Here is a 288,358-nt window from a genome sequence, read left to right on the forward strand (position 1 = left end):
AAAAATAATTTAAATAAAATGTTGTAGGTTTATGAGCATATTTTGGCATAAAATAAAACTAAAATACAAAAGTGCAAATTGGTTTTTCTTTTTGACTAAATCACAAGCAATCAGTCAGATGGAACCACTGAGTTAAAATAATCCTGCCAATCCTACTCTTGCCATGTATCCAGATTTTAACAAGCAATTTGGAAAACAATTTTGAGCAGTATATAAACTTCATGGGGCTATGCTAAGAGAATTCTATTGAAGGTGATAAATACCCTTTAAAACTCTTAAGCTCTTTTTAAAACACAAATATTATTTTATCAGAGTTGGAATGGATTCTGGATAGTCACTCACCCTTCTAAAACATGATTTATTCTTATGTTTTTATGATATCTAGAAAAAGTATTAACTTTGCAAAGTATATTAAATAGAAACAATCTGGTCTAGTGGAAGACCATGTATTAATTTATTTCATCATTCAAATATCCAGAAAACATATACTGAAGAGATACCAGTTAAAAAAAGAGACAGTGCTTAGCAATACTCTTCTTCATTTTGTACGGCATCCCTAGCTTCCCCATTTGTTTACACTGTATACTCAGCTAATTGCCAGCTGTCTCCCCCCTCTCCTGGGACAAAATTGGGTTACTTGCTAGCTTTCAGTCTCTCCTTCTCTTCTCCCTTCCTACCTACCCCCATCCTAGTCTGGGTCCCTTCTGCCCAGACCTGATAGGTATCCTGTGTTTTTCTGTCCCAGATCCATAAGACATACAGAAAGTAGGGCAAATGTCAAATAAATTCTCTGCATGTAGTGAGGCAGCTGTGTGTTTTGGGAGGAGTTTTAAAGAGGTAAGTGATGCCATGGGAAGTTGAAGCTTGGTGGCCATATGCATGGCCTAACCACTAATCAGAACATGTGCACTGACAAGTAAGTGAAAGTTTATAGAAAAAAATTAGGCAGAATATTTGAAATCATAATTGTCCTTGTAAATGCATAAATGTCCTTGTAAATTGTCCTTGTAAATGCAGCATTGTCACCATACTCCTATAGTATTTGCTACTTCTCATTTATTGGGGAAAACGGTGGTGGTAATGGGATTGCAGGAATTCTTTAAATGAAGAGGGCTGGACACATTCAGTATGAAAGAGCAGGGATGAAACAGGCCTTATTCCAGGTACGGAGTTAGGCTTGGGAAAAGCCAAGAGAATAAGAGAAGTGTACATTTAGTAAAGTGCCTGACCAAATGTTTGCACAAGTACCTAATTCTAAGGCTAAGAGATTTTCCATCTTTTTTCATTGCTTTTGATCGGAGACACAGGATTACTATTAGTAAGGATTACTATTTAGCCATCCCATATTATGTCTAAACACTACACATATTACTTTAATTATTGCAAACCCCTCCAAGGTAGGAATCATCCCCATTTCCTATGAGGAAACCAAGGAGTAACTTCCATAAAGTTACATTGCTATCAACAGCAAATCCCCAACTGTCTGACTCCAGTGTATTTGTTGTTTCAGCTAATAGGATATAATCTGAGTTTCCTAAAACAATGAGATTGAGGGATTCTCAAGCTTTCAAGAGAAAGCTTAGTGGGGTTGAGAGCAGTAGAGATCATGCCTGAAATCACTTCACATACAGTCTTCAAAAATGGAGAGAAAATAATTTTCAAATATTTCCAAATATTTTTTTTAATGTCTAAGGTAAAAGGAGGGTATGGAGTGAAAGCCAAGCTGTCAGTGTAGTGGAAAGGGCCTCAAGAAGACTGGAATTACATTGCAATCCGGATTCTACCACCTTGGACACAGCACTCACCTTCTTTAGGCCTCATTTCTTTATAAGTAATTTAGATTTTCAAGGTCCTTTTAAGTTATTAAAACTTTACTTGAATACTTATGAACTCCTAACACCAACTTCAAAAAAGAACCTTTTCAACTTTTTAACTGTCAAGGACGTTAAGGAAGGAGGTATTTTAGATAACAAACATGGCAGGAAATAGAACCGTTAATAAGAAGAGTATCATCGGGGCTTCCCTGGTGGCGCAGTGGTTGAGAATCTGCCTGCTAATGCAGGGGACACGGGTTCCAGCCCTGGCCTGGGAAGATCCCACATGCCGCGGAGCGGCTAGGCCCGTGAGCCACAACTACTGAGCCTGCGCATCTGGAGCCTGTGCTCCGCAACAAGTGAGGCCGCGACAGTGAGAGGCCCGCGCACCGCGATGAAGAGTGGCCCCCGCTCGCCGCAACTGGAGAAAGCCCTCGCACAGAAACTAAGACCCAACACAGCCATAAATAAATAAATAAATAAATTAAAAAAAAAAAAAAAAAAAAGATCGAATTGTTTAAAAAAAAAAAAAAAAAAAAAAAGAAGAGTATCATCACTCATAGAGTGCCCGGAAATTCAAGGAGGATGATATTCAACCGGTGCCCTTCACTAATTCTTATGTGCATGATTAACATTTAAAGAACATTCTAGTCTTCATTCCTGCCATTATTAAGGTAACTAACCTGTAAGTACTCTACCGATGCGTCCCTAAGGGGTTATGAGTTGGCCTTCCAGGTTATAGTTGAGGGCGAGGCTCTGGAGGCGATTGAAACCGCCTGGGTTCAAATGCAGTCCTGTCGCCTGCCGGCGGCTGTAAGGAAATTCATCTATTACGTGGGTACATTTTCAAATGGAAGGAATCTGGTTCCCACACCACAGAATGTGTGGATGGATAATCCACGAAAAGCCCAGGGCAGGGCACATAGTAAACTTCAATAAATGTTAAGTCTAAAATTTTAAAACTTTTCAAAGGGATTGATGGACATTCTATTAGAACTGTGGTCACTTACTTTTCAGGGGAATCCCTTTTCAAAGCAAAAAGCATTTCTACTTAAGTTTTCGCAAGTTTAGATTTTCATACATGGGATTTTAGTGAAGCATGACCATGAATAGCTTGTGCTATTTACTTAGTAACATGTTTATCATATCACTTGTGAGGTGGTTTTGATTTTATAAAGCCCTAAATTGTTAAGAAATAAACGGATCGGGGACCGCCCATCAGCACTGGCTGTTCTGTGGTCTTTATCCATCCGCTTCTAGACACGCGTGCGTCAATTTGATGGGAGGAGGTGTTTTGCCACACCGTTTTCCACCTGAGAGAAAAATAAAGGCTTGCATTTGGAACCCGCACGCAGTTGGTCTTGAACCTCGGACACCAGCGCTCATTACGTAACTCCACAGTGGCCGGGCCTCCAGGCTGTTTTCCGAACCCTCACCGCGGGGCGGGGATAAGATTACAACGCCCGCGGTCGTCCCGGGCTCTACGAGTTTTGCGTGTGTCAGTTAGAGACGTTTACATTTGAATTTCCCTGAACCGCCGGGTGTGGGCGGCGGCGCGGACCCGCCCCGGAAACCTCTGGGCCCCTTCCCGCCATCCGCCGACCGGACCCGACAAGCGGTCCCCGCGGGCTGGTGGGAAGGCCCGCCCGGCGCGGGGCCCAAAGCCGCCGCGCGAGCACTCCCCGGCACCCCTCCCCACAGCCCTCAGTCCTTACCGCCCCCCCCCGCCACGCCCAGCCGGGCGCGCCGAGCCGACGGTTGCCTGCGGGCCAGATTTTGAATTTACAGGCCCGGCCCCCGCGTTGCCGGCCCCCATTGGCCAGCGACGGTCACGTGGAGACGCCGGAGCGCGCCGGCCATCTTGGGGAGCGCGGCGCCGCGGCCCGCGCCACCTCCGCCCCCAGCGGCTCGCAGCCAGCCCGCCCCTCCGCCCTCCTCCCCCCGCCCGCGGCTCAGCGCCGCCTGAGAGGAAACAAAGTGCTGCGGGCGGGAGACTCGGCGGCGGCGGCGGCGGCGGCGGCGGCGCGCGGACTCTGCTCGGCTCTCCCGGCCACCCTCACCCCGTATTTCCCGAGCGTGTGTGCGCGCGTGTGTGAGTGTGTGCATGTTTTCTTACAAAGGGCGTTTTACATTTAATTGATTCGTAGTCCTACCCCTTTGCCCTTTGTGCTGTAACCCCTCTCCCGCCATCCCAGGTGCTTCGTCCTTCCCCCCGACGTCGGCCTTTCAGCGAGCGCGGATCGTCGGTTCGTGCCTTCCCTCAGGCTTCTCCGCCTGCCGCCCCCTCCGTGTTCCGGCGCTGCCCGCGGCCTCCGCGCTCAGCTCTCCTCGCCGATCGCCATGGCGACAGCGACCCCCGTGCCGCCGCGGACGGGCAGCCGCGCCGGCGGCCCCGCCACGCCACTGAGCCCCACGCGGCTGTCGCGGCTGCAAGAGAAGGAGGAGCTGCGCGAGCTCAACGACCGGCTGGCCGTGTACATCGACAAGGTGCGCAGCCTGGAGACGGAGAACAGCGCGCTGCAGCTGCAGGTGACGGAGCGTGAGGAGGTGCGCGGCCGCGAGCTCACCGGCCTCAAGGCACTCTACGAGACCGAGCTGGCCGACGCGCGACGCGCGCTCGACGACACGGCCCGCGAGCGCGCCAAGCTGCAGATCGAGCTAGGCAAGTTCAAGGCCGAGCACGACCAGCTGCTCCTCAAGTGAGTGCCGGGGGCGCAGCTCGGGCGGGAGGGCGAGGGCCGGGGTGCTCACGTCCTTCGGAAGGGGCAGGGTCTCGGTCTCCAAGAAGGAGAAAGAATCTAGTGTTTTTCAGCGAGGGCGGAGGTCGCGCGGGAGTCTCAAGCTGTAGTGATGGTGGGACCGGGATGCACATTTCCCGATCCTGGATACCCAGTGGGACTCGGCGAAGTGCGCGCCTGGGGTCGCCAACGACAGGCGACCGGCTTCGGGCCTCGGACCCCGGGATCCAGAAGGCTTTAAACGCGCGGAGATCGGGCGGGCGCCAGGTGCGGGGAAGTGGCGTCTGGGCGCGCGCTCGAATGCGCGCCCGGGTTTCCGGCCAGGCCCCAGACAAAGCGTCTGGTGGGTTTGCGGTGCAGGAATGGCCGGCCGGGGAGGACCGGCTGCCCGCCTGGAGAATGAATGAGCTCTGCGCGGGCTGAGAGAGGAAGGGGAGGGACCTGCCTCCGGCGTCCCGGTCTCCCGGGGGTGGGTCCCGCTTTGGCGCGCTCAGTCTTGGCCCTGTGACATTTTGCGATCTTTCTGCGCCTGCCTTGGGCGAAGAGGGAGGGGCGGAGCCTGAACTGCGCGCCACTGTCGGCTCTGGGCAAGTTGGGTTTTCAAGCTGGTTAGCTTTCTCTGGGGAAAGGTGTCCTTTCTTTCTGCGGAGACAGGCGTGGGTCTTTGGGTATTTCTCTGCACCGGACTCCGCAAGCTGGGTTTTTTCACGTCTTGGCCACCGTTCTCGGATCGGCGAACCGCCTGCCCTCCCGCAGCAGTCCTCTCCCCTAGCTTTTGTACCGCCAAGACATAGTCACTTGGTTTTTCGGGTGTAGGGGAGACCCAGCTCAGTCCCCGCATCTGTCATTGTGTTGACAGGCCAGGGCAGGTGAAAGGGTGTTGTGTAAATGTGGAGAGTTGTGGCGAGGGAGAGCTTGTAAGTTTTTCACATAAGAGGGTCTGAATTTTTCAGTCCAGGGCACACGGATAAACTAGAAAACCTTTGTGGATCCTACCTTGACTTTCTGATGAGCAAAATGGCATAGTTATTCTCAGTAGGCAGCTAGTGTTGATGTCACGCTTTAGAATATTGCTCGGTTTGCCTCCAGAATTCCGGTGGTCTTCATCCTCTCTTGCCAGTTGAGATCTCTGGAGATACCTGATTCTGACTTTGACTTTGTGTTCCCTTGAATGTCTTTCTGTCTCCGTGTAAATGTTCCTGTCTCGGTCTCCGTGATTTTCAGTATGTGAATCTCAACTTCCCCATCTTGTTAAATACTTGAAAAACGGTTCATAAAGAATATGTGCACTTGGTAAAAAAAAAAAAAAAAAAGGTATAGAGGGGCTTATAGTGAAAAACGATGTCTCTTGCCTCTTTACAGGAGACAATTACATTTAGCCCTTTTTGTTTTTATTTCTTTGAGTATTTAGTTCCACAAAATAAAAATAATAATAAGCTTATGTTTCTTTTTCCTGGATTTTCTAATGTTTGGAGTCGTCTTTTGAAATGGGTCAGTTCGCTCACTACTGTCTCCATCTTCCTCCAAATTTTTCATTACTGAATTTCTTCATATCTTGGATGCCATTGCTTATATGATTCACCATTATCACGTGTACCCCTAAGAAGAAAAACTTCAGGGCCAACTATGTAGGATCCATCCTGTTGGACCCACCCTGTTTTCAGAGATGTTAAAGTGTGACACAGATTAAGTATCTATCTGTTACCTGCCAGTCGCTGTTTTATGTGGAGGATATAGAGATTTGAAAAAAATAAGTTACTTCCCTTACGTTGATGATAGGGGAGATACCCAGCAAGCAAGTAAAAATTGTATTTTATCTAATCTGAAACATTTTGATGCTGGTGCTTTTATAATCTTTTCAGAAGGTATCCACTGAAGGTTTTTCACACAGTAACAAGACTGCCACCTGGCTGACTGTAGTTGTAAAATGCTCTGCATGGATTGTAAAATGCATGCTGGTTTCATCAAGATTAAAAAGTGAAGAATATATGTGTTAGAATCAATGAAATCAGTGTATGTGATATAATGTTAGGATAACAGATACTAGGGGAATAAAAATAGAGCAGGGTGAAGGGATGGTGTAGTTAAGGAAGGCCTGTCTGAGGGCTTGACAATTGAAAACAATTTCTTTGAGATGTCAGGTAGTATACTGGGATTTTATAGATAGATAGATAGATATCTGTATCTATCTATATAGTGAGAGTCTGAACATCTATATCTATTATTAGGATTGGATGTATTTTCTTTTCTGATGTGCCATCAATTCCTCAAAACACACCACATTTTACTTTCATATTTCAATCCTGACGTTCTTTGTACAATTTTGTTCCTAAATAGCCTTCCGTTTTTCTTGCTGATTAAAGAAAAATTTGCCTTTAGCATACCTTTAAACTTTTAAAAGATATCTAATTATAATATCTATTATATTAGGCTACTCTCTTCCCTTAAGCTCTCTGCTCTTAAGACATGATGTGCAGTTGACGTCCTAGGAATTTACCTGATTTAGACCCAGTTTCCTCCTGTATCACATATTTTCGGTTCCTTGGTTTCTTCCTTCATTTTATTGGAGAACATCCTTAAGTTACTTATTCAGAAAAGATGGCAGGAGGTAGACTTTCCAAGTCTCGTGTGTCTGAAAGTAATTTTGATTTTTGTCTCATGCTTGATTAATAGTTGGGCTAGGTATAGAATACTGGTTCAACATTTTTCCTCACAGCTTGGAAAGTATCATATTGCCCCATTGTCTTCTAGTAGCCAGTTGTTGTTCATGTCTACCTAATGCCAGTCACAGTTACTTTCTTTTGGTAATTGCTTTGCCTCTCAGGAAGCTTTGGAATTTTCTTTTCTCCTGGTTTTCTGGGATTGCATGGTGATAGGTCTAGGTATGGATATTCTCTTATGCATCGTAGTTGTTATAAGCAGGTCCTTTCCATTTAAAGGCTTGGTCTTTGTTTAGCTCTGGGAAATTTACTTTATTCCGTACATTTTCTGTGCTCCATTTTCTCTGTTCTCTCTTGTTGGAATGTTGAACTCTTGGGTTTCTTGTTTTCTTATAATTCTTTTTTTTCATCCTGGGAAATTACTTTGCTCTTCTCCAGCTCAATAGTGACATTTTAAAGGCACAAGTCGTACTTTTAATTCTAAGAAATCTTTTTGTACAGGTATTTCTCTTTTTTTCCGCTTGTGTTTATTTTTAAGGATGCATTATTTTCTTTAATTTGTCTGAGGGTAATATTTAGGGTTTTCTTTTTAAATTCTCTTCTGTTAATTGGATTATCTCTTTTCCCTCCCTGGTCACTTGTTCTTTTTGTTTGGTTTGCTTTGTACCTTCCTACTCATTTTTGTCAATTGCTGATCCTTGGTTGTCTACATTTTCAAATGAAGGACTAGTTAATGCTTGAATATTACTGCCGGGTTATTTAGGTAGCTCCTTCCCACTTTTCTGAGTGTAAGAGCAAATTAGGATCTCTTTATGTAGGAATGGGATGTATTCTTGGCCAACTTGTTGGAAAACCTGCAGTTATGTTAAGGGGTGCCCAGGAGGGCGAGGTGCAAAGCTATTTCATGAGTTAATCCCTCATTTTAAGTCTGCCTCACTTTCTCCTGTAACCCCTGTGTGCACGTTCTGTGATAGGTACTTTTATCTACATTTTTTTTTTAAAACATGTTTATTGAAGTATAATTGCTTTACAACGGTGTGTTAGTTTCTGCTTTATAACAAAGTGAATCAGTTATACATATACGTATGTTCCCATATCTCTTCCCTCTTGCATCTATCTACATTTTTTTTAAGGCACTAAGTTTTTATTTTATTTTTTAAAAATTTGTTTATTTATTTATCTTTGGCTGCGTTGGGTCTTCATTGCTGCATGCGGGCTTTCTCTAGTTGCGGCGAGTGGGGGCTACTCTTCCTTGCGGTGCGCCGGCTTCTCGTTGCAGTGGCTTCTCTTGTTGCAGAGCGTGGGCCCTAGGCGCGCGGGCTTCAGTAGTTGTGGCATACGGGCTTAGTTGCTCTGCGGAATGTGGGATCTTCCTGGACCGGGGCTCAAACCCATGTCCCCTGCATCGGCAAGCAGATTCTTAACCACTGTGTCACCAGGGACATCCTCTACATTTTATCTACTAGAAATGTGTTGAAATGTTTGCTAATGATCCTTTTTCTGTTCACTTTCTTGCTATGGGTTTATTCGTTGTTTACTGCTTTTTTTTCTTAATATTTATTTGTTTATTTTTGGCTGTGTCTCCGTTCCTGCATGTGGGCTTTCTCTAGTTGCGGCGAGCAGGGGCTACTCTTGATTGCGGTGCGTGGGCTTCTCATTTGTGGTGGCTTCTCTTGTTGCGGAGCACGGGCTCTAGGCACACAGGCTTCAGCAGTTGCGGCATGTGGGCTCAGTAGTTGTGCCTCACGGGGTCTAGAGGGCAGGCTCAGTAATTGTGGCCCACAGGCTTAGTTGCTCTGTGGCATGTGGGATCTTCTCAGACCAAGGATCGAACCCGTGTCCCCTGTGTTGGCAGGCGGATTCTTAACCAGTGTGCCACCAGGGAAGTCCATACTGCTTTTTTATTAGGGTCTAGTGGGGAGGTCAGTGCCTGTGCATAGTAATCCTTGGAAATCTTGGAAATAATTTAATTTTGAACAATAATTGAAGTATAATTTGTAAGATGAAGAAATGTTTTATTATCTGTTTGGGTCCATTGAGCTCTTTTCGTTTAAGAATAATTTTCTGTAACTTATTTGGAGTTAGAGTCTTTGTAATTAGTCTGTTATTTAGGTGGATTTAGATTAAGAAAGCAAGTCTTGAGAGAATTATAGGTTCCAAAATTACTTAGTCCCTTTTTGGTTCTTTAGCATACAACATACCTCAAAGACAGAAGAATTCTAGGAGGCACTTGTCCTGCTAGAAGGAATTTGACAACGGCTTCTGTGCAGGTGGTCTCTTACAGGGAAACTGATCTCAGATCTAAGATATAGCTACTCCAGTTCATTCCAAGCCTAATTATATTTCATTGGAAGCTTTTTTGGGGAATACTTGCCAAGAATGAGGATGAATACCATCAGTCAACACTTTAAACGAAAAAGCAACGAAAAATTGACTTAATTGAGAATTTCAGTATTAACTAATTCTGCAGGAAAACTAAATGTAAGAGAAAGTTATGTTGAACAGTTGTTCAGTAACTAATTTTGTGGATGCATACATTTTTTTTTTTTCTTTAGTGGTACAGGTCCATAGTCTTTTATGTAAAACCCTTATAGCCACAAGTGTTTGGAATTAAAAGCAGTTCCAACTTTAAGAAGGTAGTATGATGCGTATACTGTATATGACACCCCAGTGGGGTCTGGGGTAGCACTCTATGTGAAACAGGGATTTCTGCAGGGAAAGATTAATAGTCACAGTAAATGGAGAAAGACAACTAAAAATAGCCTCATGTCCATTCAGGTGCAGTTTTGTCACCAAATGAATTAATGAAAATTTAAGTTTTAGAGCTCTGGGATTACATATAAGAGAGTAATGATTCATGTTTTTTAATTGACTGCTTCTTAGTAACTTCGCTTGACTCATCAGGTTCTAGAAGTTGTGCTTTATTCCTCAAACACAAATAAATTTGATTGATTGATTGGTTCACAGTAGATATTCAAGCTTGAAAGGATGCAAAATTAACTCTAAAGCCATTTTCTCTTTTTTGAGAAGTATGAATTAATTAGGAAACTGGAGATGGGGGCTCACTGGAATATAACTAATATAATGGAGGCTGTAGGATTGTTTGAGATGCTGAGCAAGTCAATTTACTGTCCCTTCATTAAAAAAATTTTTTTTAAAAGGATGTCCCGGGACTTCCCTGGTGGCATAGTGGATAAGAATCCACCTGCCAATGCAGGGGACACAGGTTTGATCCCTGGGCTGGGAGGATCCCATATGCCATGGAGCGGCTAAGCCTGTGCGCCACAACTACTGAACCCACATGCTGCAACTACTGGAGCCTGTGCTCCACAACAGGAGAAGCCACCACAATCCAATGAGAAGCCCGTGCACGTCAACAAAGAGTAGCCCCCGCTCGCCACTAGAGAAAGCCTGCGCGCAGCAACAAAGACCCAGTGCAGCCAAAAAAATAAAACTAAAATTAAATCTTAAAAAAAAATAAAAGGATGTCCCAAGAAACACAGTTTAGTGTATTATAGGTATTAGGCCTCAAAGCCAGTGTTTTCAAATTAATCTTTGATATACTGGACAAAAAATTTGTTATTTAAAGCAGAATTTCATATATTTTCAAAACAGATGGTGCTTCTTTTTAAATATAATTTTATGAAAAGTTTTTCTCGAAATAGAATAAAGTGTAATGTTGCTTGTATTTTTTTCACAGTATATATGCACCTGGAGATTTGTAGGCTTCCTACCTCCATCCTCAAGCAAGTTTTGAATAGGATAGGTTTGAGGTTGAGGGGATCAAGCCTACATAGTATATTCCTTTGGGAAAACGACATTCTTCTGATTTTACTTTGTCAGTACGTTAGTAAGGAAACTTCTTTTGGGAAATTTGTATTTGTGTGTTTTCGTTAAAAAATGTGTACAGATGTTCACGTGCTACTCGCATGTATAATTGGGACACTTGTCAGTCACAGTAGCCTGAGGTACAGTAGTGTTAAGCAAGAGCACTACATGAAGTTGCACCTTCCTACATTTTGTGACTTGGGGCACGTATTAATACTTTAATTCTTTGAGCTTTCATGCCTCATCTGTGTAATTGGGATAAGGCATAACTAGTAGTTTTCTGAATCTCAGGAAGAATTAAGAAACCCAGATCTTTTTCTAGCCTGTCATTTACTTGTCTCATAGTAACGGATGGATTTTTATCAGAATTGGCTATTTGAAGAAATTAGGAAGTATATGGAAATGAAAGTAAATCAGATAAACTATATTTTTTTTCTCATTCTTTGGGGAGAAGGGAGTGCTGGGGATTTACTGTATATTTGGACTTATTGTATATGTTTACTCTGTTGACTTTCTACATATTTTGGTCACACAGAATGAAATTTAGGTGCAGGGCTAAACAGTATCTGCAGGGTTGTTTTAACATTCATATTTTTCAGTTTTCAAATCTAAAGTAATAAATGCTAATCTGCGCTAGGGACTTTGCTTTGTAGGTAGGATAATTAATTGAAAAACAAAAATTTGGATCCCATGTATTACTTGGTCTTTTGTTTATGTCCTTATTTTGCCCTGGTAGAAGCAAGTTGCCAGTAACACCCTTGCCTTAATATGAGAGGTATAAAACTCCATGGTAAATATTACTTTAATTTTCAAGGGAAGAACAGGAAGGATAGACCCCTAGAATTGGTGTTAAAGTCTAGGAGACAGGTCCTAAGTAATGAAACCATCATGATGCTTCCTTCCCATGCTTTCAAAGGATGTTTGGTAGAGCATGATGTCTTTTGGAGTTGTTTATTTAAGCTAGGAGGTTAGACTAGGTAATCTTTTGGTGTACCCAGACTCAAGGAAGTAAACGCACAGAATGAAAGCTAAAGCACTATAAAAATATGCTACTGAATGTTTTTTTTTTCTCCATATACTCCATTATGCTTGTTCTTTTCATTTGTCCAGATGACATCACCTCAGATATTTCTGAGCTAGAGATCTTTAGACTTTTATATCATCACTGTGGGTCTATTTCATGCACAAACAGTGAGAATGAGCCTGAAGTGTTAATTGGGTGACGAGACCCTGTCTAACTGAAGTTCCCAATTATTTCTGGGATCCAGGGAAGTTTCCTAATTAGAGTTTTTAAATTCTTTTTTTTTTTTTCCAGTATATCTCTCTGATAAAAGGGATTGTGTTTTGGCTGTTATACTTGAGAAATTTTAAAAAACTAATTTTTTTGTCACACAAAAATTATATATTCATTATGGAAAATTAGAAAATACAAATAAACACCAAGAAGAAAGTAAAAGTCACCCTTAGTTCCATAAATAAGAGCTCTGAAGTTTTTCTTTTTATATCCACATTATTAACGAAAAATGGGTTCATGATAAATATTGATGCGTAACCTTCTTTCATGCTACACTGCTTTGTGAACTTCTTTACATGTCAGTAAATGTGCTATATCATCATTTTGAAGATACGTCAACAGCTTTTAATGGGTAGGATTAGTTTACCGTGACCAGAGATGTCGGCTTTGCAGTGACTACCTGATTTCTCAGAGGCCATAGAGGGCCATGATTATCCTCTTCCCACTTTCTGACAATATCAAATTTTTTCTCCTGGTTAACATTATTGATAAAAATGGTTAAATGTTAAACTAATTTACTGGTGAAATGTTAACCATTGGATAAAGTAATTACAACTTTGCCAATTTTTGATGCCAGTAACAGCATATGGGTGTCCATTTGGGGGAATTTATTTTTAATTTCTGCAGGTTCTTTTTAGTTCTCGATCATTTTTATTGTTATGCTCATGTTGCGAACATAAAGGAGTAAAAAGATCCACATTTGGGTCATAATCTTAGGTTTCTGCTGATATCTTTGCTGTAGACCTAGATGATAAGTGAGACTTTCCCTAGCTAATATGTTTGCTTGGTCCTTTTTAAATTTAATTTTTTGCCTTTATTGCATTTGTGTTTATTGATCATAGGATTATAGCACTTTTACAGCTAGGAGAGGACTTGGATCATCTGATCTATCCAGCCCACTGTGTAGGTTCAGAAATTGAGACCTAGAGAGATTAGAATACTGGTGCAAGATGCGGGACAAAAAGAGCTAACATTTATCTTCTGCTTATTGTGTTTGCCAGGTACTATACTAGATGCTTTACAGACACTGTCTTTTAAGTGTTATGATAACCCTGTTTGATGGGTGAGGAAACTTGAGGCTCAGAGAGGTTAGGTATTTTGCCTGGGATAACTTAGCAGATAAATGGCAGAGCTAGAATAGATCCTAGCTCTGTCTTCTAGCATTGTTACAGGGTTTTTACATGGATCACGCCATTTAATACCGACCTGAAGCAGGCTCATGGAGCACTGTCATCTGTCCTTGGACTTGAAGTCTTACGTAAGACAGTTGACTTTCAGGTTTGGGTGCTACTTTTGGAAATGGTACTAGATGTGAGTTTTTCACAGTGATATTTGAGATAATTTTGGATTTGTCAGGAGGGTGCAATAACTGAGGCAGCTGTTTGAAATACTGAGGGCTTCATTTGCTAATAAGGAAAGGGTAAAAATGAATGACTGAAAGAGACCTCTTTTGTCTTTTCTTCCTTGTTGAAAAACTCCTACTTTACTCCATGCCTTACTAATAACTTCAAAATAAACTAAAATCTCTAAATAAGTCTTGAATACTCATGGCAGAAATATTCTTTTCATTTTTTATTCAGCACACATTTGTGGAACAGGTACTGTTACGAAGTCCAAGCTTGTACTGCTCCCCACACAGAAGGCCAGTAAATTGAGAAACAAGTTGTTGGGGCAAGGAATAGTGACTTTATTTGGAAGGTCAGCACACCAAGAAGATGGTGGACTAGTGTCCCAAAGAACCATCTTGCCTGGGTTTGGGTGCTAGTTTCTTTCAGAACAAAGAGGGGGAGGTGAGGGGTAAAGTAAAAAAGGTGATACGTTGTTGCTAATATTTCCTGGTTCAGGCCAGAATGGGAGGGGATGTGTTAATTTCTTCTTTCCTGCATCCATTCCCAGGTGGGCCTGGTTAGGGTATTCCTAGTGAACTAAACCAAGGTATTTTAGCTTAACTGGGAGACAGGGTTCCTGGAGATGGCTCATTATGTATACTTTAAGCTGTAGGCAACATCCCTTTAATGATTAACTTACAGCAAAAGTAATAGAATGCAAAGGTTAAAGTAGAAGGAACAGATCCAATATGGAGTCAGATTTGTTCTTCCCTATTACAAGTACTACATTGCCAGGCCTTGAATCAGATGCTGGTAACAGGGAGATGGGACACTTAGTGCCTGTTAACAGGTTGCTTACAATGTAGTGAGGAAGACATAAAAAGCACTACAGTATTGTGATACTGTAACTGCAATATGCTAGTACAATGTAATAAGTGCTATGATAGCAGTATCCACATCTTGCTATGGAGAGAGGGGCTTCATACCACATAAGGCAGAGTAGGAGCTTTGTAAAGTTTTGAGAGACATCCCAGAGGAATTGGGGAGGCAGTGAAATCTGAGTGTTGAGAGATAAGTAGGGTTGGCTTCTAAATGGAAAACATTAGTAGAGGTGTTGTCCTGAAAGGCAAATAGTGCATCTAACTAGAGCTGTATATATCTATATAAATACTTGGTGTGAGGGATGGTTAGATTTTGGGTACTCAGGAGCCTCAAGGATTTCAGGCAGAAGAGTGGCATGGTCAGTCTGGCTTTTGCATGGAGGAAATGAAGAGTAGAGGTAAAAACACTAGTACGGACATGTGGGGAGTAATGAGATGGCTCCTGAACTGAGGTAGGAAGTGGGAAAGGGCAGAAGGTGGATTTAAGAGATACTGAGCATGGGAGATTAGGGAGAATGGAGTCTAGGGTGACTGCTTCCATGCATGGGCACCTGGGGAGATAGTGTTGCTCTTAACAGAGACTGGTAGGGCAGGAACAGATTTGGAGGACCCTACTCAGAGTTAGTGGTGTTAGTGAGTTAGTGAGTTGCTGGATTTCTAGATGGGGATGTCAGGTGGCAATTTGGAGTACTTCTCTGGAGCTCCGAGAAGATACTTGATTGGAGATACAGTTTTTGGAGCATGGTGATATTTGGGGGTAGAGAGAGAAAAGAAGAGGGGCGAAGTCAGAGACATGGAAAAAATCTACGTGTGAGGACTAGGTAGGGGATAGAAAACCCACAATGAAGATGATAAGTAATGGCCAGAGAGGAAGGACAAGAATTGAGTTATGGAACAAGGAGATTTACAAAGGAATGGTAGTACGGTTTTGGTGTGATAAGGCCTAAAAAGTATCCATTGACTTTGGTTCGTGAGAACTTATTGTTGACTGTGAGGAGCGTCTAATGCTAGAGAAGAACAGTAGGGTCAAAGCCACTGACCATAATTAAGGAAGAAATGGGACTAAAGGTCATGAGTTTAGGTCATAAAGAGTGTTTGATGTGAAAGAAAGAAGACATTCTTAAAGGTCGATTTAAAGTAGATTCTTACTCAATGTTTATATAACACAACATTGGATAGGGTACCAGAACACTTACCCCTCTAACATTCTGCACTAAAAAAAAGATTGCTTCACCGCCTTTGCTTAAAACACTTTAAGTGGCTTCCAGGATAGTAGCTTCTAGGATAAAGAGTAAAAGCCTCAGTATTACCTAATACTAGGGTGACCATATAATTTAGCATTCAAACAGGGTTACTTCCTTCTTGGTGTGAGAGAGGGAGCTATTGATAATTATTCTGGGACACTGGCATCAATGGAAATTGCCCTAGACAAACTTGGACATACCTAAAAGTTCTTCTCTTCATGAGCTGGCTCCTGAATGACTGTGGCTTCAACTCACACCATACTTGGTCTTGCTCTCTCCTCTCCAACCATGATATTTTTTATTCAGTCCTGTTTACCATGCTCTCTCTTAATAGGGCCTTTGCATATGCAGTTTCCTTTGTCTGGACTTCTCTCATCATTGGGTTAACTCCTCCTTAAACCTCAGATCTCTGTTTAATTCATTTCTTAGGGAAATCTTCCCTATCCGGTTTTTTAAATGTGAGCTTTGAAAAAAACAAAACAAAACCTGTGACTATCCAACAAACATGTATGTGTGTACATAATTTAAGGATTCAGAGATCTCCAAGACTTCTTATGAAAAAATTACCTTCAACTATTTTAACTGCTCCTTTGATATTTTTCTCGATATCTAAATGGCATTGTTGACTTTTTGCCATGGAAGATGAGGAATTGAGTTTTTCATTTTGTTCTTCATAACAAATTTTTCTTCCTCTTATCCTCCCAATAGTCATACATTACATTTTAGTTGAGATTAGTTTAGATCAGTTTTGGTATATAAAATATTATTTCACTGTGTTCTGTAAATGCTTCTGTAGCACCAATTGGCTCATATGTGACTGGTAAATAGAGAAATGATATTATTGTAATTAGAGATTGTATTGACTTATATATGACTTTTCCTAGTAAAGGAGAGTCAGAATATCAAGAGTAGAGTTCAGAGGGAAAGAAAGCTCTGATTTCAACTCTATTTTAAGAAAGTTAAAGGAGTGCCTGCACCCAGGATTCCCTCCCCCAGAGAGGTATGCACCACCTTTGTTCTTATAGCCGGGGTTGTGTTCAGAGTCTATTTCTATCTCTAATGTCTCAGTTCCTGCAAGCCAGCATGGCCACTCTGATGTTGTGCATCTCTGAGCATCTCTTGAGGCAGCTCTAGCCACACTAAACTGACTGCTTGCATTGTCCAAGTCATCTCCTGGAGTACTAATTATCATCATTATTATTTTTTAAAGTTTATTTATTTTTATTTTTTAAATTTGTTTTTGGCTGCGTTGGGTCTTTGTTGCAGCACGCGGGCTCTCTAGTTGTGGCGTGCAGGCTTAGTAGTTGCGGAGTGTGGGCTTAGTTGCCCTGCGGCATGTGGGATCTTAGTTCCTCAACCAGGAATCAAACCTGCGTCCCCTGCTTTGGAAGGAGCATTCTTAACCACGGGACCACCAGGGAAGTCCCAGTTTTATCTTATTAAAGAAGTATCATTTGGAGTCTGTGCTCTTTTCTAGTCTAGTTGTATTTCATATAAGCATTGATAGTTTTGGTATAGAATTCTAAGTTGTAAAGAATATTACCTCAGGATTTTGAAGGCATGCTCTACAATTTTCTAGCTTTTGTTGTTGCTAAGAAGTACTAATGAGTGAAAAATTAAAAAGCTTGTATTATCTTTGTGGTCTAGTTCTTAAATTTCACAAGGATGTTCCTTGGTGTGGATCTTTTTTCATCCATTGTGCTGGTCATTTGGTGAGAATTCTTCAGTCTGGAAATTCATGTCTTCAGTTCTTGGAAACATTCTTGAATTATTTTATTGATGATTTCTTCCTTTTATTACTTTTGGAGACTCCTGTTATTCAAATGTTGGACCTCTTAAATTGATCCTTTAGTTTTCTTATCTTAAAAAATCTTTTTTTCTCTGCTAGATGTTCTTAATTTTATCTTCCAATTTTTGCTGTCATATTCTAAATTTCCAATAGCTTCTTTTTATTCTCAGTGGTTCTTTATAGCATACTGATCTCATTTCAGTTTCATGGATGCAGTGGTTTCTCTTTTCAGAAGTCTCTGTTTTCCTTCATAGTTCCTGTTTGTTCCAAGTTAATTTCTTTTTCTAGTTGTTTAGGTCTTTGTGTCTGTCAGGAAACAAATAGATATCTTAATCAGAAAGGAAAACAATATGGAAGGTAGATGCTTATAAAAAATTATTAGAAGGGTCAGAGAAGCAGGAACAATACCTCAAACACTGTAGAACGGATCTTCTTTGGGAGCTTTTATGTCTGAGGTCACCACTGAAACCAGTGAATTGAAAAAACAGTGTATAGCTATACTTCAGTACCAGGAAGCTGTCACTGCTGTTGCTGTAAGAACAACTGCCTCATGACACCAAGCAAACTGGAGAATGGACTTAGAATGGACGTTATTTCAGAAAAACTTTACAGACCGATATCCCTTATGAATATATGTGCAAAAATACTGGCAAACCAAACCCACCAACGTGTAAAAGGATTATACACCATCACCAAGTGGGATTTATCCTGGGAATGCAAGGTTGGTTCAGTCTGTGAAAGTAAACAGTGTAATATACCATATTAATAGAACGAAGGACCAAAACTATATGATCATCTCAGTAGAGGAAGAAAAAGCATTTGACAAAATGTACCAGTCTTTCATGATAAAAATATTCAAATGAGGGATAAAAGGGAACTTCTTAACTTGGTAAAAGGTATCTGTGAAAAACCTATAGCTAACATCATATTTAATGGTAAAGACTGACTGCTTTCTCCCTAAGGTCAGGAATAAGACAGGGTTGCCCACTCTTACCACTTATATACAACATTGTATTGGAGGTTCTAGCCAGGGCAGTTAAGGAAGAAAAAGAAATAAAAGGCATTCAGATCAGAAAAGAAGTAGTAAAACAACTACACAGTTGACGCTTGAACAGCATGGGGGTGGGGGGGGTGACTTTTGCAAGGCAAAAATCCATGTATAACTTATAGGCAGCCCTCTGTAGCCAAACAACTGCAGATCATGTAGTACTATAGTTTTTACTACTGAAAAAAATCTGCACGTAAGTGGACCCTTGTAGTTAAAACCTTTGATGTTCAAGGGTCACCTGTGTCTCTATTTGCAGATGAAATGATTCTAAGAAAATCCTAAGGAATCTGTAAAAAACAAAAACTAAAAACTCTTGAAAGCTAATAAACAAGTTCAGCAAGATTTCAGGGTATGAAAGCAATGTACAAAACTCAGCTGTATTTCTGTAAACTAGCAGTGAACACTCCAAAAATGGAATTAAGAAAACTTCATTTTCCGTAGCATCAAAGAGATGAAGTACTTATGAATAAATTGAACAGAGGAAGTACAAGACTTGTACACTGAGAATCACAAAACATTGTTGAAAGAAATTAAAGAAGACCTAAATAAGTGGAAGGACATCCTATATTGATGGATTAGAAGACTTAATATTGGTATATATATATATATATTTTTTGGCAGGGGGTTGTCAAGAAGCAAAAACGTCTACTGAATATAAAACTAAAAAAGACAGAGTCCTCCTGGGCCCAAGAGACCCATGGCAGGGAGCCAGGAGTTCTGCATCCGGGCCACTCTGGGGAGCCCTGGAAGACGCCATTGCACACGGTAGTGATGAGGGGTAGAAAAGCAGTGTACTCCTGGAAGCCCACCTGCTGGTTGCTGTCCTCATCCAGATCACCCATCAGCTTCAGGCCCTCCTCATCCACTTTCTCCCCCACAAAGTTGGGCAGCTCCTTGTGCAGAATTCCTTCATCTCCCCCTTAGTCAGCTTGAACTTGTTGCCCTCTTGGTTGGAGTACTTGTGGAAGGTGGTGACCATCACAGCCAGAACCTGCTTCAAGGGACTGGACATCTTGGATCTGGGGCTGCTGGTCTTGGAGGGTCTCCTGGGGAGGTGGGGGTTGGCTGTGGTTCTTCTGGGGCCATGAAAGCTTGTGGCGGACATTTTGGGGAGTATCCATCTGCATGAACTCTCCTCGAGGCGGACATCTTGCCCAGGTAACCAGCACTGAGACCTGGCCCCACCCAACAGTCTGTAGGCTCCAGTGCTGGGACGCCTCAGGCCAAGCCGCCAACCAGGTGGGAACACAGCCCCACCCATCAGCAGAGAGGCTGCCCTAAGACTTCCTGAGCCCACAGCCATGTCTAGACACCTTAATATTGTTAAGATGGCAATTCTCCCCATATTGACCCACAGATTCAGTGCAGTTTCTATCAGAATCACAGCTGCCTCGTTTGTAAATTGACAAGCTGAGCTAAAATTTAAATGGAAATGCATGGTATCCAGAATAGCCAACCAATCTCAAAAATTGGAGGAGTCAGTTCCTGATTTCAAAGTTTACTACAGTAATGTGTGTGGTATTGATATAGGACAAAAGAACTTCAGGTTTTAATGACCCTGCTTGTCAGCAACAAAATTGCCACAAAGACCAGGACGGTGGCCCCATGATACTTCTTTCTTTCATATCGCTTATGGATGTATTAGAGTACATAATTTGCATCCAGAAGCCTAGCTGCAAGAGATTCTGGCAAATGTAGTTTTTAGTTTTCTAGTTTAAGAAAGCACAACTGGGAGGGTAGAATGGCCATTGGGTGAGTCCATTCACAGAGTTTTTCTCAGAGGTCTGATGACTGTTGTATGTCCTCTGTATTTAGAAGTAGGGCTCTAAAAATCTGATGGGAAGCTCTACGCATGAGTGGGGCTTCTTAACTAAGCTTCATTGTGTAACAGTGGAATCATTTCATTGGGAACACCCAGTATCAGTGTCTTCAGGTCTTCTTCTCTCTTGGGCTTTGGCTGCACAGCGTGCTTTAAGCTGAGGGAGATTGAGAGGCGACATCAGCATCTGTAAAAGTCCACTGGAATTCTCCTGCCTTTTCAGTATGGTAGTGCTGCCTTTGGCTGTACCAGGTGACGCCAGGTCTGAGATTCTGTTTTACTCCTTAGAGAATAAACCTTCCCTCTTTTATCCTGGTGAATGAGGGGCCATTGGCCCAGGAACTTGGAGTGCGATCTGCTTTGCTTCTTAAATAGATTTTCATCTAGTCCTACTTCAGAGTACCAGGATATCTCTTGCTATCAGCAGTATCTGCAGTATAAATTAGGTTACTTCTCACATAGCCCTGTGTCTGGCTTTGGGATTCAGCACTCTTGGGTGGACTAAGCTCGTTTTCACTCATCTAATTTCAGCTTCTAAAATTTTGTTCTTTCCTCGTCAGTTGTTTTCATTGTGAATTTGTTCCTCAGTTGTTTAGTTGTGTTTCTGGAAGGGGTAATAGTGGAGTAATGTCTAATGTGCCATCTTTACCCAGAAGTTACATCAGGTGTTCTTGCAGCACTGTGTACTTTTTTGTCTTTCTTAGACAAGAAAGTTGCTGACAAGTTTGATTTGTTAAGACAATTTTGTGTGATTGATTGATTCCCTTACTAGAGTGGAACTCTCTGTGGACAGGGCTAGTGTCTGATTTTGCTTCTTCTTGTATCAGCACATTTCCTGCACTCTCTAGGCCCCCCCAAAATAATTATTGACTTAGTAATAACCATTTTTGTAGGAGACTATTTTCCTATAAGATTGGGTTGCATATAACCCATAGAGGAGCAGTGAAATAACTAATGATATTAGTAACTGTATTGTTGGATAAAATCTGGGTTTGAAAAGTGATTTTCTGATGTGAAAAATGGCTATTGGCATAAAATCAGTCTCTTTCTGACCACACTATATAAAATGATCACCCTCCCCTCTTCTCTCTCTCTCTCTCTTTTAAAAATAAATTTATTTATTTTATTTATTTATTTTTGGCTGTGTTGGGTCTTTGTTGCTGTGCGTGGGCTTTCTCTAGTTGCGGCAAGCAGGGCTACTCTTCATTGCAGTGCGCGGGCTTCTCATTGCGGTGGCCTCTCCTGTTGCAGAGCACAGGCTCTAGGTGCGTGGGCTTCAGTAGTTGTGGCACACGGGCTCAGTAGTTGTAGCTTGCGGGCTCTAGAGTGCAGGCTCGATAGTTGTGGCTCACAGGCTTAATTGCTCCGCAGCCTGTGGGATCTCCGTGGACCAGGGGTTGAACCCGTGTCCCCTGCATTGGCAGGTGGATTCTTAACCACTGCGCCACCAGGGAAGTCCCTCTCTAACTCTCTTTATTCTGATTTATTTTTCTTCAAAATACTGTTTACCCCTACTGTATAGGTATTTGTTTATTGTTTGCTTCTCCCCAGTATAAGGTACCTTCCATAAGATCAGATGGTATATTTTGTTCGTTGCTGATTTCACTTACCCAGATCAGTGGCCTGGCATATATAACAAAGTTGCGATTGTTGGTTGTGTTTTTCCCCAATAAGTCATTTTTTGTTAGGACTTAAACTGTATGTGTCCACTCCCCACTCTTTTGTCTGTTATGTCAGTGGATTTCTTTTGTTCAGAGAAATGGTCTGTGGTCCAGTGTTGGTCTTATTTAATATTTTTCCTAATTTTAATCTGATTGCAATTAGGGTTTGCCTGATTTTGATTGGGTTGTTGCTAATGTGTTGACTGCTCAGTTTATTGAATGAGTAGTAGAATTTTATTACCACCAGAAATTATCCATTGCACCTTTTGAGTTTGTTCAGAAGCATCTTAGTCTTTTGCTTGTGTCAGAGGAGACCCTTGTTAATGGAATTGTGATAACACTACTTTCTGGAGATTTTGTGTATTAAATTACATTTATCTTAATTGTAGAGAAGTTCATTAATTTTCCATAGTAGAAATATTGTGGCTCACATCCCTTCTCCCTTTGGAAGGGAAGATACTTTGAGGACAGTATTGAAGCTGATAAATGAATGTTAGGGCAAACACATTTAATATGCAGCTTGAGTCTATTATTTTGAGATAGATTACTTAGTTTCAGGACAGAAGGTTTTTGTTTGGGCATATTAATAACCTTTACCTTGAGCCCAAATAAAGTTTATTTTTCCTCTAAAAGTCTGGACCATGGCTAGATAATAAAAATGGCATGTTGATTCTGAACTCTAGGTATGAAGAGAGCCTCAGAAATGGGATTATTTGATAGTCACTTGAATAACTGCACTAGTGTTGAGTGGTGTTCAACTGCCACCAGACAGCTGTTCAGAAGAACCTTGCTGTATATTAACACAGAGCTCAAACAGCTGGGCCTAACTGGCCTGGCTCTCCATGTAGAGTGGATCTGTTTTGAAGGATTTAAAAATCTTTGTTTTGTGGATATGATTAGAAATAATTTTATTAAGAATGGTTCCTGTTATCTGATTGCAGGTAAAAAACTAAATGGCTTTTCCCTTTCATTCCCTGTAATTTGTTTGTTTTTCTAAATAAGAATGGTCCTGAGGTGAATGTCAGAGATGAGTGCTGAGTTAAGAAAGGTAGCTGGACACAGGCCTTGAAATCATTGGCATGAGTTCTTCTTGTTGGTCTTTCATCTTCCTTTGTAGTCTCATTTCCATCTAGGAGATTATAAATTAGGAAAAATTATCAGTCTGAATTTATTGAGTAGCTACGTAAGATGAACCTGACAATCTATAATAGCTTCTCAAAATTGCTAAGAAGTTATCTAAGCAACCAGAGAGTTGCCTAGTATTTTGCTATAGAATATTATGAATGGGATTTAAAACTGACCTCAGAGTCAGTTTTGGTTTCCGTAAGCTGTTGTTTTGTCTGACATGTGAAGGCAGTCATTTAAAAAATCCAGATATTTGAATTTCTATTTTTTATCTTTAGAAACATGAATGTTTCTTGTCTGTTTTTTTCAGATGTGTAGCTTTTAAAAGTCTGCATTCCTAAGTCTATCAATATTATACTTTGGGTGAATTTTTCCATAAGAATACACATCTCCAACAGAATTTATTCATTTAGCAAGCATTTGGTGAACACAAATTCTTGCCCTTATCTATTCTTGTATATATGCAGTGTAATAATCTTTGGTGGGTTTCATGGAAATGCCATTTAATATCCAAAAACTAATTTTGTATACCTTTTTCTAGGTATGTAATTATTCTATCTCTAAGAGACCATCTAATAATTTAGGTCTCATTTTGAATTGCTTAATGTAACACTTTGTTCTTATATTTCTGTATGTGAGAATCAATGAACAAGGACAAAAGTACTTGAGAAAAAAGTGAAAATTAATGGCACTTGTAAAAGAAGGAAGCCAAACCCAAGCATGTGTATAGATCCCATACTGAAAATGAACATGGATTCTTTGTTCATGGGTACATAATAGGTGATTTAGAGAAGCTGAGTTCAGGGTCTTCTGTGGCTGTGTTACTAGTCAAACTAGAGAATTCATTCAGCTGAGCGTCTGTGATATATACTGACTTGTATGGTATAAACTGACCAGTGAAATATTAACAGGAAGGCAATAATTTGCCAATACCTGATTAATTAAAACTGTTCTGTAATGAGTTTCAGATTATGTCCTAAGTATGTGTTTGTCCCTCCAGTTCTGCTTCTTAATTTTTGTTTCACACTAATTCTTCCCTGTTTAAGTGGTCAGTCTGATTTTTCAAGTGTTAAAATTACAGTATGATTGAAGTAGTTATTATATACTTACTAGGTCTTAAGTTATTTTCTGTGTCTTATATATATGTGGTATGACTTTATTTAAGTGCTCTACAATTACTACCTAACAATGATGCATTTACCCTCATTCATTTTCCAGCAATTCTGTAATTGGTTGCATTTTCTTTCTTTCTTTTTTAAAAAAATATTTATTTATTTTGGCTGTGCTGGGTCTTCGTTGCAGCACGTGGGATCTTCATTCTGGCATGCAGGATCTTTAGTTGTGGCACGTGGACTTCTTAGTTGCAGCATGCGGGCTTCTTAGTTATGGCATGCATGTGGGATCTAGTTCCTCAACCAGGGATTGAACCCGGGCCCCCTGCATTGGGAGTGCGAAGTCGTACCCACTGGACCACCAGGGAAGTCCCGGTTGCATTTTCTAATCTCCACTTCCTTATTGGTGGGAGTAGTCTGGAATGGGGTGCCCTTAGACAAATAAAGGATACCCCTGAGGGAGTGGGAGACTTGAGTCATCCAAACAGAAAGGGTAGTACAGAGTCCTAAGCGAGCAGACACTGAGTTCCAGAGCCAGGTAGTTCAGTGCAGAAGCCAGGGTTGAAATGCTGATCCTAAAACAAGTCAAGTTCAAAGAGTTGGTAAGTTGAAAAACCAAGATGATTAAAGCAGTGAAGTACAGTGGTATTGCTGGTAGTCAGAGGTGGTCAGGAGTAATTCAGAAAGTAGCAAGTAACGACTTGCATTTAGGTTAATCCTACAGGCCTCAGGAGATTATAAAGACAGGTCTCAGATTGTTAATTAGAACCAGGTTCTGTTGGGGAAGTACATCACTGAGGCTATGTCTGTTACTCTTGACTCACTGCTATAGAATGTTAACAGGAATGTAAATGTATCCTTTCCAGCTGATTATTTTTTTTAATGGTCAGATATTTGATTAGACCTGGTTGCTTGCTATGACTGACAGTCAAGCTTACTTGAAATGAAAGCTAATTTTATTTATTTTTATTTATAGATAAGATTTTTAATATATTTTATTATCATTTATTTTTGGCTGCGTTGGGTCTTCGTTGCTGCACGCGGGCTTTCTCTATTTGTGGTGAGCGGGGGCTACTCTTCATTGGGGTGTGCGGGCTTCTCATTGCAGTGGCTTCTCTTGTTGCGGAGTATGGGCTCTAGGCACGTGGGCTTCAGTAGTTGTGGCTCACGGGCTCTAGAGTGCAGGCTCAGTAGTTGTGGCGCACAGGCTTAATTGCTCCGTGGCATGTGGGATCTTCCCGGACCAGGGCTTGAACCTGTGTCCCCTGCATTGGCAGGCAGATTCTTAACCACTGCGCCACCAGGGAAGCCCTAATTTTGTTTATTAAGGAAGGAAATTCTTAATTAGAATAGAGTGTTAACTACATTTTTAAAAACTATTTTCCTAGCTGCAATTAAAGTTTTGGTTCTCATGTAAACATCTACAGTAAATCGGTATGTTTTCTGACTTACACTCAGCAGTGTGCATACGTGAGAACGTCTCCTTATCTGGAGGTAGGAATAGGCAAGTCAGTAAGTGAACAAATCCAGTTAGGAAATATAGTCAAAGAAAAATGCCAGTCTTTTCAGTAATACTTTCTGATAACTTTGGATTCCTGTCTAAATTACTCTTTGTTCCAGAGCATTGTCAGATGTTACTCTTTGCTTAGGTGATGTGTATTTTTCTATTCATGTGCGAATGTTTTATGATGTCAGTTTTGCAAGTTTCTGCACTTTGACCGTGTGCTGGTAATTAGCTCAAGACTTCCTGCATCATTTTTTAAAAAATAAATTTATTTTATTTATTCATTTTTGGCTGCATTGGGACTTCATTGCTCCATGTGGGCTTTCTCTAGTTGCGGCGAGCGGGGGCTACTCTTCGTTGCAGTGCGCGGGCTTCTCATTGCAGTGGCTTCTCTTCTTGCGGAGCACGGGCTCTAGGCACGTGGGCTTCAGTAGTTGTAGTACGTGGGCTCAGTAGTTGTGGCTCGTGGGCTCTAGAGCGCAGCCTCAGTAGTTGTGGCGCATGGGCTTTGTTGCTCCGTGGCATGTGGGATCTTCCCGGACCAGGGCTCGAACCCGTGTCCCTGGCATTGGCAGGCGGATTCTTAACCACTGCACCACCAGCGAAGCCCTCCTGCATCTTTTTTTTTTTTTATGATAATAAGGGTTTATTTCTCACTCCTATGTCCCATAAAGGCTCAGCTGCCACTCCGTTCCATATCTCCATACTGAAGCCACGCTGATGGAGTAGCCTCTCCTGGGAACATTTCCTGTCATTGAGACAGAGGGAAAGAAAGATGTGAAACTATGTTCTTAGTGTCACTTGTGCCCACTTTTCATTGGCCAAGTGAGCCCGTAGCTACTCTGGAGTTCAGCAGGGCAGGCTTTTATTTATTTATTTTTGTGTAAGTATATTTATTTATTTTTGAATTTTATTTTATTTATTTTTTTATGCCACAGGTTCTTGTTAGTTATGCATTTTACACATATTAGTGTATATATGGCAATCCCAATCTCCCAATTCATCACACCACCACCACCACCACCACCCTGCCACTTTCCCCCCTTGGTGTCCATACGTTTGTTCTCTACATCTGTGTCTCAGTTTCTGCCCTGCAAACTAGTTCACCTGTACCATTTTTCTAGGTTCCACATATATGCATTAATATATGATATTTGTTTTTCTCTTTCTGACTTACTTCACTCTGTATGACAGTCTCTAGATCCATCCACGTCTCTACAAATGACCCAATTTCGTTCCTTTTTATGGCTGAGTAATATTCCATTGTATATATGTGCCACATCTTCTTTATTCATTTGTCTGTCAGTGGGCATTTAGGTTGCTTCTGTGTCCTGGCTATTGTAAATAGTGCTGCAGTGAACATTGGGGTGCATGTGTCTTTTTGAATTATGGTTTTCTCTGGGTATATGCCCAGCAGTGGGATTGCTGGGTCATATGGTAATTCTATTTTTAGTTTTTTAAGGAACCTCTATACTGTTCTCTATAGTGGCTGTATCAGTTTACATTCCCACCAACAGTGCAAGAGGGTTCCCTTTTCTCCACACCCTCTCCAGCATTTGTTGTTTGTAGATTTTCTAATGATGCCCATTCTAACTAGTGTGAGGTGATACCTCATTGTAGTTTTGATTTGCATTTCTCTAATGATTAGTGATGTTGAGCAGCTTTTCATGTGCCTCTTGGCCATCTGTATGTCTTCTTTGGAGAAATGTCTATCTAGGTCTTCTGCCTATTTTTGGATTGGGTTGTTTGTTTTTTTAATATTGAGCTGCATGAGCTGTTTATATATTTTGGAGATTAATCGTTTGTCCGTTGATTCATTTGCAAATATTTTCTCCCATTCTGAGGGTTGTCTTTTCGTTGTAGTTGCCTTTGCTGTGCAAAAGCTTTTAAGTTTCATTAGGTCCCCTTTGTTTATTTTTGTTTTTATTTCCATTACTCTAGGAGATGGATCAAAAAAGATCTTGCTGTGATTTATGTCAGAGTGTTCTTCCTATGTTTTTCTCTAAGAGTTTTATAGTGTCCAGTCTTACATTTAGGTCTCTAATCCATTTTGAGTTTATTTTTGTGTATGGTGTTAGGGAGTGTTCTAATTTCATTCTTTTACATGTAGCTGTCCAGTTTTCCCAGCACCACTTATTGAAGAGGCTGTCTTTTCTCCATTGTATATTCTTGCCTCCTTTATCAAAAATAAGGTGACCATATGTGCGTGGGTTTATCTCTGGGCTTTCTATCCTGTTCCATTGATCTATATTTCTGTTTTTGTCCAGTACCATACTGTCTTGATTACTGTAACTTTGTAGTATAGTCTGAAGTCAGGGAGCCTGATTCCTCCAGCTCCGTTTTTTCCCCTCAAGACTGCTTTGGCTATTCAGGGTCTTTTGTGTCTCCATACAAATTTTAAGATTTTTTTGTTCTAGTTCCGTAAAAAATGCCATTGGTAATTTGATAGGGATTGCATTGAATCTGTAGATTGCTTTGGGTAGTAGAGTCATTTTCACAATATTGATTCTTCCAATCCAAGAACATGGTATATCTCTCCATCTGTTTGTATCATCTGTGATTTCTTTCATCAGTGTCTTATAGTTTTCTGCATACAGGTCTTTTGTCTCCTTAGGTAGGTTTTTTCCTAGGTATTTTATTCTTTTTGTTGCAGTGGTAAATGGGAGTGTTTCCTTAATTTCTCTTTCAGATTTTTCATCATTAGTGAATAGGAATGCAAGAGATTTCTGTGCATTAATTTTGTATCCTGCTACTTTACCAAATTCATTGATTAGCTCTAGTAGTTTTCTGGTGGCATCTTTAGGATTCTCTATGTATAGTATCATGTCATCTGCAAACAGTGACAGTTTTACTTCTTCTTTTCCAATTTGTATTCCTTTTATTTCTTTTTCTTCTCTGATTGCCGTGGCTAGGACTTCCAGAACTATGTTGAATAATAGTGGTGAGAGTGGACATCCTTGTCTTGTTCCTGGTCTTAGAGGAAATGGTTTCAGTTTTTCACCATTGCGAATGATGTTTGCTGTGGGTTTGTTGTATACGGCCTTTATTATGTTGAGGTGGGTTCCCCCAATGCCCACTTTCTGGAGAGTTTTTATCATAAATGGGTGTTGAATTTTGTCAGAAGCTTATTCTGCATCTATTGAGATGATCATATGGTTTTTATTCTTCAGTTTGTTAGTATGGTGTATCACATTGATTGATTTGCATATATTGAAGAATCCTTGCATCCCTGTGATAAATCCCACTTGATCATGGTGTATGATCCTTTTAATGTGCTGTTGGATTCTATTTGCTAGTAATTTCTTGAGGACTTTTGCATGTATGTTCATCAGTGACATTGGTCTGTAGTTTTCTTTTCTTGTAGTATCTTTGTCTGGTTTTGGTATCAGGGTGATGGTGGCCTTATAGAATGAGTTTGGGAGTGTTTCTTTCTCTGTAATTTTTTGGAAGAGTTTGAGAGGAATGGGTGTTAGCTCTTCTCTAAATGTTTGGTAGAATTCACCTGTGAAGCCATCTGGTCCTGGACTTTTGTTTGTTGGAAGATTTTTAATCACAGTTTCAATTTCATTACTTGTGATTGGTCTGTTCATATTTTCTATTTCTTCCTGGTTCAGTCTTGGAAGGTTATACCTTTCTAAGAATTTGTCCATTTCTTCCAGGTTGTCCATTTTATTGGCATAGAGTTGCTTGTAGTAGTCTCTTAGGATGCTTTGTATTTCTGTGGTGTCTGTTGTAACTTCTCCTTTTTCATTTCTAATTTTATTGATTTGAGTCCTCTCCCTCTTTTTCTTGATGAGTCTGGCTAATGGTTTATCAATTTTCTTTATCTTCTCAAGGAACCAGCTTTTAGTTTTATTGATCTTTGCTATTGTTTCTTTGTTTCTATTTCATTTATTTCTGCTCTGATCTTTATTACTTCTTTCCTTCTACTAACTTTGGGTTTTGTTTGTTCTTCTTTCTCTAGTTCCTTTAGGTGTAAGGTTAGGTTGTTTATTTGAGATGTTTGTTGTTTCTTGAGGTAGGATTGTATTGCTATAAGCTTCCTTCTTAGAACTGCTTTTGCTGCATCCCGTAGGTTTTGGATCATCGTGTTTTCATTGTCATTTGTCTCTAGGTATTTTTTGATTTCCTCTTTGATTTCTTCAGTGATCTCTTGGTTATTTAGTAACGTATTGTTTAGCCTCCATGTTTTTGTGTTTTTTACGTTTTTTTTCCCTGTAATTGATTTCTAATGTCATAGCATTGTGGTCAGAAAAGATGCTTGATAAGATTTCAATTTTCTTAAATTTACTGAGGCTTGATTTGTGACCCAAGATGTGATCTATCCTGGAGAATGTTCTGTGCGCACTTGAGAAGAAAGTGTAATCTGTTTTTGGATGGAATGTCCTATAAATCTCAATTAAATCTATCTTGTCTATTGTGTCATTTAAAGCTTGTGTTTCCTTATTACTTTTCTGTTTGGATGTTCTGTCCATTGGTGTAAGTGAGGTGTTAAAGTCCCCCACTATTAATTGTGTTACTGTCGATTTCTTCTTTTATAGCTGTTGGCAGTTGCCTTATGTATTGAGGTGCTCCTGTGTTGGATGCATATATATTTATAATTGTTATATCTTCTTGGATTGATCCCTTGATCATTATGTAGTGTCCTTCCTTGTCTCTTGTAACATTCTTTATTTTAAAGTATTTTATCTGATATGAATATTGCTACTCCAGCTTTCTTTTGATTTCCATTTGCATGGAATATCCTTTTCCATCCCCTCACTTTCAGTCTGTATGTGTCCCTAGGTCTGAAGTGGGTCTCTTGTAGACAGCATATATATGGGTCTTGTTTTTGTATCCATTCAGCAACCCTGTGTCTTTTGGTTGGAGCATTTAATCAATTCACGTTTAAGATAATTATCCATATGTATGTTCCTATTATTTTCTTAATTGTTTTGGGTTTGTTTTTGTAGGTCCTTTTCTTCTCTTGTGTTTCCCACTTAGAGAAGTTCCTTTAGCATTTGTTGTAGAGCTGGTTTGGTGGTGCTGAATTCTCTTAGCTTTTGCTTGTCTGTATAGCTTTTGATTTCTCCATCGAATCTGAATGAGATCCTTGCCGGGTAGAGTAATCTTGGTTGTAGATTCTTCCCTTTCATCACTTTAAATATGTCATGCCACTCCTTTCTGGCTTGTAGAGTTTCTGTTGAGAAATCAGCTGTTTACCTTATGGGAGTTCCCTTGTATGTTATTTGTTGTTTTCCCGTTGCTGCTTTCAGTGATTTTTCTTTGTCTTTAATTTTTGCCAGCTTGATTACTATGTGTCTCAGTGTGTTTCTCCTTGGGTTTATCCTGTATGGGACTCTGTGCCTTCTGGACTTGGGTGGCTATTTCCTTTCCCATGTTAGGGAAGTTTTCAACTATAATCTCCAAATATTTTCTCGGGTCCTTTCTCTCTCTCTTCTCCTTCTGGGACCCTATAATGTGAATGTTGTTGTGTTTAATGTTGTCCCAGAGGTCTCTTAGGCTGACTTCATTTCTTTTCATTCTTTTTTCTTTATTCTGTTCTGTAGCAGTGAATTCCACCATTCTGTCGTCCAGGTCACTTATCTGTTCTTCTGCCTCAGTTATTCTGCTATTGATTCCTTCTAATGTAGTTTTCATTTCAGTTATTGTATTGTTCATCTCTGTTTGTTTGTTCTTTAATTCTTCTAGGTCTTTGTTAAACATTTCTTGCATCTTCTCAATCTTTGCCTCCATTCTTTTTCCGAGGGCCTGGATCATCTTCACTATCATTATTCTGAATTCTTTTTCTGGAAGGTTGCCTATCTCCACTTCATTTAGTTGTTTTTCTGGGGTTTATCTTGTTCCTTCATCTGGTACATAGCCCTCTGCCTTTTCACCTTGTCTGTCTTTCTGTGAATGTTTTTTGTTCCACAGGCTGCAGGATTGTAATTCTTCTTGCTTTTGCTGTCTGCCCTCTGGTGGATGAGGCTATCTAAGAGGCTTATGCAAGTTTCCTGATGGGAGCGACTGGTGGTGGGTAGAGCTGGCTGTTGCTCTGGTGGCCAGAGCTCAATAAAACTTTAATCCTCTTGTCTGCTGATGGGTGAGGCTGGGTTCCCTCCCTGTTGGTTGGTTGGCCTGAGGCGACGCAACACTGGAGCCTACCCGCAGTCTTTGGTGGGGCTAGTGGCAGACCCTGGGGGGGCTCACACCAAGGAGTACTTCCCAAAACTTCTGCTGCCAGTGTCCTTGTCCCCACGGTGAAACAGGGCCACTCCCCGCCTCTGTGGGAGACCCTCCAACACTAGCAAGTAAGTCTGGTTCAGTCTCCTATGGGGGTCACTGCTCCTTCCCCTGGGTCCCGATGAGCACACTACTTTGTGTGTGTCCTCCAAGAGTGGAGTCTCTGTTTCCACCCATCCTGTCAAAGTCCTGCAATCAAATCCCACTAGCCTTCGAAGTCTGATTCTCTAGGAATTCCTCCTCCCGTTGCCTGACCCCCAGGTTGGGAAGCCTGACATGGGGCTCAGAACCTTCACTCCAGTGGGTGGACTTCTGTGGTATAAGTGTTCTCCAGTTTGTGAGTCACACACCCAGCAGTTGTAGGATTTTATTTTATTGTGATTGCGCCCCTCCTACTTTCTCATTGTGGCGTCTCCTTTGTCTTTGGATGTAGGGTATCTTTTTTTGTGAGTTCCAGTGTCTTCCTGTCGATGATTTTTCAGCAGTTAGTTGTGATTCTGGTGCTCTTGCAAGAGAGAGTGAGAGCACGTCCTTCTACTCCGCTATTTTGAACCAATCTACCTGCATCATTTTTAATGAATGAAAAATAATAATACAACTAGAAAACTATGACAACAGTTATGTTCAAGATGTTAACTTGCTGCTTGGCCCATGTTTGTCCTTGTTGTGCTTATATGGCATATGAAACTTACTGATTTTTGGCTTCTTAGCAGATGGAGACTTGAGTGTAAGAAAAAATTTTTTTCATGACCCATCTAGCTTTGGAAATTGGCAAGGTAATAGGACATTCTAGGAATGTGAATTTTAGAGATTATAGAAGTGTCACAGTTATTTTTTCTTGTGGGAAAAGACGTGATATTTTACATCGCATAAAAAAAGCAGAGTGAGTTTTTGGGGGGAGTGTATGGGGGATTTTCATTTAACAATTACCAAAACACTCATTGTCTACAGGTTGTCTATACAGAAGACAGAGGAATAATATGTCATGGCCATTGCCCTCAAAGAGTTCTCAGTCTCTCAAGGTAGCTAAGTATATCCACAAATAGATAGGATCAGTATGGTAAGTGTAATATAAGTATGTGCAAGGTGCAGAAGTAGTTTTCGACTCTTCCCTCAAGCCAGGGCATATAAGGGGTTAGCTTTTATTTGTAATTTTAAGCACATTTCCAACTTCTGATGTATATCTGCTTAATTTGTTCAGTAATGTAAAAGTTACAACTTTAAGAAAGAATTTATAATGGAACAATTTATATTTTTACAGAGTAACAGCGGTATAAGTGACTAAGAACTTGACATTAGATTTCAGCTGGTACCATTGCAGGGCTGGAGGGTACCTTTCACAATAGGATAATAGCATATCCTACTCATCCCCTTAGTCCACCACTCCTTGTCTTACCTGGTCTTGATTTTTGTTGAAGAAATTACCATATTCTAGCCATTTAGGTGTACTGTCCTAATTTTTGGCTTCTTAAATTTCCTACACTCCACAAGACCATTGCACAGTAATTTCACTTGTGCTACGACATTCTGAATTTGGAATCATGACATGTATTATTATCTATTAAGCCAATGAAATCAAACAGACAGAACATGCAGTAGCCAGTAAAATTGGTGTGAATTTTTTTTTTTTTTTTAATTCAGTATCCTTGGTGGGCCATTTTGGTTTCTGGGAAGCACAGGTTCACTCTCCTGCCTTGAGGCACCGTGTTGAGAAGCACCACATTATGGTCTGAGACTTAAATATTAGACAGTGGTGCAGTAGGAGTTTTGTAACTGTTAAGTAAGTAATTTTGAATAAGTAGCTATTGTAAATATTGTGTAATTCTCTATAAAATATGATTTTGTTTTAAAACAGAATGTATTATGGTATTTTTCCCTGCCAGCTCTGGTCATTTATATAGTGAGGTAAAGTAATAGCTCCTCCACAAGCACTGATTCTTTTCTATGGTGTTCCTAGCTTTCAGACCCAGCACTTGTATGAACTAGGCATTTTTGTTACAAAGTAATGACTGTATGGAATTTTTTTTTCCCCAACAGTTGATATCCCCACCCCCCCATCCCCCGCCTTCCTACACAAAGTCTTCAGGGAAAGGCTGCCATCTTGTGGTTTTTAAAAATACAGGATCTAAGAAAAAAATTATTGTGATATGACTGCTGAGATTTTATGTGTGTACGTAGTTGTTGTATAATACCAAAATGAGTACTATTAAATCTTCTCTTCAACTGCCTTTGCTTATCCTTTGGATAGTTCTTTTCTTCATTTTATTATATTACAATATTTTTAAAAAGTTCTGTTAACTAAAGATTCCTCTGTTAAGCCCACTCTCAAACATCAGTAGTAGAAATACTTGTCTATAATATGTTTTAATTAAGAACAGCTATCAAGAATTTTTATGTTATTAAGGCTTTTCCCATATGACTAATTAATGATAATGGACTTATTTGGATTAAAAAAATACTGATCTTTAAAATATAATTATTTGACAAAATATATCCTAAGGAACCTTTATTTTATAATGTAGAATTCCACTGAATAAAAAGTGATATTTAGAAGTAAAAGAAACCTTAATTTGAGTTTCATTCTTGGGGAGTTAATGGTATAAACAGAAAAAATTAACTTTTCTTCAAAATACTAGGAAGCCCCTTATTTGTAGTTAAGGAAATTTTAAAATCACCTCTTATGTAAGAAATGGAAACTACTTGCAAGCTTGGGGTCAGTTAATTCTTAGGTAATGTCAAAGGAGTTTCTATATATCATCAAGTCATAAAATTATTTTTTAAAGTAACTTTTCATTTTCACTTATTTAATCTCATCGTTTATCTTGATTTATATCTCCTGTATATCTTGTTTTATAATATTCATTTTATTTAAAAATAGTAAATTTCCATTTCTTCAAAAATGTTTTAGTGAAGCATATAGATGCCTCTTTATAGAAAAAGGAAGACTTGTGTTCTCTGTCAGAGACAACCAGGATTCTGGTATGTTGGGCCTATGGACATTTTAGACCTAGAGTCATTCCTAATCAGGGAAGGGAAATCATTGAAAGAGAAAGTTATCATTCACCAAAAACTCTAGATATAGTGCTCCTGAATTGCTCCTGTAATTTTAGTAGGTTATGGCAGCCTTTATTTAAATTGCCTCTTCTTTTATTTCCCCCTTAAGCAGGGAGGGAGAAGGCTTCAAGTCAGAGGTATAATTTGATTTCTTGCACTTTTTCAAATGTCTTGCAGTTATGCTAAGAAAGAATCTGATCTCAGTGGAGCCCAGATCAAGCTTCGAGAATACGAAGCAGCGCTGAATTCGAAAGATGCAGCTCTGGCTACTGCACTTGGTGATAAAAAAAGTTTAGAGAGCGATTTGGAGGATCTGAAGGATCAGATTGCCCAGGTAAGGTAAACTCTGCTCTTGAGCCGTATTTGGCAGGTTAATTGCCCCATCTGTCTTGATTGATTGATTGTAAAATTTATTTTATGCTTTTTATTTTTAAAAATTTATTAAGTTATTTTGGTGGGTGGTTCACCTGCAAGGATAGCCTTGAACTAGCTAGCATGTAAAGCACCCTCACCTCTCAGTCCTTGTGTCTGGATTATGCAGATCTTGTTGCTGCTCTTCTCTTGTGCTTATGCTCATTCTGTTTCTTGCTCTCACAGCCTATTTCATTATTGTACCAAAATGCGAGGTAAGAAGAGAGAAGGTGTCATAATGGTGCTCTGCACACAGGAAAAAATGAAAGTGGTAGCTAAAAGCGTTGGTTTGAGTTTTGAAATATAAGTCATAGGTTTCTGTTCATTCCCTGTTGCCGTTTACCAAATTTGAGAGGTGTTTTGATGTGACACTCTGTGGGTGGGACCAGCAGTTGAACCCACAGTTCTGTGATAAATGTTATCATGAGGGACTCTCATACATTAACAAATATATAGAAATTGTAATACTTGATTTGATTCAATCTGTAGGTATCTATTAAATTCATTGCTAAATGGTTGCTGTATAATTTTCATTAATTCTTTTTCCTTACATTAGTTGGAAGCCTCTTTAGCTGCTGCGAAAAAACAGTTAGCAGATGAAACTTTACTTAAAGTGGATTTGGAGAATCGCTGTCAGAGCCTTACTGAGGACTTGGAGTTTCGTAAAAACATGTATGAGGAGGTAATTATATATAATTTTATTTTTTTAAGGAATGGAGGGATCCCAAAAGGCTTTGTTATAAGCTATACGTATGAAAAATGGGAAGAGTTTTGTAGGCAAATTATTTAAGGCACTGCTGCTAAAAGACTATGAGGAAGAACTCAGGGTGCTATGGTAAACTTAAAAGCTTTTACTTCCATCTAACTTAAAAAGGCTTGGCCACAGCTGTTAATTACTATCAACCTCTGCATTTGTATTAGTTATATATTTTGCCTAACAAATTACTTCAAAACTTAGTAACTTAAACCACAGACTTTTATTATCTCACGGTTTCTGAAGGTCAGGGATCTGAGAGCTGCTTAACTGGATGGTTGTTTCAGGGTCTCTCATGAGGTTGTAGTCAGGCTTTCAGCCTGGGCTGCGGGAACCGCTTTGGAGTTCATTCATAGGTTGTTGGCCAGAGGTATCAGTTCAGCATGGGCTTCTCTATAGGGCTGCTCATGATAGGACTCTTCAAGAGTGAGTGATGAGAGAGAGAGAGCAAGACAGGCCACATTAACTTCTATAAAATAATCCCAAAGTGATATACCCTCGCTCCCCATCACACAGACCAACCAAGATGCACTATGGAAGGGGGAATCACACAGCCGGTGAATACCGGGAGGCAGCAACCACTGGGGGCTGGTTACCCAGAGCATTTATAGTTATATATGTATATCTAACAGTTTCATTTATAAGCTGTAACTTCTCTGGTTAAGCCTTGAGGGGTGAAGGTAGCAACTTTTGCCAAAAAAGAAGTATACTGTAATACAGTTGAAGACAGGGGAATATATATTTTCTCAAAATTGAAGAGGGTTGGAATTCACCCAGGTTAGAGAACATGCAGTTAAATACATAATGTTTTTAAAAGTAATGTAATTTTGAAAATGGTGACTAACAATGCTTTTAAAATAGAAATTTATTGCAGAAGTTAAATAATTTTTTTTATTTGGAGAAAAAATAATATAATAAAAATCTGACCATTTTTATGACAATACAGTATTAAACTAGGTATTGTGGGGGCAAAGTGCACTCACTGGATAAGCAGCCAGACTTTGGACAGTTCTTGAGTCAGTTTCCTATTTAAAAATGAAATATCAGTACCTGCTATTTTTTCTTCAAGGTGTGATGAGGATCAAAGTGGAATATTGTGTGTGAAAGCTTCTTGTAAACTATAGTGAATGCTGTCGTATAATTATTATTATTATCATTATTATTATTTTAAATAAATCTATTTATTTATTGTTTATTTTTGGCTGCATTGGGTCTTCGTTGCCGCACGCGGGCTTTCTCTAGTTGCGGCGAGCGGGGGCTACTCTTCGTTGTGGTGTGCGGGCTTCTCATTGCAGTGGCTTCTCTTGTTGCCAGGCATGGGCTCTAGGCACTCAGGCTTCAGTAGTTGTGGTGCACGGGCTTAGTTGCTCCGCGGCATGTGGGATCTTCCTGGACCAGGGCTCGAACCTGTGTCCCCCTGCATTGGCACGTGGATTCTTAACCACAGCACCACCAGGGAAGTCCCTGTCATATAATTATTAACTACAGTTTTGCTTATAAATTGAAGTATCTTTATATTAAGTTGACCTACATTTTTGTTTCGTTTTGTTAAAATTGTCCATGATCTATTATTTCTTACTTTTGACGCTGTGTGGACTCCTGCATCTTTAAACCAGGAGTTGAGTATTTTTTTCTTTGTAAGTCACTGATTCTACATAAAATATTAAGTAAAAAATGGCGTCAGTAAAAAGTAATTTAGTATTTTTAGAATGTTTGGGTAGCAGCTTTGAATTTTGGGGTTTTGCCTTTTTGAGAATGAATTTTAAATATTCCTCATTTCTTTTTTTTGCATGGAGAATAAAATTCTATGCAATAAATATACCTAAATTCCTTATTATGAACAGTTTAGGGGTAAGAAAGAGGAAGGAGAAAAACAGGAAGAAGAGGAAAGGAGGCAGACAAAGGGTGAAATGATTAGTAGGTACTCAATATTTGTTGAACTAAACCTTTCATTTGCATATTTTCATGATTTAAGTATCATTCACGTCATCAAATAGATGTGAGCCTTGGGAGATTAATGGCAGAACTGGAATTTGAACCCTGGTTTTCTGATTCTATCAAGTGCATCTTCCTCTGGTTAAGAGAAAAATGAGGAAATGCAAAGAAAAACTGCATGCTGTAAGATGATACAGAAACATGTTCTTCTTATATCCCCCTCTTGTGGCCTCTTTAATTATTGCCATTAAAGACAGATCTGTTGTATTTTTAGAGCTAGAAGCTAGAATGAAAATTTTATTCTTGGACTTGTGTTCCTAGCCATTCTAGTTTGGATAGCTCCTTAAAACATAATGTGAAGGATTATGCCTGTTATTTCTATTCTTTAATAGTGAATTGTCGTATGTACTTGATATAGCAACGTAATATTGTCAATAAGATTCTGTATCAATGTTGATACCTTAGCACTACCAGCTGTTAGGATAAGTCATGTAAATTAGCTTGCTCTGTCTATTGCATCTTAGTATTCCTAAGAAAAGTTTTATTATGTATAAATCTTCTAGTTGAAGTTTTGCTGATAAGTTTCTAACTTATCGTGTAGATTTTTTCCAGAGTTGTCCTTAGTATCATCAGTACAATTTAGAAAAATAATTACGTGCTATTCAGTGTACCTAGTTATCCACGATTGCATGGTACTTTAGTAAGTCTTCCAGCCATTCCTTGCCTTTAGAGAAATAAATAGGTATGCTACTGAAAAGAAACATAAAATTCCTAGGGCTTGAGATGCTACCATTTCTGTCATTAGTTCCAGCTCAAAAATCTTCTCACTTGAAAATGAAGGCAAAAAGGTATCTATTCACATACCTGCCCTTGGACAAAACATGAGGAGCTTGGTGTGTAATACCTCAGATGGCCTTGATGTCACTCAGACTTGTACCAGTGCAGCCATGGTAAGTAACTTGGTTTTATGTCATTTTTTCCCCCCTAGGAGATTAATGAGACCAGAAGGAAGCATGAAACTCGCTTGGTAGAGGTGGATTCTGGGCGTCAGATTGAGTATGAGTACAAGCTGGCTCAAGCCCTTCATGAGATGAGAGAGCAACACGATGCCCAAGTCAAGCTGTACAAGGAAGAGCTGGAGCAGACTTACCACACCAAAGTGAGCAGACTTCCGGGGACAGCTTTACACACCTGAAGCCTTTGTTTCATAGTCTCCCTGAGAACATGACTTGATGTTTGGTTTGTTCTAGTTTTCTTAAATGAATTCCCTTAGTCTCCATGAATATAAAAAATGGATTTTTTTTTTAAGAAAGCAGTTTTTTATAAAGTAAATGTTATTAGAGATTATTCAAAGAAAGTAGGGTTATTCCACTTTTATCAAAGGTAAGGTTTTTCTCTTTGTCCAATTGATCATTCATGTCAAGTCATATTAGTTAAACTCCAGCCATCTGAAAATAGCTTTTCCTTCAGTAACAAGTACTAATCTTGTTGGACTGCATCTAGTTCTGACTTCCATGTCATCATTGTACATAGGTTGTGACCACCACACTTTGGGCTTTTTTGAACAAAGGCCAAATGGACAGTGTCTGCAGTTTCCTCTGGCACTAATTATTCATTAAAAAAAGACTATAGAAACTTCTGTCTTGTATTAGGAGGCCATGCAAAAATTTATTAAATCACTGAGTACGGGCTTTCATAGTAAATAATTTTACCCCAATGTGTTAAATGTTACATGATTTGATTAAAAAGAGTTATTAGTGGAGGACTTAGAAAATTAGGGTCATAGAGGTGTTGAAAATAATTTCCATTGCATGGCCTCAAATTGTTCATGTTGCTTTTAATCCACGTTATGAAGTAGTAATTGCCTGGTGAGAGGGAGAGATCTTTTAATCCCTACATTTAGTTGTTCTGCACTTACTCAGTGCTGGCATTGTGCTGGGCAGTGACGGAGCTAAAGTAAGGATCAGTCGGTCAAAGAGACTCTGGCCTCAAAGGGAGCCAGGGAGGAGACACACATGAAAAACGTGCCTGAGACACATGCAGAACAGAATGCTGTGGGCATTTGGAGGAGCGGGATATTGTTTCTACCAGAGGAGCTGTTTTTTGCTTCTGAAAGGAAGTTTGTCTATTTGGTTTGAAATAATCTCTAAATTAGTACTTTCTGCTTATTGCTTTATATTCTGTATCAGATTTGGTGGGTTAGGGGTATATGATGCTTATTTTCCTACAAATGCCACCACAGTTAAATTGCTCCTGTCCAGTCTCCTTATTAGCAGTGTTATCTGAGACATTAGAGATATAATGGATGAAATATTGAAGCACTAAATTTTGGGTAAAGACCCAGGTATATCAGCATTGTTAAGCTCCTATATTGGGAATTGAGCCGAAAAGGTAGAAAGACTTTTAAGGTAATTCATAGCACATCAGCAAACTTCATGATGCTTTTCCTGTTTCATCAACTAGTTACTGGCAGGGTTTAGGTTTGAAATGAGATGCTTTGAGATGAATCATCGTTCCTCATTTGTTTGTTCTAATTCACTAGATAAAACTGACAATGGTCTGCTTCTTTTTTAGCTTGAGAATGCCAGACTGTCGTCAGAGATGAATACATCTACTGTCAATAGTGCCAGGGAAGAACTGATGGAGAGTCGTATGAGAATTGAGAGCCTCTCATCTCAGCTTTCTAATCTACAGAAAGAGGTAAGTAAGCATGGGAGTTGTACTTGAAGGCCACCTCCACCACGGTAGTCTACCTGCTCAGCTCTGCCTGAAATCACTTTTCAGAGAGGATAGTATTTTCCTGAATTGTGGTTTCACAGTGCTGTCCAGATTTTTTTCTATTCGTCATTTCATAAGCATCCTCTGAGCAGAGACTGTTGTTCCTGACCTAATTAATAGATTACTCAGAGCTGCCCTTGAGGGTGCAACCTGCTGGCTTATTCCTTGGGTTTACCCCAGGGCCCAGGTTTTCTGACCCATCCAGCAGCCTGATCTCCACATAGTGCTCTTTCCAACGTACTCTTTTTCATCACATTTAGAAACCATAATGAAGAAAAACCTGCAGAAATTCTGTGTGGGTGGTAAATGCTTTGTGTTTCTAGACAAATTCTTTCAGTGCTTAGAGTACCCAATAGTTAGTGTCTTGGGAAGTAGCATCAATTTGCGTCTTAGTTAAGAATTCAGTGACTCATTGATTCCTTGGCACGCCTAACTGTTGAATGACTGTTACTAGTTGTGGTGATGGGTGCCTGTCAGTATGTGATGGTGCACTCTGGGTGCAGCGTAAGCAGGTGTGGACACTGCCTGAAATCTGGTTTTTAGTCTAAGGGTGATGTCGATGTGCACACAAAGTACATATACAACCATATAAGTACGCAGAATGTTTTGATAATCTACTCACCTTAATTACTTGGGAAGTAACTTCAGCTTCTGTTTTCCTTAAGGGAGGAAATTCTGTTGTTTTAAATTTTCCACGAGTAAACTTTTTTATTCTTGATTAAGCTTTCTTTTTCTTTTGTTTTTAGTAATGTCCTTTTCTGATTGTAAAACTGAAGACATTTATTGTAGGAATTTAGAAAGCAATGAGTTATGTAAAACAGGGTGATGTAAAAAAAGTTATTAAAAAACAGAAGTTCTTATAATGCCTGTCATGTGTACTTACTTTATTACTCACAACATAAATTTAAAAATTATTTTGGACCTATTTTGTCCTGATAGTATTTTGAAGTTTTCATGTAACCGTAGAGCTGGAAGGACAAGGACCTTTGAGTTCATTCAGTCTGACCACAGACCTGGGTGAGTTTAATGACCAGCCCAGAGAATGTAGGCTGATAAATGGGTTTCTTTCATAGTTCCCAGTTTTTCCCTTTACACCTCACTCTCTTCAAAGATTTTCTTTTAAAAATTTAACAATCTCACCACCTAGAGGGGTGGGATAGGGAGGGTGGGAGGGAAACGCAAGAGGGAGGAGATATGGGGATATATGTATATGTATAGCTGATTCACTTTGTTATAAAGCAGAAACTAACACACCATTGTAAAGCAATTATACTCCAATAAAGATGTTGAAAAAAAAAAAGAATTTGGCCTTTCAGAGAATGCCTGTGAGAATAATTGCATTCTAGAAAAAAAGAATTTAACAATCTCTTTTCCATTGCACCATTTAATAGGTACCTTTCCAAAAATAGGCCTGTCTGTTTTTATTCTGAGTTGACATTTACTACTTTTATCCATCTAATAAATCATATTCTAATTATCTCCTCTTCTTCAATTTTACAATTCCCTGTCTTTTGCGGGGTGGTGGGATGTGGCTGGTGCTTAATCCACTTGATTATGCTAGGTATGGATGTTTTACAGTTGAAGAGACTAAGACTTGCCTGTGGTTAAATAGTGGTAGGCTCTGAAATTGGGTAGCTACGTCTTCTGACTCAGGTCCAGGGCTGTTTCCCTCTTTGCCTGGTAGTTATGTTCCCATCTTTGCAAGTTTTTTGGTTAACTTCGGGTTAGTGGTTTTAAAAAAATGTTAGGCAGGGCCCTGGGGGTTTTGAGGAGCTCACTCCTTAGGAAATAGGAGAGAAGCACTTCCTTCAGCCAGAATAGTTTTAAATTTCTCTCTAAATTTCAGGGGGATGGGGAATGATCCTTTCATCTATTCATTACTGGTATCAGATTTTATGATAAATAATATACCTTGAGGGATATCTTCTTTGGTTGATAAATTTTAACCTTAAAAACATCACCAAAAAGAAAAAAGCCATATATTTTTTGTACTGTGTATCTTAATTGTATTTGTTGTGGAGTCTTAGTTTCGTCATGCTGCATGTTAGGCCATAGAACTTCCTTTTTGGTTAAGTGACTCATGTTAGTGAAGTACTTCTTTAGTTTTACTTAAAATTGACATAGCCTTTATTTTTTATTTAAAAAAATTTTTTTAACATTTTTATTGGAGTATAATTGCTTTACAATGGTGTGTTAGTTTCTGCTTTATAACAAAGTGAATAAGCTATACATATACATATATCCCCATATCTCCTCCCTCTTGCGTCTCCCTCCCACCCTCCCTATCCCACCCCTCTAGGTGGTCAGAGAGCACCGAGCTGATCTCCCTGTGCTATGCTGCTGCTTCCCACTAGCTATCTATTTTACCTTTGGTAGTGTATATAAGTTCATGCCACTCTCTCACTTCATCCCAGCTTACCCTTCCCCCTCCCCGTGTCCTCAAGTCCATTCGCTATGTCTGCGTCTTTGTTCCTGTCCTGTCCCTAGGTTCTTGAGAACTATTTTTTCTTTTCAGATTACATTTATGTATTAGCATACGGTATTTGTTTTTCTCTTTCTGACTTACTTCACTCTGTATGGCAGACTCTAGGTCCATCCACCTCACTACAAATAACTCAGTTTTGTTTCTTTTTATGGCTGAATAATATTCCATTGTATATATGTGCCACATCTCCTTTATCCATTCATCTGTCGATGGACACTTAGGTTGCTTCCATGTCCTGGCTATTGTAAATAGAGCTGCAATGAATATTGTGGTACATGACTCTTTTTGAATTATGGTTTTCTCAGGATATATGCCCAGTAGTGGGATTGCTGGGTCGTATGGTAGTTCTATTTTTAGTTTTTTAAGGAACCTCCATACTGTTCTCCATAGTGGCTGTATCAATTTACATTCCCACCAACAGTGCAAGAGGGTTCCCTTTTCTCCACACCCTTTCCAGCATTTGTTGTTTGTAGATTTTCTGATGATGCCCATTCTAACTGGTGTGAGGTGATACCTCACTGTAGTTTTGATTTGCATTTCTCTAATGATGAGTGATGTCGAGCATCCTTTCATGTGTTTGTTGCCAATCTTTATATCTTCTTTGGAGAAATGTCTATTTCGGTCTTCTGCCCATTTTTGGATTGGGTTGTTTGTTATTTAATATTGAGCTGCATGAGCTGCTTGTAAGTTTTGGAGATTAATCCTTTGTCAGTTGCTTCATTTGCAAATATTTTCTCCCATTCTGAGGGTTGTCTTTTCATCTTGTTTATGGTTTCCTTTGCTGTGCAAAAGCTTTTAAGTTTCATTAGGTCCCATTTGTTTATTTTTGTTTTTATTTCCATTTCTCTAGGAGGTGGGTCAAAAAGGATCTTGCTGTGATTGATGTCATAGAGAGTTCTGCCTATGTTTTCCTCTAAGAGTTTTATAGTGTCTGGCCTTACATTTAGGTCTTTAATCCATTTTGAGTTTATTTTTGTGTATGGTGTTAGGGAGTGTTCTAATTTCATTCTTTTACATGTAGCTGTCGAGTTTTCCCAGCACCACTTATTGAACAGGTTGTCTTTTCTCCATTGTATATTCTTGCCTCCTTTATCAAAAATAAGGTGACCATATGTGCGTGGGTTTATCTCTGGGCTTTCTATCCTGTTCCATTGATCTATATTTCTGTTTTTGTGCCCGTACCATACTGTCTTGATTACTGTAGCTTTGTAGTATAGTCTGAAGTCTGGGAGCCTGATTCCTCCACCTCCGTTTTTCTTTCTCAAGATTGCTTTGGCTATTTGGGGTCTTTAGTGTTTCCAAACAAATTGTGAAATTTTTTGTCCTAGTTCTGTGAAAAATGCCATTGGTAGCTTGATAGGGATTGCATTGAATCTGTAGATTGCTTTGGGTAGTAGAGTCATTTTCACAATGTTGATTCTTCCAATCCAAGAACATGGTATATCTCTCCATCTATTTGTATCATCGTTAATGTCTTTCATCAGTTTCTTATAATTTTCTGCATATAGGTCTTTTGTCTCCTTAGGTAGGTTAATTCCTAGGTATTTTATTCTTTTTGTTGCAGTGGTAAATGGGAGTGTTTCCTTAATTTCTCTTTCAGATTTTTCATCATTAGTGAATAGGAATGCAAGAGATTTCTGTGCATTAATTTTGTGTCCTGCTACTTTACCAAATTCATTGATTAGCTCTAGTAGTTTTCTGGTAGCGTCTTTAGGATTCTTCTGTATGTATAGTATCATGTCATCTGCAAACAGTGACAGCTTTAGTTCTTTTCCGATTTGGATTCCTTTTATTTCTTTTTCTTCTCTGATTGCTGTGGGTAAAACTTCCAAAACTATGTTGAATAATAGTGGTGAGACTGGACAACCTTGTCTTGTTCCTGATCTTAGAGGAAATGCTTTCAGTTTTTCACCATTGAGAACGATGTTGGCTGTGGGTTTGTCGTATATGGCCTTTATTATGTTGAGGTAAGTTCCCTCTGTGCCTACTTTTTGGAGGGTTTTTATCATAAATGGGTGTTGAATTTTGTCGAAAGCTTTTTCTGCATCTATTGAGATGATCATATGGTTTTTCTCCTTCAGTTTGTTAATATGGTTTATCACATTGATTGATTTGCGTATATTGAGGAATCCTTGCATTCCTGGGATAAACCCCACTTGATCATGCTGTATGATCTTTTTAATGTGCTGTTGGATTCCGTTTGCTGGTATTTTGTTGAGGATTTTTGCATCTATGTTCATCAGTGATATTGGCCTGTAGTTTTCTTTCTTTGTGACATCTTTGTCTGGTTTTGGTATCAGGGTAATGGTGGCCTCATAGAATGAACTTGGGAGTGTTCCTCCCTCTGCAATATTTTGGAAGAGTTTGAGAAGGCTAGATGTTAGCTCTTCTCTAAATGTTTGGTAGAATTCGCCTGTGAAGCCATCTGGTCCTGGGCTTTTGTTTGTTGGAAGATTTTTAATCACAGTCTCAATTTCAGTGCTTGTGATTGGTCTGTTCATATTTTCTATTTCTTCCTGGTTCAGTCTCGGAAGGTTGTGCTTTTCTAAGAATTCGTCCATTTCTTCCAGGTTGTCCATTTTATTGGCATATAGTTGCTTGTAGTAATCTCTCATGATCATTTGTATTTCTGCAGTGTCAGTGGTTACTTCTCCTTTTTCATTTCTAATTCTATTGATTTGAGTCTTCTCCCTTTTTTTCTTGATGACTCTGGCTAATGGTTTATCAATTTTGTTTATCTTCTCAGAGAACCAGCGTATAGTTTTATTGATCTTTGCTATCGTTTCCTTCATTTCTTTTTCATTTATTTCTGATCTGATCTTTATGATTTCTTTCCTTCTGCTAACTTTGGGGTTTTTTTGTTCTTCTTTCTCTAATTGCTTTAGGTGTAAGGTTAGGTTGTGTATTTGAGATGTTTGTTGTTTCTTGAGGTAGGATTGTATTGCTATAAACCTCCCTCTTAGAACTGCTTTTGCTGCATCCCATAGGTTTTGGATTGTTGTGTTTTCATTGTCATTTGTTTCTAGGTATTTTTTGATTTCCTCTTCGAATTCATCAGTGATCTCTTGGTTAGGTAGTAGTGTATTGTTTAGCCTCCATGTGTTTGTAGTTTTTACAGATTTTTTTCCTGTGATTGATGTCTAGTCTCATAGCGTTGTGGTCGGAGAAGATACTTGATACAATTTCAATTTTCTTAATTTACCAACGCTTGATTTGTGACCCAAGATATGATCTATCCTGGAGAATGTTCCATGAGCACTTGAGAAAAAAGTGTTTTCTGTTGTTTTTGGATGGCATGTCCTATAAATATCAGTTAAGTCCATCTTGTTTAATGTATCATTTAAAGCTTGTGTTTCCTTATTTATTTTCATTTTGGCTGATCTGTCCATTGGTGAAAGTGGGGTGTTGAAGTCCCCTACTATGATGGTGTTACTGTCGATTTCCCCTTTTATGGCTGTTAGCATTTGCCTTATGTACTGAGGTGCTCCTATGTTGAGTGCATAAATATTTACAATTGTTATATCTTCTTGGATCCATCCCTTGATCATTATGTAGTGTCCTTCTTTGTCTCTTGTAATAGTCTTTATTTTAAAGTCTAATTTGTCTGATATGAGAATTGCTACTCCAGCTTTCTTTTGATTTCCATTTGCATGGAATATCTTTTTCCATCCCCTCCCTTTCAGTCTGTATGTGTCACTAGGTCTGAAGTGGGTCTCTTGTAGACAGCTTATATATGGGTCTTGTTTTTGTATCCATTCAGCCTGTCTATGTCTTTTAGTTGGAGCATTTAATCCATTTACATTTAAGGTAATTATCAATATGTATGTTCCTATTACCATTTTCTTAACTGTTTTGGGTTTGTTATTGTAGGTCTTTTCCTTCTCTTGTATTTCCTGCCTAGAGAAGTTCCTTTAGCATTTGTTGTAAAGCTGGTTTGGTGGTGCTGAATTCTCTTAGCTTTTGCTTGTCTGTAAAGATTTTAATTTCTCTGTCAAATCTGAATGAGATCCTTGCTGGGTAGAGTAATCTTGGTTGTAGGTTTTTCCCTTTCATCTCTTTAAATATGTGCTGCCACTCCCTTCTGGGTTGCAGAGTTTCTGCTGAAAGATCAGCTGTTAACCTTATGGGGATTCCCTTGTATGCTATTTGTTGCTTTCCCCTTGCTGCTTTTAATATTTTTTCTTTGTATTTAATTTTTGATAATTTGATTAATATGTGTCTTGACGTGTTTCTCCTTGGATTTATCCTGTATGGGACTCTCTGTGCTTCCTGGACTTGATTCACCATTTCCTTTCCCATGTTAGGGAAGTTTTCAACTGTAATCTCTTCAAATATTTTCTCAGTCCCTTTCTTTTTCTCTTCTTCTTCTGGGACCCCTGTAATTCGAATGTTGGTGCGTTTAATGTTGTCTCAGAGGTCTCTAAGACCGTCCTCAATTCTTTCCATTCTTTTTTCTTTATTCTGCTCTGCGATAGTTATTTCCACTATTTTATCTTCCAGGTCCCTTATCCGTTCTTCTCCCTCAGTTATTCTGCTATTGATTCCTTCTAGAGAATTTTTAATTTCATTTATTGTGTTGTTCATCATTGTTTGTTTTGCTCTTTAGTTTTTCTAGGTCTTTGTTAAACATTTTTTGTATTTTCTCCATTCCGTTTCTAAGATTTTGGATCATCTTTACTATCATTCCTCTGAATTCGTTTTCAGGTAGACTGCCTATTTCCTCTTCATTTGTTTGGTCTGGTGGGTTTTCACCTTGCTCCTTCATCTGCTGTGTATTTCTGTCTTCTCATTTTGCTTAACTTACTGCGTTTGGGGTCTCCTTTTCACAGGCTGCAGGCTCGTAGTACCCGTTGTTTTTGGTGTCTGCTCCCGGTGGCTAAGGTTGGTTCAGTGGGTTGTGCAGGCTTCCTGGTGGAGGGGATTAGTGCCTGTGTTCTGGTGGATGAGGCTGGATTTTGTCTTTCTGGTGGGCAGGACCGCATCTGGTGGTGTGTTTTGGGGTGTCTGTGAACTTATTATGATTTTAGGCAGCCTCTCTGCTAATGGGTGGGGTTGTGTTCCTGTCTTGCTAGTTGTTTGGCATAGGGTGTCCATCACTGGAGCTTGCTGGTCGTTGAGTGGAGCTGGGTCTTAGCGTTGAGATGGTGATCTCTGGGAGAGCTTTTGCTGTTTGATAATACGTGGAGCTGGGAGGTCTCTGGTGGACCAATGTGCTGAACTTGGCTCTCCCACCTCAGAGGCAAAGGCCTGACACCCGGCTGGAGCACCAAGACCCTGTTAGCCACACGGCTCAGAGGAAAAGGGAGAAGAAAGAGAAAGTGGTGGGGGGTGGTGGTGGTGGTGTGATGAATTGGGAGATTGGGATTGACATATATACACTAATATGTATAAAATGGATAACTAAGACGAACCTGCTGTATAAAAAAATAAATAAAATAAAATTCAAAAATTCAAAAAAAAGGAAAAAAATAAAGTTATTAAAATGAAAAATAAAGAAATTATTAAAAATAACATAAAATTTTAAAAAAAGAAAGAAAGAAGAGAGCAACCAAACCAAAAAACAAATCCACCAATGATAACACACGTTAAAAACTATACTAGTAAAAAAAACAAAAAAAAGAAAAAACAGACAGACAGAATCCTAGGACAAATGGTAAAAGCAAAGCTGTACAGACAAAATCTCACGAAGAAGCATACACATACACAGAAAAAGATAAAAAGGAAAATATTGTATATATCTATATACTAAAAAAAAAGGAAGAGAGCAACCAAATCAATAAACAAATCTACCAATGATAATAAACTCTAAATAGTAAACTAAGATAAATGTAAAACCAGAAAAAAAATTAGATGTAGAAAGCATACCCCAAGTCTACAGTTGCTCCTGATGTCCACCGCCTCAATTTTGGGATGATTCGTCGTCTATTCAGGTATTCCACAGATGCAGGGTACAACAAGTTGATTGTAGAGATTTAATCTGCTGCTCATGACGCTTCTGGGGGAAATTTCGCTTTCTCTTCTTTGTTTGCACAGCTCCTGGGGTTCAGCTTTGGAGTTGGCCCTGCCTCTGCGTGTAGGTCGCCTGAAGGTGTCTGTTCTTTGCTGAGACAGGACAGGGTTAAAGTAGCAGCTGATTTGGGGGCTCTGGGTCACTCAGGCCGGGGGAGGGAGGGGTACGGATGCGGGGCGAGCCTGCGGCGGCAGAGGCCAGCATGACATTGCAACAGCCTGAGACGTGCCGTGTGTTCTCCCGGGGAAGTTGTCCCTGGATCTCGGGACCCTGGCAGTGGCAGGCTGCACAGGCTCCCGGGAGGGGCGGTGTGGATAGTGTCCTGTGCTTGCACACAGGATTCTTGGTGGCTGCAGCAGCAGCCTTAGCGTCTCATGCCCGTCTCTGGTGTCCGCGCTGATAGCCGCGGCTCGCGCCCGTCTCTGGAGCTCGTTTAGGTGGTGCCCTGAATCCCCTCTCCTCACGCACTCTGAAACAGTGGTCCCTTGCCTCTTAGGCAGGTCCAGACTTTTTCCCGGACTCCCTCCCAGCTAGCTGTGGTGCACTAGCCCCCTTCAGGCTGTGTTCACGCAGCCAACCCCAGTCCTCTCCCTGGGGTCTGACCTCTGAAGCCCTGTCCTCAGCTCCCAGACCCCACCTGCCCCGGGGGGTGAGCAGACAAGCCTCTCGGGCTGGTGAGTGCTGGTCGGCACCGATTCTCTGTGCAGGAATCTCTCTGCTTTGCCCTCTGCACCCCTGTTGCCGCGCTCTTCTCTGTGGCTGCAAAGCTTCCCCCCTGACCCACCTCCCCGACTCCCCCAGTGAAGGGGCTTCCTAGTGTGTGGAAACTTTTCCTCCTTCACAGCTCCCTCCCACTGGTGCAGGTCCCGTCCCTATTCTTTTGTCTCTGTTTTTTCTTTTTTCTTTTGCCCTACCCAGGTACGTGGGGATTTTCTTGCCTTTTCGGAAGTCTGAGGTCTTCTGCCAGTGTTCAGTAGGTGTTCTGTAGGAGTTGTTCCACATGTAGATGTATTTCTGATGTATTTGTGGGGAGGAAGGTGATCTCCATGTCTTACTCCTCTGCCATCTTGAAGATCTTCCTGACATAGCCTTTAAAATGCTGACTTAGAAAATATTTTTTAAGATATATTTATGATAGTGGTATTATGTTTTGGAATTAGGAGTTTCATACATTGCTTATAGCATTTCTTTCATTTCTATCTAGATGTTTGACTTTGGCCAAATTAATTGATTGGTCAGAGACTGAGTGGCCAAAGAGTCTCCAGTGGCACTTGAAAGCACCTCTACTTTTTGTTTTTCTAACACCCGAACTCTGGAAACTTCTGTTGCAGCTAGATCATAATAAACTGGTACAAGTATGTTACATACTTTAAAACAAAGAAAACCCAAGACCATTAGAAACCAGTTAGTAAAATATTAACTGTATCTGCCTGTAGAGTTACAGGCAGAATCTTAACAGATAGTTTAGTTAGACCTCTTCATTTTCCTAACGTGGATACCAGTTTAGTGAGGTATGTTACAGTTAATGGCAGAATCAGGAAGAAGAATCTAGGTCTATCTCTCATGTTGTGTTCTTTGTATTTCACTACAAAGCAGGTGTAGAGCAGCTATTTAAACTACATTTAACTATTTCTATTTAAAATACAAAACGACTCAGAGTAACTTTAAAACTTATTTATACCTAGATTGTGATTTTTTTCCCTCTTAAAGAACTCTATAACATCAAAGGCGGACAAATAGAGACATTTTGGTGTTTACAAATTGAGGCTCAGAAGTTAAGTCTGAATCTTGGGTGGTTTATGTCCCTTTAGATTCCACCTTGTTGCCCATCTGTCTTTCTCCCACATGGGAGATAAAAGTGAAGAGATTGATTGAAGAGGAGACGTTTTATTTATGTTTTTGGCCACACCACGTGGCCTGCGGGATGTTAGTTCCCCGACCAGGGATCGAACCCATGCCCCCTGCAGTGGAAGTGAGGAATCCTAACCACTGGACCGCCAGGGAGTTCCCAAAGAGGACACATTTTACACTTCTTATATTTTCTTCCTCCAAAAAAATAATAAGCCTGAGAGGGAGAAAAAATGGATTTCTCAGTTTATAGCCTGTTTTTTTGCAAATGCAGTTAAATGCAAGTTCTCTGAGGCAGGATTTTGTTTAGTATCACTCTTGAGATGAATGCCTGCTTCTGATATAGAATGTCTCTGGATTTTAATAAATTGATTGGTTGATTTTTTTTTTTTAATTAAAAAAAAGTTTTTGGCTGTGTTGGGTCTTCGTTGCTGCGTGGGCTTTCTCTAGTTGCAGTGACCGGCGGCTACTCTTCGTTGCAGTGTGCAGGCTTGCCAATGTGGTGGCTTCTCTTGTTGCAGAGCATGGTTTCTAGGCACATGGGCTTCAGTAGTTGCAGCATGCTGACCCTAGAGCGTGCTGTCTTCAGTAGTTGCGGCACGTGGGCTCAGTAGTTGCGGCGTGCGGGTTCTAGGGTGCACCGGCTTCAGTAGTTGTGGTGCGCGGGCTCTAGAGCACAGGCTCAGTAGTTGTGGTGCACGGGCTTAGTTGCTCCGTGGCATGTGGGATCTTCCCCGACCAGGGATTGAAGCCCCCTGCATTGGCAGGCGGATTTTTAACCACTGCGCCACCAGGGAAGTCCCTGGTTGATTATTTTTTAAATAACCTTTTTATTTTGGCATAATTGTAGATTTACAGAAAAGTTAGAAAGCTGGTACAGACAGTTCCCCTATCTCCCTCCCTGAGTTTTCCCCCATTGTTAGCATCTTAGGTGACTGTGGTTCATTTGTCAAAACTAAGACACTGACATTGGTATGTTACTATCAACTAGACTCTAGGCTGTTTGGATTTTACCAGATTTTCTATTACTGTAGTTTTTGTGTTTTAGGATACCACAGGTCTCTGTAAGTCTCCTGTGGTCTGTGACAGTTTCTTAGGCTTTCTTTGTTTTTCATGACCTTGACAGTCTTGAGAAGAACTGGCCAGGTGTCCTGTAGACTGTCCCCCAACCTAAGTTTGTCTGGTGCTTTTCTCATGATCAGCCTGGGGTTACGGATTTTAAGTGCCCTTCTTGTTACATCATATCAGGGATTACGTGACGTACACACAACGTCACTGGTGATGTTAACCCTCATCATTGATTAGGACGGTGTTTGCCAGGTTTCTCCACTGTTAAGTTACTATTTTTGCCTTTCCATACTCTGTTCTTGGGAAGCAAGTCACTAAGTCCATCCCACTCTCAAGGGTAAAGGGCAGGAATTTAGCTCCACATCCTGAAGAAAGTATTTACCTCTGTTAAATGGAATTCTTTTGTAAAGATTCATCTTTTTTTCCCCCTATTTGTATATTTATTTATTCATTCATTTGTTTATATCAGTATGGACTCATGGAAATGTTTTTATAATATGGGCTGTAATCAAATACTACATTGTTTTATTGGCTCAGATTGTTCTAGCTTTGGCTATAAGGAGTTCTGTCAGATTGGCTACCATGTTCCCCCTTTTTTTGAGCACTTCTTTACTTTCTGGTTCTATAAGATGCTCTAGGCTCATCTTGTATTTTCCCTGCCCCAGCACTAGAATCAGCTATTTCTGCAAGTGGCCCTCGTTCTTTTTATTGGAGAGTGGCATCTAGAAATTAAGATCTGGGCACTGAATATGCTCATTGGTATTGGGGTGTCATTGCTTCTAGGCCTGCTTGTGGGCAGAGCTAGGTAATAAATGTGTATATGCTAACCCATGTTTACACATTTATCTGTAATTGTATCTCTGTCCACTTGTGTTTATATTAAGGTAACCAAGAGTTTATACATATGTCTCTGACTCTAACCCTGTACCACTGGGTTCACTTTAGGCTTCCTTCCTTGCTTACCTGTAACTGCTCTCTGAGAGTAAGAAACCTGGTTTCTGCCATCCCGTTTACCTATTTGTCCAGCCCCAGTATACATGCAAAGCAGTTTCAAATTTTTTAATCTGTACCCCTGTGAGAAATAAATTCACTAACCTGGAGTGTAGTGTTTCTGCATAACATAGAGCTCCTTTTTATCTTTAGCCTTCTCGATTTAACTTTTGCTCAGTATGTGCCCTTTCTCTCCTGCTTTGATGCGCAGGTACTTGTGATTTAAGGGCCTAAGCTATACATCAGTCTTTCTGAGTTGATTACCTTTGTAATTTTCTGAGGTTATGGAGATGAATTCTGTCTGGGAGAAATACAGATGAATAATACCTAGTGAACCACAGCGTTTCTAAGATGAACCTTCTGGTATAGGATGTGTGATTTTTCATTTTTTTAATACCAAATATGAAGTTTCTATGTTTACAATAATATTTCCAGACTACTGTATATCATATAGTCTTTGCATGCTGATTGAGTGTGGGAAAGAACAACAGTTCTGAAGTGGTAACCGGAATCGCTTTTCTTCAGTTTCTGAATAGTTGCAGCAATTCTCCATAAGATACTAGGTTTCTTTTGTCAATGAGTTTTCTATCTTTTAATTCTTTACTTTTGTTACTTTATACTTTTGAGCTAAACGGTTTGTAGGGGAGCCAGACTTGACTTTTACTAAAACCACAGCTTACAATTTTGTTTTATTTGGTCAAGTAAAGAAAAATTATATGTACATTTATGACACATTTGATGAATATATCTTTTTCTAGCCTTTTTATAAGATAAAACTTTCCTGAGGGCTGTATTTTGTATTGGAGAAATTTTGGTTTTTAATTTCTTAAAATAAAAATTTTCTTGGATTCTGGTGTCAGAGATTGGATTTGTTCCAGTCCAGGAAATAGTTTAGAATAGCTGCCTTGTGCTAATGTTGGAATGTTCCTAGAAAGTAAATGTGTTCCCTTGAATCTTAAGTCTAGAGCATGTTTGGAGAGGATTCAAGAGTTGGAGGACTTGCTTGCTAAAGAAAGAGACAACTCTCGCCGCATGCTGTCTGACAAAGAGAGAGAGATGGCGGAAATCCGGGATCAGATGCAGCAACAGCTGAATGATTATGAACAACTTCTTGATGTAAAGTTGGCCCTGGACATGGAAATCAGTGCGTACAGGAAGCTCTTAGAAGGCGAAGAAGAGAGGTGAGTAACTTAGTTGTCACCCTACCTCATAGTCTGCTTTTTGCCCCCACCCTTTCTATTTAAAGAAAAGTAAATAGGTTTTTTGGGTTTTTTTAACAATTAAGGCAACTTTAAATATTTTCTTGTTTCTTTTAATACCTAGCTGTAGAGATAGGTAGTAATAGATCATACTTTTACCTCAACAATAGAAGATGTTCAAACAGTCTTATTATTTTAAATGCTGAACTCTGTCAGGATAGAGTTGAACTGTGTCAGGATAGAGTCTTTCCTTTGAGATTTAAAATGTTTTGATAATTTAATATGTTGCAAAATATCAGATTTGCTGAAAGAGACTTTATACTTATTTTTCAAAATCTGGTTAGTGTATTAATCCTTTTATACCTTTTCTGAGAAAAAAGTTCCAAAGGGAAAGTGTCTGATTTAGAATAAAAGCCATTTAATTTCAGTATTGTATACATTGTGATTGTAATTTTGTAAAAAGAAAATGCAGGTATGAAAAACTTAAGGAAAGTATACTGAATGTAACAGGGGTTGTGGTAGGGTGGTGGTAGATGACATGTTCACCCCAATGTCCTCCCCTCATCTCCCCACCCCCTGGTTTTCCAAACTTCCTGCATTATGGTTATAGTCTATTCCTACCTCAAACATTCAAATAATACTTTTTTAAAAAGAAAAAAAAGTATTACGACAGTAGGCATTGTAGCACAAATAAGTTTCTCTTCGTTAAGATGTGTATGTTGGCTTTGTCTAACAGATTGTCATTAATGTTTTGCTTTAGTAATGCATGTGCAGGATATTAATATCCTCTTTTTTAAGGTAGGAAGGGCATATGCGTTTCATAATTGGAGTGTTTTATTCCTCCATGTAGATTGAAGCTCTCTCCGAGCCCTTCTTCCCGTGTGACAGTATCACGCGCATCCTCGAGTCGCAGCGTGCGTACAACCAGAGGGAAGCGGAAGAGAGTGGACGTGGAAGAATCCGAGGCCAGCAGTAGTGTCAGCATCTCTCATTCTGCCTCAGCCACTGGGAATGTCTGCATTGAAGAGATAGATGTTGATGGGAAATTTATCCGCTTGAAGAACACTTCCGAACAGGTGGAAACACAGACCCCTTTTTGTCCAGCGTGGCTTTGCTGATTGGTGGCTTGCAATTGTAATAACTCCTCAGCCTTTATTTGGATTCAGTCTTCGTGGAATAAGAGTTTCCCTCTCCTTTTTAACCTAAATTCATGAAGTGTAGTATAAATTTAAATAGGAGGAGGAAGAGGGATGGTGTGCTTAGTAGTTTAAAGATTTTATTCTTTAGCTCTTCTTTAGAGAGCGAGGGCTTTTTTTCACATCTGGTCATTTTGTCACCGTGGCCTTCCTAAGGATGAATTATTAATATTCCCTGTCCTAGCCAGATTTGTGAAGAAGTTAGATTATGGGTATAGATGGTAGATATTCTTTCCCAGCTGTTAATTTTATGGAAGGAAGGAAACATGAGCCCAGAGTCGGACACGTGTAGGGAGTGTTTTTCTCTCTAAACAAACGAATGAATAGTACTGATTTAATTTATATCAAGACTAGTATGAAGCCCTATATTGAAATTATTTGTTTAAAAGTAAACATAAAATATTCATAGCAGGGAATCCTGAACTTTTGCGCTGGGGCTTTCGAGAGCTCAGTAGTGGAGGTCTTGGGAAGACCCTGGCTAGGCATCATTGAGCTGGGGTCGTGAAGGGGTATCAGGTGATGCCAGAGGAAGGCAGGTCTGGGATGTAGTGGGGATGCAGTGGGGTGGATGTCACTTCCAGAAGCATGTTCAGGATTTGTAAAATGTTTGTAAAATCACTCCTTTTCTCACCAGAGCTATTGAAACTATCTTGCATGTGGATGAATAAGTACTTTGGATGGGCAAAGGAGCTTTAGCAGTTCTGATATGGAAGACAATAGGTTCTAAGCCCTCTTAATCACGACTTTAGAAACTAAAGAACAGAGTAGCCTCTGCTACTCCATTGCAGTAGTTTGGCTGTTTTTCAAAAGGCATTGCTGTGCTTTGTGGAGCTATTCTGGAGCTGGCTCTCAGCCTTGTTTACTCCTGTCTTTGAGTTAGAGATGGATATAAATAAATTAATTCAGCTAATTGCTTTAATACCCTGCACGGTTCCTCAGGAGGGTCAGGCAGCTCTGGGCAGCCTGCGGGCTAGCGTTGAGAGCCAGCACTTGGGACTGGCTCATTATGTCACTGACCATTTTTGAGCCCCTTATGCTTTAAGGTAGGAGTTAAATATGGGCAGAAGTGGTACAGATGGAGAAGAAAAAAGGCATATTTTCTTCCTTCTCTTTCCAAGCTTTATGTGTGTATATTTTAAAAGCTTAAAGCAATCAAAAATTAGATGTTTATAATGGTGGTTATGAAGCTAGATTATATTGTAAATTTAAATTATATACCTGTTCTAGCATTGAATATCACCATTTAATTTGGTTCACATCCCTTTTCTTGCAGTTTTGTCCTCTTTAAAATTAAACACCTTAATAATTAAAACTGCAGCATTGTCAAAGTTTCTGTTTTGCTGAATGACAATACCATGTTTTCTTTTCATAGTAGGAAAATATGAACCATGGGAAGACAGTCGTAAAGTTGTCTTAGTTTAACTGCCTATGGATTGATTTATTTGATTACTCCATAACTTTTTGCGTATTTGAAGTGACCTTGTTTTATTTTGTTCTTTCAATAGGATCAACCAATGGGAGGCTGGGAGATGATCAGAAAAATTGGGGACACATCAGTCAGTTACAAATATACCTCAAGATATGTGCTGAAGGCAGGCCAGACTGTTACAGTAAGTTAATTTAGTCATCATTTAATTTAACTTCATTGTCTTAACCAATAGTTAAAGTAATTAAAACCATTTTGGCTTAAAGAGAAGCATTTTAAAAATGTGCATTAAAATGTTTTTGACATTATTAGGGAATTAAAGTGCTCTTAAAGATTTTAAAAATTCTTTGTTATTGAGAGTGGTAATTGACTATTAAAAGTGAAAGAATTGACCTTTGAATTATTTTTATTTTATCTACTCCAGTAGAAATTAACAGCTGACACCCCCCCATCCCTAAAGAAGTTGAGGTGACTATCTCCTTTTGTCAATTCCTTTTTAAAAATATTAAATACATGTTTAAGATTTTATGATTGATACAGACCTTACTAAGTGTTTAAGATCAAAGGCTCAAACAGGTTAGAACTTCTCTTTTAAAAAGTGTATTCATAGAACTTGCCACCACATTGTGAAAATATCAGATGCTAATTTTGTAGTAACGGGTAAAAATTGGAACAGATATCCTAACCATGCTATCTTTTCTTCTCTTTAGTAATTATTGTAGTGAGAGAAAATTGCTCAGTCCTATTATGTGTCTTACAGAAGCTGCATAATGTGATGGAAAGAATCTGACATTTTTAATTCAGAAGATTCAGATTTGAGTGTGCCCTTTATCTCTTTAAAAGTATAAAACCACTATGCCAATCATCTGCTTTTTCCACTGGATACAGTTCCTCAGTGACTAAATAGATACATATATTCTATAGGTCTAGTGGAGAACTCAATTTTCACATAAAAAAATGTAAGGCATTTTTTTTTCCTTTGGTAGCTGGCATAAATGTGTTAAGAAGCTCTTTGGAATGTGGTAATCATAAGTGATATTTCTGTAAAATTGTACAAGGCAGGGCAATAGCAAAGATCAGTTTAAAACTCCAGAACAGAAGTAAGGGAACTACTATGTAATTTTAAATTTTCTTGTAGCCACATTAAAAACAAGTGAAAAAGAAAAATGTGAAATTAACTTTAGAACTATGTTTTAAATTTAACCCAATGTATCTAAAATATTATCATTTCAACATCTGATGAATATAAAAGTTATTAGATCACTTTAAAAAAATATCTTTATTTATTTATTTGGCTGCACTGGGTCTTAGTTGCGGCCCACAGGATCTTCGTTGCAGCATGCGGGATATTTAGTTGTGGCATGCAGGATCTTAGTTGCGGCATGCGGGATCTAGTTCCCTGACCAGGGATTGAACCCGGGCCCCCTGCTTTGGGAGCGTGGAGTCTAAACCACTGGACCACCAGGGAAGTCCCTTTTTTTTTTTTAAACTAAATCTTGACACTTCGAGATACCCTTACAGCACACCTCAGTTGGGACTAGCCGTGTTTCAAGTGCTCACAAGCCACATATGGCTACCATATTGAACGACACAGCTCTAGGACATATTAGTTTTAGGTTAAATTACCCAGTAAGCTTACTGACGTGTTACGATTATTATTAAACACTAAACCAACTGTATGATTCCATATGGACTAGTGAAAAGTATAGCTTGAGGTTAGATTAACATTCCACATAATCTGAAAGTCAGCCCAGATCCAGTTCTCTTTTCAGTTTTATCCTAGTAATGCTCCTTGCCCCTTTCCATTTATAATGGTGATGGAAGATCTGGAAGCTTCAAGTGAGCACATTAAGAGGAAGGGGTCTCTCCTTATTAGTAATTGATAAGGTTTTCTCCCCATTTAAAAAAACACCTGCTTATGCTATCTCCAGTCTTCATTCTGCCATCATATGGCCTTTTATATTGCAAGACAATTTATGGAGTACAAAACTTTGCTGTCTCTTTTCATATGGTCTTTTAGAAAGATCAGGACTGGTAGTAGTGTCCCTACAGGTGAGGACATAGAGGTTTGTAGAGGTGTAGTGTTACGTCCATGATACAAACCCAAGGTTTTCTAACTCTCAAGTGTTCCCTGTTCTACCAATGCTCTTCTGCCAGTAAATACATAAAAAATGTTGCAGAATTTCCCTGCTTATGAAAAGGGAACTCTTTCTGTTTCTTTTGCCTATTTCTGTAGCAGTCATATTTTCCATTGAATAATGGGTTATTTGTCTGTTTCCTGAATTCTTTTTGGAATTCAGACTCAGACACTGGGGTATTATGACACTGTCTCTGGTTGGATATATACCACTTTCCATTAGAATATTCTAGATAGGCTGTCTGCTGCAGAGCTTTTGAGAGAAGTTAGTCATCTCAATTCCTGCTATAGGCAGGTGGAGGATACCATTGGAAGGGGTAGAAGGCTCATGAAGGATGGAAGGAAGGATGGCTCATGAAACCCGTAGAATAATAGAATGCTAACAGTGAGAGCTTATATTCATTGAGTCAGCCATCTCCTCCATGTGGGTAATCATTTTTCTTCACAGCAGTCCCGTGTATTATCAGTACCATTTCTGTCCCATTGGAGGGTAAGTAAGGTAGCTTGCTCAAGGTGAGCTGGCATGTAGGCAAGCTAGGATGTGAATCTAGGCAACTTCACTTCAGAGTCCTGTGTGTCAACATTTTTATTTATCAGACTGGGAAGCTGAGGCCTAGCTAAGCTCTATGGGATATACAGCTAGTTAATATAGCAAGTCTAAAGCTAGGCCATAATTCTGGAACTTTTAGAATCAGTCCTCTTACAAGGTGTTAAAGTCTCATCATTATGTTGTTAGTGGCACATGGGAGAGCTGGGCTCTGTGTAGACTGATTTCCTTTTTTCTTTCTAGATCTGGGCTGCAAATGCCGGTGTCACAGCCAGTCCTCCCACCGACCTCATCTGGAAGAACCAGAACTCTTGGGGCACTGGCGAAGATGTGAAGGTTATATTGAAAAATTCTCAGGGAGAGGTATGGTCATTTTATTGGTACCACCACAGTGTCAGTTCTTTTTTCTTCATTGAAGTATAGTTGACTTACAATGTTGTGTTAATTACTGCTGTACGGCAGAGTGATTCAGTTATACATAGATGTACATTTTTTTTTTTGGCCACGCCACGCAGCCTGTGGGATCTTAGTTCCCCAACCAGGGATTGAACCCAGCCACTGGCAGTGAGAACGTGGAGTCCTAACCACTGGCCTGCCGGGGAATTCCTGTGTACATTCTTTTTTTAAAATACTTTTCCATTATGGTTTATCATAGGATATTGAATATAGTTCCCTGTGCTATGCAATAGGACCTTGTTGTTTATCTGTTTTATATATAATAGTTTGCATCTGCTCATCCCACCCTCCCACTCCATCCCTCCCCCAACCCCCACCCCCTTGGCAACCACCAGACTCTTCTCTATGTTCGTACCACAGTGTCAGTTTCACCTGAGAGTTCATCATGCAAGTGTGATTTCTTTTCAAAAATCAAATTTAAATGTGAAGTAACTGATTGCTTAAATCAGACCAAGGCTCCTGAGTCAATGAAAGTGATGCTAACTCCAGGTTTTAGGAATGAACTATGAGTGTCTTGTAGTTCTGGTTGTTAGCACAGGTTCCAGAGTCAGTCTGTGTCCTGTTTCTGTCTTCACTGCCCAGTGACTTTGTGACTTTGGGTAAGTTCCTTCACCTCTCTTAGTTTCATCATTTTAAAATGGAGATAATAATAACAAGATAACTAATATAAATAAGGTAATAATATAATGAGAATAATATAAATGAGACAATCCTTGGGAAATGGTCAGAATAGTATCTGGCCTCTAGTAAATGCTTATGTTATTAACCTTGTTACTGGCTTTCAGCATGCTCTTGAAACTGAGTTTAAGGATTGTGGAGTGTACATTTGCTTGATGTGTATATTTTCAACACGTCAGTCCTAGAACTCTTGTCAAAGAACCTTACCTACCCCCACTGTCACATAAAGACACTCCCAAATTCCCCCAGCCACGCACACATACCAAGAGATGAAAGTGTCTTCAAAGGATGGCGTGGTTTCAGGTCAAAGTACAGCATCTCCTTGGGGGTTCCTTCTCTGCTCCCATAGTGCCAGGCACAGACCTTGTCTAGCTTGTCACGTTGTCCTCTCTCACTAGAGTAATAAGCATGTCAAGGGCAAGGACCTGTTCTGATTTTTCCTGGCACATAATAGGCACTTAATGAGAAATTACTGGATAAAATTTTAGGAAAATCAAACATGGACCTTAAGTTCAGAGAAATAAAGTGTAATTAATAGCATTCATTCTGGGGGTCCGAGGTGTTTGCATATGAGAAGTCCTCTGCCCAGCCATCTGCTGGTGTTTAGACTGCTCTTAGTAAGGAATTCACTGTCTGCTGAATGAAGAATGCCCTTGATCTCAGACTGAGGTTGAAAATGAAAGGGCATCTGATGTTTTCCACTGTAAACCTCAGTACAGTTCACCTCCAAATACTTGCTAGGTTCTCAGGGTGTGGGCGTTTACAGATGCCTTCCAGAATTCACAGACTTCGAGGAGCCAAATCTCCTCCTGTTCTCTGTGTGGAGCCCTGCTTGCTTTTTGCCTTCGGCACTTTGGAATTCTTCCCAGTTGTCACCGGTGCTGCTGCCCAAGTGCTGAAATTACTGCAGCTCCTATGCTGGTAGTTCCTTCGACATCTGAAACTGGCAGAATACATGTCTCTTTCAGAACAGTGTTACGAGTGGCGATTTGCCCAGATTGAAAAGCACGGTTTTAAGGGGCCATGGTAGATGAAATAGGTTTTCGTGAACCATGGAATCTTGTCACCACCTTTTTCTGTGTGAAAATATGTTCCAAGTTAGAAATGATCTTATAGGAGGATATTTGGAATACAGCGAGTTTAAAAGCACACAAAATAGATACAAGTGAAAAAGTAGATGCCATGACATGGGATATGTCTGGAGGTCGTATTACCAGTGATGTTTCAATTAAGCTGAATGAAGCTCAGGTTTCCCTTCATAATTCAAACCACTGAATTCTATAATGGATTATTTGGTTGGTTTGTTTTCCTGTTCTTTTAATAAACTTCTGCATTCTGCTTGTTAGGCTCTATGAAGTGACCTCTGTCAGAAATGAGGAAAGTATTATGAATACAGTTCTTATTTCTGTGATTGTCAGGCAAGTACTTTTGGCATTTATTCATTTAATTTTGTGAGACCATGTTTATTAATAGGTCCCAGACCATATTTATAATAATTCATAATTACCACCATAAAGACCACTTTCCTGTAAGATTGTAGGTAATTGGCTTAAGTCAGTTTAATTTTTTTACATATATTTTCTGGCTGAGACATTGGCGATATCAGGAAACCCAATTAAACTGGCTTTAAAATAATGGGAATATATGAGTTCACAAAACCAACCATCCAGAGATAGTGGACTTGATCCATTGGCTCACCCAGTGTCCCCAAGGATCTTTCTGTTGTCTGTTTCCTGAGTGTCTCCCTCACGGATGCAAGGTAGCTGCCGGCTGCTCTCGGAGGTGCATCATTCTAGGTTTACTTGTCGTGGGCAAGAGCATTGTGCCTAGTCCGGTCCTCGTCTGGGCTTTGCTCTCGTAGTACCAGCCTGGGTCACGTGCCCACCTCTGAGCCAGTTCCTGGAGTCAAGAGAACAGAGTTAGAGCTTGAGCCTTCTCCATGGCTAGATCACACTCAGCTCGTGACACACATGTCACATCTCCATGGGAGAGAGGGTACCCAGGTAACAGTGGGGGCTCTTACTGAGAAATGGCCGGGGAGGGGTGGTCCTAGGGATGAAAAACAGCAAATGTCACCATGGAAAAATAAAATGTTTTTTTAATGAGGGAAATAAAAAATAAAGCAGTCTCTCTGTACCTTCTAGAATATAGGCATCACTGAAATTTTTGTATATGGAGATGATCACTTATGTATACAGAGATATTCTAGTTTAACAGTCAGCTCCTTCATCAACAAAAACTGCCTTGATTTTTAGTATTTGCTGAACTGTGGTGATTTCAGGCTACCCACACGATGTGACTGAGCACAGAGTTGAAGAGGCAGCACGTGAGCTGGCGCTAGCTGGCCCTGCTGCACTGCAGGGGAGATGGGTGTACCTTTATGTGCCCAGGGCTTTACCCAGGCAGACCCATGGCATGTTGATAAAGACCATTTATGTGTGCCTTCCAGGGCACTTGATAGTGTTGGGTGTCTTGCTGAGAGGAGTTTTTTTGGTAAAGACGTTTGTCTTTTAGCACCTTGACTAATAATTTCCTGGGCCTAAACCTCCCAGCAACTTTTGGTTCTAAATTTGTTTTATTATTTTTCTATTTAAATTTGTCGACATTTATTTAGCTCACTTATATTCCATACAGGCTTTCTGCATTAGATTAACTGATTTTTAAATGTTGTCAAATGAAAAGTGCTTAACACCAGGCTTACATTAAAGTCAGTTAATTATTCATAATTAATGAAGTTGGGCAAGTTGCTGTTTTCTAAGCTCATTTGAGGCTCATAGTCTGGTGCTTCATCACGAGCTCTAAGAGCCAGTGTTTCCATATGGGATGTATACACTGTCATGAGTTGCTAGAAGCTGAAATGTGAGAATTCTATAACAGATTTTATTTGACTTTTCTTTCCTCATTTTAAGATGAGTTGAGGGAAGTTAGGTACTCTGAAAACTTTTTGGGAATCTTTTTTCTGTTTTGTATGCCATCATCCCCCAATGGATATCTTAGTTCAAAGAGTTGTAATTGATCTAAGGATTCACATGCTTTTTTATTAGTACTAATTTGGTTAAAGCAAATGTTATTTGTGAAAAGACTATTTGTGTGTATAAACACAGACTGATCTCACAGAATTGAAGTTTCTGGCTAATTCAGACTCAAAATGGTCCATCTTCCTCGGCCGTGCAACAATAATCAAAATTCCCTACAAAATACTACTGTACTACCTTACTTCATTTATAAAATATATATGTGGACACGTTGTAAATAGAACTCTCATTTCTCTGTCACTGTTCTCTGGTTTTCTTCCTCTGCCATTTTAAACTAGCTGGTCTGTGTTAAATTTCAGGTAAGCTTTTACTGACATGATTTTAGTGTCTTCATCTGGAGTTATCTTTTTTGAGTAACCTTAGGACATGCATGGTACAGAGTACAATTAGACGCTCTGCAGCACTCTAGGACACACTCATTTACTTGCTGCTAGATCATCAAGTTAGCCTTGTGCTTGAACAGAAACACTGCTGCATTTGTGCGAGTCAGCATTCTCTAGAGGAAAGTCATTTGTATTTGCGCCTTTCAGTAGAAAATGGAAATGGTTACTTTCTGTTATGGCTCCAGTGAATAATAGGAGATCTGTTTTTTTGTGCAGAGTACATTGGAACTTCACTAGTATGTTATTAGTAAACAGTGTTCCTGTGTCTTGATTGTGTCATTCAGGAAGAACTAGCTGCTGAAGGAATGAAAGTTTGCCTTTTCATCTCTCTCATGAGGTGGCCCTCTTGCCGCCGAGGCCCCTGAGAGCGCAGCAGTTAGCCTCTGACTTCAGGGCATTCCGCACTTGCTTAGCACCTTCTCTTTGCTAGGAGCCCAGGTCTTCAAGCTGAATTCGTGTTGAGCGTTAGAAAGAATTTAGTGTGCCAAGTCATTTACAGAATTCTTAGTAACAGAATGGGATAAAAAGCAGTGGAAACTTCTCAGCAGGTATTTCAAATTGGATACCAGTAGCTTCCCTGTAGGGAATATTGAAAATCTAAGAACTGCTACTAATTATGCAAAGATTCCTGTTCAGTAGCTGAAGCTACTGATGAGCCACTTAAAAAAAAAAAAAAAAGTCCCTGATGTAAGAATGCTGTTTCTTAAATTTATGCAAAGAAACGATGTCGCCCTCCCACAGTCTTCATGATTTTTAAGTATAGTGGTTTTTTTTAATTAATTAATTAATTTTTTATTTTTGGCTGCGTTGGTCTTTGTTGCTGCGCGCCGGCTTCCTCTAGTTGTGGTCAGCGGGGGCTACTCTTCGTTGCAGTGCGCGGGCTTCTCATTGTGGTGGCTTCCCTTGTTGTGGCGCACGGGCTTAGTTGCTCCACGGCATGTGGGATCTTCCGGGACCAGGGATCGAACCCGTGTCCCCCACATTGGCAGGCGGATTCTTAACTACTGCACAGCCAGGGAAATCCCAAAGTATAGTGTTTTAACTTAAATCAAACTCTTGTGTTTAGGAGGTTGCTCAAAGAAGTACAGTCTTCAAAACAACCATACCTGAAGAGGAAGAGGAGGAGGAAGAAACAGCTGAAGTGGCTGTCGAGGAAGAACTTTTCCACCAGCAGGTATTACTTTAATATATGTCTTTTAAATTTTATTAACAGAATTACATGAAAACCAAAACCAATAGTGGAGCTTGTTTTTTTCCCTATTACTTCATGAACTAAGTCAGTGATCTACCAAGTGGGGTTTGTTTTTCCTGAGGGGATCTTCAAGATACAGTACATTCGGGTACTGGAAGAAAATGTTAGCACTTTTTTAAAGCTTATTTCTCATATCAAATTTCAGTTTTGTCTTTTGTTTTATAATGTATGTAATATGTTATGGTAGGACATGTATGCCACATAAATAAGTATGTATGGATTGGAATGCATGCTAAGAATTATTTATTGAAGGGTTCTTTGATTGAGTTTAGATGACTAAATTGGAGCAGGTATCTGCATATAAACTTAAAAAAACAAAGAGTAGGGACTTCCCTGGTGGCACAGTGGTTAAGAATCCACCTGCCAATGCTGGGGACATGGGTTTGAGCCCTGATCAGGGACGATCCCACATGCTGCAGAGCAACTAAGCCTGTGAGCCACAACTACTGAGCCTGTGCTCTAGAGCCTGCCAGCCACAACTACTGAGCCCGCACGCTGCAACTACTGAAGCCCACGTGCCTAGAGCCCGTGCTCTGCAACAAGAGAAGCCACCGCAATGAGAAGCCCGTGCACCGCAACCAAGAGTAGCCCCTGCTTGCTGCAACTAGAGAGAAAAGCCCATGTGCAGCAACAAAGACCCAACACAGCTAAAAAATAAATAAATAAAATTAAATTAAAAAAAAAATCATTACCTGATTAAAAAAAAAAAGTAATGTTCAACTTCAGTGTGAAGCAAAATTCTTGCTGTCTTAAGTTTTTAATCATTTAATTGCAAGATAGATTTTAGCTGATGCTTGGACTTTTGAGAGTCCTTGAAATAAAGAAACTCCAAATTTGATTTTAATTAATTAAATTGGAATTATTAATAAGTAATGAGCCTTCAGTTTATATTCTCAAGCTGTTCAAGTCTGATCATTCCTCAAAATTCCTACCCTTATCCTTATAAGACGTCGTCACCATGTCTCCAGATTTATAAATCTGTTTGTTTTGCTTAATTAGCCCCGATCCTACTCCAAATAAACATTCTCTTATGTGTTCAGCCTCCAGAGTTGAGAACCACTTGAGGTGGGTTATGGTAGAATGAATTTTTGGCATGGATACTTCCTCATAAATTTTGGAGGAATATTTAAGAACAGGTGTTTTATACTTGGCTTTAACAAGAAGCAGGTACAAGATCCATTTCCTGCCCTTATTTGAAACATTATGATGACCGGAAGTAAAATAACAACATAAGAGATATCTCAGGGTGCCAGACTAGTGGTTCAGAGCATGGGTTGTAGCACGTCAGATGCTGGAGAAGCCTCTTTAGGCCACCAGAACAGTTGAGAAGATCTCTGGAAAATAGGCTTGTCCAGTATTTTGAAGGATGGGCAATTATTTGAGTATTAGAAGGCAGACGGTAGTGTTCTGTGGTTGTTTGAATTATCTGTTGCTACATTAGGAGGCCACCTTAAATTAAAACTCAGTGACTTAAAACTGATTTCTTAATTCCTATGACTCTGTGGTTTGACTGGGCTCAACTGGGCAGTTCATTTGTTCTGCACGATGGAGAGTGAAGTCAGTCATGCAGTTGCATTCAGCTGGAAGCTTGGCGGGGGCTGGAATGTTCTCCATGTCTTTTTCTATGTGGTTTCTTATCATTTGGTGGTTTAGCCCAACCTTCTTTACAACATGGCAGCTGGCTTCCAAGAGAGTGAGAACGGAAAGCATTAGATTTCTTAAAGGCCCATATTCTCTTAGTCAAAGTAGGTCATAGGCCAGCTTCAATTCCAGGGGAGGGTAAATAGTCTCCACCTCATAATGGGAGGAGTGGCAAAGAATTTATCATGATCTTTAATTCATCACAGGGTATATGTCAAGACTTGAGCACCAAGTATATCTGTCCATCCAGTTGTGTTTGTAGGGTGTGAGTGAGAGATAAGTGAAGTGGGGAGGTTGGTGTTAAGTCAGCATAGTCTGGAATGTCTAGGGAAGGAGCTTCTCCACACTTTGGAACAAGGAGAAGTTGAGACAGTATCAGAGGGATGACTGTAGAAGGGAGATTGCAGACACACTGAGAGACTATGCAAATAGAGATTCATTAATTAAGGCATAGTGACCGAACTTGAGGGGGAGAAGAAAAAAAATCAAAGATGTACGAGGTTTTTAGCTTTTGTGATCAGAAGAAATAATGATATCAAAGTTCAAAAGAGGGACGGTGGAAGGATGGATCAGCTATTTTGACTTCATATTAGAGAATGAATCCAGTGGCCTTTCGAGTTGATTAGAAGTCTTTCTGGTTGACCTTCAAGAAACCAATTTCAGTTTAGTCAAGTGGTGTTTCACAGTCGTGTTGTGAGATTTTAAGGAATTAGTGAGTGATAAAGAAATGGATAGAGGGAGCCGTTTTGACTTCACATTTGAAGACGAACCCAATGCAGATGCTTCAGGATATGAAAGCTGAGGATCCAGCAAGCCATATTCCCTGATGTGGTTGTTCAGAATGCCGTCCACTGAGCTCCTGTTTCCTAAGTTACCAAAGGATGTTATTGAATAGGAGTTTTCAACTTCAGCTGCTTATTAGAATTTCTTAGGGAGTTTTAAAATTACGTCTAAATACTCTTCCCCAGTTAAATGAGAAATTCTCATTTATTTTTTAAAATTTATTTATTTATTTATTTATGGCTGCGTTGGGTCTTTGTTGCTGCATGCGGGTTTTCTCTAGTTAAAGAGAGCGGGGGCTGCTCTTGGTTGCGGTGTGCGGGCTTCTCATTGCAGTGGCTTCTCTTGTTGCGGAGCACAGGCTCTAGGTGTGAGGGCTTCAGTAGTTGTGGCATGCGGGCTCAGCAGTTGTGGCTTGTGGGCTCTAGAGCACAGGCTCAGTAGTTGTGGCACATGGGCTTAGCTGCTCGGTGGCATGTGGGATCTTCCTGGACCAGGGCTCAAACCTGTCCCCTGCATTGGCAGGCGGATTCTTCACCACTGTGCCACAAGAGAAGTCCAAAATCAGAAATTCTCATTTAATTGATCTAGGGACCTAGATCAGAATTTTGTTTTAAGAACTCCTCAGGATCTGAATGTGCAGCTAGAGTTGAGAATCACTGTTCTGGAATTTGTTGGAGTATTCTGGGGGAGAAGTCCATAAGAGAAGGTTAAAAAGGATAAGTGAGAAGTAATAAACATCCATTTGAAGTTAGGTAATAATGAATTTGTAGTATCTCTGCCTTATTTTGAAATACCGTGATCCATTTTCTTAGCACTAATTCTTTTTTCTGTTTTCCTCATCAGGGAGCCCCAAGAGGTTCCAATAGAAGCTGTGCAATTATGTAAACTTCTCACGTCAACTGTCTTCCTCAAAATAAACAAATATGGTAATCCTTACCTACATGCAGTGCAGAGCCTTCTCAGAAGCACAGAATATTTTTATATTTCCTTTATGTGAATTTTTAAGCTGCGAATCTGATGGCCTTAATTTCCTTTTTTGACACTGAACGTTTTGTAAAAGAAATCATATCCATACACTTTGTTGCAAGATGTGAATTATTGACACTGAACTGTGTACTGTTTGAAAAGGGTCCCTCAAATTTTTTGACATTTTTTTTGTATGTGTGTGTTTTTTTTTAAGTTCTAATGAGGAGGGGAGGGTAAATAAACCACTGTGTGTCTGGGTTTAATTTGAAGATTGCTCCATCTAGATTAGCAATCTGCTCTTGATTATTCTTTGCTATATATAACGGTGCTGTGAGGGAAGGGAAAAGCATTTTTCAATATATTGAAATTTTGTACTGAATTTTTTTGTAATAAACTATCAAGGCTACAAAAATTTTTTTTAAATAGAAAAGAGAAATTTTGTAAGAAGGCAATATTAATCTAATCATCATGTAAGCACTCTGGATGAAGGATTCCACAAAACTTTGTTTTATGGTTACTTCTTCTCTTAGATTCTTAATTTGCAAGGGGAATGGGGGGAGGGGGGTGAGGGGGGAGGGAAGGGTTTCTCCTAAAACGCATTAGTTGTGTTTTTTAAGATAGTGTAACTTGCTTAAATTTCTTATGTGACATTAACAAATAAAAAGCTGTTTTTAATATTAATCTGCTGTCTTTTAACTTTAGAAATGTTTTGGGGGAGAAAAGCGTTGTTTCAGTTTTACTTTTGATAAAAATAATTTGGCTTCTTGTTTGAACTAGATTTTTCTTTAAGGCTCTGACAATGGGGAATATAAACACACAAACTATTTTGGGGTCTCCCCTGTTTTCAGTACTCTGTTGTCATTAATAATAGCACTAATAAAAGCAATAATAATAATAGCTAATTTTTTGGAGCCAGACACCATGCTCAGTGCTTTATATTTTTTAGCTTATTAACAATAAGACCTTTCAAAATCTCTTTAAGAAAGCCATTTGGGAACATTAGGGACAGTGAGAGAAATTGGGGAAGACACTCCTTTTAAAGGAAAAAAATGGAGGTAATACTTCTAGAATCTAGTTTTACTGTCTTTTAAAATACAGAAGAGACACTGATTAAAAGGAGTACAGTATGAATGATAGAAAATAGGTGTGTGCTGTGTGGAGTAGTTATGTATGGTGGTAACTAGGGTGTCATTTTTTACGTATTTGGAGAATTTATCTTGTGATTGCTTTAGCTAAGTGAGTTAGTTCATCTTGTAGAAAGTAGAATATCCAAACCATCCCTAGAATGAACCGTTGATAACAATTCAGAAGCCAATCCAGAGTCAGTGTTTGCTTTTCTCTTAAAATATTCCTGCAGTAAGCTGCACAAAGACTAGCAACTTACTTGAAAATAACTCACCAAGTCCCAGAATTACTGTGCTCTGCAGATTTACTGCATTCTCTGATGCCGTCGGAGACACAAGATAAATGCTGGGTTAGAAATTCTGTCTGGTGAAGCAGATAAAATGATAACTTCTCCACACAGATTTATCTTCAGAATGAGAATGGCAGTGCAGGGTATGGCCCAACTTGGTTGTGAAAAGTGTTGCCACAAGATAGGGTTCTTGCCATCAAAATTCATTCTAGGTACTTTATTGTCAGATAAATTGGGTTATAGGAATCACTTTAATTAGTTAGGCATTAAGAAACTTTGGCAGTTTTAATACAGAGGAATATTACATACTCTAGTGAAATTTAGAGTAAGAACCCAGGACTCAGTTAATATATAGCTGGGTGCCTCTGAATATGTGGCAGGAGATTGTTGAGTCGATTTAAGCTGACAGACTTTACACTAAATAGAAGTTTTCTGAAAGTGAGCTGCACCTACACCTGTTCCCACAGCATCTGGGAGGCAGAGGCTCAAAGGCTGCCTCTCTGTAGTAAGTACATCTCCCCATCAGTGGAGGCTACGGCTGCGTATCTGCATTATTGAACTGTTTCATAACAAGCGTGAAAACTTCCGCCCTTATTTCATCTGCAGTGGTCTAGTTTCACCACTATGTTTAGATACAGATTGATTTTCCTCTTGTTCAGCTCTCACCTCAGGGTTTTTGACTAAGAGAATTCTGGGTGTTCGTATTTTGTTGAATATTAGCTCATCTCTGTTCGCTGTTCTTCTCTTCTGGGATTTCTTTTAGCCTTACATTGAACCTATCCTCTTTCATATGTTTTAGGTTTCTTTGTGCTGTATTCTCGGTTACTTAGTATTTATCTCACTCATTATGTTCTCAGCCCTGTCTAATCTGTTTATCCCATTTGTTGTAGCTTCTAGTTTCGTTAACTGTACTTTTCATTTCTGAAATTGTGCTTGATTCTTTTTCATATGTGCCTGTCCTCTTTTCATCTTTGTGCTGTATTCTCGGTTACTTAGTATTTATCTCACTAATTATGTTCTCAGCCCTGTCTAATCTGTTTATCCAATTTGTTGTAGCTTCTAGTTTCGTTAACTGTGCTTTTCATTTCTGAAATTGTGCTTGATTCTTTTTCAAAATTTGCCTGTCCTCTTTTCAACTTTTTTTTTTTTACTCTAGTTCTCATCTTTTAAAAAGGTCATTTTCATCATACTTCTAGTCTCTAGTCTGTGTTCTTGAGTATGCTCATTTTTTTCTCTCAGCTGCAGAAAAATTATTGGTGGTTTGCTTCCTCGTGGGGTTTTTAGGATTGTGAACTTATCTCCAGTAAGCACTGTTTATTTTGTGAGCTGTCCCTGTCCCAGGGTTTTGCTACAGAGTAACTTGGAGGTTTCCTGTGCTGTCTCCCCAGTGGTGAGGTGGTGTAGTGGCCTGGACCTCCGTTGCTGTTTCTCACCTTGCGGTGGTGAAGGTCCACTAGGACAGTTGTGCCGAGTGTTTGCTGGTTCTTGCAGGTGACTTCCACGTGCAGTCCCCCGGCCCCAGCAGGAGCTGGGATTTGCTCTGGGCCAGCAGGCGGTCCGTGTTCTGCTTGCCTGGGCTGTGGGCTGCACGGCGCGGTTCTGTGCTTTGTGCACTGGGCCCTCTTCCTTGCATGGACTTAAAGCCACGTTTCCTGTCCCCATCTCCAGCCCCCGAGGCTTCTCCTTAAGACTTTGAGTTCTTTGTTCCCTTATGGCACCTGGGCATTTCTTGTTTTTTTAGGCTTAGTCCTAGATTAAAACAAAAATTAGTTCTAGTTTATCAATTTTATAGTGGAAGGAAGGGGTCATCTTGACCAGTTCATTCCACCGTCATACACACATACAAATAAATGCACATTTATTTTCATATGTGTGTAGTTTTAAGAGATACAGTTATGCTAAATCATGTTCCTTTGGGTTTCAGTTTCTTACCCATCATCCCTTTTACCAAATCTTAAATTACAAAGAAATTTATTTGAATGCCCTTTCTTTTCCTGGCCAAATCACATGTTTAACACAAAGTGAGAAATTGAAGAGATGCTTTGATCCACGCTTCTGGATCATTGGCTTCTGAACAAAATGCAGATCTTTTTAGTTCCACTGCATGAAGTAGCGGCATGGATGTGAATTTTAGGAGGTAGCACCAAAGGAGAATGACTCTTAGGGTTCAAACTTTTGAGCCCCTGAAGCAAAGTTCTGGAATTTCCATGATATTTATCTGGCAAAACCCAGAATTCTGAAATTGGGACTGACTCCTTCCCTTCCTACCAAAAAAAGGCACTGAAAGAGGTGGTATTTAGGATTCGGTTTCTCTGCCATTTGTCTACCTTACTAAAGGGACATTCAGAACAAAGTTGATGGGAATGAGGGAAATATTTAGGCAAAATACATGTAAGGCTCACAGAGGTCACAGTTCAAGTTGGAGAGGGAGCTTCACATTAACATGCTGAATGGGAAGAACAGTGAATTAATGCAGACAGGACTGGGAGTGGATGCGGCTTTGCTGTTCTGGAAGGTTAGATCGCGGGCGGAGGACAATCACAGAAGTCCCCTGGGAGCCAGTTTGCCCTGGAGACATGCACCCGACAGCAGGGAATCACCTCACTCCCTACCTCCTATCCTCGCTTTCACTGTACGTATGTTTCCTTTACTTTAACAGCACAGTAAATCCTGTCTTCTGCTGATGTTTCGCAAGAGACAAAATGCACCTCTCAGTTTAAGGAGACAGCTTGTTCAGTAGCTTGACTACTTATAACAATAAAACACATATTCATGTGGATTTATTATGTGAGTGCCCCAGTCTGTGTACCTTAATGATTTCTCTGCATTTTGTATACCATTTTCTTGATATTGGTGTTGATTTCTGTGGTTTAAAACATCATCCTCACCTGCCTTTTAAGCCTTCTTTCCCGCAGCTTGTGTGCCCTAATGCCCTTTGCCACTAGCATCTGCCAGCCTTCTGACTTTCTCCATGCGTCCGGCTTACGGCAGACCTCCCCATACAGCTGTAATAGTTGGGGGCGGGTACCTTCCCTAGTCTTTGTTTTTCTTCAGTGCTTTGTGACTCAATGTGGATAATTATTTTCAGACTGTCTGGTTTGGCCTGTTAAATACGCTTGGGTATTTCCACACCTCCTGCATATAATCCTGTGTCCTATGACGTAAGTTAGCCACGAGTGTTAGCTAAGTGTCCATTGTGTGACCACACCAGAGGCACATGTCTCCAGATAGCAGGTCTCACTCTGGCAGAAACCGGCTTTCTAGCTTAGTGGCCAAGAGCGGTCTTAGAGACAATGATCTTAGATCATTGTTGTGGTTTCCAAACTCCCGAGTCCCAGGTCACTTGTTCCCCTCGTCCTTCTCGTTCTCTCTCCATTCTCTGTTCGTGAGCCAGGGAGCCTCCCAGCTCACCCCTGCCTTTAACAAGCACTGCTTTTTGACTTAGGCCCTGGCAGCTGGTCCATTCTCTTCTGAAGCCTGGGATCGTGACCCAGCCTTGCTCTTTGCTGCCAGCTCCCCACTCCTTTGTTATGCTGCCTTCCAACCCGTGTCAAGAGGACTGAACCCAAGCTCTTTCTAGGGCCAGAATTTTTCTCTGAACCATTTTCCCAGGTGCCGAGTTCTCTTTAAGTTTTTGTCCTGCTAAGAGAAAAATTGTTAGGAAGTTTGAACTTTGGAAAAACGAGCTGAAAACATTCACTGAGTGCCTGTTGCCTAGTTTTCATTATTCTATGTCATGAAAGAAATAGTGAGCCTGGACTGAACTCTGAGAGGTGTGGCCATGGGGTCACCAGGACTCAGTGCTTATGTTTACAAATCTGGGCGGGATCCTTTTGTGGAGAAGGAAGGGTTTGGGCATCAGATGGGGGATGACTCAGGGTGCCTCATACCAGAAGCTCCTGTAGGAACCTGAAGCAGGGCCTTTAGTTGTGTCAGGCACCTGGGGAACTTTGGGAACCCAACCGAGAGGAATGGGCAGGGCCAGGTCCTGGCTGTGCAGTGCTGCTCTCGCGCTGTGTGGGGGGCACAGGATATCACATGTTGGTCTCTTGCTTACACATGGAATAGTTTCAATCTCATACGGGAGGAGGAACGACCCATAAAGAGGAAGGAGGGAGAAAGTGAAGGGATTAGACGTTTGTTGAATGTTCACACAGCCAGGCACTCTGCTCAGGGTCGTCACACCAAACATTAACTCACTTGAAGCTCGTAGTACCACACTGGGCAAGTGGTGTTATCCTTGTTTTGCAGATCGGGCAACTCTCCCAGAGGTTAACTCATTCATTCATTCTTTCAACGACTGTTCACTGGGGGATTTAGTTTTGCCAGGCATTGCCTAGCCAGCACCTGGAATACCAAGATGAGAGATCCTGTGGTTTTCTTGGGAACTCAGTCTGATTGCCCAGGCCACCATCATCTTTTTTTTTTTTTGTCTGCACGGCTTGTGGGATCCTAGTTCTCCCACTAGGGATCGAACCCGAGCCCCCTGCAGTGGAAGCGCTGAGTCTTAACCACTGGACTGCCAGGGGATTCCCCAGGCTACCAACTTCAACAGCTCTGCCTATTCTACCATCCCAGGCAGCTGTTAGGAAATAATGTACATAGCTAGTATACCATTGACAATGGTACTACTCATTGTCAACAATGAATGGGAACAATTCCAGCTGTCAGGTGACTCCCAAATCCCTATTTTAAATCTCTGTTGTTTCTGATGTTCTTCAAATTAATGTCAAGGTTAATAAATATTACTTGCATGCTGCAGTTTAGAAAATGCTTTCACGTAGATTCGCTGATGTGCCTTAGTCAGGAGTGGGCGGGGGATTCTGCTTTCTTTCCAGAGCTCAAGCTTGTGCTCATTCTGTCTTCCTCACTCTGCGCTGCATTTACCCTCTCCCATGAAACGGCAGGTTACAGCCTGGGTGGACTGCCCTTTCCTGAACTGGCTACGTTTTAAGATGTGTTTTTCCTGACATCAGGGAGCTGATTAATTGTTCTGGTTTAAAGTCTCCTGTGGGGTCACCCTTAGGTAAGCTAAGCAGGGGTGGTACGGGGCTTAACGAGTAGTTGAACGCAGGCTGGGCCTCAGGGAAGCAACATGTTAGTGACAGATCTGGGAGTTGTTGAAAGTGGCCCAGAGAGTGTGCGCACACCCCCCATTTATCCTAGTGGGCAGTAGGGGCTGTGAATGACAGGAATTACTAGAACTGTGATTCAGCTCTGATTGCAGAGGAGGTAAAAAAAAATTTTTTTAATGATAGAGAATTAACTCTTATTTAAAACATGCCAAGTGTCGTCATGGGTTATGTCCCAAATTTGTACTTTCCCACATGGATGGTCCTTCTCCACAGACAGGCTGTAAATAGAAGAAAGAACAGCATTGTTTCTGCCTTTGAACTAACTCTGTGAATGGAAAACCCCTGATAGGAGCGGCATTAGTGATACTAAGTTGCTGGCACTTAATGGTGTGATCCTGAAAAAGCTAACATTCCTGTTTCTCAGTTTCCTTGTCTGTAAATTAAGACTAAAAGAAAAAAAAAAGTCCTATTAGAGAGTTGATGGGAGAATTATATTAGAGCACGTAGAAAGATCATACCAATATGGTAGGTCTAAAATACATAGGAATTTTAAACTAATGATTACTTCAAATATTTTGATTAGGGGAATTGGGAAGTAAGGTGAGACTTTGGTTTTGAAATGGCAGGTTGTTCATTGTTCTTAGTGTACGTAAGTCTACAAGTGAAGACGGTGTTAGAGCTAACACTTCTGGTCAATTGAGTGGTTAAACAAGGAAAGCCATTGAGAATACCGGAAGCGCCACATTTTATTCATCTCATGAATAAATATTAATTTCAACAAACATTTATTCAGCACTTACCAAGTGCCATGCTGTGTACTAGGCACTGGCAAGTGCAACGCTGAGTAAAAGGAAATCTTGTCCTGACCCTGATGGAGCTTACAGCTCAGTGTGGGCCTCAATCAAATAATCACACAAAGGTGGAAAACCACACCTGTGGTAAGTGCGCTTCTAGAAGGAAGGCACCACACACAGCAGGTTTCCCGTAAGAGACCAGGAGCAACTGGTCCCCCATAAGAGGAGGTAGGAAGGAGGCACTCGGGAACTCTGGTTTTAAACAACAGGGGCGGAGGTGCCAATGTGGCCAACACGTCACAGATTGACAGATGCCCGTGACTGTCAAGGAGCCCCCTGTGCTCAGGGCTCATGGGAAATGGAGAGGATTTCTGGAACGTTTTTGCAATCACTTCCCGGTTCTCCACCGAGACCCGAACGCTGAGAAAATCTTCTGGCTCGCTCCAGTTGGCCGCCCTTCTCGGAGCGCTCTCCTGGCGCAGGGCCTGCGCGCCGCCGAAGCCGCGCTGTGCTCCCAGCTGCCCTCGAGTGCACGCTGCGCACCGACTTGCTGTGGTTGATCCACGGAGCTGAGGAGACAGGATCTCGCTTGTCCTTGATGTGGTGTCTGTGGGTTGATTTCAGACTTTCATTTAAATAAATAATTCAAGCCTTCAGCTGGGAAAGGGGTTGCTACATCGCAGGGCAAGGCCTCTGGCTGCTAAAGCAGCACGTGACCAGCCAGGGGGCCTTCCCCCGCCTCCCCGCCCAGGTTGCTGGGAGAAGTAACTATGGGTCTTTGGCAGCTCTTTCCCAAATTGCATGATGAAGGTTGGGAAACACTGAATTATGAAATAAAGGAAGGCAGTCGGCGTGCTTCTGTCATCCTTGGCTCATGCATCCTGAGTTAGTTATGAGCTCAGCCTTGTGATGGTGTATCACAGGCTGCCTTGCGATTCTTCAGCAAGTTTTTTTCAGTGTGTTCTCATCAACAGACTCAGGAGGCAGGAGCTGACCTGTGAGTCACTCTGGGTGGTTATAACTGGGAAACAAGTCAATGCTCACCCATACTGTCTCGGCGGGAAGTGAGGAAATGGACAGGATTCCGGAAGGCTGTTGTTTGAAGAGGCTCGTTCAGTTCCAAGAATACAGGGGAGGAGCAAGAAATGTGAACGTGTTTACTACCCATTCATGGACTCACACGGAAATTGTCCCCATCTGGGGCCTGTGACCCCTGTTATGTCAGAAGAGCTACCGGGAAGTTGTGGAGACAGATGTGTCCTCCCCTGCTCTCTAATGCCCTGACCTGGGCGGACATACGGCCACTTCTTTCCTGAGTCTTCCAGGGTCGACTTTTGCTTCTCAGAGCTGCTGCCTCGTTCTTTTTCCTCCTCAGATCACTGTGTTGCAGGCACTTCTTCCCTGAGTGGTGCTGAACTCAGGAGTGGGGCCGGGGACGGAGAGGGAGGAGGGGGTTTCAGAGGATGTCACCTTGAGACACACTGATACTGACAACGGAAAGAGTTGGCCTGTCCCAGGATTCTCTTAATGCTGTGTGTGTGAGACAGGGTTTTTTTTGTTTTTTAAAATTTTTATTGGAGTACAGCTGATTTACAATGTTATGTTAGTTTCAGGTGTACAGCAAAGTGAATCAGTTATACATACACATATAGCCATATATCTTTTTTAGATTCTTTTCCCATACAGGCCATTACAGAGTACTGAGTAGAGTTCCCTGTGCTATACAGCAGGTCCTTATTAGTTATCGATATTATATATAGGAGCGTGTATATGTCATTCCCAATCTCCCAATTTATCCCTCGCCCTTTACCCCCCTGGTAACCATAAGTTTATTTTCTACAACTGTGACTCTATTTCTGTTTTGTAAATAAGTTCATTTGTACCATTTTCTAAAGATTCCACATATAAGTGATATCATATGATATTTGTCTTTCTCTGTGTGACAGGGGTTTTCATGTGCGCCTGTGCACGCATGTGTGTGTCTGTGGGAGTGTATTTTCTGGTTCACAGTTACTTCTTAAACTGCTAAGTTTTCCTCTAGGAGAAGTACCCCAGTTTTGGTCCTCTGTCTAGATGTTGTTAACTCATTTTGGACCACAGAGGGCGTTCGATTCACAAAGCTTTCTCCTCATTTTGTCCTTTGGATGGCAAGTCTCTCTTATGCCCCGGGGCCCACTTGTCCCCGGTGGGGAGGGATCAATAAGATGTGCACTCACAGGGGCTGGGCTTTTCTGTCCAGCTGGGAAGCCTGGCAGGGGTCGGGGCAGACCCGCTCGCCTGCCCTTGCACCTGCTTCCGGCCCTCGGAGCGCCCCGCACTGCCCGCCTTGACGTGGGGACGCGGAGAGAACGCCGAGAACCAGCTCGTGAAAATCACTCTCTCACCACGAACCCCACCTCCGGCCTCCAAACCCAGCTGGGCGCGTGCCAGGCTTCCGGGGCGCTTGCGTCCTGTCTCCGGGGCGTGGAGGCCTCTGCAGCCGTAGGCCTGGCTGATGGGTGACAGCTCACCGGCGCCTCCCAGTCTCAGCTGGGCGTGGGGTTTTTAAACAGACGCGCCGAGGACGGTCGGCCTTCTATCTGTGCCCGAAAGCATCGTTCGTGGCACAGAACCTGAGGCTGCTTCTCCCCCACGCCGCCTCCTCTGGGTATCACTGCGCCGTCCGGCAGAGTTTCACTCCAGCGTGGCAAACGGCAAAGTAGTTGACCTCGGCGTGTATAACATCACTACGGAAAATGACCAACCTTGACCCTACAGCCTCTGATTCAGGCCCATGCTTGGTCTCTCCTGTTCTTGCGGAGCCGCTCTCTCCTACGGCGCCAGCTCCAGACCACTGCTCCCTGCCGAGCCGGGAAGCCTTTTAGAGTTTGTGTCAGGCAGTTGTGCCCTACTACTTTTTTTTTTTTTCTAATAAATTTTTACAATGGAAAAGTATAAACCTATATAAAAGTGGAGAGGATGGTATAATGAACCCCGTGTACCCATCACCCCGTTTCAACCATGATCCACATCCGGCCAGTCTTGTGTCTTTCATACTCCCCGACTCTGCTCTGCCGTCCAGTGGAATCTGAGATACTGCACAGCTTCTTCATAAATTCTTCAGAATGTATCTCTAAGAGACAAGGATGTTTTATAAACAACCGTCATTCTATTATCATACCTGAAACAAATAATTCCTTAATATGATCAAATATCCAGTGCTCGAAGTTCCCTGATAGTCTCATAATTTTTTTTTTTTTAATATTTGGTTTTTCTGAATCAGGGTCCAAACAGGGCCCATATGTTATATTTGTTGATACATTTTTAAAAGTCTTCTAAATGAATTATCCACCCCAAAGTGTCAATAGTACTGGTGCTGCTAAATGTTGGTGTCATTTAACAAACTATCAATCTCTCTCACTCCTGTAAACTAATAGACAGCAGTGCTTGGTCACATGCAGGTTCAGTGTTCTGCAGGAATATCTCACAGCGTTTCTGTGCACATCCTACCGCATCACATCAGGAGGGACCCAGTGTCAGATTTTCTCTTTCTTGTGAGGTTAAGATCGATCTGTGGGTTTGGGTGCTGAGGGTCTGACTTCTATCGTAAAGTTCCCCATCAGCTAATGGTTTTAGCTAATGATCATTAGGCATGAAATCCATGATTTCATTTAGATTCTATCATTATTTCTACACTTTTTAGGTGCAAGTCTTCTCTAAAGAACTTTCCTTCATCCTTTGTACCCCAAGGTACAGTGCACACAAGACACTTTTTAAAAAGCCATTATCGGAATAATGATTTGGTTCTCTAGCATGCTCCAAAGGTGGCCAGTGAGGGGTTTTTTTTAGTATCATTATAAACTCATGAATTTTAACATAGATGATGTGTAACAATTCAGCACAGTCTTGTTCTCTGTGATGCCCCTATTGTCCACCTTAGGCCAGTGGGAGCCTATTTGGGTTTTATCCTGTGTCCTCTGGACATGACCACAGGGGTCCCACTTGCTTTCTGATATGACAAGGTGCTTGCTCCAGATTCATCTTACACTTTCCCTGTCCCTGACCTAGACTCAGACATTTCTCGGAGGATACCTGATTCTTTTTAGTAAGAAAAGGGTATTTAGAAACCACAACCAGGTGTGCCCAGTTTTTGAAGATAAATGCATAAATAGCAATGAGCCTGTAAGAGATCTGTATATACAGAGGGGACCCAGGTGGTACACAAGGGCGTGATTGACGGCCACTGCATTTTTCACCAGGTTCATTAAACAAAATAAATCCCACCTGAACCTCCTAAAATAGATTGTGCTTTTGTAGACCCTGCCTGAGTCTGATTCCTAGTCCTCCTCCTGGGATGAAGCAAATTTCCCCATAACCGTTAGAGTCTTTCCTCTCACCCTTCCTGTGAGCACAGGTTTCTGAGAGGGGAGGTTCGGGTCGAGAATTCTCTGCGCTCTAGAGGTTGCTCAGACAGAGCTGCCCTGCTCTGTGAGATCAGCAGGACTGCCCCACGCCTTCCCAGATGGTGCGTGCCTTCAGGGAGGTTCTCACACACACGGACCTCCTAACTCAGGATTGCTAATTTCGTTGTAAGATGTTGCCTGCAAGGCTTGGGTCCTGTACCCTCACAGAGACTGCAGAATCTTAGATCACTTCCCATAGACCCCCCCCCCCCCCGCCTTAATCTGTCTCCGTGGTCTGGGGCCAGGTTGCCAGTAGCCCCTTGCTGCTGAGAGAACACGTAGAGGGTGAGCTCTGAGTCAGTGTCCTGTGGATGTCACCAAGCCGCCCGGTACCCTCAGCTGCCGAGTTGGAGGCATCAAGTGTGGCTGACCCCGCGTTTACTAGGCGGGGGCGGTGAGAAGGAAGGTAAATGATGGAGAAAAGCCAGTGACATTTTCAAGCGCTGTAGGCGTACAGTTTTACATTAGCAAAGTTATTTGCAAGTTTCCCCAAAGCCAGTCTGAGCTTCCTGCTTAAGGGGCAGGAAAACAATGCTAGTTGTTACACTGTGGAAGTGACGCCAACTCGCCCCTCGTGGGGGACACGCTCATCGCAAGCTTGTCTGCTGCTTGCCGGGCCTCGAAGGGTCTCCACGCGGGTCTGTGATGGATGTTCTGCACAGTCGCCCTCCCGGTCGCTCCCGGACGTTTTCTCCCACAAATCTCCAGATTGACTTTAAAAAATCCTAACGTCAGCAGCCTTTAAGCCTTATCTGAGAACAAAATGCAGTTCATTTGTCTCCGAAGTGTTACTTATTTGCAGCTGGGTTAAAAGTCACAGATGCCTCCTTGCTGTGAATTGGGAGGGGATGGGGAGGGAGGAGGAGCCGGCCGTCAGCCGTTTTTATACAGGACGGGCCCACGCGGGTGCAAATCCTTTCCTGCCAAGCACTCCATTGCCCTTGGCAGACCCAGGGTCCCCAAGAGCCAGGGAGCTAGATGAGGTTACCCAGAATTTTAGAATAAAAAAGGACCTAACAGACTTTAGCACTATTATTTTCCTTTGGGTGAAATCTAGCCCAGATCCCCACTATATGAAGCAGAGGTAAAGTGGCTGGGAGGGGCTGGAGCACCAGAACCAAGGTTATGGGGGCTCTTTCCATGCCCTGTCCCCCGCAGCAACTCAGGGCTCCAAGAAGGGCTTTTTGAAAAGTGCTCATGGCAGATACTATGGCAAACTTATCCTGAGTCTTGGCTCCCCTCACTTCCCCCCACAATCAACCCTGGAAGTGAGAAAAGAAAATAAAACCCAAGGAACACTTGGGCTACAGAAGATGTGTGAGGAGGAGGGATGGATGCTTGGTGACATACCCAGGGGACAGGAAATGGGGGGGCAGGGGGAGGCGGTCATGTCCTTTTCTCTCTCCTGTATAGTACCTTTGGATGGATCATCACCTGCTTCATCACATCCCAGAAAACAGGAGATAGCAGTGCCAGCCCAGTGCCACCAGGTCAGTGGGGTAACATTAGGGCTGCATTCATCCATGCCGGGGTAGGTGCATATAGCACACGTGCAGGGAGATCTGCCAGCCATATGGAGTTAACACGTGCCCCCCGCCCCCCATTCCCCCACCCCTCCGGGCCCCCAACTATCCCCCTATGCTTCAAAGGAAAGCTGATTGCAATCCAGGCAGACGGAACTTAGAAAATGTGATGGGGATAGAGATATGAGGATTTTCCCTGAGGGGCAGAGTCACTTGCTGGGGTGTGGCAAGTGGAGAGTGGTTCAGTCCAAACGGCAGCACAGAGTATCTCCCACCCTCTCTGCTGACCCACCAGGGGTTTAGCTCCCCTGTCGTAGGTACACATCACTAACCAAGGGAATCAAGATCCCCAGGAGAGTATGCGATCACAGGAAAAAAACTAGACATGAAATAAGATGGTAGAATTAAGACCCAACATAATAGTAAAACAAATGTAAGTGGATTAAACTCACCAATCCAAAGATAGAGATTTTCAGATTAAATTGTAAAAAGAATATTTTAGCAGTATGCTGTCTACAGGAGACATAAAAGGAAACAGAAATGTTTAATATTAATTCAGACAAAAAAGTTTGTTAAAACATCAAAATGGACAAGCAGAATATTAGAATGTTATATTTGGAGAAGAGGAGCAATATATCAAGAAGATATAATCATAAAGATAAATCTATTTATATTGCCTCAAATACATAAAGCAACTACCAACAGGGCAAAAGGGAAAAATAAATAAATCAACAAATGTAATCAGAAATTGTATATGTCCCTCTCAGAAACTGACAGATCAAGCATGAAAAAAAGCAAAGATAGGAAGATATGAACTACACAATTGATAAGCTGTAGCTTATTTATTCATATATATTTGTAAAAATCAACCATGTATCTTTTTAAAAAATAAATTTATTTATTTATTTAATTTATTTTTGGCTGTGTCGGGTCTTCGTCTCTGTGCGCGGGCTTTCTCTAGTTGCAGCGAGTGGGGGCTACTCTTCCTTCTGGTGCACGGGCTTCTCATTGCAGTGGCTTCTCTTGTTGCGGAGCACAGGCTCTAGGTGTGCGGGCTTCAGTAGTTGTGGCATGTGGGCTCAGTAGTTGTGGCTCATGGGCTCTAGAGCGCAGGCTCAGTAGTTGTGGCGCACGGGCTTAGTTGCTCCGCGGCATGTGGGATCTTCCCATACCAGGGCTCGAACCCGTGTCCCGTGCATTGGCAGGTGGATTCTTAACCACTATGCCACCAGGGAAGTCCCTCAACCATGTATGAAGCCACAAAAAAATGCCAGCATTTCAAAGAATCAAATCATCAAGACCATAGTTCTTTGACCATAATGTAATAATAACTGAAGTACGAAACAAAAGAATAAGACTCCCTACCTACTGCTCATTTGCTGAATGCTAAATAACTCGCTCCTAAATGACTTTAAAATTTTTTTTTTTACTGGAGTATAGTTGATTTATAATGTTGTGTTAGTTTTAGGTGTACAGCAAACTGCTAAATGACTTTTGAGTTAAAGAAAGAAACAAAAGGGAAATTTAAAGTACTTAGAACTAAAATTTAAACATTAAAATTTTCAACAATTGTGGGAGATAAAGTAGTACTTAGAGGAAAATTTATAGCTTTAAATCATTTATCCAAAAACAAACAGGAAGACTGAAACAAGAGTGATTTTTTTTTTTTTTTTCTGGCCATGCTGCACCAGAAGAACGAAGAGGTCCCTGACCAGGAGTCGAACCCAGGCCCCCTGCAGTGGAACTCAGAGTCCTAACCACTGGACAACCAGGGAATTCCCACAAGAGTGAATTAAAACAAACAAACAAACAAAAAACCCCAAGAAGTAAGGCAATAAGAAAAATAAGGCTAAAAATCAGTAAAATAGAGGACAAAGAGCGTGAGAGAAAGAGAAAATTAAGAAAGTTTTGAACTTACTCTTCAAAAAGGTTAATGAAATAAACCATTAATGCAGATTGGCTAGACAAAAGAATAAAAGACAGGATGAAAATAAGACACCAATGAATAAGGAAATAAGTACAGACTGAATGAAGGTGAAGAACGTCCACTGGCTGCACCAGAGTTTGTCTGGGATGTGACGGGTGGCCTGGCATGGGGTGTCAGAGATGGAGATAGATGGTGAGGGGGCCATCTACAAGGGGGAGGGGATGATTGTGGAGATGAGAGACTGGCTACATACAGAGAGGTTAATTAAATATAAGTAAATAAATAAAGACAATGAAAGCCAGATTTCTCATGGTTGGAAAGGAAGCTATAAATGTGAAAATGGAAAAAACAAGATTGAGCTCTGGTATTGGATTGGAAATGGTGGTGTTGGTGTGAACTCTTAATTTTTAATATATATAGAGAGAGAACAGAAAGTATTACATAAGGTTTATCTACGAGTGAAAGGATAATTCAACGATAGTGTATCTTACTACACAGATTATAAAGTAGAAAGTCACACAAATTTCTCAATATTATATTGTTAATTATATTTAATTACTATCACTAATTAATTATGATATTTAAAATGATGATGTAAAAGCTCACCGAGTACTAGAAATTGAAGGGAAACACAATAACTCAACCAAATTATATAAGAAAAGTGTGTAGCAAATATCGATGGTGGGGACACTGAACACTCTTTAAGATGGGAAACCAGCAAATAAGCCTGCTGGCACGATTGCAACAGACCAGTCCTGGAGGGCCTGGCCACTGCACTAAGACAGGAAAGAGCTGGCTTAGAAGGGTATCTACAAACTGTGAGAACTAATACAGAGCTCAGCAAAGGTGCAAGTACCGGATGACAGGAATTCCTCTACACCAGCACTAACCAACGAGAAAATAGAATAGAAAATAAGATATCACTTATTTTACCATAGCAACACAACTATAAACTAGAAATTAAACTAACAAAGGACACAGAAGAATTTTACTGACAATGTTTAGAACTCTTATTTCAGGATGCAAAGAATGACTGAATAAATGGCGTTATGCTATGATCGTCATAGGAGATTGGCTAAAAATTGTGAAGATCTGTAAAGATTGTAATTTTCATGAAATTAATATGTAAATTCACCACAATTCCAATCAAAAGTCCATCAAACCTTTTAAAATGACTTAACAAAACTATTCTAAAATTTATACACAGGGATAAAAAACCTGTCCACAAATAACTAAGTCAATTTTGAAGAATAGAGCGAAGTTGGTGGGGGACTGGGGAGGAGTTGCTCATTCCACTAGATAAAGAGGCACATTATGAAGCCATATTGAGAAAAACAGTGAGGTAACTCAGGAACGGACAAATGGGTTAAAGCCATAGACTGAGTATGCAAAACCAGACCGTGTTTATATGGAATGGGGTACACGATCCAGGTGACACCACAAGTGAATGAAGAAAGGGGAGACTGTTTAGTAGATGGTGATGGCAAACTGCCTACCTTAGGGAGATAAAGTTGGATCCTTATATCAGATACAGAGGTGAACTCTAGATAGACTGAAGGCCTAAAGGTGATACATAAAACCATAAAGATAAAGGAAGAAAATGTGGGAGACTATCTTTGTGATTTTGGAATGAGAAAGGACTTCTAAAATTTAAATAAGATGACCCATAGTACAAAACACATGACAAGAACTAGATTTGACTGTGTCAAAGTTAAGGATTGCTATTCAGCAAAGTATACCGTAGAAAAGTTGAGAGAGTTGAACAGATGAGAGAATTTGCGGCACATCAAACTGACGAGGGAGACTAAAAAGGAAAAGGTAGTCAGCCCAACAGGAAACATAGAGAAGGGTAAATGTGGACAGACATAAGCAATAAGACCTAGGTTTATATTGTCAGATTGGCTAAAAATGAATAAATAAATAATAGCTAGTACAGGAAAGGATGTGGAGAAATGGGAAAACTCAGCCACTACTGGGGGCTGTCTAAAGTGGTATAGTTGTCCTGGAGAACCATACAAAAATAGTGCAATTAAACATGTCAACATCCTATAGCCCAGCATTCCCACCGACCAGAGCAGAGGAACCCTCCAACGGGACTTTAAAGGAGACAGGTAAGAGGATGTCCATCACAGCACTGTTGGATGCGGCAGGGAGTTGGAGGTAACATGAAGGGAATGGAAAAGGAAATGGAATTCCAAGCAGTCATTGGAAGCAATAAACTAGATGCACATGCAGACAAATCTTAAAAACATAGTGCTGGGGCTTCCCTGGTGGTGCAGTGGTTGAGAATCTGCCTGCCAATGCAGGGGACACGGGTTCGAGCCCTGGTCTGGGAAGATCCCACATGCCACGGAGCAACTAGGCCCGTGAGCCACAATTACTGAGCCTGCGCATCTGGAGCCTGTGATCCGCAACAAAAGAGGCCGCGATAGTGAGAGGCCAGCGCACCGCGATGAAGAGTGGCCCCCGCTTGCCGCAACTAGAGAAAGCCCTCGCACAGAAACGAAGACCCAACACAGCCATAAATAAATAAATAAATTAATTAATTAATTAATTAAAAAAAAAAACATAGTGCTAAGGTGGGAGGGGGGTGGGGGAAAAGAACGAGATTTACAGCATAATCACTTTTATGTAAATTAAGACATATACTCACAAAACAATATGTTTTGTAAAGATATGTCCATAGTCAGTTTATATGTCAAATGTATTAGAATGAGTAACTAATGAAGGAAGGAGATAAAAGTGGAGATTAGGAATGAAGAGGAAATTATTATAAAACTAGAAGTCGAGAGGCATCAGAGTACAGTAGTTAAGAGCAGGGACTCCAGAGCCTGGGTCTGAACTCCAGCTCTACCCCTTACTAGCGCTGTTTCCTTGGGCAAATAACTTAACCTCTTTGGTTAAGCTTCTCCATCCGTAATAAGGGTCTGGTAGCTAATCTCCAAAGATGGCCCCAAACAATTCTGCCCCTCCCTGCACGTGCAAGCAGCTCCTCCCATCAAGAGGAGAGGCCTGTGACTGCTTTGACCAGTAGGATCAGAGGAAGTGATCCTCAGGGACTTCCAGACCCAGGCAGGAAGCAGGAGAGAAGCGTCTTCCCTCCTGGAGCCCTGAGTCGCCGTGGAAAGAGGGGCCCTTTAACTGAGATGCCATGTGGAGAGAAACCACAGGAGAAGCACCTGGGTCGTCTGACCGTCTGAGACATACAAGTGCGACCAGAAAAGGCACTGCCCACAGACTGCCTTGCTGAGCCCTAGCCCTCCCACGGAACAGTGAGGTGCCGTACAACGGTTGTGTGAGCCCACTAAATTTGGGGGTGTTCTGTTAGGCGACAATGGATGAGGTCATTGTAAGGATTAAAGGAGGTCGTTTTCAGAGTGCTGAATAGCGCATGGCTCGTGGGAAGTGCTTGGCTCCACGTACACGTTTGTGGAATGAAACAGAACAGGGACCTACAGAGGCTGACGGTGACAGAAACTGTGTCCTGGACTGAAGTATAGGAGTAACTCCATTCTTCGCACCTGGTGCCCACAAATAAGATAAAATAAAACCTACGATAGGTCCATCTGTTCATTTCCTTGATAGGGTAACTGTGGCCCAGGAGGTGAAAAGTGTATCCAAAAAAAAAAAGTTTTTCAAAATGAAGCAGGCCTCCCTGAGCCCATCTCTTCTGCTGCCTTTGTGTCCGGAATTCAGAGCCTCCAAGAAGGCACTAGATATATGAGCTCAGTGACTCACGAGTCCCTCATTTCTGGGAACACAGACAACTGATGGACTATATTTGTTTTCCTCTGTAGTGCTAGAGCCAGAACGAGCACATTTTTTATCTGTGATGAATTCTCAATTAGCCCATAGGCTCCAGTATAAGGAAATGCAAGGATAAATGAAATCCACGCATAATTCAAAGATCTCAATCAAGTCATTTCAACCTCCAGAAGGATCTCTTACGATTCTTTTTACTCCCAAACACAGTGTGCTCAATAAATATGTGTTATTTAAAATTAATCCCTCTTCTTTTTGAAAAGGATTTAAAACTGTTTATGGTCCTTCAAATCATTGATCAAAGTTGTTTGTCAAAACCCAGGCAATCGCCCAGACGTTAGCAACAGCGAGTGGAAGGAAGGGGTGGGAAGGGTTCTGATGTTCATGCATGAACTGCTTACTGGGCACCTTACAAACCTTACAGGGAATGTCTGAGGTAGGTATCATCCCCATTTTACAGAGGCAGAAACTGAGGCTTACATAGGTGGGACACCGCCAACTGGGACACTGCAGAGCCCGATTTAAACTCAGGTAGCTTGACTCACAGCTGGTCCTCTCCCACTCTGTCCCACTGGGAAGCAAAGATCCAGACTCACCCCAGAGCAACTCAACAGCAAGGGGAAGGCAGTATGTCCCAAAGCCAACTCCTAGACACTAAGACTTTTGTAAAGTCAGAAAAGGTGGACTGTGGAACCTAATAGCCCGTGTATTTCTGCAGAACTGACACATTTTGGAGAGGGTCTGCAGTTCCCTGGGCATCGCTATTTAGAGCCGATTTCTCTGACTGTAGCCTCCGTGGCAAGAAGCCTCCGGCTGGCAGCCTGCAAGATCCTGCATGTGTGTGGCTGGGAGGGATGGCGTCCAACCAGGTCCAATCCTGGTCCCAACCTCTCTACCTAAAATAATCCCGAACCCCGTCCCCACCCACTGACCCACTTCCCATCCCACTTAAGCCTTCAGAATCACAACCTGTAATTCTGATCCAGCACGAGGGCTGCCTGCTCTGTGGCTGGTCTGCAGGGAGCTTCTGGGAAGACATTGGATGAAAGCGGAGAGGAAGCATGTGCCGATTCCCTTCCCCAGGTTGCTTCCTCCTCTGGGCCTTTTGGCCTGAGGACACCCCCTGGGAGGGCAGGTTGAGGACAGAGGTTTTGTGCGCACCAGGCCTCTCTGTAAGCTGCGTGAAGCTTTGGGGCGAGGCAGACCCGGGCCGGGCCCAGGCCAGTGCCAAGAGGGGAATGAGAGGCCCCGGGGTAGGGAGCCTCCAGCCGCCTGGGGCCCCAGTGCAGGTAGCCAGGCTGCGGGTTCACTTCCATTTTCTCCTTTGGCTTCTCCACGTCCTCAGATGAGTTACTTCCACTGAGAATAAAATGACTGGGGCTACAGCCCAGCCGCTCGCAAGTGGCCACCCTGGGTGCTCGGGGCACAGGGAGGGAGACCTGGACACGAAAGACAAATACACGCAACGTCCAAGTCATGCCATTTATTGTTCCTTAACTGGGTTTTACAGCTCGTCTGAGCTTCTGCTCAGTTCTCTGAGGAGCTGGAGAATTCGTGTGAACGCTCTGTGTTCCTGTCCTTCCCCAGAAGAGAAACAGGCAAGCACGTGAGTACACACAGGGGCCAGTGAGAGTGCCCTGCACTTGATCCTGTTGTTACTTTCCTCTCTGGCTTCACTGTGACACACGTTTGTCTCCATCTAATATTCTCAAGAAAAATGGTCCAGACAGGATATGGCGAGGGACGCGGGGAGAGGACTGTGTAAAGGGGTCGGTGGAGGGAAGCAGTGAACCCGTAGGATCATTTACCTGCCCCTCCTCGCTCCTTTTCCTGTTTCATTCTGGATCTTTCAAAGAGAAAGAAGCAGAGAGAGCGAGAGAGAACGAGGCTAGCAGGACCACCGGTAACTCGTGCAGCACCCCGGTTAGCAAATGCATCCACCTTCGGACAGGTGCTGCGTGGCTTGTTGACATACGCAGAGCCTGGACCGAAGCTCCCGCTGCCTCTGTCCTCTTGGCTGGTGTCTTGTGCTTCTGTTGCAGTCCCCGGACTCTCCCGCCTTGAATGACCTCAGGGTTAAAGGGCCAAGAGGGGATGAAGTGTCCTCCAAGAGCTTTCAGAACCCCGGATGGGCCCTGGTGCTGTGGAGATCAGAGTCTCTCACTGGGCAGGGAGGCATTGATGCCTCCCTTGGCTGCCAGGGTGTCCTGCCCACCACCCCACATGCAACCCACTCCTTGCACGTGGACTCTGCTTAATTTCCCAGGGTGGGAGTGTGCACTGGGGGGAGAGAGGCGTGGCCCAGGCACAGCACTACCGTGCCAACCTTCACAGCCCGGAAGCCCCAGCAAGCTGCCAGGGAGGGACCTGCCTGCTTTTTATTTTATTTTATTTTATTTTATTATTTTATGGCTGTGTTGGGTCTTCGTTTCTGCGCGAGGGCCCTCTCTAGTTGCGGCGAGAGGGGGTCACTCCTCATCGCGGTGCGCGGGCCTCTCACTATCGCGGCCTCTCTTGCTGCGGAGCACAGGCTCCAGATGCGCAGGCTCAGTAATTATGGCTCACGGGCCTAGTTGCTCCGCGGCATGTGGGATCTTCCCAGTCCAGGACTCGAACCCGTGTCCTCTGCATTGGCAGGCAGACTCTCAACCACTGCGCCACCAGGGAAGCCCCCTGCCTGCTTTTGATATTTTGCTTCATTACATCTCATCTCATGAACCAAGACAGCAGGGTTTTTCTGCAGCCAACCTCAGCAGGAAATGATCCTGGGAATCTACTGCTTCCTTAATTCATGGAAAAAACGGAGCAGAAAGGGCATGGTTCTCTCATGAATGTTTGCACCACTCCGTTGAGAGGCTGGTTGACCTGACAGCTCGGGGACCAAGGCTGGGTGGGCATCGTTTGTCAACTATATTACTGGGTTGCAATTCACACGCAACCAAGCTGGACTCTTGGCTCTGGAAATTTAATGTGTGACAGCTGCGTGCAGCCAGTGGTGTCCAGCATTTTAGAAAGGTCAATTAAGAAACGGTTGATGGTGGTGCAGCTAATGACAGCCCAGAGGGGTGAGCAGGGCCGAGCAAACAGAAGGGCTGAGACGTATATTACTGGAATTGAAGTGTCGAAGTGAAGCGTGGTGGGGGGAAACCTATTGTCACAGGCCATAAAGCACATCTGAGTTTTGCAGCGGAGAGCAGTACAGCTGTTTCTCTCCCCCGGGCAGCGCGGGGAGCGGTCTGTGAACGGAGGGCTCGCCAGACAAAGGCGACACCTGCATCAGCTTGATCAATCTGCAGACAAAAATCGTTACCGTCCTCACTGCCTGTTCCTTTGCACCTCCTGGAGCATGAGGCAGATGCTGGAGTGATAGCTGCAATGTGGGTCATGTTCTAGAAATCCATATTTTAAGCATTCCCCAAAGCTGGGCTCCGCCTTCTCTGCAGGGCTGTGGGCAGGTGGGCGGATGGGAGCCTGAGTGCCAATCTGAGCGAGTGCTCTCCTCAGACAGCATGTCTGCTCCCTGGCTTCGTGGACACACATAGGCAGGGAGCAGTCTAGACCCTTTACACTGCGATGGATAAACGAGGGACATGGAGCCCTTGGAAAAAGCTTATTTCAGCCTGTGACAGAATTGGCTCATGGTTGGGGGAAGGCACTGCGTGGGGCTTTTTTTTTTTTTTGGAAAATCAGACAAAGGGGTCTTAGACTACTCGGACAGGCTTTTTTTGGCCACATCTACCTGTCGAGCCGGAAATTTGGCAGAGCAATGGGAATGCTAATTGATATGCAAAACAGGTCCAGGGTTCCTAGAAATGTCTAATGATCCTCCAGTTCAATGCGAATGAAGAATTAAGACATGCGCTAAATGAAATGGGAATAGGAGCACCAACCTTCTTGTTTTTGCTTTTTTTTTCCTTTTTCAAATCTACTTTGGGAAACTTCACAGGTTTTGTGATTAAAAAAAAAATAGTATTGCAATCAGTGGGGGTTTGTCTTTCACACACTGGATATTTATTATTAGAAAATAGCTTCTATCAGCTGTCATTACCAAACAAGTTGAAAGGAGCGTGCTTCTCACCATAAATTGTTTTTCTCCTCAATGAAATTTAAATAAACAGTTCACTGTGGGGAGAGTTGCCACGCTTGTTTTTCCTTTAAAAACTGAATAATTAAATGAAGTTTAGTACAAAACATCCTTCAAATATGACTTGTCCTGCAGCTGTTACGGTGTCCCCTTGAGTAAGGGACATGGAAGAGATGGAAAAGACCACTCAAGCTATCAAATTACCCCAAAGAATCTACAGTAGAAACTGGGAAACAAACCAACGAACCCAAACAAAACCCATCCAAACCAACCATGAAATCAGTTTTAACATTGGCTTTTCAACTTCGATTATCATCTAAGTTTAATATATATATATATCTATATATATATATTTGAAATAGTAATAAAAAAGGAAGAATTGAATTGCATCCTTAGCAGGACAACCTTCCTCATATGTTAAAGAGGTGTTCAGAAAATTCCATACAGTATCTGCTAAATAAACATGTTTGGCAGCTTAGCAAATATCATATGATTGCAGCATCCATGATTTGAAGTCAGAGAGCGATTTGCTTTCTTCAGGCAGAGTCTGTTGCTCAGGGCGACGTGATAACATGGCTCTGGATGTTCTTCGACCCACGGGCTCGAGGAAGGGTCTCGGGGTGGCTCAGTGCATGGCCCCAGTGCAGAAACTTCCAAACCCCAAACGACAAAGCAACCAACCAAACACACGAACATCAAACAATCGTCTCCTTTGAGTTCCTCTTGACAGAGTGGAGGCCCAGCAAGGACTTCTGGTTAGAAGGGACGTTGACAGACTTTGGAATGAGGAGAATCACCCTCTGATTGGTCCGACGCCATTCATTGTACAATCGACAGTGGTACCTAAATGACACCTGGGGTCAGGAGAGGAAAAATAAGGGAAGGTTTCAGGTAAGCGGAAGCTGATTATCAATCCAAACAACATACACCGCCATTTAAAACAGCTCCAAACAGCAGTACAGCGGGGCAAGAGCCAGGGGGAAACTGCTGTAGCAGGCAGCTGAGTGCTGGGAGACTGGCTCCAGCCATAGAGCACCCACGTGTGAACAAGGGGCAGGTCTCCCTCGTGCCTCTTCAAACTGGGTAAAATCAGAGTATTAATAGGAAATGAGGTTCCTCCCGAGTTTGGATTTATTTTCAGGATAGTGGTCTGGGCCCCAAAGTATCAGTGGGGAAGAAAGTTGGCTGGGGGCAGTGGGCAGAGTAGGTACGGCGCCAGCCCTTGCCCAGCTGTGGGACTAGGCAATGTGCCTTTCTGGTCATCAAGTTTCTCTCTGTTAAATGAGAGGGATGCTGGGCCTTCACGCACCCTTCTGTAGGTTGGACACTGCACAACTCGAAGGACCCCATTCACGGTATGATAGGAAGGGCACCCTTCGTACTGCGCTGTGGACAAACTGAACAACTGTACTTGGCGGCCCCTGTGGGTGATCCCCATTGCCTCCAGCTCAGTCCTTCCATGGCGTCCAGCGGGGAAGCTTCGGCATGGGCACCAACTCTGCTGATGAGTTCTTCCTGAGCCAGTGCCTGTGCCCACCTCAGCGTGGCATCAGTGCCCTGTACACCACGGCACCTGTTTCTCTCTCACCCTGCACTAGAAGCATGTTGAGGGAAGGTCTTGTGTTGTATTCATCTTTGCATGCTGTGTACCTATCATAGTGTCTGGCGCTTAGGAAGCTGCTTAGTTAAGTTTACCGAGTGAATGGATGAGTGACTAAGTATCCCGTACCTTCTAACTGCAACACTGCTTTAGATTTAGGCCTCTCTTACATGATACAGGACAGCACGAGCAGTAAACTCATCATCAATTGTGACATAACTTGCCCCCAAAGTGCTTGCTTCTTGTGTAAATATACTGGAATGAGATGCTTACATCTGTGGTTTGCTTTGGAGAAGGCTGGCACAAAGCACTGATGAACCACTCAGGAAATTCAAATAATCTGTTCTTCTGAAGATGTACAAACTGCCTTTAAAAGTGGAAGCAGGTTCTAGTTTGAGAATATCCAGATAACTAGGTAAGTGTTGGGGAGGAAGGTGCCCATGACCTGAGAGTGACAAATTATCCAGGTATGGGCTGTTTAACCACCTGGGTTGTGTGGGTCATGCTGACACTGGTACAGGGTCTCCGTTGGTCAAAGAGCGGGCTGACCCTGTGGTTTGAGCTCGGTGTTGCTGGAAGTGGAGGAGAATGCAGGCCCTTGATCAGAAAGCACTTGTTTGTCTTCATGGCAGGATCGTGAAATCCAAGGCCACTCACTTAGATTTCTGAGGCTAGAAAGCAGATGCCACAGGCTGAATGCCAGAGACATTTGAGTATGAAAATAAAAGCTTTTAAACTCACACAGATGTGCTTTTCTCCAAGAGGCTCTGAACATGCCAAAGTGGAACAGAGGTTTTTTTCTCTTTTTTTTTTTTTTTTAAGCTTGATTCTCTTATATCTGTTCTGTTCTGTCCTGCTGCTGCTTGGTGCTACTCATGAATGTAAGAGGCAGGCTGGAAAGCGTGCTGTTCAGGGCCAAGGGCAGGGAAGGGGTAGCAAACAGACAAGTACTAATGAAGAGCTGAGGCAGTACAAGAAGTCTGGAATCTGGAAATATTACAGGAAAGCTGGATTTGAAATCAAGAGTCCCTTCGCCCGGGATGCGCATGCTTGGCGTCTTCAGTTAGCAGCAGAAGCAGCTGCAGCTGTGCGCAGTAGGGAGCAGCCCGAGGGCTGCGGGCAGGCGCACCGGGCTGAAGCCCCATCTTCTACTGATGTCTCTGCGACTTTGGGAGGGTTGTTTGCTGCCTCCAAGTCCCGGTGTCCTCATTTGTAAAATGTGAATAATGATATCAGAGATAATGCATAAAAAGCACTTAGCACAGTGCCACTGCCACACGTTAGTGTTCTTGGCCTGTTATTTCTGATGGGTTAAATCTGGAAAAGAAGATAACTTTGTGACACTCCTTCTTGGATACAGGAAACTGGGGGCAAAAAGAAAAAGAGAGGCTGGGCTGTTTCCTTGAAAGCCCTGCGCTCTGTGCCCGTGGAGGCCGTACCACCTGGGAGCTTGTTAGAATGTCGCACCTGTGGGCTCCGTCCGCCCAGACTTAAGGAATCAGAGCGTGCATTTTAACAAGATCCCCTGGTGATTCGCATGTACGTTCAAGCCTGTGAAGCACAGGGGAACGTGGGGAGTCCATGACTTAGCAGGTCTCCTGGTTCCTTGGCCGGGAAGTACAAAAATCAGCCCGCTCGTTCGGACAAACGAACGAGATCTTATTACGCATTAATCTATCCTGACTGCTGTTCACCACCATGTCTGCAGGCAAATTCAACCAATAAGAAGAAAGCATCATGAAGATGACGCTGCATCAGGGAAAATAAAGGAAGGTAGGTACAGGGCAGAGGGACCATGGGTTTGCAGTCGCCCTGGGTAGTCCTGGCTTTGGTCTCTAGGAGGGCCAAGACACTCCCTCCCCTTGGTGGAACAGAAGAGGAATAAAGCAGGTTTGATTTAGAGCAATAAAGAGGCAGTGAGGAAAAAATAAACAACATGAAGGAAGAAGAAGCTATGGCAATAGTAACGCTGGGAACTTCATTTAGATATTTCTAAAATTTCTGAGGTTTTAAAGAAAGAGGGTGAAGAAAGAGCACAGGGCCACTATTCTAAAAACACTACTCTTCATGGGATGGGTTTCTTTTTTTTTAAAATAGTATGCATTTTTTTAAAAAATTATTTTTATTTATTTATTTATGGCTGTGTTGGGTCTTCGTTTCTGTGCGAGGGCTTTCTCTAGTTGTGGCAAGTGGGGGCCACTCTTCATCGCGGTGCGCGGGCCTCTCACTATCGCGGCCTCTCTTGTTGCGGAGCACAGGCTCCAGATGCGCAGGCTCAGTAACTGTGGCTCACGGGCCCAGTTGCTCCGCGGCATGTGGGATCTTCCCAGACCAGGGCTCGAACCCGTGTGCCCTGCATTAAGCAGGCAGATTCTCAACCACTGCGCCACCAGGGAAGCCCGGGATGGGTTTCTTGAAGTGTCTTCATGTCTTCATCCAAAGGCTATTTATTAACCTCCTGTCACGGGCAAGGTCTGCACAGAGTTGCGGTCACGTGCGTGGCACACAGAGGGCTGGAGCACATTAGCATCACCTCTCCCTGAGGGAGGCGATGGGCCGCACTGAAGCTTTGCTGTAAAGTCACAGCAGGCTTTGGGAAATCTCCTTTCGAATTTTGATTCTGCCCTCTCGGGAGTTTATGGTGCGACCGAAGCATATTGATGGGGCCAGGGCTTTGGAAGCTGCCTCCCAGAACTGGGCCAGCTCACTGACCTGTGATGGCACCGTGGGAGAGAAGAGGGCGGCGCGGGTGTGAATCAGCCACACCAGGTCGTGCTGGACACCCTCGGGCTGTGTGTAGACCCGCCCCGCAGTGAGCCCTGCCGGGACAGTGTTCTGTGGGAGCTTCCCCCTTCGTAAAGAGATTTTTAAATGATTAAATACCCGTGGGACTGGGAGTCAGCCAGAGGAGCCGGATCATCATTCATTTCATCCTGTGATTTAACTGGTTTCTGGGCTGGGCACTGGTTGCATCAGCGACGTGGTGGATGGTGGTACCTCCTGCGGGTCACTGCACGTGGGCATCGCTATACTGGGCTAATACAGATCCTATGTGGACACTTTCTAAATGCTTCATGTGGACTCAGTTCTCGCCTACTCTTCTCGGGTCTGTCCACGGGCTTCATATGGTTTGTGACATGCACAGTGATGTTTCTGGGGCACCTTTCCCCTCCCCACCCCCAGCTCTCAGGGAGGAGGTGGTCGAGGTCTTGGCCTCCTGGGTCCCAGACACCTGTGTTTCCGCACAGTAGGTTCCAGAAGGCAGAACTCCCCGAGTCTGCGTCAAGCCTGGGCCCCGGTGGAGGCAAGGAGCTCCAAAGGCACCCGTAGGCGAGCAGCACGGGTGCGGGTCCCTCCTGACAGCGCCCGGCGAGGCCCTTCCAGGAGGGCTCCTCCGAGAAGCCGGGCTGGGACTGACACTGTGTTTGTTTATCTAAGACATTTTCACAGCATATTCTCCTTAAGCTTGACAGCTTGTTTACAGTGGGTTTCTGCTGGAGGGCAGTTTCCAAGTGCTGTCGGCTTCTGAATTACGGCTCTTGCTAGGGCCGCTCAGTACTGCATTTATCTGGGAAGGAGTTAGTCTAGATTCGATAACCTGCTGCTGAGCTATGGCCACGCATTTTTCACACCAAAGGGGAGAAGAGCCCTTCTTTCCCTCCAGCTGCTCGGCATTTTACAGGGAGCTGGGGGGCAGTGCGGGATGTGCAGGAGCACAGCAGTCAGAGGAAGAAAACCCGTCCTCTGCCAGGTGCTCTGATGGATGTTCCCGAAGTTATCCCACCTCATCCTCACAATAGCACATTGGCCCAGGGGTTAGCAGTCGTTTCCCCAAGTTTTTGCATTAGGAGAAGGATGCTCAGAAAGGTTAGGGACCTGTTTGAAGTTACACAGCTATCAGGATGCTAAATCTTGGCTTTAAACACAGAGCCTTTGGATTCTGAAGGGATGTGCTTTTTACCATGCAGCACTGCCTTTTGGAAGCATTTCTGGAACGACATATGTTATCAGTCTCCTGAAAGAGCCACTCTGGGGACCTTTCCCTCCCAAATTTTCCTTTCACCTGGGATGAGAGATGAAATAGGATCACATCCATTTTTTCTCTAGGTAATCTCTTTTTTTCTTTCCCTCTTTTGCCCACCCCCCTCTTTTTTCTTTCTTGTTAGGTGTGTGCTTTACAAAGCAGATTTTCAAAAAGGCCTTAAGTTGGTTTGAATGCCCAGCATTTAAGTCTATATCTTCATCCGTCCTTCATCTTAGGCACTTGTATAAGAAAAATCAGAGACTAGCAAACCTCTAAACATGGTAAAAACTTACACTTAATTATTTTCCAAAGCGCTTTCCCATGGGCACTTTCACTTCAATCTCGTAAGACCAGGGGAAGTTGGCAGGATGGGTATTAATCTCATTCCCACTTTACAGATGAGGACACTGAGGCTCAGCGAAGTGAAATGACTTCCCAAGGTGGTTCAGTAGTTAGACAGTAGTAGACAGACAATTTCTTTCTTTCTTTTCATTTTTTTTTGTTGGCCATGCCACACAGCTTGTGGGATCTTAGTTCCCCGACCAGGGATTGAATGTGGGCCCTCAGCAGTGAAAGCTCTGAGTCCTAACCACTGGACAGCCAGGGTATTCCCTAATTTCTTATTTTTAACCCTCTTCCCATCACCGTGTCCTTGTGGCTTCTGAGTCAGCCTGGTTGCTTGATTCACAATGAATCAGGACACACTTTGGAAGCATAGACATTTAAAGGAGACAGTAAGAGTTTTGCTTGGGGGCTTCATTAGGCTGGGAACAGAATGCCTACCTTAACCAGAGGACTCTGATAAAGCTCCAAGCATCGGAACACTACCTGTTTACCAAGGCTCATGTCATGCCCCTCTCACTGAGACTGAAATGTGTCCCCCATTTATTGTCTGAAATTCCCCCCTGAGAGGAGGCAAAGAGCTGGACAAGAGGGAAACGGGATGAGCAGGGGGTTGCGGTTGGTCAGTGTGGCAGGAATGGCAGCTGGTGGCGCAGGACTCGGGAGACAGAGCAAGGCAGCAAGTGTGAGCACTAGAAGCTTCTACCTGTGACACTGTGCTGTGGGTGTGGGAATGGGACAGTCTAGACAGGAAATACATATTGAATAACAATGGAGTGTGCTCGGATTAGAGATGAGCAGGCACAGGAGAGTCATGCCAGGAAGCAGGGGGCCCGGTTTCTGAAAACCTTCTAGAGGATTGTGACATTCTTCCCTGCAGGTCTCAGAGGGAAGCATCGAGAGACGGCAGATGCTGTGCTTTGTGGGCTCTGCCAACTGGTACCCGAGCAATCATGGGGTTAAAACAATAAAGAACCAGAGAGGGTTAAAGATTTTCCCCTCATATACAGCAGGACACTTATTGGGAAATGGTTTTTCTTTAGTGACAGCTTCTCAGCTAGATGAATTAGTGTTTTTATGGGCAGCAGAGTCAATATCCCAACCCAGAATAATCATCAGACGAAGTGAAGCTCCACATCCAACAAGGACTTTAGGCCACGTCAGGACATAAAAAGAAAATAACCAGCAGAGGATTCATGATCTGTGCAGGCAGCGACAGCAACGGTGGCCAAGTGCATCATTCACCATACATCACAATCCCGGCAAGAGTGAGGAGCATAAACGAGAGAAAGAAAACGCCAGGCCTCCTCACAGATGGAGTCCTTGGCTACGAGAGGAGAGGGATGTCTGGGGTGCATGTCTTTGAGGAACTCTCAGAAGCTGGGGCTTTTTCTTTACTTCATCTCCTCTTCCCAGCAGTGCACATACACGTACACACACACACACACACACACACACACACATTCACGTGCGGGAGTAGACCGAATCACACACTCTCGCCAGCATTTGAAGGTCTGTCTGCTCCCGGGTTGGGGAGATGAGCTACAGACAAGAGGCAAGCCTGTGCCAGCTGGGGGGCTGCCAGCTCCCGCCGACCTGACTCCCGGGCCCTGGGCCATACTTACTAGTGTCCAAAAGAGGTAAATAGTGAAGAGTGCGACAGTGAGTGCAATTAGTCCGACGGCTTCGAGCCGACTGCTAAAGTGCAGGTGGTCCACGGCGCCCCGTAGGCAGAGCCAGCCCGAGATGGTGGCCAGAGGAGTGATGAACAAGAAGCACACCATGTCTCCAAACAGAGTCCGCTTCTCGTGCTGGGGGCCTGGATTTCTGAGCCACTGCCAAGGGAAGGGAGACAGAGAAAAGCAAGGACAGGGTTAAATGCCAGGGAGGAGTGAAGACACACTACTCTGAGGTTGTCCTTGTCTTCAGCATCTGGAAAAAGGCACTTCTGACCTGTTCTGAGATCACACAGAAGCATTAAGGGCTCATTCCCATGCCCTGTCCCATGAACAGTAGTGATTATGATGTGAGTATAATGTGACAATAGTGATTATGATGATAGGAATAGTAATAATAATAATAATAATAATAATAAAAGCATCCTTGCTGTAGATGTCCTGCTGGTTTTGAAAAGAGTTCAATGATTATTATTTTGAATCACAGTGACCCTCTGTGGAAGGCAGAGAGGACCTTATTTTTGGAAGGTCACTGAGGTGTAGGAAGTACTGTCATGTGCCAGAGCCTTCCTGTGTCTTGACCCTGGGAATGTGTGCAGGAAAGGGTTAACTCAGCAGGCCCAGGTTGCTCAAATCCTGCACGTTCCCAAGAAAGACCTGCTTTTTAAGACTGGCTCCTAAGAGAAGAGCTCCGAGTCCTTGTAATAATGTGCCTCCTAAGAGCGTTTTTGTACGCCTGAGGCCTCGGGCCACACGGTGCCAGTGTAAGCAGAGAGTTTATGCCAACAGTGTGATTGATGCTGAACACCTATTTTTGTTGTAGGGGCTGGAGTCTGAGTGGCTTGAGGTCTTTCGTGCAGGTGCCGCATGTCTTCTGTGACTGACCCCAATAAACACCCTGGACACTGAGGCTCGGGTGAGCATCCCTGACAGATAACGCTTTGCATACGTTGTTACAAATTGTTGCTAGAAAAATTAAGCACATCTGTGTGATATTACTTGGCGGGGACATCTGGGAGCTTGTGCCTTGTTTCTCTCGGACGTTGCCCCATGCACTTTCTCCCTTTGCTGGTTTTAATTGGTATCCCTCTGTTGTAATTAACCATAACCATGAGTCTAAGAGCTTTTCTAAGAGCTTTGTGGGTCCTTCTAGTCAATCACTGAGCCTGACGCTAGTCTTGGGGAATGACACTCATCTGACTCCATGAGTCTTGTAATGCCCCTGACTTATGTTTTAGGACCCTGAACCTCCTACGTAGGACCATCTCTGACATCTTAATTGTGTACCATCTTGACTGAACCAACTCCAGAAAGGGTGGGGAAAACGTCAGCTTGTTGAAAGACTAGAGATGAGCATTCCTGCAGGACGGGAAAGAGGGCTGCTGGCCTCCCACTTGGGGGACTGCTAAATGTCTGCTGAGATGTTTTCCATAATCCATTCTAGGAAATGGCATGCTTACCTATTGGTGTCAGCGCATAGTGGTAATGAAGCCAGGTGGCTTTCCTTTGGATTAGCATGGAAATGTGCCCAAGTAATTTGACATTCCCATCTCACTATCCCTTGTAGTAATGACAGAGGCCAAGGAGTCCAGGGAAGGAGTGAGGTCACACACAGATGATAGGGTGAGGTGGGAGAGACACTGGCTGGCTGGCTTCCATCTCATCTCGGGGTCTAGCAGTGCTGAGGGCTGCTGAGCAGATACCCTGAGGGGCCAGCACAGCGTCTCCTACAAAACCACTGGTGGGAGGGAAAGGACCATGACAGGGGAGGCAAGAGTGGATGGAACTGACTGGAGAGAGTGGGAAGGCCAAGCTCAGGGCAGAGACAAGAGACATACAAGCTGCGAAGAGGGCGAGCAAGTTGAGGCAAGAGATGTGTAAGGGCCAACAAAGGCCTCAAGGAGTGAGCACAAGAGATGGGAGGTCAAAGGCACAGAAGACAGTTTTCTGGAACGTTCCCTCCCTTGAATGTTTGCCTGAGGCGAATAGTAAATGACCCCGAATGCCTAAATTACCCCTTTCCAGTGACAATCCACTTTAAAAATGGGCTGAGATGCTGAAAGAAGTCACCTCAGCTCAAAAATGGAGCTGAATACATATTAAAACACAGATTATGGGGAGTTGACTGGTCTGTGAATATAAACGCAGTATTATAAAAACTTAATACAATACCAAAATGATCAAGTGCAAACAGTATTAACCCTGCTACGTGTTGTCGTGCTACCTCAGACATCTGGGCAGCTTCAAAGAAATTCAAAGAGCTCTTAGTTATTAACGTTTTCTTATCTAAATACTGGCACTATCTCTGTGAAGTGGAGAGTAGAAATGAGGCCTTGTTATCCCAACTTTACAGAGGATCAGCGAGGGAGAATCACTGCTCCAGGTGATACTGAGAAGGGGATCAGAATCTCTCCACTCTTATTCAGATGTCCTGTCAGTAAAATATTTGAAAATTGAAATTGCAAGACATTAAGAAGTCCAGATTCTTTAACAACAGTGCAGACCTAGCAGCGGCCCGACCCCCCGTGCCCTCTCCCTCACCCCCTGACAGATTAGATTTTCCCTGGAAGCAGATCTGGGAGCCTGGCCTACTTTTCTCTGTGTCCCCACTTGTTGGAACATAGTAGGTTCTCAATAACTACGCGACAGATGTGCACAGACAAGCTTACCTCATTGGCTAAGACTCCCCCCAGTTTCTGTTCCTTGGGAATTCTGAGTACGTTTTATTAAAACTAACTTAGCACTTTATGTGGCCCTTGACATTGCTCAATGAAATGACTCAGGAATGCAAGGAGGTAATTGTGGATGACTACTGAGCTCTGTTTGATGTTAAATAAATTGCAAAGGCAAACTAGAAATTGCTATTGCTTGTTCCCAGTTTCCTATTTTCTAATTGTTCTTTGATCTTCTATATTCCTGAAAAATTTCCAGGCCACTTTTTATGTCCATGACCACCAGTACCTGGATTCTGCACCTTATTAACACTATACATGTTCTTCTTTGGCTCAGTTTACTCTTTGCATTGTTCGCTGCTGGGTCACACTTAGGTATGAGGTTCTTCAAACAGGTACTGCTATGTTAAAATCTGTGACTTCTTCAGGACCCTAAGTATAATTTATCTCCTACACAAATGCAGGCCCCATGAATAAGACCACTGGTAATGTCTGTTGTTGAGGAAAAATTCGCCCTGTGCCATGGTAAGAACCTCTGCCGAAGTATCCAAATAGGCTGATACAGGATATTTATACAAACAGAGTTTATAACAGAGAAAATGGGATTTTGCCTCAAGTTTCCAGCGATAGGGGATTGTCTAACTACAATATGGAATTTACTTAAAACAGACTACTATAAAGTAATCTGAAGTGGTAATGTATATTTTATATTTACTGACATGATATATTGCTGAACAGGAAAAGATTTCTACTAGACAGAATGTAGAGTATGATCCTGTATATGTAGTGATGTATTTACATACATGTGGACATTTACATAGATGTAGTGAATTTACATAGACAAAGACCAGAGGGATACTAGCAAAATAGTTGCTACTCTTGGTGGTGGAATCAGAATGGTCTTTAATTTTTTCCGTTTTGTACGTATATTCTTGTTTTTCTAAAATGAACATGGATTACTTGTGTAAATATATATATATATATATATATATATATATATATATATATATATATGCATCCAGAGGGAGAGAGGGAGGGAGGGAGAGAGACAGGGAGAGAGGAGGGAGTCAGGGGAGGGAGGTGTCTAGTGCACAGCAAACTATAGCAATAAAATAAACTATTACTGAGCCAAGGCTGGGGCAAGCCACTGCTAGCTATTTGGAGTGTCTTATGCAATGTCTCATTGAGTCTTCACAATAACCCTGTGAGGCAGGTGCTAACATTATCCCCATTTTACAGATGCAAACACTGGGGAGCAGAGTTTAGTAACTCACCTAAGGATAGATTGCAAGTGGGTATTAGAGGTGAGATTGAAACCAGCCTCACTTCTGTTCCTTGCTATCCATATTTATGTTTTCTTTCTGCACCAAATGGCATTTGCATGTGTACGTGCATGTGTGTGTATACGCCTGCACATGCACACACTAGATGTTTTGCAGATTTTCAGCTTGGTGGAATACGTTAAGTCCTGCTGTTTTATCGGTACATCAGATAACTGAATGGTTGGCTGGCCAGGATGTTATCATGGTAACTTTATACAATATTTTTAGGCTGCTGTTCTGTTCTATGTTAATTCTTTTACTAAACCACAATAAGGTCCAATTTCTGGGCGTTTAATCTCAGCTACATTGTCATGCATTTTAGCTTAATTCTTTTTTTTTTTTTTAATGGTGGGTTCCAGAAACTGAAAGTTTTTTTTTTAGTGTTGATCGTGGCAAGTAAGGGGGGGAGACCTAAAGCACAGTTGGCAAGGTAGGTAGAGGCCATATCTTTTTTTTTTTTTTAATTTATTTATTTTTATTTATTTATGGCTGTGTTGGGTCTTCGTTTCTGTGCGAGGGCTTTCTCTAGTTGCAGCAAGCGGGGGCCACTCCTCATCGCGGTGCGCGGGCCTCTCACTATCGCGGCCTCTCCTGTTGCGGAGCACAGGCTCCAGACGCGCAGGCTCAGCAGTTGTGGCTCACGGGCCCAGTTGCCCCACGGCATGTGGGATCTTCCCAGACCAGGGCTCGAACCCGTGTTCCCTGCATTGGCAGGCAGATTCTCAACCACTGTGCCACCAGGGAAGCCCTTAGCTTAATTCTTACTAGGCAAAAGGTTGATCTCAATTATTGTTCAATTACATTTCTTGCTTTTCTATGTCTTCTGCCTCTCTTACCAGTTATACTTATTATATAGAGAGTATTATACCTATTCTTTAGTAGCATCTTCATCTCCCACACATTCAGTAAAGAGCCTGCTGAGGCAGAATGGCAGGTTTGTTGGTGTGTCCGTCTTCCCACTGACCTGAGGTGGGCCCTTACCTTTATGTCACTGGCATCTATAGCACATTCAATGTTCATAAGGTTGAATGAATGACAGTAGCTTAAGTTTACATGTTTACTCAGACCTTACAATACGCCAAGCACTATCTTATCTGCTACATGTAGTAACTGATCTACTCTTCAGTAATCTTTGAAAGAGGTACCATTATTATCATCACCATTTTATAGATAGGGAAACTGAGACTCGGAGAAGTTAAAAAACTTGTAGAAGTTTGGCCTTGGCTTTTATCTATGTGGTCTAGCTCCAAGGACTGTGCTCCTATTATATCATCATTATCAATAAAAAAAGGGGGGGGGGAGAAGAGCGGGTGGATGAAGGGGGGAGGAGGAGGAAGGTTGCACCTTAACTGGTGTTATCAGTGCAAGAAGGAATATTTACTTATCATGGTTCCCCTGGTGCAAAATACCCATTAATTTATCCTGCTGCTTGTGGACAGCTTTTGCAGCTAAAATATCATTCTTGAAGAGTCTTTAGTTTGACCTTAGTCCTCAGCTTGTACTTGGTGGTTAGCTGTATTTTAAGGGCAGAGGTCTGTGATTGAGAATGCTAATTTGCATGGCATCTTTCACTTGGCAGGTCCACCCATATGGCTGCCAGGGGATCTGTGGGCAGCCCAGGGCACCTTCCTGCCTTTTGTTCTCTGATTCCATCAAAAACATAAAGCAGACAGAGATTGTGCTACTGAAAGCCCTGGCAGTGAGCTGCCCTTTTTTGTGGCGACCTCATGCCAATCACCTGACTTGTTTCCGAACCATGAGATTGATCTACTCTTGGAAATAGGTACAAAAACCAACCAACCAACCAACCAACCAATGAAACAAAACAGAAACCTCCACCGTAATCAGCAGTATAGGGCCTGAGACAGCAGAGGGAATTAAAGCAGCATTCCATTGCCAGGGACACAGCATCATTCACTGGCTGTAAATGTACATCCAAGGTGAGCCAGGCACTAGTGGTTACTTTCAAGGTGGGTTAACTGTGGGTTCAGTTCTAATTACAGTGTCAATTTGTTAAATCCCTTACGCGTGGGTAGGGGTGAGAGGGTGCAGTGCTACAGGACATTAGATCCTGCCTCCCAGACTCTAAGTTAATCGGCTTAAATCTCCAAGGCAGACAGGACATCGGGCAGGTCAGTTTGTACTGGAACCAGATTACACTCTGGTGGCTAATAGCTCTGATCGATTACAACCTTCCCCATGAATCTCCTTAATGAGAAACCATCATGAGAATGAAAGAAACTGATAGAAGGGATAAAAGTGATAGAACCATAACAAATTTATGGAGTAGAAAAAAAAAGAAAAAAAAAAAGGCAAGATCTCAGAATGTTTACTCAGAATGTTTATCTGCCTGAGCGTCTCCTGTTAATCTGACACTTGGCAGAGTTATTTACCAAGCGCTTGCCTTTCTTGGGACAGGGCTTATTCTTGAAGTCCAACACAGCCTGCACTGAGCTGTCTTGCTTTCCTGGAGAGCCGCAATGTGAAAGGGGCAGTGTGACGCTCAGAAGACATGTGACAGGTCCTCTGCAGGATTTAAAACTGAAGATGAAACCTGAAAATCATGCATTTCAGTTAACTTGAAACAGCAGAGAACAAAACCAAACAAACTCCCGCCAGTGTTTTAAATCCCCCCAACTCTGCAGTCTGTCAGTGTATTTCCAGGACAGCCGAAGCTGCTCAGAAGGAGATTCTGATTCCGGGGGAGCTAAGGAGATGCTCGCTCCAGACATCCATCAACCCCGACTGGAAACAACGCACTTCAAATGAAAACTTCACAGATGATTTGCTCATGACCCTAAATGCCAATCTCCAGCCTCGGCCTCTTTCCAAAGCTCCAGTTGTGCATATTCAGCAGCCCACTCAACAGCTCCACTTACGTGACTAACAGACAACTCAAACTTAATCTGTCCACGACCAAACTCATGATTTAGCACGGACCTCACGACCTTTCTTCTCTGCAGCCCATATCAGTAAATGACACCACCAACCACCCAGTCACTCTGTCATCCTGTTTCCTTTCTGTGTCTTATCCTGCACATCCAGCCCTTCTGTAAGTCTGGTCGGCACTCTTTCGACATACATCTGGAATCCGTGCACCTCTCTCCATGTCCACTGCTGCCATCCCGGGGCCACCATCACCTCCTACTTGGGAGGCAACAGCCTCCCTGCTTCCACTCTGGTCACCTCCTAGTCCAGTTCCAAAACAGCAGTCACAGTGACCTTGTAAATATATAAATCAGATCATGTAGCTCCTTCGCTTAAAATTCTCCAGTGGTTAGAATATAGTTCAAACTGTTTACCTGGGACTACAAGAAAACCTGACCTCACCTCTGCCTTCCTCTGTGTCTCTCCTGCTACCTCTCCCCCTTCATTTTCAACTTGACACGTGGCTGTTCTCACATGGGGAACGGGCTCTGCCCATATTCTTGCACGGTTGGCTCCTTCTCGTCATTGGGGTCTCAGCTCCAATGGCACCTTCTTACTGAAAATGCTCTCTGCACCTGTGAGCACTGCCTGGCTACATTTCCTTTTTTTTTTTTCTTTTTACCTGGCTATATTTTCTGTAGAGCGCATGACGCTCTCTGAAATGATGCTGCTTTTCTATTTGCTTGATTGCTTGTTTATTTTTTGCTCCCCACTTCAGTGAGAGCTCCATGATGGCAGAACTTCATTTTTTGTTCATTCTTGGATGCCTCGATCCAAGAACCGTGCTGGAACATTGTAGATGCTTCATGAAAATGAATGAATAAACATCTGAGATGCCAGTAGCCCTGACCAGAAATGATCTTACAATATTAGTTAGACTAATCAAATCAATTGGTGAGGAGAAACTTTGTTGACAGGTAAACATTAAGTCCTGAAGTTCACTGCTTTTAGCCCTCTAGGTTAGAGATAGCATTCCTTATGTATCACTCCTTTTAGGTCCCCAAGAGAAATATCTACATAGTATTTTTTTTTAAATTTTTTAAAAAAATTTATTTTATTTATTTATTTTTGGCTGTGTTGGGCCTTCATTGCTGCGCGCGAGCTTTCTCTAGTTGCAGTGAGCGGGGGCTACTCTTTGATGCGGTGCGCGGGCTTCTCACTGCGGTGTCTTCTCTTGTTGCAGAGCACAGGCTATAGGCGCGTGGGCTTCAGTAGTTGTGGCTCATGGGCTCTAGAGCGCGGGCTCAGTAGTTGTGGTGCAAGGGCTTAGTTGCTCCGTGGCATGTGGGATCTTCCCGGACCAGGGCTTGGACCCGTGTCCCCTGTGTTGGCAGGTGGATTCTTAACCACTGTGCCACCGGGGAAGCCCCTAAATAGTGTTTTGTTGCTACAAGGTGAAAAACCTGTAGTTTCTGTTCAAGCTTTTTCTTCCTAAGATGTAAATAACCGTGGAATACCATCTATTTTTCCATAGGTCATGAAATAGCATGAGAAATCCAGTAAATTATTCAAGGTCCTTTGTACTGTTTTCGTCACAATTACTATCTTTTTTTTTTCTAGAAAAAAACTACCTTGAAATATATGAGAAAAAGACAATACCAAGTGTCCACTTAGAAATTATACAACTTGGGACTTCCCTGGTGGTGCAGTGGTTAAGAATCTGCCTGCCAACGCAGGGGACGCGGGTTCGAGCCCTGGTCCAGGAAGATCCCACATGCCGCGGAGCAACTAAGCCCGTGTGCCACAACTACTGAACCTGTGCTCTAGAGCCCGCGAGCCACAACTACTGAGCCTGCAAGCCACAACTACCAAAGCCCACGCGCCCTAGGGCCCGTGCTCCGCAACAAGAGAGGCCACCGCAATGAGAAGCCTGCGCACCACAACGAAGAGTAGGCCCTGCTCGCCGCAACTAGAGAAAGCCTGCACGTAGCAACGAAGACCGAACGCAGACAAAAATAAATAAATAAATACATTAAAAAGAATATATACAACTCGAGTTCAACCAAAAATATGTACTGAGTGCCTACTATGTGCCAGATATTTTTACTGAATTTAATCACACCAGGTGGTGGTGTTATTCCCATTTTGAATTAGGGTATTAAGCCTCAGTGAGGTTACGTGACTTGTTCAAGGTTACATGGTGGAGGAGCCAGTATTTGAAATCTGCAGCCTACTGTCCTTTCACATCTTCCCTTCAGCTTGCTTCTGTGCTACATAAAACCTTGATCCTAATTTTCGTTTGCTCTCACAATGGATAAGGTTGGAGAAGTAGCACTGAGCAGAGATAAAACACATGCTTGGAAGCAGGAGACGGGACACTGCTTCCAGGTGCCCCCTCTTGGTTCCCCCTTATGCTGTGTGACCTTTATCAAGTTCCGTCACCTCTCTGGGGGGAGTGACAAATTGGGGGGGGGGGTCTCCCTCAAAGGAGTGGGAAGGTGCAGCTTTGAGGGGAGTGGTGAAAGCCCCTCTCAAGTTGTCTTAACTTCCCACTTTTGTTCAAAATGTCAGGTTCAACTATAGAGTGGATATGTCATCTTTCGGCCCTACTCTCTTCCGAGCTCCAGGCTTGTGGATCCTGCTGCGTACTAGATCTCCCTCCATCTGTGTAATAAACATCTCACACCTCACCGGGTCCACAATGCCACACTGGATTCACCGCCACCACCCTAACTCTCCCACAAACCAGTTCCGCTCCCAGGTGCTCCCACACCAGTACCTGGCAACACCAACACCCTAAGGCTCTTGTAAGCAACCTCCGTGCCGTCCTCATCTCCCTTTCCTCATTCCCCGCCCCTCTGCCCAATCCATCAGCAGGCCCTGGCAGTTCTGCTGGAACACATCTTGAACACGTTCACGTCTCACTCTCTAGGGCCACTACTCTTTTCCAAGCCACCCTTGTCTTTCACCTGAACCATGTAATAGTCGCCCCACTCTTCTACTCCCGTTATCCTAGAATCCAGGTTCTATATATAAAGCAGCAATATCACACCACTTCTCTTGCTTAGATTTCCCCAGCGGCTCCCCATAGCGCTTAGTCTAACGCCTTGCCGTGGCCCACGAAACCTGCGTGATGTAGCCCCGCTGTTTGTACCCAGGGCTCCACAGACCCCAAGGGGTCCAAGGAGAGGATTCACGGGATCTGTGATTTTACAATGGGGGGAAAAATATCACACCTTTATTTTCACAGCCTCTAATTGAAATTTAGTATTTCATTGAGTAATGCAGAAAATCTTAGTGGTATGAGCAGTACCTGTGACTTTGTCACCTAGAGAAACCACAGACATTTCATATCACATTACAACTGCTTCAGACAAATTGTTCTTCATAGTTAGTTATTAGATCTGCTACAAAACGTGTTAAAGCAGCACTTATATTTTATGTCACAGCTTTGTCTTTTAAATATTTTGATAGCTGTATTATAATGTAATTGGTCTTCTTTTCATTCCTATGTATTTTTGTCTTATGTAATGAAAAACACGATTATGAGAAGAGATCCATCCGTAGGCTTCAACAGACTGCCAAGGAGTCCACGACAGAAAAGTTGAAGCACCTTCAAATCTAGCTCCTTTGACCCCTCAAACAGTGCTCCTTTTCAGTGTTTTTTCCTGTTTCAGAAATACCGAACTGGCCTGGCTCAGAGCCTTTGCAGTGGCTGTTGCTTCTGCCTGCTACTCTTCCCACATCTGGTTCCTTCTCATGGGTCATGGGTTCACATGTCACCTCTTCAGAGGGGCCTTCACAAACCCCTACCTTCTCTCTCTCCAGTCATCCTTTACCACAAGAGCTTGTTTCTTCCTTTATAACTTGTATCACCATCACAGATAATCTTTTTATTTATTTACTTGCTTATTCTGTCTTTCTTCCTAGCAGGTAAACTCTATTAGTACACAGCGTTCTTCTGGCCTATTCACAGTTATATCCCCATTTCCTAAAATATTTAGTTTGTGCTTGATAAATACTAGCCGAAGAAATACACAAATCCTTCTTAACCTGGGGATCGCTTTGAGTAGAAATCAGATGGGTTTAACTGAAATGTATACACACATATATAAAATCATTTCCCCGACTCTTCTGATCAAATCCAGTAAAGTAATTCCTGTCACAGACACATGCTTAGCAGTTGCTCCGGGCCTTCACAGCTGTGATCTGGCTGAAGTGTACATCATATTCAAGGACACCCTAGAGATCTGTGACACTCCCTGGAGTCCTCAGGCCGGTAAGCCAGTTAATGGAATATAATGCTGCATAATTATTATATTTGTGTCTGGAACATTATAATTTGGCTTCAGCATTATTTAAACAAATGCTACACACACTCACACCAATGGTTTGAAATTTTCCAACGATAAGATTAGCAGCATAGCAGGATTAGATGGCAAGTTAATTTTATATATTCACTTGCAATTTCAGATATAAGTAAAATGCGAATCATTTGGCTCTAATTAGTTTAGATCATCACTGTGTGATCACAGCCAAATGGAGATTGCTTATCCAAAATATGAGAAGCGGGACTTCCCTGGCGGTCCAGTGGTTAAGACTTCGCCTTCCAATGCAGGGGGTGCAGGTTCCATCTCTGGTCGGGGAGCTAAGATCCCACATGCCTCGCGGTCAAAAAACCAAAACATAAAACAGAAGCAGTATTGTAACAAATTCAATAAAGACTTTAAAAATGGTCCACATCAAAAAAAATCTTAAAAAAACAAAAACAAAATATGAGAAGGTACTGCAGAATTATGTGGCATATGTGATCCATGTAAAGCCGGAAACATAAGAAGATGAGATAAACAACCAAGAGAGGATGAAGAGAAAGAAAACAGAAATTTGCAGAAGAAATTAATCAATAAAACGCATAGTGCCAACAATAAAAATGATTACTCTGGGAGCCAATGGAATCACACCGTGTAGTCTGCTATAAACAGGACACACACAGCAGCTCCCAGTTCCTGGAGCTCTGCTTCCTTTTGGCTCTTATGGGGCCCCTGGCCCTCCAGCTGGTAAAGCTGCTGGCATCTAACACCCTTTCTGCTGGTCTGTGGTTGGAGCCCAGGTTTCTGGAGCTTCGAATAATTACTTCCAGCAGAAAGACAGGATCACGGGGTAAAAGGTGCCAGGACAGGGTACCAAGTACGAACCCCAGCTGGAACACTGTACAGAAGATGAGAATATGATGAATAACATGAATAAGGATAATACATCCCTATTTTAAGAATTGGGGATATTTAAAGGAATAGAGAGGGAGAAATCAAATTCACAACCAGGTCCTCAAAATGGGACCACATTAAAAAATCTGTGTCCCTCAGATGTAGTGAGAATGTGAGTATGAAAGCTATCCAAGCAGAGTGTGGTGGAGGGATTTCAATGAAATATGATGCACGCGTAAAATACAGGACAGAAGAGACATTCTCACCAGGGCCATATATTCCCAAAGTCAGCAAGGATGGGAATACTGTGAAAAGAGGAACTTTCTGCTAGATGGACGACTGTGAGAACAGAAGAACTTTTATGTTCACAGTGCTTACAGGCCAATGTTTTGCTGCCAAAAAGTTCCCCAAATATTTAGGGCCTGTCTGACCTTGTTGACGTTATACACATCTTAGCAACGAATGGATCTGGAATCTCTCAAGGCTCCACCGGAGGCAATGGCTTAAGTTCATGAGTTGCAGTATTTGGCGGAACCTCTTTATTTTTGTTCGACACTCCTGCCCTCAAATTTCAAGGGGAGCCCACCAGCATTCATGTAATTTGGATCGTGCTACAAATGTCATGCTCACGTTATCTAAGTTGTTCATGATTTGTAAGATTTCAGACATGCCCTTCCTTAGCCTCCTCACATCCAGGTGAAAGAGTCTCCCCCTCTCTGTCCAGGCTCCCCCAGCCACCTGTTTTTTTTTTTTTGTTTTTTTTTTTTTTTTTCTGTGTATGATCTCTTTTAATTAGCAAAATACTTTCGAGCTTCATCCATGTTATTGAGTGTATCAGTGATATGTTCCCTTTTTTTTTGAATAGTATTTTATTGTATTTGTTTATCCAATTACCAGTTATTTCCATTTTTTGTGATTGTGAATAAAGCTGTTATGAACTTTCAAGTACAAGTCTTAACATGGACTTGTTTTCATCGTCTTGGATAGATGCATAGAGGTCGAATTGCTGGATCGTATGTTAAGTGTATTTTTTTTTTAAGGAAACCACCAAACTCTTTTTCGAGTGGCCCTCCCCTTTTGCTTTTCCATCAGTAGTTTGGGAGCTTCCATTGCACTACATCCACACATAGTATTATTGAGTTTGTTGTAGTATCTCATTGTGATTTTTTTTTTTATAAAGTGTATGTATTATTTTAAATTTTTATTTATTTATTTATTTATTTTTGGCTGTGTTGGGTCTTCGTTTCCGTGCGAGGGCTTTCTCTAGTTGCGGCAAGTGGGGGCCACTCTTCATCGCGGTGCGCGGGCCTCTCACTGTCGCGGCCTCTCTTGTTGCGGAGCACAGGCTCCAGACGCGCAGGCTCAGTAGTTGTGGCTCACGGGCCTAGTCGCTCCGCGGCATGTGGGATCCTCCCAGACCAGGGCTCGAACCCGTGTCCCCTGCATTGGCAGGCAGATTCTCAACCACTGCGCCACCAGGGAAGCCCCCAGCCACCTGTGTTTACTGCTCCCCTGGACTCTTCAGATACCCTCCATTAGGTATGGGGCCCGGAATATCAGACCACCAGGTAAAAATACGCTGCAGTGTCACGTGAGGGGAGGGTGATGGTTTCCATTTTGCTGGCATTACTTCTTTTGATTATGTTCAATGTTTGTAGACCATTTTGCTACAAATCTCCCAGAGCTGCCTTCAGGGAAGGCATTCTTAATGGGTAGAGGCAACGGCTCCATGACAGGGGTCATGACGTCAGGGACTGGCATTTACAGACAGGCAAGCAGGAGACTGGCTGGATGAACACAGCGGCTGCCTGTGGGAAAGCTCGACTCCAATCGGGAGACACACATGCATTTTTAGCTTGAGCGATCCTGAGACATGTGCCCTCATGGCAGAACAAAGCCAACCATGGAAGAACCCAAGTTAATAACTAGCCCAGTCCTGTATATGTGCAGAACTGAATCAGCAGCCCCCCCATCAAGACTAGCAAGTCATATCCGCTGTTGTGGCGCCCCAGAATTATAATGTGGCCTCCTCACAGAAGAAGGAATTTACAGTGAAGGGTTGATAAGTTTCCCTTACTTTTCATGCTTAAAACATTTTAAGGGTGCAAGAGACACTTTTGGAAAATCTACATGTTCCCTTGCAGCTTATATAACTATCCTTCTAGGTCAGGGGTCTTTGACCCTGGGCATAGGGCTTCAGAAAACCTTTGTGACTTTATTTGAACACTGGCTGTCTGTGCATTTCAGGGGAGAGAGTTCAACCTTTGATCTGATTCTCAAACATATCTGCAGAGAAGAAGCACTGTTCCAGCGCATCTTCCTAAACTGTCTTAAGACACTCTTTGGTCTAATCCAACTCTCTGAGCTTTGATGAATATAAGAATATGGGCAGTAGGATTTGACTGCCTTCTGAGAATCCATAATCTCTCCTTAGACCCTGGTTTAAGAAAAAAATCAACCTAGGGCACAAACTATAATATTTAAAAAATTAATTGTGCAGTTGTAGGGCAGCAGAATCATGAAAGCAGCCAAATTAAATTAAAGGGCTTAAAGAATAAAAGGACTTTTACTGGACAAAGATGGCAAAACTTCAGACCACATAAAAAAATCAATGCACAGATGATGTCCACACAATAAAAGAGTAAAAAAAGCAAACAGGGTTTCATCACATAAATTGTGATAGGGAAAAGACAAAACTTTAAAAGGGAAATAAACCATCCACACCTCTGTGCTAGTTTCCTCCTTTCTAAAATGGAGAAGGTTGTACATACAAATAGTAGAACACGAAAGTGCCTAGAACAGTGGCACAGGGTAAGGACTCAGTAAATGGTAGTATATTAAGGTAAATAGGATGTTGAGAAGGAGTCAAATAAAAATGATAGCAAGGAAGGTTAAGATACGTTTTCTATAAAATCTGACACTGAACCTTGCAAACCTTATGCTATGTGAAGGAAACTAGTCACAAAGGACCACACACTGCAGGGTTCCATTTATAGGAAATGTCCAGAATAGGCAAATCATAGAGATATAAAATAGATTCTTGGTTGCACTGGGCTGGGGGGAGGGGGCGGGGGCAGGGACATGAGGACTGTAAAGTGAAGGCTGAAGTGTGTGAGGTTTCTTTTTAGGGTGATGTAAAAGTTCTAAAATTGACTGTGGTCTCCTCCTGGGGCTCATCTCATCTTGAAGTCGCTGGTATATATTGTCACTTCTAAGTAGGGGAATTCTTTTTTCAATTTTATTTTTGTAATACTTCTCTTTTTCCCACACATTTTAAAAATTGAATTATAGACACTTCCCTGGTGGCGCAGTGGTTAAGAAGTCTCCTGCCAAGGCAGGGGCCGCGGGTTCGAGCCCTGGTCCGGGAGGATCCCACGTGCTGTGGAGCAGCTAGGCCTGTGTGCCGCAGCTGCTGGGCCTGCGCTCTGGAGCCCGCGGGCCAGGGCTGCTGAGCCCGCGTGCCTGGAGCGCGTGCTCTGCAGCGGGAGAGGCCACCGCGGTGAGAGGCCCGCGCACCGCGGCGAGGAGTGGCCCCCGCTCGCTGCAACTAGAGAAAGCCCGCACAGCGGCCAAGACCCAACGCAGCCATAAAAAAAAAAAAAAAAAAATTGGATTGTGGGTGATTTACAATGTTTCAGGTGTACAGCAAAGTGATTCAGTTATACATATATGTGAGTGTGTGTATATAAATATATATATACACATATATGTATATCTATATTCTTTTTCAGATTCTTTTCCATTATCAGTTATTACAAGATATTGAATACAGTTCCCTGTGCTACACAGGCGGTCCTCGTTGTTTATCTATTTTATCTGTAATAGTATGTATCTGTTAATCCCAAATATAGTAGTGTGTATAAATTAATCTCACACTCCTAATTTATCTCTCCCCCTGTTTACCCTTTGGTAACCCTAAGTTTGTTTTCTATGTCTGTGAGTCTGCTTCTGTTTTGTAAATAAGTTCATTTGTATCATTTTTTAAGATTTCACATATAAGTGATATCATATGATATTTGTCTTTGACTTACTTTACTTAGTATGATAATCTCTAGGTCTAGAGTAAGACAACTCCTAAAATTTTTTTAGCACATATAAAAAGTACACAAATCATAAGTAAGCTGGTAGATGGATTCTCCCAAAGTTTAAAACCCCTGGAACATACAGATCAAGAGATAGAATATTCCTAGAGTTACAGAACCCTCCTCCCCCTCCCATGCCCCCTTCCAAGGGAAATCACTATCCTGATGTTTAATATCCTAGATTAGTTTCACCTACTTTTGAACAAGAACTTTGCCTGTTTTCGAGTCACCAGTGCATACACTTTAGTGTCTGGCTCGTTTTGCTTAACATTATATCTGTGAGATTCATCTATGCTATTGCTGTAGTTGTAGTTCATTTATTCTCACTGCGTATAGCATAATTTATTTGTCCATTCTACTGTCATTTCTGTGCCAAGCCATCCTGGAGCCTGAGGAAAAATCAGTAATACTGATCCTGCTTTTATTTAAAAATTTGATATTTTGTTCATCGTGGAGTCTTTGCATTACTTTTGATTGAAAAAAGCCATTGCATTAAAATATTATTTATCTTGAGTATTAGATTTTTGGGCACCATTTAAATTTTGCTCCTGAGGTGAGTGCTTCACTTACCTCACTCTGGTTCCAGCCCTGTCTGCTAGAGATGGACACATGAATTTTATAGTTTTTGGCAAGTATAGGTAGTGTTGCTCTGAACACTGCTGTACATGTTTCATGGTGAACATACGTATGTACTTCTGTAAGTATATACCTAGGAGTGAATTTCTGTAGACAAATTAAAAAAAATCTTTTTATTAAAAAAAAATTGACTGTGGTGATGGTTACTGAACTCTGTGGATACACTGAATGTCACTGAATTGTATGCTTCAAATCCGTGAACTATGTGGTAAATGAATTGTATCTGAATAAACCGTGTTTTAAAAATCTGAGACCGAAAAACAGCCTTGGTAAAAGTGACTTGAAGTGTCTTGTAGATTTCCCTACAGACCACCCCCCCCCCACCTCTTGCATGAACCCTGTTTTGTAGATATTTCTTTCCGCCTTGCCATAGCTTCATCCAACAGGGTCATTCTTCAGACATATGCACCTGTCAGGTACATCTTACAAGCAGCCGAAAATGTGTATATTTTGATGAACGAATGACTTCTGGGTTTCAACATTAAACTCATAGCTTTTAAGCAGATGAGCCAGTCTTTAGCAAAATATTAGAGCCTTTTTCTTACTTTCATCTCTCAGGCCTTGTCTCCCATCATTTGCCAGCTTTAATGCAAAGATCTAGCCTTTGGAAGTAAGAAAAGTGTTAGGAGGGGCTGCATAATTTTCTAGGATGGTGAATGTTTTCTCTTCATCTGCTGATTTCTGCTTTTATAGATTCTACACAGGTATGTCCTTAATGCCTATAAACTCTATTTTACAACTTTCCTGCTATTCCTACCTGCCAGCAGCATTTCACGTATACTACACTAGCCATTTTCCCTCAGAGCCCTAAAAGATTTTGAACTTCACCATTTATGCCAACTTTCTGTCTCTAATAGGATCGCTGGAGGTGAAGTGATGATAAAATAATGAGTAGAAAATATTTCATTTTCTTTTAATCTGACCTCGGTCTTCACAGATGTTTTACACATTTTAATAGGTGGCACACTGAAGAATTAAGCCTGCTTTTCAGTATTCTAAACTAAAAGCTTCAAAAGACTTTTTTTTTTCTCTTTCATGTTAGACACACACAAACCTAACTTTGCTCTCATGTATCCATCACAGCATAAACCTATCCCTCTAGCTCTGTAATAATGGATGGCAAAGAAACAGTTTTATCCCAGACGATCTCACGGGGTCCCTGTCTCTTCACGAATGAAGTCAGGCAGCCATGAGGCACCGCACAGGAATGTGAGTTTAGTGAACAATATGGAGGAGGAAAGCAAAGCGACAAGACCTGACAGGGTCTTTCTTATCTTTCCCCAAATCTGCGGCACCTGTCAAGAAAGGGAAGCGAAGAACCGAGGCAATTACATACATAATTCAAGAGAAAAACCAGGGTTCTCCTTCATGAGCTGCAGAACCAGTGTCACCAATCCGAGTTATGTAGATGACAGTCTTTAAAGAAATTTACCTCGCGTGTGTGTACAACCATATTATGAGCGATTAACCTTCACAACCTGTTCCTGAAAGGAGGGAAAAGGCTCAAACATTTTGAGTTCACCAGGCTTTCTAATAACATCTCTCCCTTAGGAGAGATCTCAGAAGAAATGGGTGACATAATGACTCTCGGAAATGAAGACGCAAGTGCAGAGAAAGAGTAACTAGATGAAAAGGGAAAAAGACAGGGTGTGTAAAGTCCCTTGGAAATGAAGAATGAGTTTTCTGGCTTCTAACAGGGTGGTGTACCTAAGAGCTTTGTTTCCCCGAGACCAGGGTATCAGGAGCACAGAGAAGAACTGCCATTCCACTGTCCCAGCACACAGTCTGGCACAGCTCGTTGTGGTTGTGTTGTTTTAATGCACTTCATTTTTTAGAGGTAGTTTTAGATTCACAGCAAAATTGAGTGGAAAGTACAGAGGCCCAATATACCCAGTGCCTCCCCACATGTACAGCCTCCCCCATTATCAACATCCTCCCCCCAAGACTGGTACGTTTGTTACAATCGATGGCCCTAGATTGACACGTCATCATCACCCCAAGTCCACAGTTTACATTAGGGTTCACTCCCGGTGTACATTCTATGGGTTTGGACAGATGTATAACGACAGGCAGCCACCATTGCGGTGGTGTACACTGCCCTAAAAATTCTCTCTGCTCTGCCTCTTCATCCTTCCCTCCCTGCTAACAGCTCTGGATTTCATGGACGAAGCCAATGTCAAGAGGAAATCAGGGCTTTAATCATCACTTTTTGCATTCTCCCCTTTTTAAGGGACATTTAGTCCCTTAGAAAGGCTGGCTGTTGGTGAAGAAGCCCTCGCTTCTGTGTGTGCTTGTACCTGTGTGCATCAATAAGCAAGTGAAAGAAAGTAGTCTTGAGCCAGGAAGGAAGAAGCCAGGTATGGTGGCAAGTGCATGGACTCTGGAGCCAGAGGAACCTGCATTCTTCTTCTGCCTTCTCTGCTTACTAGCCCTGTGGCTGAAAGTCTTTAAGATCTCTGAAGGGTGACAACATTTCAGAATCTCAGCTTCCTTATCTACAAAATGGGATAATATCAATTCTAGGGATACCCAAGACTTTGAAATAAGATGACTATATAAAGTGTATAGCATATGATATTTCCCCTCTGCCTAGGAAATGGTTAAATAATTTAAGAAGAGAAAACTCTGGGGTGTGAACATCTTAAGGATAAAAATAGATGGAGTCACAGCGAAATTAATGAATGCCACTGGATTGGAGTGTCATGTCAAGATCTGTGCCTGTGCTAGAAAACGAAGATCTTAGCATAAATGGGCAAAGCAGGGTGTTATTCAGTGAATAAATGACCACTGAGCTCCCACTGCCTAACTGAGGATACTTCTCCACTTGGCTTATTTGAATATAATTGCCCATTAGGCAGCATTTAACCATAATCATGTACTGTTCACAATATTTCACACCATTATGTGTTTAAAAATGTGTATTCTTTCTCTGGAGTTAAAAGTGTCAGGTGTTGGCACTTAAAACTGAAAAGGCAAGAGGAGGGCAGGCAGAAGCCCTCAGCGGGGAGTTTCATGCATATTTGGTAACTCTGCACCTGAAATCTGCACCAGGCCTGATGCAACTTATGTCTCACTTCAGTTCAACCTGGTGCCTTCTACCTGCACAGGGCAGCTCCTGTGAGCTAATTGTGCCTTGTTATTTCGGCAGGACTTAGGAGAGAGATGATTACTGGATGTAGTCATTCAGTGACATTTCACTGCTCCTGGATCACACTCACCTTTACAAAGCTCTCGCGCCAGCTGCCCAGGGACACTTTCCCCTCCACCCGCTGCCCCCCGAACTCCCATATAGTAACTTCGAATTGTCTGCCTTTCCAAGAAGTGGTCCCCTTGGTGGCCAGCACTACCTGTACTATTTGTTCTTACATTTGGAGGTAGCTCAAAGGGGCTGGAATCTTTCGGGATTCTCTCTCTCATTCTGTTTACTTCTTGTTCTTGGCCCAGATGTGCTTCAGGGAAACCTGGCTGAATTTTCTCCTATCTTTGAGACTACCTGAGGATGAATTAGTGACGACTCTAGACATTTCCTCCCTGCCCCCTCAAGAGGCTGTTCTTTGAAAGGTATGTCACTCACAAAATGGTGACATTCATTAATTCTAGGTGGTAGATACAAACCTGTTTATATATTGTTCTTTGCCCTCCTCTGCATGTGTTAAAGCACAGAATAATTAAAATTAAAAAGTTGTGTGAAACAATTCTTGGTGTTTCGCATCTTTGTGCCTTGCTGCAGGAAACCCTCAGATGGGGAGGGGTTGAGGGCAGCTACTAGGACCAAGGACGGTCCTCTTGAAAACGTGAATTCTAATTTGTATTTCAACCCAAGCTTACTGTAAGTATCAATACAATTTAAAATACTAGAATTGGTCATGTAATTCTTTTTGTGCATGGAACAGGATTCCCCCCCCCCAAATTCGTCCTTTCCCAGCGGTGGATGGGCTGAAAACCCAAGCACCAGGCAGTTAGCTCCCTTCCATCTGGCATGGTCATGTGAACACTTCAGTTGGCTTACTTTTTTAATGAAGTGATTTTTAATGAAGCAAGCTGCGAATTTAATAGGTACCTTAAAACAGCTTCTTTGTAACTAAGCTTTAAGTAACGAAGCAACTGCCAAATTAATCACCAGAACCAAGAGAAAAATCCAAGACTGAACAACTGCAGGATCAAGCATTGCTGGACTTCGGTCATCAGGCAGGTCATCTCAACTGCTGGACAAAGGATGGGGAGGCTGGTGGCTTGCTCAGCAATCTGATCAGAGGTCAAGGAAGTGCTTGGCCAACACTAAGGGATGCTGCAGTGCAACGTACTTCTCACCACTGTTGGTGCTAGTACCCTGTCTCTTAGTGGTTCATTTATCATGTGATGTTGAACCAGCCATTTCAGCTCACTAATAATGTGGGGACAATAGGAGGGAGATCATTAAGTTCAGTCTGTATTACCCTGGAAAAAAGATGTTGGTAGAAAGAAATCACACAGCATTAGCGAACTCTTTTAAACTCTTTGAAAGACATCACCCAATTCTGGAATCTCAAATGTAAATAGTAGGCACATAATGCAAGAGGGTGAAGAGGGCTGGGTGGGCGTAAGCAAAAGGCAAGGCCTGGGGGAACTGGAAAGCGCATGCATGTCCCACCTGAAGGCATTCACACTAAAAAAGTGTTAATTCAATAAAGCACACCTGTGTGCGTGAAGGAAGTCGCCAGTTGGCTAGTTCTGCTCTGTTTCACTGGCGAGGAAGCTGACGCATTAAGAGGAGAAATGACTTGTTCAGGTTCTCACTGAGGTGGTGGGCAGCCAGCTGGCTGTCTCACGGTTCTAGAACAGCAGCCCCAGCCAGGATGTTAAGCCCTGCTAGGAAAAGTCACCGGCACAGATGTCACTCCGTGGGTCTTTGCTGTGTTGTCTGGAAAACAGACACAAAGTCCCTCCACATGCTCCCCTTTCTGGTACATAATCTTTCCTTTGTCCTTCATGCTACGAGTCCTGACTCTGCTTTGGGAGGCCTTAGCCCGGCCTGGAGCGGGTGAAAGAGCTGCCTCTGGGAGACGGAGCCAGAGAGGAGGGGCCTGACCAGTGCCAGGGGAGCTGAGGACCCGTGCTCAGTGCACGGGAAGGTGGGAAGTGGGAACTCCTGGTGGGTTCAGGTGATTAAATCCCTCCCCCATCTCACTGTGCAAATGCTGCCGCAGTGCTTCTCTTCCATTCGTCCCTCCAGACCACAGGAGGAGAGAGCGAGGCCTGAGTGCGGCTCCTGAGACCTTCCTTCCTCCTCGCTGGGATCCTGACCTCACATAACCACTGGAAACCTGTGTCTTCATCTACCAAATGGGTAAGACGATCGTTTCCCCCCAATACTATGGTGAAGCCTTTGCTTGCCCAGAGTTTGGATTCAGAAAAGCTTGACAAATGCCAGCTGGGCCTGAATCTTTCCAAACGGCCTGATTCTCCCCATCCCCCAAAACCCTCCTCTAACTCCGGCCAGCGTCTCCCTGCCAAGCCCTGAAGCACATGTTTTCTCCCCATTGGCTACCAGTGGTACAGGGCTCCTGCCACCTGCCATTCTTGAAAACCTGATGGAGGACTGATGACCGAACGGAAGCCAGGATTTGTGAGAATCATCACATTTGTTGTGTGGCTCAAAGCAGTGGTGCTAGTTTGTGTTATATAAGCCCTTGTCAAACTGTGTCTGCCCTGAACTGTAAGGGCAAAGGGTCATTTTCTTTGATTTACAACCACAGGCCCCAGATACGATACAGGGTTTGCAACTGGGGGAGGGAAGGTTCTCCATTCATCCGTTTATTCAATGAACAGAGGCTTCGTGATTGCCTATCACATGCTGTGATTATGGTCCAGCCACTTTTCTCACTGGCCTGCCCTTCGATCACGGGTTGGAATGAAGAGGGGAGCTTGCCTGCCTTCCTTCGAGGAAGTAGGTGGTCCTCATGCCTGGGAAGCTTTCTCAATTAGTTTATATCCCCTCTGGTGTCATTCCCTAATTATCCCAATGCTACAAGGGTTTGCTGATGAAAATGAATACTCTGAAACACAAAGCTCACGTTTTTACTTACAAGAATACATTAAAAATCAAAACCAGGGACTTCCCTGGTGGTCCAGTGGTAAAGAATCTGCCTTCCAAGGCAGGGGACATGGGTTCGATCCCTAGTCGGGGAACTAAGATCCCACATGCCGTGGGTCAACTAAGCCCGCACGCCTCAACTAGAGAGCCTGCGTGCTGCAAACTACAGAGCCCACGCGCTCTGGAGTCCGTGCGCCACAACGAAAGAGAAAACCCACATGTCACAACTAGAGAGAAAACCGTGCGCTACAGCTAGAGAGAAGCCCGTGTGCCGCAAGGAAAGATCCCACACGCCACAATGAAGATCCCGCATGCTGCGACTAAGACCTGACACAGCCAAAAATAAAATAAAATAAATAAATATTAAAAGGAAATCAAAACCAAACCAAACCCACTACAACGAAGTGAGCAACGTCCTCACCTAAGTCTGAAAGAAACACAGTAGGAGGGTTTCAGTGAAGTCTCAAATCTATTAAATAGTGAAGCGCCAAGGTACAAAGGCATTTCTTCACAGCAGTTCAACTCTGCTCCCTGTTGTATAGCCGGCGATGACAGTGAATCCAGGGCACACTTTAAAACCATTTTCCTCCAGTGACTTAAAAAAAAATTATAAATAAAAAGTTTGAAAAAAAAATCCTTAATCCTCAGCTCCCTTTATATCCCATTATTCTGAGTAACTGATATGTGTGAAAACAGTCTGTTTCAATTTAGCTCAACCTCTGACTCACAGGGAAGAGCTTTTAAATTGTTCATACAATTCTTATCAGTCAGCTGGGGTTGGGTAAAGGAAATAGGAATACGGAAACCTAATCACTCCTTCTGTGAAAAATCACCATGTCTCCCTGATTGGAGGAAGATCAGATCCTAGGAAGCCTTTCCTGCAGATTTCCACCATTTCCTGGCTGTTTTGCTTTAATCACGAAGTTGTTGAGCTGACCTATTACTTCATGAGTTTCCCGGGCAAGGGTGGGTGTTACTGATACACGTCTTAGGAAAGCCCACTGGCAGATATTCTCATCACTAGAAGCTGATGTTGCAAGCATGCTACTTGCACATAGCAACCTGGGCTTCCTTGGCAAACTGCTCAATCAGATATGCAATCATGGCAACAGGCTGAAGTCAAGGCACACATTTCTGGGAACAAACTGTGATATTTTTATTGGTTTGCTGTATTTCACCCTTATAAAAGAATGGTATTAGAGTTCAACTTACACAGAGAAATGAGGAAAACTGAAAATGAGCAGGGAGGAGACCATAAAACTACCCAGGCTGGTCATTCCGTGAATCCTTTTATGGTCAGTTGATGTCTATTTACTGCCAATACCAGGTCAATATTTTGGAGCTAATTCATCTGACAAATCGCCACTGGGTACATTTTCCATCATCAACAAAAATATGTAGCTTTCATGAGAGAAGTGCTGGCTGTGTAGGTATGAAATGTATGTGGGTTATATCTGCTCCTCCTTTTTGCTATGGACGGTTCGAATGCTTTCCTTTCAAGCTTTGTCCAAGTAGGCACAGATCTTAGGAGATTTACCTTAGCTGGACAGTAGAGGAAATTCATCCACAATTGAATAAACCAGATGATCGCAATGTAGCTCTCTTGGGTTGAAACTAACTCTTGTTATACTTGCTTACTTAGCACCAAGAAAATATTTAGGGTATAAAACTGGCAATGAACTTAAAAGACTAAAAGATTTAGTTCCGCCATGTAGGTAGGTAGGTAAGTAGACACACAGAAGCAACTTACTGAAGTATAATTTACTTACCATACAATGTACTCATTTTAAGTGTAGAATGTATTTTTTTGCCCAAGAATTTGAGCCTTATAGAGGCCAAAGAGATCACAGAGAGCCTGTAGCTCACCTTCCACACTGCAGCTCAGAGAAACTGCCACGCCACCCAGATGGTCAGTGGTAAGTGGAGAGGTGATGCCCTATTTGGAGATGCTAATAGTAACCAGCCTGTTGATTTGGCCATTTTGAGTAGAAACTCACCCTTTTGCAGGGAAAGGGAGGAAAGACTTTATGTAGCAGCCTGTGTAGAAGATGCCTCTGGGTTCCTGATATGTTAAAAATGAACATCCAACTGCTGGCTGCAGAGAGCGTAGGAAAGGATGGAAGGGGAAGTGTCTTCCCAACAGGAATACTGAGGAAGACGAAGGCTTACGGTGAATGAAGGACTGAGAGTTTACTAAAGAATGGGAGTCTGAGGTGTTACAACAATTCTGACTGATGTAACGTCTGGATGCTGACAAATAAAATTTATAAATGACTTTTTCAACCACTTCCTCTAGCAATGGAGTTGTTATTATCCCATTGATTTTGAAATGAAATGTTACGGAATTTTCTTGCTTTAATGAGAAGGCAGATCCAACTGGTAAATAAAGTAATGATTAAAGCAATTAAAAGAGTGAAAATGAGAAATAAAGTAACAGTACTCCTAATGCTTAACCCAAATAGGCAGGTTTTGCTGATTTACTAAAAAGACTCATGTTCATCTAGAGGTAAACATATTGAGAAGCAATGCTCACTGTGAATAAACCCACCCTTTGGTAAGAGGATAAAAGTCAATTAGTAATGTCATTTGTTTAAAAATCTGCCTGCACCTGGTCCTCATTTGTCCTCCAGCTGAGAAACCAAAGACAATTTCTTTTTATTGCTTGTGGTCAAACAGCAAGTTCATTTCGCCATGGGATGATCAAATGGCCAGCCTCCCCGGCTTGAGAAGGTCTGCCTTTCACTTTCAACTTGTTCAATCATCATTAACTCTGAAAAATGTCACATTCCATTTGTGCAATGAAAATTTCACCACCAGTGACCGTTTGGGTGAAGTTTTTGTAGGTGAGGCCCTAAATCTTGCAGAGCACCTCACACATTCTCAAGGTCATTTGCCTCGTTTCCTTGTTTAATGACAGTTGCCTAAGATGCTGGAGTCCGTCCATAGCCTGACATCAGCAGCTCTGAAGAAACCTCTGTGTTGGGGTACGTGTCCCTCTCTGAGACTGAAAGGGTTCACACGTGTGTGTTATCTGACACGCACGCACATGCACCCCCTCCTTTGTTATCTATTGTATTATGCATACACACACTGGGGTTTTTACCAAGCAAAAGTCTTCTTTACTGGGGAGAGACCGGTAAAAAAAAGACCACTGGATGCAGCCCATTCAAAGCAGGGTTTCCTTACTCTGGGAAGTCGGCTTCCCTGGAAGAAGCTGCAATATCAACTTGGGAAGGTTCCAAAAAGTTTCTAGAAAGGAGAAATAGGCTTCTTTTTAACGTTTGCCATTGGGCTTGGAAATCTTCACCTCCTTTGTTTATTATTTAATTATATTTCCCCTTCTGCAGAGAAGTTCTGAAATGCAAATCCCAATGAATGCGGCATTGGGCCAAATCCCTCACAGCACTCTACAAAAACGAATTTCTGGAAGTCTATGTCAAGCAGCAAGATGCCTAAATTAAGAGGCCACTTGATCCAGAATCTTAAAAAGAAGCATAGTGTTTATTGGGGCAAGTCAAATAAATTTTGTGCCATTTGGCAAGCAAGTCATAGTTAAAACAGGCCCCAGTTACAGGTCCTGATTAAATTTTCAAGGTCAAAACCAAAAGCATGTTTAAGCAGAGCTCCCTAGAGTCTTAGTGCCAGGGCGCTAATACACCATTTTAAATAGCCTCCAAGAAGGGCTTCTTGAGCTCTAGCTCTAGTGTAATGTCAAAGTTCCACTGGGTCAGCTGCTGAAATAAGGAGGAGGTTATCAGCCTGACTGGATTATAGGCACAATGTGTTGGTCCCTTTCAACTAGCTGTGCTTCATAATGTATTAGAATATTTATTGTTGCCAATATCCAAGTTTAGATTGACTAGAAGTTGGGGGTAGGAGAGAAGGCAAAAATAATCTAATCATTTTTTCCAATTCCCCCAGTTAATACAAGACCAGACCCTGGGTCTAAAGAAGCATCATATGGCCCCTAAAATAGGAAAAGGAATGTCCTGACATTTTAATGGCCGAGTTGACAGCATCACTTTTAAGAAAAGAGATTCCAATCCTAAGAATCTCTTTAGGAAAAGAGATTCAGGTTATTAGCTGAAAAAAGCTTGCATGTAATTTCCTAGGAGAGACTGAGACTTTTCTTATTCAAACACTTGACTATGTACCTGGTATTATAAGTGTATAATAAATATTAACTCATTTAACCCTCATAGTAATTCCAATAGGTGAAGTCACTTACCTAAGGTCGTAGAACTATTCAAACCCAGAAGTCTAGGTCTATATGCATTATACAATGCAGCTATTTTTTTTCACAAAGACTTCTCAGACTAGGCAATCCAAATGCCCATTTATCTGTTGCTTCAAGGTGAGAGATGGTGTGCAAAGAGAACAGTGTGTTTGATCTGCTTGCTCCACGTCACAGGAATGGGAAATGGAGATCAAGTCTCTAAACGTCCCTTCTCCTCACACTGATTTCTCCCACTCTCTCGTCTCCACCTCGTGGAGGTCACCTTTCTACTGTTGGCTCCTGAGTGCTGGCTCTGTCTGTCTGTCTCTCTCTCTCTCTCACACACACGCATACACACAGAGCTATTACTGTGCTTCAGTGAAGCTGCACAGGGTTTGTGATCTGGGCATAAAAGCAGACATCATTTGCTCATTAGAGTTAAGTTTTCAAGACGTGTCCCAATTACTGACCTCCACTAACGGCCTGGGTTTGCGCTCGACTGCAAACCTGAAGTGGCAGAGTTCACAGTAGCTGGTGTTTGAGGATGACAGCCAGTGCTCCAGGCAGCTCCGATGAATTGTCCCCAGGGTCCCTGTACATTCACATGGAGAGAGCAAGTCCTCTTGGCTGCTGCCCTCGTGGCAGATCCTGCACATTGGCCGGTCATTGAAGGGGCTGCAAGAGAGGAAGGGGCACCTGCTGGTCACGGGCTGGAAACCACCGCCATGCCGTGGTCCTCTGGCTCTGTGTCCTTCGGACCCTCCCCCAAGGCAGCTGCTCAGAACAGACACCTGGTTTACAACCCGAGATCTACACTGGCACTCGGTAGTGGGCATCTACTTCTGTCAATACAAAGAAATAGGGGGTGACCAATACCAGAGCAGGTGGGCCCAGGGCCATAAGTGAGTGAAAAGGAGCAACGTGTTAATTTTACCTTAGACATCGATGTAGTTCAGGCAAACTACCAATCAAAAAATAAAAATCATCCCTAGCTATTAAGAAGTTGTTTTGAAACGACACCAATTGTAGTTTCTAGACAAACTGCATCTTTTGAACCAGGCTGGGACACTTTTGAATACCCAGAGGTTCCTTTCCTTTCTTCTCTCAGTGGGATGGGCGAGTGAGAGGAGGGAAACGGACTGGTGGCCAACCCTGAAGCTGCCACACAGAACTGCAGTCTGAGCCGGAGCACGACGCTGTGGCAGCTTGGTCCTTGGAGCTTTCCTAGGATGCACTTTGGGACGCTGAGGACAGTAAGCTGAAAGCGAGTAAAGGTACGTGCTACCAAGGTGGCCTCAGTCCAGAGCTTGGCCTTTAACTTGGAAACACCACCCCTGCACATTCTGTGAGGACACACAGGGTAGTGGTTTGTGAGGCAGGCTCTGGAGTACAGCTGCCTGGGCTCGAACCCCAGCTCTGCTGCTCACGAGCTGGCTAACTTTGGGTGAGTTACATCACCTCTCTGGACTTTAGTTTCCTCATCTGTAAAATGGGCACAAAGCATGGTGCCTTCCTCATATGGCGACTGTGAGGATGAGAAAAGATAGTCCAGATTACAAGCTTAGAAGAGGGACCGGCATGTGGTAAGTGCCTAGTTAATGGTAACTATTTTCACTTGTAGAAAAACTCAGGTCGGGGAAAATCAAAAAACATGGCCCTCATCACATAAGTCAGAGGCCAATGGAAGGCTCAAACCAAGATGGCCTCACTTCTCAATGGATACTGGAGGACTATCCCTCTCTGATTAATGTCTTCTTATATTGCTAGAGGTCCTTATTGGGTATTAGATTTTAAAATGTCATCATTGTATGCGCCAACCCAAGGACCATACCCTTTACCCACCCTCTCCCGCCTCTTCCTGTCCCCCAAAGATGACAGTGTTCCAGGCTTATGCCCACCACTCTCTTTGACTCCATCTTTGTGGAAAGGCCTTTCTGGGGATGATCCTGGGAATGAGTGAAGGTTAAAAGGGGATTAAAAGAGGAAAGGATCTCCTTCCCACTTAACAAAAGACCCCCTCATGCTCAGGGGTGGGAAAAGAAAGTTTAAAGAGTTGACTTTTTTCTCTCATTATTACTGGTCTCCGTCATTCACACTGAGCCAAATGTGTGTAAAACTGTAAAAGCTCTGGTTTACATTTCTACGTGGTAGGAGAACACACACGTACACGCACATTGGCTCACAGGTCTCAGTCGTTTCAGCTCTGCAGACTGTTCTTCCTGATCAAATGAGGTGATTGATGGCTCAAGGGTGATGGGGGCATATGCAGACAGATAACTATCTGTCTCAGTTCACAGCTGAGCAATGATGCTCACTGCCTCATCATATACTGAGTTCTACCCAACTGATTGTTACAAGTTTTCCCAGAGGTGGAAAAATATATATTGACCTTTTTTTTTTTTTCCTATTTCTTCCCTTTGCAATAGCCGCACAAATTGAAAGTAGATGGCACATGGATAATGTTTACAACACGTGGCGGTGTGTGAGTCCATGTCTGGTGGCCGCCACGTCCGGGGCTAGGAGCGGGGGGACAGAGAATGTTGTGGTGTCACTAGGAGTCCTGCTGCAGGGGCACGTAGGTGGGCCTGTATCTGCACCGGAGGGGTTGGCTGAATTGCTCAGACCAAGGTAAGCAGTCGAGGTCTGAGTGACTGACCCAAAGTCTCAGGGCCAGAAGTGTCAGCACTGAAACCAACGGGCAAGTCCAGTATTTTACAGTCGTAAGTCACAGTCTCACTTACCCGTTCTGAAACTAATGGAGAAGCCAAGGAGGACCTAGTGGCCAGGCAGCCTGTGGCTCTCAACCTGCCAGTGGGCAGCAAGAGCACCAGAGGAGACCTCCAGGGACAAAGTGCCGGCCTGGATAAGCCATCTCTGGGCTGCTCAGAGTCTTCTTTCTGGCTCCGGTTTATCACGTGGGGGAGACAATAGTACTTCACGGGGCAGAGTGTGTATGAAGGATCGTGGCTGGGACGCAGGGAGAGCGAAGGAGGAAGCAGCCGAAGAGGCCCCCACGTGGGTATGTGCAAGAGGAGACTCCCCCAGGAAGTAGCTGTGGACAGCCCCCATCACGGCATGCTGGTTAGCGTGCACATCAGAATGTCACTTCAAAAGTTTTGCCCACATATCCAATCACTTTGGCTCAGGCATCTGAAACCAGGTGCCTCCTTCATTCTATTCTAACAAAGGGCTACCTTTGTTAGCACCTGGAGACGAGAGTGTAATTACTGTAGTAAGGTCAACGTAACAAATGTTAAGCAAGTTACCCTGTGCCTCGTGGGATCCTCCCCTGCCTGGCTCTCTGCAAGTGTGACTTTAAGCGGAAAAGTCCACAATGTGAGTTTTATCTTTTTGCCCCATTGCTATAGAAATGGCAATGACAGAACATGTGTAGTTTTCTTGTTTGTTTTTTTTTTTTTCCGCCCAGTACCTCCTCTCACCTGACACAAAGACCTGAGCACTAATTACATTCCCTTTAGCGTTTCCCATCTGACAGCCCTCCGGATTGATTACCGATTCATTGATTTTAACTGTGGTACTACCTCTGGGTGGCAAGGGTCCGCACTACTGTTGACAGCAGCTGCCCGTCCTTGGCTGAAACTTGCATGACATACTGCGGCTGCCCATTCACTAGGCTGCCACAGTCCTCCACGGTCTTCACCACGGGTGCAGTTGAACTGGTGCAGTCTGGCAGCACTTCGGGCAGGTGACTGCAGCGGCTGGTTGTCATGGTAACGGATGGCAATTACTCTGCTAATGGCTTCCACATTCATACAGGATTTCCATCTAAGAGAGATCAGAAAACAGTTTACTTGGTCAGGGTGGTTAATAGAAAATGGACAATTACAGGCCACCATCATCATGTCATTATTTAATAGAAATAACAGGGGTGGCCTAGACGCGGCACATTATCTTGCTACCATTTAAAACGTGTGCGCACACTCAGCCCACAAGAAACAGTGGACATGGTTATGAACAGGACGGCGAGCGTGTCGGTGTCCGTAAACATCGAGGATCAGAGAGGGGAGGGCACGATGGCCCTGCAGCCAGATCTGAAGAGAAGATAAGCATTTCCCCCACTCTGGGCCAGAGAAGCAGTAAGTCTTTGTTAACACTCTCTCAAAGTTACTAGAACCATTATTAAAACCGTTTGGGGGGACTTCCCTGGTGGTCCAGTGGTTAAGACTCCACGCTTCCAACGCAGAGGGCCTGGGTTTGGATACCTGGTTGGGGAACTAGATCCCACATGCTGCAACTAAGACCCGGCGCAGCCAAAATAAATAAATATATATATAAAAAAATGCACCACCTTTCTGACTTTTCCCATATCTGTGTTCCGTAACACAATTATCTGCTCAATGTGTCTTGAAAATTACTTTCCTTTAAAAAGTTAACCTATGTTAGCCTTGTCTTAAATTTATTCATGAAATGATAAGTTTGATGAGCTTGTTATATATATTTGTAAAGGACATTACAATAAATACATTAGTACTAAGTTTTTGGTTTTTTGTGTACCACTTAAAATCCAGGGACACTGCCTTATCATAGGGGAACACATAGGCAAATGCAAGAAACTGATGAATGAGATCTCTACCACCTATTAAGAATAATCCATTCTTAATTAAGGGCCTTACCTCACTGACACATAGTCTACCATATAGAGTACAAGAAATTCTGTTCCCAATCTGTGTGCTTCGGGCCTGAACTTGACCTCAAGTTCAAAGCATTCAGATCCAGTGGAGTAAGGAACCCCACTGCATCCAATAATAGAGCTGCATGTGATGTGTAAGAAATAGAGGACTTAAGAGAAACTTGCAGGAGGAATTCTTTATGTCTAAAGGTGAGAGGACACAGTTTCACGGTCCGTAGGGACCATCTCTGCCCAGTCTGCTCACCTCGAGCTCCTGAGCCTGGGACAGCCTGGACTCAGTGGACAGTGGCAGGCTTGATGGATAGACTGAGTTCCCGTCAATAACCAGTCTGGGTGGTCAAGGCCCCAAGTCTAAATAAATTTGCTTCCCAACCCTAAGAGCATGTTTGGAATTCCTCAAAGGGTTATTTTCTCCCACATATTTGTTACATTTTACTCGACTCTTACAGGTTTGGAAAATAGGATCTGCCCAACTTCCAGAACAATGTGCATCAACTGGACATTCTCAGGAGAAGAATGCAGTGTTTCCAGATGAACTTGAGCTGACACTGTCCCTGCTGACAAGCACACATCCCACAGGCCTGACCATTGGATGGGAACGGAATCCCCTCCTTCCTGCCGAGGTGTCTGGCTGACTCCCTTTCCTGTTCTCCTAGGCTGCCTCTAGCCCTCTCAGGGTCTGCGGTCTGGCCTCTTCCAGGAGCCCTTTGGAACCTGGCAATGGGGCGAGGGCTATGGACACCAGCCCTGGTCTTAGGCCTGATGTGGGGCAGAGGCAGGGCTGCCCCTTCCATGTCATTGTCACGACTCCGGTGGGCTTCTCAACCCCCAGGTACCAAGCATTCAAGAAACACAGTGAGATGATTAGCTAGTATACTTTTCCTTGTTAAATAGGATTTGTTGCTTCTTTTTTTTTCCACATTGCAAAAACAGAATATACGTTACAGAAAGTACAGAACAGCACAAAGAAAATGAAAGTCACTCAAAACCCCACCACTTGAATAACCACAGTCAACTTTTTAATTTTTGGCAGGGTTGGCAGGGTGGAGTTGATTTGTAGCTGGGGCCACAGAACAAAAAGGATGTTCAAAGGTCGGCTTCGAAAACTATGTCTAACCCCTCTCCCCTGGCCTGCCCTTATAAATCCCCATTGACATGATTTTAAATTCTCATAATGCCTCACAGTCACAGAGTGTAACTTCCTGGCACAGCTCTCTTGCTTCACAAGGCAGCCACAGATTAAGAGCCAGGGGTGTGTTGGCAGGAAAAGCAGACATAGTGACCTTCTTGCCGCACGGAATCATTATGTCTGGGTGCAGTCTGAGAGTTTATTTTCGGGTTTTGCATTAACTCCAGCTCAGAGGGCCAAGCATTCCCTCCCTCCGCTCTACGGAGCTGGAAGGAGGCAGAGAAGGGATGCAGAGTGAGAAAAGGAGGCCAGGCTGGTCAACGGTGAGGCTGCCCTTAGTGAGGGGAATGCCACTCACACACAAGGTTCCCAAGTTCATTCACTTATAACTAGACTAGATTAAGTCCTCACCAAAGGAAGTAGTTCTAAATGTCTGACCTAAATCTGCAATAAAATGCCCTTAAAACAGTTCTGGAAGTAGAGTTTCCTTAAAAGTGTAGTTTCACTTCTGGATGATATTCTTCATTTCACTTGTCTTCTCAAAGGTGAAAGGGATATTACCCACCATCTGATCAGTTTATTCCATTCACAGAGATTGCCAGGCACTGAGTTGGGCATAAAGAAATAAAAGGCTGCTCTACCTTGCCTTCTTCTGCAAGCAAGCCCTGGCTCTTTCCCTCGTGCCGTCTCTGCAGAACCCTGAACCCAACTTAGGATTGAAATGATACTCGAGTCCAGCACTTCACTGAAGAACACGCCAGCACATCCACTGACCAGCACACACCAGAATAACCCTGGGATACTAAGTCCTGCACGCCAGGGTGAGTCCGCACACTCCTCAAAGACCATGTCTTGAATTGAAAGTGGGGTGGGAGGGACTACACAGAGGATGGGCACCTCGATCCTGGTGGGAAGCACTGAGTTGGTTCCAGCCCCAGAGAGGGAATCAAATCAGGTGGAGGAGGAGAGAAGGAAGCACACCTCCCCAACCTCAGTCAAAAGAAGCCCAGGGGGACTTCCCTGGCGATCCAGTGGTTAAGACTCTGTGCTTACAATGCAGGGGGCACAGGTTCGATCCCTGGTCAGGGAACTAAGATCCCACATGCTGCGTGGTATGACTGGGGGAAAAAAAAAAAAAAAAAAAAAAAAAAAGAAGCCCAGGGGCTGAGATCAAGGTGTGGGGCAGGAGTGGGCCTTGCAGGCTGCGGGCACCAATTGGCATGCATATGTTGCACCTCAGGCAGTGACAAATGGCCCACTGCATTTCCCTGTCTCTTTCAGAGCCACCTGGGAAAACAGCAGGCTGTTGCCGTGGATGCTAGAAAGAGCTGAGCTGTGGGTTTGTAGCCTAGCACTGGTCTTCCACTGATCTTTCTGCGAAATTTCAAGTGCCATTTGACCGCTTTCTTATCAATACCGCTCCTAGGAAGTCCACCCAAGAGTTCTGCTCTCTGGGATTTCTCAGGACAAAAAACACATTGCTGGGAGGGAGGGGTGTCCATATAAACTTGAAACCTCAAATTACACTGATGGGAGGAGTTCTTTGTTGGCCAGGCTTGACACCTTATATAATTCCTCAGGCTGAGAATAAAGCATGATTTGGCACTGGCCAAATTCAGCTGCACTCAGTGGAAGGACTGGGAATAGGTGGACGAGAGGGAGACAAATAGAAAAGGAAGGAGTGGCTACAGAATGAAAGCCTGATTAGACAATTGTGAAGATAAAACGGCCTGTCTGTGAAACTCTGACCCCTTTAAAGGACAGAGTACAGTTTCATAAAAGCAAGGACCCAACCAGGCTGCAGCTAATCGTGGCTGCGTTTCTGCTGTCAGTAAGTGATTTCCATGGGAACATGGCTGGCATCATGAGGATGCGTCCAGAGGATGAGGGGGAAGGGCAGGGAAGAGAGCCCTGCTCACCTGTGCAGCCCTCTTGCCTCACGACCCCCAAACCTCCATAAGGACCACAGAGTTATGGGAAAGGCTCTGTTCTTAGAGGCAGGACACCCAAGCTTGCGCCCTGGCTCACCACACACCAGCGTAAACCATTCCGTCTCTCAGACTTTGCTGAGATTACTTGCATTTGAAATTAGGGTATTGATACTTCCTGAGCCACCACATCTGGTTGTTTGTGAGGCCTCAAATAAGATGAGACATGTGAACGTGCTCTGGAAGTTGGAATGAGCCGTGCACATGCGCATTTTATTACTATATTAACCTTTCCTGCTCTTTTTCTGGCCTGGGTTGCATCTCGTTTCCGTCTTCTATAACTGCTCTCCTCCATGGCTGGTCAGTTTGTACCCACTGCTCCCTCTGGATCACACTTGAGCCCAGACATTGTGCCACTCCATCTCTCCCCGCGGGGAGCACAAAGGGAGTCTTCCTCACACCCTGTGTCTCCTCACTCGCCCGAGACCTGTCACCTTCATATCCCCCAACACAGGTTGCACTTTTCCATGAAAATGTTTAGTATAGATACCCGATGAAAAACTGCTATTATGTTTGATATTCGTGTCTATTTGTTCCAGCAGCTACCATTATCTTAGCTAATCTAAATACACTGGAAAAGAAAACACAAGCCACACCCAGTTGCCTTTTTAAGCCTGCTTCTATCAGAACTGTATTTTCAGTGCCAAGTCAACTTTAATCTCTCAGATGTAGGATAAGAAGGCTATTTTGGGGAGGTACCTGGTGCATTGGCATCTCTATTTGGGTATAAAAATTACCCACAGGATTTAAAGGTGAAAACAAGAGCATAAGGGTATGTGTGCCCTGGCGCTAACCTGGCCGTGGGGGCTGCCTGGGCAGTGGTCTGAGCAGGCCCAAGCTCCGCGGGGCAGTCTAGAGCCAGACTGGACCTCCAAGTTCAACCCTAATGCTAATTCCAGAGATTTTAAAAAGTAGGCTCCTCAGGTGCTCAATATGTCCTGGAAGGGTCCTGTATGACCTCCAAAGCCAGAGTTGGCCAACAAAGCAAATCAAAGGATTCGTTCATTATTTTATCCATTCAAACAAGCATTTTTTGAGAACTTACTAGGTATTCCTAGGAAGTTTCTGGTGGTGCAGGGTCTAACCATTTCAAGTCCTGCTTTACATATCCCAAGGGAAAGCACAGGCCACCAAACAGTATGGAGTGTTCCCCAGACCCTCTCCAGGGCTGCAAAGCCATGAGGACGTGGCACCTTCCCCCTAGCAATCATGCCCTTGCCAATTCGGGGGATACCACCCAATGCCCTAAATTTGAGGGAATGAAAGTGCAGAAATATGGAATGGCTAGATGGCTTTCTGCTCCCACAGAGCTGTGCATCATTAATGCTGTTCCAGGATTCAGAAAACTGACCTTAGTTTTACATGAGCAAATCTGCCTCAAAAAGGATCTCAAAAATGTCCTTTAGTCTCCTTTGAGGAGCTGCATACTCAGGGAGCAAGGCCTCCTCTAATGAGGCCAAGGAATGGATGATACAAGTCGGTCAGTGATTGAAAGGGGAAAAAATAGCAATAATGGCCTGTCCAGGAACTTTCCCCTCTGAGTTGGATTTTTAGACTTTGAATTCTAAGAACAGTCTCTGAGAATAGGATCATTCTTTGATAGAATATTTCCCTGGCTTTTCAGGCATGTTATAAACAGACAGTGCACTGCATGGCTGATGAACTGACTTAAGAGTATCCTGAATGTTCAGAAAAAACGAAGGCAGGCAGGAAATCACACACTGACCTTCCTTTCCAATGGAAATGGAGCACATGACTAATTTCAAAACCATTAACATGTAAAAGCAGCATATTTCTTCTGAGAACATGGCACAAAGGCTCTCCAAGGAGATTGCTGGGACATGATTACCAGCAACATTTAAGTTTTCAAAAACGCACCAAGGAGGCTATTCACTAAGAGTTTGTTAGCGGCAAAGTAGCTGCTTCATTAAACTTAAATAGCCGCAGCAGGGCTGTGCCTACAGACCCAAGCTACCAAATTATACATTTCTTTTCTGGATGCTTCACTGACCTCATTATGTAGAGCGGAGAGTTTGTCATTCCAAATAAAGTGACCATCCAAGTCTTTATAAACATGTCCATCAGGTGCTTGATGAGTCTGCAGAGTGAAACACTGGGAGCCCAGTGAACTAAAAAAACAAACAAACAAAAAAACGACTTCTCTTTTTGTCGTTTCATTCTTCCCTGCTACGTGCTCACTGTCACACTTACAGAGCAGAGTAAGCAGGTGAAATGCCTGCTTCCGAGCATGAAGGAATTTTTGATTTGGGGGTTATGGCATTTTATTGAGAAACGTGTAAACACCAACGATGAACCATGGGAAGAAAAAAACCCAGACCAGCATAAGGCAAGTTGGATCCAGAGAGAGTTACAGCTTGTTCCCAATGTTCTTTTTGAAACTTATATCCAGAGTTATTTATCATTTCCCATCTACGTTATTAATTCTGATTCTCAGCCACAAGAAGTATCAGGCTAATTTTTCTTCCATTTAAGATTACTATATTTTATTTTCAGCCAGGTAAAATTCTCTAGTTCTGCTGAAGGCAAATCAAGTAACAATTATCATATTTATACATATTTTTTCCCCTCAAGAAGTACTCATGAAATTAATTCAGATTTTGGAGGCTATCCCATTTTTTTCACTTCATTTTAATTATATAGAGGAAAATGGCAATTAAAATCCCACAACAACCCTGTGTGTTCAGAGACAGCGACAGCTGAATCACACTTGTAAATAACAACTGGTCCTGCACAAGGAGCCCTGCTGAGCTAGGGGAGCCCTGGGGAAACAGAGCTGCCCGGTTGAGTTCCAGGGGCTCGGGAACAATCAGGGCACATAAGAAAAATTGAAACGTCAAGTTTAAAAAATAGAGGGGAGCAGGCAAAGCAGAATTAGATATTCACGGGATGTCACTCAGAGATGAGAAAAGTGTATGCTTCAAACGATATTCAGCGTGCCCAGTGCCAAACGGCTACCTGTTCAGCATAAGGAAGGTATGGAGGGTACGGCACACTGCCCAGGATGATGATACGGAAGGAAAATATTTTGGCTCCAAGTGAGGGCTGAATACGCTCTAAGGACTACAAGTTCTGGATTTGTGGATAGGTTCATACACATCTTCCACCAGCCTCCAAGTGAATGCCCGCCATTAAAGGAAGTTGATTTGGGGTTCATTCCAAGTCGTATCTCACCCTCCTCCACACAAACAACTCCGTACTAGCTACACAGATGTGCTCCATCTTGACAACAGCCTCCCAGAGCCTGGAATAAAGCCAGCTGTGGCTTATTTTAAGCCCCAGGGTTCCTTGGGGCTTTCCCCAGCTGCATTTCACCAAGACCATGGGGAGGTTGCAGTCTTGTTTTCTCACGGGGTAGGGTCCAAGCTCTGCATTCTGCCAGGCTCGGGGGCCCAGGTCTCCCTGCAGTGTTTGCTGGAGCCCCAGGAGACGTTTGGCTGGTAGACCTCCATTTACACACGAGGATATCCGAAGTTACTCAGCTCGCCAAGGAATAGTAAGGCGAGTGCAGAGCAAAGACCAAAACTCTTTGGATTTTGCTTTTTAGCTCTGTCTTTGGCATTATGGGTGGGCTCCCTATCATATGCTTCGTATTACTGAAAGTCCCCCAAACGCCACTTGTTCTTTCCCACGTGGTCAGAGTCTCCGGGTGTTTCTGTGTTGACTTTGTACGTACTTGGCTTTGGATTCAGGGGAACCTCTGGGAGCCTTTGTGGGGGAGGGGACAGAGACCTAGTTTTGGATCAAGGAGTCCTGACTTTGAACTGCTACTCAGGATTTACTTGGCACTCAGCCTCAGTCTCCTCCCTGACACGCTGGACCTGGGGTAGGTATGTGCCTGGCCTGTAGTGGTCACTCGGTAACCGGCAGTGCTTAAGACTGCAGTGCAGCAGGGTCAGCTCATATCAGCCGAGGACCAGGGTGGGGAAGAGAGGTCCCTTCCAGACCCTACCTCTAATCCCCTTGCCTAGCCCACCCCTCTGTAGTCATCCTTACCACCCTACCATCTTCCCAAGCGAATGTCTTATGGGGACAGAACTGCTGACAGCTCTGTTTTGACAGTCTTGTATGAACATAGGTAAAAAACACAGAAATGCTCCCTGGAATTACTCTTCTCAGCTCTTGGACACTGCTCCCCTTTCCCTCCACTACACACACACTCACACATACACACAAAAACCATAGTTTCTTTTTATTGGTTCCCTAAAATGTGTCCAATCTTTTAAACCATCAAGATATAAACAAGCACAAGAAAAAACTAATACTTAGCCAAGGACCAAGTTATCTGAGATCACTTTATCACTTAATTTCTTGACAGTTGTATACTCTGGATTCTTGTGGACCGTGAAATTGGTGGCAAATGGGGCCTCATTCGTATTGATACTTCCTATTTACCTCAGTGCAAAGCACTTCCAAACCCCTTCAAAGGGGCCTCTCAGGCCTTCTGTTTTCTAAGTAGAGCACATGCCCCCTCCCGCACTTGCTCCTCTGGCCGTCTGTCCCATCTTGCCCTGCATCTTGACATTGGTGGTTGCATTGGTCCCGCATCTTACACAGCCCACACCCATTGGAGTGTCAGCTTCATCTGGACATTTTTTAGTGTGAGAAGCAGCCCACTCTCTCCCCAAGCCTCCAGGGGAGCCGAGTGTTTAAAGTCTGCTAGAAATGCTCCAGGGCATCAGCTTACGTGGAGGGCTGTCTTCCCTTAGGCCACTCAGCCACTCAGGAGGAAGGTCCTAAATCAAATATCTGGTCTGTTCATTTCTTTGTATATTCGTCCTTGAAAAAATAATGAGTGAGGTTCCTTAACGTGATCCCGCTTGTTTGACAGAAACAAAAACCACCTTACATGGACACTGAATTAACTTATTATCCAAGACCAAACAACCAAATATTAAACCAGAGGTCTACCTTTACTTTACAATTTTCATCTGATGGTAGTTTTCCTTCAGAACAGACAAAAAAATTACACTATTAATAGCAATAGTGAGAGTCTATTTTTCTATTTTCATAGCACTATTCATTTTCTATTCTCGAATTACTTAATAAATACAGTGGGTCTTTACTGCCTTCGAGGGTGAAAATAACAGTTATACCCCTACGGAGCTCATTCATTTGCTTTATGGGCTAAAAAATCTCTAGTCTGTCACAAATTAACACAATGTTCCCAAGGACTGTGTTTTACTCTTGAATCTCCAATTTCACTAATAAATGTGAAAAACACATGTAGCCAGATAAGTCCCTGGAGACCAGCCGCTGCAGATGCTGAAGAAAGCAAGTTATTCCAGCTAAGATCAGCATTCACTTTCACACTGGAGACTATTTGTCTCCCAAATTCTCCTCCAATTGCTTGACATGAAGCAATGAAATTGGTTTCCAGTGACTACCCCCAAAATCTTAGAAAACTAGTTTTTTTTTTTTAAATAAAGGATATCTTCAAAAAAAAGAAAAAAACATACAATTTTTGATCATCAGATAATGACCTTTTTCTAATCACATCTCCAGTGGATTCCCCACCACCTCCTGAGAGAGCTGTTACTCTTTTTAAAAAAAATTTTTATCAAGAAAAATTTCCAACAAATAGGGAGAAAACTACAGTAACCCCACATATTCTTCATCATCCCAATCTAACAATTAAGATTTTGCTACACTTGTTTCACCCTTGCTTCCTTCCTTCCTTCCACCCTATTAAGATTTTTACGCAAGTCTCAGAAATTGTCATTTTACCCCTACATACTTCAGCATGAATTTCTAAAAATATGAACATTTCTTATAGAACCACAAAACCATTATCATACCTAACAAACTTAATAATTCCTTGGTATCATCTGTTACCCAAACTGTATTCAAATTTCTCCAACTGTCTTGAAAAATCTTTTATGGTTGCTTTGTTTAAATGATCCAGACAAGGTGTAACATTTGGATACATCTAAGTCCCTCTCACCTGCACACAGCCACCTCCCTTTTCCCCCTTGCCATTGTCTTGCTAAAGAAACTCACACAGGGCTCCTCTAAAGCCCCATCCCAATAGCTACGTTCTTAATTTTTCTTGTAGTATCATTTAACTTGTTCTTCTATCCCCTGTATTTTCTGGAACCTTACTGATTGGTTCAAGTTCAACTCTTCTGCAACAATAGCTCATGCTGTGTACTTACGTATTGCATCATAGCGGGCAGGCTCCTAAGATAACAATGAACCGCTTTTAGTGGGTTCAGGTGAGGGCAGCCTGATTTCCCCATTGTGGAGTTCCCCATAACATACCTAACGGTCTAATGATTGCATCCATTGATGACAGGTGCTTGAATCAATGATTTCATTTGGGGGCTACAAAATTATGCTTTTCCAATTCTAACTTCCCTTCCACATTTAGTGGCTAGAGTTCTCACGTGAAAAAGAATTTTCCTTCATCAACACTTGCAATCTGGTCATTCTGAAATACAATTTGCACAGAGAAGGCATAATAACTGCTTAATTCTTTCCTTTGACTGCCAATTTTCAGAGTAAGGAATTGGTGCTTTAGGTACATCCTATAGTAACTGAGTTGTTTTTGTTGCTTTCTATGTTATTCTTAAAGGTCCATCTGTCTTTATTGAAATTAAAAAAAAAATCAAATCACCACCCAATAACTAACCCTTCTGCTTGAGTACAGAGAACTGGATTTGTAATGAAAAAGGACACAAAATATGTCTGAGCCCAAGTCCCTGCCATTGTGTATCTCTCTTCTCACTGGAAGGCCAGGCACTGTTTCCCTTGCCTACTTTGGTATATGACTCTTGCCTTTAGGGTTCATAGAGTCTTTCTCTAGGCTGAACACTCTCTGAAGACAGAGGTCTTCTGCATTTACTGATCCCTTAGGAAAACAAGAACAATCTTAAAATCTACCCTTTTCAGCTTACTGCAGCACAGTTGACTTGGTGTCACTTGCTCCTGTGGATTTCCACTGTCTTTATCATTCACTGAATATATCTGAAGGTGCCACCAGTGTAGAAGCCAGTCAGCGGAACTACACCACTTCAGACTGACTAGCTAAGGTCATCAAGTCTGTATTAGATTTTTGGGCTTCGTCTGTGACCCATCAGGAAACCATTCCTGTCCAATGAAGGCTGCAGGTGCCATCTGGCATGGCCACACCCAGCTCCAGGCTGCAATGGTGGCACATTAACACGATGGGCAAGCTTCCACTAGGGGAAGAAAGAAACTGCATGTGGGTGAAACTTGCACATGTATAAGAAACAGCTCCTTTTTCACCTTCTCACTAATAAGGGTGAAAACATTTAGGCCATTCAGAGGTATTCGCCACAGAGGCATTTATAAGTCTTCCTTAATAACGGCTGACAAGTGTCTCTGAGATGACAGGAATCCAGGGTCTTTCTTCTTTGCTCTCTAACAGCAGAGATATTTTCTGCCCATTATTGCCTTGTTTTACTGACAGGCATCTGTCAGTTAGACATTAAAACAGAGTGATAATGGGAAGATAATATGCTGGCTTTGTCCACACACTCCAAGAGGGAAGCACTCATGAAAAAATGTGTATTTTGGTAAACCTAGAGGCTCATGTGCCCATCTGCATTTTTATCAAGTTGGAAACTGAGTATAGAATAGCAAAGCAGTGAGAAGAGGAATAACAGAGGGATGGGATCAGAGGAGATTCCTAAATGGCCCTGTAGACACCAGTGTAGGGATCCGCTGCTCTGCGCAGCAGGGGGATGGGTTAGGAAATGCTCGCCAAAGAGGATGAGCAGGATGGCAGCAGTTTTTTTCTGGCTTCACTGGAACTCACGGAGAGCTGCTGAACCAGGGAACTGGCAGAAAACATCTTCCATGGCTCTGTAAATGGAGGATGTTCACACATTCTGAAATAGCTTAAATACTCCCTTTGGAAACAGAGGTAAAAAGGGAAATGCACACTTTAAATAAACTAATAAAAGCAATTCAATTCCTACTGAGAATCTTCTAGTAAATAGTTCTCTGTCAGAAAGTAATACTGTTACTCAGATATTTGAATCTCCAGTCATACGTTCAGGCTCTGACTTCTTGGCTAATGCAAGTAAAAGCATATCCTACACATGCACACACAGACACACACAGACACACACACACACACACACGCATGCCCCGTATAATGCCATCTTTTTTTTCAATCGAATAAAACTTTAATTTATTCAATTAATGATTATAATAGAATGCCATGTTTATGCTGACAGTTCACCATAAAATCTCACCATTCTGTACTGAGCCATGGAGTCTAGAGACTACTCAAGTATAATCCCTACTGTAAAGTTCTAATATGTGTACAGTGGGAGGAAAATAGGTGCCATCGTGTTCAGTGGCAGTAGTCAACTTGAATAGGACAGAAGCCAGAAATCACCAGCCTCACCGGCAAAAAGTGTTACAATTTTCTTTTTAAATTAAAAAAATATTTTTTAAACATCTTTACTGGAGTATAATTGCTTTACAATGGTGTGTTAGTTTCTGCTGTGTAACAAAGTGAATCAGCTATATGTATACATATATCCCCATATCGCCTCCCTATCCCACCCCTCCAGGGGGACACAAAGCACTGAGCTGATCTCCCTGTGCTATGCAGCTGCTTCCCACTAGCTTTATTTTACATTTGGTAGTGTATATATGTCAATGTTACTCTCTCATTTCGTCCCAGCTTACACTTCCCCCTCCCTGTGTCCTTAAGTCCATTCCCTACGTCTGCGTCTTTATTCCTGTCCTGCCCCTAGGTTCTTCAGAACCATTTGTTTTTTAGATTCCATATATATGTGTTAGCATTTGTTTTTCTCTTTCTGACTTACTTCACTCTGTATGACAGTCTCTAGGTCCATCCACCTCACCACAAATAACTCAATTTCGTTTCTTTTTATGGCTCAGTAATATTCCATTGTATATATCTGCCACACCTTCTTTAGCCATTCATCTGTTGATGGACACTTAGGTTGCTTCCATGTCCTGGCTATTGTAAATAGTGCTGCAATGCACATTGTGGTACATGACTCTTTTTGAATTATGGTTTTCTCAGGGTATATGCCCAGTAGTCAGATGGCTGGGTCATATGGTAGTTCTATTCTTAGTTTTTTAAGGAACCTCCATACTATTCGCCATAGTGGCTGTATCAGTTTATATTCCCACCAACAGTGCAAATGGGTTCCCTTTTCTCCACACCGTCTCCAGCATTTATTGTTTGTAGATTTTTTGATGATGGCCATTCTGACCGGTGTGAGGTGATACCTCATTGTAGTTTTCATTTGCATTTCTTTAATGATTAGTGATGTTGAGCATCCCTTCACGTGTTTGTTGGCAATCTGTATATCACCTTTGGAGAAATGTCTATTTAGGTCTCTGCCCATTTTTGGATTGGGTTGTTTGTTTTTTTGATATTGAGCTGCATGAGCTGCTTGTAAATTTTGGAGATTAATCCTTTGTCAGTTGCTTTGTTTGCAGATATTTTCTCCCATTCTGAGGGTTGTCTTTGTCTTGTTTATGGTTTCCTTTGCTTTGCAAAAGCTTTTAAATTTCATTAGGTCCCATTTGTTTATTTTTGTTTTTATTCCCATTTCTCTAGGAGGTGCGTCAAAAAGGATCTTGCTGTGATTTATGTCATAGAGTGTTCTGCCTATGTTTTCCTCTAAGAGTTTTATAGTGTCTGGCCTTACATTTAGGTCTTTAATCCATTTTGAGTTTGTTTTTTGTGTATGGTGTTAGGAAGTGTTCTAATTTCATTCTTTTACATGTAGCTGTCGAGTTATCCCAGCACCATTTATTGAAGAGTCTGTCTTTTCTCCATGGTACATTCTTGCCTCTTTTATCAAAGATAAGGTGACCATATGTGTGTGGGTTTATCTCTGGGCTTTCTATCCTGTTCCATTGATCTATATTTCTGATTTTGTGCCAGTACCATACTGTCTTGATTACTGTAGCTTTGTAATATAGTCTGAAGTCAGGGAGCCTGATTCCTCCAGCTCCATTTTCCTTTCTCAAGATTGGCTTGGCTATTCGGGGTCTTTTGTGTTTCCATACAAATTATGAAATTTTTGTTCTAGTTCTGTGAAAAATGCCAGGGGTAGTTTGATAGGGATTGCGTTGAATTTGTAGATTGCTTTGGGTAGTATAGTCGTTTTCACAGTGTTGATTCTTCCAATCCAAGAGCATGGTATATCTCTCCATCTGTTTGTATCATCTTTAATTTCTTTCATCAGTGTCTTATAGTTTTCTGCATGCAGGTCTTTTGTCTCCTTAGGTAGGTTTATTCCTAGGTATTTTATTCTTTTTGTTGCAATGGTAAATGGGAGTGTTTCTTTAATTTCTCTTTCAGATTTTTCATCATTAGTGTATAGGAATGCAAGAGATTTCTGTGCATTAATTTTGTGTCCTGCTACTTTACCAAATTCATTGATTAGCTCTAGTAGTTTTCTGGTAGCATCTTTAGGATTCTTCTGTATGTATAGTATCATGTCATCTGCAAACAGTGACAGTTTTCCTTCTTTTCTGATTTGGATTCCTTTTATTTCTTTTTCTTCTCTGATTGCTGTGGGTAAAACTTCCAGAAGTATGTTGAATAATAGTGGTGAGAGTGGGCAACCTTGTCTTGTTCCTGATCTTAGTGGAAATGGTTTCAGTTTTTCACCATTGAGAACGATGCTGGCTGTGGGTTTCTCATATATGGCCTTTATTATGTTGAGGTAGGTTCCCTCTATGCCCACTTTCTGAAGGGTTTTTATCATAAGTGGATGTTGAATGTTGTCAAAAGCTTTTTCTGCATCTATTGAGATGATCGTATGGTTTTTCTCCTTCAATTTGTTAATATGGTGTATCACATTGACTGATGTGCGTATATTGAAGAATCCTTGCATTCCTGGGATAAACCCCACTTGGTCATGGCACGTAAACCCTTTAATGTGCTGTTGGATTCTGTTTGCTAGTATTTTGTTGAGCATTTTTGCATCTATGTTCATCAGTGATATTGGCCTGTAGTTTTCTTTTTTTGTGACATCTTTGTCTGGTTTTGGTATCAGGGTGATGCTGGCCTCGTAGAATGAGTTTGGGAGTGTTCCTCCCTCTGCTATATTTTGGAAGAGTTTGAGAAGGATAGTTGTTAGCTCTTCTCTAAATGTCTGATAGAATTCGCCTGTGAAGCCATCTGGTCCTGGGCTTTTGTTTGTTGGAAGATTTTTAATCACAGTCTCAATTTCAGTGCTTGTGATTGGTCTGTTTATATTTTTTATTTCTTCCTGGTTCAGTCTCAGAAGGTTGTGCATTTCTAAGAATTTGTCCATTTCTTCCAGGTTGTCCATTTTTTTGGCATAGAGTTGCTTGTAGTAATCTATCATGATCCTTTGTATTTCTGCAGTGTCATTTGTTACTTCTCCTTTTCCATTTCTAATTCTATTGATTTGAGTCTCCTCCCTTTTTTTCTTGATGAGTTTGGCTAATGGTTTATCAATTTTGTTTATCTTCTCAAAGAACCAGCTTTTAGTTTTATTGATCTTTGCTATTGTGTCCTTCATTTCTTTTTCATTTATTTCTGATCTTTATGATTTCTTTCCTTCTGCTAACTTTGGGGTTTTTTTTTTTGTTCTTCTTTCTCTAATTGCTTTAGGTGTAAGGTTAAGTTGTTTATTTGAGATGTTTGTTGTTTCTTGAGGTAGGATTGTATTGCTATAAACTTCCCTCTTAGAACTGCTTTTGCTGCATCCCATAGGGTTTGGGCGGTCGTGTTTTCATTGTCATTTGTTTCTGGGTATTTTTTGATTTCTTGTTTGATTTCTTCAGTGTATCTTGGTTATTTAGGAGTGTATTGTTTAGCCTCCATGTGTTTGTATTTTTTACAGATTTTTTCCTGTAATTGATATCTAGTCTCATAGCATTGTGGTCAGAAAAGATACTTGATACGATTTCAATTTTCTTAAATTTAACAAGGCTTGATTTGTGACCCAAGATATGATGTATCCTGGAGAACGTTCCATGAGCACTTGAGAAGAAAGTGTTTTCTGTTGTTTTTGGATGGCATGTCCTACAAATATCAGTTAAGTCCATCTTGTTTAATGTATCATTTAAAGCTTGTGTTTCCTTATTTATTTTCATTTTGGATGATCTGTCCATTGGTAAAAGTGGGGTGTTAAAGTCCCCTACTATTATTGTGTTACTGTCAGTTTCCCCTTTCATGGTTGTTAGCATTTGCCTTTTGTATTGAGGTTTTCCTATGTTGGGTGCATAAATATTTACAATTGTTACATCTTCTTGGATTGATCCCTTGATCATTATGTAGTGTTCTTCTTTGTCTCTTGTAATAGTCTTTGTTTTAAAGTCTATTTTGTCTGATATGAGAATTGCTATACCAGCTTTCTTTTGATATCCATTTGCATGGAATATCTTTTTCTATCCCCTCACTTTCAGTCTGTATGTGTCCCAGGTCTGAAGTGGGTCTCTTGTAGACAGCATATATACGGGTCTTGTTTTTGTATCCATTTAGCTAGTCTATGTCTTTTGGTTGGAGCATTGAATCCATTTACATTTAAGGTAGTTATCGATATGTATGTTCCTATTGCCATTTTCTTGTTTTGGGTTTGTTATTGTAGGTTTTTTCCTTCCCTGTGTTTCCTACCTAGAGAAGTTCCTTTGGCATTTGTTGTTAAGCTGGTTTGGTGGTGCTGAATTCTCTTAGCTTTTGCTTGTCTGTAAAGGTTTTCATTTCTCTGTCGAATCTGAATGAGATCCTTGCTGGGTAGAGTAATCTTGGTTGTAGGTTTTCCCCTTTCATCACTTTAAATATGTCCTTCCACTCCCTTCTGGGTTGCAGAGTTTCTGCTGAAAGATCAGCTGTTAACCTTATGGGGATTCCCTTGTATGTTATTTGTTGCTTTTCCCTCGCTGCTTTTAATATTTTTCCTTTGTATGTAATTTTTGATAGTTTGATTAATATGTGTCTTGGCGTGTTTCTCCTTGGATTTATCCTGTATGGGATTCTCTGTGCTTCCTGGACTTGATTGACTATTTTCTTTCCCATATTAGGGAAGTTTTCAACTATAATCTCTTCAAATATTTTCTCAGTCCCTTTTTTTCTCTTCTTTTTCTGGGACCCCTATAATTTGAATGTTGGTGAGTTTAATATTGTCCCAGAGGTCTCTGAGACTGTCCTCAATTCTTTTCATTCTTTTTTCTTTATTCTGCTCTGTGGTAGTTATTTCCACTATTTTATCTTCCAGGTCACTTATCCATTCTTCTGCCTCAGTTATTCTGCTATTGATCCCTTCTAGAGAATTTTAAAATACATTTATTGTGTTGTTCATCATTGTTTGTTTGCGCTTTAATTCTTCTAGGTCCTTGTTACACATTTCTTTCATTTTCTCCATTGTATTTCCAAGATTTTGGATCATCTTTACTATCATTACCCTGAATTCTTTTTCAGGTAGGCTGCGTATTTCCTCTTCATTTGTTTGGTCTGGTGGGTTTTTACCTTGCTCCTTCATCTGCTGTGTATTTCTCTGTCTTCTCATTTTGCTGAATTTACTGTGTTTGGGGTCGCCTTCTCGCAGGCTGCAGGTTTGTTGTTCCAGTTGTTTTAGGGTCTGCCCCCCAGTAGCTAAGGTTGGTTCAGTGGGTTGTGTAGGCTTCCTGGTGGAGGGGACTGGTGCCTGTGTTCTGGTGGATGAGACTGGATCTTGTCTTTCTTGTGGGCAGGACCGCGTCCAGTGGTGTGTTTTGGGGTGTCTGTGAACTTATTATGATTTTAGGCAGCCTCTCTGCTAATGGGTGGGGCTGTGTTCCTGTCTTGCTAGTTGTTTGGCATAGGATGTCCAGCACTGTAGCTTGCTGGTTTTTGAGTGTAGTTGGGTCTTAGGGTTGAGATGGAGATCTCTGTGAGAGCTTTCGCCATTTGATATTACGTGGGGCTGGGAGGGCTCTGGTGGACCAATGTCCTGAACTTGGCTCTCCCACCTCAGAGGCACAGGCCTGAGACCCAGCCAGAGCACCAAGACCCTGTCAGCCACTCAGCTCAGAAGAAAAGGGTGAAAAAAAAAGAAAGACAGAAAAAAAATAAAGTAAAATAAAATAAAGTTATTAAAAAATTATTAAAAATAAAAATGTAATAAAAAAAAGGAAAGAAAGAACAACCAAACCAGAAGACAAATCCACCAATGATAGCAAGCACTAAAAACTGTACAAAAAAACAAAAACAAAACCAAAAATGGATAGGCAGAACCCTAGGACAAATGGTAAAAGCAGAGCTATACAAACAAAATCACACAAAGAAGCATACACATACACACTTACAAAAAGAGAAAAAGGAAAACATATATATATTAAAAAAAAAAAGAGAGCAACCAAATCAATAAACAAATCTACCAATGATAATAAGGTCTAAATACTAAACTAAAATAAACATAAAACCAGAAACAAATTAGATGCAGAAAGCAAACCCCAAGTCTACAGTTGCTCCCAAAGTCCACGGCCTCTATTTTGGGATGATTCGTTGTCTGTTCAGGTATTCCACAGATGCAGGGTACATCAAGGTGATTGTGGAGATTTAATCCACTGCTCCTGAGGCTGCGTGGAGAGATTTCCCTTTCTCTTCTTTGTTTGCACAGCTCCTGGGGTTCAGCTTTGGACTTGGCCCTGCCTCTGCGTGTATGTTGCCTGAGGGTGTCAGTTCCCTGCTCAGACAGGATAGGGTTAAAGTAGCAGCTGATTAGAGGGCTCTGGTTCACTCAAGCTGGGAGGAGGGAGGGGTACGGAATGCACAGCGAACCTGCGGTGGCAGAGGCCAGCGTGACGTTGCAACAGCTTGAGGCGCACTGTGTGTTCTCCTGGGGAAGTTGTCCGAGGATCATGGGACCCTGGCAGTGGTGGGCTGCACAAGCTCCCAGGAGGGGAAGTGTGGATAGTGAGCTGTGCTTGCACACAGGCTTCTTGGTGGCTATAGCAGCAGCCTTAGCGTTTTATGCCTGTCTCTGGTGTCCATGCTGATAGCCGCGGCTCGCACCTGTCTCTGGAGCTCGTGTAGGTGGTGCTCTGAATCCACTCTCCTTGCGCACCCCGAAACATTGGTCTCTTGCCTCTTAGGCAGTTCCAGACTTTTTCCCAGACTCCCTCCTGGCTAGCTGTGGCGCACTAGCCCCCTTCAGGCTGTGTTCACGCAGTCGACCCCAGTCCTCTCCCTGGGATCTGACCTCCAAAGCCTGAACCTCAGCTCCCAGCCCCCACCTGCCCCGGGGGGTGAGCAGATAATCCTCTCAGGCTGGTGAGTGCTGGTCAGCAGTGATCCTCTGTGCAGGAATCTCTCCACTTTGCCCTCTGCACCTCTGTTGCTGCGCTCTCCTCCATGGCTCTGAAGCTTCCCCCCCCCACCCACCCACTGTTTCCAACAATGAAGGGGCTTCCTAGTGTCTGGAAACTTTTCCTCTTTCACAGCTCCCTCCCAGAGGTGCAGGTCCTGTCCCTATTCTTTTGTCTCTGTTTTTTCTGTTTTCTTTTGCCCTACCCAGGTACGTGGGGAGTTTCTTGCCTTTTGGGAAGTCTGAGGTCTTCCGCCAGCATTCAGTAGGTGTTCTGTAAGAGTTGTACCACATGTAGATGTATTTTTGATGTATTTGTGGGAAGGAGGGTGATCTCCACGTCTCACTCCTCTGCTGTCTTGAAGGTCCCCCAATTTTTTTTTAAAAACAAAGTTGGGGAAGGTTATTTTCTGCAGTGATTCAGCACGTGAGCCTTGGAACTGGACACCTTTGGTTTGAGTTCCAGATTTTCCATCTATCAGTTTTGTCTTCTCAAATGGTGGGATAAAATGGTGCCCATCTCACATTTGAGGATTCAATGGGATAATGTATATAAAGTGCCTAGCATAGAGCTTGGCACACAGCAAACACTGCTACCTTCAATACTGTGCTAGGGCCACAGCAACTTCAGATGTCTCTAGGGTAAACTGTTGTTTGCGATATTTCTGCTCAAGCCAACAGATGTTGATCACATTTATCACAATACTGATACTAATATGGGAAGAAACACAGTACTTTGAGAGGCACAGTGGAGGATCAGAAAAAAGCATGAGCTTAGGAATCAGGCACATGGCTTTGAATACTGGCTCTTGCCACCAGCTCCTAGGGTTCAATCTTGGATAAGCTGCTTCTCTGCATGTCAAGTTGCCCACGTGTGAAAAAGTAGAGGATGGCTGACTTCCTTACAGAGTAATTGGGCAGTTAGCCCACAGGGTATGTAAAATGCTCTGCCCAGTGGGGGACCCGCTCAGTGGTAGCTCCCATTATTATTAGAATGTTATATAAGGCTCTGGAGACTGACAGAGGTGGGCCTCATGAATGCTGCCACTAGATAGTGTGATCCTGGACTGGGGCGGACAGGTCAGAACTTGCCAGGGGAACTTTTGGGTGGGACTAAACACACATATCCAGGCACATCAGGAATCTAAAGAAATTAAGTGCTACTGGAAGGTGAAGTGTGCAGAGTCTATTATCTTAAAACACAGCATCAATACAATACAGAATAGAAGATTATCTCCCTTTGTCTAGAGGGCATATATGAGGCTCTGGGGAGCCAGGTGGGCCACTATAGCTCTTGGAACTTTCCCTTTATCCTCCCTGGGTTTACTCAAGAGCTAGGTACCATTTGGCCCCAGAATGAGATAACTACTCTGAGGCATTTAGCATTGGGGACGATGTGTCTTTGCTCTTTCCTAACAATAAAGGGAGAATCAAATTGAGTTTGTAATTCCACTTCCATCTGTTGATGCCAACATTCCTAGAACCAGGCACTCTCTTTATCTTGTTTACACAGTACTCAGCACAGGGCCCACTTAGATGTTTACTAGGTACATTAGGGAGAAATGGATGTTCTTTTAATAAAACAGGGATATGTGGACAGAGAAATTTACAACTTTTTGGATATCTGGGTCATAAGGATCTGCACACCTGAAAGAGGCTGGAATAAACTGTGTCATGATTTTTATTAAGTTCTACTTTCAAGGTGACATAAAATATGTGTCCTGTCTGCTAGGGGAGAAAATGCAACCAAAGCTAATTCATGATGACAGTGTGTATGGATGCAAATGAGGCATGCTGATTTCTCCTGCTTCATCTGTTCATAAATTGGACTCACTTCTTAGATTTACAAACGATGATCACTATGGTAAATTCAGTAATAAAATTTTCTGCTCTAAACATGGCATTCTCCTCAGTATCTCTTTAGAGCTCTTAAGTGGTTTTGATGTACATGAAAGTAAAAGCTAGGGGAATTAAAAATTACACAAATAATGAAGATGAGTTCCTAGGTGAATTACCCATTACTGTGGAGGTTTTTGAATATTTTCATTAAAAAGAGTAAAAAGGCCATTTAAAGATACTTGTGTATCTACAAATGATTGTGAAGTCATTGTCTTTATTTCTTTCCAACTCCCATAAGCCTCTTTTATTAGTTTCAAGGAATAAAGCTCCAATCTGCTTCAGTAAGCTGCATTATTTTTTAAAGTACAAAACATACATGGTTTCTTTACATGAGCAATCTTCTTTAATGGCAATGCAGTCACTGGGAAGACTGCATTAAAAGGTATGTTTTATAGATCCTCCCTCCACCTTCTATACCTCTCTACTTTCTTTTTAAAAAGAATATTAACACAAAAATAAACTCAAAATGGATTATAAACCTAAATGTAAGGCCAGACACTATAAAACTCTTAGAGGAAAACATAGGCAGAACACTCTGTGACATAAATCACAGCAAGATCCTTTTTGACCCAACTGCTAGAGAAATGGAAATAAAAACAAAAATAAACAAATGGGACCTAATGAAACTTAAAACCTTTTGCACAGCAAACGGAACCATAAACAAGATGAAAAGACAACCCTCAGAATGGGAGAAAATATTTGCAAACAAAGCAACTGACAAAGGATTAATCTCCAAAATATACAGGCAGCTCATGCAGCTCAACACGAAAAAAACAAACAACCCAATCCAAAAATGGGCAGAAGATATAAATAGACATTTCTCCAAAGGCGATATACAGATTGCCAACAAACACGTGAAAGGATGCTCAACATCACTAATCATTAGAGAAATGCAAATCAAAACTACAATGAGGTCTCACCTCACACTGGTCAGAATGGCCATCATCAAAAAATCTAGAAACAATAAATGCTGGAGAGAGTGTGGAGAAAAGGGAACCCTCTTGCACTGTTGGTGGGAATATAGATTGATACAGCCACTATGGAGAACAGTATGGAGGTTCCTTAAAAAACTAAGAATAGAACTACCATATGACCCAGCCATCTGACTACTGGGCATATACCCTGAGAAAACCATAATTCAAAAAGAGTCATGTACCACAATGTTCATTGCAGCACTATTTACAATAGCCAGGACATGGAAGCAGCCTAAGTGTCCATCGACAGATGAATGGATAAAGAAGATGTGCATATATAGAATGGAATATTACTGAGCCATAAAAAGAAACGAAATTGAGTTATTTGTGGTGAGGTGGATGGACCTAGAGACTGGCATACAGAGTGAAGTAAGTCAGAAAGAGAAAAACAAATACCGTATGCTAACACATATATATGGAATCTAAAAAAAAAAAAAAAAAGGTTCTGAAGAACCTAGGGGCAGGACAGGAATAAAGACGCAGACGTAGAGAATGGACTTGAGGACACGGGGAAGGGGGAAGGGTAAGCTGGGATGAAGTGAGAGAGTGGCATGGACATATATACACTACCAAATGTAAAATAGATAGCTAGTGGGAAGCAGCCACATAGCACAGGGAGATGAGCTCGGTGCTTTGTGACCACCTAGAGGGGTGGGATAGGGAGGGTGGGAGGGAGACGCAAGAGGGAGGGGATATGGGGATATATGTATATGTATAGCTGATTCACTTTGTTATACAGCAGAAACTAACACACCGTTGTAAAGCAATTATACTCCAATAAAGATGTTTAAAAAAAAAGTATTAAGATCCGCTTCTTTTTCACAAGTATCTGGCATAATATTTGCTGACTCATTCAATGAATAAATGAATTCACTGTCTTGATATCAAATTCTGGATCCAGGTTATCAAGTCACACAATCAGGGCTGATATAGACCTCCACTTTAGAAATACAATACACTCTATCTGGCTTAACTTCTAAGTAGTCTAGTATCCCCTCTACTATTTGATAGTTACCTATATTTTAATCTTTTTCTTGAATTTTGAATAATCCTTACGTTCATCCCCAAACTTGAAACCAGGCACTCCTATCTATCTAATAGATAGTCTAATGACTATCTACAGGTCATTTTGGAATGGTAACCAGCAGACCATGAATTTGAACTCTTAACTTGGAAATGACTTGCAAGCATCTCTAAAACAAAGAATTTCTAATTCCCTTCCTCACTTGTCCCTATGCATGTAGTCTTCTTAAGTTGGCATGGAGGATACTGTTGAAAAATGAAATGAAAAATGAAAATAAAAATTGAATGAATGTAATGAATAAATGACTGAATGAGTAGACAAAGATACATAATACTTCAGAAGTAAAGCAATTCCCATTTTCCTATCAAGTCAGGACACTTTGAAAGTATAGAAAAGGAGGCTCTTGGGTCGAAGATCTTATCCTGTCTACCCAGGCCCAGGTTCCTGATTTGCTGTATGAGGCAGAAGCATGGTGCAAGCTGCATGTTTCTGGCATCCTGATTTGGGACTCAAGGGTATATTTTTCCCAGTGGGGATAAAATGGCTGGCTAGAGTTGAAATGGTACCCTTACTTCCACATTCAGAAACACTATTATGTGAGTGGGCTCTTAAGAGCTGGTGTTGGAATCTAACCATCACATCATCAGGTTTCTATATGTCACAACATACCATGTTTGCAAGTTAAGGGAAGCCTGCCCATTCTGTTTCTGAATGACGTGAAGTAGCAAAACCACCAGAAAAAGCTCCTGTCCTAAAGAAAAAAAAATTGCTATTTCAGTCCCCTGAAGCTGTTGGTTTGGGTAGACAGGCAGGCAAAGGTGGCACAAGAGTGTAAGTGTGATGGTTAATTTTATGTGTCAACTTGACTGGGCCACAGGGTGCCCAGATATTTGGTCAAATAATATTCTGGGTGTTTCTGTGAGGGTATTTTTGGATGAGTTTACATTTAAATTGATAGATTGAGCAAAGCAGATTGCCTTCCCTAATGTGGGTGGGCCTTGTCTAACCAGTGGAAGATCTAAATAAAACTAAATGTTGATTCTCCCCTAAATAGGGGGGAATTCCTCCTGCCTAACTGCCTTTGAGCTGGGATATTGGTTTTTTCCCTACCTTCAGCTTTGAAATAAAACACTGGCTCTACCTAGGTCTCAAACCTGCCAGCCTTTGGAAGGGAGCTTATGCCATTGACTCTCCTGGGTCTCCAGCTTGCCAACTCACCCTGCAGATCTTGGTATTGGTCAGACTCCATAATTGCGTGAGCCTTATAATAAATCCCTGTCTGTCTATCTATCTATCTATCAAATCTATCATCTCCCTCCTATCCTGTTGGTTTTGTTTCTCTGGAGAGTACTGACTAACATAGCAGGAAGCACCAAAGAGCTGATAACCTAAAAAATATATATGTATATACATGTATATATGGCTTTAAAATCCATGAAGTAAAATTTAAGCAAATTCCCAATTACCTTCTTGTTGATGCTCAGGCTATTGTAAAAAGTAATGCACGATCCCGGATCACACACTAAGAGAGTGGGTGACAGGGTTCTGCCAGGCAGAAAAGTCACAGGTTCTTCTCAGCACATGAGGAGCCCTCACACACACCGAAAAGTAATTCGGAAGTGTGTATCAATGGCCTTAAAATGGTTGTGCCTTCCCTTTTAGGAATATCTTTTTAAGACGTAATGTTTGAACCTCTTCTTAGGGAATCTATTTTAGGGACATAATCAGAAATGCAAACAAGGACTTAGGCACAACCTGCAGTGCTCTTTTATAAAGTGCAGTATTCCTTTTAGTAGCACAAGACAACTGTCCAACAGTTGGGGAAAGGTTAAATAAATGGAGTACCTCCAAAAATGTATTGTTAGTGGGACCATCAACATTAGTTTTATAATCAACATTTAATGGCACTGAAAATACAATACAAGGCTATGTGGGGGAAAAAAAAGTAGACTATACAAGTATTTATACCTATAATTTCAACTACCAAAGACAGAAAGATGGTTTATCAATGTGTGAACAGTGGTTCTCTCCGGGTAGTAAGTGATTCTTATTTTATTTTTAATGTTTATGCTTTTCGTATTTTCTAAAATTAAAAAAATTTTTTTATTGTATTTAGAAAAAAAGGATGAGCATATAACATTTTAGAGCCCTCAAGAGGGGAAGTATATTAAACCACTTCCTGAGAAAACAAACAATAAACACAAAGACCAAACCAGCCAAACCCAAACTCAAAAAAAGCACATGCCCTCATCATAAATAATCCAAAAAGTAGCCAAAAGGATTTCCTTTATTCCATAGGTGCAGACATGACATTACAGATCTTCAGAGAAGGAAATTCGACAGCCCCCATCCACAGCAGCCTGCCCCAGGAAATGGCTAGTCCAGTGGGACGATCCCTGGGTCGGGTCCCAGAGGCCCCAGTCTCTTTGCTGCTGACTGGTTGGGGCCACCAGGGTGTTGTTTACTCTCCCTCAGCTTCGGTTCTTTCATCAGGAGTACATGAGAACTAAATCCACCTCTATGAGCTACACTGGGGGTTGTCAGAATAAAATGAAGTGGTAACTTCACAACTATCCCCAAGTGCAAAGTACTGTAGCAGTGTGACCAACGGTCATCAAGGTCCCCACCACCAGGTTCATGACTGAATCCTCCGGTGGCCCCTCCTACTCCCCTGGTGCCAGCCACAGATGTCAACAGTGGAGAGACAAAATGACCCAGACGGGATGCTCTCTCTCTCTCTTTTTCCCCCATATAAATACAATGTGCCCTAAATTAACATCTGGTTGACTTTTTTCTTTTTTAACCAGAAACATGTCAATTTAGATTAAAACCCCATACTTAATGTGAGTCATAGCCTTGCTAGAGAAGACAAATGTATAAACAGAAGCTGTAATAACCAGCCAAGCTTTTCTAAAGCATCATTTACCATTCCTGTTTGGAATTGTTATAATTGCCTGGCCATCAACTGTATATTTAAACCACGTGGTCTTATGAGAATTGACGAGCATTTTCACCTCTGTTTCATAAATGAGGAAACCAAAGCAAAGGGATTTTATGATTTTCTCCACACCCTAGTGGAAGAATCTGATAACTCCATCTCTGACCCCAATTTCTGTGCCTTGTTACCACTATTATTATTTAATACGGACCAAATGCATATATGATGCAAGGTACCCCTAGTCATTCTGGCTGGGGTGCGAGGGGGTGAGAAGGAGAAGTAGGGAAAGGGAAATTAAAAAAGTGAAAACCCTTTTCCCCAAAGTTAAGGTTAACACAGTAGGTGATTTCTCCAGTTATGACAAATCTTTGATATTCCACAAAAGAATTCCTGAGTGTCCTAATAACACTGAGTAGGATTGAATGCTTAAAGGGAAAGTACATGTTCTTTTGATTAGACTCAAATTTGGAAACAGGAAGAATTCTTGGTATTTAATGGTTGGGCAAGACAGCGTGTAATGGTTGCAAGATTTCATGATTGAATCTTACAATATACATTTGTAGTGGCTATCACATTGATGTGTACCTCAGATTTTTTTCAGTATACATTTTACTTAGAGGTGAGTAGAACATAATTCTCAGTTGATCATAATTCTCATAATTCTCTGTTGATCTGATTTTATACAACTTTTTTTTTAATGAGTAGGGCACAAAAGTAGAAAACAATTTTAAAAACCTTGAAGCCGAATCACCTTCCTTAGTATTCCCAAAGGCTCACACTGTGGATGAAACTTATCTGTGAATCATCACACGTTTTTATAAGCATCACAATTCATCCACTTCCCATCTTGTGCAATGATTTAATTTTCTCCACAGCACTTTAGAACTGTGGGCTAGAAAGTTCTGTGAGCTGTCCTACTGAATTACAGAAAATTAGAATCCGGTTTGAGGGAAATAACGTCACATGTGCATTACAATGAAGAAAATGTAACATTTCCTCGGTTTCACAGAAGCCAAAATAAGTAATTTTTCTTATTTCTTACAGACAACAAGAAAAACCCACCTTGATCTCCTTTGCTATTAAAATCAGGTATTTTGGGAGTGGGGTTGGAAATCAAAGATTGTTCTCCCATTGAATGAAAGTGAATTCTGTGGATACAGCAGTCACTGAAGTTGCAAATGGCTTTTTTTCTTAGAAAAACCTTATAAAGATTGCCAGAGGTTTCCCCCTTTTTGGATATTGTGTAATAATAGCTCATGTACAAATTCCTGTTAACATCCATCTACAAACATAACCTTATGCTACGGTTGATTTTAACAGGTGACCCTCAACTTAAATACCATTAGTATTATTTATTCATTGACAACTCCATCCTCTTGGCTATACTTTCCCTATATGAAAAGGCTGGATCAACATCTCATCCATATAATCCCACCTTTCATGCCCTTTCCTGAAAGGAAGGCTTCCCTATTGGTATAAACTTTTTGGCCAGGGTGAGCAAAAGGTCTCAGAAGTGGCTGGGATGGGAGAACACTTACTAATACTTCCCTGGCTGCCACCCATTTCTTCATTCCCTTCTTATCCCCGACCCCTTCCTATATCATCTGTGCTGGGTGTTCAGCCTTCAGTATGATTCCTTTTTGAACATGGTACAGTATTAATAAAATAGAGAATTGTAATTCTCTTAGAAGGACTGGAAGAAATTCCTGTTAGCGCTTTGAGAATAATTGTTGTAATTATAAAACATAGTTGTAATTTTAACAGCCAGAGACTCTTCTGGACTAACAGTACATAAGCCCCAAATCTAAGACTTGAATAGAAAGGAAATCCAAATGCAGCTGATTCTTTTTATTTGAGGTAGTTATGCTTAATAAATTGTCGAGAACACTGAATTAGGGAATACTGGACCTTTGCTCCTAGGGGAAAGACAGGGTCAGCTTCCTGTGAGCCTCTGGTCACATTTTCATCAATTGATCAATATATAGCCTTGCTTCATGTGTGTTTCTGTTTAAAGATATCTTATTTAGTATATATTGTTGATTCACTAACATTGACCTCAGGGCTAACAATACTATAACTCATGCTTGAATGAGATTTATCTAACTCACATTTTCTGCATAAGACACATCAGAGCCTTCTTGTGCATAGGAACAGGTAGACAGCACTTCAGCACTATGCTTGGGCCATTTGAAAGAGCAAAATTAGCAACAAAAAACACAAAAGTAGAATGTGAAGAAGACACTTGTTCACAGTATGAGAGTTGAAACAAGAAGGCAGGGCAGAGCGCTGCCTTGTTTGACCTCGGCTGGGAATGTGTGCACAGGGTGACTCAAAATTTTCACTGCCCTGTGCTTGTCTGTATATTGCAGTGAAAACACTACAATGATTGATTTTGGGTTACCAATAAATTTCAGCAAGTAGGTGTAAATTGTCAAATATGGAATCCACGAATAATAAGGATCAAATGTAGAAATTCTGCCTTTTATCCAACAGCAGATCATGCTTTGTTTATCTCCTTTTCTCCTAAGCACTGATAGTCTCAATTAGTGATCTCTCATGCTGAACACTGAGAAATATCTTTATGCTAGATGGCCATTACAATTGTAGTGCAACTGTATATTATTTATTTGCGTGCTTGTTTTTGTTTTATTTTTTCAAGTAGATGAGTGTTAGAAGCTTTGATTTTCAGAAACTAATGAACGTTACTCTGAGTGGTAGAAAATATAAAACGACAAGTTCACATAATTTCCTCCAATTCCCTGTTACAGAAAAAGATGAAGTGTTGAGTCTGAGTTCTGATTTGAAAAGATACAGAAGTTAATTTTTATAATTCAGGTAAAACTACCAGTACTGCATTATAACTTATTCTGGTTTGGAAATGGTATGCTCAGAATTTGGTAGAAGAATGATGACTAATTCCTAAATGCTCTAGAGAGGGAGAGATTCTGAACTGAACATGTGAAAATGAGGCTTCTGTCTTCTTAAGCCCTTTTGTCCTGAGTTGCATTTCAGGAACTAACACTCCAGATAGGATTAGAAGTTCAAACCTATTTTTAAAAAGTTGTCATCTTCTCTAAACTGTGGAGAAAATTTTTGACACCATCCACCCAATAAGCAGGTGTAATAAATAGAAAAAAAAAAAAACAGCAACAGGTGGGAAAATTCACACTTGTTAGAAACAGTTTCAGACTTGTGCTTGGGTTTTCAAAACTTAAGCCAAAGCATGTGTGGTATGTGATAATAGTGTCCCATGGAGTAGAATCTGAATAAGGCAAGACTGACTTGCATCTAGGTCTAGGGCAGCATTAAAGTAAGATTCTGGCAGACTCACTGTTTGCATTTGGGTCAGGACCCCAGGAAAGCACATTCATTCGTTCATTTGTTGGTTCCTTGGAGGAAGTGCCGTGGAAGTGTCTGGGGGCCCTTCTGTTGGTGGAGCTGCCGACAGTCACCCTGACCACACCACCACTATTGTTTCATCCCAGACAGGTTCCCAGGCACTCCACTTGTGGAAGACGTCCAGGAAGGAAATGAAAGTTAAGTGCTATAAGGTATAAGCATGCAATGAGGGTATCTTATAATAACAACAAACAGATCATCCCAGCTAATCTTCTAAACAGCCCTGTGCAATATCAGTTATTATTGCTGGTTTATAGAATACTGGTGTTGTCTGAGACTCAAGGTTGCAGTCTTCCTGTCTTGTGCCTCTTACCTAAAATGAACTTCATAGCTATCTTAGAGTCCGAAAGTAAGCCTTCTTGAGCATCTTGAGCTATTTAATCACACTGTAGCTTTAAAAAAAACGGCGTCGCATCACAGTTTCTACCATTCTCCATGTTGTTTAAGAAGCAATGAAAATCTTGAAAGCCATTTCAAGACATTGAAAATACAGTGACAATATGGCCATTGTCGTATTTACTGATGAAACCTTAACTTTTAAGGGGATCTACTAGTTATCCTAGGCCAGGAGTCCGCAAATCTTTTCTTTACAGGGCCAAAGTGTAAATATCTTAGGCTTTGCAGGCCATTTGATCTCTGTCACAACTCTTCAACTCTGCAACTGTAACATCAAAACAGCCATAGACAATAGTAAACGAATAAGCATGGCTATAAAAAACTTTAAATAAAATGTTATTTATGGACACTGAATTTCATATAATTTTCCCAAGTCATAAAGCATTAGTCTTTGTTTTTGTTTTGTTAAAAACCATTTAAGAATCTAAAGACCGTTCTCTTGGTTCAAAAAAGCAAACATAGTCCCTGCCTGAATGGAGTTTACCATCTAAAGTGATGACTGTGGACACAGACATAAAAGCAAAACACAGAGAAATAAGTATAACCAGACATGGAAAGAAAACAGGAGAGGATAAGTCATGTACATTAGATGGAGTTTAATGTCTCTGTATGTTTTATTCAAGATGGTACTTTGCAAAGTATATCTTACGCTTTGTAAAGCCACCGGTAAATTTACATGGAGAAGGAAAATCATCAGAGCTCTCTACGAGACAAGTCCAAGTGGTCACTGGCTTCCACTTTAACTCTGTGACTGTCTCAGGACAGTTTTTTTTACATGTTTTAGAACTTCCTCAGAAACAGTAAAATATTCCTGAGCTCAAAGGCTGGATGGCATTGTAGCCCTACTAATGGCACTTGCACTATTGGCAAGGCTTTCTTTTCCTATGATTTACATCAATAAAAGATGCTTAATCACCTCAGTGTCATAAAAAAAAACACTGATAAAATGATAGAAGGTAACAAAAGGTATAAAAACAATACTGAGTGTTCACTCCATGACAAGCACTGCTCTAAGCATTTAACATGAATTATCTTATTTAATCCTCAATCAATTATCTGAGGGACTATGCAAAAAAAATTGTTAGTAGTAGGAAATGATGGCATTAAAAATATTACAGGCTCAAGGTCACACAGCGAAGAGGTGGAATAGGATTTGAACCCAGGTGTCAAATTCCTGAACCTCTGCTCTTAACCACTCACAATCCCACCTCCCAATACCAGGAGATCTTGCATTAACAGCTGTCACTCCCTTGGTATTCCTTTCCCAAGATACGGTGTCATGTGTGCTGGCCCCTGGTGTCATGTGTGCTGGCCCCCATGCGTGTGCACGCAAACACACAAACATCATACCCGGACACTCTTCCCTGCACCATTACCCTCCCCAATTCTACCTGTGCATGTGTCCAAATATCTGCTTTCACACTGTGAGCAGGTATGTTGATACGGGAAGTCACCCTGAATAATAAAGGAATGTGGGGCTAGAACTCAGGGGACCTTGGTTCTAGCTCAGGTATGAACTGTGTGACCCCCTATGTAGATCACTTCACCCCTGGGAGACAGTTTCTTCATCTACTGAATAACACCTGTCCTTTTAACATTTCTGTGAAAATGATCAAATGACACAAAGCATGTAGAAGCATTTTACAATCTACAAGGAAGGGGTGGGTGATTGTTGGTTGTTATTTTTATCACACACAGCCTTTATTCTTTCCTCTCCCACTCCTTCTCTACTCGTTGTGACTGTCTTAGTATTTCTCAGAACACCAGTCCCTTTTCCTGCCTGCCCCTTCCTCCCCTCCTTTTTATCCTCTGAGGAGTTATATAATGGTCAGTAAAGCAAAGACGATCTCTCCCCTCTGCCAGGTCAGAGAAGACAAGACAGACGTTCAGTGGTGTGCTGGAGCCAGTTTCTTTCCAACCAGTTCTCACCAGTTTCTTTCCAACTCCATGTTCAGTGAAGCCATGCTGATGGCTTGAAATGGGCAACAGTGGAAGTATTTACACTATGGAAACTGGCAAACGCTACATACCCCTCCTTCCTCCCCCTTTTCCCGGAGAGCTGGATGTTGAACTTTTACCAGCACACCACTGGACAGAGAAGCAAAATAATAAAATGGCCCAGGTGCTAGGATGGAGAAAGCACAAGAGTGTTCTGGGAGCATACAAGGAGGCACTTGTCATTGCTGCTGGGGTGGGCAGAGGCATTCGGAGAAGGTGTCCTGGAGGAAACGAGGTTTAAGCTGAGGCCTAAATAATGAGAGGAGCCAGGCAGGCAAAGGGGAGGGAGAAGTAACAACTTGTGCAAAGGCCCAGCACGTTAGAGCAGCTGACGGAAGTCCCTTAAGGCTACAGTGCAAAGCGGGAGGGAGGCGAGAAGAACGAAGCTGGAGAGCTAAGAGGTTCAACTTGCCCCGAGGGCAACGGGCGGCTACCAGTGGGCTTTGGGCAGGCAGGGTCAAGGTTAGGAGTGTGGGGTTCAATCAGAGCCAGGGCATTTGAATTCTGGCTCCCCCAGTGGGGGGACCTTAGGCAAGCTTCTAACCCCACCTGAGCCTCATCTGGGAGTGAGAGTAATTATAGTACTCAGACCTCCTGGCATTGCTTGTGAAGCTGCAGGTCACGTGCTCAGCACAGGCTTGGCCCCTCAGAGCCGCTTGGTAGGTGTCCCAGCACAGAGCAGCTAACTGAGGGGCAGATGCACACGTTCTCTGCGAGAAGCGCTGTCTCCGCAGCCTCTTTCCACCTTAAAATACTGCTCTTCTGCTAGTCTAGGGCAGTGTTTTTCATACTCTGGATGGTGACCCACTAGTGGGTTGTGAACTCATTTTAGTGAGCCTTGAGCAGCACGAAAAGAAAAAAAAAAAAGGAAAAAGAAATAGAATTAAATGGAATTAGAAAGAAAAAAAAGCAAGCACCAGAGCCCACTGTACGTTGCAAGGTAAGTTTTGTGTTTGTGTGTACTGGGTTGCTGTGTAAAATTTATTTCTGAGGGCTACAGTTAAAAGGTGAGAAAGCCCTGGCTTCCACAGGAAACTTCCTGTGAGCTTTGGGGGTTGGGGAGGCAGGATGAGAAAAGCAGGGCCACCCTGGTTTTCTCCTGCTTCCCGAGCTGGAAATGTCTCAGGAATTTACTCCCCTGAGTTTCCAAGGCTTTTCAGCTTCCAATAAGAATTGATGCTCTTTGGGCCAGGTAGGACCCTAGCTCTAGTCTCTCTGCTGTCTAGTGGCCCATATAAGTGACCAAAAGCCAAAGACCGGGTAAGGAAAGTGTTTCTTCTAAGTCGGGGTGGGTGTGTGAATGGGGGGAAGGGGTACTAAGGACCTCCAACTGCCCTGTGGTCACTAAGCCCAGCCCTGACTAAGTCAAACTCACTAAAACCATCCAAGGCAGATCGCTGCCCAAAGGCTTGGTGCATGAAGGAACTGAGAGGTGAAACAGACATTTAGTTTGGAAAGATAATTCTGTATGTGAATAGGTTTTAGGGTAATTTATTTTCACCATTTGTCAAAACATATCCAATTTGCCCTTTGGAGCTGCAAGAACCCCTTGGCATTTCTTTTTCCTCTGCAATTAAAAAAATGGAAAGTAATGGCAGATGCCTGGTAAGCATTTCAGAGAGAAAACAAGCACCGCTTGTTTTAAACTACACGATGATTTAGTTTCCTTGAGTTTCCACAGGGCTCATTCCCCAGGCATATGCAATTGGCACTAGATTAGCTGCCGGCCTTTATTGACAGAGGAATTAATCTTCACCAATGATGTTTTTTAAAGCCCATTCTTTACAGTAAGTTGCCACAGAACATCAGGGCTTCTTCACTTTCCCTTTTCCTCCTTTCCCTTCTGACAAAAGTGGCTAAAAATAACTTCCTAAACCCTTGATTCCATTGAGGAAGGTGAGGGAGCAAAAGTACAGAAGAACATCTTTGCCTTCGTGCAGGCCATCGCATGTCCAGTTCAGGCAGTCACTGAAATCACAGCCATCAGGAGACCACTTCTCACCCGGGATTAGGAGGGTGTATGCGCGTATGTGGGTGTGGGGTGCAGGCAATGTGATAACAGATACCCTAAACATGACAGCTGTGTATTTGGTCAGAGAAGAAATTTCCATCAGTGATCTGCAGGTACCCACTTCTTGGCTTAACTGCGTTTTCCTACTTGCTTTTCACTCACCAAGATCATCTTTTGGTGGAGGGAGAAAGCAATATATAGTTCCTACAACAATAAAACAATGCCAGGCCAGGAACTGCCCACTTGAGTTCCCCAAACACCACTGAGAGCCCCTCCCACCCCAACCCTGGGTGGCCATTGCAAGGCTTTGTGGGCTCTCTTCAATGGGGCTGCCCAGTTTCTCACCTGTCTGTTAATAATTGAGCATCCACTGTGTGCACCAGGCCTGGGCTTGTACAGAAACACACAAAGACATAGAGAAAACGTTGTCCCTGATAATCTCCATGCTCCTTGGAGAAACAACGCATTGAATGAAAGAACGTGTGAGAGTTGAAAGTAGCCTAAAATTGTGGTACTGGAGTGTCTCTGTTATGTGGCATTCTGCATAATGACCTTTGGGCCAGTTTCAACGGGGGTTACTTCTTAAGTGCTCATGGATTTCATCATGTCTATGTTATCTGTGACACAGGCCAGCAGCCTGGAACTTGGTGACACTTATGAAAAGACTCTAGTGTGTAGAGGGGACACTGAGACGACAGAGAACTAATAAAGGTGGATGGGTCCTCCCTAAGTCGGTCCCGACATGGTCTTAAATATCTGTGCCTGGTGGGGCAGGCTGAGGAAGTTGCCATCGTGAGGGCAGACTTCTTGGTTTGAAAGCATCTGTTGTACGTGTTCTGTGAGGGTGTGTCTTTGCTGGTGTGCAGCTGTGGAGGTATGCAGCCACACCTGGCCACATGGGCATGCAGAGGGCAGAGAGGAGTTTTCCCACCATGAAGGGAAATCTTCCTTGGCAATCAACGAGCCTTATAATACCAGCATAAAGGAATTCTTTCTTTTGAAGTGAACTTTAGCTTTATTAAAGGAAATCCCAGTGGAGGAAATACCTTAAAAGACAAGGCTTAAGAGGCAAACACAGGTTTAAATACACACAAATCTAAATTCCAACTCTTTCATGTACATATGTTAAAACAAGGTATTAGCCAACTAGTGAATGACACAGAATTTCAAATTCATCCTCCCTAAAGAATTATTTAATTTTCCTGTTAAACTGATTTCCCATTAAAGATCATAACACACGGGCCATTTAAGCCAAGAAAAATAGGGTGACACCACAATGATTGGAGTATCTCCCAATAATATTTATAGTGGTTCCGATGGAACAGGAAATAGAGAATATCTTCTCGGGCAGAGTGACAGATCACACTCCACTCAGCGAGAGACCTAGAAAGGTGGAGCTATACCCTGCAAAACTTAAACTCCCTTTTCTTTGCTGTTCTGGACCAGGGAGCTAGAATTCAGCTGTAAAAGGGAAACACTCCACCTGTGTCCATTCTAATGCTTCATCCAAGACTCAGTTCTTGACAAGGTGGGTTGCCCCCGAGGAGACCCTGGAGGGACAGGCATACTGCAGGTGAACTGGTTTCCCCTTGCTTTCCTTCTGGTTCTCAAAGGAATCACAGAATTCCCAGCATAATTCAAGGACAGATGTTAGAGAGAGTTGACATCACAGAGGCAAAGGTGCTTAAATAGAATAGTTAGATTGGGGTTAAGTGATCTGAGAACGATGGGAATGAACATGGCAGAAATTCCTGGGCTCTCAGGGAGAAACAGCAATGACCAAGAAATAAGAGGTGGCGGAAGTAAAGAAGACAGCTTTCATGATCCTATAGACTTACTAAGAAAAGGGTCCTAACTGGCTAAACAAGCTCTGTACACACATATAATGGAACACTGTGCCATGTGAATACTCTCCGACCACCACCCTTACCTTTCCAGCTCCCTCCTTCCAGTATCCCAACCCCAACAATCTTTTGACTCCCCCAGGACCTCCAATCCATTGAGTCTACCATCTTTTCACCCACCCTCTCCCCTTGGATGTCCTTTCTTCCCTCCTGATCCAGTTTAAACAAATGGTCCATCATCATTATAACTGATCTCTTACATGCACTCACAAGTCTTTGGCCTCTCTTGCTTGTCTATTCCCTTGGCAAAACCATGATCCAATTCTTTGCCAACTCTATGCGTGCATCCTTGCTGTTGAACACGGCAGGAGGAAAACGTACAATTGCATCGAATGGAAATTCATGACCACAAGACTCATCAAGCCCTAAATACTGCCCAGCAATCATTCCTCGCTCCATTCCTTTATACCTTGTCAATTCCCTTGACAATGATTTTACTATGACCTTTCTCTCCTCAAACCTCCAATGCCTTCTTCCCTATCCTCATTCTCAGTTCATGACCTTGCTTCCCACTTCATGGAGAAAGTGAAGTGATCCAAAGAGAATTTCCACAGACACTCACCACCCCATCTCCTCCCCTACTGATACCTATACATGTAGACTTGGCTTCTCTGTCACCATAAATGAGCCACCTGTGTTCCTCTTTCTTCATTTGTGCACTAGATCCCACCCCCCTGCAGGCCTATCTACTCTACAGGATTCACTCTCCCAACCCTCCCCTCTTTAACAGCATCAGTTTCTCTCTTACTGAACCATTCCCAACAGCATACACATATGTGGTTATTTCTCCCACATCAAAAAATTCCTTTTACCCCACTTCTTCTGTAGCTATCACCTTACTTCTCTGATCCCCTTGCAGCTAATCTCCTCAAAAGAGTTTATTCATTTCTTTCCTCCCACTGTCTCTATTTTTCAGCTTTATTAAGGTATAACTGAAGTACCCTAAAGTGCAAAAAGTTAGTGTACAGTTTAATCAATGTATGTACTTTGAGACCATTACCAGAATCAAGATAATGAACCTATGCATCATCCTCAAGAGTTTCCTTTTCTACCTTTCCTTCTCTCTTACACCCACTCCAATCAAGCTTTGGCCACCACCACTCCAAAGAGACTGCTCATCAAGTTACCTCCTTATTGCTAAATCCAATAGTCAATCTTCAGTCCTCATCTTATTTGACTTCTCTGTAGCATGTGACCTAATTGTTTTCTCCTTCCATCTTGATACATTCTCTTCACTTGGCTTGCAGGGCATTGAACTTGATTGGTTTTCTTCCTACCTCATCGACACTCTTTATTAGCTCCTCTTCTCCTCACTAGCATCTTATGCTAGTGAGCACCAGGGTTCAGTCCATGGTTCTCTTTTCCTCTCTATCTACACTCAATCCCTTCATAAGTCTCAACCAGTAACACAGTTAACCCCAAATTTATATTTCCAGCCCAGACTGCTCTCCTCTAGTCTATTCTTGTATATCCAGCTGCCTATTTGACATCTCCATGTGGCTGAGTAGCGACTTCTCAAATTTAACATGCCAAAGCTGAACTCCTTAATCCTCCACCACCAACAAAAACCATTCTATGTGTAGTCATCTCCATCTCAGTCAATGGCATCTCCATCCTTCCAGACGCTCAGGCTGCCAAAAGACTTGTAGTTATTCTTTTCTTTTCTTTTCTTTTTTTTTTTTTTTTTTACTATAGCCACCAAATCCATCAGAAAATCTAGTTGGCTCTACTTTCAAAACATATCCAGAATTTAACCACTTTCACTGCCTCCACTGCCTAAACCCTGGTCTGAGACACTGTCATTTCTTGCTTGGATCATGACAATGGCCTCTTAATCTTCTCTCCCCTACAGTTTATTCTCTGCATGGCAGCCATATTAATTCTTGTAAAAATGATGCCAGGTCACATCATCCCTCTGCTCAAAGCCCTCCAATTCTCTCAGAATAAAAGCCAAAGTCCTTACAATGGCCTAAAGGGTCCTGTATGTTCTAGTCCTCCCCCCATTATCTCTCTGACCCCATCTTTGGCTCACTCACTCCACTCCAGCCATGGCCTCCCTCCTGTGCTATAGACATGCTTTTGCACTGGCTGTTCCTTCTGCTTTAGACACTTTCTCCCTGGCCCAGCCACTTTGTAAACTAGTCTGGCAGTTACCATGTGATCCAGCAATTCCACCCCTAGGTGTATATCCAGCAGAACTGAAAATACATGTTCCCACCAAAACTTGTACATGAATATTCAATGCAGCATTGTTCATCATAGCCAAAAAGTGGAAATAATCCAAATGTCCATCAAGTGATGAATGGGTAAATAAAATGTGGTATATCCACACAATCAAATATTATTCAGCCATAAAAAAATATTCATCCACGCTATGACCTGGATGAACTTTGGAGACATTTGCTCAGTGAAAGAAGCCAGACGCAAGAGGTCACACATTGTATGATTCCATTTACATGAAATGTCCAGAATAGGCAAAGCCATAGAGATAGAAAGTTGTTTAGTGGATGCCAGGGACTGTGGGGAGGGGGCAATGGTGACTGCTAATGGGTACAGGGTTTTTTTGGGGGGTGATTATAATGTTACAGAATTGGATGACGGTTGCACAACTTTGTGAATATACTAAAAGCCATTGAACTATATATTTTAAGAGATTGAATTTTATCATACGTGAGGTATATCTCAATTTTATAAGAGCTTTCTCCCCAGATATCTGCCTGGATTACTCCTCTACCTCCATCAAGGCTTTGCTCAAATGTCATTTTCTCAGTGAAAACTTCAATCACCTTACCACCCTCCTAGCTCTCCTGATCCCTCTTACCTTGTTATATCTTTTAATCCATGTTGTATGCTTCAGCTTCCAACATAATATACACATCACTTACTCTGTTACTGTAATTTCCCCACACTTAAATGTAAACTCCATAAATTCATAATTCAGGGGTTTTTGTGTGCTTGTTGACTTGTGTAGTACAAGTGTCTAGAATAGTGCCTCACTCATCAATAAATATTGATTGAGTAAATGAATAAATACCAAGCAGACTTTAAAACTGATATTGCAGAGGACTATGGAATCATATGGAATAATATCCAATTATTCTTAAATGAAAAAAGTTGATTATCAAGCAATATATTGTGTGTGTATATATATACATATACACACGTACACTCTATATAGTATAGATAGAGATTTATGATCCTTAAATTGGTAAGGAATAGAAAATGTGTCACATGTGGAAAGTACGTTGGGAGGATGAGACACATTAAAGTACATAAAAATCACAGGGTGTTGAGATTATAGTATTAATTTATTTCTTAAAAAATACATTCATATTTTCTAAACTCAGAGGTTTTGGAATTGGGAAGATTTGGGACCTATGCACCATTTCTTACTGGCTATGTAATTCTGAGCAAGTCATTCAACCCTCAGTGACTCAGTTTCCTCATCTGTAACTGGGGACAGTAACAGTACTAACCTCATTGGAATCTCTTGAAGATTAAATGAAATGATACACATAAAGCACTCAGCACAGTGCTTGGCATAAAACAGGCATTTGGTAAAATGTTAGCTATTATTATTTATTATTATTATCTTTAATAGAGTTCAAAATGTACTACTTGCAGAATTTTTTTGTGGTATATATTTTGAGTCATACTTTGACTTTCTTTGAGTGGACAATGAATTTGAGTCTAGAGTCTCACCTTTGTTGTTATATCTCTGTATATTCCCTCGAATCATTTTGAGCCCATACGCTTGTTTGCTGACTGGGTTCATGAGACACATCTTTTTCCTGCTCATTTTGGGTAATGTTTGACTCATCTGGATAAGAGTAGCAGATTAGATGTACAATAACAGCATTGTCTGTAAGGCACTGACCTTAAATATTTCCATTTGATTTCTTTGGACATTTTTGTCCATTGTTCAGTGTTTGCTCTATAGGTTTTTGAGTTTTGGCCAAACTGTAATCTAGGCTCTTTACTCTCTAAGAAGACTACAGAAATTACAACACAAAGAACTTTGACAGCAAGCTCTCGCCCTTTTCTCTGGCTCAACTCTTTTCACGGAGTGGTGTTGGAGGAATCAGCAAGGCAGAGGGAAGCTTACGATTTTTTATCTCCTTTTTAAAATTTATTATAGAAGTAATGAATTCTCATGGTAATACAAATTCACTCACTAAAGTAGGATATAAATGGAGGCATAACACCTCCAGATCATATACTACCCCTAGTCCCAGTAACCATTTGCTAGAATTCCTGGTTTTAGTTCTTCTTGCAGTACTTATGCCTCCTCTCTTGATTTATCAAATTTTAGCAGCATCAATTAACTTTCTGTTTTAAAAAAATTAGAAATTTAGTTCACTACCTTTTCTTCCCTTCTTCCTCCTTTCCCCAAATTTTGCTATATTATTTACTTCTAAGTTTTGTTAGCTTTAGAACTTTAGATAACATGCCTAAACATTTATTTCTTAATCCATCAGTTTAAACCATATCTCTTAATTGTGTAAGGTGAGGAACCTGGCACCATTTAATCTCCCTCCATTGCTCCTCTCTTCCATCACCTAAATTCTCTCAGCCATAGCGTATATTTTGAATTTTAGGGTTTATAATTTAAATTGTCTGTAATCTCAGTTGCCTTCCACAAAGTCTCTAGAAATAACCTGCAAAAAATGAAAACCAAGAAAGAGCATTTCAATATTATGATTCTATAGATATCACTCACTTCAGACCCTGACAGAAAGAGATACTGGGTTGCTTAACTCATGTTGCTTGAAAGAGAATCCTCCAAGCCTCAAGGTCAAAACTTTTAAAAATTGTATTCTATTCCACCAGTTGCTGAAGATCAAAACACGTTTTCATTGTTTCATAGTTAGACAATGTATGTTATTTCTTGTGAAGCTTTTTGTTTTTCCTGACAGTTTCAATTGCCTTTGTTATTGTTTTGTTTCTATCTTGTTGACAGTAGCAGCTTATTTTTTTGGCTTAATACTAATTTCATACAGCTGGTTAATCAAATCAATACAGAAAATCCACATTCTTCTTGAATATTTCCTGTTGCTTTCTTACTTCATGCTGTAATTCAGACATACTGTTATATAAACATATGTCTAAACATATGTTTCTGGAGCTCTTATTAATCAGATGTTTGACTTCTAGGATTGAGTGTTCATGCCCATTAAATTTTCTCTTGAATATTCTATCTTCTTGTCTTTTTGGTCTAAGGTCTAGGAGATTTACTTGACTTTATTTTAAACCCAGTAAATGAATTAATTTCATCCACTATATTTTGAATATCCACTGTTGTTTATTCCTTCCTCCCACTTATATAGTTACCTTTTCTTATTTTATGGATAAAAAGTATTCTTTTTATTTAAAAAGTTTTTTTTTTTTTGGGCCGCATTGGGTCTTTGTTGCTGTGCGCGGGCTTTCTCTAGTTGCAGCAAGCAGGGGCTACTCTTCGCTACGGTGCGTGGGCTTCTCATTGCAGTGGCTTCTCTTGTTGCGGAGCACGGGCCCTAGAGTGTGTGGGCTTCAGTAGTTGCAGCGTGTGGGATCAGTAGTTTTGGCGCACGGGCTTAGTTGCTCCGCAGCATGTGGGATCTTCCCGGACCAGGGCTCGAACCTGTGTTCCCTGCATTGGCAGGCAGATTCTTAACCACTGTGCCACCAGGGAAGACCCTAAAAAGTTTTATAAACAGAGAAAATAAACATGTATTTACAAGTCAGATTTTTTAAAAAAGTCTACACTTTGTCATTTGTGCTTCAGATGAGTTTTTCTTATTAGAAGAAATAAGACCATAGAGGTAAACTGAAATCTCCTTTTGTTTCCCAACTCCTACTCTCATTTTCCTTCTTCTCCCTTTCTCTTTCCTACCATCCTTCCCTTCTCTCCCAGAGGCAACTACTATTAAAATTTTGTGTGTTTTCTTCTAGACTATGTTTTAATATTTTTTACTACATATACAGGTGTCTATGAACAATATGTAGTATTGTTTCCTGTGCATTAAATTTGTTCCATAGTGTACAACTTCCAAAATCATTTTGTTCACCCAACACTTTCTGAAATCTACTGATGTTGATACATATGGATCTAGTTGATTCGTTTTTAATGCTGTAAGTTGTCCTCCATATTCATTCATTCATTCAACAAATATTTATGCGCACCAACAGTGTTCCTGGTACTGTTCTTCTGGTGGCTAGGGACACAGCAGCCAAGGAAACAAAATATGAACATAGCATAATTTATTTTATCTTTGCTCCATTAACAGATATTAGGTTTTGCCATGACAAAGAATGCTTTGGTGAATGTCCTTGTACAGGGCTTCTGTTGCAAGTGCTTCTCTAGGGAATATTTCTAGGGGTAAAACTGCTGCTTAATAGACCACATTTTCAACTTTACCAGGTATTGCCAACTTGCTTTCCAAAAAGTTATATCAGACTGCATACCTAGCGAGCTGGGAAAATGCTCTGTTCCATTCATACTGCCCAACATTTGAACAGTCATACTTTATCTTTTGTCATTCTGATGGATGACGAATGGTACCTCTTTGTTTTAGTGAGCATTTCTCCTAATTGTTAGTAAGGCTCAGCATCTCTTCTTATATTTATTTGTCCTCTAACTCTCCCCCTTTGTGCACTGCCTGATGGTATCCTTTGCTACTCATTTTTGTAGTCAGTTGTTTGTCTTTTTAATGCTGTTTTGTAACGATTCTCCATCTATATAGTCTGGAAGCCAACATATTTTCTGTTTTATGTGTTGAAATTATATTTTTCCACTCCAGGGTTTGTGTCTTAAGTTTATTTATAGTGGCTCTTGCATAAAAGAGTTTTACTCCTTAATGTAATGTTTCCTTTATGAACTGTCCTTTCTGTGTACTGACTGAGAAATAATATCTCCCCAGCAGTCATAAAGATATTCTTTTGTATTTCCTTCTAAAACATTTAAAGGTTTGTTTTACACAGGCCCTTAATCCATTTAAATTATACATCTGTATGAGGAGGCATCTACCTTCCTTTTTTCATAATGAGAGCTAAATAATTTATCAAATAATCCTTCCTTTTCCCACTTTTTTTTTTTTTTTAGTATTTGTTTTTATTTATTTATGGCTGTGTTGGGTCTTCGTTTCTGCGCGAGGGCTTTCTCTAGTTGTGGCAAGCGGGGGCCACTCTTCATCGCGGTGCGCGGTCCTCTCATTATCGCGGCCTCTCTTGTTGCGGAGCACAGGCTCCAGACGCGCAAGCTCAGTAATTGTGGCTCACGGGCCCAGCTGCTCCGCGGCACGTGGGATCTTCCCAGACCAGGGCTCGAACCCGTGTCCCCTGCATTGGCAGGCAGATTCTCAACCACTGCGCCACCAGGGAAGCCCTCCCACTTATTTTTAATGCTTTAATTTACCCTCTGCCAAATTCCCACATAGATTTGGGGGATTGTTTCTGGGGTTTCTATGCTATTACAATGAATAGATCTGAGATTTTAGTCAGATTCTCTCTCAAACAGTTCTCTTCTGGTCCCTAAATTTCCCGTCTTTCTCCCAGTCTCAGGGCTTCTCTTGTCTTCACTTAAACTGACCATATTTTTAAATCCACCTCTTTGTTCACAGATGAAAAAACAAAGATGCAGAGTTCTTACACTTCCTGTTCAGGTTCACACTGCAAGACAGAAAGCTTGGAGTAGCTCTTAGCCTGCATTCCATGCCTCTTTCCACTTATGCTCCTTCCCCTACAAGTTTCCATTTTCTGTAAAATGTTTACTTCCACTGCTAGTGAATGAAACTACTCATCTCACTGAATCTTTCTCAAGACTGGGTTTTCATTGTTTTAAAACATCTCTTCAAATTGGCATATTAAGGATTGTATTTTGTTATTAGTTTCTTGATATAGATAAATATTTAAATACACAAATATCAAGTAAATAAATACTCCTTAAAAACTTTATCATGGAGACTTCCCTGGTGGTCCAGCAGTTAAGACTCCACACTCTCAATGTAGGGGGCCTAGGTTCGATCCCTGGTCAGTGAACTAGATCCCACATGCTGCAACTAAGACCCGGTGTGGTCAAATAAATAAATATGTAAAAACAAAAACAAACAAAAAACTTTATCATGTTTTTCTTGGCCCATAGTATTCTGTCTTTCTGACTTATCTATTCATGCCTTTTCCCTAGTGTTTTGTTGTTGTTGTTGTTGTTTTGGGTTTTTTTATTAGTGATGTTTAGAAATTCTATGTATATGTTAAAGACAGTAACTCTTTGCCATATATGTTTTTTTTTTTAAGAATATTCACGTTCTTTTATTTATTTATTTATATATTTATGACTGTGTTGAGTCTTTGTTTCTGTGCAAGGGCTTTCTCTAGTTGCGGCAAGTGGGGACCACTCTTCATCGCGGTGCGCGGGCCTCTCACCATCGCGGCCTCTCTTGTTGCAGAGCACAGGCTCCAGACGCGCAGGCTCAGTAATTGTGGCTCACGGGCCCAGTTGCTCCGTGGCATGTGGGATCTTCCCAGACCAGGGCTCGAACCCGTGTCCCCTGCATTGGCAGGCAGATTCTCAACCACTGCACCACCAGGGAAGCCCCTGCCATATATGTTTAACTTAAAAAAAAATCCTGTCATTTAGCTTCTAATCTTGTTTATAGTCTATTTGACTCAGAGGTTTTAGAATTTAAACCTATCAATCATTTTCTCTGTGGTCTCCTCTACTAATCCTCTACTTAGAAGGGTCTTCTCGGGACTTCCCTGGTGGCACAGTGGTTAAGAATCCGCCTGCCAATGCAGGGGACACAGGTTTGAGCCTTGGTCCGGGAAGATCCCACATGCCGCAGAGCAGCTAAGCCCGTGTGCCACAACTACTGAGCCGGTGCTCTAGAGCCCGTGAGTCACTACTACTGAGCCCGCGTACCACAACTACTGAAGCCCACGCACCTAGAGCCCATGCTCCGCAACAAGAGAAGTCACCACAATGAGAAGCCCACGCACTGCAATGAAGAGTAGCCCCCGCTTGCTGCAACTAGAGAAAGCCCACGTGCAGCAACGAAGACCCAATGCAGCCAAAAATAAATAAATAAAAACAAATAAATAAATTAATTTAAAAAAAGGGTCTTCTCATTCCAAGTGCACAAATATTCAACCTAGATTTGCTATGACTTTTACGATTTCATAATCTCTTCAATCCATTCATAATTTACTTTGGTGTATGGTGTGATGTCAAAGCTAACTTTCATTTTCTCCAAATTGTTTATCACTTGGTTCAATCCTATTTATTGATAACTTCTTCATTTATGTATCACCTTTATCGATAGTAAGTTCTTACACATACTAGAATCTCTTCCTAGGTTCTGCGTCACTAATCTGTCCATTCTTGTAAAACATCACATTTTAAAGTTATTATAGCTTTACAATTCGTTTTAATGACTGGTAGAGGAAGATGTCCAACATTATTGTCTGCCAGATTTTACTGATCATTTCTGTTTATTCCTCCCTATTTTTCTTTTGAGTCACCATTTAAAGATGAGATTTAGTCTTCCCATCTAGAAACACAGCATTTATGCTAATTTTCTTTTTTTCTCTCAGTAAAGTATTTAAATTTCCCAGATATTATTTATTACTATTTAGTATTTTGTATTCTAGTAAATGGTATCTTTCCCATTATATTTTGTAGCTACTTATTGTCCATACACAGAAAAGCTATTGATTTGGGTTTATTTTGTATACAGATTTTAATTTTTTAATAAATATTTATTTATTATATTACTTTTTGTTGGTTCTATTATGTTTTGAGGTAAATAGGAATATAACATACAAATAATGATTATCTTTTTTCTCCTTTCCTCTGACTTTTATTTCTTGGAGGGGTTGTAGCTTCCAGAAGAATATGGAATGATCATGGTGAAAAGCAAGTCTCATTCTGGATTTTAATGCAGTGTCTCCAGTTTGCCATTCAGTATGCTCTAAGTTGTTTCTCTGGCTGAGAAACTCTTGATCATATTAAGATGGATGTTCATTTAATAAATGCTCTAGTGTACTTATTTTGAATTTTAAGCCTATTTTTTTACACAGCTCCTTTTTTTTATTTCTAAAAGTGCACTGCTTTTGTATTCTGTATTTTTTTGTTTTCATTATATAATTCTTCGTATTCCAGTCTTTGTCCCTATTCTGATCTAATCTGTTTATCACTGCTTTTAAAAGAATTAATCTTTGAATCCAAAAAGGGTCTCATGACTGGGTAGTATATACAAGGAGAAGAAAGATCAGGGGTACTGAATAATCTTCTAGTTAATAATCAAATGTGACTCATTTAAAAAAAGATCCTACTTGTTCACTTGAATAGAAATTTATTGATTACTGAAATCCAGGAGAAAAGTTGATAACTACCAATTTGTCTGATTTTTATGTGCAAGAAACAGTTAACTTGAAAACAAATAATCAATAAAACCCCACAAAAAACAAAAACCCACAGTGGTGAGGGGTTATGTCAAAGAGATATAGGATCCAAGTGTTAAGAACTCCAGTGGCCAAAGGTGGAACAATCTGAGAAACAAAATTAAGTAGTACTGCATTATAACCCAAAGTATAAGAGTCCATACTGATATAAATAATTGATTGAATAAATAATGGAAGAGGGGGCAAGAGAAGAGACAAATCTCCTGTGTGAAGAAATCCAAATAATTTATGTAGACACACTCTGACCTGCAGGACACAGAGGATACCTCCCCATTCCTTAAGTGTGGGCTGTGCATAGCGACTTCCTTCCAGAGAGTACAGTACGGAAAGGGGAAAAAAAAGGAGTAACTTTACACTGGAGAAACCTGACAAATACTACTTCAGACAGGTAATCAAGATCAGCATCAACAATAAGTCATGGTAGTATGTACCCTTCATATGTGATGACACTAGCACTTTATTTTGGTCTTCTCCAAAACTCATAACCCCAGTCCATTTATGAGAAAAAAACCAGACAAATCTCACTTGAGAAACATTCTACAAAATACCTAACCAGTGCTTTTTAAAACTGTCAAAGTTGTCAAAAACAAGGAAAAGTCTGAGAAACTGTCACAACCAAGAAGAGCCTAAGGAGATGTGACAACTAAATGTAAGGTGGGATCCTGGATGGAATCCTGGAACAGAAAAAATGGATATTAGGTAGAAACTAAGGAATCTGAATGAAGTATGGACTTTAGTTAATAATAATGTATCAATATTGGTTAATAGTTGTAACAGATATACCCAACTAATGTATGATTTTTTTTTTACTGTCTTAGCTACTTTCAAATACACAATACAGTATGATTAACCATAGTCACCATGCTGTACTTTACATCCCCTGACTTATTTATTTTATAACTGTACCTTTTGACCCCTTTTACCCATTTCATCCACTCCACCTTTCTCCCCTCTGGCAATGACTAATCTGTTCGCTGTACCTATGGGCTTTGGGTTTTTTTTGTTTATTTATTTTGTTTTTTTAGATTCCACAAATAAGTGAAATCATACAGTATTTGTCTTTCTCCATCTGCCTTATTTCACGTAGCATAATGCCCTCAGGGTCTATCTATGTTGTCATAAATGGAAAGGGGCCATTCTTTTTTTATGGCTGAATAGTATTCCAATACAGAGATATCATATCTTCTTTATCCATTCATCCATCAATGGACACTTACAGTGTTTCCATATCTTGGCTATTATAAAATATTGCTAGAGTGAACATGAGGTTGCATATATCTTCTCAAATTAGTGCTTTCATTTTCTTGAAATAAATACCCAGAAGTAGAATTGCTGGATCATATGGTAGTCCTATTTTGAATTTTTTGAGGAATCTCCACACTGTTTTCCATAGTGGCTGCACCAATTTTCATTTCTACCAACAGTGCACAAGGGTTCTTTTTTCTCCATCCTTACCAACACTTGTTATTTCTTATCTTTTTGATAACAGCCATTCTAACAGGTATGAGGTGATATCTCATTGTGGTTTTGATTTGCATTTCTCTGATGATTAGAGATGTTGAGCATCTTTTCATGTGCCTGTTGGCTACCTGTATGTCTTTCTTGGAAAAATGTCTATTCAGATCCTCTGCCCATTTTTTAACCAGATTGTTATTTTGCTATTGAGTTGTATGAGGTATTTATATATTTTGGGTATTAGCCCCTTATAAGATATATGATTTGCAAATATTTTTTCCCATTCCACAGTTTGCCTTTTCATTTTGCTGACAGTTTCTTTTGCTGTGCAGAAGCTTTTTGGTTTGATTAAGTCTTACTTGTTTATTTTTGCTTTTATTACCTTCACTTTTGGTGTCAAATCCAAAAATCATCGCCAAGACTGATGTCAAGGAGATTACTGCTTATGTTTTCTTCTAGGAGTTCTATGGTTTCACGTCTTACACCCAAGTCTTTAAGCCACTTCGAGTTAATTTTTGAGTATGGTGTAAGAGAGTGGTCCAGTTTCATTCTTTTGCATGTGGCTGCCCAGTTTTCTCATTACCACTTATTGAAAAGACTGGCCTTTCCCCATTATATATTCTTGGCTCCTTTGTCATAAATTAATTGACCATATATGCATGGGTTTATTCTTGGACTCTCTATTCTGTTCCATTGATCTATGTGTTTTTATGCCAATATCATACTGTTTTGATTATGATAGCTTTATAATGTAGTTTGAAACCAGGGAGCATGATGCCTCCTGTTTTGTCCTTCTTTCTCAAGATTTATTTGGCTATTCAGGGGTCTTTTGCAGTTCCATAGAAATTTTAAGGTTGTTCTATTTTTGTGAAAAATGGCAAATTGGAATCTTGATAGGGATTGCACTCAATCTGTAGATTGCTTTGGGTAGTATGGACATTTTAACAATATTAATTCTTCCAATCCAGGAGCATAGAGTATCTCTCCATTTATTTGTGTCTTCAGTTACTTTCATCAATGTCTTATAGTTTTCACTGTACAGGTATTTCACCTCTTTGGTTAAATTTCTTTCCAGGTATTTTACTCTTTTTGATGCAGTCATACATGGGATTATGTTCTTAATTTATCTATATAAGTTTATTCTTAGTGTTCAGAAACACAACAGATTTTTGTATATTGATTTTGTATCCTGCAACTAAATTCATTTATCAGTTCTAACATTTTTTGGTGGAGTCTTTAGGGGTTTTTTATATATAAAATTATGTCATCCTCAAATGGTCTCAGTTTTACTTTTTCCTTTCCAATTTGGATGCCTCTTATTTATGTTGCCTAATTGCCATGGCTAAGCCTTCCAATACTACGTTAAATAAAAGTGGCAAGAGTGAGCATCCTTGTTTTGTTCCTGATCTTAAAGGAAATGCTTTCAGCTTTTACCATTGAGTATGATGTTAGCTGTGGGCTTGTCATATATGACTTTTATTATGTTGAGGTACATTCCCTCTATACTCACTTTGTTGAGAGTTTTTTCATAAATCGATGTTGAATTTTGCCAGATGCTTTCTCTGCACCTACTGAGATAATCATATGATTTTTATCCCTCATTTTGTTAATGTGGTATATCACACTGGTTGATTTGCAGATGTTGACCCCATCCTTGCATCCCTGGAATAAATCCCACTTGATCATGGTGTATAGTCATTTTAATATATTGTTGAATTCAGTTTGTTGGTTTTTGTTGAGGATTTTTGCATCTATGGTCATCAGGGATATTGGCCTACAATTTTTGTGTGTGTGTGTGTGCTGTATTTCTCTGGTTTTGTTATCAGGGTAATGCTGGCCTTGTAAAATGAGTTTGGAAGTATTCTCCCCTCTGCAATTTTTTGGAAGAATTGTGAAGGATTGGTATTAATTCTCTGAATGTTTGGTAGAATTCACTGATGAAGCTCTCTGGTCCTGGACTTTTGCTTCTGGGGAGGTTTTTGATTACTGGTCAATCTCCTTACTAGTAATCAATCTATTTCAGATTCTCTATTTCTTCATGATGCAGTCTTGGAAGGTTGTATGTTTCTAAGGATGTATCAATTTCTTTCAGGTTGTCCAATTCGGTAAGATGTTAATAATAGGGGAAACCAGGTGTGAAGTGTATGGGAACTCTGTACTATCTTTGCAATTTTTCTGTAAATATAAAACTGTTCTAAAAAAACATTTATTAAAAAAAAATCACTCCTTCAGTAATAATATCCAATAATTCCTAGGTGTTCTTAAAGCTGCAATTATTATACCACCATGAAAAACAACCCAGTAACTAGCAGACAGCTAGCTCTGCTTGGTATTCCAACCAGCATCACTTCCTGGGCTAATTACCAATGTACTTTTTCTCCTAGGTTATCGCTTAGTTATAGTTCCACAGAGGGTACTCAGTTATACTCTAAGAGCTCCTTTGAGAAAACAGCAAGAACAAATGGACATAAATTGCACCAGGAGGGTTTTGAGTTAAGAGTTTTGGAATGCTATGAATTCAAATTATGTGATATTCCTTGCTAATTAATCTTTTTTAAAAAAATAAATTTATTTATTTATTTATTTTTGGCTGTGTCAGGTCTTTGTTGCTGTGTGCGGGCTTTCTCTAGTTGCGGCGAGCAGGGGCTACTCTTCGTTGCGGTGTGCGGGCTTCTCATTGTGGTGGCTTCTCTTGTTGTGGAGCGAGGGCTCTAGGAGCGTGGGCTTCAGTAGTTGTGGCATTCAGGCTCAGTAGTTGTAGCTCGCGGGCTCTAGAGCACAGGCTCAGTAGTTGTGGTGCATGGGCTTAGTTGCTCCGTAGCATGTGGGATCTTCCCGGACTAGGGATCGAACCCGTGACCCCTGCATTGGCAGGCGGATTCTTAACCACTGCGCCACCAGGGAAGTCCCGCTAGTTAATCTTTTAAAGGGTGAGTTGACAATACATCGGTGTGGTCCTGAATTTCTACACTTTCCAGAAGGTTTTTATATCTTAAGTACAAAATTTACGTAAACTAAAAGTTGGCATAAGTGGTACTGATCACATAGAAATTGTTCATCAAATTATCTATGGTCTCTGCCATTCTCTCCATCAACACATGATATAATAATTTTGTTCCACAGATTTGAGTTCAGTCTGCATAAATCATGAATAAAGATTAGTTTAACAGTCATAATGCCCCCTGGGACAATGCTTCAAGTGAAGAAAACTCAAAATTGTCACAATGTGAAAAATAATACGACAGTCATACCAATATTGGCAAGTTGAAATGATATTCAACACCCTTACAGAGGCAGAACATAAAGCTTATTTCTGCTTGTTTTATGCAAACTCTACAGCTTTTCCTTTTAATGTTTTATTAATATTTGCCCTTGTGAAAATGTTTTGAAAACAAATCTAAGACCATCCTGATCTGCCTCTAGCTATTAAGCAACACTATGAGACACTGACCTCCTGCTGCCTCTTTGATGACTTAAATCCTTTAGAAAAACAAGACTTTACCAGGCCCCCAAGCCATTTACAGCAATGATATTTTGCCACCATTTGTGATTAAAGAGAGAAGTGTCTGGCAGTGTGGCAAATACCACAGTTTTAATGTTCAGCATTATATCACCTTGTGTCCATTGGCTTATTCCACCTGACTCCTTATCCTTTACAAAACTCGAATTTTTTGTATACTCAAATACGTTGTAGTGATTTAGAAAAATGATCAGATAATAAATACTCTGGTTAGAAGTTACATACTCACCAGAATAAATGAGAAGTGGCCAGGAATAAGGGAAAATGGCTCATGGAATAGATAAGTGAATTTTCTGTTATTTACATGATTCTCATGGAGCTGATGGTGTGGTTAGTACTGACAATACGATGATGTGTTAGAGGCAATTCCAGCTATGACTTCATTCATTCAGTGGCATCTCTTGTTTATAAACACTTACTCCAAATGAATGAATTCTGGGTGTGCTGGATGAAGAAAAGGGAGAAAAGAGCAAGCAGAATGGAGCAAACCAAAGTCCACCACATAAATTCCGTCTCCACTTCACTAATGATATGTTGTTGGAAAGGTTTCAACACATTCTCTTTGACAGAAATAAGAAACATTGATCTGCATGCAGGGTTTGCATAGAGGTTATCAAAATAAAATTTTAGAGAATCATTAAAGGGCTGAGTACAGCATGTTAAATCCTTAATCAGAGATGCCAAAACCCAGAGTCAGACAGCTGTCTTTCAGAAGCGACCACCATAAGGCTGATGAAAGAGGGTTCATGGAAAGGTCAGGAAAAAAATGCCAACAGTTATGCTTACTGTTATAAAAAATATTTATGGTAAGCAATGTAATTTGTTCTTTTTTTTGTCCTATGTTGTCCCCTATTAATTTGTATAAACTACAGTATTGAAGTTATTTCATTAGCTAGTATTGGGGAATGAACAAAGCTTAATTAAAATTCAAATTATAATTCTATCATGATGTATTCTGCTCTGGTATTCTCTGGATCTAATAAGAAATTATGCCTCATCAAACATATATAATTTGGCTTGAAACGGTAATAGTAGGAAACCAAAATTATAGTCATAATAAAGTTGTCTATGCTGGATATTTTCATTTCAGAGTGCAATATGCGCTGGGTAACCTTAGTCCCCAGGCAATCATTTAGTCATCCAGGCTCACTCTGGGTGGAGCTTGTTTACATCCTATAATCACACCATTAACACTCACTGCTAAATATAAACACAAGGAATGGATATTAATGTTTGTTTCACAACTCCAGCAATACTACCACACAATTATATTGACAGGCTCGAGAGTGAATACACTGAAACTACCATGGTTACTCTTTGAGAGTGTAAACGAACAGGCATCTGCAATATTGGACAGCAATATACAGTATATTTCTTGGTCCACAGAGGTAGGGAGGTGGCATCATGTGAAGAAACAAGGATAGGTCTATGCCATGAGCACGGTGGTTTTGCAATGTGAGAACTCAGGGAAGGAAGGAAATTTTGGACAAACTACCAGCCTTTGAGGAACTCATGTTCACAGGAGGCACACAATATACATCTGCTGATTGAGTCTGGAATTCACATAGCTGGCTGTGTCCCTGGGGGCTAGTCATTTCACTTCCATGAACCTTAATTTCTTCATCTGGAAAATGAGGGCATTAGATGTTCCATGGAAATTCCTTTCCAGTGTAAGGTTATATAACAGTGATCATATATATGTGAGTGTTTATGCATATGTATGATAACTACATGCTTTCAACAATAGCAACAATGATTAAACTAAATATGAACTTGTGATTCTGTAATTTGTTACTGAGTCTATTTTATTATTTTTTAATAACAAAAGATTTTTTCAGTCCCTGTGACTGTGGGCAAGTTAATGTTCTCCAAGTTTTCGTTTCCTTTTATATAAATTAAGCTGATAATAGCACCTATCGATGTTTATAGCATGTTGTGAGCATTACCCAGATAATGTATATAAAGTTTAGCCCAGTGTGGGGCACACAGTAGGTACTTGATACATTTTTTTCTATTCTTTTCTAGCCCTCTTTATTTGGTTTATAAAACAAGTGAGCAAAGAATGAATAGACTTATGATTGTCCACTTAGAAGGGAAACTATTTTTATGAATTGTTACAAAAAGACTTTTTAATGAATTACAGTTATTTAGAGAAGAAGCATCTGAGTTTTGGAAATACATTTTTTCAACAGAAAGAAGGGATCCGAAAACAATGCGATCCTCCTTTAAAAGATAAACTAGAGTAATTATACATTGGTTTTACTATTTTGTAGATAAACCTAGACAGTATTAACTGTAATACCCATATAAACCGAAATAGAAGATGTCACCGATCTTAGGTAACATGTCAAAATTATCAAGGAAAAAAAAAATCCTTAGACTGTTATTGCTAACAATTGAAAAAAAAGGGAGGTGGGGGGAATGCTACATATGAAAAGAAAATTAAACCAAGCACCCACATTTTCTGCCTGAGTAAATGGCATAAAAGATGTTTGCTACAGAGATTGACTTATTAGTTAGAACTAATATAAGATAAATTTGATCTAAGACACTAAACATTTTTAGAACTAGAAGCTCATAAAAATTTAGTTTTAAAATTAGTAAATCTTTCAAGAAAACTGGTGAGTTTCTGAGGAGCTGAAGAAAAGCTAGCAGAGAATCCTGATTCTTCCTCAATTGTTATATACTCTTCTGTCAGGAAAACCAAAGAAAAATAGACTAGGATGTCAAAATGTCAAGGGTATTGATTATAAACTATTGAAGCTCATCAAAATAATTCACCAACATTTTCTGTCATTCTCTCTTTTCTGTGTAACAGAGAACTGACCTGAGGGGCAGCATCAGGGGCCTAAAAGCCTCTCTAAAGAGCATTCCTGCTTTGGGGCCTCCTTTCAATATTTAGTACAAAATTTGACTGTCCCACACCTTCACCAATTCTGGTTGAGGAGACTCAGTGGGTGAGCTAGATGCTAGCTTGGACCAAGTGGTCAGAGATGCAGGCCTATCCTTCAGTTGGTGCTTCGTAGGGAGGGTATTTGACAGAAAGATCTTGACCTAAGGTTAGCATGACTTCACCCCAATACTGCCAGACCATAACCTCTGCCTTCCACCCCTCTTCCTCTGTGCTATGCCTCATCAGTCCTTGGCATGAGGTGGAAATAACACCATAGGGCAAAGGGTACAACACACACAAAGGCGGGGATAACAAGATTTGCCTCAATGTGATGTTCAAAACAGTAGTTGATGCCATAATGCTGGTTCAACCTGAGTTTCCTTGGTTGCTCTATTTGCCAGATATGTATAAACACATTACAGTTCTTAATTAACTTACTTCTTGGTATGATTCATTTACCTCCTGACAGATTTCAGTTTCCCCAGATTCAGGAGCTAGGGAAGATGCAATACTGGCTACTCCATAAAGGCCCTATGTACAGATGTGAAGAGAAACATTTACCAAATGGTCTTTAAATTGAAAGCCTGAGACAGGGGAGTTTTCCTTCCTTATGGTCAATGTCTTTGAAAAATTAAACTTAAAAAAATGATTTTCTGGAATTTTAAGATGTGAGTCCAGTGAGTTTTTTTTTTTTCCTATTGTCCTATTATGGTTGTTTGAGGCTGGGGTCCACATAGCAGCTGCATCTTAATCCCTCAGCCCACAGGTCTTGTAATTCTCCTGAGCATGTGGGATGTTCATTAAGGTTAAATTCTGGAGGGAAGCAGGTTGTTTCAGTGTGAGATTAGTTGAAACAGCTGAGGCAGAGGGCAACATGGTAAACTAGTTTTGAGCCCAGGCTTCTGAGCAGGTGAGCTTGACTGGAACTGGTGAGAGAAGGGTCACACACCACCCCCCCTTAGACTAGGCAACCCCAGGAGGAGTGGAAGGTGGGGAGGGAAAGACCTCGAGGAGGCTGGGGCTTGTGGGAAGCTAATGGAATGGGAGTCTCCCTGATGTCCAAGGGGAGAGAGGGAACATGATCCTGGTCAAAGCAAGGAAGAGAGAGAATTCACATTCTAGAACACACCTTGTGTCTCCTGTGATGAGTTTTTTCTTCAGTGATATTGGAACACATCTTTTTTAAAGTTTCCTTTTGTTGAGCAATAAGTATGGACTGGGAATACTGCCAAAGACTTTATATACATGAGATCACTGTCCTCAGAACAATCACATGAGATGTATGTAATTATGACACCCCTAGATTGCAGATGAGGAAACCAAGACTCTATATGTTAAAGAATGTGCCCGTGGAAAGAAGCCAAGATTCTCACACTGGTCTGACTACCTCTTCAAGGCAGAGCTCTTTATCTTTAAACTGTTCTACTCTTCTTTCATGAACAGAGGCCCTGAATTCCACAGAAAGTTGATTTTCAAAAGGGTAAACAACAAAAATTGCCAAGATGTTGAATGGTCAAGGATTCATTCATTGTTATTGCCTACTAATTAGAAAGGAGCATAAATAAATGCTGTTTCAGAAACAGTTTTTAGCTACCAGTGCTGGGAAAAAATATTCTGTGTTTAAAATTTTAGTTTAATTAATAGTATATTAATTATATACACTGTTATTTATATATATATAAATTACATATGTAATTAATTAGCAGTATTTCAATATTAATGCTGGTTGAAGCCCAAAAAGGGTTTGGAACTGTATGAAGAATGTTTACATGAGTAAAAGGTGAAGCTTCTAAAGCAGCAGACAAACTAATGAGCCAATGAGAGATGAAAACCATTGAAAGAGAGAGGGAATTTTCTCTCTACTAATTCATAAGCCAAGGTTATGGGCTTTAACTGTCACTCTCATGCATTGCCAGTGGGAGTATAAAATGGTGAAGCTACTTGGGAAAAGAGTTTGGCAGTTTCTTATAAAGTTAAACATACATTTAACACATGGCCCAGCATTGGGTATCTACCCAAGAGAAATGAAAATATATGTCCATAAAAAGACTTACATATTTTTATTCATAATAGCCTCAAATAGAAAACTACAGGTGAATGGATAAATAATTTTGGGTATATTCATATAATGAATACTACTTAGCAGTAAAATGAAATGAACTAATAGCATGCAGCAGTATACACGTATCTCATAGTTACCATGCTGAAAGAAGCTGGACACTAGAACATATACAGTATAAGTCTAGAGGCAAAATTAATCAACGGTCACAGAGATCACACTCAGTGGTTTCCCGAGGCAAGGCAGGTATTGGGGTGGGGAACTGACTGCAAAGGGGCACAGAATTCTGCAGAGGTGGAAGTGCTCTGAGTTTTGAAGGGACGGTGGTTACATGAGTGTGTATACATTTGTCAAAGGCATTCAGATGATATGCTTAAAATGTGTAAACTATACCTCCAAAAGTTGACTTAAAAAAAAAAAAGACTACTGGCTTAGAAGAGAGTATGCATTAAAAAACAAAAATTCCTCCATCTCAGTTTCTGTCCTCCACAATGTTTTCTGTAACCAATGCTTGTTTCAGGAAGTTATATCCTGTTATTTTTCCTTAGTTGCAAGGTAGATTTTGTTTGTAAAAGCCAAGGAGAAAAAAAATTATTAGACTTTAAAATAAAGCGATTAAGAATTTTTAAACAGTCTTACCCAGATAATCAGATTTCCTCTATATATAAGGTTTTACCACTCAGAACATTCTTAAAATGCTATTTTCTAAAATGAATATTTACCTCCATATGCCTTAAATAACATTTACTGAATACAATTTAATCCTCTCTGAATGCCTCCAGGTCATCATTATGAATATCAAAAGTTGTGCTATTCTGTAATACAGTGATGATTTCAGTTTGTTACGGCACATAGGACTGTTTGCTTCTATGCTAAATGGCCTCAGGGTACTGAGCTTTTTAAGTTTTTGCACTTGTATCTTATTCTTTCCTATTTTTCTCTTGTTGGGCTGTCAGCAATCTTTTCTTTTTGCTATTGCCTATTTGTCTCTCTGTAGGAGTTGCTTTCCTCTCTTCTAACTTCTAAGATAATCAAATTATCAGGAACATACGTATAGAGCAGTGGTTCCCACCTATTGATTTTCAAACCAGCAATTGATTGGTTTCAAACATATCACCTGGAAACCTGTCAAAACTACAGATGTCCAGGCCCCATACTTGGTGATTCGAATATCTAATTCAGGATGCATCACACATTATTTTTTTATTATGGAAATACGTTTGTGTATGTCTGAACACAAAAGTAGAAAAAATAGTGTAATGAACTACTACATCATTCAGTTCAACAATTATTAGCATTCTGTCAATCTTTTTCATGTATCTGCTCCCCCCCGCCCCCCCCCCCGTTTCTTACACTAGAATTAGGATTGGCAAACTATGGTCCCACAGGCCAAATCCAGCTTGCTGCCTGTTTTTAAAAAATTGAGATATAATTTACTCACAGTAAAATACACCCTTTTATTCAGTGGTTTAATAGTTTACCAAGTTGCGCAATCATCACCACTATCTAATTCCACAGCACCATCATCAGCCCCAAAGAAACCCCATACTCCATCACTCACTCTCCACTTCCCTCAGGCCCTGACAGCCACTAATCAGCTTTCTACCTCTATGGCGTTATCCATTTTGGACATTTCATACAAAGGGAATCATACAATATGCGGCTTTTTCACTTAATGTTTACAAGGCTCACCCATGTTGTAGCATGTATCAATACTTCATTCCTTTTTATGGGTGAATAATATCTCATTGTATAAATACACTACATTTTGGGGGTAAGGGAGTGGTAGAGATAAGTTGGAAGTTTGGGATTGACATAGACACACTACTATATATAAAATAGATAACTAATAAGGACCTACTGTATAGCACAGGGAACTCTACTCAATACTCTGTAATGACCCATTATATGGGAAAAGAATCTAAAATAGAGTGGACATATGTATATGTATAACTGATTCACTTTGCTGTACACCTGAAACTAACACAAAATTGTAAATCAACTATATGCCAATAAAAATTTTTTAAAAAGCTCCCTCTAATTGTATATTCCCATTAAATACAAAATGAGTCCCAAAAGGTTTACTGTAAAGCATAACAAATACGAAGAGTGCAGAAATATTCATTTTAATGTTTTTTAAAAGTATCAATGTTTATAATTTGTTATTTTAAATAAAATCAATAGTAAAGAGGAAAAAATTAATATACCACATTTTATTTATTCATTCATCAGTTGATGGACATGTGGGTTGCTTCCAGTTTTTAGCTATTATAAACAAGGCTGCTGTGAAACATTCATCTAAGTGTTTTGTCTTCAGTTCTATTGGGTATACACCTAGAAGTGGAATTGCTGGGTCAGATGATAACTCTATGTATAACTTTCTGAAGAACGGTTAGACTGTTCCCAAAGTGGCTGCACCATTTTATTCCCACCAACAATGAATGAGGTTGCCAATTTCTCCAAATTCTTCCCAGTATTTGTTGTCTTCTTGATTCTGACCATTCCTAGTGTGAAGTGGCATCTCATTGTGTTTTTTTTTTTTTTTTTTAATGAGAGCCTCTGGGAACTACAGTTTTGTCTTTATTTATTTATTTATTTATTATTTATGGCTGTGTTGGGTCTTCGTTTCTGTGCGAGGGCTTTCTCCAGTTGTGGCAAGTGGGGGCCACTCTTCATCGCGGTGCGCAGGCCCCTCATTATCGTGGCCTCTCTTGTTGCGGAGCATAGGCTCCAGACGCGCAGGCTCAGTAATTGTGGCTCACGGGCCCAGCTGCTCCGCGGCATGTGGGATCTTCCCAGACCAGGGCTCGAACCCGTGTCCCCTGCACTGGCAGGCAGATTCTCAACCACTGCGCCACCAGGGAAGCCCTCATTGTGGTTTTGATTTGCATTTCCCTGGTGATGAATGATGCTGAGCATCTTTTTGTGTGCTTATCAGCCGTTTGCATATCTTCTTTGGAGAAATATCTATTCAGATTTTTTGCCCATTTTTAAATCGGGTTATTTGTTTTTTTGTTTACTGTTGATTTCTAAGTTTTAAAAAATATATTCTAGGTACTGGACTCTTCAGTTACGTAATTTTCAAATATTTTCTATTCTGTGGGCTATCTTTTCACTATCTTGATAGTGTCCTTTGAAGCATAAAAGTCTTAAATCTTATCTAATTTTTCTTAGTTTGCCTGTGCTTTAGGTGTCATATCTAAGAAACCGTTGCCTAATCCAAGCTCACAAAGATTTACACCTAAGTTTCTTCTAAGAGTTTTATACTTTAACTCTTACATTTAGGTTTCACGCATCTGAGTTTTTAAAAAGCTTCTCATATGATTAGTTTTGGAAAGTAAGAGTAAGTAGATTCTGGCAGCCTCCAAGAATTTTTTTTTAAGTATGAACTTTGGTGCACAGTTTTCTTAATAAGTTGAATGATGAGAGGTCTTTTTAATCTACTTTTTGGTTTTTTCCTATACTGCAGAATGCTGAGATGTTCAGAGAGCTGATTCAGGCAAAGTGTGTACCACTATTTAGGTGTATGGTTACCTCTTAGTACCAAAAAACTAAAACGGTCCAAACATATTTAGGAGGAGCTCCTTAGAGTTCCAAGTTTAAAAACACAGACCATCGTCTTAAGTCACTTTCAATGTACGGTGCCCCGTGTTCTGATCCATGTAGTGGGAAATGTTGGGGAGAAAAGAAAGCAAAAATCAGCAGCTGGGACGTAGCTTCTAACCAAAAGAGGACAGCATGACGGCCACACTTTTCATCTGCAGAAAGACAGACGTCCAGATACATCCACAAACCTTCAATTGTTAGTTGACAGTTTGTTCCAGACCCTGAGGCCAGTGGTTCTCAAACTTGAGTGAACATCAGAATCACCAGGAGAGCTTGTAAAAACCCAGATTCCTGGGCCCCATCCCCGGAAATGCTGTACAATAGGCTGGGTAGGGCCCATAAATTTGCCTTTCTAATAGGCTAGGCGATCATGCTGATGATTCTGGCCCTAAGACCAGAGGATAAATGGGCTGCCCATCCCACCCTGTTGCTTACTGAACCTTGAGCAAGCAAGCTTTAAGCCAGGAGACTCATCTGGTGCTCCACCTTGGTCAGGAACATGCTAATAGTATACTAAGGAAGTCACAAGGCCATGAGTATAGCTTCCAAGTTTGTTTTAAATTCTTAGTCACTGACAGTCTCATTTCAGGTTCCAAGAATATGATCATTTTTCCAAACGCTATTTGGTCACTTGGAAATGTATCCTGATTTCAATAAAATTAGCAGGGATTATCTAAATTATTTTGTTTTTCTGATATTTTTTGGTATTTGACTTGCTTGATGCATGTGGATGTTAGCTGTGGTTCGGAATGCTATTCAGGAACATCCACTGTGTTTGTGATAATGGATTTGACCTACAGCCAAATGGTACTCTTGAAATGTGGTTGTGACTTTGACAGATTGAGCCAAAGTTAAATTCTGATGAACTGCAAAGGAATTTTATCAGGCCCAGGATGTTTGCTAGCTGAGTTGGGCAAAAGAGTGAGTTTCCCAAACATCCTGAGCAATCCACATTTATTCTGTCACCTATACTTCCTATTTTCTCAAGGGTCAGCTAAAAACTTCATTTTCCTAATTTCTGCCATTTCCAGGACCACAGGATTAAACCTGAGAACCAAATATGAAGCTGTGTTCCCGTCTCTTACAAATCAGCAAGGGCAGAGTTCAGCAAGCAGAAGGGAGTTTACAGTTTTGCTGATATCACAGAGGCAGAATGAGACCTCAGCTTATTTGGCTATTCAGTAGAGAAGGTAAGTAGAAAATGTTTCTGTTGGTAAATTGAGGAGATCTAGGAACAGAGAGAAATCTGACAGGCTGGACACAAGAAGACATTTTGCATTTAGGTTCTTATAGCAATGCCTGAAGTCAGCTAATCATTTTTTGAGAGAAATGGGACATTGGCTTTGAGAAGAAGAAACAAAAGTTCTATGCTAACCCTGTCTGCAACAACCCTGCAGCAGGCCCAGCTCTGCTCTAAGCTTCATCTGCAGACTCTCAAGCCCTCTGTCTCCCAGACCACCCACAGGAGGGACTCAGCATCCACCCCACAGCAGCCTTCCAAAAGGAGGAAGAAAGCTTTTTATTTTAAATAGACTGCAACCCAACCCAAAGGAAAGCCAGTTATCCATACAACCACGAGAGGGAAACATACACGTGTAGCATTTTAATCCCAGTGAGAGATATTAGTCACCAGGCTTCTAAGAAGTTTGATTGTGTTATTCCTCTCCCTCTTTTCTAAATTACAATGGCAAATAAGTGCATTTGCACAGAAATCACCCTAACTGTCTAGCTATTACATTAAATGATCACACGATTCCTATTTTACGGGTACAAAAAAGTTGATCTCATTGAACTGGAAACTTAGAAACTTGAGGCAAATTAGAGCAATTACTAATAAATTATACATGTGGTAACTAACAATTTGTCTATCATCACCTAGAAGTATGAGGAAAAACTGCCAGACTCCCTGGCCCTGCAATTCTGAACAGGTCTTTTCATTTTCTCCTTTCCAAGACCAAAAGCTTTTGTTATCCACGCCAGTTCCACCATTACTGTTGCTGCTTTAACATTTATAATACAAAGTTAAGAATACAAGGGATGGGATTTGCACTCAGTTTGGAACAGAGGGTGTGGCCGCTTAAAATTAAAAGATTAAAAAAAAAAAATGCAACAAAAAACACCCCACCCTAAAAAAAACAAGTGAGCTTCATTTCAGCTTTCCCTAAAAGAGTTAGTTCATGGAGGAAATAATGGCAAGAGATAGTAGCAAAATATCTTCTTGTTTGTAATCACTCTTCATAATCACTACTGTGTCTCATTTCCGGGTGAGGCGGTTTGATGATGTTAAAGGAAGTTCCGTGTTATAAGTCATCTGTAGTTCTGGGGGAGGAGGTGAGATTAGGTCAATTAACAAGACAGGATCTTTCTCTTTTTCCTGCTTGTCTCACCTAGCCCTCGGGTGTGCCATTCAACATGAAAGGCGTTGATGTCATTCATTAATTGAGGGCCAGATTCCTCCATCAGCATATTCCTCCCACCTGGTACCGCCTTACTACCAACCACTCACATCCCCATCAGGTTTCATCTTCTGGGACGGCTGTCAAAATGTGAGAGGAGGGAGAGAGAGAGGCTTTTTACTACTGAATGCTGGAATTCATTCTCACTGGTCTCCTGTTCAAATGAGGAAAAAAAAAAAAAGTATCCAGATTCTAGGGAAAGGAGGTCCAATGACTGGGACCTAGTTGTTGAGACAGGATGTAAGAAACAACACTGAAAATAAAACTTGCAAATTCAAGAGGATTTAGATATGAGTCTCAAATACCCTCTGGCAATGGAGAAAATTTGTTTCCTGCATAATTTATACACTGCATTCCCCCCCCCCCAATACCCAGCAAAAACTATATACCTATTTCTCTACATCACACGATCATCATGTCAATTTTAAAATAGTTTCTCTCTTTTTGCTTTGAATACAAATGATACCTTTGTTCATAATCGCATATTTTCACACTTTACTTTTACTTATAATTTCAGTATGTTTTCTCAGGCTCTTCATTTAGCTATTTTTGCCATATACCTGGTTACAGGACCTAAGTCCATGTCATCGTGTCTCCCTGGAGAATAAAACGGCAAACATCTTCTCTGAGAATCACTAATGTTAGAGAGAATAAAGGGTAATCAACATTCATTGTTTTCTACCAGTGCAATAAGCAGAGTTTAAAACAAAACCAACTTCCCAGTGAATTCCAAATGTCCTTCTAAATAACCAGGGGTGTTATTTCACAACCTGACCTGCATACTTCCTTCAGGCTGCCGTGGGAGTTGTGACCACTCTGTGTCCACATGTTTGCGGGTGGGGTCATGGTAACTGAGTAAACACATTCTGTGGCAGCCTGTAGTTTGTGGAGGCCTGAGTGAGTGCACCCCAGTGAATTCCATCTCTGTGGGGCTCCTGCCAGGTGGGGTGAGCCAGAGGAAGTAAGGCTTCCCCCTGCAGGGGATGCACCTGCAAACCTGGCGGCCTGGAGGTCACACGGCTCCTGATTCATGCGGTGTCTGAGCATCTCACCTAGTTAGATGCTAAAGCAGGCAATCCCAGAGCGAAGAAAGTAGCAGAGAGAGTTTGGGGGAACAATCCTCAACTCTCACATCCCTTTTGCCTAAAATGCATTGTAATGACTCCACTCGGTTCAGTAGTGCTAGAAAAGAAATGTTGGGGTGTGGATTATTGCTTCTCTTGTAGTTATAAAGTAGGAAGTGATCTGTATTAGTGAGAACATATATACATTTTTGTAGTTAATCACGATACAAAAGCTGCTGAAGTTGATGGCAGAAAAGAACATTAGTTAAAAACATTATAAATTGGGGGCCGAAGGATGTCTTAGAGGAATATATACTTCATATCCATAATACTAAGCAAAAGCTATTTTTCAAGGTGGGGGCCTAGGATGAAGAAAAGATGGATAGGGAATCCTCCTTCTACCAAGACGATCTGATTTCTGTGGATGATGGTCCAGGCCCCTGGCTCCCACTTTACTCTGTCAAAGCTACACCTAACTGAGCAGAAAAAAAATCCTGGAGACCACCACCCAAGGAGGGAGAAGCCTCGTCAATATGTTCTACTTCATCTTCTTTTTTTTTTTTTTTTAATTTATTTATTTTTGGCTGTATTGGGTCTTCGTCATTGGGTCTTTGTTGCTGTGCGCAGGCTTTCTCTAGTTGCAGCGAGCTGGGTCTACTCTTCCCTTGTGGTGTGTGGGCTTCTCATTGCGGTGGCTTCTCTTGTTGCGGAGCAGGGGCTCTAGGCGTGTGGGCTTCAGTAGTTGTGGCATGTGGGCTCTAGAGTGCAGGCTCAGTAGTTGTGGTGCACGGGCTTAGTTGCTCTGCAGCATGTGGGATCTTCCCGGACCAGGGCTCGAACCCGTGTCCCCTGCATTGGCAGGCGGATTCTTAACCACTGCGCCACCAGGGAAGTCCAATATGTTCTACTTCTGAATTCTGTTCTTTTGGCCAAAAGAGGAGCCGCTTTCCTCCGTATTTGGGCATTGTTATTCTCTGGATAATCAGAGGTGGAGGGAAAAATAAGTAACCTTTTTATAATACTCTAGTTCTTGTATTTTGTTCAAAACTTTCTGTTACCAAGGAAATGATTAAGATCCTTAATTAGGGGTTTTCAAATCAAAAGCATTACAAGGATCAGAGGTGGCACCTTTCTAGCAGTGTTCATATGATGAACTCATTTTAAAATAGATTTCAGGGAGTCCTGACCAAGATTTCAGATCAACACATTAAATTTATGGAAACTGGCTATTTAGACAATCAGAAAATGGGTATCTTTTTGTAAGCTGCACTCTATTAAGTTTTTACATATTCAATCACGTTCTGAGTATTGCTTTATTCCAATAAATTAATTTTTATCTATGACTTAAAAGTCTTAATGAAAAGCTATTTAAGTTTCCTGTGACAGTTGAAGTCATCTGGCTATCATATCCTTAAATCTATTTTAAAATAGAATATGGTATTCTAACACTAAAACTTTATTATTGCATTTTCTTGTTTTCCCATGTGTAAGTTCAGATTATATCTTCACTTGCATAATATTCGGGTAAACTTATACCAGAATTATACCAGAACCTAAGCTGGGGTCATGTTTCCTCATCAATCACATTCTGCCAATACAGTAAGCCAGACATCCCAGGAAGCTCTTTATCACCAGTCTAGAGGGATGCAGAACGTGGGAATGAGGAAGCCTTTCTCCCAGGTATAGCAAAAGCAGTCTGTTAGCAAACTGATGTGAAGGGGAGGTAGGTTTTTATTTTTTTATTTTTTTTAAGATTTTCTTTTTTGATGTGGACCATTTTTAAAGTCTTTATCAAATTTGATACAATATTGTTTCTGTTTTCTGTTTTGGTTTTTTGGCCACGAGGCATGTAGGATCTTAGCTCCCTGACCAGGGATTGAACCCACACACCCTGCTCTGGAAGGCGAAATCTTAACCACTGGACCGCCAGGGAAGTCCCCAAAGTCTGTAGGTTTTTAAATGGTGGATCAGAGTTTGTGTGGGTGAAGCTAAAACCCAGAACAACTCTACTGGCTAAAACTCAGGATGATTTGAAACGCAAATTTTTGCGTGTATGCACATGAAAGGCATCAGGGAAATTTAAAGCCCCACGAATAGATTAATCCTCTCTTACAAGAAAACGTACCTCCTTTTCTCCCTGTGCCGTGTCATATCCCCAATAGGCCTGTCCCAGTACCTCTTTTGGTCCCTTTGGAGGTGCCTGCTGTTCTCACATCCCTCTCTCTCTTTTGTGACTCCCCAGAGTAACACTCAAAAAAAGCTTCAGTCAGGTTCTCACTGTTTTTTTTCTCCTTGGATAACTTTCTCCTCCTTTTTTCTACTTTGTCACCCAGGGAATGACAAAGGAAGATATTTCCCTTTCTACATCCTTGGGGCTGAACCACATGTTTTTAATTCTTTTTTCCTGCTCGTGATGCATTCCTGATATGTCCTCTACAGGACATGGCTGGGTGTCCACACTACAGTGCAGGGTACCTTGAGGGTAAAATTATCCACAGCTCACTGGGGTTTGGGGACAAAATCTTATGTGACTCAATCAGTTTTGTTTTCTATTTTGTCAGTCCTGACCCTTGGAGTCTCTCTCCTTTCTTGCTAGTTTGCCCTGCTTTCAAATCCAGGTCCAAGTCCAGCTCTCTCTTAGCCAGCCTGCTGCTTGGTATCTAGTTTCTCTCCCTCTGCTTTGGGTCGGAGCTTCCTTGCAGAGCCGTCTGACCCTCTGCAGGGGCACTCAGGCCCTTGGTGATTCCTGGGACGCTTATCTTCTTTCCCTCTCTGCCCAGGCCTCCTCACATCCTCCCTCTGCTCTCCACCAGCGGCACACCTGGGGGGCTGATTAGCGCAGCCTCCCCACCCGCTGAGCTCACTCGGCTCCCTCCTATCTCCACTATCCAAGGTCTGAGCTCTGGAGCTGAATTTCCCCAGCCCCCTTCAGAAGCCCACTCTTTGGCACGTACCATTTGCACAGGTGGCCCCTGGCTCCTCGTTCGCTCCAGCGATCCTCGCCCCTAGCCCCGGGCAGCATGGAGAGCACAGCCATCCGGGCACTCCGCCTGCTCACCCAGCAGGCAGCCCATGCGTCCTGCCTGGGGTGTCCTCTCAGGAGTGTTCTCCTGACTTGCCTTACACATACTGACTGACCCAGATTTGCTTCTGGCCTCATCCTCCAAGGCAACTCCCAGAAGCTTTTAGGAGAAAGGAAGGTCTGTGTGTTAAAGTGATGATGCCTGCTCTGAATGCCTTGCTATCTGGCCGCATTCAGAGGCAGGGGCTTGGTTTATCAGTCTCAGCCAGGCTGCTCCCCGCCCAACATAATCAGTACATGGGCACCTCAAGATAGGGCTCTGCTCTTGGGCAACACGTTTTGGGTCTGAGAAAAATGGGCAGATACAGGGGTGCTGTAGGGGTCACATGAGGTCACACTGCTAAGGCCACTGTCTTACAGTACAATGCTCTTTCTAAGAAGCTGCCAAGCCATGGCTTTGCTTTCAGGTGTGGAGCCTATAATTGATCAGTGTCCCCTCTTTGCATTGGCTGCTGGAAAGCTCAGTGCCATACCTGAGGGTTGCCTGGGGCATACGATGACTTTGAATGAATTTTTATCATAACCTTACTCACCAGTCCATTTTATGTCTTTATCTTTGTTTTTCATGTTCCCTCCCATCCACCTCTCATTTATATTCCCCTGCTAACCACCTTAAACCCTTCCTGAATCAAGGTGGGACATGTATAAACAAACATACAAAACAAGGTAATTTTATGGCGACCTGAAATAATCTCTTTTACACAGCTGGTTGGAAGATAACTTTCTGGACAGCCATAACTACTAAATGTTTTAATGTACAGATTCATGAAATAGAAATACCTATTCCAGAAGTTTATCCTACAGACATACACAAGTGCGCAATATTTGTCTGACTGTAGCATTGTTTGTAATAGAAAAAAAAAGGAAATAAAGTAAATGTTCAGGAATGGCTGAATACATCATGCTCACACTGTGCAGCTGTTCAAAAGTGAGAGATGGGTTTACGTGTTCAACATCAAGGATGCCTTTAATGTATTAAGTGAAAAAGAGAAAAGCTTGTGGTGACAGGGAAGAGGAGGCTATATCTGTTAATTTAAACTTTCTCCCAACCCCACCACAAATAGCATGAACACTAAGGGGGGCTTGTTGCTGATTGCCTGGTATAAACAAAACCGTCATACTCAGCACAGAGGCTTTCTCATATTCAAGGCAGTATTAAATAACAGGAATGAGGAAGTAACATTTGCAGAAGCTCAGGGAGCTGCATTCTCTGAATTAGCACACGCTATAGAGTGAGGAGAGGGGAGGGTAAAGAGGAAAGATGAGGGAGGGGGCTGGCCTTTGAAAGAGACAAGCTTTGGCAGCTGAGGGTTTTCTATTGGGAGTTTTGGTATGAAATGCTATGAATTTCCTTTTCACTCTGCCTGCCAAACCCTCAGTAAAACCTACCTGTTTCCCAATACGTTTGTAGTTGGATTTGCTTTGCAGGGAACGTGATAAAGTGTTGCATCCAACCTAAAGGTCAGAGAGGGTCAAGGGCAGAGACGGCAGAGAGTGACCATCTGGGTCATCAACAGATAACCAGGTCCCATGTGCAATCAGTTCTGTGCATATTGGGAAGGGCAGGTTGATGACTAAGAGAAGACTTGAAGCAAAGGGGGAAAATGCAATAAGTCAAATCAGCCTTCTGCAAAAGCAGTGGTCTGACTTAATAAATACTGAGATTAGTTTTCATACCCAGGATGACAGATAGCAATTCAGAAAAAAAATGTGAAAGGATCACAGGTGAGAAGATGATTTCAGAACTTAACTTATGCCAGAGTAGCCACAATTATTTACATTACAGGTGCACAAAATGCTAGCTCTGACTACGTTAGCTGTTATAGAAATACATTCTTCATCTGAAAATAAAAAAAGTGATATCTTCATTAAAAATTCCCTTCACTGCCCACTTCACCTCTGTGCACCTCAGCCCCTTGGCCTCACACAAAACAGCCCTGTCTGACTGTTGTTTATGTGCAGCTCTGTCTCTTCCAGAATCACCTCTCCTGGAACCACTGCTTCCACATCCTGTTTGACCAACCCAGTGAGAAGGTTCTAGAGATGAAGCAGGCCCTGTGGATAGGCTTCAGGGGCTCCCAAACCCCTGGAATGTCATGCAAGCTATTGTGTGTGGACAACTTTCCAGGGAAGGGGTCATACTCTGATTCAAATATCCATGGGCTGATCCCCTAAATGTCAAGGGCTTCTGATTTAGAAACCTGATATGGAACTCTTCTAAAAAAAAATCTCTTATTTCCAAGGCCTAACACAAAGCTTGGCATTCAGTTGCTCATATTTCCAAGGCCTAACACAAAGCTTGGCATTCAGTTGGTACTTAATAAAAAAAATAAAAGCTCACAGCGACTGAGTATACAGAGTATGCCAAACACGGAGGTGTTTAATATTATGTCCCTTATTTTATAGATGAGGAAAATGAAGTCCTACGTGCTGATCCATGTTTGCAAGACTCAACCCTCAATGTCAAGTGCACTTGATAAATGTTGAATGAATGTTGAATGAGAATAAAGGTGGCAGTTACGAAAGCTTCCATCATCAAAGGTAAGGAAGCTGACCTCTAATCAGCATGGGGTGAGGGGAGTTGAGTCAAAAACTCAGGTTACCTGTCTTCCATTTAGTAGGCATTTCCTTATACATCTCTAACTTTGTTCGAAATAGTCTTTATTCCTTATTAGATATGAATGTGGACTCTTGTATACTAAATTGAACTCATTTCACCCGTCTCTGAATTCAGGACTCTGGCATGTGTATGATAGCTTTGTTCATCAGTAGATCAGATTTCATACTGGCAGGGACTCTGTCAAAAAATCTTTCCTCTTCTGGGCTCCTTCTCTTGGTGGGGGTTCCAAACCCAAACGCCCACAGGGACTAGTAGGTAATGGAAGTGATTCAAGTGGGCTGGGTGAGAACGGGGGCAGCCCAGCAGGGAGTCACATCCAGTGTGAAGGGCACGGCTGCCCCTTGGACTCACCACATCACTGTCACTTGAGAATGTGGGCCCAGGATGTTCCGATCTTCCGAATTTTAAGAGAAATCAGAAACGTAGATTTAATGTGGAATTTCCTGAGTTTTAGATGTTGACAACTCATTCAAACATTTTAAAAAAATAGAGTATAGGCCAAATAAAACACATCATCTATGGCTGGGTGGGCCTGTGAGCCACCAGTATGCAAACTCCGTTTTCGTTTGGGGAACATCCGGAGTCATGTTCTAGTCCAGTCAGGCAGATGAAGTGTATGGAGGGGAGGTGAAAGGAATATTTTCAGTTTTGCTGCTTGCTAGATACTTTACTGAAAGGTTTGTAAGGGAAGTGGTTAAAAGAGAGGCTAAAAATTTTAGACTATCTGTGGATTTGAAAGAAGCCATCCATGGCCCCAAATGGAACATCAAGTTGTGTGTGACTTCCTCCCTTAAGCTACCAGTCAAGCTCTCTGCTGCAAAGCCTTGTCCCAGTGTGGACTGCCACATGACTTCAGCACTCTTCAAGCTGCTTGTTAGCATGCAGCACTCTGCTGAATCTGCAGAAAAATCCACAACCCGCTGCATGTCTTCTTGCATTGCGTGTGCTTCTGCGGGGCAACAAATCAGCCTCCAGCAGTGAACAAATGACTCTTCCCAAGACTTCTCTGGCTAGTTGGTGTCCACTGAGGAAGACCAGCTTCTCAGAAGAATGGACCTTCTCCTAACAGGGGGCCCCTACTTCGCCTTGTTCTCTGTCAAACAAGGCTGTACACAATGCCAAATAAATCTGGATCCATTCAGGGATCAATTACTCCAGCACTTGAGCACCTGGGGCCCTCAGCCCGCTTTCTGGACAGTACAGCCTCTAGGGTTTGATGGAAGAAGCCATGCAAAAGCATAATGGAGAAGATGAGATTTTTGAGACCTTTAAGCATTAGTTCCTGCTCCAGATCTAAGAATTGTATGTGGAGAAAATTTCCTCGAGCCTTCTTCTCTTTAAATACATTAGTGAAATGGAAGCAGAATATTAATGTATTTTGCAAGGCTTTGGTAATACTGAACACAGCATTCTCTTCAAACTGAAGGTGTTGTATACGTGTTTAGTTTGGAGCGAGATCTCTGTTTGTGCACGCACAGAACTTCCTTCTCATCACACCAGCAAATTGAGAATTTTCCAACCTTTCTTCTTTGAACAGCAACAAAAGAAAATATCACATCAGATACCTGAGCCAACAGTAACAGAGTACTGAAGTGTGGACAGTATCAAATATTATGTTTGGAGTGAAGCTTCGTTCTTCACAGGCTGCCAGGCATGCTCGTTTTAATTTTACAAGGAGAACACATGACTCGACTACTATGGTATTCAGAATCCCTATACTGGAGTATTCCCAAGGTTTTTTGTGAAATATCCAAGGCTGTTTCCAAAGAGTACTTTCCACTTTTGTTAACACTTTCCTTTCCCTTTAAGTCAACTTGAAAAATTGTGCCTAAGTTTCAGGTTAACTCAGATTTTTCCATACCCATATTTTTCCATAAGGACAAACCAATGATCATGAAACCTGGTACCACTGTCCAAACATCTGCACTTTTCAGGTTTAAAAATTGTGGACCAAGATCAAATTCATATTTTAGTGCAAATCTCAAAGAAAGAATCTGTTCAATCTCTCCTTTCCTACCCCACTTTTTCAACTCCTAAATATGTAAGAACATATATGTTAAATAGAGGCCAAGTTAGAATGGTTCTCCCAGGGAACAAACAAGGCAGCAAAGGATCATGGGCTCTTCTCTCCTGCAAACAACTGTGGTTCTTTAAACAAAGAATTTAATTATTCCTTAAATTGCTTTCCCATCTCCTCATTCACAGGTTTTTGCTTCTTGTGCTGACAGTTAAGGTAACATATGAAGGGGAGGTAAATAAAGATGTGCATTTTCTCTGTATAAGGAGTCAAGGTGTCCATATGTACTTGAGTTAAAGGTTGGATACAATTTGGAATTAGTTTTTTGTTTGGGTTTTGTTTTCAGTCAAGTAAATAATGACAATTTGAACAGGATATATGTATATACCCTTATATTTTTATTGATATATAATTCACATGCTGTACAATTTACCAATTTAAAGTGAGTTTTAGTATATTCATAGAGTAGTGCAACCATCACCATAATCAATTTTAGAGCATTTTTATCACCCCCAAAAGAAATTCCACACCCATCAGCAGTCAGTCTCCACTTCTCTCTGCCCCCAGGCCCTGAAAACCACTAACCTACTTTCTGTCTCTATGGATTCGCCTATTGTGAACATTTTATATAAATTGTATCTTACAATATGTGGCCTTTGTGTCTGGTTTTTTTTTTTTTTCACTTGGCATAATGTTTTCAAGAGATCCATACACATGTCATACACATACACAAGAGTATTCTCTGAATGCTCCAAAAGCACCTCGGTGGCACTGTTCTGCTGTTAACTTTCTCACCCTTTTCAGAGACTTCACCTCACATCTTGATTCATTTAGGAAATCGAGCAAGTCCTGTGGTCTCTCATCACAAATGTTCACTTGTCAGTAGCCATCTCCTGGTCCAGTTCTTCTAACACCTCACACTCAGTGTGTACAACACGACCTCAGCATTTTCCCTCTCCAAACACAATATTCCTCTGTGTTTACTTATCTTTGTTAATGAAAAACCTTCTGCCACACTAACTTGAAAACCTAGTCATTTTTCCCTCATTCAAGTCTAACGCATCTATCCCTGTGCTAGATGCCGGTTCTCCCCATTCTACTTCCACAGCTTCTCCTGCCTGACTGCCTCTGAGCCCTCAGTGACCCTCACTGGCCCAACCTCTGTCATAGTCTCCCTGCTCGGCTCTCTGCCTGCAGTCACCTGCTCCAGTCTTTCCTGCACCATGGCTGATCCCTAGGCTGAATGAACTGCAATGAATGGCTTTCTTCCTTCCTTCCTTCCTTCCTGCCTGCCTGCCTGCCTGCCTGCCTTCCTTCCTTCCTTCCTTCCTTCCCTCCCTCCCTCCCTCGTTTCTTCCTTCTTTCTTTCTTTCTTTCTTAATTTAATTGAAGGATAGTTGATTTACAATGTTGTGTTAGTTTCTGGTGTACAGCAAAGTGATTCAATTATATATGCATATTCACATTCTTTTTCATATTCTTTTCCATTATAGTTTATCACAGGATATTGAATATAGATCCCTGTGCTATATAGTAGGACCTTGTTGTTTATCCATTCCACATATAATAGTTTGCATCTGCTAATCCCAAACCCCCAATCCATTCCTTCCCCTCACCACCCTTGGCAACCACAAGTCTGTTCTCTGTGTCTGTGAGTCTGTTTCTGTTTTGCAGATAAGTTCATTTGTGCCATAGTTTAGATTTCATATATAAGTGATATCATGTGATATTTGTCTTTCTCTTTCTGACTTACTTCACTTAGTATGATAATCTCTATGTCCATCCATGTTGCTGCAAATGGCATTATTTCATTCTATTTTATGGCTGAGTAGTATTCCATTGTATATATGTACCACATCTTCTTTATCCATCCGTCGATGGACATTTAGGTGTTTCCATGTCTTGGCTATTGTGAATAGTGCTGCTATGAACATAGGGGCGCATGTATCTTTTTTAATTATAGTTTTGTCTGGATATATGCCCAGGAGTGGGATTGCTGGATCATATAGTAACTCTATTTTTAGTTTTTTGAGGAACCTCCATACCGTTCTCCACAGCGGCTGCACCAATTTACATTCCCACCAACAGTATAGGGGGCGCTTCCCTTTTCTCCACACCCTTTCCAGCATTTATTGTTTGTGGACTTTTAAAACCATGACCTGAAGGCTTTGTCTTGAGGGGAGAGATGGGGAAGGAAGAGCAGGGGACCTGGTGGTTTTACTCGGACCTGTGCCGGGCCTGGGGTGACGGTGAGGCAGGCTGTCCTCTCAGTGCTGGAGAGGAAGCCGGGTGCTTGGCAGCTCTTCCCTAGGCAGCCTGGGTCCCACCTGAAGAGGTTCTGACTTACGTATTTTCAAAGTCTCCAGATAACTCTCATGTGCAGTTCTGGGATCTTACAGACTGTCACAATAGCATGGTGTTAGCAGGACAAGCAAGGGCTCTCGGGTCAGAAGACCTGGGTTACGACCTTGGTCTACCAAAGGTTAACTGTGATACCTGGGGCATGTTAATCTCTATGCTCGATTTTGTCACCTGTAACATGGGCTAAATACACCTTCTCCATGGAACTGTTCTGAGTACGAATGAAATCAGATGAAGTACAAAGTAGAGTGCCTGGCCCATAGAAGGTGCTCAGAAAGTCGGGGGGTGGAGGAGGGTTATAGGCCTTGGTTCTGAATTGTCCTTGTCACACTGCTAATATGGCTCCATGCCAACCAAGAACCATTGTTCGTCTCCTACAAAGATCCACATCAGGGTGACTCCTTTGTTGACAGGCAAAATGACAGCTGGCTGAGGGTACCGTGGCCCTTAAGCTAATCCTGACACAGGTGCAGAGCTGAGCCCCAGCATGTTGTGCCTGTTTAGTGTCTCACAGTGCAGGGAGGAGCGGTCATGCCCGCAGGGAGGCGTATGAAGGGACACTGGGTTATAAGTCAGGAGAACTCACTGTGCTCTGTGATGGGAGGAAACTTGCACTGTACACACATGGCTCAGGTCGTTCTTGACACCCTATTCCACAGCCAACTAAACACGTCATTTTTCTCTCCTCCCACGGGCTCTTTGTATGGTTTAAACTGAGATACAGGGTAGCGACGGGCTCTAAAATACTTCGTGCACTTGAAGATAATTAACACATTAAAGTAAAAATTATAGGACAAATAGAGCATCTTAAAATTCTTCATACTTAGAAAAACATATTTTTAAATAGCAGTCTGCATAACTTCCAGTCTTCAGGAAACTACAGATAAGCTAAACAGCAAGTTCCTGAATGGCGAGTACTGATCCTTGGCAGCATTTAAAGTGAATAGGAGTAAAGATCTAAGAGTTCAGCCCCAATCCACCAAAAAGGAATTTTTATAGACAAGTTTTACAAGTGGACCTATCTTCATTCCTTCTGGGAGTCAGACGATGGGGTGACATACATCTAACTAAACAAATTTTTCCAATAGAAAAAAAAAGGCTGTAAAAATTTTATTTCAAGAGTTACTAAATTGTATAACTTTGTAAATGTGAACTTAGCACTTTAGTTTACATGTTAAACAATGTTTCTATTAGACTACATCTTTATTTTATTTTTTTTTAAATATTTATTTATTTATTTATGGCTGTGTTGGGTCTTTGTTTCTGTGCGAGGGCTTTCTCTAGTTGCGGCAAGTGGGGGCCACTCTTCATTGCGGTGCGCAGGCCTCTCATTATCGCGGTGTCTCTTGTTGCGGAGCAGAGGCTCCAGACGCGCAGGCTCAGTAATTGTGGCTCAAGGGCCTAGCTGCTCCGCGGCATGTGGGATCTTCCCAGACCAGGCCTTGAACCCGTGTCCCCTGCATTGGCAGGCAGATTCTCAACCACTGCGCCACCAGGGAAGCCCTAGACTACGTCTTTAAATATTCAGTATTCTCTGCCAGTTAAATACTCTTGCTATATAAAACCTTAAACTGTAAATAAATAAATAAATAAAAATAAAATAAAATACTTCGCCAGCTCTCACTAACAAGTCTTAGCCTGGCAAAGCCTTATTGCGGGGTCGGCTGTGCACGCCTTCAATCTCTCGTTCCTGCAGGAGGACCACTGGCTTAAGAAACAGCGCGGGAGGAACCGCAGAGCTGGATGGCACATGTACCGCCCCGCCGCTCCCACATGCCCCAAAGGGCAGGTGCCTCTGGCTTTCCAGGAGAGCTGCTTATTTTTTTTAGCGATGAAGGGACAGACGATCCCTTTTGAAAAGCTGGCCTCGGGGTGGGAGGGAAGGGGCGGGCAAGCGACCTGGCAGGGCCGTGGCACCCCCATTGCTGTCTGACGACAGGAACTAGCCCTCTGCGCGTGACCAGGCTTTCCTGTGAGTCTGTGAGGCCACAGGCTGGTCACTTCCTCGGTTCGGGATCGAGTATCATAAGCAGCTATGGGGCAGCTCAGAACTCTGACTGAGGGCAGGGATCTGAATATGGCAGGGCTTGAATTCTCTCATCTGGATGTCGGCAAGGGCTATGGCAGGCTCAGAATGCAGACCTCGTGGGGAGCTAACTTTGGACTGGAAGGGCAGTTTACTCGGGGCCCCAAATCCTCCCTCGCTGCCAAGTGACTTATGATGTTGGGGTCCATCCGCTGAGGCTCCTGTGGCCGAGGAGCCAGATCCCTCAGCTTCCTTTCCAACTGTGCCCCCTCTGCCTCCCAGACCCTTCAAGGGCGGCCAGTCAGAAGGAGCACAGGATGCGAGGGATGCGACCTTAGAAGAGGTGGGTCAGATTAAATAAAATGAATACTTGAAAAATTCTAAATAAGTACAATGCGATAGATACCTAAGAACCAACATTAGTAAATCTGTCAGGAGTAATATGTAAAGCAAATAAATTTGAGGTGAATCATGTGATGCCTTATTTTTTTTTTTTTCATCTCAAAAGGACTGCTGATCTCTGCCGACATGCCAATGTATAGGACAGGCACTTCCATGAGCAGTTAGGGTCTCTTTGACAAGGAAACTTGGGTTTCTACTAGTAGAAAGAAGATGGTGGAATAAATACAAGCATTTGTCTCCCTGGATGCTAATAAAATGATACTAAAAGGGGGAAGAGGGACATAACAGTGGAGCAACCGGGAAAAGAATATAAGGGAAAGGAGAAGGATTTCAACAGATTTCTGGAGGTCAAGGAGAGGATGGCAAAGAGAACAGGGCAGATGATGGTTAATTTTATGTGTCAACTTGGGTAGGCTGTGGCGCCCAGTTGTTTGGGGGAAAAAACTAGTCTAGATGTTGCTGTGAAGGTATTTTGTAGATGTGATTAATGTTTATGATCATGTGACTTTCTGTAAAGATCACCCTCCATAATGCAGTGGACTGTGTGGGAGAGAGGGTCCGGCCAATGAGTTGAAGGCTTTAAGAGCAAAAACTGAGGTTTCCCAGAGAAGGAACTCTGCCTCAACACTGTAACATAGAAATCCTGCCCAAGTTTCCAGGCTGCTGGCCAGCCCTATGGATTTGGGACTCAGGACCGCAATATTAGCTCATCTGAATTTCTAGCCTGTTTGCCTGACCTATGGATTTTAGACTTCCCAGTCCCCACAATCATGTGAGCCAATTCCTTAACATAAATGAACCTCTATCTCTCTCTCTCTGTCTATGTATATCTATATCCACCTGGTTCTTTTTCTCTGGAGAACCCTGACTGATACGGAGTGAGAATGTAAGAGCCTAGAACATGTAGGAGAAAACTTTGGTTAAGTGGGAGGGTGGGAGTGAGCCACCTGGCAATGTACCAGTAAAACCCCAGGCTCACTGGGCAGCTGCAACAGAGACTGGGATTTTGAAGGGGGTTGAAAAGCAGAGAGGTTCATTGAAGTCTACCTAACGTACAGAGGGCCCGCAGGCGCCCCTCACTCTTCTCCCCATCCCCAGCCTTAGGTCCATGCGCTGTGGTAGAAACCCAAAATTGACCTGTGGGCAAACTATTAGAGGACTCTTTTATCTATAAAGAAATTTTAAGACTGCCTGGAAATTGTACTATATGTAAGATATTAACATTAGGGGAAGCTGAGTCAGGAATATACAGAAACTCTGTATTATTTTTGTAACTTCTCTCTAAGTCTAAAATTAGTTCAAAATAAAGCCTTAAAAAAATGTCTGGAAAGATGTAGGAGGGATAGAGTGTGTGCCAACACTCTAAAGAAAAGCCCTCCCCTCAGGCATTTGGAGCACCACCCCCAAACTCCTGACCAAAACCTAGCCCCTTCTGTGTGTTGGGGCTTGGGGAGGGACACGGCTTTTCAATACAAGCATTTCTGTGCTGTTCTATTTTTTAACTTATACATGTATCATTTTGATAAAAACTTAAAAGGAGAAAAAGAAGTTTCTTTCAGACTTGAATGAGCTGTTTTTTACGTAGGTGACACTCACTGACATCACTAACACATTTCACTGCAGAAGAAAAAAGCCTATAATAATAGGACCAAAGGGAAACAATTTCAAATGCAGACTTAGAGGCTCAAACAGCAGGACAATTGGGAAATTTCTGAACTGTCCTCTTTGTCAGAAATCAAAGGAAGTTTTTAAAAAACACTTTAGTAGCCCTCCCTCTCCCCCAGACGCCATGGATTTTGTCAGTGTACGACTGCTAGTCCACCATAGACCTAAGCGTAAAAATGGACCAAACGCTTCATACGCTGGTCCACTGACACCATCTCTTGGCTGAGGAAAGAGATTTGTGGAGTATTCAGTTCTACCGTGACCTAGCAAACCATAAATTGTAATACACACAGAGGAGAGAAATGTTTTACTGACAGCACCAGTATGAATATATTAATTATAACACTTAAAGCACATCAATGATAATTATGAACAGCTTCCTATGATGTTATGCTCTCATCCTCAGTGTCTTCTGCAATGATACCAACATGCCTTATTAAGAATGAAATTTAGCAGCATCAGCCTTCTTCTCTGAGTTTTTTCTCTCTACATCCATTAGCACTGTATTCTTTTCCTTGGCAAATGTATTCGTTGGCGTGATAAAATGTCTAGTTTCGTGAACTCGCCATACGCCTAGCAAGCAAAGGTCCCCAAAGATGTTTTCATTGACTTCACTGCCTTTCGGAATTGCTGTGCAGGGCCTGCCAACTGGGTCTTCTTCAGGCCACGTGCAATATACAAAGTTGGGCAATTCACTGGGGCTGCAAATGCGGGCAGCTCTGGGGAAACAATTTCCCGGACAATAAAAGGGAAAGCCATCCCGTGGGTTTAGTTAATGCCGAGTGAACAGTCACAAAACTGCTGGGTGCCCCAGGGTATGTGGCACAATCAAAACCTGTGATTGCCTCCCCACACTGCCCCAGCTTCTATTCTGCTCTCGAATTCTGATAGCTCAGCCCCGAAAAGTTCACCGGCAGTCAAATCTGTAGCTGGAAACAAAACAAGCTGCTTCCTCTCGATACCACAGGTATCATATTTATTGGTCCTTAATATTCTGTCCAAACTGGCATTGCTAAGGAGAATGTCACATCAGCCCCAAACACAAGACCTACCAACTGATGCTGCAGAACCTTCCACAGCACCTCCGAGCATGTGAACTCAGGGAAGGAAGGGGAGCTGGTAGCTTTGAGGCTGACAGGCAAGCATTGAATGGACAGTTCCCTGAAGCAAAATCAGACAGAAAATCATCATTTTCCATTTGCTTTTCCATCTCCTTTCTGTTGTATTCAAGTAGAAGCTGTGAGTAAAATACAAAAACCCCACTGAGTCTAGTGCCCTTGGCTGAAAGTTTTCCTTAGTTGGGATCATTCCGTTAATTCCTACTTAAACGCTGCAAGTAACTGGTTCCTGGATGTTACTGGTTGGATTTCCAGGTCAGGGTGCTTGATATGATTACTACAGAACTTTCAAGGTTACAAAAAGGCATCAGAGGTCCACAAGTCACTGATTTTTTTTCCTTCCCGTTTTTGATGCCCAGCTGATTCTAAAGCAAACCACCGTGACCCACAACAGGCTGTAGGAGGATGAGGCCACCAACCCAAACAGCCTTTGAACTCATCTTCCTGTTGAGTCCAGTAGTGCTGATGGCAGCAAGAGCCAGAGAGCACACAGATACAGCTCTCCTGAATTCGGGCTGAGGTTCCAAGGCCAGTGGTAGAGGCCAAATCCATAATCCCCTTATACCAACCATATGAAATCTAGATGATGAGAAGCCTTATGAGCAAAGTATCACCAGTGGTCAGAATCTGCGAGCGTTTAGGTGAGGTGCTAAATCAGTTATTAGGCAATTGATAATGTGAATAAAACTTGGAAAATCACCCTTAAAAGGTGTGCCATCTTCAGGTTCCCAGTATTCGATGTTATCAGATATCATCACACCACGACACTGGTGACTGCCCAAAAGGCCTGGGAAATGACTTAGTGGCCCGTTAGATTTTCTGAGCTTATCTGCAAAGCTGCTCTAATCTCCCCTGAATATCAGGTCAGTGTCTTGCCAAGCAGCCAAACACTCACTTTAATCATTTTCAGGCAGGAAAAAAAAAAAAAAAAAAGTTCTCTATATAAATAAAAAGCTTAACCCACTGAGATATGGTCTACATCCCTCTCCCACTTCTCTTCCTTCCTCTCGACTCACCCACAGCTGAAGCAGAACAACTTCGTGGACACCTTTAAGCAACTTTCAGTCCACCTGAGATATATAATCCTACTGAAGTGACCTAAGATGGTGTAGATGTAACCTTAATTCTAGAACTTTCTTAGTGAATAGTATAGGAATGCAAAATAGAACAGCCACTTTGGAAAATGATTTGGCAGTTTCTTATAAGAATTAAACACACACCTGTCATTCAACCCAGCAATCCCACACCTAGGTATTAATATTTACGTAGGAGAAATGAAAACATATGTTCACATAAAAAAATGGTATGTGGGGCTTCCCTGGTGGCACAGTGGTTGAGAGTCTGCCTGCCAATGCAGGGGACACGGGTTCGAGCCCTGGTCTGGGAAGATCCCACATGCCACGGAGCGACTAGGCCCGTGTGCCACAACTACTGAGCCTGCGCGTCTGGAGCCTGTGCTCCGCAACAAGAGAGGCCACGATAGTGAGAGGCCCACGCACCGTGATGAAGAGTGGCCCCCGCTTGCCACAACTAGAGAAAGCCTTTGCACAGAAATGAAGACCCAACACAGCCATAAATAAATAAATTAATTAATTAATTAATTAAAAAAAATGGTATGTGAATGTTTACAGTGACTTTGTTCATAATGACTCAAATCTGGAAACAACCCAAACGTCCCTCAACTGGTGAAGAGATAACCTGTAGTATATCCATACAATAGAATACTACTCAGGGACAGAAACGAACTAACCGCTGATCCACACAATGACACGGACGGATCTCAAATATGTTATGCTGCATGAAAGAAACCAGACTCAAAAGGCTACATACCATCTGATTCCAAGTATGTAACATCCTGGAAAAGGCCAAACTATAGGGTCAGAAAACAGGTCAGTAGTGGCCAGGGGCTGGGAATGAAAGGAAGAGTTGACTATAAAAGGGCATGAGAAATAAACTCTCAACTACCAAAAGTAGTCACCAAAAAAAAAACAAAAAAAACAAAAGGCATGAGAGAATTTTGGGGGGTGACGGCTCTGTTCCATATCTTGATTATGGTAGTACTTACGCGACTGTACGTATTTGTTAAAAATGCATAGTTCTGTACACTAAAAAAAAGTGAATTTTACTGTGTGTAAATTATACCTCAATAAACCCAACTTGAATACAAAATCTCAGCAGAAAATGCTCAATGATTAAGAAAGGCAGCCTTCAAAACAGCTGATGAACTTCCCGCCTACATAAGATCTCGAGGCCTTCTCCCAAGCTGGATCTGGTGGTGCTCAGAAGCCAGGCACTCAGTCACTCTTGGACACATAGTTTAAATAAAGCACTAATATGTAAATCAATAAAGCCGCGTGCCACCATGCCACTGCGTCTGGGGTTACTCATTTAGGATGTTTTCAAGCCTGTACTTCATGAGAGAGCTTCTGACATTCTGACATGAAGGTGCTGTTGACTTTACAGGGTGCTGCATATGTTCCTACCTTGCTTTGCCTAGAGTTCTCACTGCCTGATGTCACTGCTTTTACAATCATTGGAGTCTAGAAGTTATTTCAGATTGAGAATTCAAGGCTTCCCTGTGTTTGTGTTTTCGATGATAAAGCAAATTAATCTTTAATATTCTGACCAGACATAACACAGAGAAAAGAGACTTCCCTAATTCAGTGATATTCTTATAGATTACTTGTACAGATTCGGCCCCAAAATATTTATGTCCTTGACATTCAAAGGATTTTGTTTAATTTTCTTCTGGATGCCATGACCATAATATACTGTCTCCATTTTGAATGGCTATGATCTGAAACTAGGCTTTATTTCCTCTCTATCCTTCTCCCAGTAAAAACATTTATTAGAAATCCGCTATATGGAAATAAATGCTAAAGGCAGACAATGAGAAATTCAAAGATGCAGGCTTTTGGGCGGCCTACATCAGCTCTTCAAAACCTCCCATGGAAGGCAGAGTGTGATGTGTTATAAGCAGAGGCTGAAATATAGTGCTAAAGCAGCAAGGGGGAGGGGAAACAATCTGGGAAGGTGGAGTTTAAGCTGGGCCCTTGAAGGATAAAGAAGATTGGGACTGCAGACAGTCCAGGCTGAGGAACTACTTTGCATAAAGGGTCTTGTGAGTGCACGTTTGTTTAAGCCGGTTATCATCAGCTGGCATCCTGGAGCCTGAAAACCACGACTATTTAAAATTCTTTTGGAATTTCCATGTCTCAAGGCCTTGGGGCTCTCCATTTCTCCATGAATCCCAAAGTACCCTATTCTCTCACACACTACAGCTTCATGTACTTAAGTTACCATCCTTGTTCAAACGGCATTTATTTCAGCAGGGACCCTCGTTTAAGTGGATTGCTTGTGGCCGAGTGCCAAGTTATAAAGAGGCGAGAGAAAAATAAAAATAAAACGAATAGGAAAGGGAGAAGAGGGCACACTGGTGGCAGGCTTTAAGACGGGGTGGAGCACTTGCTCCTCTCCAGTGGGGGTATCGATCCAGGATCTTTAATCTCCTTGGGGAGTGGTGTCAGCAAAAAACACTAATAATGAATGCAGGAGAAACTTCATTGTGGAATTGTCATTACTAATAAGAAAATGAAAATCATCTAAATGTTCATCAACAGGGAACTGCTTAGGACTTCCCTGGTGGCACAGTGGTTAAGAATCCACCTGCCAATGCAGGGGACATGGGTTTGAGCCCTGGTCCGGGAAGATCCTACAAGCAACTAAGCCCGTGCACCACAACTACTGATCCCGCGCCACAACTACTGAAGCCCGCGTGCCTAGAGCCTGTGCTCCGCAACAAGAGAAGCCACCGCAATGAGAAGCCCACGCACCGCAACGAAGAGTAGCCCCTGCTTGCCGCAACTAGAGGAAGCCTGCGTGCAGCAACGAAGACCCAACGCAGCCAAAAATAAAATAAATAAATTAAATAAATTAAAAAAAATACTCAGGCCCTTCACAATTAAGTAAACTTAAAAAAAAACCAGGGAACTGCTTGAATCGAAAATTGATTATTTACATAATGGGATACTATAGTCAGTAAGAAAAAAAATAGTATGAAGGGATAGGAAGATCTCTAGGATAAATTACTCATGTTATTTAAAAATCAGGGTGCAGAAGAGTATGTATAATGGACTCCCTTTTATATTTGCATACGCACACAAACTTCTAGGAGGATACATAAAAATTGTTCACGTTGGTTACATCTGGAGAGTAAAGAGTGAGGGTAGGAGAAAGAGAAAAATTTACTTTTCAATTTATACCCTTCATAACTGAGTTTATTTTTAACTACTTGTGCAGATGAAGATAATCATGATCACATAAAGTATTAAAGAATACTTACAATAGTTCCTGGGCTGACTTGCAATTTAATATGAAGACCACTGGCTACTGTTGTTAGAGGGCCAATACAGAGACTAGAGGTTCATTTCAATAACTATTAAACGGTTTAAAAGTGGTTACTGGATATGTCATTGTCTCAATCCTTGAGAGGCCAACAGCAGAGTGCAGCATCAAGTTAATCAAGTTAAGACAAAGAGAAACACAACAGACATGATGTGAATGTGTGGGAAAGCCAGGCAGAAAAGACTTCCTGGTGGAGGCACGGATTAGGGTTTGGATTGGTGAAGCAGAAGAAGCAGGGAAAGGGCAACAATGAGAAAACAAGGAAACAATATGGTGAGCCCTTCACTTGACATACAGACATTTGCCCTTCTTATTTCTGTTTTGGATCTGATCAGCACTGGAAGCAATAAAGAATTCTAAGATATGAGAATCCCAACCCCTCTCAATCACAGTGGCAATACCTTTCCATCAAAGACTTTAAAGACTGAAGCTACTTGGACCAAGACCCATGAACTAGACTTATTAATGAGACAACACTACTAAGGAATTCCCTCCCACCGCCCACCCCGCAAGACACATGCATGCTTAAGCATGTACACAGGCACTTTAAAACAAATTCTCATCTCCTTTTCTTTGTCAGAGGTAAAAAAGCTTTGCCACATATATGAATAATATTCGACTAGCCAACCTCCCTTTTAAAGGATTGTTCTTTATCAGTGTATTTGCTTAGTGTTCTATCCCAAGAACTTTCTCCAGAAACACTGTCCTCTTTTTGCAAGTGTGGGGACAGGAGTAGGAAGAGGAAGATCTCTGCCCTGATCAACAGTCTTACTATTTCTCACCATCACTGGTACCCCAAAGTGGAAAGGCCAGGGGACTCAGGGCAGTCTTTCCTGTGGATTCAGATTCTCTTTCTAATGGAAACAGTAGAATAACCTATTCAGTTTATTCTTCTAAATGCCAGTTTAGCCAAGATGACTGGATACCTTATTTTTTGGTAAGATTATCATTTTTTCAGACTTCCTCCCTCTCTCTCTTGAGAAATTATGTGAGATGAGCAATAATTCTCTGTCTTCATTTAGGACATCTGACCAAGCCAGGCTTAACTGCTACTATTGTCAGGGAATTCACCATTTGCGCTATGGTATCAATATAGCAAAGAAACACTGCCAGTTACCTTAGAAAATGATCATAATAAATAATCGGCTGATTGTTTATCACTAGAAAGAAAATACTGAAGCACTTTTATTACAGAAACCCATTGGAGGCTCTTGGCAATCTAAGAACAAATGAGGAAATATTAAGAGAAAAAACAAAGTAATATTAGCCTATTCCTAAAAACTCTCCTGGCTGGCATTATAAAACAATCTCTTACTTGGGTTATATTTCCACTTCTAACATTTGACTTATAGTAAGTTCTTAACTCTTTGCATCTTATTTTCTCTATCTTTAAAATGATATAGGTGGGCTTTTTAAGAGTTTGGTTGGGTAGGGAAAAGATTCCGCTGTGGAAAGGAAAAGTAAGTTTATTATTTACTGAGGTATAACTGACAAATAAAAGTTCTATATATTTAAAAACAAAAAAACCAAACAAACAAAAAAATCTCTTGAATGGCAGGAAATAATATATCTCACCACATGGGAAATCTTAGGTCTTGGCGGGTTATTTTCTTTTATTTTGTGTAGGTCCCAAAAGAAGTTAGAAAACGTCATGTGCAAGGGAAGGAGGGAGCGTGGAAGTGCAAAAACAGCAGCTTCCAAGTGGCCCATGTGGCAGCCAGTGAGCCCGGTAACCAGGAATCAGCCAGGCCGGGCGGTGGATCAGAAAGCAAAAAATGCTGACTTACGGTGGAGCAGAATTCTGCTCTTGTAGCTAAGAATAAAGTACAAAATTCCTGCTCCCTTTTCAAGCCGCTCCTTGGCCTTCCTCAACTTGGAGAATGTACTCCAGCTTGCGTCAGGGATGAAACTAGAGCAGCCACACTAGAAGGGCACTTGGCCTCACACCAACATGCTTCTTTCTCGACTTGGCTCTCTGCGAGCCCAGTGCAAACATTCAGCATTCCACGGCCGAGGCCACACACACGAAAGCCATCAGGTGGAGCTGGCCACAAACATACTTTCTCACAGTGGGGAGAACAGGTGGGAAGATGAGGTGGGGGAAGGTCAAGAACACGGTGGAGAGAAGGGAACCTCATGAATGCTTCAAACTCTATGCCAGGAGGACAACAGACAGATATTTCCCTGGCTATCAACCTGAGAAAAGCCATTTCTTTTAAACAAGGTCTCATATGTTCCCCTGTACCACTCCCTCCGTGCCAATCCCCAGATGCCAAAACAAATTGAAAAGCTATATCACAGGGAACTCTACTCAATACTCTGTAATGGCCTATATGAGAAAAGAATCTTAAAAAAGAGTGAATATATGTATAAATGATTCACTTTGTTGTACACCTGAAACTAACACAACATTGTAAATCAACTATACTCCGATAAAAATTAAAAAACAAACAAACAAAAAACAAATTGAAAAGCTATAAAGATCTGTGGTTAGAAGAACAACCTCCAAAATATTTGTGCATGTTACCTAAAGAGGCCTCAAAGTGATGGACTGAAGTAAAAAAAATAAGAACTGGGAGAAATAGTACCACATGCCACAAGACATCAGGAGGAATGCATACATGCCAAGAAACCAGAGAGGCTCCCAGAAGGTTCTTTCTCAGCAACCCCTCTCAAGGAGAACTAGCATATTGAACTTGCCACATAATTGCTTTTCAGGTCTGTTTCCCAAATAATCCCTCAGTGAATACCTACGTCAGCAAAACAACAGGAATTTTTATATTGATCCTATAATACTGGCAGGTCTGTGAGCTATAGGCCTCAGTCGGGGCAAACACATAAAATATTGCCAATGGGGATATGAAGTTTTTATCTAATGTAGATGATGCAGAAAATGGGTCCATTTTCTTCCTTTTTCCAGATGGCAGAATTTTTTTCCTTATACAATGCCCATTTTAATGGCAATTATGCCCAGACCAGCTTTCAGTGAGCCCATTAGAAACAGCCAGCCCAGCACAACCTCTTGGACTGCCTGCACCCTGGGGACAGGGAGGCTATTTACAGGGCAAAGTCCTGGATGACTTGACCTACATCCTGGGCTTCCCAGCTCCAAACTTTAATCCTTGTTCTTGAAGGCTACTCTGTCACTGACTTGCAGATTTGGCCCTCACTATTCTATGCCCAGGCATAAATTTACCCCATTACAGCTTCTGCCTAGCCAGTCCCCTTGCAGTAATGCCTCCCAGCTGATTCAGCCCCTGGTCCTCTGGCACCTGGCTGCTTCGGGGGGCAGCACTCCCCCTCAAAGAGATGTATTTTTAAGGCATGCTGTTTGTTTCCAGATAGTGAAGTTCTCTATAAATCAAATATGCAATCTAATTTATTTGTTTCAACAGACATACCAAAAACATATGATTGTAAGACGGTTAGTGCTGAAGGTACGACAAATAAGGCACTGCTCTCACCCTCAAGGAACTTACCCATTACTAATGCCCCACACTGTGTAGAAATCAGCCCTCTCCATGGAAGCCATCTTATGGAACAAAAGCAAAATAATAACAATGCCTTAGAGTCATTCTAAACTTTATAGATTTCAAGAGGCTAGTACATATATTTCAATATTAATGATCTTAAGTCAAATTCTCACTAGTGAATTGAAAGAGATCCTTAACATCATTTAACCAACTTCGGGCTATCTCTATTCCCGCCCCCCTTAGCACACCTCCCTCATTAACTTCCTTCTCCCCAAAACTTAGGAGGCGTCATGCTTCCATTCCATTCCTCATCCCACATATTCAATTCATTTTCAAGTCCTGTGTGTTCTGCCACCTTGAAATTATACACTTCTCTCCAGCCTCACTGCTGTCACCTTACTCAAGCCATCTGAATTACTACGGTAATCTCCTAATTGGTTGCCTTGCTTCCCCTTTTGTCCATGTACAATCTATTTGCCACGCAACAGCCAGTGATCAGGGTGCCCATAACATGCAAGGAAATGGTGGTGAATTTGGTCCCAGCAACTTTTATTAGCCTGGAATGCTGGGCAGTGATCTAACATGCAGGAGGATGAGCAATAATTTGGATTTGGCAGTGCCAGTGACCTCAAAGCATCACTCCTCTTTGACAAAGGCAAGAATGAATTAGTGTATATAAGGTTCCAGGAAGACAGCTGTAATCATGTGGATGCATGCCACTCAGAGACACTACAGAATGCACACTACACATAGTGACATATTCCAGAGGGTATGGAATGAGAAACAGAGGTAGACCAAGGGAGAACTGAGTACACTTAGCGAAGAGTGACAGAGCGCAAAAGGATTTCAAGAATGAAGCTGGGAACAATACCCAGCCACCAGAAAGATGTTAACTCTGTCACGAGTGATGAAACCAGTTGAGAATTCCAGCCACACAGTAAGGCCTTGAAGGGTAAAGAGCTCACATTATCTGAGCCCTGAGAGCATTTGTCTGGTGATTATCAGAAGACTGAAGAATAGAGACGAGGGTTATATTTAAAATGTTTATTAGTTTTCAAGTTCCTTCCCTACCGTTTGTTTGAAGTCTGGCCTATATACAACTGGCATAGTTTTGTGACTGTGAAAGATGTACTGCCTGTCACTATTCTTGGTGTCTCTTTTATTGAAAATAAACTGATGTTGTATTTGGATGGGCAGAGGATCTTATAAAAGATCTAAAGGGAAGAGATGGACACAGAGACGATGGAAAGCAATTTTACCAGCCTCAAACTGGAGTAAACTGTTACCATGCTTAGTCAGGCTTGGTTTGCTTGTCTGTTTTTGGTACTGATTTTAAAATGGTTAGTTATTTTAGCAGTCCAGTGTTGCATTAGCACTAAGACCACCATATCAGAGTGAAAACTATCACCAGGCCATTTCCCAGAGCCTGGCCAGCCATGCCCTCAGGTGAAACAACATCACTGCAGAGGTTTAGAAGGTGGTCAGGCTCGTTAGCATCCCTTAGGCATTTTTAACACACAGAATCCAACCCCTTCTTATATCACATTTTGAGGAGGTTAAGCCCCTTGCTACAAGCCCAGTTCTTTTCACAAATCAGAGGTTACTGGGGGTTTAAGACGGAATTCATTTTTACTGAACCAATGCTTTGCTCTTACTACAGTGGAGCATGCTGGCAGGAAACTCTGCCTGGAGGGTGCGATCAATAACTAGAGCAGAGGGAAGAGGGCAGAGCATAGACCACATGTCCTACTGGACTGAGCAGCTTGAGGATGAAGATTCTGTCTTATTTGTCTCTTTAGCCTCAAGCCTCAAAGATGCCCAGCACTCACTCAATGCTTGTTGAATTGAACTGACAGTTGTAAAAAAAAGAAAAAAAGAAGCCCAAGGGTGGAAGCTTGGTGAGCGGGGTGGAAGGAAACTGGAAAAATAAGGGTTTGGGGGTATTAGAGGAGTAAATAACTCTGGTAGGAAACGAGTGGAGAGAAAAAAAATTACAAAAATTTACCAAAAATGAATGGAGAACCAAATGTCAAAAGAGGATCCCACAAACCATTCCATTCATACACAGGTATGCATGAGTGCACACACACACGTGCGTACACATGTGCACACAAGCATGGTCAATACCAGTGGGGAATAGAACTCGCTAGAAGGACTGAAGGGCAGGAGGGGTCTGGGAGGCATTCTCTTTGCTTTTAGCCCCTGCTCCCAGGATGGGGAGGTGGGGGGCTGCAGCTGAGGGAGGCTGGGTGCAGCCATGGGGCGAACTCCAACCGGAGGCCCCACTTAGGTTGGGAGCTCCAGACACTGGACTCCACGGTTCTTTCCTTTGTTCCACAGGAACACAGGGGATGATCCCTCTTCACTAATTCCAAAGGAGATCCCTTCTAGTTCAATTTCCCAATGTAAACCAAAACTTACCTGACAATTCACCTTGTTTCTATCATCCATATATAGCAATGAACGAACTGCTCCCTATAAATAGGTTTGCAACACTGGGTTGTGCCTTTTGCAAACATGAAAGTGGAATTGGCCTGACAGCGATCAATAATGCTTGCCTACTTCCCTGTGCAGCTCTGTTTATTTTTAGTCCCTACACAGAGCACAATGTTTGTAGGAAAAACTCTATATATCACCTTCAAGAATATTACTAACTAATGACCCAGGCAGAAAAAAAATTACACCTACTTTATTCCTATCATTCCCTTTTTTATAGGAATAAATTCAGACTCGGCAGGAATTTGTTCTACTACCTTATCACATAGATTCAGGCCTTTGGGGAAGGAGATCATGAAGCTTATAAAATTCCATACTTCCTTTATTACTCTCTGTTTTCTTCCATTTGCCAATTTATTTAAGAGTTCGTTTCTCCATTGCACAGGCAAAGAAGTGCATCCTAGTGCACATAAACCCAAAAAGAGAGCTTTCGGTTGCTTAGAAATAGGAAGGCATATGACCTGCTGCCTCATCTCTTTACTTGTACATCATCATTTAGAGCACAAAGCTGCAAAACCCCAATGAGAAGCATCACCGGGTTCAGCAGTACAAAAGGTTCATTAGAAAAGGGATTGGAAGCTGGAGCAAGTAATTGGGACTTGATTCTCTGCAAGGGTTGTCTTGCCCGTCTCTGCGTTTCCTATGGAGTTCAGCATAATGCCCTCACACAGCTGGTGTCATTTAATGCCAAACAAGTTTCTCCTAGACATAAATTGTATTTGGATTATTTGTTGCATATTGGAGTCACCAGTGAACTTGTGAATTCCTTGGGAGCCCAACTACAGTTCCATCCTCATGTTTGCATCCTCAGCAACCAGACCAAAGCCTAGAATGACATATGCTCAGGAAGTCTCGATTGAAAGGTCAGATTATGTCACTGTGTGACCATGGGTAAGTTGCATAACTCCTTAGGTCATTTATGTCCTTAGCCAGGGGGTTGAATGGAGCTTATGACAGTAACCATCAGTGGGCATGTGATTGCCCTGAAATTCTGGGCAAAATATTATTTGGCAGAGTATGTGTATAATTTTTCTGAGAAGAGGGTACATATCTTTTATTATTTCAAAGACTCTGTGACTGTTCTCTGCCCCCAAAAGTTTAAAAATCTTTAGCCTAGAGCAGTAGTTTCCAAAATTATTGAATCATGAATTCCAACACTAAAAAGCTTTTGAACGTGCACACCATGCTCATGTACTAGATATGTGCCCATGTACTATATTAGGTCCATTATAAAACAAACATCAAAATGACAAATGGGGGCTTCGCTGGTGGCGCAGTGGTTAAGAATCTGCCTGCTGATGCAGGGGACACGGGTTCGAGCCCTGGTCTGGGAAGATCCCACATGCTGCGGAGCAACTAAGCCCGTGAGCCACAACTACTGAGCCTGCGCGTCTGGAGCCTGTGCTCCGCAACAAGAGAGGCCGCGATAGTGAGAGGCCCGCGCACAGCGATGAAGAGTGGCCCCCGCTCGCCGCAACTAGAGAAAGCCCTCACACAGAAACGAAGACCCAACACAGCCAAAAATAAATAAATAAATAAATAAAATAAAAAAAAAAAGACAAATGTACAAGGTAAATATGAAATAAGCAATACTTTAAATATTTCTCTTTAACTACATCTAAGAGTAAAGAACCCTTTTCATCTTACTGAACAATCGTCATTTTATTGAGAGGAATGTGACTGAATATACTTCGTGTTGAATATCTAGATTTAATTATTTGTGATGTGTTAATTTGAAGGTCTAGTTTTAAGTTCAATTTATTTTACATAGGTGGGTTTTAATGGCTGTCATAATTTTAAGCAATAAAACCACATACAACATAAACATTTCCAAACTCTGTTTTCACAATATTATCTCTATAATAAGAGTTTCTTTAAAATTCAGTTATTTTCTTAGTCTTAGAATGATACCTTTATTTTGAGAGGACAAATTATGTTTTTAATTTTTTAATTTTAATTTTTTAAAAATTTATTTATTTATGGCTGTGTTGGGTCTTTGTTGCTGTTCACGGGCTTTCTCTAGTTGTGGCGAGCGGGGGCTAATCTTTGTTGTGGTGCACCGGCTTCTCATTGCGGTGGCTTCTCTTGTTGTGGAGCACGGGCTGTAGGCGCGTGGGCTTAGGTAGTTGTGGCGCATGGGCTTAGTTGTTCCGCGGCATGTGGGATCTTCCCAGACCAGGGATCGAACCCGTGTCCCCTGCATTGGCAGGCGCATTCTTAACCACTGTGCCACCAGGGAAGCCCTAATTATGCTTTTTTAAAAAAAATGACCTCTAAGTAGCATACTACTGAAGTTGCTTATTATCACAGAAGTGGTTAACAAAATATGAAACCATTTCCTTTTCATACAAAGAAAAATGAATATAACTTATTGGTAAGTTTGACATCTCAAGTATTTTTCAACAAGGTAACCAGCAAACCTCTGTGAGGTTTCATGGTCCCTTCTTAACCTTATACAAAATATCATATGGCTTCTGCTATATGGTGTATTAAAGGTTTGTTTTTATAAAATTAACTACGAAGTAGCATTCTGCAGCATTTTGTGTTCCTCTGGCTTCAACAAGTTGGCTGCGCTAGCTTGCTTATGAATGATACAGTGAATGAATTTCTCTCTTGTAACCTTACCCTACGATCCTTCTCTAAGGAACAGCTGCTGTTTAAGAGGAAATGCTACTTAGGTTTTTTCACAAAACATTTTCATTAAGATTATGAATAAATCTCATCTTGTGGTGGCTCACCAAAAAGAAGCACTTAATATATTTCATTGGTAAAAGAGAAATGAACCAATACAATAGGTTAGGTCTAACATCTTACCAATGTAGAACAAGTCTTTTGCTCCCCATAACTTGTTCTAATACGGTATTTGCTTCTTCAAGATTTCAGCAATATCTTCAATAATACTTTCAGCAGCATTTTGACAAAGAAACTCATTTTAGATAGATTGTTTTTAACATATCTTATCTGGTCTTACATTAGGAGGAAGAACAAGTGTTTCCTAAAGATATGTAGCTTTTTTACTTTTGGATACAAGTAAAAAACGTCAAAAGAGGTTCAAACCACCATTTAGTCTGATGAAATTTCATAAAGATTAGTAGGTGAATTTAAACATTGGTTAAAAAAAAAGTTGCAGAGGTTATCCTCCATGTTTTGCTAATCATGGTACCTTCATATTATCATTAGGAAATTTCTCAAGGCAAAGTATACACCTCCTTCTAAAGTATTCATTCTTAATGATAGTAGATGTAAGTCTGTATTTCAGTTATTTGTCTTGGTAATTTTGAGATCTGAGGGCTGATTTCTGATCAGAACTGATTGTACCGTTGTTTTTAACTCACAACGCAGCTAACAAAGAGCCTGTCCTAGAATGAAGTGTCAGCTCTTCCATCCTCATATTGCTCCCTTGTGATTGCTTTCACAATTAGTGATATCTTTAATCCATACTTTGTTTTTGCCAGAATCTTTTTAAGCTACTTGCCCTGTTTTTTTTGTTGTTTTTTTTGTGTGTGGGGGGGTGGTTATTGTTATTGTTGAAAGCTAGTTTAATTGAAACTAATAATATTCTGCAGATTAACTTAATTGGACACATACAAATACAGTGCAACATGCTGTAGACAAGTGAGGGGATCATTGTCAACCCTTGTATGTTGAGGGAAACTTACTCCTCCCTCAGAATATAGGACCTCCTGACTTGAAGAACAGGGGAGGGTACAAATACAAATACATATATAGTAGTAAAATTTAATTTTTCTTTTTTTGGAGTATAAAAAATGAAGAGACATTCTAGTACTTTTTTCCCATGCCCCATTGGTTTATCTTGGAAATTTCACTTTCTAAACCCTGATCTAGATAATCTCCAGTGCCATTTCCAACTCAAAAATTAAAAATTAATGGACGTCCTGCTAGAAAGGTACTCTCATTGACTGCTCAAACAACTCTTAGATAATCCCCAAACTTATGTTTCCTGGTAGCTCTGGAAAAACCCTCCATCTACAAGTCTACTGAGTGAGGAATGAAGGCAGGTTACCTGGGTGAGTCTTCTCCTGCTGTCACCTAGAAGAGAGCCTGGTTGAATTAATCCAGAAGGACCAGGTAAGGTCGGCCAGTGTCTGTCTCCCCATTAGCCTACATTCACATACTCCTCAAATGGACTGGCAGTTTTTAGCCTCCACAAACACTAAAACATGTCATTGTGATGTGTCTCCAAGCAAAATTATTCAGCACACACAAATTTCACGTGGAGGCCTTGACAGCTGCAAGTGGGAAGTATGTGATGGGGTCAGGTGTTCTCATGGTTGTTCTGGACAGCTCCATTTTGTGTGGGAAGAAGAAACAAATTGTATTCTATTATGTGGAAGGGCTAAGTTTTCTAACTTTAGAATCTGTTAGCACCTGGATTATTTTCTTTGAATGTGGTTTTCTACATTTGCCATGCTGAGGGGCAGGAGCTCCAGAAGTCTAGTGTGTTCTCTGTGGCCAGTGGTAACAGTCATCTACCAGGCAGTGGGCCAGACAACCCAGTTCAGCGACCAAAGCCTATTTCAAGAGTCTGAAAGGACAGACATAAACATCTAGGAGAAATTATTTGTACAGTGGCAAGACCTGGTTATCCTTAAGTAAAATCTCTTAAGGGACTGGCTTACAAGAACATAGGTAGGTTTTAAAATAAAGAAAGACAAGGACTTCCCTGGTGGTCCAGTGGTTAAGAGTCCACGCTTCCAGTGCAGGGAACACGGGTTCGATCCCTGGTCGGGGAACTAAGATCCCACATGCTGTGTGGTGTGGCCAGAAAAAAAGAAAGAAAGAAAGAAAGACAGGACCAAAAGACAGTCTTTGGAATTTTGTCCAGTCAAATTTCCTCCATGAAAATTAGCTTCTCTTCTGTTCTTTGAGAACTCCCAAGAAGGAGATTACAAAGCCTCTAATTCCTTTCCTCTCACAACCAGAGTCTTTCATGAAAGCTAAGGATAAGTCACTCTTAGGAAATTAACCTTGATTGGCTATGTCTGTATTTGAGGATAGGACAGTGTAGAGACTATAGGTAACATTAAAGCTTTCTTTCTTCAGAAAGAAAGTTTTGTTAACAAAAAGGAAGACAACAAGAAAAATAATCCTATCTAAGTTGTTTCCTGTATTTTAGAGATTCCACCAACATTATCTACTGGTAGCTCTGGAAAACCCCTCATCAGAAAGCCTAAGATAATAAAGGGTTGTATGTATCTCAGTTAAAATTATGTAATACGCTTTTCAGTAGACTTTTTAGAAAGTGACAAGACGGCTCTTATAAATGAAGCTTTCATTTGTGCTACTTCCTTGCACACAGGTTTATAAGCACTGGTATTGTATTTCCTATATGAAGGGACAGAGGTTATTAACTGTGTGAATCTTGACTGGGTTCCTGTTACATGTTTGCGTACTGGATTCCCTCTCTATTTTCCTGTGAACCTAGACCCTCCATACCCACCCCCATCCCCCCGTTTATGCCCTTCTTGCGTTAAAGTATGAAACCTACTGGTTAATCTTGCTTGGAATTTGTGATCAGACAAATTGTATTTGAGCTCTTCCATATAACACAGGTAAAAGAAACAGCCAAAATAGGAACTCAAACAGCCAACCAGTAGCCTGGTGAGCATTGCCCTTACAATTAAAAGTTGCCAACCAGAAAATTTTACATCTTTCTCCCTGCAGAAAGGAAAAATAAACGGTCTTGAAAGATGAATATAATCATAGGGTATTAACACTGGAACAAGTCCATAAAAACGATCCATTTTTTTTGTTCCTTTTCTAGAAGAGAGACATCAGGCTTAGAAAGGAGCCTGGGGACTTACTGCATATCCACCTCTTGTTAGAGGCAGAGCCAGACCCAGGCTCAGGGTTCTGACTAGGGTCAAAGAAGAATGGGGGACCTGGCCTTCTGGTCACTTATGTTGACATCAAAGAGAAATCTCATAGCAGTAACTAAAATTAGATAACCATTTTCATAGGGTGGTAAGGAGTTCTACAAGGCACATAAAGATTTAAATATTTATTAGTTATTCATACATTTTTGAAACTAGAAAGGGATTTTTTCAAAGATTTTCAAAGCACAAATCTATTTCAGGCACTCCTAAATATTTTCTAGGATGTTCCCACCAACATCTGTCAACTGACAGAGGCCTAGAAAATGAGCTAACTTTATAGCTCGCAACCAGCTTACTTCATCGTGGGCAAGAGCCCGGCACACACAATGGTGCAGCCAGACCCAACTGCCACATCACTTGTGTTTGCTTCAATCAGAAGCCAACAGACCTCTTCCTGCCAAATGGAAACCACTCCCAGAATTTTCATTCCTGAGGGACGTCTGTGAGAGCTGTGCTTCTAACCCTTTTCGAACATACCATACCTGGATCAGGAATAAAAATGTAGGCTCTGTGTTTAAGCTGGAGAAGGAATAAAGACTAAAAAACACTGTCAAAATACTTTCTTCTCATTGAGGCTCCAAACCACTCAGCTCACCTCTTGAAAGTTATAACCTGCATGAAATAATCCTAGCTCAAAGTGGAGTGTTTTAATCTGCATTAATGACCTTTGAAAAGGTGAGCCTAGGAAGGCCTCTGAGATTCAAGCAGTGAAACTATCTATGCAGAGTACATGGAATCCATGAGCCAGGGTGCTCCTGTGAAGGACTCTGTGCTGGAAGTGAATGAATCCTCGGTGCTCTAAAGACAGACTCAAATTCAGTCATCTCGGCATGCCCCCATCTGCTCATCCAAATAACCGCTGGCTCTCTGTGCTTGCGTTCAATTGCTTAATCTAGCGTGAGGGGATGGTTTCTCTCAGAATCCAAAGCTCCATCTTGGTCTGGCTCCCCCAAACAAGGTATGGGGCAGATGCAGGAAAGCACTGCTTTTTTTCCTAGTCTTCTGTTAAAATTAGAATATGCAAATGTTTGCAAAGTTACGTATCTTCTGTGGTGAAAATTCCCACATATAAATATTAAATCTTCCTCATATTACCCCCAAAATAAAAGTAAAAAGCAACTGGATTCCCTAAAAGTGTACTTTTCTCCCATATCCATATATAATACTACTTCACATTCAAATATTAGGATAAATGAGATTTCAAGAGAATTCACTTTTAACTGGCTGCTTACTCCTTGTTAGGAATTTCAACCACCAGATAAATCTATACGTATAACTGTATATAGCTGATTATCGCTTCCCATTTATACTTCTAGAATGTGAAGGGTACCATTTTAATTGGTATTCAGAGGTCTGCTAATGTGCAGACCCAAGCAGTTCAATTATTTTGCCCAACTGGGAAAGTGAGTTATCTAGAAACAAATGGGAATGACAGATTAAAAGGCTATCCTTGTTAATACTTTCAAATTGGGCTAAAGTTAGTTAAACCCTGTTGAGTTCTTCCACTTCTTAGGATGAACAATGCAGTAAGCATGTCGAGACATATTGCTTGGGCCTCTAATCTTAGCTGTGACATTTCCTGTCTCATGTCCTACCATCAATAGTGACCTACTTGCTATACTATGTGACTTTCCAACTGGGTCTTTTAATGCTCACACATGGGAAACACAATTATTTTTATATTTAGCACAAGGTATAGCTGTGAAACATTTCAAACGATTTCTAGTTCAAGATATCCACACTAATCTTATTTGGTGGTAATCTTTTTTTGCTTTGTCATTTAGAAACATAATAATAGTTATAACCCATTAAAAACAAAGCTTTCACCTTTTTTAAAAAAAATGTGAAAATGCCACACTATGTCAGTATCTAATAAATTGAAAACTAATGAGCAAAAAGTAAAAGAATCATGTCCTAGTTACTTATCTTGTTTGAAGAACTGGACACAAATGATTTTTGTTGAAAGTGACAAGAAACAACACTGCTGGTATCATTTAGGTTTGAAATTCTTGGAAAAGTGAAAATAACTTATTAATGATGATAAAAGAGTAGACAAAAACTAACATTCAGAAATGCAACAGAAGTGTACAAAAAGAGCCACAGGATTTGTTAGGTAAAACTAAAGCTCACCAAAAAACAATGCACAATGAGATTACAAATACTGAGCAAGAAAGCCTTATAATACAACAAAATATGTCTGAAAGTAACTCAGGAAAGTTGATTTGCTAGGCAAAGTAAAACTGTCATCCATAGTTTTATAATTAAGAAGAAAGCCATCATTGCAAATTTATGTGTGTATGTAACATAGCAAATGACTGTTTAAAATTTTAAGTCTTTTCTTGTTAGCTTTGATCCACAAACGCTAAAGAAATGAACAAAGGATCCAACACTCTAATGAGGAATACTTGTTCCATGTCACTAGTGAGTAAGCAAATTCCCAACACTTAACCAAATCTCCAAAACAGATGTCAGGAGTCTGCAATACACCTATTTAAGTGAATTTCCAACTCTGTGGCTATACCAGCTCAAAAGCAGCTGCTTTTGTGAATCATAAAGGGCCTTTCAAAGCACAGTGTTCACACATGGAAAAGCACATGTTCTACTTTGCCTCTGCCAAAGAAGCCTCACTGCCACCCCCCAAATCCTTGGGAAATATTCCAGCAATGTGTGTGCACCCATTATGGATTCTTTCTCATTGCTACTGCTTTTGCTATACATTTTCTATAACCTCATGCTGTTTCCCACCCACACAGCTTAGAAAGAAAAAAGAAAGAAAGAAAGAAAGAAGGCTTTGTTGAGCCATAGAAAGGCCAATCTACTGTATATGAAAACTACCCTATAAAAGGCAGGCTCTCAAGAGCTTACATAGACCATGCACCTGTCTAACTTTAGTAGTAATGATACGCTGACCCAGCCCTTTAATTACTGATCTCATTGTCACCTGGATCCTGATGGCCTCTTACCCAATCACACACCCAAATCTACCCAGGTTATAAAGTGAGGAAGAAAGGGGTCCCTGCCAGGATGCACATGAAGGAACAGCATCAAAACATCCTCCTCCCTTTTTTTTTTTCTGACTTGTCTCTGATACAAAACAAAAACAAACGGAAAGAACTAGATTAAAAATTACTCTCAAATGCAGATGTATTCTACTCACCATACAATTTAGATCTGCTTTTGGAAATCTGATATGGGGAGTGTAGCTGAGAAGTGTACTTCATAGTAAGCGCGTCTAACAGGTTTGTGTGGTAGTGGAACACCAGAAGGCAGAAAACAGCATCAAGTGAGTTTAGACTGATCCTGGGCACAGAGGCTGTAGTTTGCGAGGTCACCTGGGGAAAGATCTGGGGAAGATGAGCAGGTAGGAGGGAAACGTGAAGTTCTTGTCAAAGTTGAAATGATGATTTATTTAATTGAGTGGTAAAGTCACACTGCAAGCCTCAGAAAATAACGGCTCACGACATATTTAGCAAATGACACGGCAACCCACACAACTACAGGGAAAGAAAAAACACAAATGCACGTACTTTAATAGAGAAGGTCCTGAGCTGAAAGCCAAAGAAAAGGGACTTCGGAAGAAGGCTCTCTGTTTCATTTCTGTCAATCCCGTCCAAATTAATATGTAAGGTAAAGCTATTTTTCAATTTGCACCTTCATAATTACTTCAGAATAATTAACAACACAGTTCTAAGAATAAATCATTTTAGTAGATACCTGAGTGCAAATGAAAAATTGTGTCTAAGAGAAAACAATTTTATTTAAGTGAATTTGCCACTCCAAATTATCATGCAATTATTATTCTCCCAATTTACAATTTAGCTTTATATGTATACCTTCATTATTTTAAGCGTTTATGCCCTGAAATTAAAGGAGTTGGCATCCTTAAAACTATAATCAATATAAAAACTAGAGTTAAGAGTATTACTCAAATTTCCCTCTTGGATTAAGCTCTTGAATTCTTATATAATACATTGTAGGGCTTCCCCAGTGGCGCAGTGGTTGAGAATCCGCCTGCCAATGCAGGGGACACGGGTTCGATCCCTGGTCCGGGAAGATCCCACATGCCGCGGAGCAACTAAGCTCGTGTGCCACAACTACTGAGGCTGTGCTTTAGAGCCCGTGAGCCACAACTACTGCGCCTGCGTGCCACAACTACTGAAGCCCGTGCGCCTAGAGCCCGTGCTCCACAATGAGAGAATCCACTGCAATGAGAAGCCCGCGCACCGCAATGAAGAGTAGCCCCCGCTCGCCACCACTACAGAAAGCCCGCATGCAGCAACGAAGACCCAACACAGCCAAAAATAAATTAAACAAAAACAAAAACAAAAAAAAAACATTGTAGTAAGTCTATCTTGTTTTCCAAAAAACTTTGATATCTATATTTTATTTTCCCTCAAAGAAAGAAAGAAAGCAGGCTTTTTTAGTTCTCAAATTTCACAGGAAAAAAAATCTACAGCATGCATACTCAGCTCATTGACAATTATTATCCTACCTTATTCCTAGTGTAGGAGATAAAAGACTGACAATGGATTCTTAGAGATTAATACTTCTAAATATTAACTCCATTAACTTATTCATTTGATTGTTCATTCATTTTACATATACAGCCAGGGTCTCTGCCCTCATGGAACTTACATCTTAGCGGGCAAAATAGACAAAAACAAGTATACACGTTGGTAAATTACATAAGATTGTTCAAGTACCATACTGGAAACAAAAATGGGACAGAAACAGGTAATTGGGTGGGCGCCCTAAACAGATTAGATGGAAGAGTCCTGGGAGGTGCCTGTGACAAGGAACCCAGAATGGAAAAGAGGCAGTTGTTCAAACCAAGGACGTGTGATCCAAGCAGAGGGAACAGCAAATGCAAAGGGTCAGAGGTGGGAGTAAGACTGGCCTATTAGACAAACAGCAAGGAAGCTAGCGTGCTTGGAAAACTGAGTGAGGGCAAGAGGATGAGTGGTGAGGTCACAGAGATGGGCAGGGCCTGATCACTTAAGGCCCTACAGGCCACAGAGTCTTGAGACTGTCTTCCAAGGCAAAGGAAAGCCAAGGAGCGGAAGGCACATGAGCAGATGAAATTGAGTCTCAATCTGAGCTTGCCCACTATGTGGCCTAAGCGAATTGCTAGCATCTCTTAGATGCTAAATTCCTAATTTATAAAAGGGCACTCAGTAAATAATGACCAGTTGCAATCATCAGTAATAATCATTATTGTTACTGCTCTGATATGTAAATAAAGTTAATAAAAAATTTTTACATTCAAATAGGCCTATACTGTAAAATAATATATCAGAAATATAGAATTATTGAGAAATAAGCAAATGAATCTCTTTTATTCAGTAAAGATCATATTCTTATTGAGGACAAATAGACATAAATTAGTACATTCAAATTCATTAGGGCTTATTGTGGTTCTAATCAGAATAATTATTGATCTTGGCTCAGTTCTGTCCTTAATTAGTCTGCATTTTCTCTCCTTGTCAACCTAGCCTTGTCATTTTGTATCCAGAAATGTGTAGCAGTTCAGTGGTACCTACTAACTACACAGCAGTCATAAGGGCGAATTTCACAGTTATTTTTCAAATCACAATGTGTAGTAGACAATTATAATTGCCTGACAGCATCTATTGCCCCCTCACTTCCACACACATATTTCTTCCTTACTAACAGAATCCTGATTTTGTTCAAATTCTTTTTTTTTTTTTTTTTTAAATTTATTTATTTTATTTATTTATTTTTGGCTAACTTGGGTCTTCATTGCTGCATGCGGGCTTTCTCTAGTTGAGGCAAGTGGGGGCTACTCTTCGTTGTGGTGCACGGGCTTCTCATTGGGATGGCTTCTCTTGTTGCACAGCACAGGTTCTAGGCACACAGGCTTCAGTAGTTGTGGCACGCAGGCTCAGTAGTTGTGACACATGGGCTTAGTTGCTCCGCAGCACGTGGGATCTTCCCGGACCAGGGCTTGAACCCTTGTCCCCTGCATTAGCAGGCGGATTCTCAACCACTGAGCCATTAGGGAAGCCCTGTTCAAATTCTTCTCTTCCCTCCCTCAGGCAATGATGGAGATCCTCTTGCTAGTGACTGATTTAGAGATGGGGCATGTGATCCTGTTCTAATCAACAGAAGAAAAGGCAGGTCTTCTTAGATTCTTGTGGGTAATGTTTTCATACTCTTCAAAAGGAGAACCTCTGGAAGGGGGATCCATTTTCTGTGCTATAGATACTGTCATGCTTGCAATGACATGTCTGTACTACTGCAGCCGCCTTGCATAAAAGAAGAACCAGTCTTAAGTGAAATGGTCCCTGAGGACAGCAGTGGCAGAGATGAAAGGAACCTGTATCATTGTCATTGTGCCACTGAATCAACCAATCTTGCTGCCTGCCCTGCTTCTCTCATGAGATAATATACTTCCTTACCATGTAGGTCAATTTGGGATAGTCACCCAGAAAAGCCCAAGGGGAAAACACCCTAGAAATCACAACAGGAAGATGGTACTTTGGCATGTGAAGTTGGTACCAAATGGCCTGTCTCTGGCTTTCCCAATCTTTCAAAAACTTTGACTTTCATCTCCCACTTGTCTAGGACATCTGTTTTTCCCCCAAGACCCAAATAAAGCACAGCTCTTATTGGTCTTTTTTCCCATAAGGCTGCCAATTGTGAACCTGTATCTAATTACAAGAATATCAACAGAGAACACGTGGGACTAGCACAGATCCCAGGCACAAGCAGAAGCACTCCAGAGAGGAGGTGCAGTATTGTGATTTGTAGGCAGGAGGTATTCCTTTTCAGGAAGGAGGAACTACCATGATCATATTAGGACACTGCCTGTTTTTGTTTTAGTTATGTAGAGTTATTTTAAAATTAGGAAAATATTAGGAACCAGTAAAATAAAAAATCCATCTTAGAAAAAAGGCATAGATGATAACTGACTGTGTAGGGAAGGGATGCAGTGGGCTTATTGCTTGGGGAGCTGCTGGTGGGGGATGGGAATGAAGTAAAATGAAAGATTATATAAATGTCTAATGATTCACAATAAGCAAAAAAGCAGTATGGCTTGAAACCAAAGTAACCATTCCAGTCTAATAAGCATTTTTCCTACAAGAAAATTATAGAATTATAAATTTAGCCCATAAGGGAGAGCAGAAACTGTAATGCACACAGATTTCATAATTTTGTATAGTATTTGAGAAACATGACTTAGAAAATAGGGTGCACATTATAACTGGTGAAAATTTGCTAAGAGATCATAATTAAAACAGAATAGTAAATGGTGCCTTAGCTCTTGAAAGCGTCACTATCAGGATTCCACTTAATGTCTTCACTACTAATCTGCAGCGAAAAAGGAAATTTGTTCAATGTGAGGATGGTGTCTAGCTGTGAGAGGCCGTCGGGGCAGGAAAGTGGGAGAAAGATATCTGGAAGAGTTAGAAACAATACACTTTAAGTAGATCAGGAAAAACAACCTGAAACACCAAAAATAAAAATTAAATAAATGAAGGAGAGGAAACTGAAACTCACTGGAAATAATTCTGAAGGAAAAGAAAAAAATGACAACTGTTGACATTAGCTATAAGGCAATCACCCAGCCTCAAAAGAGAAACAGGCCAGGGTTTGTTAAAACAACAAATTAAGAACTTATCAACAAAAGATGCATCAATTCATGTGTCCTGCTTTTAAAGAAATCAGGGTAGCCCTACCCTTCTTTTCCTTTCCCTATTCTGTGTATGCCTGGTTTGGCTTTTGTAGAAAGCTTCATCTCCTTGGTTGTAATGAATGTCTATTGCTAACAGAGACGCGTGATCTTGTTTCTTGTTTTTTTTTTTTTTTTTTCCATTTACTTATTTAATTTATTTATTTTTGGCTGCGTTGGGTCTTCGTTGCTGCAGGTGGGCTTTCTCCAGTTGCGGCGAGCAGGGGCTACTCTTCATTGAGGTGCGCGGGCTTCTCATTGCAGTGGCTTCTCTTGTTGTGGAGCACAGGCTCTAGGCACGCAGGCTCAGTAGTCGTGGCTTGAGGGCTCTAGAGCACAGGCTCATTGTGGTGCACGGGCTTAGTTGCTTGGTGGCATGTGGGATCTTCCTGGACCAGGGCTCGAACCTGTGTCCCCTGCATTGGCAGGCGGATTCTTAACCACTGCGCCACCAGGGAAGTCCCGATCTTGTTTCTCAATGATATAAAAGTGAGCAGGAGGTGGTAAGAGTGATTAGGCAGGTGGGGGGCGGTCACTGACAAGCATGGGTAAAGTTGGTTGAAAACTGAGGTTTTGTGAGGCTAATCACTTTTGCACTGTGTAAGGCTGTCAGCGCATGTAATATCCCAGCGAGCAGGAGCTGCATTATTGTGATCTTTTTCTTAGCACTAGAAAGACATACTGGAATGCTCTAGGAAAGTTTTTTGAAAATGGTCAAAAATGCAGTTACTCCTGCAGGAAAAAGATTAATGGTAACACTGATTATAAGAGCTTTTATAACGTAGAGTTCTTACCTGAACAGAAGGGAAAGAGAATGTCAAAGAAAGGAAAATATTATTGGAGGGTGGGGGAAATGAAGGAGAGAAGTTGAAATTAGGGAAACCTAGGAGGTTAAGGATGAGAACTTTCCGACTATGAGAACCTCTGTTTGGGTAACACGTTCACAAAGGGTAAGAGGAAGAAGATTTGCTATTAGGGATGCTGAAAAGCAGATCTGAGAAAATGCCAGAGTCAGACACCACAGGGAGAACCTCCACTGACTGCAGGGAAGGGTGACCTGTGTGTTGCACAGATGTTTGCCTCCACCCCTCACCCAAGCCTCCCTCAAGTCCTCCCAGGCCCCAGCTCCTAGGGGAAAGCAGAGCCCCGGGATATGCAGGGGCATGTGCTCCTGACTTACAAGATCCAAAAGAAACCAGTATTTGAGTCTATGACCTAATCTAGGGTGGCTCATCTTCTCTGCTGCCTTGAACATTGAAATAACTTTTAGATGTAATCAGTCAATTTTCTAGTGATATTTTCTTGGCAGGTATGAGAAGAAAGCACCTATGTTAAGTAAGGCTTAATCTCCCAGATGAGACAGAAGATAGGGGTCCTTGATCTCTTGCAGTCATTTAAAGCTCGTTAGGATCTAACATAAAGGGGCTATACTAATGGCCCTGACCTCAGGCAGTTATGCTTAACTCAGCTGATCCATAAACTCTACCTGGACACTAGGCTGTACACCACCTCAGTAACCCAGCCCTGAGGTGAGAGCTGGTACTTATTGAAGCCCTCAGACTACATCATAAACCTGACTATGTAGGGACACTTCCTGAATAAAAGGTGGTCTATCAATGAAAAATATTATACAAGTTAGTCTCTGAAATAAAAATCTGCTGGAATTATTTAATTTTTTTAAAAGCTTTACTTAAATGCCAAGTTTCCCCATTCAGCAGCCTCTAGGCCCAGCACCATCTAGTTCCTCCAAGGCCCCCAAACCTCCCATGGCCAAAGCTAGATCATCACCTACACTGGATGGCAAAAGGGACCAAGCCATCTGAGACTTCAAAAGATGTGAGAGTGAAGCTGTCCCAAGTCTCAAAGTGGGGTCCATGAATCAGCTGCTTTGTCAAGATATGACAACAGGTATGGGAACATCAAAGGAACCAGGGGAGATGGCCTAGACTGGGTGTGTGGGGGGGGAGTTGGAGACATTCTTGAAGACACAACAGGGAGGCGGTGAGAGAAGAAGGCAAGTCAGGAATGGAGCAGAGACTCTGAACATGGAAGGGGCAGGCATGGATGATAGTTTTATGAAGTGTTAAGACTAGGGCTAAAGCAGAAAGTCTGGGACTATGATTCAGTTATTACTACCATGCAGACTTTTGGTGAATATCCTGTGCATGTCCTTTTAAGGCCTTGCAGGTGTTCACCTGTAATTCTTTGCAGCCCCTAGTGCACCTAGCAACTATTTCTTGAATACCGTCTCTTGAGAAGCTACAAGATGACAGGTGTGGTCCCTGCCCTCAAGGGGCTCCCAGTCTGGAGGGGGGGATTACAGGACGTAAGGACTCTGCTGGCTGTATACAACCAGGCCAAAGAAGGGCATGGAAAAGGTTCCCAAAGGTGCTAATACTTGAACTGCATTTTGAGTTAGCTAAGCTGAGAAGAGGTGCTACCTATGATAGGTATTCAATTACTACTTGATAATTCATTTCCGTTCATTTTGATTTGTAATGATTACCTCGAAGATTGTTCAAGGACTAGGAGATAGTTCTTATCACCATTGTTTTTATTATTGTCAATCAAAAAGATAAACCTATCCATTTTAGTGTCTAGGGGTATAATCTGAAAAATACTATACCCTACCTTTGGCTGAGGTGAGGAGTGCACTTGTAATTTTTCTAATTACAAGACATCTTCTCGTTATACTTATTTCATAGCAAAAAGTTTTAAAAGATTTTGAAAAGATCCCATTTTGTTCACTTGAAATGTGTGTGTATATTTTAGCATAAAATATACTTGGCAGCTGCTAACATAATTGGGTGGCTACGTCTTGCAAAAACTTGATTTCTTTTTAATCAAATTTTCAGAATCATACTGGGTTTCTTGCCAGTGCTGCAATAGTGAGCAATAAATACATCATTAGATCAATGGTGGTCTGATGATAGATTACTCAAAAGATAGTTCCAGCCAAGAAGAATAAGCCCAGAAGTCTCACTGTGCAAAGATTAATAAAATATTGTTTAAAACATAGATACTGAGTTAATATAGCAGGGAAGAAAACACTGCAAAATACAACAGAACAGCCAGGGGTTTATAATGTAGCAATACTGATCATGATTTTCCAAAGTATTCTAGAGCAGCCACACTATTATATATGCCTCTGATTAGACTCAGAGATGAGAAGGAAAAAGTTATTAAAAAAAAGAAAGAAAGAAAGAAAGAAAGAAAGAAAGAAAGAAAGAAACTAACCAGGGGAAGGCCTGCTGCTATAATAAATTATTTAAAGCAAGCAGGGCTAGTAGGTTGTGAAGACAATATAAAACAGAATCAATGCCTCCAAGAATACCCAAACCATCAGCAGCTCTATAAATTTCTTACCACCCTATCTGGCATTTTACTGGAGGTATTTCTTTCCCACCACTCTCTCCATCCCATCCCAGCCATGACCCTTCACTTTTTGCCAGTTCTTTTCTCAGAGCTTAATATCTGTCTTTCTTCTGTAACCCAGGATGCTATCTTCAGTTATATTTCTCAGCTTGTATCAGAAGAGTGTCTGTAAGGACACAGATGAGTGAATCTGTCACTTCATTCATCTGGATCTTAAATTTCCCGTAGAAACTATGTGCTGGGAATATCTAATAAGATACATGTAACAACATGACTTTAATATTATCCTTCTTCTTCTTCTTTTTTCTTAATATTGTTATAGTTAAATCCACAAAGTTAAAGCTAGAGTAGAACTTCTATAGCTCAATGAGTGTTCTATGAGTAGAAGGTATTATTGGATCCAAAAAACCAAAGTGAATGTAGGAGCTTAAGGGGGCATTATAGAGGAGAAAAAGTCAAAATGGCTAAAATTAAAGTATTAGGAGCTGTTAAAGGGCAGATTGATTTGAAAAGTAAATTTTTTATAAGTAGATTTCACAATGGGAATAAGGGTATGGAAAGAAGGGCCAAAAACTTGAATTTGTCAAATTCTTTTTGCCAAAGAATTTTGCCAAAACTATGCCATGGCCAAAAAAAGGAAAAAAAAAAAAAAAAGAGTGAGAATTGTTGCTTAGAAGCTTGTAATGATCTGTGGCTCACTTTCCAGAAAAGTAGCATTCTACTGTAGTTTTTTAACTGGGCACAATCAGTACCATTGTATAATCAGGGGCTGTGATTATACCTTAGGCTTTGGAAATTTTCTAGGTCCATCCAATCATGCAGAAGCTGGGCAAATAAAATATAAGCAAGTTCCTTTTGTCAGTGTAAAAACATTATTAGCAGCATAACATGACTCAATAGGCAAAGAGTACAGGTCTAAAATATTAGTCCCCCAAATTCTACATATAGGCTTTGTTGCCTTTGGGTTCTTTGACCTTTTGCAAATTACTTGCCATTCCAAGTCAAGCCTGGATGGTTAAGGTCAGGATCATTGAACCAATTATTATATATGGTGGTTAGCTTTAGAAAGAAAACTGTTCCAAGGTCACAGTCAATATAAAAAAAATTCTAAGAGGTGAAAAAAAAACTGTAGATGATATGAATGACTAAGCATGAGTCTATCATCTCATCACGAAGCTAAATAAAAACAATTCAAAACACATGGGCAACGTCTCAGTTAGTGGTGTCATCTTTGAATGTGAAAGACAGAATCTAAATAGGGTTGGCTCTCAGTGTCCACAGATGAGGAACCTGCAGATATGGAATGCTGACTGCACTCCGCAATTTTATATAAGGGGCTTGAGTATCCCCGGATTTTAGTATCTGCAGGGGTGGGGGTCCTGGAACCAATCCCCCGAGAATACTGAGGTATGACTGTATTATGATCCTTTTGTGGCTGCTGTTTGCTCATTTGTAACAAAGTGGGAAAAAATCCTCGCACTCAAAGGATTGTTAAGATAAGCAACGTAGGTTGCTATAAACATGCCTGCCAAGTGTTCCTCAGAACATAAATTGCTCCATAAAAGTCCCACTAATGATCCAGTGGCCTGGAAGAATCTAAGTTCAGTGTCCCAGCCTATACAGGTCCTTTTGTCATCAAGGAAGTAAATATTATGGGCACTTCTGACCTCAGAGAAGTTATTTGTTTTTTAGGTACCTGGAGGGTAGAAAGAGGGAAGGGCAACAACTTCTGACAGATCCTTTCTTTTTTAAACTTTATCTAGGAGTCTTACACTGAGAACTATGCCAGTCTGAAATGGGAGAACAGAATCCGAAGGTCAGTATCAAACTACGTATAAAAAAGCTAATTGGCAATAATTAATACACCAGAATCACACTGATTTGAAAGGAGAGGCGGCAATCAATTCTCAACCCCTCTCCCTGTGATGCTAAGAAAATCTATGTACCCAATTAATTGGACACCTCAAAATACTTCTAAGGTGACTTTCTGAAAATGAGGCTCCCTGGGCCTCTGGGTAGGTGGCTTGAGACACTCTTGCGACCAACAGGCAGACCAGCTGCAGCTTCCCAAGGAACTCCTTGACCTCAGATAAGTCTGTACTAGCCCTGCTGAGGTCCTAGCCCCCAAGTTCAAAAGAGTATTAGTGAGTCAAAGGTGGCTCTCAAGGACTGGGATTCTTCTACCTTTCAGGGAGAAATGCCCAACAATGTGAGTTAGGACTGACAAAGTTACCCCAGAGCACCCCAGGAACTCGCTGGACCTGGAGTAGGGAATGGATCAGGCTGGGGTGAGGTCTCAAACTACCTTGCTTCCCGAGAGAGACTTCCTTAGAATTGGGGCTAACCTGGTTAGGGGATTGCTAAGGAGTCCAAAAGCACTTCTGAACACAGAACAAAAGGTACCATTGTTGAGGACAGAGAGTTAAAACATTAGCTATAAATTTCACATGGCTGGTAAATGCCACCTGGAAATTTTGGAACAATTATTTGTTGAATCAGCTCACAGACTGTAATTGTTCTTTTATATCATAAATGCCATTCCAGCGTTTCTCAAGATATGGTGAGAGGATCCCTGACATCAGAATCACTTGTGGGTGCATGTTAAAGATGCAGATTCCTAAGTCCTACCCCAGATTTCTGAATCTAATCTTGAAGACTAGAGTCCAGCCCATGAACTGAATTTTTAAGGAGCAACCCAGTTGACTCAGGTGACCCATATCAAGGCAGGAGAATTATTGTGTCTACATAGTCCATCAGAAATGTAAAGACATACATTAGGGATTAGAATGTCTTCCCCCAATGTTTAAGTACCGTAAAAATGAAAACAACACTTGTGATGAGTTCTTAAGAACCATTCCAGTATTTTCTACCCACATATAATAAACACCGTTATTAAAATATAATTATGAGCATAAAATTATTGGGTAAAATATCAACTGTGCTTCTCAAAAATATTGCCTTTATTTTGTCACCAAAAGTAATTACGCTGTTAAAGGAATTTATAGTTTTTTAAGTATCAGTTTGCTGCAGGAAATTAATAAGCTGTTATACTCCTCCCATACCCTTTTAGTCATCAGAAGTTTTGTGATAAAGGCTTTTTTTCTTATTATTTTTTAAACTATAAATTGTGAACCATTGCAACTAGTGATTAGGCTGAATATGAATTTATATCCAAGTTATAAATTCCTAAAAATACATTTCATTAGAATTACCAAGGCGGTCTAGAGCTAGTAGATTAAATAGCTTCTGTAATAAAGCTCTATTTACTTCTGTTAAGATTTTTTTTTTTTTTTTGGTGCAAAACAATTCAGTTTTAATGCATTCTCTTAAGAAGCAAAAGGAAACAGTTTCTGATATACATGTTACTGCAAAGCGGTAAACCAGTGCTGCATGGTTGTGTGACAAGCACCACATTTCTTTTCCGGAGGGATTTTTTTTTTTTCCCTTATATACTCCTCCTTCCCAAACCATGCCTATTAATTACTTCACAAAATACAGTTTGCCATTTCTGAAGAATCAAACACTCATTTTTCTCCCTCACCAAAAATCACACGTTCAGACTGAATTCTGAATGAAAATGGACTTGAGAGGCAGGCTTTGTTTATAGCATGTTGTTTCTACTAAGGGTTGCCCCCTACCCACGTTCCACCCTAGTGCTCCCACTGAAGTGTACATGTTATGTTTTAACAGATGGGCCGGCTGGCGGCTGCTGGGCTATAAAACAGGAACTGGGAATCTGCTTGGAGTGGTATTGAACTGAATGCTCGTAAAGTTCATGGACATACACCGACCCAGACAGACTAGGAAGATCCAAACATGCTTATACACACACTCACCATACACCCCACAGATCAGAGGGTCCATCTCTCTACCCAGAGGAAGTTCAAGGCTGTTTCCCCCTCCATATCTCTATTTCATTCGCTTATCAATTTTATACACACACATATAAGTACACACATATGCAGGCACATCTACATATGCATGCATAGCTACATATCTCAATGTTTTTATACATCCTCAAAGATCAAAATATTCCCCAATTCTGTTGCCAAGTCTCTACCTAGTACTTTCAATAAGCTCTCATTCACATCAAGTAAGAATTACAAGAAAATATTGCATTCAATTCTATTTAGTCCACACATAATATAAACTACATGTATGTAACTGCCCTCAAAAAAACAGCTGCTTTTACCCCTTACCAATGAGAGAGAGAGAGAAAAATCTATCCCAGACTGAGTCACAAACATAAAGTGTCAGGTTTAACCTTGAATCCTCTGCTGTCAGTTCCTGTCACAACTTCATCACTTAAACACACAGGTGCTCAAACAAACACCAACCGACCAGCCTGGTGGTCGTTTTCACGGCCTCTTCTTGGATTCCCCGAGGCCTCCCTGCACTGGGACAGTCACCAGTTACCCCCGGTCCTAACGAAGTCCTTTGGACACACCTTGCAGGTGGATGTGGAGGTCTGAGCACCTCATGAGGGATGCGGATTCAAGTGCTAATAAAAAGTAATTACAAAGTTTAATATCCGCGCTGTCAATTCCTTTCAATAATTGCAAAGCTCTGAAGCCCCTGCCACGGAACCCGACTGGTCCTAAAGTTCTCTGACCCCTAAAGATGCACCCGGAGCCCGATGATCGCTGGCTCGGGCTACGCATCAGACACACACAGGACTATCTCGTCTCACCGACCCCGGCGCGTGTTAATTTTTCAGGAACCCGTCTTCAACCATCTAGGAACTGCTGTCCGCACGCCACTGGACTCGAAGGCCGCCCCTAGCGCGCGTGTCGCCGCTGCAGAGGGCCAGGAGACGCGTCCCCGGACCCCACCTAATGATGGCAATTACAACATGCCAAGTTCTTGCGAACGCAGAGCCGCGTCCCGGGCTGAGTTGGGACGCTTTGAAACAAGAAGTTCGGGAGTGGGGGTGCTGGCAAGGAGTGAATCCCGTCAGCCCTGACCTCCTCACAGCCGACACGCTCGGACAGACAGATCGACGCGCCCCAGGACGCGTCCAGTCCCCTATTTGTCGAACAGCGCGAGAGGAGCCGCTCCCCTTGCGCACGGCGACTCACCCTAGTCGACGAGTCCAGATGGCAAACCGACGCCCCTGCTGCGGGTCCTGAATCCCAAGTTGCCCGGAATCGGCGACAGCTCTCGCCCTAGCCCACCGGGGCACATTGGCTCCGGCAGGCACCTCTGAGGGAGCACAAACCTGGCGGCCGCCCCGGCTCAACAGCTGCCTGGAGCGCGCTGACAATTCACGGACCTGCTCAGCGAATGAGATGGACAGCAGGGCTGAAGCAACCGGGATCCGAAGGGAGGCGGGGCCGGGCGGCAGGAGGGGCGGGGTCAGATTTGGGCACGCCCCTAGGAGGCGGGGCACTCTTCAAAGCGTGACTGGCGGAGCCCGCAGCCAATCAGGGTGGCGCCCGGGCCTGGGGCGGCCGCGGGCTGTACCGAGCGCCCGGCTCCGCCCCGCCGCCGCCGTCCAATCGCCGGCAGCCGAGGGCTGGCTGAGAGACGCGCCCACGGCTGGGAAGTTGGCTGAGGTGAGGAGCCGGGGCTGTGGGCTGGCGCTGTGGGGGCGCCTGCGGCGGGACCCCGACGCCTCAGAAGGGAAGTGGCGGCCCCGGAGGGCCCCTGTGGGCCTGGGGCCGCCCGGAGCCGCCGCGTGTCGGCGCGCTGTGGTGCAAGAAGCCCAAGCACTGCGCGAGCCGAGACTGGGTCGACACCGCCCACCCCTGGCGCCCGCAGGAGGTGCGTAACTTGGCTCTAAACGAGGCCCAGCAGTCGGAGGAAACTGAGACCCAAAGAGGGTGGGTCCCGGGCCGGATCACCCAGCCGTCGGTGGAGGCCAGGGCCCGGAACTGGGAGCTGCGGGCTCCCTGAAAAGGCTCTGATTGAGGTCTGGTGGTTATCTCCGAAACAAAACTCCAACTCCGCCCGCCCCCCCACCCCCGGAAGGTTCGCGACACATCCCTCCTCACCCCTGCCCTTCACACCACCGGCAGCGGGGACTTACCAGACGCCTCGCCTCCCTTCCCGACTCAAGGTGCCCGGGCACTTGCGCAGAGCCCGGGGGCGAAAAGGAGGCCCGGGCGCTGGACGGTCGGGCTGCCCGGCGGGATGGCATCCCCAGCGGTGGCTCCCCCTGCCGTTGTCCCTGGGGCCTGCCGGACGGACCAGGACCGTCTTCGCGGACTGGAACACCGCAGAGCCAGCCCCGGCCGTCGCACTCTGCGCGCCCTCGCACCCTCCACTTCGGCAGCCCCTGGGCCTAGCTTAGAGACCCCCGTAGTGGCAGGCCTGGGGGCAGCCTGAGCTCGCTGGGTCAGTCGTGGCTGAGTGGCCCCGAAGGAAGGCTTTAGGGGTTCTGTCCTTCCTGGCCGTTCCGGTCGCTGCTGCTCGTTTTGTCGGCGGATCAGCTCTTCAGCAGGGATTTAAACCCTTACCTTGGCTGCAGCACACATACATAGGGAGCTGGGGATATCAAGAGTCAAAAAGCGGAGCGGGGTGTTGCTTTCCAGACCGAGGCCTAGAATATTAGCAAGCCCTGGACTGTAGACTGGGCATGGGAGCGGTCTCTTGTGTGCCTAGAACTGCACCTGCCACAGGTAGACACCCAACCCATGTTAGTAAAATGAAGGTGTTCATGGCAGGCGAGGGGTCAAGCTCCCTGGTGCCCTGACACCACTGACCATTGTCTGCCTCAGATCTCAGAAGTCCTAAAGGTTTTAGTCTCTCAGTATGGGTAACTATTCAGACTATCATATACGAGAGAGTATGGATCTCCACAGGTGTTATTTCAGTGGCTGCCTGGCCCCCATAAGGACCTGCGTCATAGGTAGCCCACCTCTCATGAGCAGGTTCTGATGAGGGTCATTGGCAGAAGAAAGGCAAAAGTCCCATTGCTGAAAAGTAGTGAAATGGCCCCTCTAGCAGGGAAACCTGGATCTCTGAGGTGAGCTCTGGCTTGGAGTCAGTTTCAAATTGTGTCACCTCAGCTCCCTGTCTCAATGGGGAAAAGCAGGCAGTCAGGGGGGCAAGAAAATCAGGGTCTGGACAGTCCTTATTAGGCCCTGAAAGATTGATCAGTGATGCAGAAATTGTGCATATTTAAACCTTTCCTCATCTAATGAACCAAAGGACTGGTACAGGCAAGGAAAACCATTCCATCCAATTCCAACAGTTGCTTAGCATGCCGTGGAGTGGCCTGGGAGAACGGCCTTTGCCCACAAGGAATTAGATGTAGACCATGTGAATGGAATATATACTAAGTCTCTCTACGCTGAAGACGGGATGGGGGATAGAGGAAAAATGTATTTCCTTGGATTTTTTTTCTCACTCCTGGATATGACTGGAGAAAAAGTTTGCCAACAGTGTTTATCATATTAACACCCTGTGAAGGTTTTTCACAGATGCTAATGATTATTTTAAAAATCACCTTGGTAATAGGAGCCAAACATTGGCTGTTGACTGTACTTGATGTAGTATTTGTGTTAAATGATGAAAAAAGGAAATATTTAGGGGACTTCCCTGGTGGCGCAGTGGTTAAGAATCCGCCTGCCAAGGCAGGAGACATGGGTTCAAACCCTGGTCCAGGAAGATCCCACATGCCACGGAGCAACTAAGCCCGTGCGCCACAACTACTGAGCCTGCACTCTAGAGCCCGCGAGCCACAACTACTGAGCCCGTGTGCCTAAGCCCGTGCTCCGCAACAAGAGAAGCCACCGCAGTGAGAAGCCTGCCAGTGCAACGAAGAGTAGCCCCCACTCGCCGCAACTAGAGAAAGCCTGCGCGCAGCAATGAAGACCCAACGCAGCCAAAAATAAATAAATTAATTAATTTTAAAAAAAAAGGAGTAGGAAATTTCTTTTCAGGAAATAAGTTACAACTAAGCAAGTGACTTCCATGTCCCAATTTCCAAGGTTTTCTGTTTGTTTCATACAGACATTACTGTCATGGGTTCCTGGACAAGCAACTGGTCTCATTTTCCCTTATAGAATGGATGGCGTTGGAAGACTGTAGATTACAATTCATATTTCCACACCATGTGCTGTTGTAATTGTATTTGACAGGAGCTTATCACTCAGGCACAGACTTACTCCATTTGTTGCCAGTCCCCCTAATGATCTCTTGAGTTTGGGCCATCCCCATATTCTACAAGGGAAAATTAGACCTGTTACTTGTCCAAGGACTCATTATGGTCCTATTTGTATTAGACAAACAAAAAAACATGAAAATCTGGACCTGGAAATGACTTGTTTAGTTTCACCAAAAGAAATATTCTTTCCCTCAAAGAAATGAGGAAGTTTATGGTATGGCTTGGGAATGAGAAGATTGAGGTGGGACCATGGAAGCAAGGCTGGTCCCTTTGAGGATGGTGAGCAAATTTGCCTTCAGGCACTGTCATCCACCTCTCACACTGAAAGAATATTTTGGGACCTTCTAAATTTCAATAGGGTGTGACTGATAGGAGCTGTGGGTTCTAATCTGAGTGGCTGCTGTGGTGAGTGCTCCTGGCAGTCACTTAACCTCTGTTTACCCTTGCTTCCTTGATCGTAAAACAGCAGTGGCAGAATCCACTGTGTTTATCTGCTTAAGGCGGACACCATAGTGATGGTGACACAGCACTGTAAATGTACCAGCTGCTGAAACAGAGAACAAAATGATGTTGAAATGGGAAAATGGCGGGGCCTGAAGAATTCCTTTTTACACTTACCATTTCTATTCATTTTAATCTCAATGGATTACTGTCCTTTCATTCTACGAATGGAAATGAGGGAAAACAGCCCTCACAATCCTTATTCTTCGATTACCAAATGTTTCAGAAGCTTTACTTAAGTGAAAAGTATTTTCCCCCTTTCCCATGTCTACCACCTCTCCTAACATATATTCAGCTTGGAAAATTATTCAGAATTTGAACAGGTTGAGCAAAGAAATGCAGTCAGAAGTAGCAGATTCTAATACCAGCTATGCTGTGTGTTCATTATGAGACCTTGGGCAAGCCGTTAACAGTGCCCATACCTTAGTTTCCCACCTGTGCAACTACAGTGATACTTACTAATTTCACAGAGGTAGGAGAGATAACTAATGGTAAGGCACTTTGAAATTTTAATTGTAATATAGACTACAAAATATCATGTAGGTGTTTTTGGCAAACTAAAGTGTGGTGTTAGTTTGTACACCACAAGTAGGAGATATTTTTGTAACAGAGAGAGTACTCTGGCACAATATCTGTGGCCAGGGTGATACCACCCACAAAACAATGACAGCTTATTGCATTTGAATGAAAATGCCACTGTTCCATATGAGAGTTATATTGCTACAGACCCAACTAAGTAAAAAAATATGATAACAGAAATGGGTGGGGAAGGGAAGCTTCTATTCCACAAAAACATGGGATTTCCTCACACATGCCCCAGAAGAAAAACTACATTAAACTTCTTAAAAATGGATGCCACTATGTGAGTACAAGTCTGATGAAAGACTAGAATGGTCATGAGAAAATGGCCTGATATAAAAATTAGACAGACTGGTCAGAAGTACACCAGAAGATAGAAAAATAGTCTTAATTTTAAAATTTCATAGCAAAATGAGTAACACAGGAATTAGACATTGGGGAAGGGAGGATCATGTGCTCAGGGAGGAAAAATGGACTCCTAACCTAAGTAAAAAATAGGAACAGTAAGGCTACTAAGAAACAGGACAAAGAATAATGGGCTCTGGAAATACCATAGACCAAGGGTTGGATTTTCTTTCCATTGCTTCCTAACTTTGAGACCTTGGACAAGTACCTTAGTTTCTCAGAGCCAGATGGAGTGGGGGTGGAAGGTGATAAGGTTTTTCTTACTGGCTTGTTATGCGTCTCAAACAAGAGTCTCAAACTCTCAGCACAGGGCCAGGCTGATAGTGGGCCCTCTACCAGTAATAATAGCCTTTAATATTAATTGAGCAATTACTTTATGCTCTGCACTGTTCTGAGCCTTTTCATCTAATGACTCAGTTGATCCTCACAACTCCCTTATGATGTCGCTGCCATCTCTTCCTCACTTTCTATCTATGTGGAAGTACTATTCCAGGAATAGTATCCTGCTATGCAGTAAAAGTCAAAATTCTCTTTTTATAGGTACTGGAGATATTCCAAACATCTTATTTTTCTATAGGCAACCTCTTCCTTGAACATACTAAGAAAGAAAATAGCATTTAAAACTACCATTGTCTTACTTTGATGTGGAGTGGGCTAATACAGCCTTTCCTGGTACCTAGAAAATCAGGCTACAGTGAGCGCTCAGTAGCACATACATGACAGCAAAGCAAATGAGGGATTCAGAGTTTGGCAGAAAGAAGGCCGTAGAAAACAAGTGCTTCAAAACTCCAAACCAGTTTCCAGATCTCAGATGGTAAGCTCCTAGAAGATGTGGGCTTCTAGACAGTGTACTTCTCATCTGGGTTTGGGTTTAGTGGAAGTTAGTTCCCTTGAGGCAATAATATTGGAATGATAACTGGCTAGCCAAAGAAGGAAAAAAATGGATGATCCCTTAGAAATGAATTCTATCATTAGTTATTATGAATACCCCAAATTATGACAAATTCATGTGTAAGTATGCCAGGGAAAAGTAGCCATGCACTATAATACACACAATCATTTATTACCCAAGAGAATTTAGGTGCTAATGTGCATGGTATTGCATCTGTGAAATTCTGAAACTCACAAAGGATTCCAAGATATAAAGCCAAATAAAACATAATACAGAGGGAAATGATTTTGATTATGTAACATTTATATATAGCATTTCATTTTACATTTCAAATTGCTTTTCAGTCATTGGTTTATTCTTCACAGCACACCTGGGGAGTACCTCCGTGCTGTTATCCTCTGTTCACAGCTGAGGCAGCTGAGACTGAAAGAGGCAAAGTGTTTTGTCCAAGAGCACAACAGGGGCAGGGTGACAAATCATGCATTCGTTCAATCATGAGTCTATTCAGCACCTACTCTTGGCAAGGCACCATGGTCTGTGGTGTACAGAGGTGGGTACTGTATACGAGGCCCCTGCATTGCAGGAGATTGCAGTCTGCTGGGACAATAAGTGGTTGGTGGATTATGTCTTCCGGAGTGATCTAGACAGCAAGGACCAGGGTTTAGAGGAGGAGAGGGTGAGTCCCCTAAGATTCCTAGAGACAGTGGGATTTGAGACCCTTGAGAGATGGGTAGAATTTTGGCAAATAGAGGCTGAGGGTGGTGGGAATGACACAGAGACACAAAGATGGGAAAATTCAAGATGTGTTAGAGAATGTTTGACTGAAGCAGGGCAGTTGAGGAAAAAGGGCTGGAGAGTGGAAAGGAGCAGATTTTCCAGGGCACTGAATTCCCAGCTAAATATATAGATTTTAGCCTGTGGGCAATGGGCCCTGGACTCATTTCTGACTTCTCCCATTCACTCATTCTAACTTGTACTGAGTGCTATTATTATATGCTTAGTTTTCAGGTATTTTCCCATATATCAGCTTTTCTAAACTTCACAGCATTCCAACAAGATACATGTTATTTTTCCCTCCTTAAGTGGATGAAAAAACGATCATGTAGGTAATAGCTGACAGATGAGGAATTCCAAAGGAGCACTCTTCACTTTCTCATGAATGTGTACTTATGGGAGAATGAGTGCAAATTCCGGACAGTGTACTCAGGATGCCCATCTAATAATATGCCCCTCACTCTAGCCATTGTCTTTCCAGAAACAAAAAGTAAACAGGCTAGAAATAAATCTAGTTTCTTAACATGTAAGTTATTCCATATCTAAAGTCAGCTCCAAGTTAAAAAGAAAGACGAAGGGTATTTCCCCCTATTCTCTCTGCCCTACAATTAACAACAAATGTCTGCATTTTTATAACTTTAGTCTTGTGAGTATCTTTAATACATTCTGACCTCAGCTTAGTGTTTCCACTAAACCAGAATCTCTTTCTGGAGTTGGTCAATTCTATCCCTCATCCCTTACCCTTAGCATGTAACCTAACCTGTTTATCTTAGTGCCCTGTAAGGTCTCCGTCTCAGCTTGAATTTTGGCCATCAAGAAATAGCTTTTTCTCTCCAGATACAGGCTACTAATTAGCATTTTTACTGTTTAATCATCAGGACTAAAATACAAGTGAGAGAAACATTACTGTTAACCCAAAAATATTTAGAAAGGAAAAAGATTGCTTACTTAAATCTTTCTGTAAAGGAATAAAGAGATGCTCTAAGGAGGTGGGTGGATGTTTAGGTGACATAAAAATTAAAAGTGAAAAAATTTAACGTCTGTTAAGTAGGGTGCTTTTTATCTCAATCTGGTTTTGTGGTAGAGTTTTCTTTGAAAATGCCTATCCATGATCAGTCAGGGAAGTCTTCCTCTAGGGTAAATATCTACCACAAATGACAGGCCAGTTTTGACTTTCTGCATGAAGACAAGTGGGAACCACCAAAATGGGGCATTTAAAAATACTAGATGCAATACACAACATTCTCCTATCTCTCGACCCTCTAGTGCCTTGTTTGGCTTTGCCCAGATTGTGTTTTATGACCCAAGCCATAGATTCATGAGTAAATGGTTGAGTATTTCTCCATGTTTGTTTGTTTGTGTTTATGTGTGTGTGTGTGTATGTGTGTGTGTTTTAAGAAGTTGAAAGAAAGTACAGTTTATAGGTAAGGATGATTAAATTTCATCCTAGATCTTAAGGTCTTAAGGATCTCCTGTGAAAGATATGGGAACAAGCACTAGACCAGAAAATTGTACCTGATTTCTCCTGTCTTAAAATGCATGACTTTTCCCTCTGATTTCAAGTAAAGCAATGGGCTGACACGTGGTGACCTGTGTTTCACTGAGGAAAGTGATGAAACTAATTTATAACATTTTGACTTCTAGATCCGCAAAGCTGGCATGCTTACCTTGAGATATGGAGAAAACAGGACTTTGAAAGACTCACAGGAAATCAGATAACTTATTGTAACCTTTTGTATCTCTTTACAGAAGAAAAATCCACCATGGGTACTTCTGGGGATTCTCCATATTGATGGAAGAAAGTGTTCAGAGTACCAAGTGAATCCCATTGAAGGCATGTATTAGCATTAATTTCTCCTAACCGTTGAAATGAAGCCTACATGGCTCTTTTTCCCCTTAAGATGTTCAGCAAAAATGCTGAGACTCTCAAAGATTATTGAGGTAGAAACATGCTGGAATTAACCTTATTTAAAAAATAATAACTATGCAAAATAGATAATTTCCCCAACCAATAGGCTTCCTGTATGGAGGCTCTTTACACAGGAGCTTTTGAATTCTCACGGAGGGCTAATGGGATATCGCAGGTAGGAAAATGTTGTGTGAGAAGTTAAATGACATTTCAACTTGGTGTCTGCCAAAGGCCAGGCTAGGAGTCCCCAAGAAACCAGTATGTCAGCTGACCAAACCCTAGGAGTTTCTGTGGGGAGGTTGTTGGTCTTGTCCTGACTCAAGGACCCAAGGTCTTGAGTTATAGCAACCCTGTAAGCCTATCAAGGAACTCTTGATAGCCTCCACAATAAGCATTACAGTATTATCCACAGATATAAGTACTCAATAAATTTAATTGTTAGCAGGTCCTGAGCTTAATCAAAGGAGACAACTTCCCTTGGGAATAAAACCAAAACCCTCAGAGGCCCAAGGAGGAAAGAGCATGGTCAATGTCAAGTGGCCCCGGAAAGAGCATGGTCAATGTCAAGTGGCCCCAGAAAGTTCATGCTTGCTTGGGATTCCTGGCTCAAATCAGCTGGGGTGGGCGTGAGGGCACTAATTCGCATTCAGAGTCACAGAAACTATTCAATTGTAAATGAACTGGAATATGTAATTGGACCTGGCCCTTGAAATTTTTGTGGCCCTTTCAAAGCAAAATGGAAAAAAAGAAAAACCATGTCTGTTTTCTGACCTTTTCCAAGAAGCTGAAAATACAGTACAAATGAGTCCTTAGTTGTGGGTCATTATCCTTATGAGATTTGTCTCTGATTCCAAGGCTGGAGACTGTTCCTCTGCCTCCCATTTTTACCTACTTCCAACTTGAGATAGGTCTCAAAGTCTCATTTTGACCATATATTCTTCCAGCCACGTGAGGGAGACAGGAGAGGCTAAATATAACCACATTAAAAACCATCAGCAATGTTGGAAACAGCTTCAAGCTTAACATCAACAGTGAGTATGCAGCAGCAGCTTAAAGACTTGTGTGAACATGCCCAAATGTTTTCTAAGAATATTTTTCAGAAGAGTGTATTTATAGATATAATCTTTAATTGCATTATGAATGATAAATGAGAAGGTTAACAAACTATATTTCAGGACTGTTTTATATATTTGCTGCTATCATTAGCTCTTTCTTTGTGACTGCAGATTATTTCTGCTTACTAGTCTTAGTGGAAAGAGAGAATTGCTGTACTTTAGTGCTGGGAAAGGATGTTTCAGTTGACAATGAAGGTTGCAGGAAGTCTTGTTTAAGAGTTTATTTTGGTATTTGTCTCATTTTAAAGGCTGTGACTAGGACTTCATATCTGTCTAATAAGCATGCATGTAACATTTTTATGTTTGCTGAGTGCCTTACAGTCCCCCATTAGTCTCCACAGTACCCCTTGAGGGTGGGTCAGTATTACCGCCTACAGTTTACATTTGAGGAAATTTAAGATACTAAGGGATTATGTGATTTGTACAAGGTCACCCAGCATGCAAGCCTAGCTAATAAAAGATGACTTCAAAGCTCTTTCCAAATAAAAGCGCCTTATAAATGTTAGGTAGTATTAATGGGCATGATCCCACGATGAGTAAAATACACTCCAGGAGTAAAGTGCTCATACATGCTCTATAAAATTAATTCTTTTTAACCTCAGAGCAACTTTTGAAATAGGAATTCTTGAACCTGGCTGTGTATCAGAAACATCATTATGCTTTAAGAACATGTGAGCACCTGGGCCCCTACCCAAAGTACAGAATCATAATCTGGGAAGTGGGACCCAGATAATGTGTATCTTGAAAAAGCTCCAGGGAGGGGATTCTGATGCTCAGCCAAGGTTGGGAGCCACTACTGTAGATTAGAATAATAACCTCAGTCAAGCAACAATAAGACATCGTGGAGTCAATTTAGGAGAAAAGGTCTGGTGTCTCCCAGGTTCTGCCCACCAGTTCACAACTATTATTAGCAAAAGAACTACCTCCATGAAATAATCAGCTGTGGAATACATGTGTGGAATTCCAGGAAATAATGCAGAGATGAAAGTTTATTTAAGAACTAACATTGTTTGAATGTTATAATTAACTGGGTAAACTTACCGGGTCTACTCTTGGATTATTATTGGGTCCACCCTAACGTTTTTATTCTGAGTACCTTGTATGATAATCAGCATACTAAGAACCTGTAGTATCTGCCTTTTCATCCACTTTTCAAACACTTATTTAATACTTGCTATGTGGAGACTGCAGAGTAAAATAATGATTTTGGTCCACAAGGAGTTTATAATCAAGTGATAGAACAAGACATAGGCCAAAAAAACCAAAACCCTATAATACTAAGCTGCACATATTAAGTGATAATCAAAGTGTATATGAGGCATTATTCATGATCACTAAAAAGTTGAAACAACCCAAATGTCCATCAGTTGATAAATGGATAAATAAAATGTGGTATATCTATATGACAAACTATTATTCAACAATAAAATGGAATGAAGTACTGATACATGCTACAACATGGATGAATTTAAAAAAAATTATGCTAAATGAAAGAAGCCAGTCAGAAAGAACCACATATTGTATGATTCCATTTATATAAAATGTCCTGAATAGGCAAATCTATAGAGATAGAAAATAGAAAATAGATTAGTGGTTGCCTAGGGCTGAGGAGTTGGGCCGGGGGAGGAGATGGGGAGGAACCGTTAGTAGGTACAGGGTTTCTTTTGGGGGTGATTAAAATGTTTTAAAATTGTGGTGATAGTTGCACAATTCTGTGACTATTCTAAAAGACGATTAAATCATATACTTTAAATGGGTGAGTTGTATGGTATGTGAATCATATCTCAGTAAATATATATATATATATATATATATATATATATATATACATACACACACACACACTTTATATGTGTGTGCTATATGAACTTGGTGAAAAGAGTGATTAATTAGTATGCACTAGAAGGAAGTGGTGGAAAATTTCCTGGAGGAAATGGCATTTGAGCTAAGTCAAAACGGGTGATTTTTGTAAAGAAGGAAGGCATGCTCAAATATGTAGTCAAAGTGATGATGCTTTCATGCAAGGGCAAGTTATCTGGAAAAGATGAAGTTTAGGATACGTGAAGGGTACAGGAGATGGGGGCTAGGTGCAGAACTTTTACTGCCATACTAAATTCTGCAGTTTGGTTTTCATTTTTGTAGAGCCATGATAGGTTTGTGAGTGGTTTGATTAGGGCTGTGATTTGGAAGGATAATTGGAGGTGGTGATGAGGTCGATGGCGGATGGGGTGGGAGGGCAGTGAGCAGGGGAGACCATTTAGGAGACTAGGCTAGTGTAGCGTAGAGGCAAGAGATGATGGAGCCCTCAGCTATGACAGCAGCGGTGAGCACTGAAACAAGGACAGATTTGAGAAAACATTTAAGAAGTAGAATCATAAAATTTTGTGAACTGAGGAGTAGGTGAGAAAGCACAGGATATATACAGCAGGGTCTTTTAGACCACAGAAAGGCTGGGTCGTTTTTTGTTAAGTTATTTAGAATCATAATGTAAAAACTATTGTTGAAATAGCACCAAGCAGCCAAATTATAACTTTTTAACACCTTGTCAACAAGGGTTTGATTACAGAGATTCTTACATTTTTTTTTTTTTACATCTTTATTGGAGTATAATTCCTTTTAATGTGTGTTAGTTTCTGCCGTATAACAAAGTGAATCAGCTATACGTATACATATATCCCCATATCCCCTCCCTCTCGTGCCTCACTCCCACCTTCCCTATCCCACCCCTCTAGGTGGTCACAAAGCACGGAGCTGATCTCCCTGTGCTATGCAGCTGCTTCCCACTAGCTATCTATTTTACATTTGGTAGTGTATATATGTCAATGCCACTCTCTCACTTTGTCCCAGCTTACCCTTCCCCCTCCCGGTGTCCTCAAGTCCATTCTCTATGTCTGTGTCTTTATTCCTGTCCTGCCCCTAGGTTCTTCAGAACCATTTTTTTTAGATTCCATATATATGTGTTAGCATATGGTATTTGTTTTTCTCTTTCTGACTTACTTCACTCTGTATGACAGACTCTAGGTCCATCCACCTCACTACAAGTAACTCAGTTTCATTTCTTTTTATGGCTGAGTAATATTCCATTGTATATATGTGCCACATCTTCTTTATCCATTTATCTGTTGATGGACACTTAGGTTGCTTCCATGTCCTGGCTATTGTAAATAGAGCTGCAATGAACATTGTGGTACATGTGTCTTTTTGAATTATGGTTTTCTCAGGGTATATGCCCAGCAGTGGGATTGCTGGGTCATATGGTAGTTCTATTTTTAGTTTTTTAAGGAACCTCCATACTGTTCTCCATAGTGGCTGTATCAATTTGCATTCCCACCAACAGTGCAAGAGGGGTCCCTTTTCTCCACACCCTCTCCCGCATTTATTGTTTGTAGATTTTTTGATGAAGGAATGTATATTGTGAATAAAGAGTGGAATGAATAGAAATGCTATCACCCCATTTTGTGAGCTCTTTGGAATCAGACCTCCACTTATTGGAGACGAAGCAGTTATTTATGGCCTGTTGAATGACTAAGTATTTACCTCTTGCTCAGATAGCTTCCCTAGAAACACTTCCTTTGGTGTGAACAACTTGGATTTACTGCCAGGGCAACACCTTCCTTCCAACACCCACGCTGCCTCTTGGCTCAGTCCTCACAGGCAGGTGTTAGTAAGCAGCATTTTGTTTTGCTTCTAATAAGAGCACAGCCTCTGAAAAGCATAGGCTGAATGTACCACACATTGTAACTTTCCCTTACAAGTGTTCTTATAGGGGAGATCTGAAACTGTGGGAGTCTTAAGGATCAGGAAGATGAAGACTGCTTTTTCTCATAATCGTGCAGGGCCACACCTATGTTTTCCATCTGAAGGAGGGGCAGCCAGTTCCTGGGCAAGGTCAAAATAGACCAAGTCTCTCTCATTGCATGGCGTTACACTCACTGGGGATCTGTTATGGCCTTCTCTGGGGACTGTGGAAGGTGTTGCCATGACACTGCCTGCTGCTAGCCGAGTTTGGGAACAGCATTTCCGATAAGTGCCTTACATGAGTTTACCCAAGCCCGGAACACCGTTTAGAACACCAGTCGCTAACCTGTGGCTCATATCTGTGCCTGTCGGTGAACAATGACTACAGCTAGCTGTGTTCAGTCACAGTTGTTAGCAGAGCTAATTACAGCAGTCTCGGGTGGGAGGAATCCTAGAAGATACCTCTAAGGGACTTCTACCACACATTCAAACTTTGGCTTTGTAGGTAAGCGATGGAAACAGGCCCCTTGGGGAAACTTTATACAACAGTTCTCTGCAACTCTGAACAGGGATCCATCTTCACTCCACAGTTGGTGAGGGATCACGTTGAAAAGAGAACCACCAAAGGGAAAAGGAGGAAAGGGACGCTTAAAGCCAGTAGGGTAAATGTTCTGGATTAAATGAGAGCAGAACTGTGTATTCTTCCTTGGGATGCCTTTTACTCCCTGCATGACCTGATGGAGGCCACTTCCCCTTTCTGGGCCTCACTGTTCTCATCTCAAAAATAAGGATAACAATTGTGGCCCTATTTATATCCCAGGATTTCTGAAAGGAAAAAGTAAAAAATATATATTTAAAAAATAAAGGTTGGGAGAACATAGAAAATGCGATATAACTCTAGGTAGTGTAACTATTATTTCCTATTGCTTGTTCCACATTTTACTTATAAATGATGAAAAGGAACAAGGAAAAAAAGTCTGGGCTGTTGTAGAATCTCAGACTACATTTTCTGATGCCTCTGAGGGATTCTGTGGTTTGCTTGTCTTAGGTCTTCAGGTTTGCCTCCCTCTCCCCCAGTGCACCGATTCTGGTGTAAACTCATCTCCAGTTTGAGGGGTGGAGAAGACCTCAGGAATCTAAAGAGGCAAGGCCCTGCAGTCATCTGGTCTTGAATCTTAATGTCACCTGCTGAAGCCCAAGTCCCAAAGGCTTCCTCTCTCCCCTCACTGAGACACCCGATTTGGGAGGACGTCAGCTATGAATGAGTCACACAGTCAAACTGGGGCTTCAGGGGATACCTCCAGGATAGAACCAAAAAGAATTTGTAATGTGCTCTGAATGTGTCTCAGTCTGGGTCTCTAACTACAGTCTTGTTCTTGCTGAAAATCACAGCACACTTCTAACCAAGCAAGGCAGGTCTACTTATCTGATGGTGCTGTCAGTGATAGACTAGGATCATATTATGGATTTGGCAGGGAGGAAAAAGATTTATTTCTAAGATTTGAAGATTTATCTTTTCCACATATGCAAACCCAGTCAGAGCATTAAAAAATATCAGTGAAAAGTGATCATGTTTTGTGAGCAGGAGGAACCATTCTTGACTTCAGAATCATACAGAAGATTTTTAAGGATCCCAAATTCATGGTTTTAAAAAAAATGATTTGACGATAGGATACCAGCAGGATTATCAGACTCTTAACTGCCCCCTTATGGTGAGGTGCTATCTCCATTTAAATGAACGTCTTACATTGAATGCTTAAATTTCTCCCTTTCTTTTTTTCTCCTCCCCATCATTTAGCTTTTTTCAATGTTCAGCATAACTAAAAAGTCTAAGTAGGGAATTGCACATAATTGTAGGCTCTGCACCATTAGCAAAGTGATGCTTCTTTCTAAGTATTTGTAATCATCTATTCCACTCTTGCTTCCTCCTCCTGGAAAATTTACTTGGAGTGATTGTAGTGTCCTTTATTTCTCTTGAAGGCATCCTTTTGACCTTTGTGTACAGGCTATAAAAAATACCAAGAAATGAAATATTGTATTTTCCATGTAGTCACAATATACACAAATAGAAAACACCACTTTAAATGAATAGAGCAAAAGGGGGAGCTAATCTCTAAATTGCGTTTTATCTTTCGAAGTTATTTGGTAAGGTAAAGAGATTTAAAAAAATACTTTTGTAACTCAAAGGTCATGATCACCCTGGATGTACAGCCTGCACCTGCCAGCTAGGAGGTTGTTTTGTGCTATTAGGTGAGAACTCAATGGCATCCTTTGCCCTCTCATCCTTTATTATTGGCTTAGAGAAATGTGACATTGCTAAAAAACTCTAACTTGAAAATGCTTCACAGAGCAGGATCCTTGTCACATTCAGGAATCTTGCTAGTTCGCAAGATGAGAGCTGTCATGCAGAACAAAAGGCTGATACTAGAAGTCAGCAATCACAATGGGAATAAATACCACAAACTGTGGTTTCCTAATGTCTTAATCTCCCCCAACCTTAAAAGAGTGATGCTGGCCTTACTTTGAAGATAACTTTACAAAGAAAATGTAGGGACAGGTGGAGTTAATTCCTGAATCTTAGCTCCTCTGGCAGTTCTTCCCCAATTTCTAATGCGTCTTTATTACCCAGATTATAAATAGATGCCCATTTTTCTTGTCTTGACATTAAGTCCCTGACAAACAACATACAATAACACCTTCCTTACCTGGTCAAGGAATAAGTTGTCCCGAGTAAGGGAGTTTGCCAACTGATAGTTAACCTAGTCCCATGATGCAATCGTATGTTTTAACCCAGTTTTGAGGAAAGTGTTTTTTTATGATTTGTTTCTCTCTCTCTCTCCTGCTTTGGTGGGCAGAGCATGGACTGACCTTGTTGGGAGGACGTGGGATCATTGCTGGGGTTTTGTACAATGCAATGCTGCAGTAAGGCCATCAATGTTTCTTAGGGGAGTTGGGTCACACTGGTACATTGTGAGTAGCACGATGAGACCTTAGGCTGAACTTGCCTTTAACTTGTATCCTTTCTACTTCTTCATGTTTCTGAATCATTAAGAAAAGTTCTGCTTAATATGCTGTGTACCCTGTTTCTGAGGGTAGAAAACTTTCCATCAAGAATTGTTCAAATATAACATTTTGGCATGAGGAAGGGATGCCTATGGCTGGATTCTTCTTATTATGTGTAATCTATTGGTTGGCACTGCTCCTATGAGTTGTTCTCCATCTTTTGTATGATTTTAATATTTCCCCCTTTTTCCGAAGCTCTATGCTCCTCTAGGCTTTAGAATTCAGAAGTACTGTGGCTTTGGTGGTCATTCTTTTTGAACCTGAAAGGGGAGGTAAAATGTGAAACATCAGTGCCTAAATTAAAGACTGGCCAGATGAGGACATTCTCTGTTGGTTCTACCTCAGTGGTTTGGCATGGGTTTCTGTGTTAGTGGAGAGATATAAGATCTGTGCCAGATGCAGGACTTTGGCTCACAGTATCAAAGTATTCTGGTCTCTGTGGTCTGGTGCATGTCTGCAGACTAGAATGGATTGCCATGGTTTACTCTCCAGTGTCAGGGTTGCTCTGGAAGCCCCTGAACTCTGCTGCCCAGTTGCTTAGCTCTTCTAAGATAGGTTGAAGGTTATGGTACTTGCCCATCACTGCTTACCATTTTGGGGATTTGAGCTAATCAATTAATCAGGTCTTCAGCTCTTCTCTGATGCTTTTTCTTAGAGGGTCAATTGAGGTATGTTTGAAAACTTCCTGGAAGATATGTACCCTGCCATCTCTTCTGAACCTCTCACTCATCATCCACATGCAATTTTCTTTGTCTACGTCTTCTTCCCTCTCCCCACCAAAATTGTTCTCAATAAGGTCAAGTTACCTGTTGTATTAATTTCCTTTTGCTGCTGAAACAAATTACCACACACTTGGTGGCTTAAAACCACACAAGTTTATTCTGCAACAGTTCTGTTGGCCAGAAATCTGAGAGCAGTTTCACTGGGCTAAAGTCAAGATGTTGGCAGGGCTTGCCCCTTCTGAAGTCTCTGGGGAAGAATCTGTTTCTTTGCCTTTTCTAGCTTCTGTAGCCACTAGCATTCCTTGGCTCAGGGCCCCTTTCATGCATCACTCCAACCTCTTGTTTCCATTGGCACATTTCCTGCTTCCTCTCTGTAGTCAAATCCCTCTCTTTCTCCCTTTTATAAGGACACTTGTGGTTCATTTAGAACTCATCTGGATAATCCACAATAATTTCCATCTCAAGATTCTTAACTTAATTGCATCTGCAAAGTCCCTTTTCCATATTACATTAACAGGTTCCAGGGATTAGGTACTGGATATTTGGGGGGGGGGCATTGTTCAACCTACCACAGCATTGATTTCCTAATTTTCAAATCCAGTATCTTCTTTTCAGTCCCCATCCTAGCTGGACTGACATTTGAAACTGTCAATTACTCTGGAAAAAACTCCTCCTCTGACCTCAAGATATAGGTTATTTTATTTTGTTATTCTTGTTGCAATATTTGTATTGTCTGTCTCTCCCTCTAGAATGCAAGCCCCTGAGTAGAGTCCTAGGTTATCTTGTTTCTAAGCTCTATCCCCAGAGCTTAGACTAGTCTCTACTACTATCAAATAATGAAAGACATTGGATAATACAAATTGAATGAACTTTCCCACTCCTAGGTCTATCACCTTTCATTATTATTTTCCTTCAGTGGCCCTTCCTCTTCCCATGCAGTCAAGATTGGTATTCCCTTCAGGACTTGGTCCTAGTCTGCTTTTCTCCTCATCTGCCAGGTAAATGCTGCTCCTACCATATTCTGGGGTCTCTCAAATCTGTATCTCAAGCCCAGACCTCTGATTTGAACTTCCAGCTTTGATCTTTACCTGGATGTCTCACAAGCACAGCCCACCTTTCCCATCTAGATCCAAATACAACCAAAAACTAACCTCACCTTCCTCTTATACTCTCAGGGAATGGGAAGTGCCAAGATTTACTCAATAGTCATAGCAAGAAGACTGGAAGCCATCCCAGACTTCATGCTTTCTCTCTACTCACTCTTCCCCTACCCCCTCCAGTCAGTCATGAAGTTTTGTCAACCTGACTCCTAAATATCTCTGTCTAACTCCCATTGCCCTGATTCAAATCCTTATCACTCCCATGAGTAGGAGTGATGAACTTACCAAACTCTTGACTTCTCTTGAATATGGTAGAATGACATGCTCTTAAACTTTTGGGATGTGTACCAGAGCTGCTGATCATTGCCAGCCATGCTCTCAGGCTCTGCTGAGTGGGCAGTGACTATGATTTGCATACCACATGAGCTTGGTTGCCATAGCTGATTGGGCCAGGGATGGGTGCCTGATCCAAGGGTGGCTCTTTCTATGGGCTTGATCAGCCAACATATGATTTGGGTGGCTGGTTGTAAAATATAAGTTGAGTAAAATTCCTCTTTTGGAGTTTCAGAATAGAGAAATTGAGAGACTAGGACCACTGTATTGCTGAACAGAAGGGTCAGCAGGAATGGCGGGCATAAGCAAGCTGTGATTATAAGAAAGAAGATACTGTGAGTAAGGAGGGGAGCTGGTGAGCAAGATGAGAACAGGAAAAGAAAGAAGCTGAGGCACTGTGAGTAGGGTGCTGCCTCAATTTCTGTGGTTCTTTTTTAAAAAATTTACCATTTATATTTAATAGAATTTTAAAAATTCATATTAATCCAATGCTTTATTTTTCAAGTTTTATTGAGATATAGTTGACATATAGGACTGAATGTTAAAGGTGTACAGCATAATGATTTGACTTACATACATCATGAAATGATTACCACAGTAAGTTTTGTTGAACATCTGTCTTCTCATATAGATACAAAAGAAAAAGGAAAAAAATATTTTTTCCTTGTGATAAGAACTCTTAGGATTTACTGCCTTAACAACTTCCATACATAACATACAGCAGTGTTCATTATATTTATTGCGCTGTATATTGCATCCCTTCTGTGGCTCTCTAAGAGTATTTCCTGAGGCCTGGCCCTACTGTGATTCCTATTGTCAGGTTTCTATGAGTCTCTGCATTATTATAAGCAAACAAACAAAATAACCCTCATCTGAGTGAACCCATGCTTCCTTCAATAAATTGGCCAAAGAGTTATGTGTTCTGGTAAGCCTTTACGATGTTATGATGAGACATCTGGAAGAAAGCAGCACTGTAATCAAGAGCAGCAATATGCAGTTCCAAACTCAATGTTAATTCCACTTCTTTTTAAAGCATTAGCTTAGGAAAAAAAGAGGTTATATCACTATTTCCTTTGGGAGTGGGAGAATATTGTGAGCTTCTTGTGTCAAAATCAGTCTTTATTTAAAAACAAATCAATCCCTAAACATAATTTTAGAAAGGAAAAGTAATTGCTGCTACAAATATCATAAGAAAATGACTATAATAAGTGATAATAACATTGTCTGATGCTTATCAACAGTGGGATAATCAAACCACCTTTTTAGATGACATGTTTCTAGATAGCTGCCTTTCCATTTGCCAGCTGTTGGGACCAGAGGGATTACTGAAAGTCTCCAGGATTCTTAGTCACATGACCACATTCCTCTCTCAAATAAGAATAATTAAATTCATTGAAGATCTTTAGGTAAAAAACATTAGGCACATGTAATCAATGCTCTGAATATGGAATACAATTAGGAAGCATTTTTATTTATGTCTCCCACTATCCCTATAAAATGTATTCACTGGGGAGTTTCTCACTCTGTCTAGGATAAAATAAAAACTAGGTAGTGTTAGGACTGTTTCGTGCATTCTTAGGCAACAGAAAGTCCTTGGTCACTCTAAATACTGTTCAGTGTATCTATTCCCGTGTTATATAATGTGGAACTTGGTTGAAAATTAAGTCTTACTTTTATCCCAGTGAGAAGCCACTTGCAGGTGGGCAGCTGTGGAAGGGGAAGGTCTTTCTCTTCTTGCTCCTGGCAGGAGCAAGATCCTTCTGGGGCTGGGGTGGGGCAAGGTGGGAGAAGCAGGGAGGGGCAGGAGTGTGGTCCCTTGAGTGATGAAGTTGTAAGATGGCCTCCAGCTTTCTGGGCCTGAGAAACATTTAAAGCAGACCACATTTTACAGAGACTTTTGCAGGTTCTTGGGAGATTGCACTCATAGCTGGTGTTGTCTCACTTGCCATTTCCTTGATTCAGGCAAATGCGCTCTCCACTTGAGCAGCCGCCTACTTCCTCAACCCCGAGGAGCCAGTCTTCTTGCTCTGCTTCGCCTCTTCTGAGGCCTGCCCGCACCCAAGGCTCTCCCCAGCCAGCCCTCTCTCCCATTTGGCACACATCAATCCATGAAGATACACACACACACTCCCTTTCTTCCCTTCTTCCTTGGACAAACTCAGGGCAGCAGACTCCCTCCTTCGCTCTGCACCAGAAGTGCTTGCAAGCTCTTCTTTCACACGATTTTCCAGAAGGGAGCTAAACCACCATATTCTTCCTACCCAGAGACATACATTAGGCTTTCTGATGAGTTCCACTCATGTCCCTTTTTCTTGACATTACATGACCTCAAGCTTTTACTTTGGTGGGAGGTGAGAGCACATTTTTCTCTTAAAAAATCCTCCAAATATCCAACAGTCCTTATGTGATCTAGTATTTCCTTTGGAATGTAGCACCTTGTGTGTCTTGGTGCCTCAGCCAACACTTTAGTTTTAACACCCTGTTAAGTTTGTGGTGGATTTTTGTTTGCTTGTTTGAAATTCTAATGTCAGAAATGTGTTGTTTGGATGAAGTCTGTGTACATCCTACACACCTATGACCACACGGCTATACTCAAGCAAGAATTGCTCCAAAAAACAAACCTACAGCGTCTCTAGCCAGCCCTGATTTCTGAAGGGAACCAATGGATTCTCTCCTCCTTAGCTCAGCAGACCCTGAAACACTCTGATCAACAACCCTAGGACACGGCCCACGTAGCTTTCAAGCTGTCTGGAGCAGGAAGAAAGGAACACACGGTGCCAAGATACATGAGAGGGTGATCTTGTCTATGGCCTTCTCACCCATGGTCGTATTGAAGATGTGAATGTCCTGCAAGGCTACTCGGGGGACTTCTGAGCTTAGCATGCTTGAGGACTAGAAAGACTGAGAAAGGCTGGAATAGAGAGGCCAGAAACCTCTGAGGAATCAGGAGACAGAAGGGCTGACTCTGGATGAGGGCAGAAAATAAGGGAAGATACTGCTGCAGGGAAAAAACCACCTTACCTGAGGTCCTTCACAATGTGAACCCCAATCTTTCTTATCAGTCTCATGTTCTTCACTCCCCTCGCCTTCACTCCAGCCACACAAAGCCACCCGACATTTTCTAAATATGCCATTCCCTTCCACACCCTTTTATTTTTCACCTAATTTAAGTCTAATTTTCTATGATGCCTTCCTGCCACTTTACTCATCTGGCTGCTGTACCATTTTTTACATGTCTCAGCTCCAGCTCTCACAGCACTATGTTGTAGTGCTTTATTAACTTGCCTCTCTCTGCTGCCCAAGACAGTGAGTGTCTCTAAGACAAAAACTGTGCCTTATTCAGTTTTATACTCCCACCACCTTCATTGTGCTTCAGTGTTGTAGGGACTTCTATTAGTTTTCTACTGCTGTGTAAAAAATTACCATAAACTTAGCAGCTTGAAATAACACACATTTATTACCTCACAGTGTCTGCAGATCAGACGTCTAGGCGTGGTGTGGCTGGATTCTCCGACCAAATTCCCACTGTGCCGAACCCGAGATGTAAGCCAGGGCTGTGATTCTCACCTGGGTTTCATGGTCCTCTTCTAGGATCACTAATTGTTGACAGGATTCATCTCCTTGAAGCTGTAGGACTGATGTCTCCATCTTCCTGCTGGCTGTTGGCCAAGAACTACTCTTAGCTCCTAGAGGTTGCCCACAGTTTCTTGGCTTGTTGACAGTTCACAACATGGAAGGAAGCATGTTTGCTTCCTTCCAGGCTAGCTGGAACACACCTCTTTGATTTCATCTTCTGCAACCAGCGAGAGAGAACACTCTGCTTTTAAAGGGCTCACCTGATTAGACCAGGCCCACCCTGGATAATCTTCCTTTTGCCCTGTACTGTAATGTAACATAATCACAGCAGGGATATTTCATCATATCCATAAGTTCCACCCATATTCAAAGGAGAGGGAGTACAAGGGTAATGGTTCATTGAGGTCACCCTAGAATTTTGCCTACCACAGGGCTCAATGAATATTTACAAAATCAAATAAGATGTGTTCCAAAAATTTATAAATTAGAAACAGTGGCATTCAATTGTAAGATTTCTTTCTCCTACTGTTACTTTGGAAGGCTTTTAAAGTTGTTTCTTAATTTGTGTTGGATCCACAATGGTTAAGAATGCTTCATGTGAGATAACGTGAGGCCCCCACAGGGAACCCAGGTAGTACAAGAAATTTGGGGTGGGTGCCAAGACCTGGTCTGATATCTGACTGTCTGTGTGAACTTAGCTAACTTCCTGAAACTCTCTGAATGTCAGAGTCCTCTTCAGGTGTAAAATGAGGGGGGCAGGGCTAAACAATGTCTAAGGTTGGCCAGCTTTAAAATTCTCTAATTTCTAAGACTAACTCATACTGATAAATTAAAATCTAGCTAAGTGAATCACAATATGCAAATTCATTGAAATAGTTCTCAAAAGAATTTCATTACAGATGAAATTGCAATGATGAGATTTTAAGAGGAAAAGGCAGTTCTTTTTTCTAAGTGTTTTTTTTGTTTGTTTGTTTGTTTTTAATTTTTATTTATTTATTTATGGCTCTGTTGGGTCTTCGTTTCTGTGCGAGGGCTTTCTCTAGTTGTGGCAAGCGGGGGGCCACCCTTCATGGCGGTGCGCGGGCCTCTCACTGTCGCAGCCTCTCTTGTTGCGGAGCACAGGCTCCAGACGCGCAGGCTCGGTAATTGTGGCTCACGGGTCTAGTTGCTCCGCAGCATGTGGGATCTTCCCAGACTGGGGCTCGAACCCGTGTCCCCTGCATTGGCAGGCAGATTCTCAACCACTGTGCCACCAGGGACGCCTCCGGCAGTTTTGTTTTTAAATGAATTCATTCCTCTATTGGCTGAACCTGACTAAATACAAATAAGAGTACACAACTACATTTTTAATACTTTACATAAAATGGTGAAGAATATTTTTTCTTTAGATGACATATCTGTTCACTTATGGTCAGATGTGAATTTTCCCCAAGATATTAAAACTTGATAAAACCACTGTCTTAAAAATAGCTGAATTAACTCAGTTGATGATAACTGAAAAACTATCAAAGGCAGTACTCAAATATTACAAATCAGTTTACTGACTACCTGTAAAGCACGTTGAGATTCTTATATACATTTTGGGGTTTAAGTCTTTTGTTTTTCTCAAACGAAGCGTCTTTGGCTAGGATAATTATTCTCTTCTATCCAAAAAAAATGAGCTCTAATTTTAAACAGGTATTATTAAATTCCTCTGAGATAGACTTCATGCAGATGTATTTGTTAAAACATCCTTTTATTGACTGTGCACAGTTATTAACAATTCACATTTCACTTTATCTACCAAGTGGAAGAACATTTATTCTTTCATTAAAAAGTTAAGCCCTTAGGGCAGCAACAGGGACACAGAGCATTCTTCCTATAAACGGCTCTGTCCAGTGAATGTGAAATGCTTCCATATTAATACAAAAGAGAAAAATAAATAAAACAAGTAGATTTCTCCCACCTTTCATCATCCCCTCCCTCCCAGTACACTCCTCTTATTTTATAAAATGCCAACAGGTAAACAGTTCCCACATTGGTACTTCCATTAATCACAAGAGGAATATTACCATTTATTTGGCACCAGTGAGTTCAGAACATCCTTAGAGCTGTGTGAAAGTGACAAAAGGAGCATGAGGCCACAGTCATTTCCTCAGGAAAATGAGTTCCGGACAGAGAGGGTGGAAAATCATGAAGGCGTTCATGAGCCTCCCGCACCTTGCTGCTCAAGTTTCTGGAGCTGTTTTTCAAGTTTTGAGACGTCTACTCGATGCATCATCAGAAACTGGCCGTTCAAATGAAAGACGGGGATGTCAAATTTATACCTGTCATACCAAGCTGAGTTTTCTGGAAGTGTGATGTCCACCTCCTGTAAAATAAACTGAAACAGAGACAGACTAAAGCTCTAGATTTCAGAGAACATGGAACAACGCAACGGCTGTAGTGACAAACTGATCCCCAGACTGGTTCTAACGCTGAGAGGTTTTTACTGTTGTTGTTTGTTTGAGGTCCACAGTCAGCTAATGACCCTGAATTCTGTAACCTGATTGATTTCTTTACATTCCCTAATTTTGCTACTTTTCTGTTACATCTGTTAGGTTCAGCATCTACCTACTACTCAGTTCCCAATGAAATAAACAATGTCCCAACTGGGAAGCTGCCTGAGAATCAAGAAAGACATGTTTTGGCTGTAAGATTGGGAAAGGTATCATGGTTTGCTACAGGAAAACACTTTCATGGAAATGACAACATAAGATAAAAGGAATAGGGACAAAAACTTAACAGAAGGCCCAAATGCTGTACCTGCTAGTTAACTTTGATCATTTTAAGAGTCAGAGTTAGAAAACCAGTACTGCTCAGAGAAAAACACTTAGGTGTAATGACTTTTATGGAAATCAGCACTAAAATCTCTCTCTGAAGAACAGAAAGAAAATTTAAATGAAAAATCATTCAATCTCTTTTCTTAAAGGAAGGATCCAGGCAGATACTTTATACTACATGCAGTATCTATTCCATATACATAAAGCCACACTGTATTATATTACCCTGTTTTTATAAGGCTCCAGTACTTCCTTGGCTTCATCACAAAGGGGGCAGGGATCCTACAGGATGAAAAAAGCCATTAAACCCAAAGAATGGCATTCAGCCTGACAAAAACGACAAGAAGCAGATTATACGTATTTTAAAGGACAGTTTTCTCCCAGGTTAATTATACTGTTTTATTTTCCAAAGCAAAACACTGCCACAGAATCTTATAAATAGCTAGTGTTTCATGGTAAATGGGCTTTCAGCATTTTTTAGCTGTGTTTTGATTTTTCTTGACAAATAAATCTATCTAGTAAATGTTGATGCTTATATTTGTTACACATATATGTGTGTATATATGTATATATGTGTATATATATGTACACACAATACATTTAGATGCTTACATTTTTTTGTTACTGGCTTCATCTAATTGATATCTGGGAAGATTATTTTCCATATCATCTATAGTCCTAGGGCTTTGTCCTTCCTAGGTCAGGAGCACCTTCCAGGCCTGGCTGACATCACCAGAATGTCTTAAAGTCTGTTTTGATTGGGGGGGGGCACTGAGATTTGCCAGCCTGTTTTTCCATTTTTTGTTTTTGTTTTTTTTCGGCCGTGCCGCGCGGCTTGCAGGATCTTAGTTTGCCGACCAGATATTGAACCCGGGCCCATGGCAGTGAAAGTGCAAAGTCATAACCACTGGACTGCCAGGGGATTCCCCAGCCTGTTCTTCCTAATAGCCCACTGGGATGGAGTTAGATAGTGATCGTCCCATCTTTAAAAGGGAAAAATCTCTTGACTTTGGGTGATGACTGTACCAACTCTTCAATGTTTTGTCAGTTTTCTCATTACAAGTGTCAGCAATAGGTTTCCCAGACTAACTCTCCACCTCTGGAGCAAGCGAGTTTTAGTGCCCATTGTTGTTTGCACCCTAACCATCTAGAGGAGAAGTCTGCCGAGAATGCTATGGATCATTGACAGATTTTAAAGGCTTCTCAGGCCTTGACTCAATGAACAGGGACTACTATAGGTTCTCTTGTATCAGCTAAAAATAGATTCAACATTACTGATGCTTATATAAAACCTGCTTTTTAACATGACAGGAAAAGATGAGCTGCTATGGAGGCCCTTCCTCCAGCTTAACTCACCTTATTTTGAAATAAGAACCTGGATCATCAAGACAGTTTTCCTTCAGAAAGTTCTTTTTGGCCGTATTTTCCTGCTTCAGGGCTCATTATGTTATTTTAGCATTATCAATAAACAGATTATGGATAGTCTGTGACTTTTTAAAAAAATTTTAATTTATTTATTTATCTTTGGCTGCGTTAGGTCTTTGTTGCTGTGCCCAGGCTTTCTCTGGTTGCAGCAAGCGGGGGCTACTCTTTGTTGCAGTGCACGGGCTTCTCATTGCAGTGGCTTCTCTTGTTGCGGAGCACGGGCTCTAGGCACGTGGGCTTCAGTGGTTGTGGCGCGTGGGCTCAGCAGTTGTGGTGCACGGGCTTAGTTGCTCTATGGCATGTGGGGTCTTCCCGGACCAGGGCTCCAACCCATGTCCCTTGCATTGGCAGGTGGATTCTTAACCACTGAGCCATCAGGGAAGCCCAGTCTGTGATTTTTAAGATAACCACATTGAAATTCTCTGAGAAAGTTTCAAAAAAGTCAAGAGAGGATCTTAAAAGCAAAAGCAAAACAAGAACCAGTGAAATTGCAGAAGTACCAAATTTGGTACTATTTGCTTTTATAATAAAAAACTTTTATTTTTAATAAAAAAAGTTTTTAATAAAAAAACTTTAGTAGAGCTAGGATCAGGTTTTTTATTTTGTTTTTTTTAAAACACAGGGAACGGGAATTCCCTGGTGGTCCAGTGGTTAAGACTCCACGCTTCCACTGCTGTGAGCCCGGGTTCCATCCCTGGTCGGGGAACTAAGATACCCCAAGCTGTGCGGTGCAGCCAGAAACAAAACAAAACAAACAACCCAGGGACTATGGAAGTCTGGGCAAATTATCACGTGTGTATGTATTTTTATGAGGAAAGGTCATCAAATTTTAAAGAAATCTATGAGCTGAAAAATGACAAGACCCAGTGGTCTGGAACATTTGTACATCCTTGTCTAGGATTTTCAGTGGTGCCAATACAGCACTTATTTACCCTATCCCTGAATTGTAGTGGACATTTGGTGGGTTGGCTGTCTACCACCCACTCTCCTTTCTTGTAGCAAGAATGCTGTGATTTTGCCTCACAGAACTGCTCTCAGCATGTGGCTGACTCCTCCCTGAACGGGGGCGGAATGCCTAATTTAGGCTGAGGCATCCAGCACATCACAGCCCTTCGACTACAAATGGCTCAGGGATCGGCCAATCACAGCCAAAGGATAGTGTGAGGGTTTTGCTGGAGTTTCTGTAGATACCTGAAATGTGAGATCTGAGGCTTGGGATCGCTGCAGTTATCCATATGAAGAGCCAGAGTGTGAACTGATTTAACCTAGAGAATGGAGTGCTGAAGAGACTGGTAATGTGCTTAAGTTTCAGAATCAAGCTACTCCTGAAACCAGACTAACCCATAAAATCCCTTTTTTGTTTAAGCCACTCTGGGTAGTACTTTCTGTTATTTATAACTGAAAGAGACCTGATACTGTACTTTTTCTTTCAGAGGACTGTGAACTCCGGGAGGTGAGAGTAATGTCTTATTATATGTCTAATGACACAAATGAAGGGTTTGGTACAAATTTTAAGCTGAATGGAAGATTAGTGTGTTTTGCTTTGGCACATGTTTCTGGCTAACTTGGCTGTTGTTCAAACTGAAAAATAGTGCAGAATAGTTAGGCTGAGTGAGCATCATTAGCCTTAAGGGATTATTTTATTTTTGTGGTTAATTTTCACACACATTTCTCATATGTAGACACAAATGATGAAATATTTTTGTTCCATAATAATGCAATATATACTTATGAATATGAAAAGTAAAGATTAACTATTTTCAATAAGAAATTTTCAAAAGACTTAAACTTTGTTATTAGATAACTCAGATATATTCAAATTGCTAAAATGCCTGGAATGTGAAAAAAATCTATCAAACAAGAGACCTTTTTTGTTTGAGTTGCAGTATTATTCACTAAAGGTAATTCTATTACCCTGCACCTTATTTCTTTTTTGATTACAAATCACACAAAGTAATGTTAACTAGCAAAAGGAAATCCATGATGTTTGTCTTATAAATTTTAGAGGAAAAAGCTCTTAAAAATTTAAACTTGCTTTATAGCTTAAAACCAGTGTTAGGAATAAGAAAATAAGTAGAGTCAGTCCCATTATTTGTGGATTCTGTATTTGCGAATTCATCTATTAGCCAAAACTTATTTGTAACCCTAAAATCAATACCCAAGTTTTTGTAGTCATTCCCAGACATGCAGGTGCATAGAGCAGTGAAAAATTTGAGTTGCTCAAAGTGCACATTTCTGGCTGAGGTGGGGCAGGATGATGCTCTGCCTTCTTGTTCCAGCTCTCATACTGTAAACAAGTGTCCTTTTCTACTTAGTGCCACTCTTTTTGCATTTTTGTGCTTTTTCTTGGTTATTTTGCCATTTAAAATGGCCCAAGCATAGTGCTGAAGTGCTGTCCAGTGTTCCAAGCATAGGAAGGCTGTGACGTGCCTTACGGAGAAAATACTGTGTTAGATAAGCTTTGTTCAGGCGTAAGTTACAGTGCTGTTGGCCCTGAGCTCAGTGTTAATAAATCAACAATATATGTTAAATAAGGTGCCTTTAAACAGAAACACACATAAAACAAGGTTATGTATTGATCAGTTCAAAAATGTTGTGACCAGAAGCTCATAGGAACCTAACCCTATATTTGCCCTAGAAGCAGTGGTTCAGTACTTGCTAATTCAGTGTTCGTGGTGACTTTATATAACGTGACTATCACAAATAATAAGAGTTGACTATATTTCTAAGTGATACACTTGTAAACATCTGATAGTTCGTTTCTTTCAATGTATGGATCAGATGACGATTAAATATATTAATTTACCTCCTGATAACAGTGACACAATGAAGTATCTGGGTAGGATAAAGAGTTACCACTGTTGTAACTGGAACTGAAAAATTGAGGAGCATGTCTGAAGAAAATTTATACCATTGCTTTCCTTTCAACATTTTTCCCCTTTCTTAAATGTACAACTTTCTTCACCCAACATTTTAATCCTTTATGTTTTTAAAGTAGTGATTTTACTTTTCACTCTGTACCTTTGTGAATAAGGTTAGCACAGGCAGAGCAGTCTTAGAGGCAGATAGATTTCTCAAGAGCCGATGAAAGGAGTGTTTGGCAAGTTGCATGCTATTTCCTTGAAACCAGAGCATCTTAATTCTGCCAAAAGAAAAATAGACCAGTAAAATTATGTGCCCTAGACTTTGCTCTTTATAATAGAAACAGTAAGCTGCAAATCTATGATGGAATTTGAAGACTTCAGATGTGCTTCTTGGAGTCCAGGAGTGTCAGAGAGGCCAAATGTTTGGCAAGTCTTCATGATGCCTCAATATTCACTGTATTCCAAATTTAGAATTTAGAATGGGAAAAAATCCAAATGTATGGATTAGTTGTGTGTCTAATCACTTGGTTTCTGTAAGCAAATTCCATGGGTTTGTTAATTAGATTAAAAAAATTAGGGGCTTCCCTGGTGGCGCAGTGGTTGAGAATCTGCCTGCCAATGCAGGGGACACGGGTTCGAGCCCTGGTCTGGGAAGATCCCACATGCTGCAGAGCGGCTAAGCCCGTGTGCCACAACTGCTGAGCCTGCGCGTCTGGAGCCTGTGCTCCACAGCGGGAGAGGCCGCGACAGTGAGAGGCCCGCGCACGGCGATGAGGAGTGGCCCCCGCTCGCCGCAACTGGCGAAAGCCCTCGCACAGAAACGAAGACCCAACACAGCCAAAAATACATAAATAAATAAATAAATTTATTAAAAAAAAAAAAGAACCACTGTATTGGTCATGGTAAAATTTAAAAAAAAAAAAAATTTAAATTTCACCTGCAGATTTTGCTAGCATCCTGATGATCCCCTAAAATGTGGGAAGTTTCCTGAAATGGTTTTTATTCGCAGAGATAGCTTATCTAATAGGTAAGCATTCAACAATGCCCAGCCACCTTCATGGTAAAGGAGATAGTAAGCAAGAAGCACAAGTCTCCAGCTGAAGGTTAAGGCTATTACTTATGAGATTTATGCCCCTCTGCTGCAAGAGGTGGGGAAACACAGAGCTGTCCTTAGAGGAACTTATAGGGGAGATTAGGCTGAGTTAACCTGTCAAAAACAAAAATCTGCTCAGCTCTTCTAAGAAGTATTTTAAAAGGAGATGGTCATCATTTTTGAAAACATCCACAAATGTACTAGTGTTTCTACTGGAGATATTCCAATAAGAACAGCTTGGTAATAGCAGCATGTCAAACACTAGGCTTTGAAGCTCTCTCATCCTGCTACTTTGCTCGACATAAGACACTCTACTTATTCCTAGTTATTCTACTGAGCCTCCAGCTTTGTCCTTTAAACTACAGATATGATGACTTCACTTTTAAAACACATATGCACTGTTGACTTTATCACTTATCAATATTCCCTGCATGAATTCATTCCTGGTATCTTCATTTCTTAACTTTTCTTTACTCTACCTCTCCAACTTCATCTATCAGTTTCCCCTCCCTTATCTTGGCAACTTGCAGCACAAAGATTCTCTTTCTGTTCCTTGAATAACCAAAGATCGTTTCTTCATCAGGATTTCTGTACTTGCTGTTCCTCTGCATGAAAAACTTAAGTAGCTTCTCATCTGGCCTGGGCTTATGTCACCTCCTTAGAGATGCCTTAGTGACTACCTTACCAATGTGGGCCAGTCCACCACTCTTCTTCCTCATATCTTGCTGCGGTTTTCTTTTATCCTTCACTATGTAAAATTATTTACCTATATGTCCCCTCTACTACAACATGAGTTCCATAGGAGCAGCTACTTGTTCACCCCAATATTCCTGAGCATCTACAATTAACCTGGTACATAGTAGGTGTTCAAATAGTTGTTCGAATGTTAATAGTACTGGAGTGAGCCTTTCCCCCCCTCTTTAGTCTCACCTCTAACCCTGATCAGACACTCAGTGTGCAGAGCAGTCACTATGTGGGCGGATCTCATATCCTAACTAAAGGTCAGTGCTCCTCACGGTGTCCACAAGATGCAGGCCAGCGCGCTGCAGCTGGTCCCAGCCCCTTCACCACCACCTTGAATCTCCTCCTGCTCTGCTCCAGAGAGCATGCCTGTAATAATTATGTACTAATCTCTACTGGTGACCAGGTTTCTCAGCATAAGATTAGCTTTAAACTCATTTCAAACAGAATGATATGACTTTAGAGAAAAGCACTAAATCCATATCAAACCAGAGTAAAGAAGACGGGACAAAAGGATTGGATTCTGATCTGTGAAAACAATAATCTTTCCTTCTCTCTTAAATCCTTAGTCTTCCACTTCTCCCTGGATCTCCCTGCTAACTAAATGGTCCTGATAATGCATAAAAAAGGAATGTGATAAGGATTTTACAAGGACCCAGCATTATTCTAAGGAGGAAAATGGATCTAAACAATTTCGCAATATGCTGTGCTACTTTCAACTAAGTGAGAAGCCCTGGTATATATATTTTCCATAAATTCAGCAGAACCAACACTCCAATAGGTGAATGTGGTTGGAGACAATAGCTTCCAAACATGGCTTTGTCTACAGAGGATATAAAGGAAGGGGAAGTATCAATGGAATGCTAGCCATGTTTACGACAGGTAGAAATTTCTGCATCCTTGGTTTTGGCAAGGCCTTATGCCAACAGTGGCACACCCTGCTAGGGTATGAAGTTAAAGAAACTGTATTAAATGAAGGAGAAAGAAAATTTTAAAAATCAGTTTTGTGAGAGTAAAGGCAGAAAGATAGCTCTTGGAAATGAGAAGGAGCAGGCTATCTAAGGCAGTGACCTAAGGTTACAACCAGGACAGTGAACAGCAGCTGTGTGCTTTTGGTGGAGGGATTTAAGATTTATTGATGTCAGGCTGGTAAGGAATGGAAAACTTACTGCTTTCACCTAACTGAGTTGAGATTGAGGTGTTAAGGCTTTTGTTAAAAAAAAAAAATCACATTCACAATGGAAATCTGCTTCAGTATTTCCAACATGACAAAACACAGCATGTGGTCTTGGTTGCACCCAAGACAAATAAAACCTGTCAGAGTAAACAGAGTTGCTCTTCATTCCAGATTTGCTAGAATACTTGTTCAACCAACCCAAAAAGCTAAGTAAAGTCTTCAGAGATGCCACAATCATCTTGTTTAAAACTAGTTCTCTTTTCCATGTTAGTCTCTATTTCTCCTTTTTTTAAAATATGTATTCAATCACTTAAACATGGCACATTTGTTTACTGAGAAATGCATTAGCATTATGCAGTTTTACTACCTGCATATTTTCCAAATGCCCTAGCGCACTAGGGCACGTGCGTTTCACCACATTGTTAAATTAACTTATTTCTTTGTAGGTACTGTATTATAAAATTATATTAGAGTCTGATACAAAAAAAAATTCCCATACCTCTCCTAGGCAGAAATAAGATATTATGGCTAAAGTTCTGAACACTGGAGTTCACTTAGTTCTAGAAATAAAAAGTAAAATGAAAAATGATACACTCCAACTGGAACACCCCAAACCCTAACACCACTGCTGTCAACGTCACAGTCACCCCATCATGCTTTCTTGAAGTAAAATCTTAATATTGGCTACTCTGACAACGTGACATTTTCATTAGTTCTGTTGTTTTTGAACAGTATCTCAGCACTATAAGAAATACTCTGAAAGGCGGTCTATGCCTGTTGGCTCATGACTGTGGGAGGACAACACCTTTTTGATTATGTCACTGAATTTAGTCATGAAGTGTGTGTCCTTACTACACACAAAGACACAATTTTATCCTTTGTATTTTGTTGCATGCCTCTGTGATATGAACAAAAAGAGCTGTATGCATAATATCAAAGAAGCACAACTGGGTCACCTTTGTCACAGACAAAAAAAAAAAGCATAAGACTGGATTTAGAATGTGCCTAAAACAAATTCCACAGCCTAACAATAAAGATGGTGACTCCTGCTGTTTCAAGTCCACTGCTGCTCAGAGGCACGGATCACCCTGAAAGAGAAAGGGAATGCTGGCTTTTCAACAAAACTGAGGCTGACTTCAGTGGTCTTTATGGCAGAATTAAATACAACATGGAGGAGGACTGACTGGACCAATTCATCCCTCCTTGAAGCAAGATAAGGAAGATAACTTTATAGCATTTTCCCTGCGAAGCACTGAAGGACATACCATTAAAACAACTGATTGCTGCACAGAAAGAAGCCAGGGTCATTTAAGCCTTTATTAAGGATTATTCATTTCTTGCATGAGGAGCTGCCCAGGCTATGGCTGCACATCACTTATGTGGGGTTCCTGGATTCTTCAAACGCTGTGTGTGTCTGATTAGAAGGGAAACAACATTGTTCTCGCTTGAGTAGAGAAACTGACCTTCACTGACCAGAATTTTTATTCATATGAAGAGTCCTTGGGCACACCGAATCTCCAAGCTCACGTGATCCCTCATCAGCAAGCTTCAGTGTTCTTAGCTCATGTGCAAAATCAAAAAGTTTATATCAACTCAGGTACCGCCTTCATTATTAACAGATAATGCTGAAGCTTCTTCACAAGAATACAATATAAATTTAATGCTGAGCTGACATTAACCAAACACTATTACCGTCACTCTCGCTGAACCTGTGTTCCAGAAAGAGAGGCTCAGGGCTTCCGTCCCGTCATTTATGCCATGAGAGATGTTAAGTGCTCCATTTCACATTCATTACCATCTAAGTACAACATTCCTATTTTTACACAATGACTAGAAACACATGCGCGCGCACACACACACACAAACACATCCCTCTCTTGGGAACGAAATCCATTATTTTAGATTACTGAAAGTTTATGTAATGAGGTGAGGTTGCTCTTAGGGGACTCATCTGGGTCACTGGGCTCTACCTAATCCAGGGAAACAGGGACAAATGATGCCTCCCCAGTGGTCTTATATGCTTTTGGTCAGTCAGCTGTGTCCAAACCTCCCTCTCTCCCAAACAAGTGAGAGCCTACCCTAGGATCTTGGGCCCAAGTGTGGAGCCAAGAGTGACAAGGAGACGCAGCATATAGAGACACAATCAAAGCTGCAAATTGAGCAGATACTTTGAGGTGTCAATTCCAAGGGGCTAAGCAGGGTTAGAATGAGGCTATAGAACAGAAACAGAGGGTAGGGGGTGGAAGGCAACCTGGAGCGGGGCCCTCACTCCCTGCGTGCGTGAGATCTCAGGTGCTTTTTCAGCACCTCAGCCACAGCAGTCAGGGTACCTGGCCAGGGGAACTGCCAAGGAGGTAGCACCAACTCAGACATGATATTACAACAAGGATCCCCAGCTCACCACCCATCTGTGGGCCCACTTGTACATGGCCTCATGCTCAGCTTCATTCTTTCTTTTTTTTTTTTTTAATAACATAACATTATATTAGTTTCAGGTGTAAAACATAATGATTTGATATTTGCATACATTGTGAAATGATCACCACAGCCTCGCCTGGCTATGCATTTGGACTGCTGATTTGATCCCACATAACACATGAAACCCTGAACAGACATACCCTGCATGTCCACTCCATTCCCTGCAGCTTCTACTTCCAGGCTTCAGTGCCAACAGGTTTACCACATGGGGGCAGAGAAGCCTGTAGAGAATCAGTCCCAGAAAGGAATGACTGGTCATATGAGTTCCTACAGACAAAACCCCTTTTTATTTTTTTTAAAATTATTACCATGACTGTGGGGTTTCCAAGTATCTGGATGTCTCTACTACACTGTTTGAATGCAATAGGTGCTCTGTTAATTTGCATTCAACACACTGATTTGTGCAAAAGTTTTCTAACTATTTGAAGTGTGGGCCTGGCCTAACCAGTAAGATTATAATTTCACTGAAGGTATATGGCATTTACATATCCATCACTTGGTACATACACTCTGCCCCCCTATCCCCCCCTCACCGCTTCAAATTCTTAGCAAAATAAGCCATTATTGTTTTTTCTTCATCCTGTCTGGTGTTTAGTCCATTTCTTTCCCTCCAAATAAAACTCTCACATGGAGAAATCAACTCCACATTCTGTATACAAGCAACAAGAATTACAGAGATGTACTCCAGCGGATTCAGGAGGAGGGAGTTAAATTCTTCACTGAAACAATATAAATACAAGAGAGATCACAACAGGGACATCCAATGGGCAACTTTAAATGTCATAAGAGAAAGGAAGGGAAGAGTACTATGGGCTGAGATTGGAAGTGGTTTCACGAGAGAAGGATCCTAAATCATGTAGGATTTCGATACGTAGAAAAAGGGGAAGCATTCCGAAGCCAGGGTTAGACACAAAGGCATGAAGTAGAAATGCTGTGGCCTTTTGGATGGGAGCCAATGAAGGGTTTTAAACGAGAGTGATGTGATAAAATCGGTGTTTTAGGAGATTGATCTGGCAGCAGCGAGCAGGATGGCTGCAAAGGAAAGAAGAATGGCGACGGGAAAGAGTTCAGTTATGAAAATCCAGGTGTGGGGTGAGATCATTCATTCAACAATTACCTACTGTTTTCCATGTCTTAGATACTCATAGGTACTGGGTTCAGTGGTGAACAGAAAAGTCAAGTCCCTGGCCTCATGGGGTCCATATAATAGGGAAGTTAAAGAGACTCTTTTATGTCTCTCAACATCAGACAGTGGTAAGCAGAGGGAAGGGAGTGAAACAGGGTGATGTGATGGTGACTAAGGCAGGTCCTTTAAATAAAATGCTCTGAGCAGGTGTCATTTTTGCTGAGACTAAAGGCTGAGAAGGTACAAAGATCTGAAGGAAGAGCATTTTGGGGACAGGGAACAGTAAGTGCAAAGACTCTGGGGTAAGGACAACCTTGACTTAGTGGAAGAAACAGAAAGGACCATGTGGCTAAAGCACAGTAAGCAAGGGGAAGAGTGGAGGAGACAGGTCACTGGGGGTTGGATCACCTAAGGCCTCACAGGCTATGTTAAAGAACTGAGGTTCTGTTTTCACACAGTTAGATTTAGAGGAGGGAAGTGATGGGTCTCATGTACATTTTATATTTATTTATTTATTTAAAAGATTTTTTTTTTTTTGATGTGGACCATTTTTAAAGTCTTTATTGAATTTGTTACAATATTGTTTCTGTTTTATGTTTTGGTGTTTTGGCCACGAGGCATGTGGGATCATAGCTCCCTGACCAGGGATCGAACCTTCACCCCCCCTGCATTGGAAGGTGAAGTCTTAACCACTGGACCGCCAGGGAAGTCCCTCATGTGCATCTTAAAAAGATGACTTTAATGCTGTGTGAGAATGGATGGCAAGAGTGGAAGCAGGGACCCAGTTAGGGGCTAGTGCCGTAGTCCAGGTGAGAAAGGAGGGTGGTGTGGACAGGGCCAAAAGGACCTGCCAATGAACTGGATATGAGGAATTAAAAATGACAGTAAGGACTATTCTAGTTTTGGTTTTGAGCTGCTGGGTGGGTGGCAGTGCCATTTACTAAAATGGCAGCTGAGGCAGGAACAGATTGAGGGATGTGTGGGTCTGGGAGCTCAGTGAGGGACAAGCTGAGACTCAAGTAGAAAGTCGCATGTACAGGTTTGGTAGTCAGGAGAGAAACCAGGGCTGAAGATAAAAATTTGAGACTCCCTCAGTTTAAGGGCTGTAATTACACCCGAGATCATGAGATCATCTAAACAGCAGAGAAAAAGAAGAGGACCCAGGACAAATCTCTGAGGCAATCCAACATTCAGAAGTTGGGTAGAGGGCTTCCCTGGTGGCGCAGTGGTTGAGAATCTGCCTGCTAATGCAGGGGACACGGGTTCGAGCCCTGGTCTGGGAAGATCCCACATGCCACGGAGCAGCTGGGCCCGTGAGCCACAGGTACTGAGCCTGCGCGTCTGGAGCCTGTGCCCCGCAACGGGAGGGGCCGCGATAGTGAAAGGCCCGCGCACCGCGATGAAGAGCGGTCCCCGCACCGCGATGAAGAGTGGCCCCCACTTGCCGTAACCAGAGAAAGCCCTCGCACGAACTGAAGACCCAACACAGCCAAAAATAAATAAATAAATAAAAATAAATAAAGTAGCTAAAAAAAAAAAAAAAAAAAAAAAAAAAAAAAAGAAGTTGGGTAGAGAGGAGCCAGCAAAGGAGGCAGAAAGAAAGGTTGGTGAGGTAGGAGGAAAATCAGAAAAGTGGGCCATCATGGAAGCCAACAGGAGAAAGTGTCTCCAGAAAGAGGGGAGTGGCCCACTGTCAAAAAGAGTGATGAGGGCTTGGACTAGAATAGGGGTAGTCAAAGAAGCTACCACAAATCAGATGAGATGCGTCTCATGTTGCTCCAAAAGAATGAAACCTTCTAACCAATGGCTACCCCTAAAATGAACTACCTTGTCTGACTCTTGCCTAATTTCACATCTTAAGTAAAAGGGGATACTTCTGGTGAGGATGGAGGCAGTGGGGTAGGGGAGAAGAGTAAAAGCAAAATTTGGTTGGGTGTCTTAAAAAGAGATAATAAATGTAAAAATCATTGTATAAGTTAAAAAGCAGAATAGAGAAATAAGGCTTAACTATTTATTACTAAATAATACAAAAAATAAGGTATTGTTATTAATAATGTTAATGATGATGTTTCTACTGACTGAAATGTGCTTTTACTGGCCCCAAAAGGAAGATTTAAAACTCTAGGTATAATAGTCTCAGAAACAGGGAATTGCAAAACTGAAAAATATTTCAAACAGATATAGCTGAAAACTTCAGACTGTGAACATTACTTAAATAGGAATTCCTAAGACATGATATCACTGATTAAAGACCCAGCATATTTATCTTCTACTAAGACTGAATACCTAGACCAGCAAATACCTCGGCACCAGGTACTGGCTTACTTTACTCAGGTTTCACATAGTTACAGAACAGGGCACTGAAATTCAGTTTGCAAGGGGTAGAGGTTTCCCCTTGATAGGTTCTGAACAAAAGTCACTTCCCTTCCAGTTGCTCCTTCCGAATACTTGCCTTTATATTTTCAAGGAAGAGAAAATTCAGTACCACTATTATTTTACCAATGATATCCTCAACCCAAGCCTGGTACATCAAAACAGAAGCTGCCTAGGCAGTGGTAAAGTTGGATTTATTAATAATCTTTAAAGACAAAACTTGTTCCAAAGTATTTTTGAATAAATTATGTAGAGAGGTCAAAGTAAATTTAAATGAACATAGTTCCCACGAACTCATCAGTCAGGGGAATTAAGCACAAATGGTATGATTCTTCATCTATAGCTTTAAAGTTACTCTTTCTTACAGAGTTTCAGTTGGAATTCAGCATGTTTGAATTCCTGGGTGCATTTCTGTGTGAAGATTTCATAAATATAAACCCCAAAGACAGGCAACTCCATTAATTAGTTCTCTGATGCTAGGCAATTCCTCATCTCTTTAAGCCTGTTTCATCAACTGTAAAATGGAAATACAACCCCCTGTCCTGTTCTCTCGTTTTACAGAGACTAGGAGAAACTCTGCCCATAGGCTTTGCTTATTAAATATCCTCCAGATCAGAGAAGGGGAAACCACATACAGAAGAAATGCCATGGCAATAGCTCAAGACGTCAAAGGTCTCCAAAGAAAGGCTTGGAAGTAGTTACCTGTAGGAGTCTAAAATGCTAGGCCATTTAAAGAGGACCAAAATTCATACATAGATCTGGGCAGAAGCGTAAACGGGCTTGCTCTTCGCAAACTCGCTTCTCTAGCTCCTCAGTCATAACTGGGAAGCCTTGGCATCAGAAAAGACCCAGCAGGAAAATGGGGGAGGCGACATTAGGGTGGCCGGACACTGATCTTGCAACTGTTTGAGCATCTGAGATGGAAAAGTGCCTCCGAAAAGGAAGAATAATGTGTTTCTTTCTTATTGATGGACACATTTAAAGAATGATTTTTAATGGCAGACCCTCATCATCTTGGCATTCTCCTCCATGTCCAGAAGTGCTGCTGTGTTTGCCTAGGCGTATAGCAAGCTGACAAATGTGAAATGAAAGGGAGGAGGAATCTTCAGAGTAAGCAAGAGTTTGTTTTAGAATCTTTGGACCTTAGCAGTCACATTTTCCAGATCGTTGCTTCAGAGGAGTCTACCTGGTAATGGGGTTGGTTTCCAGAAAAACATTCAGCTAAGAAAAATAAAATGAAGATGCTGATCAAGAACAGTAATATACTGTTACTATACACTCCCTCTAGCACCCAGGGGTCCAGAGGGGATTCTGGACTAATTCTTATTAACCCAGTGGGGCTTGCACACACTGTACCCCTCCCCTTATCCTCAACCCTGAAGATACTGACTCAGCATCTGGCCTAGAGCCAGAGGCATATTCTGAATTCAGAGTGTGCAACAATGTTCAGTACTATTAAGACATAATGGCTGCTCTTCCATAAGTGGTGCTGGGAAAACTGGACAGCTACATGGAAAAGAATGAAATTAGAACACTCCCCGACACCATACATGAAAATAAACTCAGAATGGATTAAAGACCTACATGTAAGGCCAGACACTATAAAACTCTTAGAGGAAAACATAGGAAGAACACTCTATGACATAAATCACAGCAAGATCCGTTTTGACCCACCTCCTAGAGAAATGGAAATAAAACCAAAAATAAGCAAATGGGACCTAATGAAACTTAAAAGCTTTTGCACAGCAAAGGAAACCATAAACAAGACGAAAAGACAACCCTCAGAATGGGAGAAAATATTTGCAAATGAAGCAACTGACAATGGATTAATCTCCAAAATATACAAGCAGCTCATGCAGCTCAATATCAAAAAAACAAACAACCCAATCCAAAAATGGGCAGAAGACCTAAATAGACATTTCTCCAAAGAAGATATACAGATTGCCAACAAACATATGAAAGGATGCTCAACATTACTAATCACTAGAGAAATACAAATCAAAACTACAATGAGGTATCACCTCACACCGGTCAGAATGGCCATCATCAAAAAATCTACAAACAATAAATGCTGGAGAGGGTGTGGAGAAAAGGGAACCCTCTTGCACTGTTTGTGGGAATGTAAATTGATACAGCCACTATGGAGAACAGTATGGAGGTTCCTTAAAAAACTAAAAATAGAACTACCATATGACCCAGCAATCCCACTACTGGGCATATACCCTGAGAAAACTATAGTTCAAAAAGAGTCATGTACCACAGTGTTCATTGCAGCACTATTTACAATAGCCAGGACATGGAAGCAACCTAAGTGTCCATTGACAGATGAATGGATAAATAAGATGTGGCACATATATACAATGGAATATTACTAAGCCATAAAAAGAAACGAAACTGATTTATTTATAGTGAGGTGGATGGACCTACAGAGTCTGTCATACAGAGTGAAGTAAGTCAGAAAGAGAAAAATACCGTATGCTAACACATATATATGGAATCTAAAAACAAAAATGGTTCTGATGAACCTAGGGGCAGGACAGGAATAAAGATGCAGACATAGAGAATGAACTTGAGGACACGGAGAGGGGGAAGGGTAAGCTGGGATGAAGTGAGAGAGTGGCAAGGACATATATACACTACCAAATGTAAAATAGATAGCTAGTGGGAAGCAGCCGCCTAGCACAGGGAGATCAGCTAGGTGCTTTGTGACCACCTAGAGGGGTGGGATAGGGAGGGTGGGAGGGAGGCGCAAGAGGGAGGGGATATGGGGATATATGTACACGTATAGCTGATTCACTTTGTTATACAGCAGCAACTAACACAACAATGTAAAGCAATTATACTCCAATAAAGATGTTAAAAAAAAAAAAAAAAAAGGACATAATGGCCGCAAAGCTGTTCCTGAAAGCCAAGAAAGCCTGAATAATGTGGTTGGGTTATATCATACATGAGGGCTTAACAGAGTTTAAAAATCAATTTGAAAATTCCCTCATTCCATAAAGATAGCATTTAAGATGAGGGCAAAATCATGCTAGTTCAAGGGATGGGAACAAAGTACATAAGGAATTATGCAGACTCCTCTCCACATTATCCTTCTTAACCAAAATGACCCATTCCCTTTGAAGGTATATCTGATACCTAATACTGACCCAGAAAGAAGTCAATTTCATTAAAACATCTTAGTCTTATTGTACCCAGCTAGTAATGCCAGTTTCCTTGCTATTTAAAAAGCACACAACTTTATTTCCAAAAGTAATTGTTTGCAATTCAAACTCCATCCGCCCAGGCAGTGCCTTCCATTTGTCACTAATACTCCACCATTGCCAATTCATCTTGCCAATTCATCTTGCCATCTTCATCCACATGACCACACAAGACCTGAAAGATGTTTCACTCATTTTTAGCCATTTTGTAGCAGATGACTTTGGAACATTTGAGATATTAAATCCAGCATTTCTTGGGACTTGTAACACTAATACCTGAATGTTAGGAACTATCCACTCTTGAGGTCATGCCCCAGGCCACCCTCAGTTATGTGAGATTCTGCAATTCTCTGAGTCCTATTCTGTTACTTAAAACTTGTCACTGATAGAAAATCTTAATATTTTGGAACTGGATTCCAAGACACTTTGGAGATTTCCCTTGCTTTATGGATAAAGGAACTGTTTTACCAAAGCCTTTTATACTGCAATTTTTTTTTCTCTATATTTTCTCTTTGAACAGTGCCTATTTTTATGTATAATGAGACCAACACAGAATTCTCAGAACTGCAAGGGACCTCCAAGTTCAACCCCCTTTTTTCCAAAAAAAGTCTCAAAAAGTTTTATACATTAATCCTCAGAGTATACTGAATAACAGATAGCACATTTTGTTTAAGATTTAATTTAAAGATGGAGAGAATGAGGAAAAGTCTCAGTTTCGGATGGCAGAATTCTTTTACTATAAGAACGAGGTTCTGATCTCTAAATCTAAGATGATACAGATTAACTTTATTTTTGAACTTGGAGAAACAGAGCTGCATTTAGATCTATCTCTTTTTTTTTTTTTTTCCAGTCTATATCCTAAGCTGCTTCGGCTGACTGAATTTCTATTAAATAACAGTATCCTTTCTCTTGGCTGACTGGAAGAACTACAGGTTTTAAGAACAAAAGAGTTTAAAAAATTAAATAATTCAGTCTTATGTCCTTCCCCCTGACTAAAGTAGAAGCCACTTCCCCATTATTTCATGATTAATATGAAAAAGTACAGAAACAATGAGAGGAAGTTCATCTGTTTCCAGTAGTAACATTCTGGTTTCTGTTGGAATTCCATTGGCAACAGAAGGAAGCAGCATATGCCACATGCCTGCCCTATTACAATACAAAAAGCTGTCAACTTTGAACTCTTTTGAAATGTTAGTAAAGTAGAAAAGATGATTGTGGCTTTCCTTCAACATTATTTGGGTAACCTAGCCTTAAAATAGTGAACAAACATAAGTCCTTTATCCTTAAGGCAGGACCAAACCAAGATATTAGTGACCTAGGTAAGCTAATAATTTGGCATACCTTCAAATGGATACTTTTCAAATATTCACTCAACAGGTGTTTGGGTGAGGAGTTGGGCATGGCAGGCCTTGAGAGAGAGTGGAAAGGGGGCTGGCGAGGCCTTTCAGTTTGCATACTCTATTCAGTATAACAAAGGCCACACAACTGATCAGGCTAGATCTCCTTGGAAGGCAGTTTGTTGACCATCTGTAGATTTTCAAATATGCCCTTCCCTACTCCAAGCTGTTTATCGAGGCATTAGTAACTGCAGCATTTATAACTGCACTGGTAGCTCCTTGAAAGGTTACTGCTTTATATTCTTTTCTCTACCTTGTTGCATTCCCAGCGATGCTTTCACAGTCCTTATAGATCCAGCCTCCCTTCTATACCATGTACTGAGTGTTTGTTATGTGCCAGGCACCGTGCCAGATACTAGAAATATAAAAGTGATTGAGATACTTTCCCTGCCCTTAAGGACACACCTTGGGTAGAGGAAAGATTTACAAACAAATAATACAATACCACAGTGATGAAGCCTATAGCAGTAAAATGGTTATTACTAGATATTACAGGTAAAATGCTCTGAAATCCTTTCTTAAAATAGAAGGTATTTTGAATGTGCCTCTATCTCTGGAAATCTTAGCTTGGGTAAGGATTGGAATAAAAAGAGAGTAATGTTTTCATGCCTTCAGTTCTCTGCGGCTGTAACTGAGATGGGAAGGTAGGGATGTGGAATAATATCTACGTGAAACTTAACCCAAACCTTTCACTTTGCATATTCTTCCTCAAATAATTTTGTCTCTCAAACTTGCTATGTGATACTAGGGGAAGGATGAAGGAAGCTCACCTAGTCCCTTGCTACCTGTGTAGCTACACATCCCTGGATCCAGATAGTTTCTCCCCTTCAAAATAATTGCAAACAAGATTAAAACTGCATGCAGGAACGATTCCAGCTGGCTTTTGGCTTCCTCTGATGTACACTCCTTGAATAAAGCAGTGGCAAAATTAGATTTAAAATAAGGAACATAAAAAAAAAAGTACTACTTGTACCAGATCTCCTCAAGGTCCTGCTACGTGTGAAACCCTGAGCCCTGGCATTAGAGTAACTAAATGCATCAGCCAGCTGGAGTATGCACATGTTATGAAATACAAAAACCTTAATAATTAAAAAAAACTTATTTTGAAGGCATACTTCCACATTGCCTCTGGGTACTTAAGAGTCCGCGAGAACCAGGCATCTGGAATAAAACTGAAATACAGTCCAATAAATTCCGAAGTTGGAAAATCCTCCTCTCTATTTCCTTACCTGCCATCAATCCATCTAAAGAAAACCACATAGCCATATTTTCCTCCGATAAAGGAGACATGAAAATATTGATCCTTCCTTGGCAGGTAGCTACTACTGACCACAATAAGCATGAAGAAAGAAACTCTGCGGAGTCTGCCTTTCTAAAACACCAGCCCCGCCCTTAATTTTCACAACAGGCCCTTTCTGGTTCCAGGCAATTCCTCAGCAGAACAGGACCCAGGTTACTAGGCTACGACATTTCACACAGAACCATGATTAGTTCTGCCTTACCCCCAATATTACTATAACCACTCAGTATTTCCAGGGCACACCTCTTTTTCCAAGTGTTTTAAATCTCAATGCATACAGCTGTAAATATTGGTAGAGAGCCTCATAAGCATTTTCACACAGTATTCCTGAGATAATTAGTAAATGAGAAGACTGTGGCCTCTAACAGCCACTTCATCTTTAGCAGTCCCACACTGAGACATGGCTCTCATGGCTGCCTAACCAAGGTAATGTGTGGTTAAGGAGATGTGCTTATGCTGGGAAGTGTGCTAGAAAGTGTGGGGGGCATAACAGATCTTAGACATTATCCCTGTCCTGGAGGAGCTGAGAATCTTGGGGTTTAGCTGGGCCATACTGTGGATTTTTCTTTTAAGTGCTCTAAAATATAAAGTACGATGTAAAATACTTTCTGTTAAGAAACAAGAATAAAGATCTGCCAGGCAAAAAACTCCTTGTTCTTCAACAGAACAGCCTTAGAAACAGACACTTGCCTATTCATGTTAGCAGCAATTTAGTAGGCACTTTGTAACTCTGGACTTACTTTAAAAAATTGTATGAGCGATATATGTCAGGGGTGACTGACAAGGCTAAGTATTTGAGAACAGTACAGTCTCTGATTTATTCTGTAATGGTTCAGCACCCAGAGGGCTGCTTTTGCCCAACAAAGGCAGACAGGGGGTCCAGAGAGCCCCAGGACTCACAGTGCTCCTGCCAGCACCCACGATTAAACCTTTCAGCCCTCAATTAAAGGTCAACATGGTTGCTCAAAAATATTTATTTAAAAAGGCAGTCATCTCAGCCAGTCGAGATTATATTACCACTTCATAGAACTCGAATAAATCCGAAGCAGGGCATCTGTGAATTACGGAAGAAGCATGAAGCTGTGATGTTTTCTGCTTCCTCTTAAAAAGCTACCTTTCCCACCCGTGATTCTGTTCACTTCCCAGAGCGCCATCGCGCGCGCGCGCGCGCACACACACACACACACACACTCACGCTTATAATTTGACCCCGGAGGTTCACGGATTTATGGCTCCCGGTTTAATTAAATTTCCTGTAGTGACAATCGAAACCGGCAGCGTGCGGCGCAGTGTGGGGCTCCCGTGCCCCCCTCTCCAGCCCGCGTGCCGGCTCCAGGGTGGGGGGGTCCCGCGAGCGCCCACCTGCCGGCGCCCGACCACCGGCACCCACCTGAGCTTTGGCTGCTCGGGTCGCCGCTTCCGCCGTGCGCCGACACTTCCGCCCCGGCCGCCAGGCGCCCGCCCCGCACTTCCGCCCCGGCCCGCAGCCGCTCGGGCTGGCGTCAGTGGATCCCAGGTCCGAGCCGATCGTCCCTCTGAAGGCTGGCCGCGCTTGGGATGTTACGCATGAAAAGAGAGATACAAGAACCAAGGCCACACTGTTTAAAAAAAAAAGTCCACGGAAAAGTGACCTGGCATGTTTGGGAACCATTAATAACGAGCATCAGGTGTGAGAAAATAATAATACTCAAAGCTAACACGTATTGATTGCTCACCATCAGCTTTACGTTCATAACTTGATTAATCCTGAGAATAATCCTATTAAGTATTATTAGTACCATTTTACAGAAGAAGAAATGGAGGCTTAGTAGCTTGCCCTAGTTCTCAGAACTAGAAAATGGCAGAGTTGAGATTCCACCCCATGCAGTCTGATGTCGGTATCCCTGACCTTACCACTGTGCACTCAGTATGTATTCAATGCTTTAAGAGAAGATACAAAACAAACCAAGGTCAAGAATGAATCCCGTAAACAAACCACATTGGTTATGTGATAACTTTTAGAGGGCACATCTAGAAAGTAGAGTTTTCAAATTCTAACTTTATCACTTCAACATGTGCTGATAACAAAAGAGGGGATTTTGTGACTGTCAACAGACTACCTATGATTATTTTTGAGTTGATACACTTTGATAAAACCTAATTTATCTGAAGAAAAGAAAAAGAAAAGATCAATCGACAAAGTATGCTCCACCGAACAGTTGCTGTTATGTTATCTTTAAAGAAGTTATCTTGGGTCTAGTTATAAACACCTTGGTGGTACACGCATACCTTTGTGGAGTGATAGAAAAGCTTCCTAGAAATGCAACTCCAAATCAACTTCCAAATCTCATTTCTTGTTGGAGAATGGAAATACTGTAAATTGGATTTATGACACCTGATTTCATCCACTGAACGAGAAGAATGACTCCACCCAGGGCCACCAGTGAAGGCTTTTAGCATTGGTTACTGGTAAATTTCTCCAAGGAGCCAAAAATTCACAAATTTTCAGAATTTGAATTCAATTAGTAAGAATTTCTTGGGTTGTTCAGACCTCCTCATGATTGTTTTAGTTGAGGGTGGAAGTCCCGTGAAATGGCTGGGCATCCCTGAGAACTCACTGTAATCGATGCCCAATCACTTTGGGAGAGCTTGGCTGAGTGCTGCGAGCCCAGAGGACCAGTTTACCTCTAGGTGTAAGACTCACAGTGCTGGGCATATGAGCTAAGCTTGGGAAAATGTCTGAAGTCTGACCAGGAAAAATTATTGTCTCCAAAATAAAAAAAAAAAAAATCTGCCAAAGCAAAATTAATAAACATTTATTAATGGTTACAAACTGTAATACTGCATCAGCTATATTAATTGCTGGATTCATTGTTCAAAACAATTTCATTATATTTGAAAACAGTTTTTAGATGAGATGCTCTTCCTGAGGGAGAGTTCTTAAATATACATGATGAGTGTTGAGAAATCACAGCATATTTTAGATACTTTAGCCAAATTATTTCAAAAGCAAAATT

The 288,358-nt window shown here is 41.7% G+C and overlaps 3 protein-coding genes across 8 annotated transcripts; 1 reads left to right on the forward strand and 2 right to left on the reverse strand.

Moving 5' to 3' along the window:
* Positions 1 to 3,746: 3,746 nt before the first annotated feature.
* LMNB1 (lamin B1) lies at positions 3,747 to 69,652 on the forward strand. 2 transcript variants are annotated; one of them, XM_057541344.1, is made up of 12 exons: positions 3,747 to 3,906; positions 4,010 to 4,513; positions 35,302 to 35,458; positions 36,092 to 36,217; positions 39,213 to 39,383; positions 40,799 to 40,924; positions 54,364 to 54,584; positions 55,453 to 55,678; positions 57,304 to 57,408; positions 60,152 to 60,271; positions 65,527 to 65,634; positions 68,980 to 69,652. In XM_057541344.1, exons 2-12 carry the CDS (start codon positions 4,155 to 4,157, stop codon positions 69,019 to 69,021), a joined length of 1,761 nt encoding a protein of 586 aa, XP_057397327.1. In that variant the 5' UTR covers positions 3,747 to 3,906; positions 4,010 to 4,154; the 3' UTR covers positions 69,022 to 69,652. The 2 variants fall into 2 exon arrangements, with proteins under 2 accessions (XP_057397327.1, XP_057397328.1); XM_057541345.1 differs by lacking the exons at positions 3,747 to 3,906; positions 4,010 to 4,513 and adding an exon at positions 5,122 to 5,139.
* Positions 69,653 to 89,541: 19,889 nt separating this feature from the next.
* MARCHF3 (membrane associated ring-CH-type finger 3) lies at positions 89,542 to 241,868 on the reverse strand. Of its 2 annotated transcripts, none has more exons than XM_007188502.3 (5): positions 136,618 to 136,707; positions 130,381 to 130,624; positions 127,309 to 127,513; positions 99,715 to 99,924; positions 89,542 to 92,977 (listed from the first exon to the last, which is right to left on the reverse strand). In XM_007188502.3, exons 2-5 carry the CDS (start codon positions 130,566 to 130,568, stop codon positions 92,819 to 92,821), a joined length of 762 nt encoding a protein of 253 aa, XP_007188564.1. In that variant the 5' UTR covers positions 130,569 to 130,624; positions 136,618 to 136,707; the 3' UTR covers positions 89,542 to 92,818. The 2 variants fall into 2 exon arrangements, with proteins under 2 accessions (XP_007188564.1, XP_007188563.1); XM_007188501.2 differs by lacking the exon at positions 136,618 to 136,707 and adding an exon at positions 241,646 to 241,868 and having other exon boundaries at positions 89,543 to 92,977.
* Positions 241,869 to 265,106: 23,238 nt separating this feature from the next.
* C2H5orf63 (chromosome 2 C5orf63 homolog) lies at positions 265,107 to 286,809 on the reverse strand. Of its 4 annotated transcripts, none has more exons than XM_007188505.2 (4): positions 286,753 to 286,809; positions 270,632 to 270,752; positions 266,411 to 266,467; positions 265,107 to 265,734 (listed from the first exon to the last, which is right to left on the reverse strand). In XM_007188505.2, the coding sequence occupies exons 2-4, from the start codon at positions 270,743 to 270,745 to the stop codon at positions 265,567 to 265,569; spliced, it is 339 nt and encodes a 112-aa protein (XP_007188567.1). In that variant the 5' UTR covers positions 270,746 to 270,752; positions 286,753 to 286,809; the 3' UTR covers positions 265,107 to 265,566. The 4 variants fall into 4 exon arrangements, with proteins under 4 accessions (XP_007188567.1, XP_007188565.1, XP_007188566.1 ...); XM_007188503.2 differs by having other exon boundaries at positions 265,107 to 265,746; XM_007188504.2 differs by lacking the exon at positions 286,753 to 286,809 and adding an exon at positions 286,558 to 286,740 and having other exon boundaries at positions 265,107 to 265,746.
* Between the last annotated feature and the right edge of the window lie 1,549 nt (positions 286,810 to 288,358).

The sequence above is a fragment of the Balaenoptera acutorostrata genome, chromosome 2 (genome assembly GCF_949987535.1).
Source record: "Balaenoptera acutorostrata chromosome 2, mBalAcu1.1, whole genome shotgun sequence".
In the NCBI taxonomy this organism is placed as follows: Eukaryota; Metazoa; Chordata; class Mammalia; order Artiodactyla; family Balaenopteridae; genus Balaenoptera; species Balaenoptera acutorostrata.

Excerpts from the sequence above, each read along its gene's own strand:
- C2H5orf63 (XM_007188503.2), bottom strand. The coding sequence starts at position 270,745 with ATGCTCTGGTTTCAAGGAAATAGCATGCAACTTGCCAAACACTCCTTT. Across the intron at positions 266,468-270,631 it reads TGCTAACCTTATTCACAAAG|GATCCCTGCCCCCTTTGTGA; the intron begins GTACAGAGTGAA and ends TTCATCCTGTAG. Across the intron at positions 265,747-266,410 it reads TGGAGCCTTATAAAAACAGG|TTTATTTTACAGGAGGTGGA; the intron begins GTAATATAATAC and ends TCTCTGTTTCAG.
- LMNB1 (XM_057541344.1), top strand. The coding sequence starts at position 4,155 with ATGGCGACAGCGACCCCCGTGCCGCCGCGGACGGGCAGCCGCGCCGGC. Across the intron at positions 39,384-40,798 it reads AGCAGACTTACCACACCAAA|CTTGAGAATGCCAGACTGTC; the intron begins GTGAGCAGACTT and ends CTTCTTTTTTAG. Across the intron at positions 55,679-57,303 it reads TGAAGAACACTTCCGAACAG|GATCAACCAATGGGAGGCTG; the intron begins GTGGAAACACAG and ends TTCTTTCAATAG.
- MARCHF3 (XM_007188502.3), bottom strand. The coding sequence starts at position 130,568 with ATGACAACCAGCCGCTGCAGTCACCTGCCCGAAGTGCTGCCAGACTGC. Across the intron at positions 127,514-130,380 it reads CGGACCCTTGCCACCCAGAG|CCCCTTCAATGACCGGCCAA; the intron begins GTAGTACCACAG and ends CCTCTCTTGCAG. Across the intron at positions 99,925-127,308 it reads AACCCAGGCCGTTAGTGGAG|TGGCTCAGAAATCCAGGCCC; the intron begins GTCAGTAATTGG and ends TTCCCTTGGCAG.